General features: G+C 36.7%; 13 protein-coding genes, 2 long non-coding RNA genes and 1 pseudogene across 27 annotated transcripts; 10 read left to right on the plus strand and 6 right to left on the minus strand.

Annotated features, from left to right (window-relative positions):
* Window positions 1-11,181: 11,181 nt before the first annotated feature.
* On the minus strand, window positions 11,182-14,833 carry wdr54 (WD repeat domain 54). 3 transcript variants are annotated; one of them, XM_059541978.1, is made up of 10 exons: window positions 14,618-14,833; window positions 14,007-14,306; window positions 13,781-13,843; window positions 13,636-13,702; window positions 13,432-13,488; window positions 13,189-13,316; window positions 12,935-13,035; window positions 12,104-12,266; window positions 11,817-11,891; window positions 11,182-11,422 (listed from the first exon to the last, which is right to left on the minus strand). In XM_059541978.1, the coding sequence occupies exons 2-10, from the start codon at window positions 14,229-14,231 to the stop codon at window positions 11,291-11,293; spliced, it is 1,011 nt and encodes a 336-aa protein (XP_059397961.1). In that variant the 5' UTR covers window positions 14,232-14,306; window positions 14,618-14,833; the 3' UTR covers window positions 11,182-11,290. The 3 variants fall into 3 exon arrangements, with proteins under 3 accessions (XP_059397961.1, XP_059397964.1, XP_059397968.1); XM_059541981.1 differs by having other exon boundaries at window positions 14,796-14,828; XM_059541985.1 differs by having other exon boundaries at window positions 14,766-14,785.
* Window positions 14,834-23,538: 8,705 nt separating this feature from the next.
* LOC132130302 (uncharacterized) lies at window positions 23,539-24,385 on the plus strand. Its single transcript, XR_009428695.1, has 2 exons — window positions 23,539-23,621; window positions 23,882-24,385. It is a non-coding gene; the product is annotated as an uncharacterized LOC132130302 (long non-coding RNA).
* Window positions 24,386-29,813: 5,428 nt separating this feature from the next.
* LOC132139468 (aquaporin-3-like) lies at window positions 29,814-34,204 on the minus strand. Its single transcript, XM_059547826.1, has 6 exons — window positions 33,989-34,204; window positions 31,616-31,742; window positions 31,364-31,501; window positions 31,155-31,279; window positions 30,223-30,440; window positions 29,814-30,088 (listed from the first exon to the last, which is right to left on the minus strand). Exons 1-6 carry the CDS (start codon window positions 34,094-34,096, stop codon window positions 29,917-29,919), a joined length of 888 nt encoding a protein of 295 aa, XP_059403809.1. The 5' UTR covers window positions 34,097-34,204; the 3' UTR covers window positions 29,814-29,916.
* A 24,408-nt stretch (window positions 34,205-58,612) lies between these two features.
* Window positions 58,613-61,172, plus strand: LOC132130309 (uncharacterized). The gene is made up of 3 exons (XR_009428696.1): window positions 58,613-58,973; window positions 59,448-59,629; window positions 60,864-61,172. It is a non-coding gene; the product is annotated as an uncharacterized LOC132130309 (long non-coding RNA).
* Window positions 61,173-74,421: 13,249 nt separating this feature from the next.
* Window positions 74,422-84,312, minus strand: mob1ba (MOB kinase activator 1Ba). 3 transcript variants are annotated; one of them, XM_059547829.1, is made up of 7 exons: window positions 84,260-84,312; window positions 84,097-84,170; window positions 78,399-78,565; window positions 77,481-77,574; window positions 76,342-76,475; window positions 75,960-76,123; window positions 74,422-75,844 (listed from the first exon to the last, which is right to left on the minus strand). In XM_059547829.1, the coding sequence occupies exons 2-7, from the start codon at window positions 84,108-84,110 to the stop codon at window positions 75,767-75,769; spliced, it is 651 nt and encodes a 216-aa protein (XP_059403812.1). In that variant the 5' UTR covers window positions 84,111-84,170; window positions 84,260-84,312; the 3' UTR covers window positions 74,422-75,766. The 3 variants fall into 3 exon arrangements, with proteins under 3 accessions (XP_059403812.1, XP_059403813.1, XP_059403811.1); XM_059547830.1 differs by lacking the exons at window positions 84,097-84,170; window positions 84,260-84,312 and adding exons at window positions 79,311-79,365; window positions 79,462-79,502; XM_059547828.1 differs by lacking the exon at window positions 84,260-84,312 and having other exon boundaries at window positions 84,097-84,253.
* Window positions 84,313-84,964: 652 nt separating this feature from the next.
* Window positions 84,965-88,772, plus strand: LOC132139470 (G-rich sequence factor 1-like). The gene is made up of 9 exons (XM_059547831.1): window positions 84,965-85,320; window positions 85,400-85,541; window positions 86,840-86,995; window positions 87,069-87,203; window positions 87,292-87,430; window positions 87,886-88,004; window positions 88,102-88,187; window positions 88,351-88,486; window positions 88,601-88,772. The coding sequence occupies exons 1-9, from the start codon at window positions 85,111-85,113 to the stop codon at window positions 88,654-88,656; spliced, it is 1,179 nt and encodes a 392-aa protein (XP_059403814.1). The 5' UTR covers window positions 84,965-85,110; the 3' UTR covers window positions 88,657-88,772.
* A 1,873-nt stretch (window positions 88,773-90,645) lies between these two features.
* LOC132139471 (protein RUFY3-like) lies at window positions 90,646-103,019 on the minus strand. 6 transcript variants are annotated; one of them, XM_059547836.1, is made up of 16 exons: window positions 100,964-101,581; window positions 100,558-100,752; window positions 97,248-97,421; window positions 97,026-97,143; window positions 96,831-96,932; window positions 96,627-96,750; window positions 96,396-96,460; window positions 96,221-96,286; window positions 96,042-96,111; window positions 95,207-95,299; window positions 94,953-95,036; window positions 94,633-94,800; window positions 94,007-94,104; window positions 91,994-92,113; window positions 90,952-91,078; window positions 90,647-90,874 (listed from the first exon to the last, which is right to left on the minus strand). In XM_059547836.1, exons 2-16 carry the CDS (start codon window positions 100,733-100,735, stop codon window positions 90,794-90,796), a joined length of 1,668 nt encoding a protein of 555 aa, XP_059403819.1. In that variant the 5' UTR covers window positions 100,736-100,752; window positions 100,964-101,581; the 3' UTR covers window positions 90,647-90,793. The 6 variants fall into 6 exon arrangements, with proteins under 6 accessions (XP_059403816.1, XP_059403819.1, XP_059403818.1 ...); XM_059547835.1 differs by having other exon boundaries at window positions 100,558-100,761; window positions 100,964-101,580; XM_059547833.1 differs by lacking the exons at window positions 100,558-100,752; window positions 100,964-101,581 and adding an exon at window positions 102,593-103,019 and having other exon boundaries at window positions 90,646-90,874.
* A 3,086-nt stretch (window positions 103,020-106,105) lies between these two features.
* LOC132130334 (C-X-C motif chemokine 11-1-like) lies at window positions 106,106-107,304 on the plus strand (annotated as a pseudogene).
* Window positions 107,305-108,997: 1,693 nt separating this feature from the next.
* LOC132130315 (C-X-C motif chemokine 11-1-like) lies at window positions 108,998-109,771 on the plus strand. Its single transcript, XM_059542001.1, has 4 exons — window positions 108,998-109,105; window positions 109,215-109,341; window positions 109,426-109,518; window positions 109,632-109,771. Exons 1-4 carry the CDS (start codon window positions 109,048-109,050, stop codon window positions 109,642-109,644), a joined length of 291 nt encoding a protein of 96 aa, XP_059397984.1. The 5' UTR covers window positions 108,998-109,047; the 3' UTR covers window positions 109,645-109,771.
* A 1,641-nt stretch (window positions 109,772-111,412) lies between these two features.
* On the plus strand, window positions 111,413-112,541 carry cxcl11.5 (chemokine (C-X-C motif) ligand 11, duplicate 5). Its single transcript, XM_059542010.1, has 4 exons — window positions 111,413-111,557; window positions 111,674-111,800; window positions 111,960-112,046; window positions 112,174-112,541. The coding sequence occupies exons 1-4, from the start codon at window positions 111,500-111,502 to the stop codon at window positions 112,184-112,186; spliced, it is 285 nt and encodes a 94-aa protein (XP_059397993.1). The 5' UTR covers window positions 111,413-111,499; the 3' UTR covers window positions 112,187-112,541.
* Window positions 112,542-122,307: 9,766 nt separating this feature from the next.
* LOC132130349 (C-X-C motif chemokine 11-6-like) lies at window positions 122,308-123,154 on the plus strand. The gene is made up of 4 exons (XM_059542041.1): window positions 122,308-122,403; window positions 122,521-122,647; window positions 122,759-122,848; window positions 123,010-123,154. The coding sequence occupies exons 1-4, from the start codon at window positions 122,346-122,348 to the stop codon at window positions 123,014-123,016; spliced, it is 282 nt and encodes a 93-aa protein (XP_059398024.1). The 5' UTR covers window positions 122,308-122,345; the 3' UTR covers window positions 123,017-123,154.
* Window positions 123,155-125,627: 2,473 nt separating this feature from the next.
* cxcl11.4 (chemokine (C-X-C motif) ligand 11, duplicate 4) lies at window positions 125,628-126,681 on the plus strand. The gene is made up of 4 exons (XM_059542028.1): window positions 125,628-125,751; window positions 125,891-126,017; window positions 126,129-126,218; window positions 126,393-126,681. The coding sequence occupies exons 1-4, from the start codon at window positions 125,694-125,696 to the stop codon at window positions 126,406-126,408; spliced, it is 291 nt and encodes a 96-aa protein (XP_059398011.1). The 5' UTR covers window positions 125,628-125,693; the 3' UTR covers window positions 126,409-126,681.
* Window positions 126,682-128,877: 2,196 nt separating this feature from the next.
* LOC132139472 (flotillin-2a-like) lies at window positions 128,878-146,560 on the plus strand. 2 transcript variants are annotated; one of them, XM_059547841.1, is made up of 11 exons: window positions 128,878-129,130; window positions 131,537-131,618; window positions 135,885-135,975; window positions 141,222-141,345; window positions 141,659-141,777; window positions 141,917-142,030; window positions 143,428-143,547; window positions 143,660-143,874; window positions 143,981-144,164; window positions 144,315-144,464; window positions 144,603-146,560. In XM_059547841.1, the coding sequence occupies exons 1-11, from the start codon at window positions 129,082-129,084 to the stop codon at window positions 144,639-144,641; spliced, it is 1,287 nt and encodes a 428-aa protein (XP_059403824.1). In that variant the 5' UTR covers window positions 128,878-129,081; the 3' UTR covers window positions 144,642-146,560. The 2 variants fall into 2 exon arrangements, with proteins under 2 accessions (XP_059403824.1, XP_059403823.1); XM_059547840.1 differs by lacking the exon at window positions 135,885-135,975 and adding an exon at window positions 136,536-136,626.
* A 209-nt stretch (window positions 146,561-146,769) lies between these two features.
* tbx16l (T-box transcription factor 16, like) lies at window positions 146,770-153,979 on the minus strand. Its single transcript, XM_059547842.1, has 10 exons — window positions 153,890-153,979; window positions 153,210-153,539; window positions 152,849-153,014; window positions 152,431-152,533; window positions 151,590-151,754; window positions 151,366-151,515; window positions 150,966-151,036; window positions 150,590-150,666; window positions 150,175-150,379; window positions 146,770-147,757 (listed from the first exon to the last, which is right to left on the minus strand). Exons 2-10 carry the CDS (start codon window positions 153,298-153,300, stop codon window positions 147,163-147,165), a joined length of 1,623 nt encoding a protein of 540 aa, XP_059403825.1. The 5' UTR covers window positions 153,301-153,539; window positions 153,890-153,979; the 3' UTR covers window positions 146,770-147,162.
* On the minus strand, window positions 153,773-167,838 carry eral1 (Era-like 12S mitochondrial rRNA chaperone 1). The gene is given in 12 exon segments (XM_059547172.1): window positions 153,773-153,889; window positions 158,325-158,406; window positions 159,044-159,108; window positions 161,825-162,142; window positions 162,424-162,455; window positions 163,859-163,920; window positions 164,139-164,185; window positions 164,285-164,359; window positions 164,661-164,677; window positions 164,680-164,784; window positions 164,952-165,119; window positions 167,757-167,838. Coding segments are annotated over 12 exon segments (1,170 nt in total).
* fam222ba (family with sequence similarity 222 member Ba) lies at window positions 164,969-241,294 on the plus strand. 3 transcript variants are annotated; one of them, XM_059547845.1, is made up of 3 exons: window positions 164,969-165,100; window positions 222,352-222,542; window positions 237,482-241,294. In XM_059547845.1, exons 2-3 carry the CDS (start codon window positions 222,461-222,463, stop codon window positions 239,176-239,178), a joined length of 1,779 nt encoding a protein of 592 aa, XP_059403828.1. In that variant the 5' UTR covers window positions 164,969-165,100; window positions 222,352-222,460; the 3' UTR covers window positions 239,179-241,294. The 3 variants fall into 3 exon arrangements, with proteins under 3 accessions (XP_059403828.1, XP_059403827.1, XP_059403826.1); XM_059547844.1 differs by lacking the exon at window positions 164,969-165,100 and adding an exon at window positions 179,209-179,354; XM_059547843.1 differs by lacking the exon at window positions 164,969-165,100 and adding an exon at window positions 180,114-180,870.
* The last annotated feature ends 2,499 nt before the right edge of the window (window positions 241,295-243,793 follow it).

A 243,793-nucleotide genomic window follows, 5' to 3' on the forward strand; every position in this document is an offset into this window, starting at 1 on the left:
CTGAGCTTGAACAATCAGCCACAAAAGCTGTTATTTACATAGATTCTGTCCCCAGTCTCAACCCATCTGCCCAAATAAAATAAAAAATTGTCCAGTGGCAGACTAGTTGAGCTTTTCTCACTGCGAGTCAATATCTTTGAGTTGTAAATACATGGAAGCTTCTTTTAAGTAAGGATAAAAGAGCTAACAAATAATTAGAAATAATTTTGGACATTTCATGAGATAAATGATAAACATTTTAATACAGATAAAATAATACAATATTTTATTTAAATGTATTTCTTTATATTTTAAAACATATTTTATTAATTACTAGAAATACTAAAAATAATACAAATATACAAGTAACCTACATTATATGTTACATTATTTTCATTCCTCTTTCTATTTCTAATATTTCTGATTTATGATAATTTATAGAATTTATAGTCCGACTATAAAATGTTCAGATTTTATTTCTGTTGTATTTCTATGTTCAGAGAGTCAAAAAAGCTTTTCACTGTATAAATCATTATTTATGGTTGTGTGTGTGTGTGTGTGTGTGTGTGTGTGTGTGTGTGTGTGTGTGTGTGTGTGCGTGCGTGCGTGCGTGCGTGTGTGTGTGTGTGTGTGTGTGTGTGTGTGTGTGTGTGTGTGTTACAAATTTGAATTTGACATATTATGAAAAATCATTGTCGAGATAAAATAAATAAATTCAAAATTGCAATAAATGTTGAGGTACATATAGATTGAATTGAAAAGGTGGGCAGAAACCTTTCTTCAAAAACAAGATGAAACCAAAATGAAAATCAAAAAGTCAAAATTAAGTAAATCTGTTTGTTCACTTCTAAAATAAACATTCTTAATTTAAAATGGCCTTAATAGATTTTATCTGGGGAAAACTGTGTCACTAAAGCCCATCACAGTTGGATAGCAGGTGTTACTTAGAGTTGAACTGAGCTACTGAGAATTGAGGTTTTGCAGGAAGCCCATCCACACACCTGCGCTCTGCCAGCCCCCTTCACGCTCTACCCCGCGTTTCTATAAAATCAGCATGAGACGGTCTGATCTGGGCTGGGCTGTATAGCCCAACTGTACCTGCCACATGCCCATCCTCAGCGTGGCTTTCCACTGAGCACTATGAATAAAAACTTAGCGAACGAGAGATAAGCAGTAGGCTTTGGCACATGCCACACTCCTAGCAGCACTTTTGGGTCGCCATGGAAACATGGACAAGTAAAGCTAACGCTGCCCCAACATCTACCTATCATGCCCACTCAAGATCATTAACATTGCACGTTTATTTCCTAACCTCCATGACAGGTGAGAGCCTTCTTCTGAAATTTGAGGGTCAGTGGAGTTTATTTTTTTGCATTTTATTAATATACCTCAGGCGAAAAAAACCTTCAGCTACATTTCAGCTAGAATTTCCTCAAATTGTTTCCCACAGATTATGAATGCATCCACTCAGGTGTACAATGCTTGGTAAGATAAGTTTAAATATAAAACAGTATGTTGCCATGTAAGCAATATCATATGTTCCAGATTGTTGGTCTGCATGAACCCCATTCACATTTGCTGGTATGGAATGCGGAAGTAAACTTTAGCACTGTAAACATCTGTAGAAGAAGCCTACATGATTCCCATTTGCTTCTACAACAAATGAAACAATAAAATTTCTAAGAAGTCAAACGTTGGCTGCAGTCATTTCACCAGCGGCTGAATTAAAATTGCCAGGCTGATGTGACAAATATTGTTATAAATGTGCATTACGTAAGGGCAAGGGAAAGACATGAGAGGAACTATAACAAAAAGTTCCTTAACTGGGGAAGTCATGGCCTAGTGGTTAGAGAGTTTGACTCCGAACCCTAAGGTTGTGGGTTTACCTTGAGCAAGGCACTGAACCCCCAACTGCTTCCTGGGTGCTGTGGCATAAATGGATGCCCACTGCTCTGGGTGTGTGTTCACAGTGAAAGTAGTAATGAATGACATGTCATTAGAGTCTTCCTGGTAAAACCTTTGTTGACACTTTCATTTCCAAACTAAGCTCAGGCAGAATCAACTATTTTGCATCTCCAAGCAAAATAGAAGGCCTGTCCAAATACCCGCACTTACGGTCTTTGCATTTGACCCCTTGTCTGCTTGCATGACACATTTCCTGTATGTGGCTGAAGTGTTCATATTCCCTTTATTTGATCAAGTGTTAGCTACCGATTTCATCATGTGAGTTCCTGATTATAGTGCATGATGGGATACACTTATCCTCAAATACTACTCAGAATCAGAATCAGAATTAGCTTTATTTGCCAGGTGTGCGCAAACCCACAAGGAATTTGGTGTCTTTTTTTAAGGTGCTCCTGATACATACAAACACACATGCATACATATACATCTGACATGAAAACAAAAAATGAAAATAAATTTAGCAAGACCTATAGCAATAAATTATGTGAAAGAATCTGGAACAGTATATTGATTTATGTACAGATTTGTGCATTTTTACTCTATATAGAACTGCACTACTTCTTGAATACTAAACAGTGAAAATGACTAAATATAAGCACCCATTTTCAGTCAAAGCTGAGGACCAGAACTAACTGTTTTATTATACTTATAATTATTAAATTTAAGCAAAAGCAAAGCATTGTATTTTCACATGAAATCTGAGCAAAATGTCTGATGACTATTCACTAACCACTGGTAGAATCTACTGCAGCATAACTCAGAAAAACAGTCTACTATTAAAGCCCACCTGCTGCACTTCTTGTCAAAGGCAAACCTGAGATGTTTGCACTTCATTTGACCATTTTCATTTACTGTCCATCCTCATTAACTGTCTGGAAAGACTAAATGAACAGACTGTAATATTTGTCTTTCTGCTCTATTTAGATTTCAGCATTGGTTCACCTTTGATCACGCTGTCCAGGCCAGAGTGCCCATCTGGAGCCCACACGGTCCATCAACCCAGTCTCCTATATAAACCTGGTCAAGAGGTGAATTGACCTATTGGTAGGCCCCACCCCCCTTAGTTACTGTTGCTAAATTGAACAAACAAAAAGAGTTGATAACAGTCTTAAAATGACAGCTGTCAGCGTGAAAACCTTGTTAAATTTTGGACAAAGAAGGACCACCTCTCATAGAAGAGAGTTCAAGTGGGACTTGGAGGGATATATAAAAGATTTTAAAATAAATATGGTGGGTAAAAAGATTAATTAGGATGCAAGGCTTTACAGATCACAATGCAAGTGGGTGAAGGCTCATGTTACTGTTGTCATGATCGCAGATGACAACATCCAGGATCAACACCGTTCATGTACTGCAAGGTAAGGTTAAACTAATTTACATTTAACCAGTTTAATATAGAGAGGCTGCTGGTACCAAAGATAAACAATAATGCACTAGTCTTCCACAGAAGTGGCACCATCTTCTCAGGATACCTGGCATCAGTGTTACAAGTACCACAGGCATGTCATTTTACCATTTTTGTAGCATAAACCCCATCAAACCGATAAGGGGTTCGGATCTTCTAATGTTTCTCTATGGCGCTGAAACCTAAAGATGTCCGAGTTTCGGTCCCTGTGCAACTGATACTCAACTACCATTGGCTCATCTGCATTCAAGGGTAGTGGCTAACCAATAGGTCAGTTCCCTATATAGGTGTTCTATTTCCAGGGCATGCCGATGTCACGGCCTCTAGGATCTTGTGACTGTGGTGTCTGGAATAGAGAACACTGACTGTTAATATGCTAAAGAAAAAATCTGACTTCATGTGTATCATGTTTTATGTTGTAATTTGGATGGGAAAACAGACTGTAGTACAAATCTTGAGTCTTTTGGGTTTTAGTTGGGCTGAGAGGATTGGGGTCAGGTTTGCGTTTGAGTTTGCATGTATTTATGACTAGGTAAAATTTCTGCTCAGCACAGCAAATTTAGATCCTTTCAGAGGGCAAAGGCCAGTGTGTTATGAGTGTAGTGGGTTTCCTTGAGTGACAGCACAGCTGGAGCATGCAAACACACACATACACACGTACACACTCAGAAGAAAATAAGAAAACAGTACTCCCATGATTACTCATGGTAATTATATATTATGTAATTGATATGTCTCTGTTATGGCCTGCAGCTAGTTCATTGGAGCTATTATTGTGTTAAATGTTTTTAATATGCTTAAACATTGGCTAATTTTAAATCTAAATCCTTTGAGGCAAATATTGCACTACATTGTTATATATTTAGCCAGCGAGTGAATGTTTGCACAAGCACACTGATAATAATAATAATAATAATAATAAAAGAAGAAACTCTTTGCACACACTACTGAGACAAGAAAATTTTGCTTACATTGCAATGTCAAAGTCCTGTTCCCGATTAAACAAATACTAACACTGCATTTCGGACAAATTCAGAGTCAACAAAAACTAATGTCTACAACATCATGGCATTGATGAATTCATGCAACTGCTCTAGATCTAAATCTTAAGTGTGTGTGTTTGAGTGCACCATGTAATCACTGGTTTCCCATGTGATACAGATCAAAACATATTGACTTCAAAACTTGACATATGATACCAGGTCCGAACACTCTGTGAAAAACTTACCAGGTACTCCCTGGAAAGACCTTGCTGCTCTGTAAACATTATCAGTTGACATAATCATGAAACAGTTATATAACTAAATATCTGACTAAAGCATTAAGTTCAAAGGGTGGAGTGTTGGATTCAAGCCTGAAAACAAACTTTGCATTTTGCTTGAACTAAAAAGTCTTGTGGGAAGATGTTTCATCAGCTTAAAAAATTGGTATGTTGTTAAACAACAGTGCAGTCCATTGAACCCATTGTACTTCTAACCCACACAGCATTAATAATGCCACTACCCTGACTAATAAGGTCTGTTCGGCATTGTATTTTGTCAACAAATATGGAAAAGAGTAAGAGAGCAATTGGATCTCCAGTAGGTTAGAGCAAATAAGATTTAAAAGTTTTTGAAAATTGCCCATGATTGTTTGAAAATACAACAATTTATGGCGATTTATAACTATTTTCTGTTTTGGTGACTGATGTCATGATTAGGTTCAGAGGAGGATGATGAAAAAGTTTCAAACAGATGTTCACAAACAAAACGTCCTTTAATAAAAACAAACTCAAGTGATCCAAATACGAGAAGACAATGTAACAGAATATCAACACACAAACAATACCAGACGCCAAATGAATGAAAAGAAGGAACTTAAATACACAGGGAGATAGAACTGAAATGATGAACAGGTGATGACTCATTAATCAGAAACCATAGTAACAAACAAGGAGTGGGAAACTAGTATTAGTATTACTAGTACTAGTACAGTATACACCCTGTATTTCTTTTTTCAAATGCAACCGGTTCTGAATAAGAACCCATTCTCATTTCCCAACCTATATTGTGAAACTATTTGAACTGTTATTGCACACACACATATACATGTCCATACATAACCTGGAAACAAAGGAAAACAGGTAACAGATAGAAACAAATTAAAACAAAAACAAAACAGGCAATTCGTGAAAACTGATTTGTATGAATTCTTACAATCTAATTCTTAGGTTTTTGTATGATCTGCTTACTGACAGTTAAGTTTAGGGGAGGACCTTTTTTTCTAATAATCGTATGTTTCCATACAAATCCATTGTACAAAAATAGTCACCTTTTCTCATGTGATTGGGTTGGAAAATACAAAGTAGCATACCGAAGATCCAGCTGGACCTGATTGTAAAATACACCACACCTGTATTTCTTTTTTCAAATGCAACCGGTTCTGAATAAGAACCCATTCTCATTTCCCAACCTTTATTGTGAAACTATTTGAACTGATATTGCACACACACATATACATGTCCATACATAACCTTTAGACCATATTTTGACTCTCTTTCACACACACACACACACACACACTGAGAGAGATCTAGTTTCTAGAGAGAGACACTTTTACAAACACTACACGCTCATTTTCTGGGGCCAGTGTGTTTATTTCATGATTAAGTCCCGCTTCATACATATGCTTTGCCCCCGCTAACGCTCTGATCACTCTGCTGCTCACTCCTCTGTGCCAAACTCACACCCTTGTGCCCTATCCTGCTGTGTCATTTGATTACACGTGGCTCAGGACATTCGTGTGTGATAATTGAGGTGCAAATTCAGACTGATGACAATAAACACACTTGATCTTTATACACAATTACATATTTAATGCAGCTTTGCAATAAACCAGTGAGTACTACTCCATGCTTGTCTGTAGCTGAGCTATTTTATGGTGTTCAGAAGAAATATAGACATTGGAATATTAGCATGCATTACAGTGCAGCTAAGGTTTTAAAAGCAAAGAGTACTTCTAATGCAAGTAATGTATTTTAGGTGATTCTATAATCTAAGTACTAGCAGAAAACAAATAGATCTAACTTCTGCCATTTTGAAATCTGTTCTGACCATCAAAGTCGACTCCAACGGCCTCTCAATGCCTGGCAACGCTACCATTTCATTACAACTTGCATGTTTATTTAACAGTATAACAATAAAACCTGGATGTTTCTTAAGCCAACCAATTAATATTAGCAACAGTGGAAAGAGGGGAATGCTGAGGATTGGAAATGTGGAATATTCACAGTCTGCCTGGATTTCGCAGGTACAGTATTAACTACAGATGTCTGTTTCATTATAATAAAAGGCCACATTAAGGGTTTTTTTTATTAGTTTGGTTATTTTTGGTTATTATTTGTCTTTCCAGGGATCTCCACTGAGTTTATAACCCTCCTCTTTAGTCAGTGGTTCTCAACCTTGTTGACTAAACAATGGCTAAATAGCAAATGCAACATAGCCTGATATTATGCATATAATGGATTTTTTTTTAAAGTGTGTCCAAAAGTGTTCAAATACTTTTTGGGGTCCCAGTGTAAAGCAAGAAGAAGTCATCACCACAGTAGCCTCAAGAAAAAAAGTTATACAAAACCTAAGGTATATCCTAAGGTATATCTTTGTATCTTTTGAAAGGGTACCACCCGACTGACAGTTTTGTAATGTTTTTTTATAAGACATTCAGTGTGACAGGCAGTTAATGACAAATTCATGAGGAGATTATATTGAAACTGATTTGAGAGTTTTTTGTCACAATATTTTAATCAATTATTTATTGCCACATGTCTTGTTTGTAACAATAGAATAAAATGTTAGAATAAGAATGAGAAATGAAATAATAGACAAAGGCAGAGTTGAGATGCTTTTTGTTTTGTTGCAGTGCCCCATGGGTAGGACACACCGATGTTTAAAACAGCTCACTCTCCATTTCCTGTTCTCACAGCACCAGCGGAGGAGATAAGCGCAGCTGTTGGAGCACTCTGGAGATGACCAGATGAATCATCAGCATGGTGTCAACCTCTTTCTCAATCCGCTTTCTTTTCCTCCATGTCTCCAGCCAATCTCTCTCATCCAGTATCTGTCTGTGTGTCTGATCTCACTTCCCCCTCCTGCTGATTCCAGTCTATTTATATGAACTATTTTCAGGAGACACTTTTCCCTAATTTCCTCTTTGCGTTTGTTTTTTTCCTCAGCTCCAGACTGGTGAGGAATTATTTGTCAATCCCTGTGTGACAAAGCTTTCCCAGCAGGATCAATGCTGAGGCCCATAGATTTTGGAAAGCCTTGAGAGGGGCAACGAGCGCCACGTGTTCCACCCAGACATCTCCAAATTAATCATTCACATTAATGGGATGCATCGGGCGGATTTTGTTTGCTGAACATCAAAGCGGGGTCGCTGGGTTTGGTGATTGCTAAAAATATGATGACAAATAGGCAGGATAGAAAGTGAATAAACTCATGTTTTATATGGACACATTATTGTGCACAATTCAATGCCAGTTCGATCTCTTCTTCATGAATAAAAATACATGTGCATCTGCAGAGTTTTATAATTGTGGTCATTTGCGTCGGTGCTGTCCTCGAAACCTTCTCCCCATCACATTTACATAAACATGTAAAATCTTGCCTCAAAACAAATTCCATTCAGCCTAATGAGCCTGTTATGGTCTCTATTGGCTTTTATAATACCAAGTATGGAAGGTAGAACAAAGCAAACAACTAATGCATGTTTATTTAATTCCCATAGCTAATTAGACCCTTTTCTTTTGTATTGTGATGTACATTTGAGTGAATGAAGACAAATGTAAGGTGGGAATTTTTTTTTCCATTGGTTGTCGATTGTAAGAAAGGAGTGGAGTTTAGCAGGACTGAATGATTGGAGAAATCCTGGTACCAGAAATAAGTCTGTTGTTTTCATGGGACAATCCAACTATGACATTGAAAAGAAAAGAAAAGAAATGAAAAGAAAAGAAAAGGAGAAACACATGCATGGATCAGGGTTATTTACTAAAACTAAAACCATTAAGAATCTTTCTGTTATTTAAATAAAGATTTACTGAAATAATATTAAAAAAACTTAATTTAAATTACATTTATCTGACGCTTTTATCCAAAGCGACTTACAATTGCTATATATGTCAGAGGTCACACGCCTCTGGAGCAACTAGGGGTTAAGTGTCTTGCTCAAGGGACACATTGGTGTCTCACAGTGGATTCGAACCCGGGTCTCTAACGCCAATGGCATATGTCTCTTATCCACTGCGCCAACACCACCCGTTACTTACATTTACTTAATTTATTTATTTACTTAAAATAACTACAAACATAACTGAAATAATACAAATTATAGACATTAAAAGAACAATAACTAATAAAAATGGCTAAAAACACAACTATAATAGTACCTCGATGCACTGACATAAGTGAATCATTCACAATAAGGTCAATGCATATAGAAAATAGGGGGAATTTTCATTTCATCCTGACTTTCACATTCTTAAAATACATTTTAACATTTTAATTTCAAACAGTGTATATACATGTATCCAAAGAGAACTCTGTGATTTTTGTCATTTCCAGCACATGTATTGATGTATTGTGTTAAATGGCATTTTGTCATTAAAATGTCATTTAAAGATTTTGATAAAATAGCAGACTCTTTCGCCTACTATAATGTCATAGTTACTGCATGTATCCTACAAAATATAACATAATTTCTGCATAATTTGACATTACCTCTTGACTGGAAAGGATGCACAGCAACATTCTCTTACTGAATTTTCTTGGTCTGAGTCAAGGGAACAATAATAATAATAATAATAATAAAAATAATAAATCAATGAATGAATTAGATTTTGAAAATGCAAAAAAAAAAAAAAAAACTTTCCAAGACTGTTATAATGTAACCTTCTTACAACAAAAAAGAGAGAAGCTGAAATATTATAATAAAAATTAATTCCTTGGAAATAAAAGTGGCCATAATAGAAGAAACATCACATGACATGCATAGAAAGATTGTTTTAAACTTCTGCTTAAGTGAATTCAGCATCTTGTGTCCTCTGAAACTGCATTGTGCCATGCTGACTGCAAACACTGAGACTCCCCAGAGGCCACAGATCTGATGTGTCTGGAGAGGACTATTGAATTTTACATGGCCTGTAGACCAGCCATAGTTTTTATTTTCCACAGATCCCACTAAACACACTGACCTTAAACACATATTGCTCACTGTGCTCCTGTACTGCATGGCAGCGTTGCATAATTCCATTAAACGCACAGCCAGTGGAGGTCTTATTGACGCTCTCTGGACTCCCTCCGTCTCTGTCCACCATCAAATCTGATGGTCATCAGTCTGCTCTCTACCCATTAGATCTGTCCCTGTGTCATTGATATTCACCCTCTCTTCATAACAGATATGGGGCACACTCAGTGTCATCCATAGCACAAAGTTAAAAGTCTTACATAAGAGACATTATCAACAACAAGCTGAAATGGGAGGTCATGTGTGGATAATATGAGGGAACAACAGAATTATGGATATAAATATTATGAAGGAGATACAGTCAAATGAGCATTGCAGATATTTTAGTGGGTTACTGAGAGAACAGCTTGACGTGATAATCTGCATTCCTGTGGTGCTCTGCTTTGACCTATAAAAACAGGAACCTGCATAGATGAAAGATGCAATGACAACAAAACATTAGGGTGACCATATGTCCTCTTTTTCCTAAATGTGTCCTGGCAGGAAATTCTAAATGACCTAAAATGTCTGGGTTTTGATTTTGTTTTCATACATGCTGAAGGTAATTACTAAAAAGTAGCGTGCGTGCAGGCATTGTACATGATCGACCAATCGTGGTGTGTGAGAAGTTGAGCTCTATGAAGAATGGTCAAAACAATGTAAATTCATGAACATGTATTGTATGAGGAGTGTAGAGAACACATCGGAAGGAAAACAAAGCCTGGTCATTTTGGGCATATCCAATTTATGTTTGATATTTTTTACATATTGAATAGAACTGAATGTTGGATATGTTCTGATAATGTTCTATGAAATGTTTCATAGATGTTTTATATGAACCAACGTGCTTGAATACAGTTGTGCTTGAATTAAATATGCTAATTCTGATCTCAAAAGTTACAGATGTAAGATCTATTGCCATCTACTGGTACACATTTCTAATTGCGATAAAAGTCCCAGTAAACAAGTTATTTTATTTATTTATTTAGCTCTTCTTTAGTTGCTGAATTGTCACAGACAATTGTTTACAAAGAAACAGAAAATATGACAACAACCCAAAATATAAAATATGTGGTTAAACATCAAGTTGAAATAACAATCTACATACAATGCATTTATTTCTAGACAAATACAAAGAACATTATAATTCCACTTGGAAAAATAGCCTCTGCACTATTTAATATTCATAATGAATAAATACTTTTTTGATATGTTTTGTTTTCTGAACCACAAATATGATATGTGATCTGATTCAATTGTGCATCCAAAATTGTTCAATGAGGTAACAAAATTGTTCAATAACACTTTAGTAAATACAGTTACTAAACAAATTATGTCAGAAGCAAAACACTAACAGAACAATCCCTTCTAACATTTTATCATATTAATGCTTGGGTCTACTGAACATGTTCTGTTTAACCAATGTTATTTTTTGTTATGTTAATTTTACCTTAATTTCAGAGCACAAAAAGAGTATTTTTTACTTAGCACACCTACCAATCATGTATTCAGATGTGGCTTTTTAGGCATGTAGTGCCTAAGAATTTAGAAGAACATTCACGCCAGCCTGACGCTGCCTATCATGACTGCACACCAATATATTGTCAAGACATGACCTTCCTTCAACAGGCGATCCTCGTATGACCAATGGGACTGTCTTAGAAGTGTATGCTGTATTCCTGACTAGGCTTGCGTGTAGCGGATGATCTCACTCAAGTCATAGCCAGTTACTGCAAATGCATAGCCATCCCCGTCACAGAACTTGGCTCCGCAGATCTGTGTATCAGTCACACACTCATTGTACATGTGCTCCACCTAGAAAGGACAGAGAAACATGTGGGAGAACATTTGAAATCAGCTGAACATACAAAATGCTTTGCAATGAATGTCCATTTAATGAAACTACTAATGCAGTTCTAGAGCAAGTTCTCCACAGATCAAACCTTGGGGTCGGTAAGATTTTTAATGTTTCTGAAAGTCGCTTATGCTCACCAAGATTTGATCAAAGTAAAAACAGTAGTATTGTAAATATTATTACAATTAATATTTTATTTGAATAGTTTTTTAGAGATGTATTAATGTATTTGCTGTCACTTTTGTTCAGTTTAATGCATCTTGCTGAGTAATATAATAAAATTATTTTAAAAAATCTTACTGACCCCAAACTTTTGAACGGTAGTGTACTGTTTGTGTCTGTGAGTGGTTTTACCTCTACACTATTAGTCTCTGGAGTCAAGCTCAGATGCCAAACTCTAACCCAGGAGTCTTCTGCTGCAGAGATCAGCTTTTCCATTGAACAAAGGGAAAAAAAGATCAGTATATGAGAGTTTACCATTTTAAAAATACAATTAATTAAGCCTATTTGTGTTCATCAAAACAGATGAAAAAAAATATATTTCAATCTGTTTTGACTTAATTACTACTTAACATGCACATATTATAGTTGCATACATTAACTGTGCAACACACAGACTGTTTACATAATTCTTCTCTCACCAGTCCGGTGAACGGGGCAATGTCGAGTGAGTAGATCCAACGTGCATGGGCATTGACCTCTGCATGCAGTATACCTGTGACCCCCTCATACAGACGAATCTGTCCCGTCCCATAGCCTGCAATGACTGTGCCCTTCCAGAGCTTTACTGAAGAACAACACGTGCTGAGAGAAGAAGATATATAATAATATACATGTTATATTAATGATGCATTGGTATAAGTATAGTGGGCCTCTTTCAAAAAACTCAAGCAGATGAATACATGCACATGAGTTTTTGTGAATTTTTTTGTAAAGTCACTCTGACGTGAATTTTTTGATTAATGAAAAGGTGCATTTTATGTTCTTTGATAACACTTACCATAATAATATATAATAACACAATTAATTAGTTATCCAATTAGATGTACTGTATGGGAAAATACAATTCACTGCTAAATAAAAATGAGACCGTCTGTTTTTGATTTTATCATAGAACACTACTATTTTGAGCACCAGCATTAGTCTTCAAGCTTACCACTTTAATTATACTATATCATTTTTGTAAGGAATATGGCCAATTGCTATTTTGCATTCATTTAATTTAATGGAGCCAAACCTGAGAAGGAATTCCGAAAGATCCTACAGGATTCTTTACACAATTCACATTGCTGTAATTTAGGGGAGGGGATTTTTACTGACAATCAATGAGTGTGTAAAATAAACCTCAATTCTGAGGTTTATGAATTGTTCATGAATCCAGGGAAAACTTTTCAGGAAGGTCCACTTTATTTGCAAATTTGGCAAAATATACTAATAGTCTCTTGTATAGTGAGTTTTAATTCCTAACATACTCAAAACCAGGGATCTTGTTGAGCAGTTGAAAATCTTCTCCTGATTTCCACACACAGAGGAGGCCAGAGTCATCAGCACTAACTAAATCAGCAATACACTCCTAAAAAAAGAAATCAGTTTAATAAAACACTTGAGCCACCAGTAACTTAAACCAACTTAACTAAACATGACAAAAAAAAGCAACAACCTACAAATAGCATTTGCCCTATGGAATAACAATAGCACTGAAATGAAAGTCACTGCAAGTTAATACCAGATTGCCTGAGCACTCAGAGGCCATGTCTGTGATTGCCTCCTTGTGTTCCTCCAAAACCTCAGACAGGGTGATGTTACTGCCTTTACTGGGAACGTCAAACACAAGCACTGAGCCAGATGAGACCCCTGAAGGAAGTGTGAGGAGTTAAAAAGTGCACTTTCAGTACACATACTAAGCAAATATGTAAATGAATTAGAACAGGTCCCTATGTAGCTACTGCTGACAGATGAAGACACTCACCTACACAAATATATTTTTCCCGCACTGCTGCAATTCCTCGAGCAAACACTGCCTTCGCTGGAAGATTACAACAGACAATGTCAGACAGGTACACAGAGGTCACAACCTGTTTCCCACAGTTTTTTCTTCAAAGGATGTGAAAATAAAGAAAGAAAAAGAATGAATACATTTACTGTATTTACAGACACAGAAATGTGCACTGACCAGTCGGGGCCTCTGGTGTGTCCAGTGCATGCCAATAGACCATAATGGATCCATCTGATTCATACATCTGATGAATAAAAAAGTTCAAGTCATGTTTCCTGGGCAAATAAACCATTTTAATAGCATGGCATAACACTCAACCCACCTGGATTCCCTTCTGAGAGGTGAGAACAAGAAGATCTCTTGAGGGCAGGACACACCAGGCTGCCTGTCCGACAAAAAGAAAGAATAAAAAGAAGTTAATTGGGATAAAGGTGAAGCAATAAATGGTGTAAACAATGGCATCAAGACACTGTAGGCAAAACCGCACTAAACCAGTATAATCATCAGTCTTTATTAGCACTCAAATGGTAGGGTACCAGTGGTCTCACCTGCATGATAAGCGAGGAGCTGGTGGCCACGTTGCCTTCTTTAGATTGCAGCTGTCGGTGGGAATAGTTCAGTCCGTCCCAAGAGGCGCTGACCATGTTCACCACGTTGGCGTGGACCACCGTGAAATAGGTGAGACAACGCGGCGCGATGCGCAGGACGCTCAGGTTGTTGTAGAGCGCCGACGCGCTGCTCTTTATCTGAATGCTTTTCTCTTTGTGGTACATCTTCGCAATTTTTTTTTTTTTTTTTTTTTTTGGAAGAGCGCCGCTTGTTTACTTTATAAGCTAGGGATGTTTTTTCTGAAAGACAAGGCAGGACGTGTAAATCAGTTCAAACTAAAGGAACAGTTAAAGAAAGAGTTTCTTGAGACAGTGAAGACGAGGCTGTTCAGTGACTGGTTGCACTTTACGGCATTAAATCGGATTTTAGCAGCATGTCTAGACTCCAGATGACCTCTCGACAGCAAGGCGAGAGTATGAAAATATGAAATACTGCTTCTTTTCCAGTAACAACACTGACATTTAGTTAACCTAAAAAAAATGATTATTTACCGTGTAATTGGGCGTGATACATTTTACTTATATAAATCGAAGCAACTAACGTTACCAACCCTGAATGAAGGCAGCTGATGCGTTCTCCTGTTAATCTTCCTCGTTTCAGAGCAAATACTGAAACAAATTGCTCCAAATATGAAAATAACATACGCCGTTTCTGTTAATAGACTAATGAACGTCAAATAAGAGGTATTATGCATATACTTGTTTCATTTTATTCAAGCAAGCTCTCACCATCTCGCGTCTCTTGCAGCCATAGTGACGGAGCAGACGTGTGTACGTGTGTAGAACGTCACAGTTATCTGCGGTGCACGAAGTGACGGAAAATTCTAAACGTCTGAAACTTTACAAAAATAATTACGCATCTGCAACACTAAATCTGTATCTAATAATAATTATATATATATATATATATATATATATATGGACAGAAAATCTACAAAAGTTACGGACTGCAGCTTTAAACTATTCATGCAAAGTAACCCTGTCAAACACTGTATGACGAGCTAAGACATTAAAGTCTGGGCAGCCTGTGATGCCAGTACAAGCTATGCCTGGAATATGTCGGTCTTCACAGGCAAAATTGCTGGGGCACAGCCTGAAAGAAATCAGGGCAGACACATTGTACCCCAAATGACAGCTAGTCCCCAGAAATAGACAATAACCTGCAACACTTTCTTCACATTGAACGCCCTTGGCAAAATGCTTCTTCAGAGAAAATGGTTGGAAGTGCGTGTAGGAATAAGCCAAAGCACCCATCTTTAAACAGAAGACTTTAAAAACATTGATTTACAACAACATCTTTCTGGCCCATGGCACTATTTTTCAATATTTTGGATGATTACATGTACAATTCTTTTGTGCTGTGGAAGGAAATAAATCTTTGTTTGATTCAAGGAAAGAACTACCATTCTTGTCATTCTGACAAGAAGGGCACAGGACGGGCTTCAGATGACCAGGAAATAGGTCATCATCTTCTCATCAACCAGGGATTAAGAAGAAAATCTACAGCCTTCTAGTGGTTAAACCATGTCATTACATTTGACTTGGATCCACCCACCACCAGATGGCACCAGATCTATGCAGTTCTATGCTCTTGAGTGATTTTAAATACGAAATTATTTTCTATACCCACTGTATGTTTTTATACAGTCTATTATATACACAGACACGCATGTATATATTTAAAAATATATAAATGTATACACAAGACAAACACATTTGGATGTGATTAATCACGATTAATCATTTGACAGCCCTAATAAATGTATAATTTTATGTCAAAATATTTTTTTATTGTGTATAATTTAGAGGTAAATATCATAATATCATAAATACCCCACTCCAAAACAAAAGTTCTAAGTTCAAAAGTTATATGGTTATTATTTCTGGTCATCTTTTTCCCTTAATCTACAATACCAGAGGGTTTAACTTCTGAGTGCTTGTCATATGTGATTGCTGCTCTTCCGTACTGAAGGCTGACCACCTGAACATTAAAAAAAAAAGTTTTTTTATTGCAACTGAATGGGTTCAGTCAATGCAATGGCTGTTTTGGAAATACACTGGTCCCCTGTAAACATGGACAATTGGTTGTAAAATGAAAACTAAAGAGTTTTCATTTAGATAATAATTTTGATTATGGTTTAAAGGAGATAATGTGATAATATATGGTGATGATTTAGGATAAGTGCATAGAATTTGCATCTGAAATGGCAAAATTATGTTTATGATAATCAGAAGACCTGAAGCCAAGTAGGATTTAATACAGATGCAGGTTTTCAAATAAACAAAATCATATTATTTGTTTACCAGTTAATCAAGAAATAAAAATCCTCATTTTACTTTTTGCAGCACATTTGCAAAGAAGCTGCCTGTGACCCTCCTACATCACACAGATACCAAAATCTCTTTTGATATCTAGTTGTTCACATTCTGTGGGAGGTACAGAGTTTCCTCATTCTAAAAGACCTGAGCAAAATGTATTCATTCCTCTCATTGAAAAGCAAAATAAAAATACTAATTCTGGAATTTCCTTGAATTATATATATCTATATATATATATATATATCTATATATATATATATCTATATATATATATATATATATATATATATATATATATATATATATATATATATATATATATATATATATATATATATACACATACATACATAAAGGCAAGAAAAGAAAAGCAGTAAAACAATCACGCAACACAAATGAATTAATGAAAAAAAACTGGAAAGGTTAACATGTAACAATATGCAGTATTGTCAACCTCAAACAATAACATCACTGTTAACTGCTTACAACAAAGTATATGTGTGCATTTGTAGACAGCAAGGGACTAAGAACAAATGAATGACTGTACACAAGATGTCTGTCAGAGTGGTCAAAGATGTGTGTAGGCTTACATATGTAAATAGATGGGCATCAGAAGGAGGGAGGCAGAGGGGAGGATGAAGTCCAGGCTATCTCTTATTAACCATGTAATGCACAAAGACCTGAAATTGTATAAACTAATTCAGACTCTGTGAAAAAGTTCATCAAGAAAACTTATAGTTTGCAGGATATGGTGTACAGCATACTGTAAACAGCATTACTGATTATTAGTAGAAGGTCTACCTGTCACATAATTCTTGTAGTATAATGTAAAGTTCTGTTCTACTCTAGAGAAATATCCTCACATGATATTCTCATGTGTCATATCATTTGACTGATATTGTATGGCAGTTGTCTTGGACTTGTGCGGAAGAAACTTTTCAATAATCAGTGCCAGTGTAGAAATGCTGTACTAACTGTCAGTCATAATAAATATATTAAGTTAGCAAAATAAATCCCAAGACAAATCATCTTCAGGTTGAGCATAGGCCTACTTTTATTTTCATTTCAATACAGTGACTATCCAAACGTTTAATGCACAGTTGGTAGTATAGAAAAGTAGCATTTTGTAGCATTATTTGACACTTTCAGCACCATAGAAACACAAATAGGTGGAAACATTATGTAAGTTTTTTCCTTTGCGCTCCCATCCTCTTTAAATATGGCCTGCCTCCATCACTCCATCTTAGAAACAACATAGCAACGAGAACAGAAGCTCTGTCATCTCAGCTTGAAAGGAATGCCACATAAAATGATCTTCCTCTTTGTACATCTGTAAATTACAGTTCAGATTGCTTTCCCCTTTATGTTTGGTTATATTGGGGGGATAAACGTCTTTTACATTAATAATCTCATGTAATGTGCACAGTAGTTGGTTGGTTGTTTTGTTTTCCTTAGTTTTACTCCCTTTCCCCCAACATAGCGGAACACTTAATTGCTTTTTATCTTCTCTTGTTAATTAGTATTCTACACTCAATCTTTGAACACTTTTGCGCTTCATGCGCCATAAATGTTCAGTCTTTTCTCTCAAGTGAAAATCTGTTGTGCTCCACTGACCGTGCTGGGAAATAATACTTTATTCGCTATCTTTATTAGAACACATCGTAATCTGGAAGTCAAACATTTTATGATTAGTGTTGTTATTGCGCCACACACAAGCAGTAATGGATGCCGTTTGGAGAGGCTTCTGCACTTTTGTTCTCACAGCACTTGTTTTTCAAGGTAAAGACTGAGCATGTAGTATCAGTAGCTATATATTAAATAACAACAATATATCTATAATTTAATGTTTAAACTTGTAGAACAAATAGCATCTGTCGATATAATGTTGTCACCAAACATGAAAAAAATACTTTAGTAATTTATAATAAATACTGTAGTGTTTTGAACCATACTATAGTAAAGTGTATTATACTGTATATATTAGTATTTATAACACTTTTTAATTAATGCTACGCATGATGTAGTATTAACTATAGTGAACTGATAAACTGTAATAAATACTGTAGTATACTTTAGTTTTTACTACAGTAAACTGTAGTGTATTTTAGTATATTATACCCTATAGTTGTAGAAAACTTAGTAACTTGTTTATATTTCTATAGTTATATTACCACAGCAACTATAGAATTACCACAACAAATTAATTCAAGAACTTTAATACAGTATTGTTCAAAAACAACATTTACTATAAATTACTATTTTTTTCATGTGGGATAAATTATCTTAAAATTTGTCAGTACACTGTAATCGCTAAATTGAGTGTATTACAGAAACTTCCGGTCTTATCTTAAACGTGCAGTATGGAATTTTTGGCCACCAGGGGTCACTCAATCAAAACAATAACATGAGACGTACTTTGATGACGGGAAAGAGCGTAGGCTCATGGGAGATGTTGTTCATTGGAACACGCGCTCTGTCGCTCCCCACATTCCTCACTCATTTTAAAGGGACACTTCACCCATTTGCATTTAGCTTTGTATTGTTAGAAACCCAGTCATATATTATAATGATCATGGATTTTCCCTTTATTTTTCCCTGAGATGGGAGAAATAAGGATTTAAGTGTTTTACTTCCTGCTTATTATGACGTAAAAATCGTCATTTTGCGTCATAATAAGCAGGAAGTCAAAATTCATTGAAAAGTGTAGAGACTACAGAGACTAGCTTATTATTATTCCAGGGGGTGGGACCCACTCACCCTACAGGCCTATTACAGATCAGTGGGTGGGACTAAACTTACAGAAACGAAAATGAAAATCCGCCATCTTGTTTGGAAGCTATGTAGCTAAGCTAACAAGCGCTTATGGAGTCAGATTTACGAGAATGGCTGGAGGAACAACTCATGATACGGAAGAAGAGGATTTTCTCTTGCTCGAAATAGATGTTCGTGGCTATCTATATGAGCCACAATATAGCGCAGAGCAGCTGAGGCTGATGGAGGAACAGGAGGCGGCGGCTGCAGCCGAGGCCGGAGACCTGCCTGTCGCGTCCGAGGAGCCCGGGCGTGCTCGAGCTGGTGCGGACTGGTGGTGGCTGTGCTCTCGTTGTGCGCCTACGGACACAGAGCTCGAGTCCGTCTGCTGCAAGAATTTGAAAGATGCCAATTTCTCCTCAAAGAAATGTCTGAGGCAGACAAGGACACGGATGTTTGCGTTGTGAACCATCCTAGTTTCGCCCCGCATATGGACAGAGGCGTCCTGGAGACATATTTCAGAATTCCGAAGGTAAACTGGAAACGCCAGCCGAAGCCTGCACAAATGGACGTCTAACTGTAAAATAAGTGTTTCAATTTTATTTATTATTCATTTCGTGAAATGTACACAATTTCTTCAAGCATTATTATCACGAAATGATTCCCGGTTAATAAGTTACGTAACGTCAACTGTAAACTGTTTGTGCAGTACCTTTTTTAATGCACAAAAAGCTTACTGTGGCATTGTTTACTACTGTGGCACGTAAATACCATACATCGCTAACTGTGTCCTCAATGTCTTGTAGACAATATCGCCTAACAGCGGTGTTCTGGATTAGTGGGAGTGGCTTGTGGAGCTGTGCAAATGTGTTGCATTGTGGGAGTTGTGGTTTTACATACAAATGAGCCCTAAAGTTACTTTCTGTAATAACTCGGTCAAAAAGGCACCAAATTCGAAAGTTTTAATAGATTTCGACTACATATATGACCCACTTTCAATGAAGATCAATGTTCCCACGGGTGAAATGCTCCTTTAACTGAGGCCGGCGACACACTGGGTGCGTGGCGCAAGCGTCTCAGCTGCGTGGCATGTCAGTTTTTAATTCGGCTCCCATGTTAATAGGTTAGAGCTTGCAGACTGCCTGCGTGAGACGCGTGTCTCAGGCGTGGCTCGAGCCGCGCGGAAAACGTGTGCATGCTAGAAATAGAACCGACGCCTATTTTTCACGCGACACACACGCGTGTTGGAAGCGTTTCCAGGCAAAATATAATAGGAAAATATGTTTATATGTAATTTTGTACACAAATACATATTAATTCATGACATTTTGATGTTTGAAAGTCTATAGGTTGACATAAATTCAGATACAAATGTAATTTAAAAAATAAATAAATAATTATCGATTTTCAAATATTGCACCTGTCAAACATAAGTCTATTTTGCCGTCAATACTGTTGACGGTGTCCTTTATCAGTAGGCGTTATATTTATGTTCAACATGAAGTATAGATATTGTTGTCATGAAGACAAGAGCCTGGTCTGTCGGCGGTCTCCCTCTATGTCACCTACAGCAGCGCTTCTGGCACGCAGCAGAGACGCCACGCAGCCAGTGTGTCACCAGCCTTAGTATTTTGACAATCACGTATTTTCGAACGGAGAGATATATGAATTATCAGACCCCTATCAAATCAATATTCCATCTAGCTAGTAGTAATATATGTTAAAAAAAACACGGTTGCCTTTCGTTAATAATTATAATTAGGCTACGTTTATACTATGATATCGAACAAGATAGTGAACTGCATTTGAAGCTACTTTATCCAGCTAGATATAGAACACATGTAGATTTACATTATACTCTACATGAGAGCTTGTCCGTCTGCGTTTTACACAAGACATCATCGTTTCACAAAATATACGGATAGATAGTTAGCTGAATGGATGCATACCTGTTTATTAGAATGCAAGCATCTCTCTGTAGTTTCAGCTTGTCACGAAGCTCTCTCTATCTTGGAAATGCAACTCCAATATTAACCCGAGTCTCGTTTCTTCATTGTCCCAAAACCTTCTCAGGTTATTTATTTCACCCGTACGTTTGCGCTTCACAGAACGTGCAGGCAAAGCATAATCATGATCCATAACTAAGTTATTGATTGAGGTATAAATACGAATATAAACAATATAAATATAAAATATAATAGTCTCGACCAAGGCTAGCTACTACTTTTTCTTCTTCGTCTCGTCTTTGCTTCGGTTCACCTTTGTATTTGGCGTTCCGCAGGAAGTTAGATAAACTAGAGGGGTCAAAGTTTATATGACGCCATAGACGGGCGACAAAACGGAAATAAAGAAACGTGCCGTGTCTTCTAATTAAACTATAATTTTCTCCGGATTTTAAAGTTCGTGGAAACTGTCTGGATAATGTAAGTACACAACAAAAAATATATATAACATAGATATAGTGATATCTGCTATTTTTAAAGCAGAAAAATTACATATTGTGCCTTTAATTTTAGATTTGAAGAAGTTCTATTTCGTAAGTTAAATTACGATGGTTACTAAACAGATGGGATAGGATTGTGAGTAATGATGTTTCTACAATACAGGAGGCAGTTTAAGACAGTCCAGCTCCACTAATGCATACTAATTCGTAAATATGTAACGTCTTTGCTACAATGTTCAGATTTAAGGATGGTCTTCTAACTTGACCAAGACTGTTGCCTTTTATGCAATTTTCTATAAAGTTGTTTGTGTAGTGCTTTTAGCAGCAGATGTGCTATATGTGAGGATTTTGATTTAGGCCTATGATTAAAGATGTTTTTCAGCACACACTGTTTATATTTGCAATGTGATTTTTACCTAGCCTATAATGTAGTTTATAATAAGCTGCAGTTACTCTCCTTTCCATTGTAGAAGTTAAAGGACTCATGATCAGGAATGAGGAGCTGAGAAAGTGTTTACAAGTAAATGATGGTCAGATCAGCAGCAGGCTAACCCTGCAAGAGTGCAGAGCAGTTTCGGCCTCTCAAGAGTGGCTCTGGATCCCTGAGACACACTCCCTCAGCAACCCACAGACGGGAGGGTGTTTAACTGCACCTCAGATCCAGGAGCCTGAGAGCATTTGGCTGCAAGCTTGTAGGTCTGAGGAGGAGGATCGTGAAGGCCAGACCTGGATCGTGAAGGCCAGACCTGGAGCTGCTCTAAAAAGGGTCTCCTGACGCTACACGGCAAGGGTCTGCACCTGAGTGTACGTCATGATTCCTCAAAGGTCTTCCTTTCCAAAGATCGTGGGAAAGGTAGCAAGTGGAGGATGCTTGCTAATCGAACGGTATGCGAGGAGACAGATAGCACACATCACGGCCAGAATGTGTTACAAGATTCTCAGCAGACACTTTCGACTGGACCGTGAATCAGCACTCAGATTCGCTATTGGCATTGTAAGAGAGTTAGATAAGGAGTTCTTTATTAATGATGGGTCTGTGTTTCATGTAGTATTCTTCCCATTATTCTAATTAATGACATCCCATCTCCATCTTCAGTTAAAACTCGGTCTGCTGAGTATCTGTTATCATTTCTGTTATACCGGATCATATCATCTTCTGTAATGGATTTTTTTTTTGTTTTTTTTTTACTTTCTCATCTGGTCATATTTATTTGTACCAGGGTTCCCACAGTACTGGAAAACTGGGGAATATCAAAACATTCTGAAAAGTCATGGAAACATAACAGAATTTTAAAAGTCATTGACTTTTTTTTTAATTAATTATTTAAATATCTCAATTACAAGGACTGAAAAAATGGAAATACTTCCCAGCTATTTTTGCAAATTTGAAAATTAAATGCTCAAAAAGCTTGGGAACCCTGTGTACAATGTATATTCGGCTTCTGATCATTTCTATGATATATTGCATGATTGCAACTTTATAATCTCTTTATTTTGTTTACTTAAGCTGGGAATAATGGCCAGACCTCCAAAATAAAGTCCACTGAAGCAACATAGACTTCAGAGGCATCGGCTGGACCTCAAAGTAGCGTAGAGCCGGATGGACCTTCTGTTAATGTGTTTACAACAGACTACGGTGAGTGTGGAAAGAGCTCATCAGTTTTCAGGAAAAAACAGCTTTATATGTTAAATCAGTCCAGAAAAATATGGTATAAACAAATATATATTTAAAACACACTACATTCCCCTGATTCTGGAATAGTTAGTCTGCCTTATGTCCACATGAGGGCAGCATAGGAGAGGAAACCTAAACACGGCGCCGTCTCTGTGGTGATGAGCCAAAGAAACATTCACAAATTGTAATGACAGAAAATAAGTATAAAAAAAATTGAGTGACTGATACACAAAATAAGATTATTAGTTTGTGATATTCTAATGTGTTTAATACCAGGAACAGGCTGGAAAATGACAATGTTGCTTCTAAGCATCTTGGCCCTGTTACTTGGGCTTGTGATCCTCACTCTTAACATCTACCAGAACAGGTAAGATATTTCTCATTTTTGGTAAATAACACTTAAAGGCCTTTTTATTCTCGATTACAGCATTTTATTGAATGCATCTAAATACAGATGAAATTGATAAGATTTTCCTTGAAATAAAATTGATCTGTGAGCAGGCATTGAGATTGGTTTCATAACAAGGAATGAGTCAGCAATATGGTCAACAAACCCCCCCCCCATACCCCCCCACGTTATGAGTTGCTGATCTTTTCTTTTCTTTTCTTTTTATTGTCTTCATGCAGAGGAGAAAGAAGACTGGTGGTGCTGAAATCCTACACTCCGACAGGAGAGAGCAGTTTTCCTGGGTCCCCGGTGCCTAGTGAGAGAGCTCCTCTAACCCGACACCTTATAAAAACTTCTCAGCCTCCCTCCATCCAGCGAGGTGAGATCCTTGTTGAATGGAAAGATGGAACAGTCAACCCACTCTTTGAAACGTATCTAACTGACTAAGAGGTGTCTTGTAGATGAAAAGGTTTTGAGTAACTTGTTCATTGGTAACTTGCACAATGCATTGGTGGCTTTATTCTGATTAATTGTTTGTTTAAAACAATTGCTTTATTCAGATTAATCAAATTGTTTAAAAACAAATTAATTGTAATTCAGCAATACTTTTTCTAAATAATGACCCATGTCCAGGTAATCATTGCCAATTTCATGATCAATTTCTGTGTAATTATTTATTTGATATGTAGCTGTGGAATGAGTGGGATAAAATTATTGCAAGAAAATAAAGATACAATCACATAGACATTCTCACAACTTTAACACAACCATATGGATAAGGATTAATTAGCAATCTCTGTCTTATCCCATAAAATTATTTCTAATCAAATCAAAATTTCATGTGACTGTCATTACCCCTTATATATCCAATATCTTTAAAAATCACAAACATCTGTTGGGTTTACTGTGCTCTTGCAAACAGAATGCCATCCCTTTGCTGAATTTGGAAAAACTGAGGTTGGGTTCTGATAAAAGACATTATTCGTTACCTTGCCAAAAAATCATAAGGTAACTTCAGGTCAAACACCAATCAAACTGAATGTTTTTAAAACCAAGCGTTGTGTTTAACAGTAGATTATTCTTGAATTACATATCTTGCATAGTTTTTTATATCCTGGAGGCAGTTGTCTTGATAGTGTCATTTAGAATTAGTGTAAAATATATTAAAACCATTTGTATTAAAACAAATCATTTTAGTAAGCATTACATGTAACATAGTAACATTTTATCTTTCCAGTAAAGATCTGTTGACACACAAACTTTGTTGCAGCTTGCAAAGTGGTGGAGGGGCACCTCCTTAACTTTTCTGCCAGATTTATAATAATCAAGCTAACTTTACCTGTTTCTTTTGACATACTGTTGTAATGCTCAGATGATAGCCAAGAGATAAAAAAACATGTCTGTGCAAGTGTGTTGTTAGGGTGTAAAGCAGACATATTTTAAGTGGGAGAGAGGGGTTGAAATGCAAGCATGGAAATCAAAGCCAGAATCACAATCATATGGTATTGCAAATTCTCACTTCTTCACACATGCATACAGCAAGTTTACAACAAAAGTTTATAATGACGAACTAAACTAAATATTTGATTATAAATTATATACAAACAACTAATAAATGCCTTTTAAAGGATTTGAGGCTGTTGTAGCACGCACATCCTGATTTTGCTGAGTTAGATGTGTTCCAGGGTCAACATATTTTGTTGACCCTGGAACAACATTTTACTCCAAAAATGTATTCTTGAACATATCCCTACACCTTAACCTAACCTTAACCATGAGTAATCCCTAAAATCAGAGGAAATGATAGATTAATGACACTGGTGTACAAGCACCAAACAGTGATTTTAAGCATAAACTTCACAAAATCTATAAACTGGTTCTTCAAATCTGATTGGTTAATCACAATGTTGTTCCAGGGACAACAAAAATGTTATCCCAGGAACATGTCTCACTTGGTAAAATCAGGTTCTATGTTGTAGCACAATAGCAGACACCTGTCAGAGATATAAGGTGTAGTTCACATAAAAGAATCACATTTGCATACAACACTCCAGAAGAATCTCACGTTTGCTTTCCACTGTTATGCAGTGGTACTCTCCTATGATGAGTGGTTTTAGTAGCAAGGTTTTGCTATGTAGATATGCAGTTGACAATATTTAAAATCACAGAACAAATATTTATGTCATTTATTGTATTATTTTTTGTTTACATTTATAGTCAAAACTCTACTGCTACTATAATATAACCAACAAGAAATGGAAGACATGTCTGTGCAAGTGACAGGGTGTGACAGCTTTTTAAAAGCAGATATGTTGAGCAGGTGTGTACTGGAGAGCCAAATGTGTTACGTCAATTGTGTTTGCTTTTGTTTTATTATAATTAACGTTATTAGTTACGACAAATACTTTATACGTATATATCTTTGCATGCCCTTGAGGTCACTGTGGCATAATGACATACGCAGAGACATTCCAGAGATAAAGTGACATAAAATTGACTGCATTTCATACCAGTTAATGTATATATTACATCTGCATTGCTCTGTTATCATCACTTTAGATGTATTCGGTGTTCTTTGCAGATAAGCCAACAGGCAACCGCTGAGTATTTAGTCTGTCCCTAACATAACAGTCTCCATAAAAAAAAGTACAATCAAACATGGAGTACAAGCTCTCTCTGCTCTCACACATGTATTATATGTATCATTTACATTACATGAGACAGGACCAAAGAAATTGCTTGTAATTGCCTTTGTATATAAGTAGAAGCTCTCCCATAGGACATCTATCTAGATAATAGAGGATGTCCCCACCCGAAAGAACATGATTGAGTTCATATCAGTTACTGTCACCCTCTTTCCATTGGCTGTGTGTTTTTATCTCTGATCATCACCTTTTCTGTTCTCCCACAAAAATACAATTATGGAAATTAGTCATAATGGTCATATGCCGCAACTGCACGTATCATAAAAATGCATCACTCAAATTGGCAAGACACTCTGTGCAGAACATCTAAATGATGCTCTGTTCATTTGTACAGATTGCAGAAGTACATCTTAAAACATGTCCCTGAAGAAAAATTGTGATTTGTGGTTTCCTTATTAAAGATCACCAATCTTTTCTCACATATTTTTTACAGGAACTCTGAAATAAGAATAGGTGATTGTTCGTGGAAGGGCACAAGGGTACATACAAAGGTCAGAAATAAATAAAAAGATGCATTGTCCAATACACTGACACGATACATCCGACTTGGTTTGTTAAGATAACTGTAATGCTATCAGAAGTTAAAAAATTAATTAAGGGCACGTTGACCAGTTTTTTAAGACTTCAATAATTTCCTGGAGAATAATGAGAATTAATTCAGCTTTTTTTGTATAATACTCAGGGTTTGTGCACTCTCAAATGCATGTACAGTACATTAAAACTATTGTTATCCTTCATAGGTATCCTGCATGGAATGTGGTACAATTCACAACACTTCAATAATGATTTTCTACAGTATGCCGTATTGTCTTTTCCAAACAAAAGATGTTTTAATCAGCTACTGAAAAATTCCAGAGCAACCCTGCTAAAAAAACAAAACCCCCGAGATTTAAAATCAGGTATAGGCTTTACGGTCTGATCTCAATTTCTTTGGAAAACATCTGAAAAAGTTTCATCAGTATGGATTCCTCTCAGCTTGTTTTTTCACATATGGACAACATACGGTTTGGCAGCATCTTAAAGGTACAGTATCTGGGTGCTGTGATGTCTTAGCTCCCAACAAAAGACCCAGCGACCTTTGGGCACTTTTGGTGCATCAAAACAGGAAACAACATTGTAAACTTGGGAATGTGCTTAACAAGTATGTGGATCTCAAAGAGTGCAACTAAATCATGACCTCTACATTTTGCCCATAGAGATTGTGTTAATTTGACAATATTGTAGAGATACACTCAACAAAACCATTTGGCTGACATAAATAAATAAACTCAGTTGTAAATCTACAAACTACAGACATATTGCTTAGCAGAAAGATGAAAAGACTTAATGTTCTTTTGGACATCACATGTGATGCTGAGGCCAATATTTGTAGCTACATCAGTCAAGTTTTTCGAGAGGATTTTCAGGTATGTAAAGGTTTCTGCTCAGAAAGAAAAAAAAAGGCCTTATCCCGTAGGGCGTTTTATTAAACCCACTCACATTCTGAATGCTATGCATTCTGACCTCTTACGTTCCTAAACAGTGTTTTGGTGCTACGGAGATAATTTACTGTTCAGAATTTATATGTTTTCCAATCTAAAAACCAACACTGAAAATCCTTCTCTTAGAGTTTTCCATACAAGTCATTGAGGAAACTTTGTGTCACTGCTGCTATAATTGTGGGAAACATGGGAAAATGAATTAGAGCAGGACACTTTCATGCAGGTGTGTGGGCTCTAAGCCAGAGCTGGATACCACTGCACTAAGATGAGTTTCACAGTCTTAACAAGGGCAAGGGTTTTTGTCATGGTACTCGTTTCCCACGCTGAGTGAAAATTAGAACAAGAGCTGTGGAAGTGGTCCTCTTTGCTGAAAAATGAGAACTGGTGCTGAAAAAGCTTCAGGAACAGAGAAGCAGTCTATGGTAATGTACCGCAAGGGTTAGAAACTGGATGCGATGGCCAAGGAAATCATATTTACTGAGAAGAGAGGGCTTTGTGAAGGTGAGCAATTTGAGCCAGCTGAGATGATTTCCTGATCTATCTGACTTGTAGTTGCAGGAAGAGGCAAGCTGCTCTTTAAGAAAAGCATTTAACATATTGATCGAGTATGTAGTCCAGAAACCATGCATGTGGATGATTAAAAGTGTCAATAAAGACTTTTTCTTTGCTACAAAAATTATCTAAAATAAGTGCTGTCCATTCTAAACTTTGTTCATTACAGCATCCTGAAAAAACATCTCAAAGTTTCCATAAAAATGTGAAGCAGCACAATGGTTTTCAACACTGATAATAAATGTTTCTTGAGCACCAATTCTGCATGTTAGAATGGTTTCTGAAGTATCATGTGAAAACGAAGACTTGAATTATTTTCTTTTCAAATCATCGATGTGCAAGCTTGAATTAAATGCATTGATTTAGAGGAGGCTGGTCTTTCTGTTATGTTTTGTAATGTGTTTTACAAATGTAACAACAGTGAGTCATTGCTCTGTCAACAACACTGTGTTGTCAGCAACAATTTGTTTATATGAGGTTATGGGAAATAAATCAGTGATAACAAATATTCTAATTGAGTTCAGAGAATTTTAACCTGGCGTGTTGTGGCTTGGCTGAAGTTTAGTTTCCCTCTCTTAATGGTGGAATTTACTTTATTTTAACTTGCACACATCCAGGTTTTCTCCCAAAAGCCTTAATATGATTGAATGTAAACCAAAGAAAGACTGTAAATTTTCTTACTCTTGCATACTTAAATTTAAGTACACACCTTTTGTTACATTAGCCCTTAATTAAACTTGCTTCATTCATCTTGTGCTGTTTTTGATAATTAATGGCTTTGGCATATACTGAATGTCCACATCCTTAACATGACAAAGAAGCTGCAAGGGTGGTTTCGGGTAAACAACATAAAAATGACCAAATGTTTTTAAAAATAATAATAAAACCTTTATTAGGATTACAATCAATTGCTTCAAAACATTCAATTAAAAAATTCAAATGGTTATGACATTAACAGATACATGAGAGGATGAAATGAAACTAGTCTAAAGACTGTAATGCTATACAATTGCAGGATAATTATTAAAAAAAAAAGAACATTTTAATGCGTACTTGTTAAGTTGTAATTCCTGCTAATAGAAAAAAACTTTTTGATAGAACTGCTCAACTTTCTCAACAGGAATGACTACATATTTGGATAATAGTAGTATAAAAGTGTGAAATACTGTAAATGTGTGTTGATAGGTGCTACACTGCATTGTTAGTAAGTTTAAAAGACAGTGAATTAATATAATTCGTGTTGCTGAAGAAACACCTTTTTTCCCTTAATTGAGGAACTTGAAGGATATGTGAAGAAAAATCTGAATCATGCTAAAGAAAAAAAACTAAAATATCTCATGGAACATTTAAGAAAACTTGAAATTTGCAGCATTTTGCTTTAAGTTCATTTGATGGTTTGCAAGACTTCCAGAATCCCCTCTGAAAGAGAAGTTGCGAGTCTTGTGTGGAACAAAACATATTTATTGAACTCGGAGACTAATAAGAAGAAAGTTTATGTGGATCCACTGTCCGGAGGGCTTATGGAGATCACGCAGATCACTCCTTGCTGGTGATGTCATTAAGTTTCAAAGACTCTTCCCCAGCTTTCTTTTTGTCATTTACTTCTCCCTCCACATGCCACCCCACCATCAGCTGATACACAATCACACCAATAATGGATCCCAGGAAGGGGGCGAAGAATGGCACCAAAAACCAACAGTCCCTGGTACTGTTGCAAACCAGAGGAGAAACACTTGTAAGTTTTTACTCACTGACAAATGCAGATCAGCTTGAAAGCATTGCAAGTTGGTTCATGATGTACCTAATTAGTTAATGTTATGGGAATTAAATGGAAAGACTCACGTGAAGACTTCACCACCCCAACCAGCCATGGCAGTGAAAAGACGAGGCCCGAAATCCCTAGCTGGGTTGACTGCATAACCAGAATTGAAGCCCATGGAGAGTCCAATAATAAGGACACTGAATCCCACTGTGAAGGCTTCAAGACCTTTGGGGATTGGGTTGTTGTAGGGGTCCACAATGGCCAGGATGCAGACAATCAGAGATGATGTGCCTATCACCTGTGAAGATGATTATATTTTATAGACGTAAATATAAACGATAAGAAATATAATACATTTATTATAAATACAGAGCCTCTAAGAGGAAATGGTGATGGCAAAAAATTGCATTTGAAGGTAAAATTATATTTCTATGCATTGCATTCAATCAAAATTTGTTTCAGTTCTTTCTACAAAAAAAAAACTGCTTTTGTATGCAAAAGCACTGAAACATAGTTTTGGGAACCAAATGCAAAGTTTGTAAAGGGAACACAAAAGCATACATATATACATACATATATATATATATATTAATTATTTCTTTTAAAATATTTGCTATTTCATAACCGTGCACTGTAAATAAATAAAAACTATAAAAATAAATATTATGTAAAACTATTTAATTTATATTTAATATTTACTAATAAAAATGTCATATTTAAAGGCTCAGCAAAAATACAATTAAATATCAGACCAACAAATGCCATTTCTCAGTTGCAGAGTATGGGTTTGTTGGTTTAATGAGCAGGGCCAGATTATCCATAGACGGGATATGGCGAGTGCCCTGGGACACCAGCCAATAGGGGGGCACCAAGTGATTAAGGTAATGGCTAGACCTTATTAAATATTTTGCTGGAAGAGATGCAGTTACATACAAAATGACTACACTGTCACTACACTGTGTTAATCCGGGCCTGTTAATGAGAGGTTAGTTACAAGTTTGCAGTTACTGACCTGGTCAAAAAAGCCATTCAAGATGGTGAGATGTGGGTTTGGATAAGTAGCAAAAATGCCAGCAGTGGCATTTTCCCCAGTTACGAGCAATATATTATTTTCTCCAGCATAATCATACATTGCATCTAAAATAGAAAAAAAAAGTCAAAAAGAAGAAACATAATTTACACTTGCAACAAGAAAGAGAATTAATATTACATAACATGTACCATGGTATTCAGCAAAGATGATCGCGGCACCCAAGAAAGCTCCAATTGTTTGAAACATAAAGTACACAGGGAACTTTCTCCATTTTTCTCTTCCCAAGAGGCATAGAGCAAATGTAACTGCTGGATTTAAATGTCCGCCTAAAAAAAAAAAAGAAATAACAATAACATATTCCATCAAATCATCCACAAAGAATGTTTTTATAAAAACTCAGTCCAACAGCTTAGGATGCAATATTAGAGGAGTTTACCAACCTGACACCTGGCCACAAACCAAGATTCCAAGGGTAGCAGCGAAACCAAAAGCAAGGTTTACAGAGAGAAAGCGACCATGACTTTCTCTACTTAGTACCATTTGGGCCACCGCACCACAGCCAAACATCTGTGAATGTTGTGAAACAAGAACATGCGTTAATCACTGTTTGAAAAACCACACATTTTTTACGTGTGCCATCAACTGAGAATAGGACTTTCACATCACTGTGAGTCACAAATTATACTTTAAACTAGTGATGAAAATAGCAGGTTACCATTGCAAACTCCCTTCTGACAAAGAGCAATTGCAAGTTTCTGTTCAGACTTGTGTCTGAAGTATCCATTGTAAAGGTCACCTCAGAGTGAAATACCTGTGGCATTGTACCGAATTATCACCCAGGCTCACGCAACAGCTTTTACCAAAGTCATGTAATTGCCAGGGTGCACTGATGAGCTTTCACTAGACTATAAATCTCAGCAACAATGCCAATGCAATTCTAAAAAAGGCATCTCACAAAACCAATTTATCACCAAAGCGAGGCCCTAAAAGTATCCTTTCGATTTAAGTAATGACAGCTAAATGCAAATACAAAATTTCCTTGGGTTATTTTATTTATTTCCCCTTTCTGTGTGAACAAAGGCCCACTCTTCCTTTTTCTGCTGTAGGAAGAACATCCGCTGATAAAGTCAATATCACAACACTGACCTTCAGAGACAAAGGGCAAGTTCAAAGTAGCTTGTACACTGAATACCTTTTTGCTTGCTCAGCAAACATCACACCTGTTGAGTGATCCAGTTTTTGCATGACCTCTCTATCTAAAACTTATCTCTGGTATAACCCGTGCCACACACCTTAAAAACAAACTGATTGTACTTCTCGAAATGAGTTGTTTTTTTCTAAAGTGCTTGTAAAATTGCATAATTCCCCTGCAAAGATTTTGTAGCAGCAGTTTGATGTCAAATCCCTCTTTAATCCTTCATATTTCATACCACTCCTGTAACTGTCATGACACACCACTGACTTCTTACGGCAGTGCTTTCTTTACTGTAATCTGCCACGTGTGATACATTTATCAAACATCCAGTTAAGTGCAATGTTCAAGAACATTTTCTTATAGTGTTATCACTGTGTAAAATAGTGGCAAATCATGGGTCTGTCAGGCATGTTTTAAGTCAATTTCTCAGCTCCATGAAATATCTAAATATGACTGCATTCAGTTCAAACCTAATATACATATTTTACATGTTTAGAATAAGATAAAGTGGATTTCAAAATGATGTGTTGGTTTTGGTGAGAAAAATGTGCTCTGTTAATATTGACTCAAAGGTGACTCATTATACTAAGTTATTATGTGCGGACTGTGGCATCAAAATAGATGTGATGAAACAAGTTTTATCCATCGAAAGCATTGGCACGTGCCACTTTTGTGCTGCAAATTGCATTATTACATGTTTATCTGTCGCATAGAAAATCACCACTACATTAGGAAGATGTTTCAGTAAGGTTTTTCTGTTTATCGTGTTTCAAGAGCATTTCTCACAAACAGAGCAGACACTATCATTCTTCTTTCTTATCTTTTTCCAAACTACTTCCTAAGCAGTTCCTCAGGGCATAACATTTATCAGTAAAAGACCACACAGGAAACTTCCTTCATAGGTTGTAAAGGTAAGTTTAAATTGTTTTTGAATGTTTTGTGCATACAATGAAAGCCAGAGATATGCAAAACTGCACCACTGACTTTCATTGTATTTAAAAATGTTTCTTTTGGGTTCCGCAGAAGAAAGTCATGGAGGGTTTGAGGGACTTTTAAATTAAATGAATGCATTTAGCAGACGCTTTTATCCAAAGCGACTTACATTGCATTCAAGATAACAATTTTCTCCTAACATGTGTTCCCTGGGATCACATAGTGATCACACAATGATTTGAACAGTTTTTTTTATACATTATCTGAAGTATTCCCTGCACTGACAACCAACAGCAGGAAAATAAAACACTATGGTGTTAGATCTGCATTCCAGAATCCACACCAATGTATGCACAATAAAACAGATATAATTGCTAATTTGCACTAATCCTCCATTCACTTAATTGCTTGTGGAATAGACTAAAGTAAACAATACAGTCTGTCTTTGTCATTAATCTGAGTGAGAAGAAAAGCAAGAGTTCAATTATTTCTCAACAGATGCTCTACTGTAACTCTCATGTAAGCTTACACTACAATAAAAATGTATTTCTGGCTTTTATTACTGATTATGTGAACATAAACATGCTTTTTCAGACTATTTGACAAACTGCATTTGTATTAAGTTACACTGACCTCAGCTTTGATGCTGACAATAAATGATTCTTGACTGAGGAGAAATACTCACCACCAGGATGAGAGTTCCCAAGCATTCAGCCAGTCCCTGGCGCAGTAGCTTGTTGCGGATCTGGAAAGTGTGTGCAAGCTTTTCCAGCAAGGACTTCTGCCAACCCATCTTTCAGTCAGGTCCCAATGCCTTCCTTTGCCTGTGTGAAACAACCTGTATGTCCCTCAGAGATGAATGCTCTTGTGAAGGCCAGTGCTCTGCTCTTATAGACCTGATAGACCAAGCCCTTAATGCTTCTGCCTGCCCCCTTACACACTTCTTCCTTACACACATGAGCACTCACCTATACACCACATTATCTCCCTCGATCCCTCCCTGTATTATTCATGTATGAACTAACACCCCTTCACACTGCAATCCTGTCCTCTCTAGAACAGGTTCTTCCCTTTTGTCTCTTCCCTTTTTCTCACATCTTTGTATTTTTGAAAACTGTTGGAACATCAATACCGGCTATTAAGCCTTTTAGTTCAAAAATGGGCCCGGGTGTGAAACTTTAGAAGTAGATTAAGCTAATCTCTACAGGGCCAGTGGTAAAAGAACAGTTTCGTTTTGAGTTGACATGAAACATGACTAAGGCTCTAGCAACAGGAATGGGCAGGGTCATTTGCCTAGTTGTATATGATTCATAAAATCTGTTACTAATGATGCTGATTAGGCACTAAATGAATCTAAACACATAATTATATATGTATATATCTCTGAAATTATTTTAAACCCCAAAACAAGAGAACTGTTTTTACATCATTCATCTTTTCTTTTTTTAGTTGCGTGACTTGAATATGTACATCAACCCGTCAATCGAGACTGACTGGTAGATCTTTATCACTGTACCAAGAATAACAGAAAAATAAGTATACCACAAATACATAAAGCCTGATTAACGCTAAGGACTTCCTGAACAGTGAAAAGTGATGCGTGTAATGATAATTGTTTATTACGTTTATTTATAAAACGCTAACCCTACCTTCAAAAGTTTCAGCGGATAACGTGAAGCATTTTACTTTTAACAAATGGCACTTTAAAAAAATAAAAATAATCTCAGTTAGTCAAAATGTTGTTACATTGTCACATAGTTTTCTTGGTGGCATCCGTTTTAAAGTTTAAAACTAAAGCATATCATGTAATTCAAATAACGTTAAAATTAAAATTAGGGATGCAACTGTCTGTTATGGAGAATATACTGTATATAGATCAGTGGTCCAAACGCACGATCGGCGCTTTTTCCTTTTATTTTGACCGGTCTCTGTCCGGAATCGCACACATTTGCATTGCAGTCATTTCCCAAAATGTAATTTGTGTGGACCTATTACGAAAAACGACTGTTAAGAGGTCAGAGACGCTGGAGACGGACACAAAACTGAATCCGTTCAGGCAGAGCAAGTTCACTGTTCACAATGGGCGAAATATAGGAAGAAAAATATAAATATTGCATTGGGAGGTCTATATGAATGTATCTCTATGGGGAACTGACTGTCTTCAGATAAGTTTCAATGGCCTTGTCGGTCTTTTCCTCTTACCTCGGTATATTGAAGCAGCGCTGCTCTGTTTACTGCGGTAACCAAGGAAACGCCGCAGCTGTTCCATAAGCGTCTCCTGCCGTCAGAGAGCGAACGTGTGCCTCTTCAGCCCTTCTGCTGTTTTCGTTGGATTTCAGTGGCTACATATATTTTTAAGAGCCAGTTTGTCTGTTATACAGCAAATAAACTATAAAGAAATGTGCTAAATAAAAATACATACATACCAGCATGCACTGTAAAAAATAATCCATATACAGTAAAAAACTGGCAGCTGTGGTTGACAGAATTATACCCTAAAAAATAAGGTAACACCATTTTAGGTTTAACGGTTTTACCCTAAATATAAAGTTTAATACCGTAATTTAACTGATATAATATTATTATACCAACTTATTGAAGTACTGAAATCTGTTTTGTACCTTTGTAAAAGATGAGAAAAAAATAAGAAGAAACAGTTATTTAAAAGAAAAACATCAAATTCAAACAAAATTTTAAATGCAACGCAGAGAATTCTGGTAACGTCAGTTTACAGTTTTTCCATGTAAATTTGACAGGAAATTAATGTTAACCATTTAACAGGTTTGTACTGTAGCATTTCACAGTTTTTTACCGTTAAAATCCAAGTAATTTTTTGCAGTGTGGTCTCATTGTTTATAGGTAAGCATTAGTACGTTTGTTTACAAGCAAGTTTGTTTACAATTAAATATTTGTACATTTTGACTGATGCTGAAATGTACAATTTGGACGTATTAAAACGTTGAAAACTTAATTTTACTATGTATTTACAGCTACAAACTTAACATACCTCCAAACCTAAAGATTAATTATTTATTTATTTTTTGTGATCAACTTTTTATTTTTTATATTAACAAAACAACATCCAACAAACCAAAAAACAGGGAAGGGGGAGCAACAGACACATTATCAATAATTTACAATTTGAAAGAAATAAAACAAATTTTTATAGCGAATGTAAAACGATATAAATCATAATAGACTGAAATATGCAGGGATGACAATTTTAAAAAGACAATGTTTTTTCGAATCGCTAATCCCACTCCTACTACTAATCCTAACATAACAATTTCTCAAAAAATACAGTATAAAAGAAAAACATGACTAATAATAATTTATTTATTGCAAAAATGCCAAAAGCAGTACCAAAAGTAGAAGTTCAAGTACACCGATTTTAATCTACTCTCCTGTCTGGTTTGTTTGTCAGACAAAAAGGAAGATTCAGTGTTATGATTGGTCAGATCACCTCTCATTCAAACTTCATGGCAAAGGGTCAACTAACATTGGAAGGTGACATAGCTTACACTGTAAGCTGATGAGTTTAACTGTGTTTCACTATGTCTCTGGTCACAGAGGTTTTGAATACTGGGCGTATTTAAATTGGGTAGAATCTGCAAGCTCTGATGGCTTCCATGGCTGAAATATGCTGAGTGGCTGAAATACTGGCAACTCAGGGTGTTGAAAAACTATTGGGAAAATGGGCAGTGAAACTGGGAGGATCACACAGACCAAAACAAAATCAGGTATTCTGACATGGAACACAGATCTTTAAGTGAATGCATTGTTTTCAGAGAAACAAGTATGTGAACTTGTTGGAGTGGCTCCATCAAGCCACTCACATAATAGCTGCACCACTCAAATTAAAGCACGACTCTACATTATCTGTGTGTAAGACTCCAATACAATTATGAAGTAATTATTTTATGATGAATAAATCTTTCAGTGAGTAAAACTGCCTGTGTCTATAGTATGAAACACTACACAAAATTATAATATTATCTTCAAATTCATTTTTAAATGATTATTATTTTAAATTACTAGATCAGTAGAATACTCTATTAATAAAGTAGTGGTGGTAGCGGACAGATTTTAAATAGCAATTCTGCTTAGAAAGATGTGATCTTATCCTGTTTACATGAAATAAGCCTGCACCTGAGCAGGTTTGAGTTTACGGACCTGTTGCTATGACAGCAACTCCGGAATGAGTTTCAAAGAAACAAAAAAATCCAAGATCATCCCAAATTGTCAACAATCAAATCCAGCTAACTGAGTTAGCGAGGAACGAAGAACGGGCCCATGGAAATAAGCTTCCATAAAAAAATGCCTGTGCTTAACATGTGTTTAAACATATTTGTCAAGAGTGCCATACATTTCATAATGTAAATATAACCTGCCTACTGAATTTTTGTTCAGTTACGATTAGTTAGAATATATCAGTGTTCAGCTGGAGTAAACATGTTTATGCAGTGCTAATGGAAAAGGACTAATGTTAACTGAGACCATGACAATGGTTGTATGAGCAAGGTGACGCATGTATATTATGAAAAGGATTGAGACAAAAACATAGATCTTTTCAACATTTTGTGTGAGTAGGATTTAGATTTCTTGATATACAACTGGTTAAATATTGCCAACATTGCCTGTCAAACAAGTAAACCTTTAAATAGTGCCAGTAAAACTATTGTTTTTTGAAAATTATCATCTTGTGTTCACAAAATTATTCATTATTATACAAAATTATTGTAACAGTAGAAACAGAAAATTAGAGATAGGTCTGTTTTAAATCAGATTTCATTGGAAGTGAGGTTACTACATCAGTTTTAAGATTCAGTGGAACAGTCAGAATACTGATGTCAAATGTTGACAAAGATTTCAGGTACATTAGTTCTAGGAACACAGGTTTGAGCTGGATCTAACCGACAAGATGATTTAGAATTCATAATTAATACCTTGGCAGAGGATGAGCACAGGTGGAAAAATGACTTATTGAATTTTCTAGAAACAAACACATAAAAAAACCTGAATTTCAGGTTTTATTGTTGGTGTCTCAAGATCCAGTTTTAGTGTGTAAACATAACTGTAAAAGATTTGTAACATAAAGCCCCTTTAAAGAATGTTTGGTTCACTGCCATATTATGTTACATTTTTTTTATAAATATATATAATTGCTTACACACAAAGCCCTTGAATTGTGCCCTCTCTAAAGGGTAATAACACCTGTTTTGGTAAGAAAGTCTTCTTAAATCTTGATGTTAAATAACCATGGCAATCATTAAAAGATTAACTCAGTTTAGAAAGAAGGTAAATAGTGAAGAGAACAAACAAAGTTTGTAGTAAGGAAAACATGGTGAAGGTTTCATGTGAAGACAGGAACGTGTGTTTAGCTTAATTTAGTATCACTGAGCATAAAGCATACTATGTGTGCTTACTGAAATTAACTGCACTTCTGTATAACAGACGGCAGTGCAAAGCTTGTTGCAGCAGGAATCCGGATGAGGTCATTTAATGAAATCTATGAGAAACTCACACCTCAATATGTCCACAAGCAGTTGTCTTATGTCAGGTTTCATTGATGTAATCAATGGTTTCAGTATCGTAAGCTAGAAAGAAATAACTGATCAATTCTGAGTCATAATTCAAGTGTTTGTCGAATTATGTCTCAGAAGTTAACAGTTATTTGTTTAACATTAATTTTAATGTGTCTCCTTTTTTTAAATAACTTTACAGACCCAGGGACGACCCATCCTAACTCTTAGTCAAAGTGTTTATGTATTTAAAACAAAAAATTATGAGATTATATAAACATATTAAATAATTAAGAGAAAAATTAAATGCATTTATAGTGTAGTGCATATTTAATACTTTTTGGCAATATGTTTTTTTTTGCAGAGTTCCTTTAAAGAACAGGCCGCTGACACTGAATGACTTTACCGAGGTACATGTAAAGTCAAATTGTTCACAAGCTGTTTTATTAACTTTCTACTGATGATAAAACAGCGATGGGGTGATTACATGAACAAAATTATACATTTCAATAAGTTGTACTCAACCTACAATCTGATGTTTAGAAATAGTGCTACTGATATAGAGAAAAACTCCCTTTAGAGTGGACTTTGTGCTTTGCAGATCTTTGTCATGCACAAAGAGCTACAATACACTTTAAAGGAAGTTGAAAATGTAAAAAAAGCATAACTGGGCCCCTTTTAATTAAATATTCATAGATTATATAAGGATATGTAAATATTTGACACAGTCAGTAAATTATTCACATTTTTTTGTATCTAGAAATGCAATTCATGTATGTGTGGTTGAACCATGTTTAGCATAAATGCATACAAATATTCATGAGATCACGCTGGGATCACAATCATGTTTCTTCATAAATAGTTAATTGAGATGTCTGCCTCAAAATGCATAAACACGTAAGTAAGAAACTTTTACATTTACAAAACATATGTCCTGCATATATTCTCCCAAACTGCCTCCACAGACCACTGGTAAAAAGAGTTCCTTTTTTGGGGGGGAACTGTGAGAAATTATTTTTATACTCCATTTTCAGCCATACATAGCTTATCCAGACATCATCAATCATAAGATTTTAAATGTATATTTTAGGTGTGTATGTTGATGTGTTTATTGCTTCTTTTTAAGTCTGATGAATTATTCTATTTAAAAAAAAAAGTATGTTTTTGGTACATAGAAACTTTTTGACAGTTGTGTTTTCACAGTATTTCACAATGTCTTGACAGAAACCCATCAAGATCTGAGAGTCTGATCTGACTACCAGAGGGCATTTATCAGTTTCAATAAAATACTGTTGCAGTTCAAATCAAAAACAGATTTGCGAGAGAACTGTTGGCAGGTATTGGCTGGTATTTACTAAACTAAATTACTAAATTTCTCAGTTTAGAAAACATTCACAGTAACCTGTAATTTTTGCATAAAGCTAAATCAGTAACTTCTGTTCTGTAAAGTTTGGGGTTTTATTTTTAAGAAGGTAAAATCTGTTGCCCGTTTCAGAAAGCAGATTAATTGAAAACTCTGAGTATGTTAACCCTGAAATGAGGGAAACTCTCAGTTTTCCAAATGGGAGGTGTTCCAAATCTGAGAAATCAGGGTAAGAGTACAATGAATTACGTTACAAGTGTAGGGGGAGAACGGGTTTGGAACGTTTTTTAATGTTTTAGTCAAGCCCATTTTTTAAACTTTCTCTGTTAACCTAACCTGGTCAGGAGCAGTTTTCCTTTGTTAAACCCACAGTTTCTTCATTAAACCCAGAGTCTCCTCCACCTTTTTAAAGTATTAGCGATGTTTAAATACCTCATTCATTCATTCAGGCTGCAAAAAAAGCATTTCGTAGTGAGTATTTTGGAATCTAAATTAAATGAATTTTACTTAACACACACAAAAAATAATAATAATAATAATAATAATGCAAATGGAAACAAGATTATTTTACTTACCCCACTGGCAGATAATTAGCAAAATAAGAAAAATACACTTAAATGATTAAATGCATTGTCATTTTTCTTATGTAAAAAATGCATCTTGATTTTAGAATCTTTAGATTCTTTTACTTGAAACAACAAGACAAAAATACTAATAGAAGCATGTTTTGCAGTGCAGGTAAAATCATTCATTCATTACACATATTTCCATCTCAGGGTAAGTCCACCTACCCTGAGTTAAAGTTTCAACTCTAATTGAAATGGGACCCAGAAAATCAGAAAGAGCTTTATTGCCATGTGTGTTTACACACGCAAGATATTTTTCTTCCAGTACAGAAAGTACAGACATAGTGAAGACATACATAGAATTTAAGGTAATAAAACACTAATAATAAACAATAATAACAATAACAATGATAATATGTGCTATGTACAGAAAATAGATAAGGTTTAGGCTGTGAGTGTGTGCAGTTTACATTGTAGAGTAAATGTAGTCTTGTCCAATTATGTTTACCACAGGCTTTATTTTATAGGCTTATATTATATAGGCTTTTAAAAACAAAAACAAAAAAAAAAAACAGGAAAATCTCAAAGGAACCCGCAGTGAATTACACTTCCTAGTTCTGACCTCATAGTTCCCCCACTCCATTTCAGATCTATTAGTGCACTTAATACTAACATTTCATGTCCTGAAGAACAGTTCTCCTCACATATACACTGGGAGAGCATGAAGGGCTCCTTTCATGTTGACATCATGTAAACGAAAACAAATAAATAAATAAGATCATGCAACATCTGTGAAATCTTGCTGGTGTGTGCCACTTTCTCTGATATGGTGAAACTCAGCACAAACCTAGAAAACCACAAACACAAAGTGTATAACCAACAATGGATGTAGAAAAGAGAAAGCCAAGTCTGTGTCCTGTTATGTGAGGACACATCACACAACTTGCTCTTCAACTCAGTAGAAGTTACCTTGTAACTCACTGTCGAGGCTCACTCTTTTGTTCAGTACCCAGCTCAGCCTGCAATTAAAGAAGGTTTTTACTACAAGTCTGTAGACTGCTTTTGTGAATTTTATATATTCCAAAATTCATGACTGTGTATTAGCTTTAACCCAATTTAGGATTAATACTCTTAGCTGCTAGTTGTTTAAAAACAGACCAAATAACACATTTACCAGGACATTTCCCCCACAAAAAACATTGTTGGCTAAGATGATCGTAGAAACGTTTGCCAGCAAATGGTCTCAACAATCGACTTAAGTTACCTCACGATGCTTTTGACAATCATATGCCATTTGGCATTTTAAAAAGTTAAAAAACTGCAAAATTATTTAGATAAAATTTGTTATTAACAGTTATTAATAATAATGCAAAGACAAAAAAAAAAGAATCCTGACAGCTGCAGAACTGTAAAAAGAAAAGAGAAAAGACAAATAATAATGAATAATTATAAATAATAAAATGTAAAATGGGTCGTGAATGGGTGTCCCTTATTTTGCCTTGCTGAATGCATTAAATGATCAAATATTTGCTTATAAAACCCCAAATCTACTATACTTAATGCATTCTGACCTTTGATTGATGGCTTTATCAAATCTTTTTGCTGTGAAATCTTTAATGATGGGGTAAGAATAAGGTAAGAATAACTCTTATATTGTTCAATAATAATTCAATATGAACATTTACTGGACTGAGGCAGATTGTGTTTTCCTGATTATAAACATAATTTTTAGCGTTACAAATGATTGTTATTATTATTTACATTCTTTTCATGTTAAAATGTAAATGTCATACATGACATTTGAGGATATATAGATATAGAGAATTATATATTTGCATATAAGATCCATAAAAGCCTGCCATGTTAAATATGATACTTAACTAAACACACACACACACACACACACGTTTGTTTTTGTGAAAAGTGGGGACATCCCATAGGCGTAATGGTTTTTATACTGTACAAACTGTATATTCTATGGCCCTACACCAACCCTACACATAACCCTAACAGGAACTTTGTGCATTTTTACTTTCTCAGAAAAACTCATTCTGTATGATTTATTTCATTCATTCATTCAAAGCTTTATTTAACCAGGATAAAAAACTCCTTGAGATTAAAAATCTCTTTTACAAGAGTGTCCTGGCAAGTGGCAGCAACGTAGTTTCAAATAAATACATAGACAATAACAAGTAAGTACATAAACACACTTTCACTCATCATATTCAAACAACAATGTCATCAAAAAAATTAAAAAATAAATCTATTTAAAAACAATGACAGACAGACTGGCTTTCTGCAAGGTCCTTTAAAAGGCCTTTAAAATAATTAAATGAGACCAACTCCTTCAACTGTAGTTCCTTCTGAAGCTGATTCCATGCAGATGGTGCTGCAACATTAAAAGCTAATTTGCCAAAGTCAGTGCGGGCTTTAGGGACTGTCAATAAAAACAGATCCTGTGAACGCAAGTGATATGCCCCTGCAGACCTTGGGAGGATGTAAGCGTTCAGATAAGGAGGAAGTATTCCCAATACTGCTTTATAAATAAAAAGATGCCAGTGCATCCAACGCCTAATGGAGAGGGAGAACCACCCGACCCGAGAGTACAGCAGACAGTGATGAGTGTGAGATTTTAAGTTTGTGATGAATCTTAAGGCTCCATGAAACACCGAGTCCAAAGCATGAAGACACTGGGAGGTTGAATGCATATATAAAATGTCACCATAGTCCAAAACAGACAAGAATGTTGCATTTACAAGTTGTTTTTTTGCTTCAGAAGATAAACAAGACTTGATTCTAAACAAGAAACCCAACCTCAACTTCAGTTTTTTAACCAAATCTTGGGCATGCAATGTAAAAGATAGTGACTGATCAATGGTAATGCCCAAGTATTTGTAATTTGTCCCTTCTTCGATTTCTGTACCTGAAAGTGTACAAATAGTTGGGACATTGTTTTTTTGACTTTAGTTTTTTTAGAATTTAGAACCAACTTTAAAGTAGCCAGATTATGTTGCAAGATATTAAAAGCAGATTGTAAATTTGTGATTGCTTGACCTAATGTGGACCCAGAACAGTAGAGAACAGTATCATCAGCATAGTAATGGTAGTTTGTATTATTTATATTATTGCAGAGGTTGTTTATATAAATGCTAAAAAGAAGTGGCCCAAGGATTGAGCCTTGAGGCACCCCTTTTAAAATATTTAGGGAGGCAGAAGTGAGGCCATCTACTTGCACACATTGTGTTCTCCCAGATAGGTAACTGCTGAACCATCCCACTGCTTGTTCTGATATTCCAATAGAGGTGAGTCTTTGAAGAAGTATTTTATGATCCACTGTGTCAAAAGCTTTTCACAAATCAATAAACAGTGCTGCACAGTGCTGCTTATTGTCTAAGATTTTGATCAGATCATTTACAACCTTTGAAACAGCTGTTATTGTACTGTGTTGTTTCCTAAAACCAGATTGAAATTCATTCAAAATATTGTTATTAATTAGATAGTCTTTTAATTGCATGCTGATGACTGATTCCATCAATTTAGCCAATACTGACAATTTGGAAATAGGCCTATAGTTATTTATGTCTGCAGGATCACCACCTTTGTGAAGGGGGAGAACATTAGCAGATTTCCAGATGGCTGGTACTTGATTTGTGTCTAAAGAAAGGTTTATTAAATATGTAACTGGATTTGCTATCAAATCGGCAGCTATTTTTAGAAAATATGGTTCCAATTTGTCTGGACCTGATGATTTTTTTTTATCTAGATCTCTCCTTGTAATACCTGTGTCATACCCATGTCATTATACAGAGTTGTGTCCTGATATGTCACAAAAACAAGAGCAAATATGTCAGTGATTAATATGGTTCATTTCCCCTAACCTTGTTTATGAGGGAAACTATCTTCTCTAAAATTAACTAACTAATTAAGATATTCCATTTCAATTCAATTCAATTCAAGTTTATTTGTATAGCGCTTTTTACAATACAAGTTATTGCAAAACTTTATTACAAAGCAACTTTACAGAAAATTATGTTTCTACAATATTTAGTAGTAGCTTATAAGTGGTGACTGTCAGTTTGTGCACGTATGACAGGATGTTTAGAAAAATTTATACAAGACGTAGTCAGCCAGATGATGAACATTATTAATATTATTAATAATTAATAATTATTATATGATGCAGTCACACTTGTGGCAATATTTGTTTGTTTTGTTGTTGATTCAAGGTTAGGATCATCTGGGGTCCTCTGAGGGTCAGCATCATCTCTTCTCAGCTGTTCTGGATCCAGACTGGAGCTTGTGTAAATCCTAGTTACCACGGGATGGAAATCCCGTGGCAAAACATAGAAACAAAATAGAGACATCATTAGCATAGCTGCTGATCCAACAAAGTAAAATTAATTAGTTTAACCCAAGCTAAAGAATAAGAATGCACATTTGATCAGATGCAACTACACTCACAAATTATGAGATGCATTATTCGAATGCTTGGCGAAAGAGATGCGTTTTTAATCTAGATTTAAACAGAGAGAGTGTGTCTGAACCCCGAACATTATCAGGAAGGCTATTCCAGAGTTTGGGAGCCAAATGTGAAAAAGCTCTACCTCCTTTAGTGGACTTTGCTATCCTAGGAACTACCAAAAATCCAGCGTTTTGTGACCTTAGGGTGCGTGATGGGTTGTAGCGTGGTAAAAGGCTAGTTAGGTACGCAGGAGCTAAACCATTTAGGGCCTTATAGGTAAGTAATGATAATTTGTAACTGATACAGAACTTAATAGGTAGCCAGTGCAGAGACTGTAAAATTGGGGTAATATGATCATATTTTCTTGACCTTGTAAGGACTCTAGCTGCTGCATTTTGGACTACCTGTAACTTGTTTATTGAACAAGCAGGACAACCACCTAGAAGTGCATTTCAAAGACTTTCTGAAACTTAAATGGCCTGTGTGGAAAAGCTCAGGCCTTGTCAGTCTGGTTAAGCATGCGCTACACACTTGATTGATAAATATCTATTTATTTAAATATCTATATGCAATTAGGGATTTTTAGTGCATCAATTTCAATTTACTTAATTTCAAAAGTATTTTAGATTTTGTTTGTAGCTTCTGTGACCAGGGTTCATTTAATTACAAAATATATTCACAGAAACTGATAAAAGATCTGCACCCCTGTGTAGGTATATACAGCAATGCAGAACGCTGTCCAACTGGGGGAAACTTTTGACCAAAAAGAGTACACGAGAACACTATGACTTAAGTTTTCCCCTCACACAATGACTGACTCCACCAGTGAAGCCAGTTCACCTTGTGTAAAAGCCATTGCATAACCTGATGCTATTAGAACTGCCTTTGTGTCACTGCTTAAAGTGTGAGAAACAATAGTGGAACATGTATTGCTGCTCAACAAGGTTCCAATAAATTGTTGCTCAATGTAATAAATTGTGATGTTTATGATCTCACATGCGGATGTTGTCAGCCTTCGCACCTTCGCACCTTTTGCATTACTGACAAGGTTCCTATTATGGAACTTTTTTTATACCATGCCGGTCATGTAATCAAGATGTGCAAGAATAACACTTGATAACATCTTGGTTTTGCATGAGATTCTTTAAGGAAACATAATGAGCCAGCATCAACCTGAGAAATGAATCTTGCTCATGGGCATAGTGCTTCTAAGAATCGGTTGTGCATTTCGAGAGATAGACCTGTTTATTGTCTATTTGGATGGTTGAGACAGCAACAGGCTAGAACAAGCTTTCGAACCATAATGCATCCAGACATGACAGGTGTGGCTGTTCTGAAAAGCAACATTCTTCTCTATAAAGGAGTAGAGGAATTAGCTGGTGACAGGATCAAAGTTAAAATATGAAAGTACAGTTAAGACCCGATTAACAGGTCTGCTACTGTATGTTATATCCCATTAATAATATTGTGACATGCTGTATATTGCTGATTTGGTGCTCAAAAAACATTTGTTATTATTACTATCATTGTTAAAAATATTCGTGCTGCTTACTATTTTTGTGGAAACAGTGATAAACAGAAAAAATTGTTGGTGAATAAAAGCATTACATTCTTTTTAGGCAGAAACAATTTTTTTTAAAGGTTTTTATGATATTAAAATCTTTGATACTATAGAATTTTTTATAATTCTTGTCACCAATGTCAGTATTAAAATAATGCAAGCTTAAAAAAAAAAAAAAAAAAAACTCAAGCTCACTGAAGATAAATAAACAGTGATGATGTCAGACTTTTGGACCTGTTTTGCCTGATTGCCCTGTGTTTAGAAGTCCCAGTCGGTTCAGTTCGGTTTTGTTGTTGTTTCCTACATTTTCAATTGCTTCTGTCATGTTGATTAAGATGTATTGAATTGGTACCGATAATAAAACCAGTTTTGGCCCAGTTCAGGGCCAGTTAAGGATGATTAACTGGCTGAGATTCGGGCCAGTTAACCAAAATTCTGGTATCAGACTTTTCGTTTACAGAACAGGTATGTAATCTAACAATGGGCACTGTACTGTAATACTGTATACTATCTGTAATGCTTCATACAATATTACAGTATTCCACTTGCATTTTACAATATACAGTAAAGCCGTGTTTCCGCCGCTGGAACTTTACCCAGAAACAAAGGGACTTTAGGCTAGTACTCGGTGTGTTTCTACCACAGGAGCCAGGATCTAAACAAAGTTCCAGGTAAAAAAATTGCCCCTCAGGAAGTCCCTGCTCACGAGGTAGTACATTTTCATCAAGAGACTACAGCAGACAGTCAGGACTGCTGAAAGGATTATTTTTGCCCCTGTGCCCAGCCTCCAAGATCTTTACATCTCCAGAGTGAGGAAAAGGGCAAGAAAATCACCTTGGACCCCTCACACCAAGCCCATTTTCTCCTCAAACTGTTGCCTTCTGATCAGCGCTACAGAGCACTGACCACCAGAACAGCCAGGCACAAGAACATTTTTCCCGCAGGCTTTATTCAACCTGAACAATTAATTTCAGAATTATACAACATCCATCACAACTAACATAGTTATCCAACATATTTATACTAAACTGCATACTTGCAACACACCCAACTGAGAGAAAAAACTACAGGTCCACACCCTATGCATAACCCTCCACCTCCACTTCCTTTCCTCAGTCTCCCCCTCTCTCCCCTCATTAACATCCAAACACAGGACACTACAGAAATCACTGAAACCACCTTTCTTAATCAGAGTTTATTACAATGCATCAATTCATATGTCGTTTAAAAGGTCTCTTTGTGTTGCTAAAGGGGTCTCATTCTCTTAACAGTAGAACAGGTAGTGATAAATATTGTAAACAGTCTACTCCCAGGTCTTTCACACAAATTATATCCTGTATGTAAATGAAATACAGCCTCCCATAGAAACCAAAGTAATTCACTAGAAACCACCAAAGGTGATATGCTAAAACCCTGCAATAAATAAACAATACCATTTGGTAAAGTTGGGGTTCTTCTGGATATTTAATTGTACATTTGTTGTACAGTTGTACTCAGTTGAATTAACTATGGGAGGCTAGTCATAGTACTTGTCATAACTGCTGGTTATTGTCTCCACTTTAATTAAGTTGTACGTATAACAGTCGGGGGGCTAGACAGACAGTGCTAGCATAACCGCTGATTATTGTTTGAGCTTTATTTAAGTTGTACATAGTTATTTTTAACTATCGGGGCTAGACAAATAGTACTAGCAAAACCACTGATTATTGTTTTGAGATTTATCTAAGTTGTACATGGGTAACTGAGGGGGACTATACAGAAACACTCTTTAAAAGAATGGTAAGCATGGGCAACCTATTAAATAGTATTAGTCATAACCTCTGGCTAATGTTTATACTGGCGAGTTTGTGATCTTCAGGCACACTTAGAATGGCTGTTGTGAGGCACCCTGAGCGACATAGATTCCTAATGAACAAGTAAATATAAAGAGTAAAACATTATGATTTAACATCCACTTAAATTTAATGAGTAACAAATATCTCTACTAACCCTTTTCAATTTTTGGAGTCAAATGAATAAAAGAGGTAAAACATATAAGAAAATGTGTTTATTTGAATATTATTGCATTGTATAAAAGGAAAGACAGCAACACGCAAGAATCCTTCTACTGGATCATTGGCTACTGCCATTGGACCAGTGGGCAGACCTTACAGTGTGTAAGTCATAGACTGTATAAAAACAGGTGTAAACATAATTGGTAATAAAGCTCTTCTGATTCCAAGGTCTGGAACTTTCGTGGGCGGGACTTGGGTGCTAAACATGCTGATTGGTTGAGTTCATACAGCATTGTGATTTCAACCACCATTTATTCAGATAATTTTCTAAATATTACTGTTATTGTGTCGTGAAATGTAGTTTTAAAAGTATTTCAGGCGAGAATGTGGTTGTTAAAACTCAAATATGCGGTTTATTTATAAAAACAGCACCTATTTAAAAAGGTCTTTTGACCAATTTTAGAGACGGACAGCTCCACGTGATCAGTGGCAGCTCAGTGCTCATGTTTACCGATGAGAGCAATCTTGACTTGGCTAGTCCTTCTGACATTGGCCACTTGCTCTAATGTCTCTTTAGTGGTTAAACATAAAATATTATTTGTTTTGGGTAAATCTAACAGGTAATATTTGGTCTTTATACAGTTTATCTATATGTTAAAATGAAAATAAAAAGAGGCAATTGATATAATATTTAGTTTTATTGTAATGCAGGCTTTATATTTACACATTTCCCTGAACTACATTTCTGCTGCTATTAATATGTTTAAATGAAAACGAAAGTAGGCAAAGTCAAAGTCACCTTTATTTATATAGCGCTTTAAACAAAATACATTGCGTCAAAGCAACTGAACAACATTCATTAGGAAAACAGTGTCAATAATGCAAAATGATAGTTAAAGGCAGTTCATCATTGGATTTAGTTATGTCATCTCTGTTCAGTTAAATAGTGTCTGTGCATTTATTTGCAATCAAGTCAACGATATCGCTGTAGATGAAGTGTCCCCAACTAAGCAAGCCAGAGGCGACAGCGGCAAGGAACCGAAACTCCATCTGTGACAGAATGGAGAAAAAAACCTTGGGAGAAACCAGGCTCAGTTGGGGGGCCAGTTCTCCTCTGACCAGACGAAACCAGTAGTTCAATTCCAGGCTGCAGCAAAGTCAGATTGTGCAGAAGAATCATCTGTTTCCTGTGGTCTTGTCCTGGTGCTCCTCTGAGACAAGGTCTTTACAGGGGATCTGCATCTGGGGCTCTAGTTGTCCTGGTCTCCGCTGTCTTTCAGGGATGTAGAGGTCCTTCCCTGAAAGACAGCGGAGACCAGGACAACTAGAGCCCCAGATAGTAGTATTTGATATCATATTCCTTCTTATTATAAATACACAGTGAGGAAAATTGCAGTAGCCAAGGCGAGCTCACTGATGTTATCAACTGCTGCTGTTTGCAGAATTACCAGATTTGCGTCGTCCCGTCTGCGGGAGATCACACTCTCAAGTCAAACTCGAGTCCAAACTACCGAGGATGCAAGTCCGAAATTTGCATAATTTGTATTGAGAAACGCACGCATATCTACGTCAACAGACTATTTGCCTAATCTTCATATTATTTTTGACCATGGTGGAAACGCAGACAGCAACAGGTCTGGGGGGAAAATAATTTATTGGAGAAAAGGTTTCTGGTACAGTTGTTTCGGGTAATTTCAGTGGAAATGCGGCCTATACTTTAAAAAGTGACATTTTATCTTACTAAATTTTGTGTTTTGCATTACTATATTTTTTCCACATAGGACTGCAAGACTTCACAGGGGTGGCAGAGGGCCCCTTTTCACACCTGAACAGGAGGAGGCTATTTGCACCATGATTGTAGAAAACAATGCCATAAGACTAAGGGAAATAAAGAGTATACCATTATAGAGGACAACAACATCTTTGAAAACATCCAAACAGTCTGCATCTCAACCAGTGACAGGGTGCTGAAAAGACACCAAATGAATATGAAGCAGCTGTACACTGTTCCGTTTGAAAGAAATGGTGAAAGAGTAAAGAAGCTGCGCTACCAGTATGTACAGGTAAAACATGTATGAGCATGCAGCAACTGTACCTCACAGTAAACAGTACAACATCGTATAGTGATAAACAGTACAGTAAGTGTGAACTTTACACATTTTCAATGGCTGTAGAAAAGAAGATTCAATATGTGCTGTATACATTTGATGTAACTGTATCTTGGCCAAAATGAAAATGCATGTAATTCATAAAACTCATTTTGTGTCTTCTGGATATAGCATATAAATGGAACTGGAAGCAAGTGAGCCATCTACATGGATGAGGCTGGCTTCAACCTAACGAAACACAGAAGGTGTGGTCAAAATATCATTGGCCACAGAGCTACAGTTGATGTGCCAGGCCAATGGGGTGGGAACATAACCATGGGTGCTGCTATCTCTGAGAATGGTGTGCTTACACATATTCCCTCATTGGGCCATACAATAGAGTGTCTTGTCACCTTTTTAGACACTGTTTACAGGGATCTCATCCCTCATCCCTGAACAAGAGAGGGGTTGGGATGACCTGGAGATGACCTGCCAAAGTACATGATAGTTTGGGTTTGCAGCCCACAACAGGATGCTGAGTTCCTCTTACCCTACTCTCCATTCCTTAACCCCATTGAAGAATTTTTCTCACCATGGTTATGGAAAGTATATGATCGCCAGCCACATACACAGATGACCCTTTTGGCTGCCACTGATGCAGCATGTGATGACATCACAGCAGATGCCTGCAGAGGCTGGATAAGACACCCTAAAAGATTCTTTCCACCCTGCATCGGAAGAGAAGATATTCATTGTGATGTGTATTAGAATTTGTGGCCCAACAGACCGGAATGTCAGGATGTGTAGGAACACTGCACTGTAATTCTTACAGCACTGCATGTACAGTTTTCCCTAAGGAGATTGTCCTACGTTCACATTTCTACTTTAGTTTCTTTTTTTTTCTTTGAGCTATGCAGTGATATTTTTACTTTCTATAGCACAATAACATGGTCTGTCAACAAATTACAGTACAAACAGTAAAAGCGTAAATGTTAATCTTGTCTAGTCCAGCACAGGTCCTGCGTACTTCACTCTCCCCGTAGCACTTGATCCACCAGTATGCTTACACGTGAGGATCAGCGCCCCTCTTTTAATGAGAGGTTTAATCTTTTTCAGGCAGATTGAAGATAATGCTGTCACTGATTATCACTGGCAGCGACAGACTTTAATGTGTCTTGGCCATGCCCACAGTAAAGCTGTGCTCATGGGGGCAGGCTGTTCCCACTGTAAAATACTTTGAGAGGAACAGGACAGAGTCAGGTTTTTAGCTGGGCACATCCTGCAAGCTCAGCGTGTGCCCCAGCTAACTACTGCTGAGACAGCGGACCCACATTTCTCCTCTCCCTGCAATCACGAATGTCAGTTCCATGTCCCTGCATGGCGAAAAGCCATTATCAGTAAAAATGGAACCTCTTGCCACTAGGCTTTTGGCTTGGAAAGCAATCCCTTGCATGTCAAGATGGATTCTAAAAGTCATAGAATCAGGTTACCTGCTGCAGTTCACTCATAGGCCGCCTTGTTTCAGAGAAGTGGTTCAGACTTCAGTGCGGGACAGAGAAGCTCATGTTCTTTGGTCCGAAGTAGAAAACAATGCTTGCAAAAGGTGCAATAGAAATGGTCCCATTAGTTAACAGTGAGTCAGGTTTTTAAAGCCACTACTAACTCATTCCCAAGAAAGATGGCAGGGCTCAGACCAATTCTCGATCTCAGATATCTGAATTGTGCTCTCATGCAATGGCTGTTCTGAATGTTAACTTTAAAACAGATCAATGCGCAAATATGCCCAGAGCTGATTCAGCAGCTGTCTGCAGCCCCCCTGGCAAATATCTCGCAAGCGGAGGGCAAGATTTGGCATCCCCAGCCACAGCTGTGCAGCCTTAATGTTTAGCCCCTCGATGGGAGTCTAGCCAGCAACAGCAATAGTCACTAATACCATTCTAGAGGCCAGCGCTCCATCTACAAGACAACTTTACGCCCTTAAATGGTCAGTGTTCTGTGACTGGTGTTCAGCACAAAGTTTGGATCCCGATTCTTGTGACTTGTCCCACATAATCTTCCTCCAGGAGTTGTTGGACAAGTTTACACTGCAAAAAATTATGGTGGAATCTGCTGTGCCAGCCGGCCAAGAGTATGATGTCATAAATAAGTGAAAGCAATGTGTGTTACTATGGTAATACAGGTTGCATGTATTTTAGTAGTACTGTGTATTTTAACGTGCATAAATGTGTTTTAACAGCATATATTAGTTCTGTGAAACAAAGCAAAACCAATTTTTCCAGAAGAAACAAAGCAACCTCAGCGTCCGATCGCAGGCCTTCCCGCTCCTTGAGGTCTCTCCAGCGCTGGAAAGCTGATCCGATATTTACACAGGTCCTACTTGCCTTATCGTAAGCCTTCACCACTGCTCGCTCACTAAAACATTTGCACGATTTTACACCATTTAAAAACAAGAACAAATTAAAGAGACAAATTCAGTTCTTGCAAGCTGTTTTGTGTGACACACAGAAATGTGTTACATTGTTACCCTAACAATGATTGCACCTGCAGGACACTCACTACCTGTTCATCCCCTAGAATGGACACATACAGGTCCTTCTCAAAAAAATTAGCATATTGTGATAAAGTTCATTATTTTCCATAATGTAATGATAAAAATTAAACTTTCATATATTTTAGATTCATTGCACACCAACTGAAATATTTCAGGTCTTTTATTGTTTTAATACTGATGATTTTGGCATACAGCTCATGAAAACCCAAAATTCCTATCTCAAAAAATTAGCATATCATTAAAAGGTTCTCTAAACGAGCTATTAACCTAATCATCTGAATCAACTAATTAACTCTAAACACCTGCAAAAGATTCCTGAGGCTTTTAAAAACTCTCAGCCTGGTTCATTACTCAAAACCGCAATTATGGGTAAGACTGCTGACCAGAAGGCCATCATTGACACCCTCAAGCGAGAGGGTAAGACACAGAAAGAAATTTCTGAACGAATAGGCTGTTCCCAGAGTGCTGTATCAAGGCACCTCAGTGGGAAGTCTGTGAGAAGGAAAAAGTGTGGCAAAAAATGCTGCACAACGAGAAGAGGTGACCGGACCCTGAGGAAGATTATGGAGAAGGACCGATTCCAGACCTTGGGGGACCTGCGGAAGCAGTGGACTGAGTCTGGAGTAGAAACATCCAGAGCCACCGTGCACAGGCGTGTGCAGGAAATGGGCTACAGAGAAGCAGCACTGGACTGTTGCTCAGTGGTCCAAAGTACTTTTTTCGGATGAAAACAAATTTTGCATGTCAAGTACCCACAGTCAGTGATGGTCTGGGGTGCCATGTCAGCTGCTGAAAAGCTTTATGGAGATGAAGATTTCATTTTTCAGCACGACCTGGCACCTGCTCACAGTGCCAAAACCACTGGTAAATGGTTTACTGACCATGGTATTACTGTGCTCAATTGGCCTGCCAACTCTCCTGACCTGAACCCCATAGAGAATCTGTGGGATATTGTGAAGAGAAAGTTGAGAGACGCAAGACCCAACACTCTGGATGAGCTTAAGGCCGCTATCGAAGCATCCTGGGCCTCCATAACACCTCAGCAGTGCCACAGGCTGATTGCCTCCATGCCACGCCGCATTGAAGCAGTCATTTCTGCAAAAGGATTCCTGACCAAGTATTGAGTGCATAACTGAACATAATTTTTTGAAGGTTGACTTTCTTTGTATTAAAAACACTTTTCTTTTATTGGTCGGATGAAATATACAAATTTTTGGAGATAGGAATTTTGGGTTTTCATGAGCTGTATGCCAAAATCATCAGTATTAAAACAATAAAAGACCTGAAATATTTCAGTTGGTGTGCAATGAATCTAAAATATATGAAAGTTTAATTTTTATCATTACATTATGGAAAATAATAAACTTTATCACAATATGCTAATTTTTTTAGAAGGACCTGTACATACAAGATCACTTAAAAATACATGATACTGTATCTTGGTGAATATCATTGAAAACAGTCATTTATGTCTCAAATTAACATAAACTGTTGAGAAATGAATTGGATGTTGATCATTATATTGGATTTGTGCATTAAATTGATTCCATTTACTAGTGGCTGTCTGTCTGAGCAATGAGCGATTTTCTCTTTTTGATGGATTAATATATTTATTACATTTAGATTTACATTTATTAGTTTGGCAGATTCTTTTATCCAAAGCGACTCACATTAGGACAATGGAAGCAATCAAAATCAACAAAAGAGAAATGATATACAAGTGTTATTACAAGTCTCAGTTAGCATAATGCAGAAATATAATAATAATTATTATTTTTTTTTCATATTAATAATATATAATATAGAATTAATCCACCAAATATTTTTTTTTTAATGAAGACTATACAATTTTATTTTACAGTCATTGCATTGCATCTACATTTTTGCACAAAGACCTACAAACCTGCTTTTTTGTTCAATCATTTGTAATTTGCTTATTGTGAAATGTATCTGGTATTGAAAACGTTACTGTCATGATAAGGTTTTTTTTCTTTTTTTTAGAATACAAAAAAGCATGGGTCTATAGACACTATATTACAAATTTTAGCCTCTAGTCAAAGATTACTCTTGCTGCCGCATTCTGATAAGCTGCAGAGGTTTGATAGAACTGCCTGGAAGAAATTAACAACATTAACCAATGACATGTACGTGTGTGTGTGTGTGTGTGTGTGTGTGTCTGTGTGTGTGTGTTTGTGTTTGTGTGTGTGTGTGTGTGTGTTTAGTTAAGAATTTAATTTAATACATCAGGTCTTTATGGCTCATATATGCAATGTAAACCATCCTAAAAATGCCTGCTGTGTTATGTTTGACATTGACATTTTAACACAAAAATGTAAAATAATAATAATAACAGTATTAGTAGTAGTAATAGTAATAGTAATAGTAATAATAATAATAATAATAATTATAATATTTAATGCTAAAATTTATGAGGTAGAGAGAGTTATTATTTGTGCCCTAGTAAGATAGAAAATATCAATAAATACATTTTCTGAAGTCTCTTAATGGTCTTGCCCTTTTTAGGGTTAAATCTATTAAAAAAGTTGCTTTTTAAAAATGAAACAATGACGGTGACATAACCCATTCAAATCTAAAATGTTCTGTTTTCTGAGAAGAGAAAAACTTTGCAAGGATTTGTAAAAGGTTTTTGCACATTCTGCTTTGCATTTCATGCCCTTTGGTTTTTGCATTTAGCTGATATTTTTATTTAAACTGACATAGAAATGAGGAACATCACAAGTGATTTACATTTAATCTTTTAGCAGAGGCTTATATCCAAAGTGACTTACAAATGAGGGCAATAGAAGTAATAAATTTATCAAAGGAGCAACTATATATAATATTTATGTGTGTGTGTGTTTGTGTGTTTGTGTGTGTTGTCTAACACAGTACACATAGCAAGTTTTTTCATGATAAATAATTAAAGTAGATAGAAATAAGATGCAGTGTTATTCTAGTGATAGAGCTAGTGTTAGAGGACTTAGTTGAGGCAGTGTTAGAGGGCAAGCATATTGAGGGCACATAAGTCTGAAGTAGTTATTTTTAGGTTAAGGGGTACAGAGCCAGTGGTTGTTTTGTAAGCAACAGTGATGCCAGGTTGATCCAAAATGAGCGGGTGCCTGCGGTCGCCCGCGGTTACGGGTCATCAAAAAATATTTTTAATGATATTCGGGTCGCGGTCGGTCGGGTCCTTTGAAATAAAAATGCCAATTAAACCTTTGTCATTTATATAGTACTAGACACATTTTTGAAATACATAGGCCTACACTTTATTGGCTGAATAACTGGCATGAAGATGACGCACAAGCTCAGTCTGCACGTAGAGATGGAGGCGGCGAAGAAGACTGCATGGGGAGCAACATCGCTGGTTTTGGTAAAACATGATTTTGAGACTTCAAGTTTTGTTTTATAGAAAACTCTTTTTAAAAGATTTTCGTTTTGTATAAATTGTATCTTGATTTTGATCAATGTTTTATCAATCAGTTGCCCGTATTTAGTTGCCCAGATCACTTGCATTGCAAGTCTTGGTCACTTGCACTGCGGTCTTGGGTGACGGGATGGGGGGCTTATGATATTAGACTTCGTAGCCTATAATAAAGATAATGAATTTCAAACCTTAACTAAACACATTTTTATTCAAAGATCAGCAGTGTGTCATTAGTCTGCCACAAAAAACAACAACATTAAAATCATGAACTCAAATGTCATTGTAAAAAAACAACAACAAAAAAACAATGACTGTTGTAACAGTGCGTAAATCAGACCTTTCTGTAACGCTAACGCTAATAAGCTTAAACGAAAATAACGAAATAATTGTGTAGCGGAGTATTTTTTTGTACACAGAGCCGCGAACTGTCAATCAGTCCTGTACGCGTGCATCATTAAGCCTGGAACACACCAGAAGCCGACGGTCGGCCGTCGGGCAGTTTTTGTGCGTCGGCCGACTAAGTTTCCTCAGTGTGTTCCGCACCGTCGGCTGAAATTGGTCCTCATCGGCTTTTCTTCTGCCGATTCGACATGTTGAATCGGCGTCGGGCTGTCGGTGAAAGAGGGAACTCTGATTGGCTGTTCAGCTTACTGAACGAGTCAATGGACGAGAATAATAGCAAGAGCAAAGTCAAAACGGTACAGATAGAGGCTGTTCTAATGATATGTCATCTTACCTGATTGTTCCTTGGCGAATATTTACTACTCTACTACTTTACTAGGCCTACTATTTTAGGATATTATCACGAGAGGAGTGGAATAAAGAAAGTGTTTAGCAGGATTAATATTCAAAACAGTAAGCACGCACTGCTTTGTTTACGGTTTGTATAACTTCAGCCGGCAGCGTCAGTTTCCCTTTTTGAATGACGAATATAGATGAATATATCTGCAGAAATAGACAGTTGTCTCATTTACACGCAGGCGCAGAACGCGCATTCTACCTAACACTCGACAGTAGTTCTCTCGTGTGTTCAAGTGCAGCTTTTTACCCCGACGCGAGGCGACAACACAGTTGGCTTTCATCAGCGCTAGTTCGTCGGCGTCGGCTTGGTGTGTTCCAGGCTGTATCCTCCTCGCAGCTGCAGCTACTTGCGCTCTCTTTAATCAAGCTTTAAAACAAATAGGGGACACAAACGTCGTATTGTCTTTGTGCATATAGATTAATTCGATAAATGAATATCTAAATTCGTGCCTACACTGTAACAAATTTCTGTTCATCATAGGTTCATCATTTTTCTGAACTTCATCGAAAGTCAAACCGCAGAAACGAGATTGTTGATAGTCTAATTTGAAGTGCCATTCCCGACATGTGGGAGCATATACTGTATAAAGATTTGTCTTCTCTGGCAACATTAACGTACATTTATAACATCTTCAGTTTGATTAAAGACTAACGTTTAGCATTGTTGAATAACATTAATTAGAAATTGTGTATTTGATCTATGTGGTGACCATAGACTGTATAAAAACAGGTGGTGACGTGTAGCCGTTTGAATAATCTCACTCCTTTTTTTTCTTTCTTTTTTTTTTTGCTTGCCAACGTTGGCGCCTGAAGAATCAGACATTTAAGCGGGCCGATTCGAAAGTTTTATTCATTCGAGAGTTTTATTCATGACACGTGGAAGCATAATAATATACTCGCACTGTATTAAGATTTTTCGAGGTCTTAACTTACTCGTATTTTTATTTACCATTTGGTTCATTTCTTGCAGCAAAGAGGCCTTAACAATCAATCCAGGTACATAAATTACATGAACTAGCATGTATACAATGTTTTTCAAATGCAAACAATGTTGTTTCTCTTCAGACACAATCCCTAGAAAGTGCACATAAAACGTGCAAACATTAAGACATTTTGTGCGTTGTAAACACATATGTACCGATATTACTCAAAACCTAAACCAGCTAACGTTAGATCTCAAAAGTGTGTATTGCCACACACTTTCTCTTATGAATATTGTACTTGTGATTTCTAAAAGTGTTTTTTCTGTATATTTTGTGTTACAGGAAACTTCCACCCAAGCAGACGTTGAGGCCCAGATTTCCCTGCCAAGCACTCTTAAGACTCATCATGCTCGGTAAGATCCCAGCACTACACATACACAATAGATCCCAATTTTAAGTATATATGTATATTAAGTGTTAAGTATATTTGTATCGATTCACTGTGTGTAAACAAGGTTTTACGTCATTTTGCACTTAGATTCCAAAAATCTCTAGTTGTCACTGATCCAATAGAAAAAATGAGGTCAATGCATGTATAAAGGCAAAAGGCTTTCAAAATGTCATTTTAAACGGTCACACTCACTCGTCCTGTGTAATCCATGTCTCCAGTATTCTGTTATATGATCAGGACTTTACAGACACCCAGATTTTTACTAAATGAAGTGCACAAATTCTGCACTGTGCATACATGTGCATACATGTGCAGGCTCACTACCTGGCTGTGCATTAGAGGATGTTATGGAAGTGAACTGTGTAGCAAAGTTTTTTTGCCAAACAGTAAACCATATCAGATTGAATGCTGTGCAATCTCAACTTAATTTTTTTAGGAGAGTCCATTCTGGGGGCAAATAGGTGGATGCTTTCCATCGAGGGCAGAGTTCTCCAACCAAATCCAACTGAGTGACCGTTCCAAATTCACTTCTGCTCTGGCTGTGCTTTTTGCATCATACTATATATTTAACATGGAATATCCTGCGGAGGCAACCACTACATTAGAATTTATCCAGAGGTAAGCACTTATTTGTTGTTGATATATTTTTGACTAGGAATGGGAACAAATATTTGAGTACTCACTCTTTAACCACCTACCTGATTAGTAAAATACTTCTCAAAGTGTTTATTTGGGTTTATATGGACTGTTGTGTAATTTTTAAACATCAAACTTTTATTTTAACTCACCATGCACATAAACTACTTGGTTTTTAGAGTACTTCTAAATTACTCAGAATTCCCATCTCTACTCTTCACACTTCCATTATTGTGCTCACTGTAATGAGCATATAAAATATCAAAACTTAAAATATTTATTTAAAAGACCATTTGTGAAGCTGTTTCATGACTAACGTCTATGAATGTTGCGATATGATTTTGTCAAAGTTTAGTAGACAGACAAATTGAAAGGTCGCGATGACCGAGATCACAGTCTTTGAAGATGAATCGTGCAGCTCTCTTGTATAATCTCTCTCTCAGCATCTAAGCAGGGCAAAGGCTTTTCGAAAGTGAAAGTGAAGTGACATTCGGCCAAGTATGGTGACCCATACTCAGAATTTGTGCTCTGCATTTAACCCATCCGAAGTGCACACACACAGAGCAGTGAACACACACACACACACACTGTGAGCACACACCCAGAGCAGTGGGCAGCCATTTTTTATGCTGCGGCGCCCGGGGAGCAGTTGGGGGTTCGGTGCCTTGCTCAAGGGCACCTCAGTCGTGGTATTGAGGGTGGAGAGAGAACTGAACATGCACTCCCCCCACCCACAATTCCTGCCGGCCCGGGACTCGAACCCACAACCCTTCGATTGGGAGTCCGATTCTCTAACCACCAGGCCACGACTTCCAGTGTGTTCAGTCTCATGTCTCTTCTACATGTCCACTCTGGATGTTACGACACTTTAATACTCATAGATAACGACACATTTCATCCTCTCTTGGAACTAAAGTGGCTAACTTCTGTCAACCTCATCTACAAGCAAGGACATAGATTTTAGATTCTGTAATAAAAAAAATTAAAAAACGATTTTAGAATCTATGCAATAGCTAGGTGAATCGATTTTTCTCTCCAGGCCCTAATATGTGTGTTTTAAGTAAGAGTTTTGGTTTATAGAGAAGTGGACATTGTATTACGTTGTATTACACGTTGATTGGCTAAATCAATTGATCCAATCAAACTTTTATATATTGTCAACCCATCTGTCTTGCTTATAAACCTTTCCATTAATAATTAATTTCTTCCACTGCAGGGTAGAAGACTCCAGCCCAGGAAATTGACTAATTCAGGCCCGTTTCTGAAGAAAAATACAGTTCTGGGAGAAAAACAACATTCAGGGACCAAATTTATACTGTTTGAAATCCTGCTGTTTTTAAATAATTTCATTTGCCTTTTATACATTCTAATTTTAACCGAACATTTTAATACATTTAAACAGGATTGATTTGTATGTTCAGAAAAGTGTTGTTGTATACAAAACGAAATGAAATGTTAACAAAAAAATGTTTACCTATTGAAGATTTTTTTTTTTGCTATGCTATTTTTATTTTATGAATTTAGAAATTAAAAGTGTGAAAAGTTATAAATAAATGGCATTTTTGTGGCAAAAACAGTATCTTCATTTTAAAGTACACAAAATTAATGCTGTAATCCTTATTACAGTAGTAAAATATATGAGGCGATGAAACACAGTACTGTGATTATTACTGTAAAAAAGTTTAAAGTTACTGCAATTAAGTTTACAGTAAGCATACTGTGAAATGAGCAGCCGGCGGGGGCTGATTGCAGGACGACTCAACCTCCAAGTTTTTAATGTTTATCAGACAATAACTACTCAAGATTTTGCTCAAGTATAATTTTCGGGACAATTAGGGCCAGATTCGGGACTGTCCCGAATTTTTCGTGACGTCTGGTCACCCTACTCTCCGCTCACAAGCTCTGATCGGAACAAACCCGAGCCTCAATGTCTGTTGACCTTGCAGAAACATACAAATAGATATAAGCAGACTAGACTATTTTAGTACAAATTATGAGCTTACTGATGATTTTTTTATAATTCTTTACAAAATTATAATATATTAAGTTTTTTTTTTTTTTTTTTTTGTTTCTTTTTGCCTAGTTAGTTTTGCCTACGTTCCTATGGCCCAATGACGATAAGATGAGCATTTACTGCTTTTTAAAAATGCGGATCAGGAAGCGGGTCGGGTAGGCCTACAATTTTTTATTTTTTTGTGGTCTGAGTTGTGGTGCGGATTATTAATACATTGACCCGCGCATCACTGGTAAGCAAACACCAATGCCTTGAAATTTTAGCAGCTATTGGTAGCCATTGCAAATTAATGAAAAGAGGTGTGACGTGCTATTATCGGCTTGTTAAAGACTACTCTTGTTGTCGCATTCTGGATTAGTTACCGAGGTTTGATCGAACTGGCTGGAAGACCATATTTATCATGACATATCTGTTGTAACTTAATAAATACTGATTTTATATAGACTGCAATGTTAAATATAAGACACAACCAAGGCTATGCTTCTCATGCAAATCCTTGCCTTTTATCATTCTCTTTAAGTTACCTAGTCTTTAAATTACATGCTCTAAATTAAATGCCCTACTCTTATCTTGTTAATGGAATTAAAACATTCAAGCCTTGTAAATGGCAAACAAAGACAAAAAGGGAACCAACAGAGAAATGTACTTTACTAAAGAGGTAAATTGACAGCTTGGTCCATAATTCAAGAGTCTTTTTTTAAAAACCCACGGATTATGTTTTGTGCTTGTTCTATGTGCTCCTGCATGGGTCCTGTTAAATTTATATGCACCTACATGATTTAACAGAACATCTTAGCCGTTATCTGACAGCAGCACTGATTAAATCTGTACCCGACCTCCCCTGCTAGACTGCAAATATAAACCTTACCTGAATACAATTAAATCTACATCAAGAACACACCAATTGATCAGGAAGTTTTAGAGTACTCCTGGCTTTTAAATTGATCATAACCACAGACAGATTCAATTTAATACATATGAAAGGTATAAACAAAATGAATATATATATATATAATATAAATAACATTGTTTTTTATTTAATTTAATATTTATATACTAACATTATTATCTGTAACCATTTGACCCACAGTCTACACCATAAATGAGAGTGTAAATATTTTCCCACCTGTTATATCTTCAACACGGTTAATCTGTGAAAGCCTTCTGTTTGGCCATGTCATTTTCTATTTGCAAATGCATCAGGGAGGCCATGCAGTTCAAAGAGGCTGTGTTAGGATGTGTTAAGCAAGGGCTTAGTACTTGTATATATAATGTGTGTCTGCAGTGATGGGGGAGAGGCAGCATATAGGTGTAGTGCACAAGCCTGATGGCCTGCGGGTAAAAAAGGTTCAGCACGTTCTGTACTTCTGTAGCATCTGTCTCATAATAGAAGTGTGAAAATGCTGACCTGGGGGTGACCATTGTAGTCCTTTTGAGGTATGCTTTTTTTATGGGGGGGGGGGGGGGGGGTTGTTTAAGAAAATCCCATTCATTCAGAAGACATTACATAACTCTTTCCCCGGTGAAATTAGGTGGTCACTATCTACATTATTTAATCAATGCAAAAGGAATTGTAGTCCTTGATTCTGTCCATGATTTCCCATAATGCACTATACTGTACCATTCATGTAAATCAGTGCTCATCTGCCTTTTTAAAGGATTGGCTCACTTCAAGACTAAAAGAAAATTACCCCTGTAATGCTCTTTTGTCCAGGTACTTTAATGTAACATTTTTGGAATCTACTGTTTCTTATCTTTGTGTGAAAAATTAATTTTTCACTTTCGGTTGAATTCCTGATGTCACATGGACTATTTTAATGATGCACTTTCTGGACCTTGACTGTGGTAGTTACCTTGCTGTCTATGGAGTTTCAGAAAACTCTCAGATCTCATCAAAGATATCTTCATTAGTGTTCCGAAGCTGAAAGAACGTCTTAGAGGTTTGGAACGACATGAGGGTGAGTAATTAATGTTAGGATTTTTATTTTTGGGTGAATTATTCCTTTAAGGTGATGCAGAAGTGTGTTTCAAACAAATAGTTTTTATGGGCATGCCACACTGAAGCAAACACCCACTGCTATTATTGGATATCAGTTTTGCACAGTATACTAACTCTGTCTTTTTGACAAGCTACGTCTTTCATAGTTGTAGCCTTCTGTGACTTCGGTTAGACACACACAATCAGGACATATCAAGCGATCTGGAACAAAGCAACAGTGACACAGTATAAATATTTTCTTCTCGCATAAGTGTGCTGTGCCATTCCTGTCGGATCCAGTATAGACAGCACTGCATTTTAGTCTCTCTACAAATCCAGCATCAACCTGTGTCTTGTTTACAAAGGAATCTGCGGCTCAATGTTTTACTCACGTGTGCTGAGTTAGAGCCGTGTTAGATGCTGCAACCTAATTAAGAAACTTAGATTGCTTAGATTAAATTATGTATTATAAAATGTATAGTATAAAATGTATACTCTTTAACTCCACTGTGTTCATTACAATGACATTTTATTATCTGAAACATACAGTGCTAGCTAGAGTTCTCATACATATCACGTAGAGGTATCAGCTTTTATCCCTGCCTCATATATTTTACACTGTTTTCTATCTCATCCAGTATCAAATCATCATTCAAATACCACTTTCAGCCACCAATGTCTTGGATTGCCCTTTATTAAGAGCTGCTGCATACACACTTCACTTCAGTAAGCCTTTCTTTGATTTGCAACTCAAATCTGTGAAACTCTTATAACTATACAAGATGTCCATGTTTAAATCATGTATTAATTATTATACAACAGTTAGTTCTGATCCTCTATTTTGATTGGTCTCTGCCAATCACACTACCCTACTTTCCTGAGGTGCTTTTTCTTTGGCATGCCAATGGAAAAAGTTTGCCTGCTAACAGCATGTTCAGTCTCTTCTCCAAAAGACGCCATAGGAGGCATGTGCTGATGAGAATGTGTGAACTGTCCATGAATCTGCACCTTTAGTGGGATTATCATTCCTTCTTCTTAATCTAAATTCAACAATATTAAATAAAACCATACCTGTAAATACAGCTTTGAGAGATTTTAAAATAAGAAGAGTAGCTGAGATCAGCTCACTGTAGGATAGAGATTACATAAAATACAGTACATATTACCACCTGAAACTCATCAAAGTTCTAAAGAGTCTGACATAAATCTTTCCTGGGAGACATAGAATGGAATGAAGTGTTCCTGGAAAAGTAACAACAGGCCAGCACACTGCTTTCCAACTCAAAGCAAAAACAACAGCACAGGAAAGGATTCAAATAAATCTTGAATCAGTGTGCATTAGGAGGTGAAAATAAACAACAATTAAATGTCTCATTACTGTTCTCCTAATATCATTACTACTGGTCCGAAAATAGAAACAAAGAAATAAATAGCTAATGCATATATGTCAGATAAATACTTAAAGGAAGACTGAAAACCTGTATCTATTTAATGAAACTGTACATCCAAAAAATGCAGGGACCATTAAACAAATCAATTTTTATTTTTTAGTTGAGATACACTTTAATCTTTATGAATGTTGCATTTATTGTATGTACACAGGAAGTGGCTGAATCCAATCAAAACCAAAAGTATCAGATTTTCAAGAATTCCCTCCCTCTTTAGAGAAGAGATCAAAATCAAGCGGAGAGATAAAATACAGACATACTAACATATTGTTACAGAGGCATGTCTGAACATAGACTGGCATGAACTTACTTATAGCAGCAAATCACTCCAAATTTCCATCCAGGCTTTCCTAAAAAAGGGTCTTGTTTTAAAGGAAACTTCATGAGATGAAATTCAAAAGACAAGTGTTTGATATTAAGCATATTTTTCATCCTTCAGCTGGCACATTTTTAGATTCAAATGTTAATTATCATAATGATATGCAGATTTGATTGGGAGATTATAAATGGGAAGAAGGTTCTTCATTTTAAGTTGCAATCACAAAGGCTGTTACTCTTGGGGCTCAGGAGTATTTCCTCAGCTTGGGTTGCAATATGCATCAAAATATTACTCATATTATTCTGAAATGATTACACATCGTTTGTTTCCTAAAGGCCATGGAGGAATCCAAACCTCCAGATGTTCATTGTTAAGCTAAAAATCATCAGAGAGTATGTTTATTAAACATACTGTGATAAAGCCAGGAATGTTCTCTTGTGAGTTCTTACTCGTTTCACTGTTGTTTTATATTAAATGGGTGTTTCAGTTTCACTTTTAAGTATGGCTAAAGCTATTATTTTAGGTTCTCATTGCCCTCACAGGAATCCATGAGCCTGTACTTGTAAAGCTTGTGCATTTGATACATTCATATCATACTCCTCATATTTTTTGGAAAGTTGGCTTAGTTCTGAAAACTTCTTCTAAAAACATAATGAGGGGACAGTGTTGTAGAAAGTTGGTGGTTAAAACTAGAAACAGGAAAATACGAAAATAAAGCACTTTAATACACTGTAAGAATATTTAAAATAAAGTTTTAAATAAAATATATATTTAAAAAAATATATTATCAGATTATGTCTCACAATAAAATATAATTTCAGTTTATCTACTTCAAAATTTCATGTTTAATCCAATGTTTTACTTGCCATTTAAATGTATAATGCTTAGTTTTTGGGGGTTTATTTGTCAATAACGCTCATGAAGCATGCATGTTAAAACTTAAAGAGCACTTGCACACCACCTCAGGTCACTGACATTCACTGAACCTTGCATCCGTTCAGTGCTTTTCCTGCTTATTACAGTACTGCAATGAAGAACATGTATGTCAGTAACAGGCATGATGGTAATGTTTCCACATAAAGAGCTGATATTGATTTTATATTGTTTTGCCAGCCATTTTGTAAAGAATGTGAAAAAATGCCAGTTCTCTTAAAAGTGAGCCTCTGCATAAAATACGCTACAAGGATGATATAATAAATAAAAAGTCAATAACAAAAATGAAAGCCCTGGACAGTATACACACGAAGATCGAGCCTTGCTATAAGTTTTTTTTAAAATCTTTTTTATACTTTTATCCTCTGGCAGGCTCAGAGAAATCTGTTCACTGCTGTTTTGTAGAACTGAAATGATTTGTGGAGGATTTCAAACACAAAGAAGACATAAAAGTCTTCACCTATTGACTTTCCTATTGGGGGGGGGGGGGGCAAAAACATCTTGGTTGAATTACCATGGAGATTCAGCATTCAAACAATAACAGAGAAGGAATGATATGAGGTATTTGCCTGTTTCATCTCCTGTTGACATTTGGAAAACCTATATGTGCAGATTTAACCAATTTCTAATAAACCAATCAGCAACTGCATGCACTTTGATATAGCCCAATAGAAATCAGTGTAAATACTTTATTAAAAACTTTAACGCTTCCCCTGCCACAACAGAGGCAGAATGAGGAGTAAGCATGGAGAATCAGACTAAGCAGGGAGGAAAATCAGTAATTAAAGACATTTTAAGGTGATTTTACTTTAAAGGTTATTTTTTTATATAATTTATTTGATCATTAGTATTATGGATTAGTATACTGGATTATCAGTTTTGACAAATAGGTGGCGCTGATACCAAATTGATATGGTGTTGGTCAGTGTGACAATAACGCAGATAAAGTTCGGTGTCAATATGTCAAAGCTTTGTAGAATTACAACCTCAGATGCAGTTTGTCATCATTCCATAAAACTTTGTTTCAGATGATGTGAGGCAAATTTGGTGAAAATCGGACAAACAGTCTAGGAGGAGTTTGAAAATTTAGGTTTTCAACAAAAATCAAATCAAAGTAGGAGGTTTGGGTGATTATGAATCCGTGAATCATTCGTGCTTTCGTTTTTCTAATTGAAACCAAAAATGGAAAAATAAAAAAACGACTTGTTTTTTAAAAATCTGTTTCCAAAACGAAAATGAAAAAACGGATAAAGATTCGTTTTCCGATTTTCAAATTTGTGCTAATATCAAAAATAAAAAAAAACGGATAACAAGCGTGTGTGTTTCACGTTGGTGTTTTCGTCTGATGCTAGTTAGTGACGGTCGTTCTTGAACGATTCGGTCATTTTAAACGAATCTTTAATGTGACTCGCGAATAACGAGTCGTCTCTGGGAGTGATTCGTTCAGTCGCATATTCTAGTTCACCTTTTTCAGTCAATGCAGTGGGAGCCGGAAAGAGAATTGATTAGTTCTTTTTTTATTTGATTAATGCCAATGTACCAAAGATAAAAGTACAGATAGGTAATGTCAATATTGCATACAAAGAAGTGGCATTATATGCAAAGCACCATTTACAGACGTATGTAAACATAAAAATAAATAATACTAATCGAAAACTTTAACAAAATAAATTAAAAAGATTAAATAGCATTGAAAAGATTAAACATTTTTGACAGCCTTAAGATTTTTGGAAGATTAAATAGTTTGGATATACTGTTGAACCTCTTTAAAAAAAAAAAAAAAAAAACAATATATAATGGATTTTGATGAGTGAATTTACTGCGGTGAATATGACATTTTGCAAGAAGTCATAATTGGTTAATAATGAAATATACATTAATTTTTTCTTTTTGAATATTAAAGAAGCCAAACAGTACATCCTTAAAAAGCAGAGAGAAACCCTGTAGCACACTGCGATAGATAACATTAGAGAATTCATTCCAAAATAGCTGTGTGTGAGGACAATCCCAAACGATATGTATATCAGTTTCATTAGGGTCACCACAAAAACAACAGCTTGTATCTATGTCTGATTTAAACCTTTTCAAAAACACTTTAGCTGGGTAAAATCTGTGTAACAATTTGAATGAGATTTCTCTAACCTTGTTAGTTATTATATATTCCAAAGACAGAGTCCATACTTTTTTCTCATCAATATGATCAACCACATTCCTCCAATAAGACACCACATATGGAGTCGTTACACGCTCCTTTTGAAAAAGCGATCTAATCTTATAGTTACGTGATGAAGGATACTGGACAAAGTCGTGGCCTAGTTGTTAGAGATTTTGACTCCTTACCCTAGGGTTGTAGGTTCGAGTCTTGGTCTGGCTATACCACGACTGAGGTGCCCTTGAGCAAGGCACTGAACCCCAACTGCTCGCCGGGTGCCGCAGCATAAATGATGAACACTGCTCCGGGTGTGTGTTCACAGTGTGTGTGTGTTCACAGTGTGTGTGTGCTCACTGCTGTGTGTGTGCACTTTGGATGGGTTAAATGCAGAGCACAAATTCTGAGTATTGGTCACCATATTGGCTGAATGTCACATCACTTTTTCACTTTCATGTAACAAAAAGCATAGTTTTCCTACTGGGATTTCAAATGGGTGTAAAGATAAAGATAAAGTGCTGGATGATCTAATGAGTCCCTTGAAAGCGTAACAACTCCTTTAGGAATAGTGTTCATGATGATGGAGAATTCTTTGGGAGTTACTGGAAAATTATATTTACATAAGAATTTTTTTGTGACTTAAAATAAGACCTTCCAAGTTAAAGAACTAGGAAACAACCAAAACAAATTTCCAAATGAAGTACGGCTGAAAGGTGCTTAAAAATCAATGACCATGCAAGTAATGCCTGTTTATGAAATTTGGTTAAATTGTAAGGGATTCTAGCAATATTATAAATACAGATCAATAGGAAAGGGAGACCACCTAATTTGGAAAAGTAGTCATTGGGGATAAAAATCCATATTGAGTTTGGATTACACAAACACTGTCTAATCCAATTAATTTTGAAAGTGTTGTTCAAAGAAAAGAAATCAAGGAAATTAAACGCACCATAATCATATGTGTTCATTAATAAGTACTCTTTATTACCTTTGTTACAACATTCAGTGTATAGAAAGTAACCATTATGACAGAAATTTGTACATTTATAAACTGTAAGAAGTAAAAAGCTCAGAAATGCAGTAACTGTAAGAGTAAATAATAATTATAATAATGATGATGATAATAATAATGATTAGGCACCTGTTTGTAAGGAAGCATGTAAATTCATCCATCCAATGCTGTCACGTCACGTGACAAAAGAACGAATGAGAGGATAAAGCCTTTTATACAGTCTTTATTATTATTATTATTATTATAATTATTAAACAATACAAACATTAAAACATTAAGGCAATACACTTAAAATCATAAAGACAAATAATAATAATAAAATACACAGAGATTTGTTGCCAGGGTAACTCCAGTCTATGGTCAAAGCTTATGGGTCTGTCACGTGAGGAGCGACTCGAAAACCCGAAAGACTCAAGAGATGAACTAATCAATTCTCTAACACCGGCACCCACTGCATTGACTGAAACAGGTGAACTAGACTATTCCTGTACAGAAACTATAGAATTTTGCGCATGCGCGACTGAACGAATCACTCCCAGAGACGACTCGTTCTTCCCGAGTCACATTAAAGATTCGTTTAAAATGATCGAATCATTCAAGAATGACCGTCACTAACTAGCATCAGACGAAAACACCAACGTGAAACACACACGCTTGATATCCGTTTTTTAATTCTTGATATTAGCATAAATTTGAAAATCGGAAAACGAAGCTTTATCTGTTTTTTCATTTTGGTTTTGGAAACAGATAAAAAAAAACAAGTCGTTTTTTTATTTTTCCAATTTTGGTTTCAATTAGAAAAAGGAAAGAACGAATGATACACGGATTATGACACACACCAAGTTTTGACTTCCATTTTGGCAAGCTCTTTGTCAAGTTTGTTTGCATAGTATTCTGAAAAAGTTGGACTGATAAACTTGATTTCCATGTCTTTTAGTCTACATTTTCTGAAGATGATAAGGTATGATTTTTGCTAAAATCAGACAAATGGTCCAGAAGGAGTATGAAAAAGTAGGTTTTTAAAAAATTCAAAATGGCATAAAAATTTTATGATGGAAAATTACATCCTAGGGTGCATTTGAATCATCTAGAGCTAAGGAAAAAAATTAATTGGAGGTATTAAAAGGATTATTTAGCTTCTAGCCCTTATGGTTGAAAGGGTATTGGCACAAACATGCGTGCAAATTTAGATAAGTGGTGGGACAAGAGGGTTCGAGTTAGCATGCCAAATTTCACAACTTTTAACCATATGGTTCTATAGGTTGCACTCGACTTCCAGAGTGGAAGAAGAAGAACTTGGCCTCTAATAATGAAATCATCAAACATTAATATAAAAGCATCCTACCGAATGAAATGTTGACAGGTAGTGGGGCTGTGCAAGCTTTGGAGATGTTGATGGAAGCAATCTACTCTAACATTGTTCTGAATCCTGTCTGGATTCTAGTCTGACAAAGACATGATTTTCTTGTGTTTTTGTTCAAAATGTTGCTTTTTTCATGAAACTTAGCCACATTCAAGTGTTGATGAAAAAAAATCAAGCTAGAATTTTTTTAAAAAGCAGAACCACTGTTCTTTCTTTTGACATGTTCAGAATATTCATCACATGTTCAAAATATTAATACAATAAAATATTAATACATGAAAATTTTGGGGAAAATTATGAAACATGCTGGTGGTTGCTGGCAAGTGTTTGTTTGTTTAAATGCTGACGGCTAAAGTGTTAAGAGTCCTTATTACTGAGTTTTAATCTAGTGCTGAGGGCACAGCACTCTCATCGTGCAATAATGTTGAGTCAGAATGTTCAAGTCATCATACATACAAAATGTGAAATATATTCCTGTCAGAGTGACAACACTCTGGTTTTACATGTTTAATGTCACTCACAAAGGCTGACAAAGGCTTTTACCCTTCTAGTTCTCAGGAAAAAATGTATTCATGGACATGTACTTCATGTTCATGAAGTCAACTCCCAAATCTCAGCAGACAATGACTACATACGTTCAGAATGATTGCCACATATGAACAATAACTCAATAAATCAATTCTATCACAGAATTCTATTGTTAAACTGATTTATGTGTTCACCGTAGTTTACAGAAGCATTTAAAAGCTTTATGTTATATACACTTAATAAAGTTAGTCATTATAACATTATTGACTGTTGTCACGCTAATGCATATCACCTCATGGTGTTTCGTGATTGTGATGTGCTCTAACCTATCCTCCATTCATATAATTGCATAGTACATGCCAGAATGTAGTATTCGTCCTGGTTGATGAATGTTTATTTTAAATATGGATTAATTATATCCATTTCAAATGTCTTGTGCATGCAAAACTAAAACAAAACAACTCCATATACTTTGACTAGACTTAGAATAATGCAGAAAAACACTCAAAAGTTTATGGTCTATATATATATATATCAATATATATATATATATATATATATATATATATATATATATATATATATATATATATATATATATACTTTTTAAACTGATAAAAAGTGACAAAATAGATCTATAATGTTACAAAATATTTAAAATAAAGAGGTGTGTGTGTGTGTGTGTGTGTGTGTGTGTGTGTGTGTGTGTGTGTGTGTGTGTGTGTGTGTGTGTGTGTGTGTGTGTGTGTGTGTGTGTGTCCACAAAAACCATGAATGATTTCAACATTGACAATAACAAATGTATGAGCAGCAAACCAGCATATTGTAATGATTTCTGAAGGATCATGTGACACTGAATACTGGATTAATGGCTGCTGAAAATTCAGCTTTGCCATCACAGAAATAAATTACATTTTTAAATATATCAAAATGAAAATGGTAAATTTTACTTTTAATAATATTTCACAAAATTACTGTTTTTAATGTATTTTTTATCAAATAAAGTCCACTTTGGTTAACATTAGAAGTTAAATCAAAAACATAAAAAAAAAATTATAATTCAAACATTTTTAATTGTATGTATATGTAGTAATCAGTCGCAAATTATAATACTGTTCCTGACATCAGAGATGGTCATGTTATATTCTCCAAAGAGATTTAGAACAACCAAACTATTTTTAGTTGTCATTATGGTAAACTGAATACATTAAACTTCTGTGAACGCTGGGAGTCCTACAGAATAAGTAATGATGTCCCAAAGCTACACATCAAGTGGGAATAAAAAGGATTGTAAAAAACAATTTTATGGTGCAGTGCAATATCCCTTTAAGTAAACTCTCAAATATGCTCAAGATTAAATCCTAATACAAGAAAATGTGAGCTAGCTTAGTGCAGACATCGATATGGCATGGAACCAAACCTTCAAGGAATAAACAAAAGAAACAGACAGAGTATTAGAATAATGTCAAGATGAAGTCACTCAGAGTTTAAAAAGAAACCAGAAGCCCAGGGGTCAAGTCTAGTGTGCAGATTTTAATCAACACAAAGCATATGCAAAAAGGGAGGAAAAACACTTACTCACACTTCCAGTAAAACTGCAGACATAAGACATTTGAGAAAGCACAGTGTCTAGCACTGGGGACATTTGCGCAATATTACCCAATTATGTAAGCAGGACAAAACTGTTTTGCATGGATTATGGGATTTTACCTCTGATTAGAGAAATATATAAAATAAATTAAGATAAATATTTCTGTCTTGATTTTCTCGATGTTTCTTGTTTTCTTGAACTGCAAAGAATCCAAGCTCTGGGCCATAACTGGTTCCACCTAATACAACTCACATGTCAGGACAACATATGATCGTATTAATTCTTGATGACATTACTGAGCTCATATTAACTGCTACTGAGACTAACTCATTCTTGAGGAAACTTTAAGAATGTGAAAGATTATTATAATTACTGAATCTCTAGCCTTTAACAATAAGGTCCATTGAAACTTCTGCCCTTTATGAACAAAAGTGATTTTAGATGGTCTTTTTGTTCTTGTCGCTGCTACTTACTTTTTATTGAAAATTGTTTTAATAAATTCAGCATCAGCCTGAGGTCAGTCATGTGATGTTTAATGAATCAGTTTTCAATCACAGATGTTTTGTCTCCCTCTACAGTGAGCTCATGTCTATTGCTGTAGACTCGGAAAGAGTACACAGATTTACTTTCATAATGTTCATAATGTTATGTTTGAAAAGATTAGTGACGACAAATGCACACAGATTATCATACAGGAACCAACATCCTAAATGGCTCTGATATTTTTGTTATTTATTATGATTATCAGAAGTAGATGCCTATTTGTCCATACTGCTCAACTCTGCAGTTGCAAAATACAAGGTTGGTTAAGATGAAGTGCTAAGGTCTAAGTGGAGGAAAAACATGACCAAAAGATCATAAACTGAAGTTTTCTGATCCCCAAACCTACTTCTGTGAGAAGACCTTTAAAGCTGATGTTTGCCATTTAAAACAATCAATCCTGAGAAACACACCTGAAGAAACTTTCTCATTGTTATGGGTTGATGCTAGCTCATAGATTATGACTGATTGTTGTGCTTTACATCTAATTTCAACCAACATTAGTCAGGACAAGAAAATGATTAGCAACACCACAGGCCTGAGGGATGGACCAAATGACTAAACTGACATGAAGACAGCAGATTATGTCCCACCCAAATGAGACTACCATGATGTGTGCTCCTACCTTTTTTTTTATTATTATTAAAGGAGGGGTTATGGGAAAGGCCAGACTAGTATTACAATAATAAGTACACTTTATAAAAAGTATTTTTTCTTGAAAAAACTGGATCTCACCCAGCCCCCGCTTATTTATATAAGATACAATATTTGCAAAAATATTATACCTCATATAATTGTAAAGATGTTTTTATAATTCTACATGTATTGATGCTCCTTTCAAGAAAAAGCAAATACATACTGTTGCGTGTAATTATTAAAACAAATAACACAACACCAAATTTTGTTCAAACAGGTTTATTATCCTATAAACAGTATTCAGCATTGTACCATAAAAGTTCAGCAAGTTACACATCTCGTGTTATTCCAATTGCACACCTTCTCGGTTTACAGTATTTACAACTTGCCATCAAAAATGTTTAGTACATTTGTTTATAATCAGTCTCATAAAGTGATGTGAAAATCTCTGAGAAACATTTTCAGCATGTGTTATTCAGAATAAAATTCTTCTGTAACATTCAGAAAAATAAACATTCATGGGGTTTCTTCATAAAGACCAAACATATGTGCTGCTTAAATTATACCGAGGACCACCAACTATTTTGACAGCAATATAAGTGTTATTAAACAAGCATCAAGTTTGAATCATAGATTTTACACAACTTGCATTCACCTCCTCATAAAATAGCCTGTGTTTCAAATCAAAGTTCTGGATCTTTGAAATACTAATACAGACTGGGGCAGATTAATTAAGATCTAGAGGAAAATGTATCTTTCCCATTAGATTTATTGTTGTTATTCGCTTAAAAAGGTGCCCGTGGTTTCCACATCTGTGAATAGATGAATGCAAAACCCTTGTGTTTTATAGTGTATGAAAAAATTAGATCAGATAGGACATACCGATCTTGCATAGTCAGCTCATTTCATCCCAGCTTCTAACAGACAAAGCCCTGACGTCTGGGGAAGAATCTGCCTCATCAACATTAGTACTTATTCAAATGTAATGTAGTGGTTTAATAGCATTGGCAGGCGAACTGTGGGCCCAGTGCTCTTCGGTGATGACTGAAATGTGTTACAATTAGGAAAGATTCATTAAGGACTGGATAAAATCTGAAGTGAACAAAGCAGTTCTTCTTTTGAAATGGATAACGGATAAATCCCAAACATGTCATGAGACACGGGGCAGTTAAAATGAGTACTTAAGAGAAGCCAAGACATCTTCATCTCTGAATGCTTCATTCAGTATTTTTTTAATGCACTATGCACTTCTAAATAAATACATTACGAGGAAAAAAGCTAACATACCACTAATAATAATCAATGTACTCCTAAAAAGTAAAAAAAAAAAAAAAAAGTAAAAGCATAATCATACGTTTTATAGCAGTGGTAGCACTTTTATACAAAGTAGCAATTTTGAAAGTGGACATATCAGGCACTTACTGAAGATCATGTTTGAGATGACATCAAAAGAAGCTTAATTCCACTATGAACTTGACCTGTGGTTGAGGTTTTTCAGCCTTTTCCTAACAATTGAAGGAAACATTCCCACACACTTGTCAAACATAGAGGGAACAGAGCTGGACTGCCTGTACAGAAAAATGAGAGAAGATGATGTTAAGAGCAGATTTATCTGTCCTTGGACGTGAGCTTCTCGATCAGCTCCTGAAGGGGTGCTAGTTCCTTCCGGTCAATCAAATTAAACTCCTGAAAAAAAGAGAGAGAAATGTTAATATTAGAGGTAGCCAAATATTAATCTCCTTGTGCTAAGCAAAATTCAGCCAAACACCAACTCACACATCTCAAGGCCACAAGTACACACCTGAACGAAGAAGATAAAGTGCTTGAAGGAGGTGTTGAGGTGCGCCTCCTCCTGCAGCTGGATAACAGAGTCAAAGTGCTGATGGTAGATGTGAGCGTAAACACGGAACAGTCTCTTCAAAATGGTCTTGGCCACTGACATAAAGTTCTTTGGGAAAGGGACCCCTATAAATTTAATAGAAAAACAACAAAAAATCTGTTTCAGAATCCAAGCAGCACAGAATGCTGGATGACCAAATGACCAGTAGAATATATGCTGTGGAAAGCATGCTTTAATATCGCCACCATGTGGACAAATCCCTCCATGTCTATATATAACGAGCTATACAAAGAAAAAGCATGCCAAATTTCTAGATCATGCACAAGAAACTGAAGAAGCACACCTATTTTTGAAGGGAAAAGAGTCTCATCATCAAGCTGATCCTGGACCCAAGTCATCAGGTAATCAATGTACTTTGGAGCCGAACATTTAATTGGCTTTTTAATGTTGGTTCCATCAGCCCAGTGATATTCATACCTGCAAAAAACATGCAACATACACATTAGAAAGATTTTCTTTTTTTTTTCTTTTAAGAAATTCAAACTTGTATTCACCAAGAATGCATCCATGATGAATAAAGCATGCATGAGCGATATTTTTCGGCGTGCATGTTAACAAATGAGTGCATTGACACCGGGAGCAGGAGCAGCGTGTGAGCAGCACTGAAGCAATGGTTTCGCCGCAGAGTGGCTGCACTGCTTCACTCCATTAAAGTGACAACTCACTTTTGATGGACAAAATAAATATGATTGCACACAAAAAGTGCTAAAAATGCACAGAATTCGCATGTCTAGTGTGTTTTAACAAGAAATGAAGAATGCCAAAAACGAAAATGAAGAATCACAAAGATTTATAAAAGATTTACCCATTTAAACTTGTTTTAAACTTTTCAGTTTGGGTGAAAGTAAGGTGTATTATAAAAAGCATTGTAAAAAGCATGTCTGAAACGACATGATCAGAGCAGTTTTCTTGGTTGTGTTTGCGGTTAAGAATTTACATCCGAAGTCCCTTGTTAACAAACTTTCAAGACGTTAAAACCTTCAAGTTTATAATCTAAAAACATTTATAGTTGTCTTTGTAAAGAAATAAGCAGCTTTGGAGCCGCTGCAGTGACGCTGTACAAGTGTTTTTTTGCGAGTCTGAGTGATGATGTAGTTGTGCTGATGTGAAGCTGACGGGAAGCTCAGGCTTGGGGTGTGAAACAGGCGTAAAGACACCAAGTCAGCATATCAGAATCATTTCTGAAGGATCATGTGACACTGAAGACTGCTAAAAATCCAGCTTTGCAATCACAGAAAAAAAAACATTTTAAAATATAATATAGATTATATTATAATATATTTTGAAATTACAGAAAACAGTTATTTTAAATTGCAATAATATTCCACATTATTACAGTACTGTATTAAGAGACTAATCCCAAAAGATTGAACAGAAGTATACTCAAAATATTTCACATGATAAACCCCTGTTATTACTTACTTGGGTCCAGCAGACATTAGCGGGCAGCTTTCCTCAGTGCAGAAGTCAGTGATAGTCCCATACAGCATGTTGATCTGGTTAAAGAAGTCCACAGCTAAAAGCACATGAAACAGCATTATAATACAAACCTACGCCAGCATCTTAAACCATATAAAAATGAAAAAATAAATATATTTTATTACAACAAAAAAAACAGCCTATATATCTATGCCTGCAGTTCCATCACAAACCTCAAATGGTTTGGAAAATCCTGCTCTAATTATATATCAGAAGTTGGGTACACCCAATATTTCATGAGCTGCAGTAATTACATGAAAACCCTAAACCCTAGCAACATCAGCGCTGCCAGAGTCAGTATTCAGGCCTCGGTCCCTGCGGCTTATAATCTAAGAAAGCTCCACTGTCTTTATTGTTAAAAATAGAAGAAGGCCAAGGGGTATGAATGAATCCAAGCAAATGTTGCAAAACTGACCTACAAGCAGGTCTTATAAAATGGATGTTTAGTGGAAAGACCCCTTCAAACACACGAGAGTCCTGATTTCGACTGCACCTATTTTAAAGGGTGTTAGCTCATTTTTAGGTGTTAGGCTGTTAGCATTCGTACACAAATAATATTTGTGAAAACACTGATATTAAGCAAAATGTTAAGAGGAAATAGATTATGTTTTATTTTTCAGGAGCTATTTCTTTGAAGCTATGAAACTGAAAGTGACATATGTTTAGACTGAGGTTGTATCTACAATTATTAATAAGGAAAAACATGCAACATGCTATTTTTAATTCTGCAGCAGCAGACCTATATTCAATTAAGAACAAAAAATAATAGCCTTTAAAACTACAGCAAATTTTCAGCCTTTTAGCACATGCTGAGGATGCACACACAGGTTATTTTTTCCTAAATGAAAGTCAGATGCTTACTGTTGACTGCCACCCATTCATTGAGGTCCTCTCCATCGGGCAGCATGACAGCCATGCGCAGGTTCCCGCTGCCCAGCGTGGCCTCTGCATGCTTCAGTAGCTCATACTGGTGTGAGCCCTCGGGAATGTTCTTCTTCGGCTTGAATGTCTTTGAAGAGCGGCTTCCACTGTAGAGGAGTAAAAATGCAGGATATTAAGACTTTAATAACGGCTGCAAACTTACATTGAACCAAAAGATACTAAACTTGGTCAAGCAAAATTACAAGTCGCTGGACTTTTACATTTATAAACCCACTTTACAACAGTGAAAATATAAAAGATAGATCTAAACCTCTGATAAATGTGCCTTCCTTACTGCAAATTACAGAAGCTACAATTATTGTGGCATTCATATATATATATATATATATATATATATATATATATATATATATATCTATTAAAATTAAACTCATGAAGAAGAGGAATTACATTTGACTAGAAAACTTAATGAAGTCAACAGTGTGTTTATTTCCAAAAACAAAACAAATTTTAAATCACTAGTACCTAAAATACTTTTATTTTTGCTTTTATTAAAGTATGTCACTCCAAAATGTTGTACCAATGCTACTAAGAGCTGCTTTTGCCTTTATAAAACTCTTAGCTCTTTGGACAAGCCACAAGGATAGTGAACAATTCTACATGAAGGTGTTCAACTCCTCTTGAAGACTATACATATAAAACTCCCCAAGCTTGACACCGAAGCAGCTCCATTTAACACCCAGTAAATAATAAATAACACATGATAGGTAAAAATTGATAGCCTGAATGCACTGTAAGTCGCTTTGGATAAAAGCGTCTGCTAAATGCATAAATTTAATTTAATTTGACCCTAAAAGCCTGTGTGCATTTAGTGGTATATATCATCAACACCTCAAAGTGAGCCTGTCTTCACCAATTCAACAGCTGCTCTGTTCAGTATGCCCACCTGTTTAGATACAAACAGGACAGAATTTGCACAACAAACAATGAAAGGACACTGGAAGTGATTAACAAATACAGGCAAACTTTCTGAAGTACTCACTTGACTGACCAACATGTTCAAGCCAACAATAAAGAGGATCAGAACAGACCCGGTTCTATATATATATATAAGGGAGATGAACAATTCTAAATGGAGGTGTAGAATTGAGAGAGAGGCATAATTTAAAAAATACCAATGTGAACATCAACACACTGCAGATGACAACAAATCAAGATTTAAAAGCAAAATGTATTGTTTTTTGACTTTCTACACTTGGATATGTATAGTACAGTATTCTGATATTATAGTGGAAATATCCAGACTGTTCATATCTGAATTTCATATGATGTCAAATCATTTTGGTAGGTTTTGTGATGGCGACAGAACACTTATTAGGTAGCAGTCACTGAAGATAATAGGATTTTGTAATAAAAACGATATATTACAACAACAACATCTTTAGGTTACACTTGAGAAAAAGCTACTGGAATCTATCCACAAAACACGACATTTCCCATTTACATTAATTCATTTATTTTAGTTTATTTCAGACAGACAACTTAGGTTCAACACAACTGAGCTAATGTACAACAACATATTTACATCAGTCTGAACAGGTGTAGGCTGAAGCTCTTGCTTATAATGCCTACCCTTTTTAAAACATCTCAACTTTTAATAAATAAACAAATAAAAATAAAAATAAAAAAACTGTTGTCTTGCATCAATATGCTGTTGACAAACTAGTATAACTAGACTACAATAACATTATTTTTGCCAAGCAATACAGTTCCACAATCCAAAATATAACAAAAAGCAGCTTTCATTTATCACTCTTTAAATGGTTTCATATAGTTTCAGTGTATTATTCTTAAATAGCTTCTTTAACTTGCTAAGTGTCCCACATATTTTTAATTCCTCTTGACAACAGTTCAATAGAATTACAACTTTAACTGAAATACAATGGTATTTTGCATTGGTCCTCACTTGGTTCTTTTTAAACATACAAGTTCCCCTTGTCATGTCATGTCATGTTGACATTCTCTTTCTGTAAACAACCCTTGGATACTTTCTGGCAATTGATGATTATTTATTTGCATTCTACATAATTTGTAATGTTTTTAGTTCTACTAATTCTTTAAACTTTAGGGCCTTTAGTTCAATAAATAGGGAGTTTGTTGGCTCCCTATAGTTGGTTTTCTTTACTATTCGTATGGCTCTCTTTTGAAGCATAAATATTGAATTGGTATTTGTTTTATATGTATTTCCCCATACTTCCACACAATAAGTAATGTATGGAAGCACTAGGGAACAATACAAGGTATATAATGATTTTTCATTTAATAAGTCTTTAACTTTATATAATATTGCAATTGACTTTGAAATCTTGTTCTTAGTATAGGATATATGGGGCTTCCAATTTAATTCATTGTCAATTATCACCCCAAGAAATGTAATTGCAGACACCCTTTCTATTTCAATTTCATTAATCATTAATTTACTTATTATGTTCGGTAAATGATTACCAAACACAATAAATTTTGTTTTACTTATATTTAATATTAGTTTATTCAAATCAAACCAATTTTTTTGCAGTACCATTTCTTTTTCCATTGCATTCAGAAGTTGTTTCAGATTGTCACCAGAACAAAGTAAGTTTGTATCATCCCCAAATAATATCAGTTTTAATACTTTGGAAACCTCACATATGTCGTTGATGTATAACAGAAAAAGCAATGGGCCCAGCACAGAGCCTTGGGGAACCCCACATGTCACTTGCAACAATTGTGACTTGCAATTATCTATTTGGACATATTGATACCTTTTTTCTAAGTAACTACTTATCCAAGAATGAGCTACTCCTCTTACACCATATTTTTTTCAGTTTCTCTAATAAGATATCATGGTTAACAGTGTCGAATGCTTTTTTAAGATCTAAAAATACCCCAACTGTATATTGTTTATTTTCTACTGCGTTAGATATTTTCTCCACAAATTCTATTAAAATGATGATAATATCCATATCATTCCAGTCAGTTGACTTCTTATTTTTAAATGATTTAACAATATCAATTATTTCTTTTCCATTTGTTCCTCTTATAAACATTGATTTCTGATTTATATTACCCTTCTCTCTTTCCGTTCTACTTTTACTTCCAATTTCTTCAATCTCCCCAGCCAGACTGGCACCAACATTGACAAAAAAAATCATTAAATTCATTAGCAATTAGTTCCTTATTACTTATAATTATATTATTCTTTGTCATAAAGTTGGTTGGTAAAGTTCTTTTTTTAATAAAAAGCTTATATAATGTATTTTTCCGTCTGCATGATTTTTGGATTCCCTTTGTTAACCACGGTTTTTCAGCAAATTTCTGTTTCACCATTTTCTTTATTAAGGGACAGTTTTTGTCATAAGATGTTATTAATATAGATATAAATTTATCATAGGCTTCATCTACATCTTCAACATAAACTTCCTTCCAGTCTTGTTTTTTAAGATCTTCTTTAAAATTGTTAATTGCACTCTTGGTTTTGTGTCTTATTAATTGGACTTGTATGTCTCTATTGGTCACCTTACAGCATGGTATGGTTGTAAAAACCGGCAGATGGTCGCTTAAGTCATTAATAAAAAGTCCACTTGTTATTTTTTATCAATAATGTTGGTAAATATATTGTCTATTAAAGTTGCACTATGTGTTGTAATTCTACTTGGACGTATAATGGAGGGATATAAGCTCATGCTATAAATTGCATTAATAAATTCTGTTGTTGTATTAAGGTGGAATGGGTTCAATAGATCTATATTAAAATCTCCTCAATCAAAGCACATTTTCTTATTGTTTATACCAGGGATCAGCAACCTTTTCGGCATGACGTGCCATTTTTTATTTTTATGGTTAACCACTGTGCCAACACAGCCCCCCCCCCCCCCCCCCCACACACACACCCCGATATAATTCTGTATTTAAACGGTACATACACAATTTTTTATTATACGATAAAAAAAACGTTTTTTTAACGTTTAATCAACGTTAATGCACTGCTTTAATTGATGAACGTGCACACACTGACACACACACACACACACACACACACACAACACACACCACTCGCACACATAGATCTGAGATCGTGCTGTGCAAAAAGTAGCATTCAGAGTGTTGTCACGCTACTTTTATTAATCGATACTGAATCGCTACATTATATTTCTCAACAACAAAGGGGCAAAATCGCTTCATTGTCTGCAGAGAGAGAGACAATTAACCCCCCCCCCCCCCCCCCACTTTCTTTCTCTCAAAATGGCCATATCTTACCTCACTCTCTTTAACGTTAAACTGACGCTTCGCGCTCTGCTTCTGTGAACAGTAAACCCCGCCTACTTTGATCTGATTGGCCATCTCAGTCATTTTGACATTGACGAGTGCTGTTAGACCGAGGCTTTGATCTGAAGCACCTAGTATGTGCAGTGTTTGCACGTGCATCCATGCAAGTTAATTCTCACACTTTAATAGTATTTGTAGCTCCTAACAGGCTGTGTGACTATGAGAAGTTATTACATCAAACTGTACGTCATTATACAGTTTTCCTTATTGCTTGCGTGCCAGCGATTATCCCTCTGCGTGCCACTGTTGGCACGCGTGCCGTAGGTTGCCAACCCCTGGTTTATACTGTCATACAACCCCACTAATGCTTCTGTAAACGTTTCAACACAAGAAACCGAAGTTCTATACACACAACTTAAAATTATATTATTTACTCTTTCTATCTCGATTTCTACAGTAACACACTCCATAACTTTGTCTTTAACAAGCGACATACTTTCCACAACTCTGCTCCTGTAGTTAAGAGTCAATGTACAGAGCAACCCCCCCCCCTCCCTTTTTTTCCTTCGGTTCACAAAGAACATCTCATATCCTTATATTTCATACATCACAGCTTGTTCATCAATAAGCCAAGTCTCAGAGATTGCTACAACTATAATTTTTTGTTCAATTTGTTGTAAACAATGTTTAATTTTTGAGAAGTTTGAATTTAAACTCCTGCTGTTAAAGTGTATTATGGATACTTCTCCATTCATTTTTAACTTAAATTTAAATTGTTCATCAGTGTAGTATTCACAATTTATTTGTATGTTATTAAAAAAAAGTATTCTCAGGATCAATTTCGCTCTCCATATCTTGTAATATATGCTCAGTATAATTGAATGTTCTCAGTTCTAGGCTTTCATGGTCCATACAAAGGTTTTATTTATTTAGTTCCGATGTACATGTCCTTTGATTGTATGTCTCATTCATCAGCATATCCAGCAGTAATTAATGACATAATGTTTGGAAATACAGCTGTGTTCAGAGTCAGATTACTGTACAATGACTCCAAGCACAGTCATAATGAGGAGTAACCAAACCCAAGTCCATGCAGCTGTTGATGGCCTCATGTAACGTTACTGGCTGAGTGTTCTTCATTAGCCCGACTACAGTTCTGTGTTATGATGGTCACATACTAATCTGCTGCGACAGGATCAGACTGTGCTTCAATCAGATTTTGTTATATATATATCATCACAGTTAGCTGCTAATAAATGACGGCTGTGAGTCAGGATTGTTTATGTACATGCATCTTCGGGACAAAAGCAGTATTTCTACGCTCGCTAACTAGCCATCAGTGCTCCTATTTACAGAAACCCCTCATACTTACAATAAAAAGCTCATCTCTCCTTGAAGAAAATGCGCTGTAGGTGAGAAATCGACACTAGTCCGTTATCTTGACTTCTGGAAGGTGAAAAAGCAAAGAATTTGCGCCTTATAATCCACTCACACTACAACAACACTGATCCTGCCCGTGCAAAAGTTCTCCTTACCATCCAAAGTCTCTCCAGAGAGCCCCAAATCTCGCGAGATCATGACCTCTCTCTTCTCAAATAAGAGTCACGTTAGCATTAGGTTATAAGAGCGTTTTGGGAATTCAACTGAAAATTGTTTTCTTAACCAACTCTATATCTATTACTGTAATTGACGTTAACTGGGAAAATTTAGAATTAAAATTATGTTGTTGTTTTTTTCTCAGTCCTAATACAAATAAACAAATCTAAATTGGCCTTAAAAGTGTTTATTATGACAATTTTCAAGCGACAAGTGAAAAGTCATATCTTTTGTCTACATTTGACTCCATCAATAATAATGAATAAATAATAATAAAAAATGAATAAATGCTTTCTCTTTCTTTAACCCACCTTAGCTTCTTCAAATCGAAACAATTTAGTAACAACTTTGTGTTATGAGCACTTCCTGTGTTTATTTACCTCATGATGCATTGGGTGTTCCTCAAAAGTCGCTTTGATGAAAACTATCTAAATTAATGTAATGTAATGTAAATGGGCTACAGAACTAATTTTAAATATTACAATATCTTATACTGCCTTAATAGTGTTTAGACAATATTCTTCATCTTAATAAAAAGTAAACACATTTCAGAAAATACTGTTATAATTAGCTTCCAAATCAAGCAACGTGTTCCGCTGTTTTGAACGACAAGGAACTATTATTTTGAAAGATGTGTCAAGGACAAAGGCGCGTGTTGTTTGCGCCATGTTGTCCTCTGATACCGCATGTCAACGTGATTTTGGGGCAACTGAGCCGAAACATGCCGTGTTAACATAAAGCTGTCTCAATACTTTAGGTTTTCGTGCAGGTTTTGTTTGTACAGTGCAATATGTCTGTATTGAGCAGGAGCGCGCTCTTGTTGTCTCTTGTTCGTTGTGTCAGGAGGAAGCAGCAGTTTCCATGCGTGCATGCACGGAGTCAGATGAAAACTGCGCAGTTTACAGCAGTACGAGGTCGAGATGTTCATTCATCGAGATGTTTAGCAGACCGTGAAGTCCAGCATCCATGGACAATATATCAACGAAGACTAATTACTGAGGTACCTTTTTCCAGAAAAGTCCTTTCCAGACACAATACGTTGTATAATTGTTTTCGTCTGACGCGATTTAATGTTTTAGGCACCATCCAAGGAAGATGAGTACCCACCAGTACCAAAATACACCCCCGGTGAAGAGCCCCATTCAAAGGAAGTGTTCATCATCCAGGCCAGGGGTTTTCCTTATTCATGTACTGCAGAGGACTTAATGAACTTCTTTTCTGGTAATGTTACTCAAGTCTTTTTGCAGACATGCTTCACCTAAAACGTTACTTGATCAAGTCAAGTCAAGATATTTAAAATGTAAAGCCTGATATATGAAATAATAGTCATAAATAAAAGGTAAAATATAAAAGAATCCCTTTAAATAGTTTGAATGTGTATTTTATGTTTTGTATCATATTTGAAACATCAGGATTGTATGACCCATGATTTAGGAATATAGGAGTATATAGAGCTCACACTTAAGTAGTATTTATTTTTGCTAAGAGTCTCAAACTAAGCGAAAATATGCAATTTGGAGCATTTTTTTTATGGCACTAGCTAGTGATTTAAAAAATCAAACGTTAATTGATTATTAGATCAAATGCATGTAAATATAAGTTGTCACACTGTATCTCCTAATAATATGGCATTCTAAGATGAATAATATGGCATTCTAAGATGATATGTCTATGCTTAGTTTTATTATCAAAGCCCTGTAGCGTTCATTTGGAGGGCAAAACTTAGTCCAATGCTAAATGTTTAAAAGCCTGATGTATCAAACTTGATACTCAGATCTGAATTTGATTTTTTAAAATAATGTTTATATGGATAATCAGTTACTTCCGTTGAGTAAAATGTTAACCTTGAAATTATAATAATATAAAAGTTATTACATATACATTTACTTTATAAAAATCATTAAGGGGGAACGTTCTAAAATAACTGTCGCCTTGAAAAATCTTACTCTCGGGAGTCAGTTAGAATATTTTAAACTTAAGTGTGAAAGGGTTAATTATTCATAATAAATGACGCTGGCTTATCTTTTGTCCACTGTGTGATTTCCTGATGTGGGTATTAAGTCACATGGAAAATACAGTTGTTTAAATGTAAACAAGGGGCGTGTTTTTATCCAACCCCGTGCCATTCGGTGTCCGTCGAGCAAATATCTGAACGTGTGATATTCATAGACAGTAAAAGGGTGATATTATCAGCAATTAAGTTTCAGCTAAAATGTGAATTATCATTAATATTCAACAATGGACATAAAGTATATGCAGCGTATTTCAGACCACAAAAAGGACACTGAAAGTGTGATTGAGAGTACAGCTGATGAAGATGCTGCATTTTGATGGTGTAATAAAGTTAAGCCCCCTTAACAATTTCACATGCCCCCTCAGTCATTTCATCCTGCAGCCGGGCCTGAGTAGGCTTTATAGGGTTCCATCAATAATAACCACATGTATGGATTTACAGCTCCTAAAGATGATCTGATAATGATGTGAAGTACAAATTTTACTTATATATTTGATTCTTGTAGATTGTAGGATCCGAGGTGGAGTTGAGGGAATCCATATAATTCACAACAGGAACGGCAGGTCAACGGGACGGGCGTTTATTGAGCTGGAGCATGAGGAGGACGTTTGCAAAGCATTGGATCTGCACAAGCATTACCTGGGACAGCGCTTTGTTGAAGGTAAGTACTATTTTTGAGTTTTACACCTGCCAAAGTTTTTTACAGACCTCATTTTTAGTGTCATGTGTTTCAGTGTATGAGGTAACAAAGAAAGATGCCGAAGCAATATTAAACACTACACAGCAGTTTACAGAGTCAGACGAAGTGGTGCGACTCAGAGGACTTCCCTTCAGCTGCACCGAGAAAGACATCATTCAGTTTTTCTCCGGTGAGATCCTTTAAAATTGTGACATTTGAATGGCATTGCACTGATAAAACCCATATGCTTCATTTGTGTTTTAAAATTCTCAAAACAGGACTGGAGATTGTGGAAGATGGAGTTACAATAGTCCTGAACAGGAGAGGAAGAAACTCAGGCGATGCCTTCGTGCATTTTGCCACCAAGGAAATGGCTGAAAAGGCCCTAAAGAAAGACAGAGAAGTCATGGGAAACAGGTTGGTATTTCATCAAGGAATACTAGACATACACAAAAAAAAAAAAATGTATATATATTATTTTTTATTTCTCTCTCTGGAACATGTATGTATTTTTTACAACAGTAATAATAAGCCATAATATTTTGAGAATTAAAGTCTTAGTATGAGAATAAAGTCAGAACCCAAGGTCCTAGCAATACACGATTTAAGTCATTATATTTTGAGAATAAAGCCATAACAAGGCCAGTATGTTGTGTGAATAACGTTAATGTGAAAATTCCTCCACCTACTCATAATTTTAACTTTATTCCAAGTGTTTTGACTTTATAATCAAAATATTTCAACCTTTTGTATTGCTGACTTTATTCTTGTAATTTAGGCTTTTTTATTCTTATAGCTGTCTTGAAATACCAAAAGATTTCAAATGAAATATTTACTAATTCCAGATATGTTAATTTTTTCCTCATATGCAGGTATATTGAGATTTTCCCCAGCAGGAAAAATGAATTCCAAGTCCTGTATGGAAGAGGGCGAAATGAGACGCCAGCTTTCACACCAGGAGCTGAAGATGCGCCACGGACAATGAAAACAGGTGTTTATTACAGCGTTCGTGTACAACCAGGCTTGAAATATTAATTCATATGTTGTATACTGTGTGCAGTCTTGAACATCTGTATTTTTCTGGACAGCAAACAGCAGCTCTATATCAGCAACAGAGAACCTGATTCACATGAGAGGTCTGCCATATGAAGCCACAGGAGAGGACATTGTAAAGGTTGAATTTATCCTATTTAAGATACAGCATGATTTTTTTATTAATTGTGTGCTTCGTTGTCACTGAGGTGGTCAAGAGGAGTGGAACAACTCCTTAAGGCCTCAACTGATCTTGCTTGGTATATAATCTACACTGAATGACTGAGGTGTCATTTCTGTTCCAGTTTTTCGCTCCCATCAGACTGGTGAAGGTTCTTGTAGAGTACGGTGCAGACGGACGACCCACCGGTGGGGCAGATGCCTACTTCAGAACACATCAAGATGCCGTTTTAGCCATGTCCAAAGACAGAGAGTATATAAGTAAGCAATATGTGTTCATCTGAAATAACCCAGATGTGGTCCACAATGTTAAATACAAACATGACGATTAATCTTGTTTTTTGTTTGTTTGTTTGTTTTTTCCCCGTTGTCCAGTGAAGCGATATATTAAGTTGTTCCTGAACTCATCGCCATCAGGGGAGGAACAATGAGTTGAAAGTAAACTATTTAAACTGTCTTAATGCATTGCAGCCCAGTCTATTTAATGAAAGTAATTCAGTCTATATTACAAGAATACACAGAACCAACATTAAAAGACTTTTAAAAATGTATAGCCTGTTGTGTTTTCTTTTTGGATATTCATTTCTGATTTCAGATCAACGAAATGTTAACAAAACAGTCATATGTAGAAGTGTGCAAAGTTAATAAAAAAAAAGAAATTATTGCTTTGTTTTACATCTAACTTTGGGAAAGCCTTGATACAGAGCATTAGATATAAGTGCTTTCTATCCCTGCAGCACCCAGACATGCCAAGCAATTCCTATCTTCCACCAAGCTTTAATTTTGCCATGAATGATTGCTCATGGAAGTATAAAATGACTTAAACTGAGAAATCCAAATTATAATACAATTTTATTGTTCAGCTATTATGAATAAAATACATTACACAGGCATAAAACTACCTTTTTATCTCTTTACATACTTTTAATGTAGGGTTATTAAGGTCTTCTCTGTGACAAGCTCCATAATATGCAGTTTTGTCTGAACTGAATCTTTTTTTGCATAATTTATGAATTTTGACTCAATTATGTCTCAAATGTTTAAAATGTTAATGTATGTGCCTTGTTTAGTGCCATAGTTTTCAAAAAGCTGACACAATCCTGTCTACAGTCTTTTTATATATATATTATTTTAAAGGTGACATATCATTAATGCTATCTTAATGGACTTATGGTATCTTTCTGCTTGCAATATTGAATGGCACTGATACAATTCAAGTACTAGAACCTCATACATCCACTTGGTGGACAGCTTCACTCATCCTCAAGAATTATATGAAATCGTGAAAATCTTTTGAAAAGCATTTCCAACAAAGAACTTGTAAAAATCATCCCTTTTTGGCAAATGTTGTACGCTGGCAAAATAACAGATATGTTACTAAACTGAGATGCCCAATACTGACTGCTGATCTAAAGTATGATGTGTAATTTTTTCAAGGATAACCCGTTGAATCGACTGCCAGAATAGCAGAGATGAGCGCCCCCTCAGGATGGGGAGGACGCGTACTGCTGCATTAACTGAGCGTAGCAGGCGTCACACACGTGTTCAGGGTTGATGGAGGAGGGCAGAGGGAGTTCATTTGCCATGCAGTTCTCACAGAACACGCCACTGCAGTTCTTGCATTGCCTCTGAAATGGTTAAAAAGACTCTAATGCACTTGTAAAAGCGTTCTACTCCACATTTCTAAAGATCATGTTCCATACTGTATGCAGCACTTTAGTCACTGAGGAAAAATGTGTGATCATAAGCAATAATATATATACAGTACCATTCAAAGGTTTTTGTATTTTTGGCTAGAGTTGTCGTATTCCTCTTGTTAAGCTACTGCTGAACCATATACATACATATCATTTAGTTGACGCTTTTATCCAAATATATTTGTCAGAGGTCACACACCTCTGGAGCAACTAGATGTTAAGTGTCTTGCTCAGTGACACATTAGTGTCTCACAGTGGATTCGAACCCGTGTCTCTCACACCAAAGGCATGTGTCTTATCCACTGCGCCAACACCACCCCTATGTATTTGTAATTTGCATTTATTTGATTAAAAATAAAGTTAAAAAACTAATATTGTGAAATGTTACAATTTTAATTTTAATAAAGTTCATAAGAAAAGCATTTATTTGAATAATCATCTGTAACAAATGTTACAAATCTCAAACAGCTTTTGAACGGTAGTGTAGTTTAATAATTTAAAAAGCAATGATTTGTTTACTGAGGGTTTAGTTTTATTGTTGCTTAAATGTTGGATGGCTTTGCTTTGGTACCTTGGGTGCAGTTAGAGAGTCTTGGTTTTCACACATTGAGCAGATGGATGGGACAACGTCTTTACAAAGAGACTGGTCCTATCAAGTAAGAGAGAAATTTATGAATATAAAAAGAAATTATTGCAGTGAACCTCTCTGATAAAAATAAATAAATAAAAAAAGAATTACTGATTAAATGTAGAGTACCTGTTCATCTTCATGTGACAGCGTCCTGAGAAAAATACAGTTTTAGTTTAATTTAAAAACACTGCAGTAAATAAATAGAGTTGTATGTAACTGGTCCAGCATTTAAGATAAGACTTACAAACTGGAACTTAGACTTGACTTTTCCTCAAGTGCAGTACGCAATGTATCGTTTTCTTTTTTGACAGACTCTAACTCCTATAATTTCAGGGAACAGCACACTCTACATATAAAGAAAGCAACTGAATGACACTAAAGTGGAAAGCAGGTCTCACCCTTCTTATGTCCTCCACATGCTGTCTCATGTCTCTCTGAGGCAGCGTGTTTCCTAGAAGAGCTTCAGACATGTGTCCTCCAGGATGCTGCTCTCTCCATTTCCTGAGCTCCTGTTCCAAAAGCAATCTATCAAATTAAGAAAGACAAGGGCTTTACAACATACCACTTTCATTAAACTGTGTTTGTCATTTTCACAATGTGACTGTGTGATCTGATCTGATTCATTCACCATGACAACTTACTTTTGTGCTTTAGTCAGGGTTCAAAAAAAGTATAAAGGAAAACTCCACTTTTTTTTTTTTTTTTTAATAGGCTCATTTTCCATCTCCCCTAGAGTTGAGCTTTACCGTTTTCTAATTGATTCAGCCGATCTCCAGGTCTGGCGGTAGCACTTTTAGCTTAGCTTAGCATAGATCATTAAATCTGATTAGACCATTAGCATCTCACTAAAAATGACCAAAGAGTTTCGATATTTTTCCTATTTAGAACTTAACTCTTCTGTAGTTACGTCGTGTACTAAGACCGACGGAAAATGAAAAGTTGCGATTTTCTAGGCTGATATGGCTCATTCAGGCACTGCGTGATATCACTGTGCCTGCTGCATCCGGAATGAGAGTATAGCTCCTATAAAATCGCAATTTTCCAAACCCGGAGATCGGCTGAATGTTTAACTATTTTTATTTTTTTTTTTAAAGTGGAGTGTTCCTTTAAAACAATTTTTTGTGAACAATTGAGACAGAATATAATCAAACATCTAATGCATCCCTGCTGAATTAAAGTATTTATTTCTTAAAAAAAAGAAGAAGAAGAAGAAATTCCTCACTGAACCCACACTTTTAAAGAGTAGTGTATATGCACACTAACATTAACCTGGATGATTCATTGTTAGTTCATGATGCTTAATGCCTGAAAAACTGTATCTTTCTATAAAATCTATAAAACAACGAAATAATAATATAATGTATAACATCTGCTTCACTGAAACAAAATATATTGGTTGACTAGTAGTTGTTCACAACAACAGTAAGTCAATCTCAGTACCTCTGTTTCCGTAACTGCTCCATCTCTTCCTGCAGACTCCCAATCTTGTCTCCAAACTCCTGCTTGAAGAGTCGGTTGGCCTCATCGGCCAGGTCCCGCTCTCGCTCCGCGTTCTTACATCTGAATTTGAGCCACATTAACTTAATGAGGTAAAATGAAAACTAAAAGCCATGGGAAATGAATATGAATTGAATAATAAAAGCATACAGAAGAACAAAGGGAGGACAGGAGAAAGCATGTAGCTAGAGCAGAAACGGAAAGCTCAAGAAGGCAAAGTAGTCTGACAAGTGTCTGATTTATTTTTATTTTTTTATTAAGCCATGTTTGTACTACATTTCACATCTAAATTAATGTCTACATACACTTAAGTCCGTTCACAATTTCATCATCCAGACTTTTGGAAGAATCCATAAAGCTTGGTGTCACAAATTTCTTTCCAAAGCTTTGACATTTGGCGTCGACTACCACTGCATCAAATTCAGATTTCAATTTAGATTATAATAAGCTGTAAAATAATTCACTCACCAGCATTTCTTGCAAAAAAGCTAACATAACCTCCTGAATATGCCTGCAATAAACACACTGAGTTTGTTAGCTCGGGCATCCTGAAGCTTAAGCAGGTTGGTCAAATATTCATGTCCAAGAATTTTAAGAGACTAACCAAAATTAACCGATCAATATGGTGTTGCATTGCATACTTATATAGGGAGTATAAAATGATTGTACATTTTTGTTAGGAATGTTTCCCCGTGCAGTACTGAACTTGGTTTTGTTTTTATAATGCACCAACTTTGAGAAGTATCCTGCTAGCCTCTTTATTCAGTGTTGAGAAGATATAAGAGAAATGCATTTCCATTACTTAAAATGTAAATGACTGCCATCTTTGTTCTAAGACTGGCCAAAACAGCTGCATTTTACTTTGACTAAAACATAGAGAGGGAGACTAGAGACAGGAGCACTGGATCAGGCATACAATATTGAAAGATGAGGATCAGTCCGGTTTAAGACAAAATAATGGCAATGGATCTGAAACTCAGTAATAAAATAAATACCCTACTGTTATGCAAAATCAAACTGAAGATTTTTTTTTTTTTTAGGTTGATTTTTTTGGAAACTATCCAGTGTTTGCCATTATTTTATTGGTGCCTCTGAAGGAGTTTTTCTGCAGCTGTATTCAAGTTTCGTGCCTCTTTAGCCATGTCTTTCTCACTGCTCAGGAAAAAGGAGTAAAAACACAAAATAATGAGCATGTGAAAAATGTCAAATAAACAGGTAAAAGCAAAGAAGTTTTTGAGAGAACACAGAGACAGAGAGCGTAAGTTATTAGAAACAGAAGATCTGCTGCCTTCTACAGGTTTGTTAACAGAACTGAAACAGAAAAGAGTGGACTTGTCTTGTTTGTGCACTATATATGTGATCTGCACATTCACTGATCAAGGAAAACGGTCCATCCTAAACAATAACCTTCCTTGGAAAATGACAGCTTTATTCGGTAGGATTCAAAAGTTCACAAAATCAACATTTTCCTTTAGTATTTTATTTACAGCAAAAATTTCTGATTCAAAGTCAAATTTTTCATTTAAAAGTTTTTTTACAGTAAAAATGTTTTGATAAAAACCGTATAAAACTTTACAGTTGTATAATGCTTTAAGTTGTATAATGCTTTTTAAAGCATTTATTAATATGTCAATATTAACTGATAAAATTGTGTTTGTGTGTATGTACATCTAATATATATATATATATATATATATATATATATATATATATATATATATATATATAGTTCTTTAATGTTCAGTCATAAAAAACTGACCTTCACTGTTTTATACAGAAAGTAAGATGTTCTCTGCAACATATCAAATTATTACGCTGATAAAATGATATTTATTGTTTACTGAAATTAGAAGAGGCATTTCCACTCGTGCTTTCAGACTTTTGGATCCCACTCTTTGTTTTGCAGTGTACATGTCATGTTTAAATGCTGTGCTCATGCAGTTAAACCTCCTTTACCTGCTCTCCAGCTGTTTAATAATGCTCCCCATCTGGTTTGTTTTCTCCTCCAAGCGGCTGATGATGTCACTCTTCTGTTTCCCGCTGGCCTCTGAGCCCTACAAGCCAGACAAACACAAGCACACTGCGTCAAAAATAAATGCAGTTTTGCTAAATTAGATAAGTGGTACTAATCTAGTTGTAATGTTCTTAATCTTTTTAGCAATTCAACACATACAAGCCATGTGAAGCAGCAGCAGGGTTCAGACAGATGAATAGAAAGTCCTGAAAGTTTAACACACTGTGAGACTCGGCACCTCAAGTCTACTCTACTAGCTTCTTTATGTTGGCAGTGTCATATCAGATCAGTTTCATTGTGTCCTCCTCCATAGTGTTACCTATTAATATGGGGAAGGAAAATAAATATGTCCTGCTTACACGTAGCTTCCATGTGTCAAACAAGTCGACGCTCCAGTGTAAAACCTGTCAATAGTGATAAGTGATTTTTAACGGAAATGCATCTCTCTTATACCCTGTGACTTTTTTTCTTCCTGTTTTAACGCCATGCCAGCTTCTGTGGCTATGTTCTTGATGAGAGCTAGGTTTAGTTATTCAAAAATGTCACTAAGTAAGATGTTTAAACATACCTGTGACTTAATGGAGAGCTCATGGTTGAGTATACGCATTTCATCTAACTGCTGTCTGAGCTCCACCAAAGCATCATGTTTTTCACAGATGTCCTTCTCTAGCATCTTCATGGACAGCTCCATCTCTTGCTTCATCCCTATCTGCACCTCCAGCTCCTTCTCGACATCCTACACAAACATACAAACACGCTCGGTTTATTAAGGATTCAGGTTCTTCAGACTTCTCCTCGAAAGAACTCTGACTTGATACTTGGAAAACCCCACATCAGAGATGAATCTGAAGAAAAAGACAGTGATATACACATTAATGTCTTACTCACCAGTCTGAGCTGAGTTTCCTCTTTAAGCTGTTTGCGAGTTTCCCCAAGCACTTGACCGTTTGCAGTTCCATCCGCCCTAGGTGCCTTCAAGACAAGCACAGGTCAAATACCAACAAAAGTATGTTATAACAGCAACCCTACTGTAAACTACTATAAGCTTGTGTCTAACTTTTGAGTAATGAGTAACAAACACTGTTGTTCTATTGAATGCTTGATAACAATCTATACTGTGGGATCAAAACAATGTTGTTCACCTTGCGACCAGACTCCACTAAGTAAGAGCCTTCCTCCTTCACCCTTTCCAGCTCCTCCTGCAGAGTGATGATCCTGTTGTTTGCAACAGCAAGCTAGTCACAAAAACAACACAGGCACAGAGAGTTGGAACAAGAAATCTATTCACAGCACATCTGATCATCTATTCACAGCTAGTTATCTCTTTACTTTATAGAGGGTATGCATTGACGTCACTTTCCCACCGGAACGCAGCCGCTCAACCGAACTGATACTGTATATATACGGGCACGTCACATGCATCATACTCTCTCTATTAAGTCCAACAAACTACAGTAAGTGTGTCAATAAACCACATACACTACCATTAAAAAATCTGGAATCAGCACTTCTTTTTTTTCTTTCCTTTTTTGGAAATAATTCAATACTTCTAATCACAAGGATGCATTAAACTGATCAAAAGTAATAGCAAAGACAGACAGTAGAGTTATATTGCTACCAAACATTTTTATTTGATGCTGAAAATTCAGCTTTGCATCAGAGGAATAAATTACATTGTAAAAAAATATTAAAATATAAAATAGCCATTTTCAATTGTAATATTTCACTATATTATATTTTTGATCAAATAAATACAGCCTTAGTTAGTATAAGAGAAATCTAAAAAAAAAATAAAATAATTATTCAATCTTACTGACGCCAAACTTTTGAACAGTTGTGTACACACAGCTGTGTGCATGAATATATAATGTGAATTCAGTTCTGCTAACATGTAAATTATCTATCAGTTATGTAAATCATTGAATTAACCTAACTTAACTTCAGTAATCCATTAAATTATAGTTTTTTTCTACTCACCTCCTCTGTGAGTTTTGTGTTGGATTTTTCCAGCGCATCCACTTTGGCTTGCAAGTTATTCACCGACGCACTGGGAAAGGGGAATTTAGAGTCACATAGTGAGATTGCTCATGCTTTCCAAATAAGCAGCTGGTCACAAACACACCGAACAAAGCTGATGTTGCATAAAGGGACTGCACCTTAAATGTCTGTTCAGTTCCTCAACATAATTCTTCTGGTCAAGAATAGCTGTGATTTGCCCATCACTGCAAACAAAAAGCAGCTTTAGAGGAAGCACAGAGATTTTCACCAGGAGTCCAAAACCTGTCAGACTAACACAATTAGCTCCACCGAGGAAGTTGAATATGGACTCACCCCTCTGTGCTTTTGCTGCCGTGCGCGCCGTCTTTCAGATACATGGAAAAATCTATGACTCCAACCTATTGAGAGAGTAGAGGAGATCTTATTACCCGGTATCAGCTGTTGGCCAACACACTTGGGAGAAAAACACTGAAAGAATAAAAAAAAAAGTAACAAAGATAATGCATTGTACCATCATATTTCGTCCTTCATTACTTGTGTACAATTAAAGTAATTAACAAATACCTGTGAGTCTAAATCTTCTCCCTTCATGCACAAATTAGCATCAATGACATTCAGGCCCACTAACAGCCCAGCGATCACAGCTCCTTCCTCCTCCATCATAAGAGCATTGGGCTCATAGAATTCACTGAGGTACACAACAACAGCAAGTATAAGACATTACACAGTAATGGCTTTTATATTAAAGACCAAAAGCTGGTACTGTACCTGAGAAGGTCCTTTCTGTTGATGATGGTCTTCATGTAGTCTGAGAGCTTCTTTTGCATCAAAGCCAGACGAAGCCATGCTCTGCCTCTTCCTAAAGGGGTTCTGGTATAAAAGAACAACTTTAGAATCAGAAACACAGTATGAATTAAAAACGAAAAAAACAAAAACATGCTCAAGTTGAAAATGTTTTCTTACTTGAGTCCAGGAAGGTCTTTGACGCTGGCTGTGATCTCACCAGCCTCTGGAGTCAACTTTTCCACAAGCTCCAAAGGACCCCAAAAAGACTTATTTTGGCCAAGGAAAGTCTTCTTACCTTAAAAAAAAAAACTGATATCTTTAGAGAAAGTATACACCGCATTATTGTATAAAGAACACAAATGAATGATTACTGAGGACAGTGGGATTTGTTGTACTTACTTTTAAGCCCATGTTTCAGGCAGTGCTCCATGACGACAAAAAACTGCTGCAGTGGGGCATAGTCGGAGTCCAGTGTGCGGCCCAGGTTCAATGCAGACTCGATCAAGCCCTTGATGCTCAGCTTGGCCATATTCATCAGGTTAAGCCTCTCGATGGCAATGGGGTCCTTGGGATCTGGAAATCCAAAAATTCAAGCATAAATTAAACAATTATGGCTAAATATGAGTCTATCTCACCGAGACTTCTCCTACACACAGTATTTAACAGGTTTCAGCATGAGATATAAGAAATATATGATGTTTTGGACTGGAGCTTTTATCAGAGAAAGAATTCATGGGAACTTTCTATTGACTGCGGCTACATGATTTCCTCCGTGTCTGGAAAGATTTATGAAATTCTGGTTGAAGAGATGTGTAATGCACCAAATGCAGAGAGATTTCAACCCACCATCTCAATCATGAATAAATAACAAAAGTGTGTTTTTTAACTGAACAGATGATTGTTTTGAAAGCTGTTGTTTTCAGGACAATCTCTGTTTAACCTTGCAATGCATCACAAAGTAGATAAACTACAGAAAATCAATTTTTACTGAACAGAATTTTGAGTCTGAGTTCTCAAGGCTGACCCTGTATAAACCAAAACACACCCAACAGTAATGCAATCATTTCATCATCAAGACTCTCAATCCATGTCTGTCACCAATAGCAGTGACCCTTTTCATGAGGACATGCAAGGACTGGCAAGATAAAAAGCTGCTATAGAGTATAACATTTTATATAAATATTATAAATATATTTTTCTTTAAAATCACTTGGGTTGATTCAACAAATGGGCCAAGATGGGCTCATTTGGCATTTAGTCAAACGTCTCATCCCAGTGCACTTACATTGCACAGAAATGTCTCGCTGCTTATCAGGTGTTGTGACAGGAGAAATGATCCAGGTGGCAGTGGGTCATTTTCACACCAATTTAACTTATTAAAATTAAAATTAATTATAACACAGAACAGTCTTATCATTTTAGCCCAAGTTTATTGGAGAGATTTCATGGCCATTACTCATTCAATAATATTGAATTGCTAATGCAACAACAAAAATGAATAGTAAAACCAACAGATTTTTACTGGTTTCAGTTTGTACCATTTATTAAAGTCCTCCTTGTAGCTTCACACAGTCACACAGCAAAGAATGAGTTAGCTTCATAGCATCATGTCTATGCAAAGGTTAAACAAATCACAGAAACCATATTCTTTCACTGTAAGAACAGAGGTTATTTTAGTGTATAAGAAGTCTCTGAATCATAAATATTTAATGTCTCTCACAAGGTCTACAGGGAATTCATCTGAAGAACCAGAAACTGATCACTGATAATGCTGATAAGACCATGTGATCAACATGCCAAATCAGCCAGAGAACAGGGTGGGGTGGGGAGCCAGCCAAAGAAAACAGGCCAGACAAGAGCAATCCAACCAAATGAGTGGCCAGATATTTTGCTAGCCACAAAGAGAGCTCAACAAAAAAGTCACATAGACAATGCTATTGGTAGAATCAGAAAAGGATCGGGTCATGCACGTCATGGAAGTAAACCAAAGGAACAAGAAGAGGGATTACACATTATGTTGTAGGAAATTTTGGTGTAGACTCTAATCTAAAGAGCCAAGCAAACTCTCTCCCACTTTCATACAGTGCAAATCTTAATGACTTCAGAAGCACTACAACTGTGACTATTAATAGCAAACTGAGTGCTGATGAGGACAGTTACTATGAAGTAATTTTATCACACTAGACAAAGAAGCTCAAACAATGCTCTACTTGTTCTGCAAGACTCCAGTGGCAAATTATCTAAACCGATTTGCTTGACAGAAAGCCTTGGGAAAGAATGTAATATTGCCTTTTTATCCACAGCACTCGAATAACATATTTTTTATTAGAATAATTTCAAGACAGCTTTAAAGGGATAGCACGCCAAAAAAATTAATAAAACTGTCATATTTTACTCACCTCATATTGTTCCAGACATCCCTGTATAATCTTCTCTTTTATGTGGAATATAAAAAAGTTTTTTGTCCATAAAATATCTTCTTTCATGTTCCGCAGAAGAAAGTCAAACAGGTTTGGATGGAATGACATGAGGACGAGTAAATCATGACAGAATTGTAATTTTTAGATGAACTGTCTCTTAAGATTTGTAACGTCGCTTGGCTGAGGGGGTAAAACCAAAAAATAAAAATCAAACCATAAATGACACTTAATGAAGCAGAGCACACCAAATACATTTCAAAGAACATCTGCATGCAGTGAAACAAATCAAGGGCAACTAACCAATTACTGACGGATATGCAGTGGTTTCATTGAAGAAATTATCAGTTGAAAATCTTCTATGAAAAAAATATATATACTAAACAGATCTCTGAACCCTGGGTGCAAAGGTGACACTAAAAAAAGTCATTTGTTTATCACACTGTGATAGTGAGGAGACAAACAAGTCACAGAGTTCAAAGGTGATGCCATTGGTGAAAATACACTACCAACAAATAACTACTTCTGTAGTAAACAAACATCTCAGAGGATGACTCTGTAAGCAGACCTTATCAGATAATGTTTTCTAATCCTGGTCTTGCCACATGCCTGTTTCTTGCTCACCCAATGCAGATAAAACACATTAGACTGAACTGTTGCTGTTAGTGGCTCCTGGTCACATCTTCTCTGGCCGTTGATCACATGCCTTCAAGATGTTTGATTGAGTGGGAATCTCCAGGGCAGCAGTACTGTGTCCATATGATGTCCTCTTTTAACCTTTGGCAGGGTAAGCCGTGACTCTCCAGTAATGCACCGGATGAGCACAATCGTGTGCTCTGACACCATCACTACTCTAGAAATCTATTTATAGCCGTATTTTTTCCTTTAGAAAAGTTAATAAATGAAAAACAAAAGATAAGCAAATTTGCTAAATGCCTTTTATTTTTATTTTTAAAAAAAATAACATATCAAACAATATAACATTTGTTAAAGGCTCGTTTTTATTTTTGTTTACTGGAGGTACTTTCATTCTGAGGGATTTTCCGAACAGTGCAGTGCACATACATAATTTGTTCAATGTGACAATACTTTACTTAGAATAAAACCGCACATGAACAGCTTCTCTCAAATCATTCAGTGGGAAACAAACCTTCATGCACACTTGTGCTTCATAAAAACTACATTTCCAGGCAAGCCTGTGGGGATGCTGAGAGCATGATGGTGGAAGGTTGGGCCAGCACCGCCCGTTGCAATAACAGCCACAGAGGCCTAGAGATGCTGTGCGCACCTACCTTCATGAGCTGGCTCGGGATCTGGCGTTAGCGAGATGTCGTTGAGCTCGCGCAGGCACAGCCATTCGCCATCCACCGACACGCGGAAGTTACATAGGTAGATGGTCTCTCTGGCAGCCTGTGTGATCTTGTCAGTAGTGGGGGTGGGGGCCTCGCTCTGGGGCGTCAGATCAGACATGGTGACTCAGCTGATAGCTGCTGCTGCTGCGACGACAACAACAATGCTTACGATGGTGGCTTTCAGTGAAGAGACAGGGGCACCGAATAGCAATAATGACGATTTTTGTTTTTAAACCAGTCGAAGCAAGAATCTTCGCCAGCACAAAGAAAGAAGGAAAGAGAGAGCCAAGGGAAACAAAGAATGGAGGAAGGAACGGGGAAAACAAACAAGCAGTCCAGGGCAAACCTGACTGAAGGGATGCTATTCTCCTGGGGCTCAATGGCCGTGCCTTGTGAATAAGCAGTGACAGCTAAAATCCTCCGTGTGAATAAAGGCTTCAGTGCTCTCTGGCTCAGCACAGCCAGGGGTTTGGGATGCCGTGTGAGGCTCAGCGCAGCTATAATCAGAGATGTCTCTTTCTCTCTCTCAGTCCCTCCCTTACAGCCCAGCTGCTTGCATTCACCGGATTGGCTGCATGCGCTGCAAATGGGAGGGTGTTGACCAAGATGGCTGCCGTGATGCTGAGGAGGATTGTGGGAATCACGTGAGCAGATGGTGGAGGGGGGGCACAGTTCCCGAGAGGACTGTCAGATGCGGGGGGAGGTGGGGGGTGGGGGTGCTGTTGTCAGTGATCCACATGCCGCACAAGAAAAGGGCGGAAATCCTACTGATTGAGAACTAGAACACTGCTGATGAAGCTGCTTTTTACTGGACAACAAGTTTAAGAGGAGCAAGCATGCACTTTGTGTCAAATTAATAAACATAATGCTTATTTAAGTTATTTGGTAAAAACAGTCACACATATCAACAACTAGACATCATGTGGTGGTAGTGGTACTGTAACAATCTGAATTAAAACAAGGTAGTCTTTCTTTTATTAAACCAGTAGAGAATAATCTCATGTGCAGAGTCATGTAAAATGGGGTTTGAATATTAGCAGTAAACTATTAGTCAAATTTTATTCATTATTTACAAAAGAAAAGCACTTATGCATGAAAACAATAATTAACCTGAATTGGGTATGGACTAAGGTTTGAGGTCAGTAAGAAGGAATTCAGCATAGATACACTGAATTGAAAGTGATTCAAACGAATGCTGTTATTATTATTTTTTTTATCCTGAAAAAAGTGCAATGTTTTCAACATTACTAATAATAAAAAAGGTTTCTTCAGCATCAAATACCCATATTAAAATTATTTCTAAAAGATGAAGTGATACTGAAGACTAGAGTAATGGCTGCTAAAAAATTAAGTTTTTCCATCACAGGAAGAAATTACATAGTTTTAAAAAATAGATAAAAATAGAAAACAGTTAATCAAAAATCAGTACAAATTATTAATATTTCACAAAATTACTGTTTAATTGTATTTTTGATCATTTCATTGAAAACTGCAAGTATATAAGACTTCAAAAACAAAAAATCTTACCGACCCCAAACTCTTGTACAGTAGTGTATCTCTAAAACTATGCAGATAAATGAAAATACCAATTTTTGAACCATATACTGCTAAATAACTACGAATATCACAAACATTTTCTGGTTTGTGGACATAAAGGATGTGGATATCTACACTACATCCATACAGTAGGTGTAACACTGTACACATGCGAGCTGATGACAGTATGTGCTAGCTGTGGCCTATTTATTCACTGATGAATCAGAAGTAATAATTTCAAGAAAAAACACCAATCTAAGAAAGACAGAGTCTGAAACGGCAAACTTGCACAAACGCCGCAGTGCTTGACTGTCATTGTGCAATGCTGTTGACATTGAAACGAGGCTCGTGTCAAATAATGCAGCATGTTCAAGTGAAGCAAACACTATCCGATCCTATCAAACAGACCTATATGCAGACGATCATAATACATACTCACTTCTTGTTTTCTTGTTAGTCTTCTCAATCTGGAATTCATATCGCACTGGGGCAGGAAGAGAAGGGCTCGTCTGTGTAAACTGTATACTTGAGTTATAAGTTAGCGCCTCCTTAAAGTAAATCACCGAGGCAGGAGAAAGCGACTCCTCTGGACTGTTGGCCGTATGTCCATCGCTGTCCTGCATGTGGGGTTTGAGGAATTCATTAGATGACACTAGAGTTTCTGAAACTTCGGTGCTTAGTTGCTCCGATGCTCCTGAGCTCTGGTCCGCCATCTTCCGTTCAAATTCATGTGACCCCTCTGCGTCAACACACACCCGTGCAACAGCATTTCATCCAGCTCTCAGTGGAAGCTAACGCATGTTTATCTAGACTGTTTAGTCGTACTCTATAACTTCTGTTGTTCCTAAATCCGTGGCCAAAACTATAAAGAAATGCAATATTATTGTAATACGGATCATATGGTGTGACGCATATCATCAGCTGGGTGAGAGCATTTAAAGGAACAGCGGCACAGCATCATTGCTCTTTAAGCTAATCAAAGTGAGGACCACAACTGTACAGTTCCATGACAGGCAAAATGTTACATTTATATAACTTTTATATCATATTGTTATAATTACAATTATAAAACAGCCATTTTTGAGAGATATATGCATTCTTCTATTCATAGTAACTGAAAAAAGCCTCCACCAATCAAGGAAAGAAATATACACGGTAGCCAGCATTTGAAGTGGATCAAAAAAGTTCATCAAAGTTGCCCTAAGACGAGAACGGGTATTGTTTGATTAAGGGTTTTGATCCACTTCAAATGTTCAAATGTTAAGTACTGTATCTCTCTCTCTCTCTCTCTCTCTCTCTCTATATATATATACGTGTATATTTTTGTGAGCCTTATTCTTTTATTTCTCATAAAGAATCTCTTAAATGCACTTTTCATTTTCTCACTTTGTTTCACTGTCTACTAAATATGCGCACCACAAGAGAATTTTGTCTTTTTTTACATTTACATTTAATTCATTTTATCCAAAGCGACTTACAGATGAGGACAGTGGAAGCAATCAAAAACAACAAAAAGCGCAATGATATATATAAGTGCTATAACAAGTCTCAGTTAGGTTAACACAGTACACGTAGCATGGGATTTTAAATAATATAATAAATAAAAAGAAAACAGATAGAATAAAAAAGAATAGAGCAAGCTAGTGTTAGAGATCTTTACACATACATACACACATACAATTGCATAATAAATGTTTTAAAGAATAGAATTAGAATAGTGAGTGTTAAAGTTAGAGGGTCAAATAAAGATGGAAGAGATGGGTTTTAAGACGATTCTTGAAGATGGCTAAGGACTCAGCTGCTCGAATTGAGTTGGGAAGGTCATTCCACCAGGAGGGAACATTTCATTAAAAAAAAATACACAAACCTTACCAACACAGTATAATTACTATCTTAAATTATGTAATAATTTCTCATAAACGTAAAAATAAATTGACTTTAGTTCAGAGGTTCTTAATCCTGGTCCTGGGGATCCCCCACTCTGACATAAACTGTGCAGAATAGGTGGTCCCCAGACCCCAGGACCAGGATTAAACCACTGCCTTAGTTCATTTTTACAAATATGTAGATGCACCACTAGAGAGCGCCATCAGCAGCATTTCTGTTAAATGTCCAATTATAGTTAAACCTTAGTAACTTATCAATTATCACTTCTAAGCCAGGTCATTGTGCCCATTTTTATCACTCACAAAGGAGAGTTCATTTCAGTTTTTTTTTCAGTTCAGCAATCCACTCCCCCTAATAACCTTGGCACAGGGGATGAGCGGAATTGTAAAAATATTTGGGGCTTGTTTTTCTCTGTAATCTTTGATTTCCATTCTTATGCTGAATTAAAATTTTCCTTTGTTACTAGTTCCTAGATTTTCTGTTCCTTTTCACATATGCTTTGTTCCATTTTCTTTGATTACTACGGGTTAGGTTTGCTGGCTTGTTTGCTTAGTTTACTCAATGACACAATGGTTTTATTAAACAGAATTTTGTTACATATGCCTGAATCTTAATTACACTAACTTATTATTTGCAGCACCCTAAATGTATAATGTAGTATAAATACAATTACATTTCACACTTCTAAACCAGGACATCTGTGCCCATTTTTATAGCTCACAAGGCAGAGTTCAGTTCAGTTCAGTTCTTTTAGTTCAGCCATCCACTCCCTTGGCACAGGGGATGGGCTAAATTTGCCCATATCTTCATGATGAAATAAGGAATGGAAATGAAAACAAAGAAACCACCAAGAAATCAGCATGACATCTTATGACAATGACCTTCTTTTGAGATGCTGGAAATCTTCAACCTTCTCAAATCTCATATTTTTATATTGACCAATTTCCTTTCAGAAATTCAATGAATATAGAAAATTAAGAAAAAAAATGTGTAATATCTCAGTGTGTATACATGCATCTTGCTGAAGTGGTGTCACATATACAGTGTATTAAACAGATACATATAACCAGAGAAAACAATGCTTTCAGTTATAAGTCATATAAGTATTTTTCAAGAAAAATTCTTCAGGCTGACTTTTTTTATCTTGAACAAAATTTTGATAATGATAAATGAAGGATAGCCATACCCATAAAATGATCAAATGAAAAGAAAAGGTATCTTTTATCTTTTATATTTATTTTCTAGTATTTTTTAGCTGCATTTAAAAAAATGCATAAAAGGTTTAGACAGGTTTTACAAGTTAGTCATCAATGTTTTATTTTTTATTTGCATTTAATTCTGTTACATAAAAGCATAGATTAGTCTGAATAAAAATAAAAAAAAATACCTGACTGATTACCACTTGGCTAATTGCTAGTTGGTCAGACTAGTTCTTTTATGCAACTGACCCCTGATCACTTCCTTTCCATAACATGACACGTGATTTGATCAGTCATATCTGTAACACAGACACCACTAATATTATCAGGTTTTAATAAAAACATTTTTTTTTTTACATATGACTAATAAAGCATAAGTCCTCTGGTCAAGTAAAATTAAACGAAATTAAATACATTCCTGTATGGAAAGTATGTGAAAAGTACTTTCTAAGGAAATACAGTCTCTTCCCAAAAGGCAAACAATCTAAGTAACCAATCATATGCTCAGACCTTTTTTATCATTTATTTGAGTTTGATAAACGTCAATACTTTTACTAGGTCTAAAACTTTACTTGTTAACACAGCTCTCACTTCTAAATTATTTACAAAAAACTTTATTCTGACTGGCCAAAAAAAAAAATCTATATATTATATATATTTATATGTATAAATTTATATATATTTATATATATATATATAATATATATATATATATTTTTTTTTTTTTTTTATTTTTTTTTGCTTCTTGCTTAATGCAAAATCATAGACTTTATGTCAGAATGTGGTAATTTCTGTTCCGTCAAAGCAACTTTATCCTCAGGGATTATGGATGTGTTATTGAAATAATTTCATTGGAAGATTGGAAAATGAAAGTAAGTCTGTGCTTTATAAGGAATGGGCTGTATAAGAAGGCAACATTTCTCAGGAGCTGCCTGTGAAGTGAATCATGAATCAGGCTGTTCTCACACTGCTGTGCGCTCTGGTGTTTGGAGTGACTCTTACACACTCTGCAGGTGAGCTGAAACCTATTTTCTTTCATTACATTTGCATCATATATACACAGAACAATTAGTAAAGCCTTTTAGTTAACCTTTAACACAGTCAACACTTGTGTAAAAAATTAATATTTAAAAAAAAAAGTTTTTAAAAAAAAGGTAATTGTCATCCAGGAAGGTGTCCGAATAAAATTTCTGTTTGAGGTCAATCTGACACACCGTTAAACATTTAAGAAAATGTTAAAACTTAAAAGATCATGTTTCAAAAAGTTGGTTTGTCATTAATGAAAGTATATGAAAATATATGAATCAAAATATGAAATTTCTAAACTTTAAATGGACCGTAATGGATAATCTACAGCCGTCCTTATTGAAAAATAGTGTATCAATCATTTACACAAAAATTTTGACCACAGAATGCAGTGATTGTCCAATCAGAATTAAGTATTCTAAAGATACCAGATACCAAGTTTGTTGAGGTTCTGTTAAGTGTCTCTGTTAAATATTCAATATGCATCATAACAAATATCTCTTAATTTATGTGTTTGCTTGTTTTAGAATGAGGTTTATTTTCTGTCAATCCTATCAGTGATGACCGGCTTGGAACAATAGTTTTCCTGCTCTGGATCTGCTGTGTGCATAAGTCCTTAAACTTAAGATAACTGTGTTCAGGGCAAGCAGGGGGGCTATCACAACGCTGTTTATGCAGAGGCAGACCGCTGATAGCAGTGAAGTCCAGATGGATTCATGCAGTTGAATTGTTCCCACCAAGTCCCTCTTGCTCAAAGATGGAGATTATGTAAGTCTGCATACAAGTCCTGTTACATGATAATATTTGTTCATCTTTATTTCTTCTAGAGATTCATGTTTGCAATATAGTTAATAAATACTGCAATTAACAATTGCAAGTCCTCAATTGCAACTGCAGTGAAACGATTGCATTTGCTGACCTTAGATTGACTGTGACTGGAAAAGGAAAGGGTAAAGGAAAGGAGGTGAACAGAAAGTTAAAGGTGTGTTTGGATCCAAATAATAGGCAAGGACAGAGATTTCTGAAGGGCAAATGGTGAGATATACACTACTGTTATACCACTACTTACTGAATGTATAACAACCAATCATAATGTATGTGTTTATGTATTATGTTGTGAGACTTAAATTCTGTGCCGTTGTGCTATCATTCCTAGGAAGCAAACCAAAAAACAAAAGACCAGAGGAAGAAAAGAGAATATTATAAATGTCTAACAACAATGATGATTATTAAAGTTACTCTGTTATAATTCACAAGATTTCAAAGCCATTTAGCCATAAATGTACCCTTTGTGATTTTAAACATTTCTCTGATGAAACTATAACTAATATGGGTTTGTTTTAATTAATTCCAGTGAATGTTTTCTTCCTGAAATCTGTGTGTGATGTAGCCATGAAATAAAAAAAATAATGCATGCTAATTTGGTTTTTTGTTTACTGAAGAATATTAGTACGAAACAATAAATATGTTTTTGATTATTAAGGATGAATCACAACATTTTTATAATTTAAAGTCCTCTCATTTTGCAGTCTAATCTATTGCTATCTACTGATAAAGATTTCAATTAACTGAAAATGCATTAGAAGAATCCAGTTTTTGTCATGAAGAAATCGAATGTGAATTCAACCCTTTGCTGAGTAGTACATTCAGCAGCTGAACTTTTCCAGCAGAATATTCAGCTTACGTAGAAAATACTTTCTTAACTTTATTCTTCTTAGAAATTCTTATCAGCCCATAGTGGCCTGCATGGGCTTAGGTTCCAGGTTTGTTATGAAGTCCCTTTCACCCATACTGCAGCAACACCTAGTCCACATAGTCACAAAAATTCCCTCGAGGACCATCCCCAGTTAGCTTAGCAGAGGCAGTTAACCAGAGAGGGTTTGTGGACAACATGTTCTCACTACCAACTGACACTTGGTCAAGATCCCACGGCATCATTTTTCATTTCTCAGCATGCAGGGTGCTCCATTGCTTTCAATAAGGAACCTCTGGCGTCAAACAAACGTTATGTGCATGGGAATATCACCATGATGACATTGCATATTGGAGTATTAATAAATACCTGTAAATAAATGCTTATACAATATAACTTTTTTTGTGGGTAGGTTTATGGTATGAGTGGAGTTGTGTGTCCAATATCTATTGAAGTATGTATATTTACACACTTGACATTTTTTATACTTATTTATTTATTAAATAAAATGACAAGAAGGCAAACACTCATAACATTAGCGCTGAACATAAACAATAGACCTTTAACTTTATTATTATTAAATTATCTTTTTTAACAATTTTATTAACTTTATTGAGATATATATATGTATGTATATGTATGTATGTATGTATATAGTAGCCTATTTATAAAGACAATAATACACAATCTGAGCTTATCAAAATCCACTTTGTTTCTTTTTACAGTTATTAATGTATATCATTCATATTATTTTACTTAATATATATGATTCACTTATAGTATTTTACACTTTCTAACTGATATGACATAAGTGTAATATTGTATAACTGTATGTGTGACACAGAGCTCATGACACAGCACTTAAAACCCAAATAAAATATTGAAAGCTTCATTGTATTTCCCAGAAACTGGGTATGGTATAGAAAGAGTAACTGGAACTTGATAGTAGTATCTTATCTGCCATCAGAGCATCAGACAGGGAAATCCCCGAATATCTCTGCCATGTGTATAAAAAGATGCCAGCCAGCTCATTTACACACATTTGGTCAGTCAAGTGGCTTAAAGTGAAGAACATCAAGAGACTGAAAAATGAAGACTGTGGCCACTCTACTTGCTTTGGTCAGTTTGGCCATTTTTGTTATTGAAGGTAAGATTTTTTTTTTTTTTTTGCTTTTTTATATATATTTCACTAACTGTTCTGTTGCTTTGCTGTTTCAGAGTAATCATTTCCATCATTTATTTCTATCATCCTCCAGGGAGGCCCGGGATTGGAATCCAAAGATGTTTATGTCATGATGCTGGTCTCAAAGCGGTGATGCCAAAGCTGATAGAGAAAGTCGAAATTCACCCTGCTAGTCCAACCTGTGGACATCTGGAAGTTGTGTAAGTACATGATTATTTAGAACTGAATTTAAGACATTAGCAATCTATATTCTCTTTAAATAACCTGATGACGTGTCTGGACAGTGTGACGCTGAAGAATGGTGCAGGACGAAGATGCTTGAACCCAGAGTCATTGTTTACCAAGTATATCATTGAGAGTATTGCAAAAAAGACCCGGTGAGTCTTATCAATGACATTACAATATGATATTAAAGACCTGAGCTTCAGTCCTATGTTAAAAATGAATAAAGGATAATGGAGTAATTTGTATTTATGTTTAATCTTTTTAGGAGTGCTCAGTAAAATGTGTGAAGTGGTTCAACAGTGAATTCAAGCAGGGAGGTTGTGGCCACTGTGGACTCATTCAAAAGACCTTCAAAAGCTTTATTGTTTCTTTCATGTATTACAATAAAGTATTTTACATATTAAATTTACATGAGTAGTTTAATTAATTTATTTTTTAAAAAGTGTTGTGTAAAGTCAGTGGAAAGCACCAAATAAAATCTTTGTAATCTAAGTAAATGTTTCATAATTTTATGTTTCATGCCTCAGTGTGTGTGAAAAGTAAACAGAAGATCGGGAAACAACACATAGAGACACAAAGCCACTATCTGGTCAGTAGCAAAACTATTTTTTACATATTATGTAAAACCTGGAAATACTTGGATACTTCAATAGGTAAAAAAAAACATATGTGATTTACACATAACTGAAATAATCTTGAATTTAGCTTTATAAAAAAAAAATAGTAAGAATATGAGTACGATAAAAAGTCATATTTATATAACATCTCCCTAAAGTTAATACAACAAAACACAATCCAGATTTAGGACCTACAGGGGTTTAGTTCACACAGATCGCACTTTTAAACCATATGATGTATCACAGTGAAATGAAAAAACAAAACAAAAGCAAAACTGTTTTTAAAAGTTCAACTTCTTTTAACATCACACAATGTCTTATAAATACACGGAGCTCATGAGCTAGTTATAAAAATGTCTAATTTAAGACTGGTCATAACTTTTTTAAATCAGTCACATAAAAATATATATTGGTCTAATTTGAATATGAAAAGTATCCCTTGGCTAATTCCTAGTGAAAAGCCATTACAGATAACAATAGGAAAGAAAAATGATCACAATCTCCATTTCACTCAGACTTAATGGAACATAATGGAAAATCGATGGCAAATTTGGCAAAATTATGTATTTGTACAATTTGCCAAACGAGACTGGAAATGTTTAGAAAACCCATAAAAAAGCAGCACAGTAGAAGGTAAAAAAAAGGTTATTTATGTCATAAGTGTCTAGTAACCAACAAAGCTGATGGAGTATAAAGTATAAATGATGTAAGCCAAGTTTTATATATATGTTAATCATACTAAACAGCATGTAGATGATGTAATATAAAGCTAAAGTTTATCAGTCAGCACTTGTGTATATGCTAGACGTACACATACACTTAAACTCACAAAATTAGAAATGCATTAGAAAGGCAACAAAAAAACAAAAAAAAAAGGAAACCTTTCGTTCAGGACATCAGTATCAATATGAGTTCACGAAATGTTTTTCCCCCATCATAAGCGTGAGCTTCTTCTTAAGACTCTATTTCAGATACAGAGGAAGTGAAAACTGAAAAAAAAAAGAAAAAAAAAGAAGTAGGGTTAATGTTTGATGTGATATCACTGATTTTCATCATCACAATATTGTTCATTTCATAATCCAACATTTTTTGTTTATTATCAGAGTGTTAACATTTTAATAATGTAAGTTGAACATCTTTAATTGTTTGCAGTTAACTTGTTTGATTTATAATTAAACTTGATTCATTATAATTTAGAATTAAGCATGATTATCCGTATATTGGATGCTTTAGCACTTATGCAGGAAAGGGATGTTACATTTGGTCCTTAAATTTCCAAAATTGTAGTAAAGCAAATAATAATTTTTCTTCAGTGGCGAGCATAATCATTAAACTAAACAACATGAGACAAAGTCAAAGCATTTCAAAGAAATGGGAAATCAAAACTGTTGTGCTTGTGAAACTGAAACTGGGAACTGTGACCGTGCTGTAAATCCCTGATCTTCTGACGGCTATATAAGTAGCTGAACATCTCGGGCAATAACAGTCTTAGACAATCATCAACACTTTAAAAATAATGAAGACTGTCGCAGTTTTAGTTTTTCTTGTCTGTCTGCTTGCAACAGAAGTACAAGGTGAGTGTCGCCTATTAATAAGACCTATAATTTTATATTTATTGTATAACTCTCTTAAACATTTTAGTTTATTACCATGCTGTTCTGCAGCTAATAAAGAATAATTTTTCTTCCAGGGCAGAACAAGTTTCACAAAGGCAGGTGCTTCTGTGCTGACAAAGGAGTGGATGTGGTTTTACTGAAGAACATTGAGAAGTTTGAAATCATCCCTCCAAGTCCGTCTTGTGGAAAACAGGAGATTATGTAAGGACAAAAACAATGATTTTAAACTGACATAATAATGATTTATTCTAATATACATTATACTGATATCCATTAATTTTTTCTGATACACATTAATGATCATGCTGCTATCTTAACACTCTTGAACACCTTCAGCTCATCTTTGCTTTTTATTTCCAGTGTCACTCTTAAGAGCGCAGAACGGAAATGCATGAATCCAGAGTCTAAACTCACTCAGAATTTAATCAAGAGGACTCTTGGAAAGATGTGAGTGTAACCATTTTTGTTGTCTGTTTGACCTGTTTGCAATCTCTTAAATGAATAATTATATTTAAAAAATAACATAAAAATATTTAAAATATCTAATTAACTGATCTTTTTCTGATCTTTACAGGGCCCGCCAGTAGATGCACAGTATGATTCCGGATTAGCTGCTGTGCTATAATACCACTGAAGAACATGCTGATATCCATGAATTCATACGCTATATGACTTCTAGGTTGACAGTTGGCATGCACTGAATGAGTCTGACTTGAAAGTGTACGTAAAAACTGTTGAGTAGTGTAAATATTTTCTGGATTTTAAAGTATGCAACTGACTGTGAAGTAATTAATAATAATAATAAAAAATGTATTTTGTGTATATTCTTGGTTTATGTTCATATAACTAATGAATACTGTTGTTGCTGTTCTACAATCCACTTATGATGTTTGTTGTTTATTTAATGTCCATCTGTGTCCACTATCAAAAATAAATAAATAATAATAATTCTTTCCATAAATGAATGGTCTTTGTCATTGTCAATTTATGGCAGTTGCCATACCCTAGCATTCAGAGTTCAGACAAAACATCATGATGATGCCCGTTAAAGATAATCCAAATATTTTTAGAAGAACAGACCTGAACATTGTTAGGTCGAGGTTCCTAACAGTGACAATTTATGCACTGTTGCCAACTCTCGCAAGACAAATAAGCAACCGCAGCTTTAAAAACAAGCCAAATAGTATTTGATTATTTATTATCGTCATTATAATTTGTTATAAATTATTTATTACCAAAAATTTGCCTGCAACATTTTAAACTGAAACCATTTTTCTTGAAAAGCAAAACAGCAGTGATTTTCCAAAAATCGGAAAATAAAGTGCGAGGTACTATCCATTCATCTCCAATCACATGTGAGCAGAAAAGGATTAGATAGATGGAAAGGGAGAAAAAGAAAAGAGCTTTAAGGGGAAGATTTAACATGCACAGCCACATATTTTTAGTCTTACTTGTTTAAATTATCGCATGCTTTATTGATGAACTCCCACCTCACTACTACCCTCTATCACACAGACAAGATAAGACATTTGTTTTTATATTCAATGCTGTTCACTCTGGATTTTATTTAGTAATGCATCATGCACTTTGTTTAGGTAATGTGGGTTTATCATTCAGGAATGTTGTCATTGCATGTATGGTCACAGGGAATTATGCCATACCCTAGGTTTTTGTGAAACGCTGCTTAATTCTTAGGGCAAAACCTGAATTACCCAGTTTTGTACATGCCAATACAAGATAATTTCGAATATTATAGCATAAAGGAAAAGAGTGCATCTTCAAGGGATGGAAATATTCTCTAATTTAGATTTTAAAGCACCTGATAATCAAAGGATGGTAATGATGACCTTGTACTTGGGACAAGTTGCCTCTTGAGGTACTGTAAATTTATCCCAACTGTCAGATTTTTAGAGAAAATGCACAAAATATGCACAAAATATATAAATGAATGAATTATTTATTTAATTATTTAATGTATTCATTAATTCATTCTTTCATTCATTTATTTATGACTTGTAAATATTTTTCAAAGTGATACGTCTGGATTACATATGATTCCATGAATCATAAACAGGCCTATTTTTTTCAAATATACTGAAGGGATTTCAGAATAGCTGTAAACTGAATTCAGAATGATTGATTCTAATGTATACAGTAATAGATTTATTAAAATTAATAATAACTTAATGAATTCTAAAATTTAAGAATCAGAAAGAGCTTTATTGCCAAGTGAACTGGGTTGACTGGGTACGCTGGCGCATTTTGGCTGCCGCTCCGCTCTCCGATTGTTTATTTTATTTCTAGTGTTTTATACCACATCGCTATCTTTTATTGTTTTGTTTTATGTTCTTTATGCGTGATGAGGTGGAAGTTATTCACATACGCTGCACTTTTGGCTCAGTTGGTGTTGACTCGGAGTTCTTCCCTGTGTTCTTTGGATCTCAGCCTGTTTGGGGTTGCTGCTACGGACGGGCCTTTATTGGACATGACTTTACGCTACACCTTCCGACACCTTCTCTCTCTAAAGCAGAACTATTATCTGGCTAAAGATGTGTATGATTGTTGTGGCAATGCTGGCATACTGAGGCCTAAGCGCTATGTACATCGCAGCTCAGGACGCAGCAATGTTTCTTCTTCATCTTCCATCACTTCGGTTCTAAACATCCGACGGAGGATCACAACATTTTATCATACTGGTGTCAACCTTGGTAACTTAATAACTGTGCCCCTGCATTAAACCCAAATCCTCTGAATGCGGTATTATTTAATGCATGTTCTACGAACAACAAGTCTTCGCTTTTGTCGGATATAATCGTGGTCAAAGGGCTGGATTTACTGTTTCTCACTGAAACTTGAGACAAACAAGATGATGGCCTGCTTTTTAACCAACTGACTCCAGCAGATTTTGGACACTTTGACTTCCCGCGGCCTTCTCGCAGAGGTGGGGGTATTATTGTGGTTTATAACCTGCAATGCAAATTATGCCCTGTGTCTATACCTCAGTTTACATCTTTTGAATGCCTCATACTCAGTGTAACTGCTACTCATTCTACTGCTATTGCTACAATCTATAGACCTCCAAAATCAAGTACAGAATTTCTGTCAGAATATGCTGATCTGATGACAATGCTGTCACTTAAGTTTGAGAGAATTCTGATTCTTGGTGATCTTAAAATACATGTTGATCAGAAAGACTGTGCTTTGGCCAAGGACTTTTTATCTCTGCTGCTGTTTTAACTTTACACAATTTGTGAATGTTCCTACACATTGCAAAGGCCATACACTTGACTTAGTTATGGCAAATTATGGGTCGAATATCTCTACTGTAGATGTTGGTCTCTCTGATCATCTAGCCATCCTTTTTAATTTGGAGGTATCAAACACTTTTAAGGTCAGTTACACGTACTGTCTCTTTTCGTAAATGGCAATCAATTGACCCTATGGCTCTTGCTAATTCAATTAATGCATGCCTGGGTGATTTGTCTTCTGTCCCTTCTGAGCATAAAATCATTTTACTTAATAATGCTCTTGCTGCCGATTTGGACAGGTTTGCATCTATTAAAACACACATTGTCTCTTTTGTACATACAGCTCCCTGGTATAATGACAATTTACGTTCAAAGAAGGTGGAATGTTGCAAACTTGAATGTAAATGGCTTGGTTCAGGCTTGTCAGTTTTTTATCAAGCTTGGAAAACCGGTTTTGGCCAATATAAAGCAGAAATTGACAATGCAAGGTCTTCATACTTTTCTCAGATTATTGACAATAATCATAATAACCCTAGGCAGCCTTTTCATATTATTAACAGTCTATTGAAAGTAGATGATACGAATACCCAAACTGCATCAGTTCAGATGTGCAATTATTTTCTTAAATCCTTCCATTTAAAAATTGATAACGTTCGCAAAGATATTCTTAGTTCTTTTAGTCATCATGCTTCTACAGTTAATCTGCTATATTTTTCCTGTACACCCTTCTCTAATTTTTCCTTAGTTTCCTTAGAGTCTCTTTGTGCACAGATATCTGGTATGAAAGCTCCCACTTGCATACTTGATCCCCTGCCTTCTACTTTATTTAAATCCTTTTTTGGTTATTTGTGCCTGTAATGAAGAGGCTGAAGCAGAATGTGAATCCATTTGCAGGAGTTTATTAAAGGAAGATCTTATAATCAGAGTCGTGTAACCAGGCAAAGTCTCAGTACTGTAAGGACAGTTAGATCTTTCAACATACACAGGGGTTATCCAATAGGCAGAGACGAGTAGGCAGGCGAACAGGTCAAACACAAACATCAGTCCAATCAAGTAGTAAATCCAAAGGGGCAATCCAGAGACGTGAAGGGCTCCCTCTGCTGGTGTGGCGTTACAGTGCCCTGCTGTTCTTACCATTTTTAATGACTCCTTGGCTACTGGTGTTGTGCCAACAGCATTTAAAACTGCTGCTGTCACTCCCATGCTAAAAAAGCCAAATAGTGATTCGAACAATCTTAGTAACTTTCGTCCAATTTCTCATCTTCCATTTATTGCTAAAATTTTAGAGGGTGTTGTTTCGTCTCAATTACACAACCATCTAACCATCAACAATATGTTTGAGCCCCTTCAATCTGGGTTTAGGAAACTGCACAGTACTGAAACAGCCCTGGTTAAAGTTGTTAATGATTTACTCTTAGTTTCTGATTCTGGCGCTCTCTCGATTTTCATTTTACTCGATCTTAGTTCAGCCTTTGACACTGTTGACCATATGCTTTTACTGAATAAACTGGAAACTGTCTTCGGTGTATCTGGAACTGCCCTTGAGTGATTCAGGTCATATTTTACAGGTCGCACTCAATTTGTTTTTATGGATGGTTTCAGATCTGATGTGGACCCTGTCTGTACTGGTGTCCCACAGGGCTCAGTTCTTGGTCCCTTGCTTTTCAGTATTTATATTTATCCTCTTGGTCAGCTATTAAGATCCCTTAACCTCAGCTATCACTTCTATGCTGACGATACTCAGATTTATATACATTCGCAACCTAGTCAATTTGTGGATGTCCCTCATCTTTCCAGCTGTATTTCTGAGATTAAGATGTGGATGGCTAAAAATGTTCTCTGTCTAAACAGCTCTAAAACAAGTTATGCTCCTTGGCTCTCCCCACCAACTGCGAAATGCTGCTTCAATAGATCTTTCAGTTGATGGTTCTGCCCTAGAGCTACACAGTAAACAAAAAAATCTTGGTGTTATCTTTGACGCCACTTTGTCATTCGAGCCTTTTGTCCAGAACACGGTAAAGACTGCATTGTTCCATCTTAGAAATATTGCACGTAATCGGCCAATGTTATCCTTGTCTGTAGTTGAAAAATTTATGAATTATTTTGTTTTCTCAAGAATTGACTATTGCAATGCTCTCCTTGTTGGAGTGTCCAAATCCTCTCTTAACAAATTGCAATACTTGCAGAATTCCGCAGCTAGAATTTTAACTGGGGCTAGGGCTGGCTACCATATAACTCCTGTTTTGAAGACATTGCACTGGCTGCCTGTTAAATACCGTATAGATTTAAAAATGTTAATGCTTACATATAAGCAGGGCCGGATTAACCATACGGGCAACTGGGCAATTGCCCAGGGGCCCAAGACCTCTAAAGGGCCCAGGGCAGCAAGGGCACGAGCAAAATACTGTATCTGGTAATCTCCCGCTTTACATTAAACAAACTGTCAACACGGGCTTTTGCGCTGCACAGAGAGACGCTGCGCTGCCTATGACTTTGAACGTGAGTTGAGAGCGGTTGAGAGTCAGTCTCATGCGGACTGACCAATGAGGAGAGGGTCTTAACTTGAGGCCCTCTCTTCATTGGTCATTCCGCATGAGGTTGGTCAAATGTTACACCGAGCGGGTTACGTCAGGCGTTGCTACAACAGAAAAAAATCTGACATGGAGAAGCTAAGTGGGAGCGCGAAGCGGAAACGCAGAAAATGTAAAGTATATACCTAAAATAGGTAATTTCTTCACTCCTGTTAATGTTGCCGACAGTTCTGTTAAGTCAGCTTCCGTCAACGACGAGGACAACTCAGCTAGCCAGGACTTTTCTACAAGATGCCAAATGAAAGCAAACATGCACTTCCTCATTATTTAGGATTAAAATTGTGTGTTTTGCCAGGTTTTGTAGTATTTATTTTTATCTTGTCTTCTAGAGAGAAATTGTGTCACAGACACGGCTCTGCACTTTCTATTTTAGCTATTGGACATGAACTTGTTAGTGGCCTTGATTTTGAAGATGTTATACTGTACACCAGTTTGCACAGTCAAAGTCCAGAAAAAAGCCATTGTAAGATGTGTTTGCCAAATGAAGGCATTTCAAATTCAAACATGCACTTCCTCATTATTTAGGACTAAAATTGTGTTTTGCCAGATTATGTAGCATTTATTTCTGTCTTGTCTTCTTCAGAGAAATTGACAGATTTCTAAATGTTTATGTAGCACTACAATGTTTAACTGGTTAATTGTGCTGTGATATGTTGTTGTTCTATTTTAAAACAAGTTAAAATGAGCTTAGGATAAAAATGTTTATGAGCAGATAACAGTGATACTGCATTTTATTTATTTATTTTTTCCTTGAGGTGCCAGCTTTATTAAAATGCTGTATATTGTTGTGGAGGGAAAACTGGCAGATTTCAAATTGTTTGTGTTGGACTAATAACTTGATTGCCTTGTTGAATTCTGAGGAAACAGGGTCACCCTGTCAGGGTGATTTCTGCTTAAAATGAGCTGAGGACCAAAATGTTTCTTGATGTGTTGTCTGTGGTCTTCTGTTATAGCTATATCAATTCAATACATTTCTATTGGGAATAAATGTTGTTAAATAAACAATGGTTTGAAAGTGGTTGCTTATTTATTCATTTTTGTGAAAATGGAGGATATTTCCCTCCCTCTCAATGTAGTGGGTCAATTTTACCAGATTATACAGATGCGGATGTGTTTTGTTTTCATAGCATCATATGTGAGTGAATGTCTTTGATAGGGGACATAGTAGTGCATTTGTAGTTCTATGAGCATTTAAATATTTGTAAATCAAAATACACCTGATGACAGTTAGAATTTGAAGTATTGAGTATATTTACTGTATATTACAGTAATATATTCTGTATATGACCATATTATGGTGATCCTGGGGTCGTGATGATGGGGCCCTTGAATATTGTTGCCCAGGGTACAACAAAGTGTTAATCTGGCCCTGCATATAAGGCATATAAAACATACATGGACTTGCTCCACAGTATTTGGCAGATCTTTTAACATCTTACACGCCAACTCGCAATTTACGCTATTCTCAGCATGGTCTCTTAGCTGTCCCCAAAACAAGGTTACGATCCAGGGATCCAGGGGTGACAGGGCATTTTCTTCATATGCCCCAAAACTGTTGAACTCTCTCCCAACTGACATTAGGGCTACTAATTCTTTAGCTGTCTTTAAAACCTTGCTTAAAACATTCTTTTTTTAGGGAAGCTTTTATTTGATGGATTTGTAATTTTTGTTGCTTTGTATTTTATCTTGTATTTTATTGTTGTGTTTTTCTTTTATGTAGTTTTCTTAGAAACTCCTTGAGAAAGCAATTTTTAAAGGCGCTATACAAAATAAATGTATTATTATTATTATAATTATTATTCAGTGTGTTTACACACACAAAGAATTTGCTAAGGAAAGCATTCCTGTTAAATTAAGCTAATAAAATGAAACATAACATTAATTATAAGAGAGTAGATTATTCTAGAGCAGATTAGAAAAGATATAGAATAGACAATACATTTAAAATATAATACTACTGTAATAAAATGTTCAGTTTTGAGATGTTCTGTACAGCTGTTCTTATGCCAGATGTTCAGAGAAAGATGTGAGCTGGATGTGAGGGGTCCAAAGTTATTTTTTTATTTATTATATGAAATAATAAAAAGAGCAGACACAACTGGGGGCTTCTGTCCAAAACCTTACTCTGTCTACCTTATTACTAAAGACTGTCCCAGACAATGTAGATAAGCTTTAAAGCTTAAAATGTCACTGTTATTTGGAGTTTTCTAAAGAGTCCACACTTACAATTCCAAAGTAAGAAGACAACAAATACAAGTGTTAATGTATTGAGATATGCGGAAAACTAACTCCACAACAAGACAAAATATGGATCGACCTCATTTTATTTTTGAAAAAATGGTTTAATAGACAGTGCATAAAGTTTATTTTTTTCTTAACTCAGATAATGACAAAAAGTCTATAATAAAAAAGTAACTTTGTATATTATATTATGCATGCATAATCATTCATAAAAAAAATTAAAAAACATTTTGTAATAATAGGTTGCAGTTGAAGTGCCATTTCTCCTAAGGGTTTTTTTTTTTTTTATAATTGTCATTAGCTGACCCCAACATAACGTCTTGTTAAGGTCCTATATAAAGAAAAGGGTAGTGAAAACATTTGATGATATTCCAGTGAAAAGGAAAGTTTTCTACATTGACCTGATTTGTGGTTTGTTTATATATTAACTCTTTGGTTTCTCAACATTGTAACTCTGATTAGTCACTGAATTTCATCATTAGAAATCTTTCGTCATTGAAATTTTTTATAATCTGCAAACATATGAAAAAAAATGGCATAACCCAGACATTTTTGTCTGGAAACTTTTACTAAAGGTTTGGTTTATGCCAGCTTATCCTCAAATTATCTGGTTTACTAAGCATGTCTCATTTTAAAAAATGACCCAGGAATGCTTAGAGAATAACTATACAATAATTTATACTGGACAAATAACTTTCACACATTTATGGCCAGTATTTATGTCAGCATCTTTTTACATCAGATGCAACAATGTTGTTTAGACTGCCTTGAAAATAAAGAGGTAGTGAAAACAACCGACAATCTTCCACAGAAAATACACATTTTGTCCCACATCCTTTTTTGTGGTTTCTCACTGCCTTCACAAATAAATTCAACATCCACAAGCACACCAGAAAAACCAGCAGATCCCAGCCACAGTTTGGCATGATGGAGACTGAATTTTTATTTCACAGTCCAAAAGTTGCTGTATAGAACTTGCGTTGAATAGGTAAACATAAGTATTTGTAAATTTTATCAACTTGCTAAAAAAAAACTTTTGTCTAGTATTTCACATGCTGAATGTAACTGTCAGGCGGTACGTGGTTTTAGAAAAGCACACAACGAAGGAGTATTTTTTTATTTTTTTATTAACAGAAACCACTTTCACAATTACAAAAACAACATGAACCCAAGACAAAAACGATTAGAAACCGAGGGCTTATAAAGGGCAGGCAACTTAGGAGCAAACAAGATGATTAACAAACACAGATGGAAACTAATGAATGATAATTCGATAATGAAGAGAACAGGAAATTAGCCAAGCAGTGCAAAATGGAACTAAACAGAAACCAACACATGACAGTAACTTAATTATCAAGTAATGAATAAAATTCTTCACTGGCAGTCATCATGGAGTCAAAACAGTGTTCACATTACAACCTAACCACGAGCACTAATCTTCAGAAGTGTTAAGCACAAAAACTTTAACATTGCAGACACCTTTTTTAAATGTAGAAAATAAAAGTATTAAATACTAACATGCCAAAAAAAAAAAAACATAAAATAAAATAACATAAATTGACAGAAATATGAGTTTAATTTATAAAATATTTATGTCAACAGAACTTTACATAAAGGTTCAAGTAAATCAATATATTAAAAAAAATGTTTTATTTGCAATCATGCGTTTATTTAAATTGTGGCAATTTCTTTTAGGGTAAGCTTAAACATTTTCATTTTTTCATTGGTTGTTAGTGGCTTGGCCGAACTATCTTTCAGTTACTAAACTGAAAATTGACTTTGATGATGACCCACAGCTAATACTCTGTCACTAAGCAAGGTTGGGTCTTGTTAGGACTTGGATGAGAGACCTCTTTGGGAAAACTACAGTGCAAAAAAAAAAAAAAAATATATATATATATATATATATATATAATGTATAAGTATAATGTCCTAGCAGATAGGGCTGTTGGTGGTTAAAGGGAGTGAGTGATTAAGAATGATTATAAAACTTGATTTTCGTGTAAGCTTATAAAGTACATACAGTTGGTAATCAGTCATAAATGAAATAAACTACAGCTTCAAAGTGTAGTTATTAACTATTAAATCAGCAGGATTCAGCCAGATTGAATGCATAGAAATTGTTGGGTGCTACTCGTCTTTCACACAATGGTTCATTAGCTTTAAAATTCTTGCAAAAGACTGTGTTAATAAGTAGGTTTAATGTAAATTTTCTACATTTCTTTGTATTGTTACCTTAATTTATGCACCAAATGTTAACAACAGATTGTCATGTATTTAAAAACGGACAATAAAAGCCATCAAATTCAATCAAATTCCCCAAGAGTTTTTCCACTTTCAATGTTTTAGCCTAACGTCTGTCTCACCAAATCATAATTCTCACTAATATAATTAAGCATGAATTCCTTCCTCATTCTTGGAAAGTTACACTCAAGGTGCTCTAAGTCAAGGCTTCTCTCCATAAAGGTTAAGGACCGTGCTTCCGAGAAATTGCAATAAAAAGAGAAAAAAGAGAGGAAGGTGGAGTATTGAAACCTAAAAATGGGAACTAACACTTAGGGGAAACCCTGTCCCTACAGTATTTAAATGGATTCATGAAGTCCTTCAGTCATAATCTCACTGAGCCAGACATAACACAAGCACAGCTCATCGAGAACAAGAAGACAATGAAGACTATAGCAGCTTTTGTTCTTCTCGTCTGCCTGATCGCTGTAGGAGTGAAAGGTGAGTTTGAGCTCTGAGAGTCGCAGATCAAGAGCATTCAGCATATCTTTAAGATTTATATGTGTTTAGGTGATGATCTGATTGATTCTAATGAAATATATGGCATTTCTCTTCCAGGACAGGACAGGTTTTCAAAGGGCAGGTGCCTGTGTGCAGACAAAGGTGCGAACATGGTTTTAGTGAGGAACATTGAGAAAGTTGAAATCATCCCTCCAAGCCCATCTTGTCGCAAACATGAGATTATGTAAGCATAGCCCACATTTGTATACATTGATTTATTTACATTTTTTATTAATTCATCAACTGTAAAACAATCAAGAGTAAGACCCGGCTTATTACTTTTGTTCTTTCATAGTGTGACTCTGAAGAATGGTGCAGGACGGAAATGCATGAACCCAGAGTCAAAATTCACTAAAAATGTCATCATAAAGGCTATTGAAAAGAGGTGAGAATGTCTGCTTTAAGTATATTAATCTTGCTTCACAAACATATTCAATGCAAAGACGTAGATTTGTGTGGCAGAGAGAGACATGTGGCAATTAAAAATAAAAAAGAATGAATTAATGGGAAAATAAACTAAATTGAAATGATTTCTGATCTTCACAGGAGCTAGCAGACTGTGCCACACAGTACATCTGTCTCTGTGCCTCTGAAGAACACCAAGACATCATCATAAGCACCAGCTTCCTTCAAATGACTTCACTGACTTAAGATGTATTAATATTTTGCCTAATAATTAATATTTCATTAAATTTAAATTTAAATTTTATAATGTCTAAGCTGATTCAATTAATTTTATGTGACCACTAGGTTGTTTGCACAAACATATTTTAATAAGACCACTGAACAATGTGTCATATGTACAGTCTTGTTATAATTTGCTGTATGATTGTATTTTCATTGTCCACAAAGATGTCAAATAAAGCTTTTTTAATATATTAATTACGTCTTCTGACCTTTCAGAGTAGTTCTTGCATTCTGACATTCTGAGTGAAAATGCATCTCCATTTACAAACACAATAGTCCCATTGGTATGTAAAACATGAGGTAAAACATAAAGCTTTAAAGACTGCAACTACTGTAAACGGTGTCTCCGTTATAAGCAGTTATTTTTGACCAACCTGGCTAGCAGAAAGACTTTTGCCAGTGCAAACTAAAGTAGGTTTGCCACTGCACTGGATAAATCAATCAACTGAAAGAGATGCAAGCTACATTTCCATTCCCCACCTCAAAAATGAATTGAAACCAATTCTAGACAACTACTTCTAACTGTGATCAGAAGAAGCTGTTCAAAAATAATAATAACAATAAAAAATAAACCTTAAAACGTGGGAACTTCTGCTCTATCTATTGTTAGTTGCCTCATCGTTAAATGAACAAAGAGTTTAAACAAATGATTCTCTCTTGAAAAAGGAAAAGAGGAGGTGGTCACTCATTCTCTGCTCTATTCTTCAAACAGATTATCATTAGTCATTTGATATTTTATATCTGACAACAGTTCATGATGTTGTGTGATGAAATAGTGTTTTGTGAATATCACAAATCAACACTAGTGAAGCAATTTGTGTTTACTGTTATTTTTTAATCTATCTATCATCTATCTATCTATCTCTATATCCATCCATCCATCTATATTCTTTACTGTATTGATATGCCTGAAACAGCTGTTTATAGCAGTTATACTACTCGTATAGAAGTTTTTCCTGTATTAAAGTAAATCGTGCATGTCAGCATTTCCTAATTTCAATAAATCATGTTTTTATCCAATACTTTAAAATAGAACATGCAATGTACAGTAAAAGGGTAGTGAGAGCCGCTAACCACTGTCTTCTATTAAGCTCTATTTTTAAAAGAACTCTTGGTCTGTTCACTAGTGTGTGGTTTACATCACCACGCTGTGATTCAGTCTTGTGCCTGCAAAAACCGCAGTCTGATATTCAGAACAACAACAGCACAGGTCATAAAATAAGGAATTCTTATTGAGTGACGTATATTTTAGATACGATATTGTCAGTTACTTTGATTATTATTCATCAGCTAAGAAAAACGATTTGAAACTAAGCCACAGCAGATTCAAATGTCACAGGACTATTTCTAGAATTTCTTTCTGAATTGGGCATAGCACCCTCATCAAAAATATGTCACCATATTTTAATACTTTTATTGAATATAAATTGTCTTTCCTGTAGAGCAAAGTCATTCATACGCTGCATGTGCAATAAAGAGCTGCTTCATAGCTGACAGTTTTGTTCCCTACAAAGGATTCTAGGTAAAAAATAAAAAAACATCTGCATCACTTTTTGTTTTCTGCCATATAAAACATCCTGTTACTAACAATCTCAGACCTTTTTGCAAACCTATTTGACCGACTGATTCAATCACCATCTGGCATCCCTAGTTCGGATTTCAAAACAGCTGACAGAAAACACACATTACCTACTTTCTCATGTGCATGACTGTAAATGATTCTTAGGTTGGTATACAGACATCTCCATTGTCAGACAGAGGTTTCGGTAATATTTTACTAGAGCACAGTGGCATTTCAATGGGCCTTGTGCAACAGTAAAAAAAGATCCACCTATGCCCCGATTGTTGAATGATTCAGAACATTAAATAATTTACTGACTCACTCATAATCACACTTGTTTTGTACCTGAATGTAGTGTTTTTTAACAAATGTATTGAGAAATGGTTCAGTGACCTACTTACTTCTTGCCACATCACCTACTGATGCACCTGCATAAAGAGTCACCGGAAGTCCCCTGCTAATACACAGACTGTCTGGAAATTCAAAATACAAATGTGTATTAAATTACACAATGATTAAGTTTTTTATTGTTTTAATGGCATAATTCTTTCTGCATTGCAATAAGTGTAATATTGCAATTATAGTCTGTTAGACTATAATTGCAATATTACACTATTATTGCCACGAAAAGCATTAAAACATTTTTTTTTTAAAACATAATCATTGTCATTTAATACAAATTATTATTATGCTTATTATGTAATTGCAATTTTATTGTAATTACAGTCTAATATTGACAAAAGAAAATTATTATTCAAATAGTTCCTTCCTCATTCTTGGAAAGGTCAAGTCTGCATGAAAAGAAAGTGTTTCTGAGAAATGAGACAAGTACAGATGCTGGACTATAGAAACAAAAACTAACTAAATAAAAAATTCTCAGGGAGGGAAAATCCCTTATAAAAGCATAAAAATAAAGCAGCTGACCTTAATCACCCACAACTTCATTAATCAGCCATAAGTGAGATTAGTGAGGATCAACATTATGAAAATCATTACAGCTGTGGTTATTCTAGGCTGCCTGCTTGTTGTAGAGGTGAAAGGTGAGTTTGATCTCTGAACTTTGCAGATCGAAGAAATGCAAATATTCAGGTTTTTGATGTTGTGCATTTATATCATGAAACCTTCTTGCATGGCAGGCTGTTGTAGATAATGGTACAATGCTCTGTTTTTCTCTTCCAGGCCAGGCTAGAGCTCCAAAGGGCAGGTGTTTTTGTGCTGGCAAAGGTGTGAAAATGGTTCCCCCAAAACTGATTGAGAAGGTTGAAATCATACCACCAAGTCCCTCTTGTAAAAACCAGGAGATTGTGTAAGCACATACCGTTATTTACATATATTCTCTAAATACTGTACATCTCTGTTTAAATATGTTGAATGACAAATAATCATGCAGTTTATTTTGTCTCATGGTTTTCTGTAGTGTTACTCTGAAAAATAGTACAGAGCAGAAATGCTTGAATCCAGAATCTAAATTCACACAGAAATACATAATGAAGGCTGTTGAAAAGAGGTTAGTATAACCCTTTACTGTTTTTAATATTATATTTTGTTTATACTTGATGTCCACAACTTCTAAAAGAAGTAAACACCACAGATCTACAGAGTGAGAAAGACAATATGAATACTTCTCTTTTACTTATCCATCAGAGAAGACTCACTATCAACTGTTTCTGATTATTTTTAGGAGCCTGCAGAAGTGATAGCCTGAAATATGAATCCATATGAGCTATTGTTAAGTGAAGAACATATTATGTTAACACCCTACAATCAGTAGGCAACACCTTTAAGACCAATCTTGAACTGAAATTGATATTGCAATGTAAATCTTTTCCTAATGTTTCCTTAATGATTTTTTTCCTGATAAATATAATCACTAATCACTGATATACATCTTAAAATAGTAATGGAAAACATGCCTGATTACAGAGTGTAATATTTACAGTCATGCACAATAAAGCTTTTGTGACATTGCAGTATTGGTTTTTTGTCTGTTTGTTTGTTTTTGTTCTTATTTTCATTCTATGGAGTATAAATTAAAAATAAACTAAATAAAACATTTGCATACATTTATATTTAGCCTATTAGCCATCATTTTATCCAAACCTATTTACAAATTAGGACATTGGAAGCAATCAAAATCAACAAGAGAGCAACGATATGCAAGTGCTATAACAAGTCAGCTTAACGCAGTACACGTAGCAAGGTTTTTTATTATTATTTGTATTATATAATAAATAAAAAGAAAACAGATAGAATACAAAAAGATTAGAGAAGTTCTTTTTTATTATTAATATTAAGCTGTTAGTAAATGAACAGTCTAAGGGACAAGTTTTTTTAAAGAATAGAATTAGAATAGTGAGTTCTAAAGTTAGAGGGTCAAATAAAGATGGAAGAGATGTGTTTTTAGCTGATTCTTGAAGATGGCTAAGGACTCAGCTGCTCGAATTGAGTTGGGAAGGTCATTCCACCAGGAGGGAACATTTCATTTAAAAGTTTGTAAAAGGGATTTTCTGCCTTTTTGGGATGCTTAATCAAGCGATTGTCACGTGCAGAACGCAAGCTTCGAGAGGGCACATAAGTCTGAAGTAATGATTTTTTGTTAAGGGGTGCAGACAGAGGCAGTGGTGAGACTACCTGCATTGTTTTGGCGCTTTGCCCCCTAGTGGTCAGGAGACCTCATAACTTGCTTTGGCCAAAATCACAATCAAAACTGGTCTCTTTAGATTCGGTGCATCATGCCAAATCGAATGATACCCAGTTTTCCCACGTCAGACATTTTAGGCTTCGGTCATTTTGAATTATGTTCTAAAATGCTGTATTTTACAAACACCTTAGCCTTCAGCTCCATACCCTCATGATAATCAAAGTGATGTGACATACAGCCAAGTATGGTGACCCATACTCATAATTCGTGCTATGCATTTAACCCATCCTCAGTCGTGGTATTGCCGGCCCGAGACTCAAACCCACAACCTTAGGTTAAAGAGACTAACTCTCTAACCACTTAGCCACAACTTCCCCTACTCAAAAGGTTTTGCTTATATTAACCTGTTGTAATCTATTGTTGATAGATTCATTGGATCATGATGAAAACACCTATACCAATTTTACCAATATTGGCTGAACTTCCTGTCCACCATTTTGATTCATGTTGACAACCTACTTTTTTGAACTCCTCCTAGATCGTTGGTCCTATTTTCACCAAATTTGGCTCGGATCATCTTCTAACCAAGCTGGCAAAAGCTCTGGATTTCCTGTCAATACACAAAACAGTTTTCGTTTAGCGCATGAAAGAATTTGCTGAATAGATGCCAAACTGCATCTGAGGCTGTATCTCTCAAAGGTTTGACATATTTACACCAAACTTTACCAATATTGACCATGTCACATCAATTTGGTAACAGCGCCACCTATTGGCCAAAAGTAATAAACCTTTCATTAAACTTTAGTTATGAAATTTTTAAAAAAAAAAATTATGAAAATATTCCTTGGGTCATACCGACAACAGACATATCAGGTGCTTCTCAATTAATTAGAATGTTGTGAAAAAGTTCATTTATTTCAGTAATTCAACTCAAATTGTGAAACTCGTGTGTTAAATCAATTCATCGCACACAGACTGAAGTAGTTAGTCTTCAGGTCTTTTAATTGTGATGATTTTGGCTCACATTTACCAAAAACCCACAAAATCACAATTTCAACAAATTAGAACACTTCAGAAGACCAAATTAAAAACATTTTTAGTGAATTGTTGTCCTTCTGGAAAGTATGTTCATTTACAGTACATGTTCTCAATACTTGGTTGGGGCTCCTTTTGCTTTAGTTACTGCCTCAATTCAGCGTGGCATGGATGTGATCAGTTTGTGGCACTGTTGAGGTGCTGTGGAAGCCCAGGTTTCTTTGACAGTGACCTTCATCTCATCTGCATTTTTTGGTCTCTTGTTTCTCATTTTCCTCTTGACAATAACCCATAGATTCTCTCTGGGGTTCAGGTCTGGTGAGTTTGCTCACCATTGCATTGTATTTAATGTTTTTGCAAAAGAGCAGCTGGAATGGCAAACTAAAGTAACTCTGGTATCTGGAGTTTAGGCTCATTTAAGATCTTTTGGCGCTCTCTACTGGAAGCTCGAATAATAACACAAATGTAACGTGTTATGTCGTAACAGTCGTCATATATCTGAAAGGGCGGTGAGTGACTTAGCGTTACTGCGCGCAGAAATCCTAAGGAATATCGTGTTTAGAAGACTTCATTCAGAGTCTTGACGTTGTATCTGATAGTTTTCAATATAGTCTTCCGTCGTCGTTGGAAAAAAGGAAGTAACATTAATTCTCACGTTCTGAATAGCTTTTTAAAGGCGTCGTGAAGGAGAAATATGGGGAATTGCCACACAGTAGGACCAAACGAAGCCCTGGTGGTATCAGGTAACATCCTATCAACTGCCTTCAGTTCCTCTCAAAGCAGCCCGCTTTTCTCGTGTATTATATTCTTCTGAAATGTAACTTAACTAACTTAGAATGTTTATGTAAATCATCATAAATGTGTTTTATTCTACAGTGTAACGTTAACTGCAATTATAGCTTACTTTCTCAAGCGTTTCAGCCGAGCAGTGGATGTGGTTTGTGTCGCATGCAGAAACACTCCATCACTCGGCCTGTGTTGTTGTTGTGTCTCGTGCTATGTCGTTCGACGTGCTTGCGCAATGAAATCGACTTTCTTATCTTGAAATCCTCTTGGTCTTGAATATTGATCGTTTATATAGTTGTTTAGTTTAAATACACGATTTATGTATTTGTGCTTTTTGAGTGCTTACAAATGTCGCTGCCACGGCCGTATCTGAATATATACATCATCTTAAACCAAATCAATATATCACGTGATCAGATGATCACAACATGATTGTGGGCCTTTGTATGAAGACAATAATTGTCTTCATACAGAGGCGTTTTCTCGATGCAGAGTAAAGATAGTAGTGTTTAATAGAAACGGTGTCAATCAAGACCAGGGGTGTCCAGTCCAGTTCCTGCAACCCTGATCAAACACAACTGAATCATTTAATCAACAGCTTCAGGAGCACTTGATAATTACAGGCAGGTGTGATTGATCAGGTTTGGAACAGGTAGTAGATCTCCAGGAACAGACAGATTTACTGCTCATCGTACAATTTCCCTTTTAGCATGATCCTGTTTGTAATAATCGGGATTTGTCTACGTAGTCCAAAGGCTGATTTCTATAATTTTGTCATTACTTGTCTTCCTGGTATGTTGAAGAAAGGTTCCTGGGTTTCATAATATTGTTACATTATTTATCAATTTATTTATTTTTTTTATTTGAGAAAATCAAGCAGGTATGGGATTGTGTGCACGTTTGGGACAAAATAATAGCAAAATATAACATTTCAATACATGAATAGAGTTTAAATAAATAGACTACATCAAAATTACCATATTGTTGTATGATTTTAATTGTTGGATACAGTCAATACACTTTTAAGCTAGATCTACTTTTATATAGTATATCAAATATACCTAACAGAGTTGTACACTAAACTGTACACTGGCACAAAATTGGCTAGTTCTTTTATTTTAAATTGTCAACTACCTTTTTTTCTAACTGAACAGGTTCCTGTAGGGTTATTTCCTCTTTGCTTCACCTGCTTTAACATTGTGTCCGCATTGGTCATGTTTCATGAAATAAAGTCACATGCCAGAAGCTTCAGTGGGCCAACTCGCTGTATTTCTCGGGATTGATCTGGCTGCAGTTGTGCAAGTGTTTCAAACAACAGCTGAGGATTGCAAACTAATAGCTGATGGCATGGTTACTATTCAGGAACCATATGAGCAATTTATCACATATCTCAAATACCTAATGGTTAAAGGCCTCAGCTGTTTATATATCATGTTAAACATAGATCAGGAGTCCAGACTGATGCGTAAACTTCAGGCAACATGACCTGAATGTTATAACATTGGCAGCTGAATGTAATCAATCTTACATTATCTCCCTGAAGTCCAGGTCACATGTCATGGTTGACCCAACAATATCTATATTTGCATTGTGGTGGCACAAATAAATCAATCTATGGGAAACTCTATATTAGGCAGCTTTAGAGTAATAGTTCACCCAAAAATGGAAATTATGTTGATGTTTTAAACCTGTATGAGATTCCTTCTGCTGTTGAACACAAAATAATATATTTGGAACAATTGGTAACCAAACAGTTGCTGGGGCAATTTATATGAAAAAAAAATATTGTCAAAAAGTCAGTGGGGACCATTCTTCAAAATATATGTTTATATTTTATATTTTTATGTATTTTATGTTGAGGAGAAAAAAAATTAACAGAGGTTTAGAACAAATTGAGGGTTATTATAAGTTGACAGTATCTTCATTTTTGGGTGATTAATGGACATCTCGTCAGTAAAGACTGTTCTCTAATTAGCGTAATAACTTCTCTGTGTGAAATCGAGCACCTGATGGAATTTACCGCTGATTAGATAACCGGCTTTATTGAAAAGAGGCGGATTTATTATCGGATGATATTTATCTTGCACCCCTAATTAAAAGTGTACACCCGGGTGTCAATTACTTGTGAAATAGGCTGAAAGTTTTAAATTTGAAAAAATATGGTTTGATTTAAAAAAAAAAAAAAAGACTTTTATTATTTTTATTATGTATTATTTATTAAGAATATTTATTATCCAAGTATCCGCTTTAATGTTAGATTGCCATTCTAGAATACCACAATGATTGAAAGCATGTTTGAGTTTAGAAGTGAGATTAATGTGGAATGTGTCTTTGTGCTAAATATGCCGTGTTTATTTTCTCAGGTGGCTGCTGTGGCTCTGATGAGAAGAGGTATACAGTGGGCGGCTGGGCCTGGGCATGGTGGCTCATCACCGACATACAGAAGTAAGAATGTTTATTCATCACATTCACTCCTGCTATTGTGTTTACTAGCTCACAAGGTAAACAAACCCTTCTCCCACTGACTGAATGACTCTATTCTCCATATATGTACATTTCAGTTCCTCCTGAGTGGGCATTAGGGCCATTTTAGAGTTGTGTCACGGCATGCTCATATTTGTCTGGCTAGACTACTTAAACTTGTGAATATAATATAAGAAACTCCAGAGTGCACACACCTGTGCCTGTTGTTTTCTTCCCAACATCTAAAAGACATTGATTGTAACTAAAATAACTCCATTTACTATCCAGAAAGGAAATAGTGTATCTGCTGAAGACTCTTCTTTTCAGCTTAACGTGAAGCACAAACATTGTCTTATATATCAGTATTAGTACCCCCACCACCTCCATAAACTCACTTCATTAAGGGCCTGAGTATCCAAGGTTAGTGTTTGGAAATGTAAACAGAATTAACAATACTTGAGTGTTGACTGAAGTTCAGCTTCAGTCGTTACAAACAGAAGACCATTAATAGTGCAGCATGTGCTGATGAATACATAGTAAATCCGAAAATCTGTGGAACTGCATTTATGCATAAATTATATAAAGCTTTAGACATTTAACATTTGTTAACGCCGGGTTATAGGAAACCTTGGTTATGCTATTTTGTTTCACACATTTTTATTCTTTGCGCTAGGTTAGGAAATAACCCTGGTTATACAGGTTTTGTACTGTAAAATGGTAAAACCTTATTCTTACCCTGTGGTACCCTCCTTCTTATTTGCACATTTACGGTGTCAATATCACTGATTGCTGTTTAAACAATGGCTTGTCTCACTCCTGCACATCAGGCTTATTTATTACTGACTATTCAATTTGTCCTGAATAGAAATTTTTTGGATCATAACTGTAAGAATAAAATGTTTTCTGTCAATGCTTGACATTTTCACTTTTCCTCAAATTAAGTTTCTCTAAAAGTAAATGTTATAAAGATGTTAAGCACAGTATAAAAAGCATACACTGTGTATCGTTCAGTATGAGCACTGTTTATTGTGTAGGGTACACAGTGCTTGTAGCTGTTGGAACAGGGGTTCTCAACTCTGGCTCTTAAGGTCCATTTTCCTCCTCCAGTTTACCTCCACTATTGGGAGATGAGAGGGTCTGTATTACTTACTATTGGAGAAAGTGTAATGGTCAACTTGGATCATGTGTGCCTTAATAACCAATCACATTACAGCCTTGATGTCATTGAATTTCAGTCAGAGTTGTGCAACACTCAATCGCCATTTACAGATACTATAGGAATGAATGAGAAATGCCATAAACTGAATCACAGCTGTCCCACAAAGTCAGTGACTTCTTGAGGATCAGAGTTGAGAACCCCTGTGTTTGAACATTAGTATGACAGCAAGTCATATGTATGAAATAAGAGAACTGTTTATCATTCTGAAGTGTATGATTTATTTCCATTTCTTGTTTCCTTCTTTAATCATTATTGAGATAGTTATGCATGTGCAATCTGTAATAACCAGTCTGACATTTCTCTGATGTTCCTCTCCTGTTCATTTCTTTAAGTGTTTGCTGAGCTAACCTGCCTTGGACTCACCTGTGTGTGTCTGACCATCTGATCTGTTTCTGGTGTTTCACTGCTGGGGATCATAAGATTATTATGCTAATTCATATCTTTGGAAATACAGATCAGAAGATTTTTATTACACTTCTATTTCTGCACAGCGGAAGTATTTAGTTCTTGAGCAAGAGATATCTCTAAGAATAACGCCCCACTATCCCTGGTCACCACTGAAGATGCTTTCATACCCTACATTAAAAAATACTTAGTCAATTGGGAAGTTCACTAACATAGTTTATTTGATTTACCAAAACTGACCGCCTTCCATTGACAAGAACACAAGCAGTTAATTGGTCATTTTTCAGAGTCATTTTACAACAAATGGATTTGTGAGAAAAGTTGTACTATTGCAGAAATGCAGCAACAACTTTAAATGTTACAGCTAAAATGAAAGTTTTAGTTTATTTCATACTTTTTATTGTTCGAGTCAATAGCAAGATAAAAATGACTGTCAATTTCAGCAATTTCTATTGAGGGATTAAAAGCAAAAAAGAACTGTAAATATGCATTGTGTGGTTAACAGTGGTAGGCTAACAACAGTTGTTTAGCTGAGCGCATAGCTTAGAAATAAAGCAAGGCTGGGTGGGATATCTTTTACCATCCCCATTTCCTTGATAAAGAACAAACCTGTAGTAATCTAGTTTGCAGGCAGCTCTAAAAGCTACATCGATCTAATTTGAAAAGATTGAGAGAGCTGGTAGTTCCTGCTCCAGCACAAGGGCTAAAATGAAACATTCAGTTGAGGATCCTACAGCATATCCATTCAGACAGGCTCAGTTTAATTTCAGTCCAATTAAAAAGGCAGTTGCAAGTTTTGAGGGAGCGTGCAATTGGCATGCTGACTGCAGGGATGTCCATCAGAGCTGTTGTCTGTGAATTAAATGTTAATTTCTCTGCCATAAGCCGTCTCCAAAGACGTTTCAGAGAATTTGCCAGTATATCCAACTGGCCTCAAAACCCCAGACCACATGTAACCACACCAGCACAGGACCTCCACGTCCAGCATCTTCACCTTCAAGATCGTCTGAGACCAGCCAACTGGACGGCTGCTGCAACAATCGGTTTGCATAGCCAAATATTTTGTGCACAAACTCTCAGAAATTGCTCCGGGAAGCTCATCTGCATGCTTGTAGTCTTCATCAGAGTCTCGACCTGACTGCATTTCATTGTTCGTAACCGACTTGAGTGGGCAAATGCTCACATTTGATGGCGTCTGGCACTTTGGAGAAGTGTTCTCTTCATGGATGAATCCCAGTTTTCACTGCACAGGGCAGATGACAGACAGCATGTATGGCGTCGCGTGGGTGAGCGGTTTGCTGATGTTAACTTTGTGGATGGAGTGGCCCATGGTGGCGGTGGGGTTATGGTATGGGCAGGCATATGTTATGGACAACAAACACACGTGCATTTTATTGATGGCATTTTGATGATACCGAGACGAGATCCTGAGGCCCATTATTGTGCCATTCATCCATGACCATCACCTCTTGTTGCAGCATCATTTGCAGCAAGTGCACGGCCCCATGTTGCAAGGATCTGTACACAATTCCTGGAAGCTGAAAACATCCCAGTTCTTGCATGGCCAGCATACTCACCAGACATGTTACCCATTGAGCATGTTTGGGATGCTCTGGATTGGCGTATACGACAGCTTGTTTCAGTTCCTTCCAATATCCAGCAAATTTGCACAGCCATTGAAGAGGAGTGGACCAACATTCCACAGGCCACAATCAACAACCTGATCAACTCTATGTGATGGATTGGATTATCTCAGCAAAGGATAAGTGCTCACTAACACAGATTTGTAAAGAATATTTGAGAGAAATAGGCCTTTGGTGTACATAGAAAAAGTTTTAGATCTTTGAGTTTGGCTCATGAAAAATGGGGGCAAAAAAAAAAAGTGTTGCTTTTATCATTTTGTTCAGTTTATAGGGATCATTTGAATATAGTGTTGGACAATGAGGCAACTTTGAATTAAAAAGGTTGAGAACCACTGGTTTAGTGTATGATACCCAGTGTAAAGTCGTCCTAGTGTTTTAAAATCTGTTCAGGTTTTGAAGTGTATTCCAGCTCTTAATTTAATAACAGTTATCATCTTGATTAGAACTTTTAGTCTACATAAAGAATATGACACGTAATTGACCTACACTTTTATATTGTAATGCATTGTAATCTGTTAAAATTATACTAAGATCTATTTAAAAATATAAGAATAATATTTTTTGTGCAGCCTTTTTTTTCCAAATCCATCTGTAGCATAAACACCTTATCAGAAATGGAAATTGCTTTGTCATAAAGGTTTAGGGGAGTAATCTAGGGTTGTGAATGCCGACAGGTAGTGCGAGGGCAAAGCATAATGGATATAATTAGACATCCATTCAGAGTCTGTCATGAGATTTCAAAGATAAATGACATGACATGAAAGCTCTCTCCATATGCAGCAGACCGCGGCTCCCTGATGGTCTGGATTCAACTGCAATCAACACCAGCACCCATCCTCCCTAACCTTGAACCCTGACCTCTGTCCTCCCCTTTCATATATGTTAACACAACTGATAATATTGTGCTGTCCTGCCTTCCCTCCTTCCCACCATCCTCATCCTCTCTCCCCCTCCCCTCCACCCCTCATCTCCCCCACATAGACTCTCTCTGGAGATAATGACCATCCTCTGTCGCTGTGAGAATATCGAAACTTCGGAGGGTGTCCCCTTGGATGTGACAGGGGTCGCTCAGGTAATCACACTGAATGAAAAAGCCAACCAAATGAGACCGAGATCAATTTGAAGTGCTCAGGATGTGAAGGGCGGTGGCCTGGTTCCATTTCCCACATTACATACATACACATGCTCTCGCGCTCCCTTCCATACTTTTGTGTTGGTCTTCCTCTGCAGTGAAGGAGAGCCAGTCATCTCTCACTATCCTTGTCTGAAGTTTGGCTACGCAGCGCTCATGTAACTGATGGCTCACGTCAGCTTGTTTTGACTGTTGGGTCTGTAATGGATGACGAACGTATCAGATGGGCTTTCGGGAATCTTGTGGGTTGGGAAATAATCTTTAAGGTTCTGGGAATCTGAATCCAGAGGATGCCATTACAGCCCATGTTCAAAACACCTGATTTGTGCCGACCAAATGGTGTGTCTTCGTATTTTCACCCTACAGATTAATTTTGTGTGGTTTACCTTCACGTCTTTCTTTAATCCCACCTTCTTTCTTGTTTTCACACCGCTTGACATTCTTCCCGTAGATCATAGCCAACTTTTTTGGTTTGTTTCCCTTTTTTGCATTTTCCACAGGATAACCCTTGAGATTATGACCCTGCAACCCAAGTGTGAGGATGTAGAGACAGCGGAGGGGGTAGCTATTATTGTCACAGGTGTGGCACAGGTAAATCACCTTACCTCACCTAACCTTAAGCTCCAAATGCCACTTTCAGGTTTGCCAGACTGGGTTCAGACCCGACACCCCTTTATCATGCTTTTTTTCTCTCATTTGCTTCCCTCCTTTTCTGGTCCTTGAATTTGACCCCCCCTCATGATGCACAGTGCCAACCTTAGCATGTTAATCAGACTGAAGGTCACTGATTTGTGCGTGACATGATTATCTGTTGTTTAGTCAATCAAAGACTGAAAAAGATCTGTTAAGTAAAACAACAAAACAGTTTACGAGAATGGCTCTCTTCCAAAACCCAATGAGATATCTTTGATGTATACTGGCTTATAGGCAGCACCCTATTGAAATGTAACCCTTATACTGTAAGTGACTATAATTATTAAATGCAACCCAGGATTTTCTCTTTGTGACTCGGAATTATGCAAATATATATTTAGAGATGCACCAATACTGAATTTCTCTGTCGATATGCTGATACCAATAGTTTGGTTTTCTGAAGGAAAAAAACATCACTCCTAAACGATGCTGTTAACTACACAGGGAACCCTATCATTTGGCACTTTACTTTAATATTAAAGGTTCAAATTAACAACAGAGCTATCATATTCAACTGATATTTATTTTCAGATATCACAATTACACTTAAATAAAAATTTAAATATCTGTTTACAACTCAATTGCACAGTCTTCATAAATACCTATCTTCATGCCAGATTTATTCAAACATACATAAATAAGTAAAAATAAAAACTTTTTTTTTTTTGTATTGTTTTATAGCTAGCTAACTAATGAACTATGAACCGTGGATGCTGAGGTAAATGCCACAGTGGTGAAATAGTGTTCACAATCTGTTTTATTGGCATCTTTCCGCAGTTGAAACACAGTGATTACATTAGACATGATATATTTTGGTAGGCTATACTGTTCTTTCAACATACTTTCTGATGTTCATTCATGTTTATTTTGCGCTATAACTTATAACTTTATAAGACAAAAATGAAATAATTTGCTTTTATCGGCAAATAAAGATTATTGGCCAATATATCGGTGCATCTCTATATTACCACAAGCTAGGTTTAAGAACAGAGCCAGTATGTTTACACTATGCCATTGTATTGTAGATGTTATACATTTTGATAATTGTTTTCTTTTTTAACCATCTCAAAGCTTTTATCAAGCAGATAAAAGGAATCTGGATGAAATTATATGCCAATTTCTTTTTTTCTTTGATTTCTTTACCTTGACCGTTTTGTCAGCATGTCAAAACTTGCTGTTTATCAGAACTCGCATGTTTACTCTCATGAACATTTCTCTGCACTTTTGAAAACCCAGCTTTAGTGTAGTGCTAATTACAACTGAGCATATTGCATTACCTGTATTTTAAGATTATTTCAGTTCCCGAAGCCTGATTCTCTTTTTTTTTTTATCTGTTATTTTTTTCCCCCTGTGAATACTTAGTCTGGTGTGAACAATGAGAGCATTATAACATTACACAGCATTTATCTCTGGTAGTAACGTGATTGGATGAGAAACTTAAACAAGACATTCCACAATTTGGTGTCCATAGAGACTTGAGCTCAAGGTCTCTTCATAGAGAGACTGTGTAATTACACTTGTCCGTTGTATCCAAACAGCAACGAATATTCAATAAGATTGAGTCTGTAATACACTGCTTTGCCCTGCATGTAATACCTAGGAGTGTAATTTGGGTGTTTCATTAATATATTTCATTCTTAGTCAGCAATGCAATATTTGCTGAAACCTTAAAACATACCACAATAACATTGTGATTTGACAATTCTGTAGTTCCATTGGGAAATACACATAAAAAAAAATACTGAATACTAAAAAAATAAAAAATGCAATAAAGGTTGCACAGGAGTCCATCTGTCATCTAATGACAGGTCATCATTGGTTTTTGCAATGAGATACGCACTGACAACAGTCAAGAAAGTATTTTTTCTTCTGAAATGTGCACGTATATTATCCCCATTTTGATTTTTTTATGTATTTTATCATATTGTTAGTTTGTCATATGTTTGTTGCATCAATCCATATCAATGTATCATTACATCCCTAGTTAACCTACCAGATTTTATAGCAACTATGAGATGTTTGTCTTGTGTGGTTTGTAATTGGAGCCTTGCAACTTTTTTTAACTAACCGAGTCGGACCCACTTATCTGTTTGTCTGCAATATCCCCCTCCTTGAGTCTGTTTTCTATTATAAATCAATCCTCATACATGTTTACCCGCAGACTAAAGATACATACCCAGATAATACTTACACTTTGGGTTGTTGTTTTTTTTTTCTTTCAAAGTTCAAAATTGCATTTTCTTAACAATGTGGAAAACTTGAAGAGAAAGTTTTTTTTTTTAATCCTAGAACATATTTTTAGTCTTGCCCTACTTTCGTTTTAACTCTCTTGCACGATTCCTCCCTTTGAGTCTATGCTGTGGTTTCCCACAAGCGCAACATGTGAAAGATTCTTTTTGTTTTAGTTAGGGGCAAAATGTTGCCGTCAGTGCATGAAGCCTCCATTTGAATGCTTGTTAAAGCATGGCTCCCCCTGCTGACTGTGAATGCTACAACACTTCATTGTTATTGATATTTGTTATTTACATATCTGTCCTAAATGACTGCAGATTCTGAAATAACTCTTTTAGACTCATATTCGTCATATTCATGTTCGGCCTATCAAGTTCTGTTCACACCAACACAAGTGTTCAGCTGAGAAATATGCTCTGATTTTCGCATGCCATTTATCTTTTCAGACCAATTTTTTAAAAGTTGAAAAACCCTGGTTACTCAGTGGTTACTGATGACACAAAAACAAGATGCACCAGAAAAAGGGCACAATGATGAGAGTCATTTTCTAGATTCTTCATCTGCTATTTAATGTCATTTAGCAAAATACTCTGTTCGTGAGCACCACCAGTCATGGTTTTGTTTAACAGAGCAGCTCTGGGCATGTGACCAAAAGTACAAATTTTATTGGATGGCCAGTTTTCTTCGCAGTGCAACTGAAAATGTTAAAATGTTATGTGAAGATTTTCAGATACATCAAATGTTTTGCTCTGAATGTTAATCTTGGTGTGAACAGGCCTTCATACTGATTACTGATTAAAAATGTAATATCTGTATTTCTATTTGGAAATGTGGTTCCAGACCTGGAACATTTATCTACAGCGTCAGCGATAACTGACCAGCAATTACCAGATGCCATTCACAGGGCATTGCTCCTGTAATATGGAGTCATTTGAGAATCATTCTGCATCTAATGTTTTTTCCCCCTTCCACATTTGTGGCATCATACTGCTGTGTATTGCATTGCTTGTAATATATCACATCTTTAACTGTTTGATGACTGCTCGCTATGGGGAGGATGCACCCTCCTGCTAGACTTGGTCGAAGTTCATCTTTGACACTGCACTGAAATCAGCTTTCATCATAATCATGTACTGCTGCATTAACCAGGCCACATGCAGTTTTTTTATTTCATATTTTAAATGGGAAGCTGCTTGTAGTTCACTAGAGAGAACCTTAAACCCACAAAAACTCACGCTTCTCTTTGTGACGCATGACTTCATTCTCCTCCTTTTCACAGCCATGGAGAGAGGTTGTTTTTATTTGCACATTGATTGCATTGGAAATGTCTTGCAGATAATCCTGGTATTATATTATTTTTATTTATTTTACTTTATTTTGCAAGCAGACATGAACATTTAGACCCAATTTTGAGTTTGTTAAAGCTGTTTTCTCCCATCAGGCTTGGTTTTACCACCCTTTACTAATTGTACGTTCCATAATTCATACTAATGCTGAGTGGTATAGATAAAAATGTCTCTATATTCGTAGCTTTTTATTAATATATATATATATATATATATATATATATATATATATATATATATATATATATAGGTTTTGCAAGACGAGGATAGCAAAACATGTAATCAAAAACTTAAATAGCAAATAAAAAGTCATAGCAATATTCACAATATTGCTTTTATTAATTTAACATTTATGTAAATCAATGAATCACAATTTTATATATATATATATATATATAATTATATCACCCAGCCATTTAGTCTGCTTGAATGTAATGAGACATTTGGACTTCTTAAATATTTTATTTCATATTCTGTTTATCAACACCATAAACAGATTTTTTTATTAACATACTGATTTGCAAGCTTTTGAATGTGAATTCAGAGGTGCATGAATACTGACTGAAGCATGTCCCTCAATCAACCACAAGCTTGGTTATACTCAACATTACAACATCCAGCAGATTTGGTTGTGCCTAATGTCTGTCTCTCACACCTGGAAAATATTCTTTAACATATGTCAAACTGTAAATCTTGATCAAATATTATGTACAAGCAAACTCTTAAGATGCTATAAGATTCTGAGTGTGTTTTTGCTATATTATAGCTATTAATAATGTTAATAACTGTGTACAGTAACACATCAGCTAACTGTTCTACTGTCTGTGTTGAGTGCAATGAATCAAGTTGTAGGTGTCAATGGCATACTGTGTTCCAGTTCATGTCATGGTCCATGACTATGTGTTCTGCTACTAGGTGAAGGTCATGACTGACAAAGAGCTGCTGGGTTATGCCTGTGAACAGTTCCTGGGCAAGACAGTGGCAGAGATTAAAAGTGTCATTCTGCAGACGCTGGAAGGTCATCTGCGCTCTATTCTAGGTGAGTGATGCTGGACACTTGTGTATGTCTTCAGTAGTGTGCTCTTAACTTCACTGTGAGTTCAGACAGTGTGCACAGGTAGTGTTACGTCTAAGTTCTTGCCAGATCAGCAGCCACTCTTATTAACAGATCAGTCAAGGTTTGGAACATTATTTGGTTAAAAGCTTCGGCTGCTCTTGCAGTGCATTTAGAAAATGCATACATCCTTTTATAATGGCACACTTTGATCTATTTCCTGGAGGACGAATGAGGGGCATGAAAACAAAGGAAACATCATGTCGTTCACATCCCACTAACCTGATTGTGTTTACAGGGACTCTGACGGTGGAGCAGATCTACCAGGATAGGGATCAGTTTGCCAAGCTGGTGAGGGAGGTGGCAGCACCCGATGTGGGCAGGATGGGCATCGAGATCCTAAGCTTTACTATTAAGGTGTGCTTACATTGGTACATGGATAAACATGGAAAGAGTTTCTGTTTTACTTTGCTTAAAAAATTTCAACAATCAATTGTTTTCTTTCAAAATCATTGCAGTTGTCAGGGTGAAAATGTTATCTGTTTTCTCCCATCAGGATGTCTATGATAAGGTGGAATATTTGAGTTCTTTGGGGAAATCCCAGACTGCTGCTGTTCAGAGAGATGCTGACATTGGGGTGGCTGAAGCAGAGAGAGATGCTGGGATCAGGGTGAGCTGAAGAAATAAAGGAGTCACTTTCCACAACAGTAGTACAAAATAGCTTTTGAAGATTTGAAATATGTGGTTAAAAAAAAAGAAAAAACTTTAGAGATAAATGATCTGGGGAAAATATTGATCATCAGGATGTCAAAATATTTCAGATAATAATTCCGATCAGAATCATTTTGGACATAACAGATAAAATAAAAACCTATCTTGAAAAAGTAAAGGCTTGCATTGTTAAAAACGATTTCTATACAAAATAAATGGTGTTCTTTTGAAGTTTGTATTCATCCTGTAAAAATGCATCATGGTTTCCACTAAAATATTAAGCATTTTTAATAATAATAAATGTTGCTTGAGCACCAAATCATCATGTTAGAATGATAAAGTGACAATGAAGACTGCAGTAACGCTGCTGAAAATTCAGCTTTGCTATCAGCAATAAATAACATTTTAAAATATATTACAATAGAAAACACTCATTTTAAATTGTAATAATATTTTACAGTTTTACTGATATCTTTAATAAATACAGATAAATAAGAGACTTCTTTCAAAAACATTAATCTTACAACCCCAAACTTTTAAACAATAGTGTACAGTATATATGTAACAACAGCTGGCTAGTTTAAAGGAAAACACTACTTTTTTAAAAAAAAAAATAGGCTCATTTTACATCTCCCCTAGAGTTAAACCGTTGAGTTTTACCATTTTCCAATCAATTCAGCCGATCTCCGGGTTTGGCGGTAGCACTTTTAGCTTAGCTTAGCATAGATCATTGAATCTGATTAGACCATTAGCATCTTACTCAAAAATGACCAAAGAGTTTTGATATTTTAAAATCGCGACTTTTCATTTTCCGTCGGTCTTAGTAGACGATGTAACTACAGAAGAGTCAAGTTTAAATGGGAAATACATAGATTTTTATCATTTTTTAGCAAGATGCTAACGGTCTAATAAGATTCAATGAACTGTGCTAAGCTAAGCTAAAAGTGCAACCGCCAGACCCGGAGATCGGCTGAATTGATTGGAAAATGTTAAAACTCAACTGTTTAATTCTAGAGGAGATTGAAAATGAGCCTTTTTTTAGTAGTGTTCCTTTAAGACCAAATGTTTTTTTTTTTGTAATTTAAAATAAACTTATCATTTAAACATTGATCTTTTGTTAGTTTTGTCTGCTTTTTATCGTCCTCATTTGTAAGTCACTTTGGATGAAAGCGTCTGCTAAATTACTAAATGTAAATGAGTTTTTACTACAGTTGCTAAAGTATGAATTCAACAGACATTCTGACACCAAACATTTTAATTGTATTCTAATCTAATTTAAAAAAAAAAAAAAAAAAAAAGCAGGAGAGAATATGTGGAAAATGTGAAAAAACAACATTCCTTATTCCCTTGTTTTAGGAAGCAGAATGTAAGAAGGAGATGATGGATGTGAAATTCCAAGCCGATACAAGAATGGCAGACTCAAAGAGAGAGCTGGAGATGCAGAAGGCTGCCTTCAATCAAGAAGTGAACACAAAGGTAGAGCTGATCATTCCTCTGGTTCTTTTAATACTGCAGTTGCACTGCTTAATCAAATATGTGACACTTAAACACAACAAATATAATCGTTTTTTCCTTTCACCTCTCTCAGAAAGCTGAGGCTCAATTGGCCTATGAGCTTCAGGCAGCCAAGGAGCAGCAGAAGATCAGACTGGAGGAGATTGAAATCGAGGTGGTTCAAAGGAAAAAGCAGATCACCATTGAAGAAAAGGAGATCCTGAGGACAGAAAAAGAGCTGATCGCCACCGTGAGGAGACCAGCTGAGGCTGAAGCCTACAAGATGCAACAGCTTGCAGAGGCACAGAAGTGAGTGACACGAGTTAGAGAGTTGTATATGTACAATTGGTAGTTTAAGGGAGCCAGATAACAAAGGCCTCATGAACTCATGCTGCATTCTGCACCTCTCTGTCAGGATGAAGAAGGTGTTGATGGCACAGGCTGAAGCGGAGAAGATCAAGCGTATTGGAGAAGCAGAGGCCGGCTCCATTGAGGCTGTGGGTAAAGCTGAAGCAGAGAAGATGAGGCTCAAAGCTGAGGCCTATCAGCAGTACGGAGAGTCTGCAAAGATTGCCCTCGTCCTTGAGGCTCTGCCAAAGGTATGTACACATTTTTTTACTCTCTTCAAATCTTTAAGAGTGATCAGACCTCTCCAATAGTTAAAATGTTAACTATAAGTTGTGTTTTTGTATTTTTTTTTAAGATGTACTCTGAAGAATAAAGCCGAATGTGTTTTTGTTGCGTCACAGATCGCTAGACAGGTGGCAGCACCCTTGAGCCGTACCAATGAGATTGTGATCCTGAGCGGCGACGGTGGCCGTGTCACTGGGGAAGTGAATCGTCTTTTGGCTGAACTCCCTGTTTCTGTAAACGCCCTCACAGGGGTGGATCTGTCCAAGGTGAATACATTGCATATAAACTGCTGTTCGGACATTTAGGGACTTTAAGATTTTTTTTTTTATATAAATGAAGGCTCCATTCATTTGACAAAAAAAAGTAAAAATAATCATGTAAATAAATGTGTTGTTTCTCTACAGATCCCTTTGCTTCAGATGATGACCAATCGTCAAGCTTGAACACGCTCGTTCCACTCTGCTGCCTTTCTGATACTCCCACATTGATTGCCTTAAAAAGACACAAGTGAAAGCTATTTTATTTTTACAGAAATGAGGCTTTGATTTTTTTTAGACCCCTGGTGCCTTACCTCTTCAGGACCAGATTCTCTGCATGTGTTCTTGTATTGTCACTTATATCCTTTTTTTGTCTGTTTGTTCAAACGACGTACCACAATTCTAGTTATTTTGTTAATCACAGAACGGTTTCAGAAATTTCACCAGTGGGCAGCTGCAGATCTATGTGTATGTAGTGATTTAGAAGATAAGGATGTTTTCCCATTTTAATGAGTAGCTAAGGTTGTATTCACAGTTATTTTTATGCATTGGATGAAGGTATAAAGAAGCATAGTGTAGAAGAGCCATTAGGTTTGTTACAGCATGTTTAGTGGATTGATCAACTGGGCTTTTAAAATCATGAAGACATTGCTGTTCAGGTCAAATAGTGACACAGGAAAAGAGGAGGGCTGACTTTTAGTTTATCTACATTTAGACATAGGTTCATTTGTAACATCTTTTTGTACAGTTCAAATGTGAATCACTAGTAATTTAATATTTTTTTATAGTGGGATGAAAACAATAATCAAATTTGTTACTTTTTAAAAGTTTGCTTTTAGGGTTGTAGGTCAAATCACACTTGCGGTCACTGTGCAGTCAATCATGAGAAACTACGCCATGTAATTCATAATCATATCTCTATGTTTATTCTTTGAGAATGTTTTGCTTATTTTTGGATGATTATTAATGAGAACCAAGATTCCAAGAAAAGGCCAAAATATACTGAATTATCAGGATTTAGAAGAGTATATCTATTTTTAATTGCAGAAAGCCTCAGATAATTTACCTCACGCAATGTTTATGCAGATGATAAAGCTTTGGTCCTCTTCCATTAACTGCAAGTAATATATTATGACTGCAGTGAAACTAGACTACTGTTAAATCCAGAGGTTTGGAGATTATTTATATACGCTGCGCATTTGAAGTTGAACATCTACCATGTCCATAGTTTCCTTGAAGACACTATGCCTTAGGGAGTTTTCCCCATATTGAATAATTTCATTTTTTATTCAGTGATGCATTTTGATCATGTCAGGACTTCTTCTTCTCTTTTATGTTTTAACTGCAATACTTAAAATAATGACACACATTCTTTATTCCTAAAGTACTAGTTATCAAAATCCAGATAATGTGAGAGCTCTGTCAGGTATATGTGAATTTTTACTCCGCTTTAGCTATTTGTATTTCATTTTTTTCCATTGATAGTGACTATATTTTAGTGTTTTGTTTTCTTCTGATTTCCATTTTGCCATTATGTCATGAATAATGCAAATCAGTTTGCCAAACATTAGGTCAAACAGAATATCCACATTTATTTTACACTGCTGCTGAATCATAAATGATCCGGTCTTTTGTTCATAATCAGATGCCAAATATAAAGGTTTTTACAGGACACTTTGGCAAAAATATTTGTGACAAAAAAAATGTTCTGTTTGTTAGAAACAAGTTCATTAAAATTGATGTTCAATTTTCGTTCTTCAAAATGAAGTGTGTTTGTTATGACATGAATATCTCTTTCAACTGGGAACTGTGGAACAATGTAGCTATTGTTAATAAGATGTTGCACACATCTAAAATCAACTTAAGGCTTTTAAAACTTTTCTATGCTTAATCTAAACTAACGAGAGCTGGTGTTTCAGAGCTGGGTGTGTTTGGTCCAGATTTGTGATGTTTCCTCCAATAACAATAACATACTGAGAATGTGTTATATAGCAGTGCATGCCTAATGCCTATAACGTCTTGTAGAATGAATATATAGATTACAAGTTATGTATCCAATAAGAAAGCTGTTTCTGATCACAGTCAATAAATTCCTTCTTGATTAATTTGTCTTTGTCCCGTGTGAAATATTTGCTGTTTTACACTAGACGGATACACAGTCTAGAGTTATTTTGCTTCTGTAATTTAAATTCTCTAGTGAAAGAGAATAATAAAGAGAAGAGCAGCAGGGTGGGAAATGGGTAATGAAGCGTGGGTGTCCTGTGTGAGATGCAGTGGTTAACCAACAACTTGTTTGGATTAAGCAAAATTCAAATTATTTCATTCTGATTAAAAATCATTTATTTTGTTTAAAAAACGATTTAGAAAAAACTAAAAATTCAACTTGTATAGCACTTTTACAATGCATTTAGTTTCAAAGCAGCTTTAAAGGAAATGGTTGTTTCAGTGTAACAAATAGAAAGTTGCATTGCTTTAGATGTGTGCAGTTTAGACCATACAGTTTAAAGTTCAGAAAGATAGTAACAGACTAAACATAAATATGGACAATATTAGTGACCGCTAACAACAGCCTCATATCCCACTGAAAATAATATTTACATTCTTTGATTGGGAAGCCCTCTGTCTTTTTGTTTTTTGGTAATCTAGTAATGCAGAGCAGTGCAGTCTCTGCTGCAAATGAGCCGTAATTAGATGATGCCTGGAAACCTCATTTCCCAGTCTGCTGGTCACAGTAGTATTCAGTTAGTGGTCTGCCACTGCCATAGTCCATCTGTGATCTGTGTTCAGTCTGGCTGTTCAGCATGCTGTTTAATGGGAACTGCTGATCAATATATTTCTGAACCGCTGGATAAATCTGCGGATGCAGCTCTCGGTCTGAGCCTCGGAGGTACTGCTCAGGTTGGGGGGGATTTTGCAGGACCTTCCCTGATGTTCCTGAGGCTAAGGCTCGAGAATGGATCCAGTTAAGGATGTTGGTGAGGGGCCTCGGACTCACATAGTCGGAGACTGGGACCATTTCCAGGTTCCTCAGAGCACTTCCAGGGAGTTGCATCCGGCTCAGTTTAGGAGGCATTGGGAGGGGCAGCTCCATGTCAGGACATTGTCGTGAGGGATGGGGCGGGGTCCGAAAATAAGGCTGAAGCTGGATTATGGATGTCCCTGGGGTCTGAGAGGCTGGGCTGCTGATCTGAGATGGCAGCGTGCTGAGGTGGCCGTCTCCTGTGGAGGACTGGACGCAGGAGCTCTGGGCCACGGGCAGAGCTGCACACAAACTGTGGAGGCTGGGTCTGGCTTCTCTGGGACTTGGAAAAACAATTGACACCATTACTTTGGAGGATAAAATGGTCAAGTCTGTATGTAGCGGTTGTCTAGAATCGTTTTAATCTTGAGGGATACAAATTTGTCTCTTTTCAGTGCAGATACAAATCTAAAGAAGAATAAAAACGTGATGGTTTAACATTTGAAAACAAATTAGCTTTTTGTACTTGTAATTTTACTTGTTCTGTAAAAGGAAATTATTATTAAATGATTACATGTTTTTATTGTTATTATTACTTAACAGAACAAAAGTATTATATAGTAATATATAATCTATAGTGATATATTTCTTTCATATATATATATATATATATATATATATATATATAGTGGGTAAAGAAAAAGTATTCAGACCCCCTTAAATTTTTCACTCTTTGTTATATTGCAGCCATTTGCTAAAATCATTCAAGTTCATTTTTTTTCCTCACACACAGCACACCATATTGACAGAAAAACACAGAACTGCTGACATTTTTGCACATTTATTAAAACTGAAATATCAAATGGTCCTAAGTATTCAGAACCTTTGCTGTGACACTCATATTTAACTCAGGTGCTGTGCATTTCTTCTGTTCATCCTTGAGATGGTTCTACACCTTCATTGAAGTCCAGCTGTGTTTGATTATACTGGTTGGACTTGATTAGGAAAGCCACACACCTGTCTATATTAGACCTTACAGTTCACAGTGCATGTCAGAGCAAATGAGAATCATGAGGTCGAAGGAACTGCCTGAAGAGCTCAGAGACAGAATTGTGGCTAAGCACAGATCTGGCCAAGGTTACAAAAATAAAAATTCTGCTGCACTTCCTAAGAGCACAGTGGCCATAATCCTTAAATGGAAGAAGTTTGGGATGACCAGAACCCTTCCTAGAGCAGGCCGTCCAACCAACCTGAGCTATTGGGGGAGAAGAGCCTTGGTGAGAGAGGTAAAGAAGAACCCGAAGATCACTGTGGCTAAGCTCCAGAGATGCAGTCGGGAAGTGGGAGAAAGTAAACCATCACTGCAGCCCTCCACCAGTCGGGCTTTATGGCAGAGTGGCCCAAAGGAAGCCTCTCCTCAGTGCAAGACACATGAAAGCCCCCATGGAGCTTGCTAAAAAACACCTAAAGGACTCTGGTCTGATGAGACCAAGACAGAACTTTCTGGCCTTAATTGTAAGCGGTATGTGTGTAGAAAACCAGGCACTGCTCATCACCTGTCCAATACAGTCCCAACAGTGAAGCATGGTGGTGGCAGCATCATGCTGTGGGGGTTTTTTTCAGCTGCAGGGGCAGGACGACTGGTTGCAATCGAGGGAAAGATGAATGCGGCCAAGTACAGGGATATCCTGGAAGAAAACCTTCTCCAAGAGTGCTCAGGACCTCAGACTGGGCCGGAAGTCCACCTTCCAACAAGACCATGACCCTAAGCACACATTTTAAATAATGAAGGAGTGGCTTCACAACAACTCCGTGAATGTTCTTGAATGGCCCAGCCAGAGCCCTGACTTAAACACAATTGAGCAACTCTGGAGAGACCTGAAAATGGCTGTCCACCAACGTTTACCATCCAACCTGACAGAACTGAAGATGATCTGCAAGGAGGAATGGCAGAGGATCCCCAAATCCAGGTGTGAAAAACTTGTTGCATCTTTCCCAAAAAGATATAAGTATTTCAGTTTTTGTTTTTTAATGTGCAAAAATGTCAATTCTGTGTTTTTCTGTCAATATGGGGTGCTGTGTGTACATTAATGAGGGAAAAAAATAACAAATGATTTTAGCAAATGGCTGCAATATAACAAAGAGTGAAAATTTAAGGGGGTCTGAATACTTTGCGTTCCCACTGTATATATATTTGTTCTAGTAATAATAGTATTTTGGAGGACTATGCTATGTTTTGATGTAGCTGTCTAAAAAGTATTAAACTAAGAATAAATGTAATCTCCAGGGATCCAAAGGTCTCGCTTTTCAGCAAAATGATTGCAGTTTTGAATAAAAGCTCTACGGCTTAACATCTGAAAGCAAAGAAGTTAAGAATAACTTGTAGTTTTATTCTTGTTCTGTAAAATTAAATGAATTTTGTTCATTTATTTAAAATTTTACAGTACAACAGTATTCCTATAGTAATATTTATAAACCTCTTTATAGGGTCTAAAGAGTTTTTCCCACTATCCTGCCATAATAAAATTTACAGTAAATCACAATTTTAAAGCTTAGACGATACAAATGTATTTACTATATGATTATCTGTCACCTTTTTTACCCCTTGGTAAGTTTGCATCCCTGAATCTTTAAGATTAAATATAATAAGTCTAGAGCAAGAATGAGTATTTTCCCGCAGAACTGCAACATAATATCATGGTTTGATTATTATAATTGTGATATTCAGTGCATCACAGGCATTCCCAGAGCCAGACTCACCTGTTCAGGTGTCTGTTATTGAGGCTGAGAATGGTGTGTGTCTGATGGGGTGAAGGTCCTCCAGCAGTGCTAGTGTTCGTGAAGGCTGATATGAAAGGGTTGGGGGGGACCGAGGAAGCCACTTCTGAAGAATTCAGCGTTCTTCTGCTGTCAACGGAGCTGGACACGGTCACATCCACATCCTCCTCTTTCTGTGACTGTCCCACTGTTTGTGGACAAAAGCAGAAATACACTATTTTTCTTAAGACTATCCAAAAGAAAAAGTGACATTACGGTGACCCTCATGATTGAGGTTAAAATATCAACATTACTGGGCACCAGGCCATATAAACAGAAACAAGAAGCAACACTGATGCATATAATGTAAAGTTGCATTAATATAACATTGTAGTATTATTCTCTAAGGAAATCATACCATGCTCACTTGGTGTCAAACCCTGTTTGGCCTGTCCATCTGAATCCTTGGTCTCTTGGCTCTCTTTGTCTCTAAACCTAAAGACGAGAAATTATAAACTGATCATTAGGGTTGGAGGTTCAACAGTCAGGATACGAAACACTGTAAATTCTATTAAATACTTTTTTGATTTGCCATTATGAGTGATGCGAATCTTGCTCCTTTACCTGCTGTAAATGGTTGAAAAAATTATAATTATTCATAAAAAAATATATATATATCAGCCCTGAATGTCATATTCTGTAAAGGAGACATTTGTAAGTGAATTTTCCTGAAAAGAAAGAAATTAAAACAGATCTCAGTCCTTTATTTTTGTGTCTCTTTAAGGGTCTCTCACCTTTTCCTGTTCAGCCCATTGTCACGAAAGCCTTTGGCAAAGGGGTTGTTGTCAATCTTGAGTTTTGTGATCTGTGTTGATAGTCCACAGACATGCCAGTTAACGCGAATAAATTATACAAAAATTGACTAATAAAATATAATAAACACATTGAAGTCTTCAGATTTCAACTTGAATGATTTGCTGATATTTTGTGACAAATAATGGGTTTTGCATATTTTCCACACTATACTGGGTATTCTGTTACATACACATTTTAATTGGCATTTTATCCTCATGAATTTGACCCACTAGATGGCAGTGGAGCTCTAATGAAAATGATCTTTGAAGGCCAGATCTGAAAGTAATTCACAGTTTTAAGGGCCTCAGTATTCATCCCTTGTGAAATGTCTGTTCTCACCTCCTGGTTCTGGTAGGCTGTGACCGCTATAAAAGCAGCTTCAGGGAAGGTGAAGCGCAGGTAACTGCCAGGGTTCTGAGGGTAACAGGGCTCTGGAGATTGGACTATGTGTAGACGGGGCTGGTATTTGTGCATGGAGTGGAGAACCACCTACAGAACATGGAAAAAAAAACAACTTTAGAAATCTTTCAACCGTTACACTTTACCCGTTTCTAAAATCTCACCAGGCCATTAGAGTTGAGGATGTTGTTGGTCAGCTTGAGCTTGTGAAAGGAGATTGGATACTGCATCCATTTCTCTCCAGGCGCAGGAGAGTCTGGATGGATGAAGAACCGATTGGGTAAATGTGGATCAGCTGAACCATTCACTTCCCAAAGATCCTTATTCCACTGTAACAATATAAGAGCATGAATAGTCACGAAGACTACAATTAACTACAAAAATCATCACTCATTCAAGCATTGATTTATTTTTAGGTGTTTGGTTTTGATGTTCACACATCTATCAGGTTTGCAGCATTATAACATCCCTATCTGAAGCTGATATTAAGATATTAAGGAATAAAACAGATGGATGTATAATAGAAAGAAATAGTTTAAAAGTAAAGTTGTAGTATAGTTATGTGCCAAACCTTTTTTTTTTTTAAAAAAGTATTTTATGTTCCCCAAGGTTGCATTTATTTGTAAAATAAAATAAAAAATAAATGTATTTTAAAAATGTTAAAAACTTATTCCTGTGATGTCATTTCTCCAGTCTTCAGTGTCGTGATCCTTCAGAAATCATTCTAATAAGATAATTTGGTGCTCAGGAAACACTTCTTATTACAATCATCATTGCTGGAAAGATGTTTGGTAAAATTCATGATACTTTTTCAGGATTCATGGATTTTTGTAACCTTAAAAATGCGTTACTGTTATTTTTGATCAATTTAATGCTGAATAAAAGTATTATTACTATTACTATCTTTTTTTTAATCTACTGACCCAAAACCTTTGAATGATAGTGTATGTGTGTGTTTGTGAGGGAGGTTGGAGGAGGTGTGTATGTGTTGGGGGGGGGGGGTACCTTGTACTTGTGGTTATCAAACGGCACCATGTCCATTATCACCACATACTTGACTACTGGATTCAGTCCTGTCACTGTTACTTTGCAACTGGGAAACATCCGCCTGGAATAAAAGCACACCGGACACACATCATAACAATTAGTAATCACATATTAGAAGATGCCCTCAATGATGTACATTCTGATTTGTAACTCTTTCAAGATGATGAATTATTCAGCTAAATGAATGCACTTACCAACACTGCCTTTTTTTCCTTTGATACATTAACAAATATAGCCTATATGATTTCTTGCACTATAATGGGGTAAATCCCAACACAATACACATTCGTTATATCACTACATATATACTCATTATAGACATTAAAATACTTAAAAGGACTTAATTTAGTCATTATAAACCCTTGTAGGTTCATACCTGCCAGATTTAGTAATCAGCATCTCTGTGCCAATACTGCTGAATTTATCCCAAAGCTCTCGATCTTGCAGCGATACATGAACTGGCAGTGAGGTCAGTTCAGCTTCAGGACTGTTCATCCTGCCATTGAGGCCATGTTGAGTCCAGCAAGTGAGCTCCTTACAGTCTAATCGATAATATGATCATTTCAGATTTTCATTCATTTCATATGCACAACATTAGCTTTCCAGAATGGTATTTGTTTGCTATTAGAAAAAGACTCCATTTAGTTGTCTTGAAAAATCACAATAATCAATTAAAAAAAAAAAAATTAACCTGAAATTGAATTTAAAACAAAAAAAAGAGAGATCTAAAGTCCTACCTTGTGGATAATATCCATAGTTATTAGCCAAATGATTCATTTTGTAAGGTAAATCCAGCAGAGGCCGTTCCTCTGGGAGATACATGACCATGAGACTGGAGCAACAAACTAAAGTGACTTGTCCCGAGGTTTGTAGCTTCCAAAGCCAATGACCTACTAGGACTATCCTTGGTTTGCTACCTTTCCATAACTTCAAAGAGGACAGAGGTGTGTATGTGCACTTCTGTCAAAACATCAGTCTCGTCTTTGATCTGTCTCTTTGTCTCTCCCAGTTCCCAGTTTGTGCTCCATCCTGCCCACAAAGGTGTGTAGAAACAACAATCTTCGGATCTGGGGGAAAGGGGGGTGCAATCTTACTTTAGAGGCCAAGGGTTCCCTAACACTTCCTCCAAACCCATACAGACACCCATATAGGTGTTAATCGCACCAGCAGTTTGCCCCCTCATTACTGCAGGAAGTCTTTGCCACTGTTTATTGGCCCTTGGTCAAGCTGTCAAAGTTCAGCAAATAATTTAGAATCTTGAATATTAAAACTGTCCGTAAATCTGGTTTCAGGTTATTTTCTAAGGGCTTTCTCTGAGTGAGGCCTGTACAAAATAACCTTTGATGAAAGTACAGCCAACATCAAATTCATCAGACAAGTTCATATTCTTGTCCTCCCTGAAATAACAGTTAGTTACCTATGAGAAAGAATCAGCATATCTAGCACAAGCACATTGGAGCTCCGCCAATGTTTGAGCTCTAATTCTGAAAAGGAAAAAAAATAAGACGTTATATTAAATTAATGTTTCACTGTCCCTCTTGTAACATTTTTCATATATGATTAAATACAAGCATTGCATTAGCAGCACGAAAGGTTGTGGGTTCAATCCCCATGGAAACATACTGTTAAAAAATAACTCACTTTGGATAAAAGCATCTGCCAAATGCATAGATGTTAAATGTAAATTAGTGAACACATATTTTTATCTTTAAATAACTAATTAAATAATTGTGTTTATATTTTACAGTGGTATGCAAAAGTACGGGGTACCCCTTGCAGAATCTGTTACAACCCGAATTCCGGAAAAGTTGGGACGTTTTTTAAATTTTAATAAAATGAAAACTAAAGGAATTTCAAATCACATGAGCCAATATTTTATTCACAATAGAACATAGATAACGTAGCAGATGTTTAAACTGAGAAATTTTACACTTTTATCCACTTAATTAGCTCATTTAAAATTTAATGCCTGCTACAGGTCTCAAAAAAGTTGGCACAGGGGCAACAAATGGCTAAAAAAGCAAGCAGTTTTGAAAAGATTCAGCTGGGAGAACATCTAGTGATTAATTAAGTTAATTGATATCAGGTCTGTAACATGATTAGCTATAAAAGCTTTGTCTTAGAGAAGCAGAGTCTCTCAGAAGTAAAGATGGGCAGAGGCTCTCCAATCTGTGAAAGACTGCGTAAAAAAATTGTGGAAAACTTTAAAAACAATGTTCCTTAACGTCAAATTGCAAAGGCTTTGCAAATCTCATCATCTACAGTGCATAACATCATCAAAAGATTCAGAGAAACTGGAGAAATCTCTGTGCATAAGGGACAAGGCCGGAGACCTTTATTGGATGCCCGTGGTCTTCGGGCTCTCAGACGACACAGCATCACTCATCGGCATGATTGTGTCAATGACATTACTAAATGGGCCCAGGAATACTTTCAGAAACCACTGTCGGTAAACACAATCCGCCGTGCCATCAGCAGATGCCAACTAAAGCTCTATCATGCAAAAAGGAAGCCATATGTGAACATGGTCCAGAAGCGCCGTCGTGTCCTGTGGGCCAAGGCTCATTTAAAATGGACTATTTCAAAGTGGAATAGTGTTTAATGTTCAGACGAGTCCAAATTTGACATTCTTGTTGGAAATCACGGACGCCGTGTCCTCCGGGCTAAAGAGGAGGGAGACCTTCCAGCATGTTATCAGCGTTAAGTTCAAAAGCCAGCATCTCTGATGGTATGGGGGTGCATAAGTGCATACGGTATGGGCAGCTTGCATGTTTTGGAAGGCTCTGTGAATGCTGAAAGGTATATAAAGGTTTTAGAGCAACATATGCTTCCCTCCAAACAACGTCTATTTCAGGGAAGGCCTTGTTTATTTCAGCAGGACAATGCAAAACCACATACTGCAGCTATAACAACAGCATGGCTTCGTCGTAGAAGAGTCCGGTTGCTAAACTGGCCTGCCTGCAGTCCAGATCTTTCACCTATAGAGAACATTTGGCGCATCATTAAACGAAAAATGTCAAAGATGACCACGAACTCTTCAGCAGCTGGAAATCTATATAAGGCAAGAATGGGACCAAATTCCAACAGCAAAACTCCAGCAACTCATAGCCTCAATGCCCAGACGTCTTCAAACTGTTTTGAAAAGAAAAGGAGATGCTACACCATGGTAAACATGCCCCGTCTCAACTATTTTGAGACCTGTAGCAGAAATCAAAATTGAAATGAGCTCATTTTGTGCATAAAATGGTAAACTTTCTCAGTTTAAACATTTGCTATGTTATCTATGTTCTATTGTGAATAAAATATTGGCTCATGTGATTTGAAAGTCTTTTAGTTTTCATTTTATTAAAATTTAAAAAACGTCCCAACTTTTCCGGAATTCGGGTTGTAAAATGTGAATAATTTTAACAAAATAAGAGAGATCATACCAAATGTGTGTTATTTTTTATTTAGTTCTGTCCTGAGTAAGATATTGTACATAAAAGATGTTTGCATTTAGTCCACAACATGAAAAAATACTGAAATTATTAAAATAACTCCATTCAAAGTTTAGAAACCCTTGGTTCCTAATACTGTGTGCTGTTACCTGATGATCCACGACTGTCTTTCTGTTTTGTGATGGTTTTGCATGAGTCCCTTGTTTGTTCTGAACAGTTAAACCGAGAACTTCAGAAAAATCTTTAAGGTCCTGCAGATACTTCAGTTTTCCAGCATCTTTGCATGTTTGAACCCTCTCCAGCAGTGACTGTATGATTTTGAGATACATTTTCTTTTCACACTGAGGACAATTGAGGGACTCAAACACAACTATTAAAAAAGGTTCAAACATTCACTGATGCTCCAGAAGGAAACAAGATGCATTAAGAGCTGGGGGTTAAAACTTTTGGAATCTGAAGATCAAGGTAAATTGTAGTGATGCACCGAAATGAAAATTCTGCGCCGAAACCGAAAATTTAGGATGCACTTGGCCGAAAACCGAAACTGAAGCCGAAAATGGCTTCTTTTAAAAACGTATATATATATATTGCTTGGATTTAATGGATCTGAATTGAAAAATCACAATATAATAATCCAACTTTTATTAACAGTTACATAACAAAACATAAAATATTTTTAACAATAAATATAAATAATAATTATTCTTCAAGTTTTATGTTCCATCAAATAAAATTGTTTTTTTTTTTAATTGTGCAGAAAAATCCACAATTTTGGAGATTTTTGCAGAACAAATGTTACATATTGCAACTTTGGTGTCCTCTCGTATAGGGCTGTCACTTTTGTGAAAAAAAAAATCCTGTTCGATTTTTGAGACATAGGCAAAGTGTTCATTGAATCGTTAGTAAATTGCCTATATTTGGCGTTGATCCGTTTTTCAACGCCAAATATAGGCAAATCCACCGACAACTAAACAGGCATTAGGGCGAACGTAAAGAGGGCGCTTGAGACGCGCACAAGTCAGCAATGTGGACTGCCATAACATCAATGAAAAACATTACTGAAGGCTACATTGATATTATGCACTAATAGGCTGTCTGTGTGTGTGTGTGTGTGTGTGTGTGTGTGTGTGTCAGAACCTGCCGTTGCTGTGTGACGCGCGTTCGCTGCGAGCGTATAGTGACGAGCTGGACGCGCTCCGAGAGAAGGCCGTTAAAATCGATTCCCTGTTTTCGTTTTCGAAACTTGTGTTGGTTGGTCCGATCGATTGTGCAGCTTTTGTGACAAGCTTTTTTTGATTGTGACAGCCCTTTGACATGCTTAATCTTTGATAGGCAGACGCGTGATAACAGCTCGACCGTGCGTGAAACCTAAGCGCTTGCGCACGAATGGGAGGGGCGGGTGACATTCATTTTCGCTTTACGTTTTCGGCTGTTTTTTTTATTTCGGCCCGAAACCGATAATGCCATTTCGGCCGAAAATTTTCGGCGGCCGAAATTTCGGTGCACTCCTAGTAAATTGTACTTAATTTGTGTTCCAGGAAACATACAAGTATCCTCTGTTGCTTACGAAGGGCAGAACTAAATGGAAAATTATGAAATGGAAATTATGGAAATTATATCTCAACAAAATAAGAAAAATTTGGACATCTTCATCGTGTTCAAAAGTTTTCACCCCCCAACTCGTAATGCATCTTGTTTCCATCTGGAGCATCAAAAGGAATTTTGTTAAAATATTCACATTTTCACAGATTCTGCAAGGGATGCCCAAACTTTCGCATGCCACTGTATTTTTATTCATATTACTGTATATAATTATATTTTTTAAACAAATTAAAATTGTATACTTGCATTTTATATACTTGACTTAAAATGTAGCAGTTTTATACAACAGGGGTCTCTGCTCAGTCTCTCTATAAACCAAGGAGCCCTTGGCCTGAAAGGTCCTGATCTAGTATCTTCCCTGAACTGTCTTCATCATTAAGTGATTTAAATTAATTCACAGTAAACTACTTGAAGAGTAAGTCACAATTGAGCTACTTGTTAAGTGCTTTGCTAAAGGAAAAGATGCTGATATAGCAGGATAACTCTCGAAGAAGTGACTCTGCACACTTTATGCCAGCACTAAAGAACCATTACGTTTAAATGATCCCAACTCAGTTAGATCAGGTGAATACTTGTGTTTCATAACAGCTCTAAAGGGCAGTTTCCAGTTCCCTTCATGTCTAGCTGGCCACGATATAGCGATCTCTTTTCTGTGAAATCATCACAAATGAACAAAAATGTCCATTTATTTGTGTGGCAGATAAGGTGTCAGAGGCTTGCTACATGCTGGTGCAACTCAGATAGGCCACAGTCTTGTTCTTATCTGTTAACATGGCCTAAGCAGTCACAAACACCCCCCAACCCCACCCTAACTGGGAGTCTGTCTACAAAGTAACCGCGGGGGGCCACTCCCATGTTAGCCAATAGACCTTTAACATCCAGATGCTGAGGACGACTACAGATGTAGAATCAGGTTAATTTGTCACAGCTCACACATGGGTATGAGAACAAACACCCAGAGGTGATTTCATCTGTAGTCAATCAACAACTGGCCACCATAATCCGTTAATTTGGCATCTGTGTGTGTGCTTCAACTATTGCAATGTCATTTAAGTGATTCAAATCCTGGGTAGAAATTGAATAAAATATTGTGTTTTATTATGTTTTTGTAAACCCCTCATACAGCCAAGATGCACTTTCAAAAAATTTAAGTAGAGTCTCGTGTCGTATTATTAACTACTGTTGCTGCAGTACTATAAAGTTTCAAGGTTTTCTAATCTGTATTTTGGAATTTGCCACTTTTGAATACACTTAGAAAAAAATTTACAAAAGGGTGGTACCTTTTCGAGTGCTACACATTTGTACCTAAAAGGTCCATACTGGTACTTTAAATGCACATATTACATATAGTGTATCTTTTGAAAAGGTACCACCCCAGTGACAGCGTTTGTATCGTTTTTCTAAGAGTGTAGATAAAAGCTGAAGAAACTAACATGATATGCATGAAACAAGTTTTTGGATCTTTTCAACTTTTTTGTTGCAATTTCAAGTTTATTCCTAGGGTGGGAGAGTTTGGGTGTGGGCTCACATACTTGCGTGAGAGCGAGTCCTGCTGTTCAGGGTCTGATACAGGGAATGATTCTGATTGGTCAGCAGACTGAAGGGCAGAGACAAGATAAGGATGGAACAGCCTTTGTGTCATCATATGCAAATGAGCATCAAGCATTAAAACTCACGACCAAGGGAGCAGCGTTTACGATCGCTTAATGGCATGGAGACAACAGACTTGTGAAAACAAAAAGACGGGTGAAGGTGACAGATGAAAGCAATTAAACTGTTTTTAAACACTTCCTGCAGGAGTACTGAGGACACAGATCTAAAGGTGAGTGTGTCGCCCGGTGACTATGAACTACAGGATGGCAGCTGCTCTTCCTTTTAGATGAATAGTCCCATGCGAGGGATCTTCCACAGGTGTGATCGTCTGAAGATTTAAAAATCTTTTGCAGGAAAAAACACTAAAATGATGCAGATGAACAGATCTGAAAACTAGACCGTTTCTGGAAATTGCTTTGATATATGGAATAATTCTAAACCACTGACAAGTCAAATATGATTTTAGTAGCCTAAAAATATGCTGACAATTTATAGAAAGAATGTTAAACCTTTAGAAACTTTTAAAAACAGTGGACTACCAAAGTAAAAGTGTTTGATCAATCTTGCCCTCTAGACAGGATATCATCGTATACTGTAAGTTCATTATTGAGACACTACAGTATAGATGATGTACTATCCTGGGGGTCAATACACCTCCGACTGTTTCCTGTGGACCCAACAACTTTGTGACAGAGAGGGGCGGTGAAACCGTTACCATTACTGAGTTTAGTAATGGTAAGGGTTCTATTGCCTTCTCTCAAAAATCATCTGGATATGAGAGGACCAAGCACGAGTCGAGTGAACTTCAGAGCAATGGATGAAGCAGTCAAAATCAGATGAGTGAACGGATGGACAAAATGTTAAGCAGATTAAATCAAATAACAATGAGATTCTGATCATCTTTATTTATACAACTTTATAACCTATAATGTGTTAAATGAGACTGTCATTGTGTGTAATTGTAATAAATATCACTGAATTTGAAATTAAAACTTTTGCTTGTTTTGTTTCATTATCTACAATTATTTTTTCAAAACTCTTCATTTTGCACAGAGACGCAGTATATGTGGTTGGTAAAATGCTTACTTGTTCAAAGAAATGATGGATGAAATCTCTGCTTTAACTTTAATGAACTTACAATTAACTGATCCAGCCAATGTAATAAAATTAAAGTCAAGTGTAAGGATATAATGAATGAGGGACATTCCATTGCTTTAGGCCAGCTAGATACATTCTGCATGGAGTTCTAGTGCAAAAAGGGAAATAAATGCATCTTATCACCATTTGAAACTCAGCTGGTTAGCTGCCCTTTTCATTAGAAAGGTTATCTTTTTTTTTTTCTTTCTTTTTTACGAAATTAAAAAAGTAACAGTAAAGTATAGTTAGATTCATTTCAAATAAAAGTAAATCCTGCTCTTTTGGACTTTATTCATCAAAGTATCCTGAAAAACATGTCACTGTTTCCACAAACAAAATAAGGCAGCTGAACAGTTTTCAGCATTTATAGTAATAAGAAATGTTTATTGAGCAGCAAATCAGCAAATTAGAATGATTTCTGAAGGAACATGTGACACTGAGAATGGAGTAATGACTGCTGAAAACTCAGCTTTGTCAACACAGGAATAAATTATATTTTCGGGGGAAAAAAACAAAAAAATAAGATTTCACAAGAATAATGTTTTACTGTATTTTTCAATCTAGTTAATTCAGCCTTGATTAGTATAAATTACTTCTTCCAAAAACATTACAATCGTATTAATCCCTAATTTTTTTATTATTTTTTATTTTTATTATTTTATTACAATTAAACAAACAACTGGGATTTACACAATGAAATATTTCAAGTGAATAAGTGCACTTATATTTGTGAGTATATTTGTTTCTAGTTCTCGTAAAAGCACTGACTTCTGCTGTCTGCAGATAAAGTGACCAGAACTTTTCCACCACAGACAATCCAGCACCATGAGAACCTTATCTGAATTTTCTTCATTACTCAAATTATTTACCACTGACTAAAACAGTTGAAAATTAATATTTCAAATTGAATAACTGTAATATTACAGTTTCACATTTATCAATATCAATACAATATCACATTTTAATCAGGCCCTGCTCCACCCTGACAACCAGCCACCACCCAAACTGTCCAGCCTTTCTTTACATATAGTTGAATGGATATGTTAAGTGCCCCATCCTCAGACTCCTCCTGAATTTCGATTTGCTGCAAAAAGACCAAAGTAATAAGGAAAAAAACATTTCAGAAAACATTACATTTTTTTAGTTATGATAATTTTGAGTTCCAAATTCACAATTTAGAGCTAACAGAATGAGAATAATACCAGAGTAAAATAGATGCAGATTCAATGATGAAAAACTGACCATAACAAGCTGGGAAACTGCTGTTTAATGTTTTTGTGGAAACCATCTATTTTCTGGATTCTAAGAATGATGAATAAATGGTCCATTTGTAACCATGTGAAAGTCTTGACTGTCACTCTTGATCAGTTTAATGCATCCTTGCTGAATAAAGTGATGCTTTCTTTTTTAAAATTCTACTGACCCCAAATGGTAGTGTATTTCAACGCCTTTTAGGTACCCTACAAATCATAGCCCACCTCTCTCTGTCAGGAGATACTGTTGCACATGTTCAAACAGAGAAAAATTAAGGATGAATAGCCACAAAAATGTAATTTCTTAGAATCTTAATTGCAGCCTCTAACCTTTAATGTTTCCTCATCTTCTCTGTCAACAGAACTTAACATGAATACATCCTTACAAAGCAGCCACCCCCTGTGGCTCTTCAGGGCCTTCAGCTCCTCTGGGCTCAGCCTGTCTTTGTCCTGATCCTCTTGAGATGCCCCGTCCTTCATGCTCTCAGAATGAGGTCCTTCAGTGTATCTGCTGTGGGGTTTGGCTGCTGATCTCTGACGTGGTTTCTCTGCTCCACGGAGTCTCATCTTCTTACCATTCACCACCACCCCTTCTGTCACCTGTGCTGTGATGTCTAGCAGAAGCGTTTTGTTCTTCAGTAGGTCTACCTGTGTGTTAAGAGCAACTCTTTGCTTTATGATCTCTTTTATAGATCCTCTAAGTGTACCAGCTGTAAATAATCCACTTAGTTTCATAGTGACATTCCTTTATGTGATAACAATAGCAGCAAAACAGGCCCCTCTCTTTATCAGATGAGAGATGGAATATGCAAAGAAAAAGAGATGGTCGCAAACTAATCCTATGTTCAGCCTGGAACAGATCAATACACAATGACACAGCTAATTCCTCACTGAGGACAAGGATAGCAGCACTTCATAGTCCGGCTTACCCATTTATCGGACACATAGACTAGCACCACCACTGCAAATATATAGTAAAAATGGAGAAAATGGAAGATTCAGCAATACAGTGGTTCTCATCCTTTTTGACTCCAAGCATCCCCTTTGTTCAAAACTATATTCAAAGGCTCTCCTATCTAAGCTGATATATACATCTGACATATAAATCATATATCGTATATACATACTTGAAAACTTAATGGGGCCCCCCTTAAAGTGTACTGAGGCCACTGCCCCCCGGTTAAGAACCAAAGAACGGTCCCGTTTTCGTGCTTTTTTTGAAGCTTTGATTGTGTTTACAGTGTGCAATATAACATGTGTTCATGTTTCGCGTGTAAAAAAAACACAGTATTTTTCTGTATCTGTATACCGCTGCCATAAAAACGGGCTGATGACTTCCTTGTTCTATAAAGTCCCTCCTTCAGAAATACGTAACGAGTTCTGATTGTGCCAGCGGTTCCTGTGTTGTGATTCGACAGCAGCTGAGCGCAGGCTGCCCTCCTGGTAATGCGATTGGACTAGTTTTGAGAAGCAAGTGGGCAGGAGCATGTGCTAGAGATGTACTAATAATCACATGAGCGTTTTTACTGACGAGATGCGCATGAAAATCGCATTCGTTTTTTTTTGCACAGCCCTAACATCTATTTAACCAAGCTAAACAGAGTTGCCCTTTGTGTAATAAGTTACAGAAACTGTTAAACGCACCAACTTAAATAATAAAATACACTTACTGACTGTGGTCCATAAACAACGCCTTCTCCAGACAAAGAGGGAACTGCTCAATCTTTCAAGAATAATCTATTTGTGCGAATCAGGCATTAAACTGATTGAGATTGAGGAAGCTGTCCTCAGCAAAATGTGCTGCACATAGTTTTACATGTGGATTATAATTTTCGGGAACCGAGTTAAACATAAATTGTAACCATTAAGTACAGCATCCCTGGGAAGCCCAAACAAAGGTGATTGGACTCCGAGATGAAAATAACAGCGTTTCGACGACATGGCGACAAACACAAACGCAGCTCTTCCTCTTCTCCGTCGGAGCGCAACAAGACCACGCCCCCTTTTTGTGAATTCATGTGGGCGGAGATAAGTCAAAAAACTGTTTTAGTGACGTCATTACTGCAGGAACTAGAGGGATGTAGTCCAAACGGGTCATTCGTTGTAGGCGAATTCTGTTAAATAGAATATCTCGCTTGGCATTGAACTTTGAGCCTTAGAATTTTACAGATATTATTTATACTCTAACAACAACATTACACACTAACTAAAGTTTAAAACATGGGATCACGAAGAACGGGACCTTTAATAACATGGCACAATTATCTCACAAACAAATGGATGCTGGCTGCGGGTCCTCTTTTTTTTTAACAGATAAGAAATAAAGAAGAAAAGCACAAAAAAAACATAGATTTTTTTTTTTACCTAGATGAGCTTCCTTTATTGACTCAAAAGGATCCACCACCAGTGATTCTTCCAGGTGATGTCTGTTAAACAAATATAACAAAACAAAGTTTAATTTATCTGTATTTTTACCACTCTTGTGGCATTAGTTAAACCATGTTGCCGTTTCAGGTTGGTTGAGATGTTCAAACAATCAGAGCAATGTTGCCACAGAGCCACAGTATTTACACTTTCAAGGAAATCAACGTACAAATGGTTTACTTACAGCTGAATGTAAGAAACTGCTGTATTACCTAATCACCTTTTAGCTTCCATTGTTATGGTGAGATCAAGGGTATCCAACAATATCTGATAAAAATATATATATATATTATATTTTATATATTGCCTAAACAGACTAGACTTTTATTTGGATATTTCAAATGGTGTAGAAGAGTTACTTATGACTTATGTGTCATCCTGTGTCAGGACACCAACTGCACGTGATCTTCTAGTGTGCACTTTCTCCGAAACAGCACACAACTGTAAATTAACATTTATTGTTGCAGACACAAGTTCTTTTAGGGATAGTTCACAAAACAATTTGAATTCTGTCATTACGTACTCATCCTAATTCTGTATCTCTATGCAGATCTGTCAAATTTTACTTGTGTACATTCAAACATGACATGTCAAAATGAAAGTCCCATGGAAAAAAAGAGTCATATGAGTTTGAAACAACATTATAACTATTTACAAAGACTCTATTTTATAAAATTTCTGTGTGATAAAAATAAAAAATGTTTCACCTTAAATTGTATTCCATATGTTCATATGATATCACCTTTCGACCCAGCAGTTGTTGGTCAGTGTGGATTTCCCTGCATTAGGCACCCACAATTGCCATAGTTGAGATTTGGCATTTTCAGGTTGATCAGGCTCCTTTAGCAATAAAGAAAACTGATGACCTGACAGTCAGCAGAATACATAAACATACGGACAAAACTGGTTAAATATATAGGCTATAACATCATAAATATCCACGGAGATAAGATACAAATAGCTGTTTTCGACATTATCTCTAAAACAGCAGTGCTGAAGGGCTGGTGATATTCTTACCGCTGTCTGATGGAACAGAGACCCTCATCGGACAAAACCGCTCCCCCCTTCTGCAATCTGTCCAAAAAAGCACCCGAAGACACCAAACTGGCAGGAGTACAGTGAAAGAGACATCTCCTTACTGTCTGTGGACCAAAAACTGAGCAAATAAAGGACAAACGACAGGTAAAATAAGATTTTATGACTGATTGTTATTTGATGTTGTACGAGTTTGGTTTTATTATTTTTGGTGGCGAAGACAAATACAATCAGTTTGTCATCTAGCATGCCGACACGACATACAAGGACTGTAAAGAGACCGAGTATGATCTATAAATCACCTGATCCACGCAGATCCAGAGGCGCTTGCTCTGAGGCTGCTGTCAGCTTGAATCGTCTCGCAAAAGCCGCGAGGTCATTGTTAAAACCCGTTTTCTATAGATTGTTAATTTAAACACGTTTCGCTTAGGCTTAACCCTTGTACGAGGTTATTCTCCTCTCCGTGTTTGTTTACACATGTTCACAGTGCGCTGACATGTTGATAGAGTCGAGTGAAGAACTGGAGTGATCAATTACACACTACTGCCATCTGCTGCTCAGGCCATTAATAAACTGCTAGTCTAGTCTAAATTAATACTTTTAATATATTGACAGCCTAATAATAAAAAACAACAACAACTAAGAACCTTTGTTATCATTTCAGCCAGTACATAAGGAAATACTATAGCGTGTATATGATTCTGTCTTTGAGGACCAGAGAGCTGAGAATATGATCCCTAATCAGAGCCGCTGAGACTGTGTGTATGTTGTTTTCATTCGTTCAGGTAAAATCAGAGAGAACAGATGTGTTTTTCCATCTCCCATCAAAAGCTAGTCCACAAGGAGTAGCACAGAGCAGAAAAAAACACTTCCACTGGGAGAAGAAAGGATATCAGGTGGCTCTCAATCTGTCAGCATATCAGCTTAGTGAAAACTCACAAAACACGCTCAGGAAGCAAGGAAAATTAGGATTTTGACTGAAGCAGAGATTCGTTTGCATAAGAAAAAAACATGAATAGTTAAGTTCCTGAATTAGACACAAATATACAATCACATGTGCCGAAAAAAAAAACGTTCACCATTCACTTAAACAATACCTCTCTTAGGTGGGGTTTGTCTATCTTTATTTTACCATTCAGACCAAGAGGAATGGCACATTCTTTCGATATGTAAATCATTTGGAGCATTTATGATCAGAATTTATATAGATAATTCCTTATCTCATGTTGAAATTTATTCTGTATTTTAAAGCACTAATTAAATATTCAGTAAAAGACATGAAAAATGTATGTCTCAGAGACACGTTTTGCAGAACTTCTAAAGATATTTGGTGCTAATAATGTACTATTATTATGTGACGTGAAGTGACATACAGCAAAGTATGGTGACCCATACTCGGAATTCATGCTCTGCTTTTAACCCATCCAAAGAGCACACACTCAGCAGTGAACACACACACACCGTGAACACACACCCAGAGCAGTGAGCAGCCATTTATGCTGCGGCGCCCGGGGAGCAGTTGGGGGTTTGGAGACTTGCTCAAGGGAACCTCAGTCGTGGTATTGAGGGTGGAGAAAGCACTGTACATGCACTCCCCACACCTACAATTCCTGCCGACCCGAGACTCGAACTCACAACCCTTGGATTGCGAGTCCGACTCTCTAACCATTAGGCCACGACTTCCCACTTATCACTGATATAATTTAATTACATTTTTTTCTTGAGACACTCTCCATGAATTCTTCCGTCTGTTTTAACAAGATGTCCAGTCGTTGCTCAAGAAATGCAGACATCACAATGCTACCCCATCATACTTCACTTTAGGATTTTTTGAGATGTGGGCAGCGTTACATTCACAACACACCAATCATCTGTAATTTTGTGGTCTCATGCAACCACAAAAACTTTTACCACTTTAGAATTAGGCCACTCTATAGAACTTAGTCACCTCTGTAGACCTACAGATGTGCTTTCACATCTTTTTGTGTAATAACTTCTTCTTTTTCAGCAATTAAAGCCTAGTGCAAATATGCACACTGTTAGTTTGGGGTAGTCATGGCCTAATGGTTAGAGAGTTGCTCTTGTTTTGGGGGGAATTTTTCTGGGGGGAGTGAATAACATTCACAAAGTTTGTCTCTTTTTTTCTGTTCTCTCATAATTCTTGTTTGCATGAGCTTTGTGAGATGATCTTCTGTGTCTGTGGAATTTTATGTCTTCCACTTCATGGAAATTTAGCCCTAAATTCAAAGAAAGCTCCTTAGTCTTCATTTTCACTGTGGTCATATGATCATCTAAATATTCATCCCACTGTGTGGTTTTTATCTAGAAAAAAACATCTGCAGGGCCAAATATGTTATGAAAAAATAATGTCACATTAAAATAATTCATTTTTGTTTCATAAATAAATAGCTGAAGGTAAAAAAAAAAAACCTCATTGTTAGATTTATACATATGCAGGTTTTCATCTTGATATGATATAAACATTCTTGCATGATTTTAAACATCTTGGACCATTTTAAATAGTTTCTCCAAAAAGAATTTGACTATTAAAAACTATTTCAGTTCTTGTGCCGATCTATATTCATGTGTAGGTTCTAATTTAAAAAGCTCAGATTAAGAAGAAATCCCATATCAGCATAAAATGACAACCTTTTCCCAGGGTTGAGCTGTGGATGTTGAATAACTGCTGTCATGTCAAATATTTCAGCAGGTCTCACTTCGTCTTTTGCAGTGAAGACAGACAGATACACACACACACACACACACACAGAAATGCCCCGCAGTAACAGCACAGCACATTGACCTTTCTGCAGGCAAGGAGCTGTGGAGATGTTGAGTATACGAGGAGCTGGCTGAGCCATGATGGGTAGCTGCTGCTCAGCCATTACACATGATTGCAGCACAGCACACAAAGCCATGCAGCTGAGGCATCCTCTGTCACATCCTCATCAAAACATTTCTGGGACGATCATTTTAAAAAGCACCCAGAGGTCACATTCTGCAGCCCTGATTCTACCGGGGGAGAGAAATTAAGAGGAGGAGGAAAAGTCATACTCTATCAGAATATTGCAATAAATACAACTTGTCTGTGAAGTGGATCAATAATGCATCTCTTTTGAAACCATCAATCACTTTAGAGTTGGGCATAAAAAGCATAATTAGGACCACCGTTCCTTAAACATCCTGCTTTGAAGTCTTTCAAGGCCAAAGACACCATTCTGAATCATTAACGTTGTATTATTGTGTGATGAAGCACACTGCTGAGCACTTCCCCTCAGCTGCCTGAGGCTCTTCGGGTGCAAAATCACTTTGTGTACTGGTCCAGGATCAGTCATCATAACCTTAATAACTCCAGGTCTGAAGCTGAACATTGAAAGCTTCAAGCTTCTATTTCATTATTCCCGTGCACATAATGGCTTTATATTTTGAGAAAGCCTTGTGACCCTGATATGAATTCCCAGCATGTTGAATGGCTCGGTCTGAACCAGTGTTTTCTTATTTCTCAATGGCAAAGATGAGAATAATTAGTCTTGATCACATTGTTCTGCCTGCTGTGAATCACACAATGCCTGAGTAATGATGATCGTGATGAAAACAGTTTCTGAGAGGATGTGCATCAGGTAGAGACGGGTGGCAATCCAGCACTTTAAATACATGTCATTATTCATTCTATAAAATTAAATTTTATAACTGTAGCAGCCCTATAGTGTTGTTTGATGCTGTCGCTGCTTGAAGGACCTCACAATAGAGTGTTCAAAAATGTATACGGACCAGAGAATTATGGACGGAGGGAAATTCAGTTGGTGGAGAGGAAGTGCTTAAAAACAACATAAAACACTAATACCAAGATGATCTTGTTTATAATGTTATTTATAATGTTATATAAATATATATATATATATATATATATATATATATATATATATATATATATATATATATATATATATGTATATATAAAATTCATTTTTTAATATATATATTTTAGGTTGTGTGTTTGATTGGCTTGTCTGCTTTTATTTTTTTATTTCTGTCTGTAACTTAGTATTACCTGTTTTTTTTATCTTACGCATCAATATATTTGTTCAGTAGTGAAGGACAGGTCCAATATATAGTACAAGTAGATTACAGAAGTATTCAAGAATAAATGACAGAAGCATCAATATTAAACTGTCATGAAACCCTTCTGCTTTAGCACTGCTTTTCACACCTCATATTTGAAGAAGACTTGTGTAAAGCTGTGGAAAAGTGAGAGTAAAGAGATTACGAACAGCTATGAACAAGTCAAATATACTTAGAAATATCAACAAATAAGAGTTTTAATTCTTCAGAGCTATTGGCCTATGAAAAATATGGAAAAAAAATTAAAATAGCTAATATAGATGAGGCGTTAATCTTTTGTTTTTATTTTTATTTTTTATGGCTGATGTCAAAATGTTGCACTAATTTACCTGAATAAATAAGTGCTAAACAAAGATCTAAAACTAAAGTCAATAGTTTTATACGTGAATTTAGATATCCTTACATTATAATGTACAATAAGAAAATTGATATTCATTTGATATTCAAATGCAACAGTAGGAACAACTGCATATTGGCTAATACAGTGGTTTTCAACCAGGTATTGCAGGTGGGCTGCCAATTACTATTAAAATAAATAATAATATTGTTAATATATGTAAAAATGTCTAAGTCATAACATAATAACATAATTTCATATATATATATATATATATAACAAAAAATAAATATTAAACTGTAACTATGCTTCCACTATTCGAGCTCGCTGAATGGTTTAAGAATAAACCGCCAATTCATCTTAGATATTTTTGCTGCATATGCTACAGAACAACAGCAGTTGTGCCAAGCGGTGCCCGCCCGAGTTATTTTCTGTTCATTGCCAGCTCATTCAATAAAGACAGTTAACAATCTAGCTTCTGAGTACTAACAATAGCGGGTTCAGTTAATTTTTTTGCAGTGGGCCGCGCAAACATATGTGTTTGGTTGTGTGGGCCGCGAGTTGAAAAAGGTTGGGAACCACTGGGCTAGTATATATTCATTATTGATGATAACATTATATTACATGTTGTCTAATACTGGATGCTAACTAAATATTATCTGAAAAAAAGAACTTGAATAAACAAGAAATATATTACAGTTTAATATGCTGGTGGGAACCTTAAATGAAGTAAAGTGGGAAGCAATGAGTCTGTTCAGCTTCAAAAGGAATTACAAGATAGTCTGAGTGTTTTAATCCAGTCTGAGGGATGACTTCCCCACTAGGTATAACTTTTATTTCTCCAGTGCTAAGCTGTTTTAGGTGTCAGCGTACAGGACATGAAGCAGGAGTGTGCATACGGAAAATGAGATGTGAAAAATATGATGGTTAGAGCATTACAAATGTCAAGTGACTGATGGGCTCCACTGTTGTAATTGAGCTGCTTTCCATAGTGCAGTGTGTATGGAGGATGTTAAGTACAAGTGAAAGCATAGGATGGACAAAAATATACAGCGAGCAGAAAGTTTGATGTGTGGAGGCATGTTGGAACAGAAATGACAGGAGAAAAATTTTGACAGGGCTTGTGTGGGATGGAGGCAGAGGCTCTAAAGCCATCCATCTTCTGTAACAGGGAAATTGTTAGTGTTGAATACAGAAAATGTCTTGGCCTTCTATTATCATTATGATAAATATAGCAGCAATGCTTCTGCGTAGATCCACTGAGATCAAAACTATTTTAGAAGCAGCTGTTCAAATTATTCATGATATGCACACATATGATATGCACAAATCTTATGAAGATTTGCCGTATTTTCTAATACTATTATCATAATGGAAATTATGGAGATACAGATCCCTCAGATCCTTCACTGGCATATAACATGGCTTTGTGGACTGAAGAGTGCTCTATAGAAAGGAAATGGGTATTCAGGGAGCATAAATATACAATGAAAATCACCATGTCATCTTGTTTGCTTTTGAGAAATGCAGGTTTGTGCAGGTAGAAGGGTTTAATATATTTAATTTTTTATAATATATTTTTAATGGCATATTAAAAGCATATATTTAAAGTGTATGTCTGTATGTTATATATTTACACACATGGTAAATATGAAAAATAGGAAAAATATTTACATATGACTTTTTAACTTTATTAATATATAAGATAAGAACCCAGCTAAATTCTGAGACATAAAGGGTTAATTCTTCACGTGGAGTATATGAAACTGAAGAAGTCATGAGGTAATGAAGAAAGAGTAGAATTTATTGCATTTTAAAGGGGCAAGGTCAGGAATGTGTGTGCTTAGGGCAATAGTTGGGAACAGACTGGGTTTAATGGGTAACAGGATGCTAGTGAATTTTAGGCTTGTCTGTCGAAATATGAATTTAACTGTTTTCCTTGTCCTTTGGGCATTCTCTGTCATATCATGTTTTACACCTAATAAGTTGGATGTTTATATGCAGATTAGTGATGGGTCGTTCTTGAACGATTGATCTTTAATGTGACTCGGGAAGAGCAAGTCGTCTCATGAAGTGATTTGCTCAGTCGCGCATGCGCAATATTCTATAATAGGTTCTGTACTGGATTTAGTTTAGTTCCCTTATCGAGTCGGTCTCTCAACATTACGTATGGGGAAATCCATTTTCCTCGAAATTATGAAGTCTGATTTGAATAACTCTTTTGCTTGCAAATAGCCAATGGTGCCCCCGCCCTCACCTGATTGGCTAACAGCCCTCAATATAGGTGCGGCAGGCGCCAAAAAACCTCCAAATCTTTTTTCTTCACTTGAGTCTGGCTTCGCCATGGATTCATACATTCAAAGCAGAATATCGTGGAAAGTTATCCCCTCTCACGTTCCGAATTTTGCTCTTTTTAGATGTCATTTTGCTGCATGTGTGGTGGGCAACAGTGATTTCCCGGATGCACACGAGCAGTGTGTGCTGTGCCTGGGTCGGGCTCACGCAGAGGCAGCATTCGGAGGTTCGGCATTTCGTGCTGGTGAGGAGCTTCCCATCAAGATCCTTCGTGCAAAGCTGGCCGTTACCCATAACGGTGGCCTTGTATCTCCTGCCTCTCCCCCGTACGCTGCTGTCGAGACTGCAGAAAGCTCTGTCAGCGGATTCTGTCGAGGTTCTGGCGTCGACCTAATGCCCATGCCATCCTTGCATGGAAAATCCCATCTCATACACTGAGGCAAGTTACCGCCCTCCACTAGAAGCACGGGAAATGGTCTCTTTGGATATTACGATGACGATGCCATGTCTACGAGTGCCTCCGACCCGGGAGCGTGGTCCAAGGCCCCGTCTGAAGCCGCCCCCACCTATACTGCTCACATCGCCGAGAAGGCATACATTTCAGGCTGGACATGCAGCATCTGCTCTCCACACGATGGCAATCCTGCAGGTCTTCCAAACTCAACTCCTGGGGTCCCTGGTCGAAAGAAGCCCGGACCCAGAGTCACTCAGGAAACTGCGCACGATGTTGGATCTCGCTCTGGTGGCATCAAAGAAGGTTGCACAGGGAATTGGCCGCAATATGAGCAGCCTTGTGGTCCTGCATTGCCATCTGTGGCTGACGAGAAATACGCTGAAACCGTCAAGCAGTCTAAGATGATGCCTCATCTCCTGCACTCCCTGCAGTGAGGTCCAGGTCCTCTTCAGCGCAGCGCCCGGCAGGATATAACAGGCGCGCGTTCCCGAGGGCGTTAGAGTGTCATGACCCAGAGCCACCGTTCTGCCAGATGCAGATCAGGAAGCCCTATTTGGTGCAAAACTCGTGCCGGGGGAAGAGAGCGTGGGACGTGTTTGTCAGACCCGCTGCGAAGAGGGCGTTTTCCCACCCAGAGTTTGTTGACAATGCAAGAAGCTGCGGACGAGTCACCTGCCATTCATGTAGCGGTCAATGCTTCCCCAATGGCTGGCTTGATTCACTGTCGATTCACAATACACTAGCCCTCTTTGTTCAAGGCAGAGCTATCCCCTTAAGAACATTTCAGAGGTTGCTCGGTCTGATGGCGGCTACAGCCTCCGTCTGCAGACTGGGCTTGTTGCACATGAGACCGCTTCAACACTGTTTACAGAGCCGAGAGCAGCCGTGGGCATGGAGAGCGGGAACGGAATGCCTTATCATAATGCGTTCATGTCTCGAGACTCTGGTGCCTTGGCATGACCATGTTTGAGCAGGGTGCTGCTATGGGCAGAGTGGTCAGACGTGTAGTGGTCACTACGGATGCATCACTATCAGGCTGGGGAGCCCTGATCGATGGCAGACTAGCATTCGGTACGTGGGCAGGGGACCAGACGCGCTGGCATATAAACTGCTTGGAGATGGAAACAGTTCATCTAGCGCTCCAGAGTTTCCTTCCGTTCGTGAAAGACCATCATGTTCTCATCAGAATGGACAACACGGCGGTGGTAGTGTACATCAATCGCCAGGGAGGTTTGCGTTCGCGATCCCTGCAGGGATTAGCAAGACAGCTGCTGTTATGGACAGACAGGGTACTTCTGTCGATTCGAGCAGTGCACGTACCGGACAGTTTGAATTGTGGCACGGACATGATATCCAGGGATGGCATTGTACACGGAGAAAGAAGGCTCCATCCGCAAACAATAAATATGATCTGGAATCTGTTTGGCAAAGCGGAGAACGACCTCTTTACGTGCCAGGAGAATGCCCACTGCCCTCTGTACTTCTCGCTGACAGCAACCCCTCTGGGGGGAGACACGTTGTCGAGCTGCTGGCCCAAGGGACGGAAGTATTGTTTTACCCAGGTCGAGTTAATGCCGCTGGTGCTGCAAAAGAGAGGAGAGATGTGCGTTGATTCTGGTAGTGCCCAAATGGCCCAACCAGCTCTGGTTCCCGGAACTGGTGAACATGTCGCAGCTTCCCCCGTGGCAGATCCCGCCGAGAAGGGACCTCTTATCCCAGGCGAGGGGTACCATATGGCACCCCAACCCGGAGCTTTGGGACCTGCATGTGTGCCAGAACAGCATGGGGTATCTCAGCGAGTGCTGCAGACAATAGAGGAGGCTTGAGCCCCTTTGTTAAGGTGCTTATACGCTCTGAGGTGGAAAGTATTTGCTAACTGGTGTGTTGACAAAAAGGAGGACAAAAAGGAGGACACAAGGAGTTGCGATATCTCCATTATTCTGACCTTCCTACAGGAACGTCTGGATAATGGCAGTTCTCCATCTACAGTGAAAGTCTATTTGGCCACTATCACCATTTTTCGTGACTTGTTAGATGGCCATTCAGTGGGGAAGAACTCCCTGATAACGAGCTTTCTCTGGGGAGCTAGGCAGCTTAATCCACCCTGCCTTCGTCAGATGCCAGTCTGCGACCTGTCGTTAGTGCTTAGTACGCTGTCCGACCCACCTTTCGAACAGGCCGAGTCTAGTGAGCTTAAGGTGCTCTCATTTAAGACGGTGCTACTGCTCACGCTAGCTTGCGGGAAAAGAGTAGGAGACTTGCATGTCGTCAGTGAACAGCGCGTGTATGCAGTTTGGACCGTACGATAATATGGTCAGACTTTTACCCAAATGCGGCTACTCGCCTAAAGTGCTCTCAACGTCGTTCAGAGCTCAGGTATGCTGCGTTTCCAACAAAATTACCCGGAACATTTGTACCAGGAACTTTTTTTCCCAGGAATTTTCCCCCCAGACCTGTTGCTTTCTGTGTTTCCACCACGGTGTAAAGTACCAGGAAGATTAGGCCAATAGACTGGTGACGTAGATCTCCGCGCGTTTCTCAATACAAAGTACACTGATTTTGGACGTGCATCCTCGGTAGTTCAGGCTTTGTGCATTCGACTCGGGAGTGTGATGTCCGCGACGACGCAAATCCGGTAAATCTGCAAACAGCAGCGTACTTGATAACTTCAGTCAGATGACCATGGCTACTATTTTCCTCTCTGTATATTTACAATAAAACAAAATGGGATATCAAATACCACTGCCTCCTTTCGTTTTCATTTAAACATAATAACGGCTGCAGAAATGTACTTAGTTCAGGGAAATGTGTATATATACAGAAATGACAATGAAACTAAATATTATATCAATTTGCCTTTTTTATTTTCATTTTAATATATAGATAAATTTAATACAGACCAAAGACAACCTGTTAGATTTACCCAAAACGAATTAAATGTTATGTTTAACCACTAAAGAGACATCAGAGCCAGCGGCACACACCAGAAGGTCTAGCTGAGGGGAGGCTGCTCTCGGCGGATACATGAGGATTGAGCTCCTGCTCATCGCGTGGAGCTCACGTCTCCGAGATCGGCGAAACACATTTTTAAATAGCCGCTGTCTTTATATATAAACCACAGATTTGAGTTTGAAACAACTACATTCTCTCCTGAAATACTTTTACAATTACATTTAATGACACAATAACAGTAATATTTTGAAAATGTTGATCCGAATAAATGGTGGTTGAACCAATTCTGCGTAAACTCAGCCAATCAGGATGTTTAGCGCCCAAGTCCCACCCTCGAAAGTTCCGGAACTTTGAAAAGGTACTACCTCGCCAGCAGGGACTTTCTGAGGGGCATTTTTTTACCCAGAACTTTATTTAGTTCCTGGTTCCTGCAGTGGAAACACACTGAGTACCAGGCCAAAGTCCCTAGTTCCTGGGTAAAGTTCCTGCGGTGGAAACGCGGCAGTAGTTACAATTCAAGCATTTTGCCCCGATGAGGACAGTAATTCAGTGTTTTAGAAGTGCACTTTGTGCCCCATACATTAGGGTTGGGCAAAAAATCGAATCTTTTCGAATCTTGCCATCTTTTCAAAACAAATCCTGCCCAGTTGCTTCTCAAAACTAGTCCAAAACTAGCCAAAGCGCGTTTCCAGAAGTTCCCCGATAAAAATTGCTTCCCGGGGTTAAAATATCAATTTTTTGGAAGGGTTGCCTTGGTAAAATTCGCATTTTAGGCGCTAAATATCACGTTATTGGTATTGGGGTTGCTTCAAACCAAGGACATGAAAAACAACCTTGGACTTGGCAACACTAGTTCAGGTGGAGCGGCATTTACTGCACAGAGCCATAGTCTACCGACAACTAACACAAAATCGATTTCAAAATCAACAAAGAATCACCTGTGATTTTGAAATCGATTTTGTGTAGATTGTCAGTGAACTACGGCTCTGTGTAGTAAATGCCAACCAGTGTTTCCAAGTCTGTGGTTGTTTTTCATGTCCGCTGGTCGAAGCGACAATACCAATAACGTGATATTTAGCCTCTGAAATGCTAATTTTACCAAGGCAACCCTGCCAAAAAAACATATATTTTAATCCCGGGAAGCAGTTTTTATCAGGGAATCTCCTGGAAACGTGATTCGACTAGTTTTGAGTAGCAACTTTGTTTGGCGTCGTCATGGGCTTGGGCCAAAGGCATGTCTATTCAGGAAGTTTGTTTCGCAGCGGGCTGGTCGTCTCGCAACACATTTGCAACATTCTATAACTTGGACATTCCCTCATTCGCATCACACTTGCTGTCAGTGCAGGAGGAGGGAGTTTGAGCAGTCATTGGACTAGGCTATGGGCACGCCCCACCTAGCGCGTGCCCTAGCCATGGTTTCGATCAGGTCATATAGGCAGCACGATATATTCAACCGCAGCTATCTAATGTGGCCCCCTTATTATGCCCGCATTATAAGCCGGCAGTGTATTCCCAAGCACCAACATATCACTGCATTTCCCCCATATCACACCGGTTCAGTATTGCTTAACTGGGTGTGCGGGGTTACGATGGTGTAGGAGCCGATTTGGCTCAGTGCCAAGAGGTGTTTCAACCAGGTCCGGTACCCGACCTATAGCTAGCGTGCTGTAAGAATTAGTGCTTGAGCCCTACTGGGGCTCGATGCGAGCTGGGCCGGACGGTTTTTCCCACACGGCGGGGGTTTTATTGTTCCCCATACGTAATGTTGACAGATCGACTCCATAAGGGAACGTCTCCAGTTACTCACGTAACCTTGGTTCCCTGAGAGGAGGAAACAAGACATTACGTAACCTGCCGTGTGGAAAGCCTTCCAGCCTCATAGCTCTCGTTCAGTTGAAGATTCTGAATTTTTTTGGCGCCATTGGCTATTTGCAAGCAAAATAATTATTCAAATCAGACTTCATAATTTCGAGGAAAATGGATTTCCCCATACGTAATGTCTCGTTCCCTCCTCTCATTGAACCAAGGCTACGTGAGTAATCTAACCTGTTTCAGTCAATGCAGTCTGAGTTGGAAAGAGAATTGATTCATTCATCTCATGAGTCTTCGGGTTTTTCGAGTCTTCGTTCATCATGTGACAGACCCATAAGCTTTAACCAATGCAGTCTGAGCTGCAAAGAGACTTAATAATGATAATAACCAACTATTTATTACATTTGTTACAACATTCAGTGTATGGAAAATAACCATCAAGACAGAAATAGACACATTTATAAACTATAAGAAGTAAAAAGCTACAATTTGAGACCAGAAACGTAGTAACTAATTATAATAATGATGATGATGATGATAATAATAATAATGACTATGCACCCGTTTGTAAGGAAGCTTGTAAATTAATTTCTCTATCCAATGCTGTCATTGTCACGTGACAAAAGAACTAACATAGGTTAGAGCCTTTATAAAGTCTTTTTTTATTAAAATATATACAAACATTAAAACAATAAGGCAGTACACTTAAAATCGCAAAGACAAAAATATACACACAGATTTGCTGCCAGGGTAACTCCTTTTATAAGGTCTATGGTCAAAGCTTATGGTCTGTCACGTGATGAAGGAACGACTCAAACTTGACTTGTCAGACAAGAGGTGAAGTGAACTAATCGAAAACCCAGGTAAACAATGAATTAATATTTTCTGTTTCTTATAACATTATAGTTTTGTATTGCTTGTTGTGTGAAGCACTAGTAGACATGTTAGGGAAGTAACATATAATATTTTAATAATATTTTGATCAAAATGAACGAAATGAACGAAATTACTCGAAAAAAAGATTCGTTCATTTTGATGAACGAGACTCAATGGTCTGATGCGCATTTGACCGGTAGGTGGCGACATATACACTCCACTTGCGTTTCACCAGAAATCAATAAAAGAAGAAGAAGGCTTCCGGCAAAATGGCGAAGGAGGTGTGATTGTTTTGTTACATCCTAGGAAATGTCAAGATTTGTTTAAATTCCATGGCTCTTTTCTCGTCGATAGGAAGTTTAAAGATTTGAACAGCAGTTTCCTTTCCGTTCGAAGCCTCGACTTTTTGCCAGACATACGTGTTTTGTCAGATTACCGTGGGCTATTATTGTCATATCAGCAGAGGATCTCAAAACGAAACTGTAACTTAGTCCTCTTCGTGTCCTTTCAGTAGAGTGTATGATGAGGTTTCCAGTGTCTCTCAAAACTACTTAACGATGACTCGAGATAAAATAACCTCATGCTTTATAATTACGATGAGATCATGACATCTTAAATGCACAGTTTGTGCTAACAGCGTCCGTGTAAAGGTTTGCAGTTTATTGTTCAACGGGTTAACCGTCTTTTGTTTTTCAAAATGTGAAAATCTACCAGGAAATATCAACCACAGCTTCCCTTACAGACAAACACGAAAAATCAAGATAGATCTTTATCTAATATGATGTGTTTCCTCCTTAATATGATTATCATGATGTTAAAGTTATTATTTATGATAGTCCTAAAGATGGTTCAACCGAATGGATAAACTAATACAAAATACAAGACGACATCTCTGTCTCCTGGAGTAAATTGAATCAAATTGAATTGAAACGATCCACCAGAGGAGAATAATCTCACAGATGATATTCACTAAATTGCACCAAGATATCGTGGTTAGAGAATGATAAAGTATGATTATCTCTGCAGTCACAGCAACATCAAATGCGAAGCAAGAGACGTTAAATCAGGCTCTCGTGATACATTTACAAGGAGTGTTTTTGCAAGAAATCCAGAAAGACACATGCTGCTCAAAGATTATTTAGATCCGAAGTTAAAATATGGCATAATCAGATTCAGGGAAAATGTGTGTGATTGGTTGGAGAAGAAAAACGACTCCAAAACTGCCTTTTGCAAAAATCATTATATTTGGACTGATGCTGACTGTCGAAGATTTTTGTTAATGTAATATTAAAATTTTGTGTGCGAATGTATATGTGGGAATACGGAATTTAATTTTGTAGACTACATATAAATTAAGAAAATGTTTGGACCGCAGCCATTGTCTGTGACGCGAGCGCTGGAGCGCATGCGCCGGAAGTTGCTGCCGCAGACAGCGACACTGATTCGGCAACGCAGAGCAACAACACTAGAAAAAAAAATCAAAACACAGTTTCCAAATAATACTAATCCAGTACGATGTTCTGAACAATGTATAATACCATGATCCACGGAGAGTAAGTATTGCATTTGAATGATACTACCGTACTGATTTTGCGCACGATTGCTTGCTGTCCATCTATTCCATCAAGCTTTAGGAAGCAACAAAGGAGTCAGCTCTCTATTTCATTTAGTGTGGAAGAGATGGCTACTTATGCACTTGGCCTTCTGCTTTAGGCCAAAACACAAGATTGACGTCAGTGCTTATAACAACAGTTAAATACACCGAGAATCCGCTTATGAGTTGATCTAGAACAAGCAATGCATTTATTTGAGTTATTTTTTTTTGCTACTGCATGCTGAATTCCCATGAATGAATGAATGAATGGACATTTAGCTGCTATTTTAATTGTGATGTGTTGTATTACATTAGGAGATGTGTTTTTATTTCCCTACAAATTACTGGCAATTATCTTGTTTTCTCAGCTATGTTAAGTATTTCTATTGCATAGGTTGTTTTGGGGGGATAATTGGCGTTGTTAAAAGGGATTTTGGATGGCAGACTGCAGACTTCGCATTTGATCCACTCGAAAACAAAAGAAGAATATGTATATATATATATATATTTTTTTTTTTTTTACACTTTTTTTATGGCTTTGACCTTTGCTGAATATCAAAGGCGTTGTCTCGAAATGTCACGGGGATCTCTCCGCCGAGAAGCAGTGCGGTATTTGAAGCTGGGGCTTTTGACAGCCGAAGGCAGATTGGCTGGTGGGTGGAAAGTTATAAAGTCGCATATCATCAGAGGGATTATTGTGGTTTGTGAAGAACTGACTGCGGTCCACATACATGCACGACTTTTGTGAACGACGCATGGCCATTTGGATAGTAATATACAGTTGCTCTGTCATAAAGCCCAGCTGTAGTCTAGCCAGATGGAGTCGTTAGAAATCTTTTGAGTGTAAAGAAATAACAGAAAATCACATGGTTTCATATAACAAAACTGGCCACCCATGCAGCAATAGTCTGTGCCTCATTAAGTTGAAATTTAGATCTAATGCGTTTTAAAGATTGCACCTGCTTCATTAGAATACTCATCTTGTTTGCCTTGAATAGTGCTATCTGTTAAGAAGACCCCTGGAACATGATTTTTAAAGTGCACAGTCTGCACCAAGATGTTTATGAATTAAGACGTTATGTTTTAGACTGGTGTTTCAGATGAAAGGGGTCGGCAAGGTAACAAAAGGGTTGACGTCATGCATCGCATCCACCCGCACTCTGAGTCCCGCCCCTTTTTAATTTCAGAAACCGGCGTGATTGGTCGAGCACGCTGCTAGACGCGTCCTAGTCTAACCGAGAGCCAATGGGGGTGATGGTTCCGTGTTGATGTAAAAGAGTAGGCGGGGCTAGCTGGCGGAGAAACCAGTGCGATAGACGCTCCTACTCACTCTGCTCTAGGTGTCTCCGCAGCTGCGGTGTTGAATCGGCCACATTTTGTCGCGGTCCAGGGGATCTTTAACCATGCATTTCGGTCTTGTGGATTGGTGCAAAATGATTTCGTCGAATGTCATCCGTAAATAACTGGATCCCGGGGTAAGATGAAAGCTTATCTGTGTTAGTAGACTTGCCGTATTTTATTCTTGACCATATGTTGTGATCTTCGACCGTGTTGCGTGTTTTCATCAGAGGATTTCATCCAGTCAGCAGACTTGGCAACACTGAGCACTTCCCATCTGTGTAACTGGCAAACACCATGAATCACTGGCATAAACATTCCTGCATGCTCAGTAGTTTGTTATTGAATGCAAAAGTTTAGCTAAAATATTTTGAGGATGCCCACTGTAAAAAAATAAATGCAATGTGAAGAATATCTAGAGCATCAGTGGTTCTGAAACCTTTGCACTTAGTTTGTATCTTCGTGTGTGTGTGTGTGTGTGTGTGTGTATTTGGACTCTTTCTAACCATTCTTTTAAGTGCAATTACCTGAGGCTAGAGAGTGTTTATTTGATTTACGGCTCCGGTATCTTGTGCTCACTCAGTTAAACCTGGAGCTTGACATTAGTTACCCACTGAGTGCAGTTTTATATCATTGCGCTGTCTTCTGTCTGCCCTACATTTTCCAAAGTCTGGATAATTAAATTTCAGACTCCAATTTCCAGTGAAATACGGTCTCCTATTCTCAGTACAATTATCGAGCGTGGTGAAGGATCATTTTGACATCTGGGTGTAACGTTTCTCTTCTTCTATGAGGAGCCATTATGTGATTTGGCTTTTTGAATGGATCACGGGGGAAGTTGTTTCAAATATGCATGTCTTCTCATAAATAAATACATTTTCACTCTTGCATTTGTCCTTTCTGCAGTCGCAAAATCCACAGCTTTTTGTAAGATTAAAGTCTCTTTTTGGCTGATCCATTTTTCATTAATTAAACTATATGCATATCATAGTGAATGCATTAATATTTAGTGGCCTGCTTGGCTTGATGATTTGGCCTTTTTTATTTACATGTGGTAACCAACCTTTTTTTGTTTGAAACAAATTTCTCCTTATTAGTTGTTTATAGAGCTGTTGTATAAAAGCAATGACTCAATCAGCACTGCTGTGATCATATTGAGTTACTAATGCAATAAAATGTATCTGTCATTTTGATAGCCATAAATTATCAGTTTCATTGGATGCTTAATATGTGACAGAAACTACGCTAATTTTGACTCTGAAAGCACCTTACAAATGAAAGATTTTTGGGATCTAATTTTAGAAGATTGTACTGTACATAGACACTTGACTCAAACCTTAAGAATGATGACAATCAACTAATGTAAAAAGATGAGCATCACAACAACAACAACCAAAAACTAGCAATAAAAAATAACTGGCAATCGAAACAATAATCCTATAACAGTAACCATTAATATATTTATGCTGCAATGCATGCTGGGAATTCACTAACCCTTTTCATTTTAGCAGGATTGTTCAATTTTAAGTTCTTTGTTCAGACAACTTTGTTTGACTGGTCACAATGTTCGAATATCTTCAGGTGCTTAGTTTTGCAACTCATGGCAACCTGCTAATGCATTTTATAATTAACACATTCTTCTATGAGTGTGCATGGAGAGCTTATGGCTGCATTCTCCTCTTTAAGTGGTTTGTGTTTAATTGACCTGCCATATGCTTAGCATGAGGTAGAGAGTGAAATCAGTCATTATAGAGGAAATGCCAAATGTGGTATCCTGTTTTTTTATGAATACCATAAATTTATCTCATTCCGAAAAGAGACATGCCTTTGTTTTTGGAGAGAGATAATGAACATTTCTGACCATGTGATTATCACTGACTGTATGTTTTTATTAAATAGCTTTGTTGTATACATGGTCTCTAAGTTGCATGTATTTTTTTTCTGGCTCTTGGTTCATGTCCTTTGCTTGTGAGGCTCAGTGTCATGTTGTGAATGCTGATAGTAATTGCTGTGAGAGACAAACACTCATGTGATTTTGAAGAACAGTTGAATGAGGTCCAAGTGGACATATTTCTCAGCTGAAGGATGAGCAATCACAGCTTGTGAGTCAGCAGATGACAAATTACAGCGTAAGTGATAGAGAGGAACCCAAGTGGCAGAAGTGAAGAAGATGAAAATGGTGAGAACTTATGGGCTGTGTGCTCATCTGAACCTGAATGCGGTGAATTTTAAGTTCATTTTAAAGGAATCGTTCACTCAAAAATGAAAATTTGTAAAAAGAGTTCGTAAAAAATCAAATTCATCATTCATTATTATTTATATATATATATATATATATATATATATATATATATATACTTAAAACTGTTGCTTCCAGTTAAAAGTCCTTAATCCATAATATTACTTTCTCCAGTGAATTTTGTAAAAATTTCTAGTGTATTTCTCCATGTGAAGAGTAAATTTATGCTTCTGTTATTACAGGGAAGTTTCAAACATGCAGAAAGTTTGTTTCCTCGGAACTAATCTAATCTTTTCATGTTTATCAAAAATCCTTTTAGATAGATGAACCTTTTAAAAAAACATCTAAATGACTGCAAAAATTTATCCATGTGAAAACCTAATGACAATGACTCTCTTAACTTTGTTCTAAAAGTTTCTCTACCTGTTTGGGTTATATAAAATATTTCATTTGGCTTGCAAGACAGCCAGATTGAGTTGGCCTCTCAAAGCGTGTACATCCAGCCTGCGTGTGTTTGTGGTCTGCATACACAGCTGTTTTCCACTGCACGTCAGTTGAAGAAAAATGCATGTACGCAGGTCTCTTTCCCCACCTATTGAGAGTGAGAATTTAACACCCAGCTGTTAAACCAGGCCACACACACACACACACACACACACACACACACACTCTTTTTCAGTTCTCAAGATCTGTAGTTACACTAGAGCCATAAAGCCTCACTGTCGTCTCTCTCCTGTGCCTGCCCTTTATATTGCTTCAAACAGACTAGATCTCTCTTTTCCTGCCCCCTAAAGCAAGTAGTGGTGACCTGACTCATAAACCCCCCTTGTGTGAGGGTAAACTGCAGGTCTGAAGGGATCCGCTAAAGAGACTCAGATAAGCCTGTTAGACGAGATCGAGGAGCCTGATGTCATTGAGGCCAATTGGGCCATATGCTTTTACTGGACAGGGTTAGGTTGTCTTACAGGGCCTCAGTGATTGATATGTCTACCAGTTATCTGTTTTGTTTACGAATGGACTGTGCTTGTTGTCTAGTTGAAAGTAGATAAAGCATTTCAAGAGATTTATACAGGGGTTTATGCAACTGTTAACTAATTGCATGTGTGGTTATGTTTGTGCTAGGGGTGCGCAATAAATATCGTCCGATAATTAATGCACATCTCGTCAGTAAAGCTGGTTCTCTAATCAAGAGGTAAATTCCATCAGGTGTGTGATTTCACATAGTAAGAGCTGCTCTGTGAAAAATCATGCACCTGATGGAATTTACCGCTGATTAGATAACCGGCTTTACTGACGAGATGCGCATTAATTATCGGACGATATTTATCGTGCACCCCTAGTTTGTGCATTTTGCCAAGCTAGCAGTAAGGGTTTTTTTTGTATTATTCTTTTAGTAAGTTTAAGTCTAAAGCATTTTTATTAATCAGCCAAGAGGACAAGAGGTCATCAATCTCAAAAAGGGAACCACTTTTATATTCTACTTTCTAAAAGACTAATCAATATGTGGAAAAGTGGCATAACTGCACTCAGTTCGGTACTAAAATTACTGCAGTCAATGCCAGAAACAGGACTTGCAGGAAATGAGGTGATTGATGAAGTTATGCTGGAACTGATAGCTTTGAACCATCCATATGCAAACCTCATGAAATTTTTAAATGGTTCGGTGTCATGCATTTAAAAAGCGGTAAACCATCTTTAAAAATGTATTTGCATTGCCCATCGGCTCTTTTGTAATGTATTCTTTAGTTTAAGCACAATTAACTTTTCTCACTTGCATGAAAAGAATTCCTCATTTTCAGTTGTAATAAATACAAATGTTCATTAGCAGCACATATACAGTCATAGGTTTGCTGAAGATAAACACATTTCATCAGAGAAGTGGGTAACAAGTTCTAAAGTTTATAATAACCAATTATTTAGGCACCATTGAAGCAGTATTTGCTCAACCAGGAAGATCAGATAGCATCTGTTATCTGTTAAGGGCATCAGAAAGTCATGGGGTGTGACACTACTCAAACTGTTTTTGTCATTTTTTGGATTGTAAACATCGTCATGTGGCTGTAAGAATGCTGCAGGGATGAACAATGTTTTTAAGCATTGAAACCTGACCTGCGAAACAGAATATTGCAATGTAATGCAAAGCATATTTCATGTCACAATGCATGGTAGGCTACTTTTTTTTTAATATTATCATCACTCAAAATGGTTTTGTTTGAATTAATGCAATTAAAGTTTAAAGGTTTTTCTCTCTCAGTGGTGTTTTATTCTGTATCATAAAAATAAATACTAGAATAATTAAGGTACATAATCAAAAGCTTAATTTCAGTAGATAAGTATTCACATTGTCAGACAGTGACAGTCCCAGTATAATGTGTTTAAAACATCAAACTGAAATTTAACCAATTAAATATCTTTACATGTAGACTACAAACTTGTTCTCTAGAATAAAACAGGAAATTCTTAAATGTCAGCTGCCAAAATATTCAGGCCTGTTGTGTACATTGAGACAAGAGACTGACTCCCTTAAAGCAGAATTACTATGGTACCTGTAAAAGGGAAGTGTGTGCATGCGTGTGCTCAAGTGATATGGCCAGTATAATGACACCTATTCTACAGCAGGGATTAGATCTGTATTTTGGTGTGTGTGTCTCATGTTGTAGAACAGGAACGTGTTTATCCCCCGTGTCTGTGCATCTGTCCATGGTAAGTTGAGCGGTAGGGCAGCAGTCATCTGCTCTTATCTGTTTACAGCTCTAGATAAGACCTCTGGAACGGGATATCTGACCCTCCCTTCTGTCTCTGCTCTGCTGCATAATGAGGGCTTGCTTGGCAAATTGCATATCTGTCCAGTGTAATCTGAAAAGATGCCGTTAGCATGGCAGTGCTCTCATCTCCTGCCCGGGTGCCAGGGAGGCCTTCTGTGTGTTGGCACCTCTGAGGTCATGCAACACTGAGCTGTAGTCGTGAAGAGAAAAAAGTGTGATCTGCCTCCAACTGGAGAAGGCAGAATCATGTGATGGAGAAGTCAATTATTTTGAATTCAGAAGTGCCTCAAATGTGAGTTTTGAAGTTCTAGTGTTTGTTCTACGCAAAGAAACTGATTTGTAGTCCTCTGGGTTTTCATAGATTTGAGGCATTTGAATGTTTTGACTGTCATTTTGAAATGCTTGTTCATCTTCATCCTTCCTTTGCCAATCATGCTGATTTGCATGCACACGGATAGCCAGACTTCTTTAATGAGAGACAGACAGATCGACACATCTGGCATATTTTTGCAATTGTTTTGGACAGGTGCTGTAATTTATGTTTGTTTTGTGTTGGTCAGCTTCCCATTTTAATGTATTTCACTCTCTGCAGAAACCACATGGACCTTTGTTTGTGTGTGTGTTTCATCTGTGTTCTTTTGTAAGTGTTATTGAGACAGGAATGATCAATGGTAAAGTCGTAATACACGACTGAGATGACAGGATGATGGGATAGTTGATTCCTCCTGGAACAGAGAACAATACGTTGAAACATCAAAAGGTTAATGTCAGGTTACGTGGAGCAGGTTGTGTCAGCTGACAGTTAGAGAGATACAGAGGTGGGGAGGGTGTGTTGTGGATATTTGGCACGTCTGTTAAATTTGATCATGCCAGGCTCTGCTCTGCCGCTCTTAAAAGTGCTTTGATTAATGTTCTTTGCCACAGGCGAGTACTTACTCTCAGCTCTTGCCATTGGTTGCCTTTTTATCTGCGGTGGTCCCCATTGGCTGTTAAAGTTCTACAGACCCTCAAGTCAAACTCAAGACTGTCACACCAGTCAGGCCAACATCTTTTCACAGAAATTATTTAAAGAGATTCAGAAAAGTGAACTGAAATCTAAGGGTTGGTATTTTTTTGGATCTCTTTTTCAATTTATCTCTTTGTTTTGTGTCCTTTTATTCTTCGTGATAAAATTGGAAAATGTTGACTTGTTTCTCTGTTATCTTGTGTTGGCTACTAGAGTTGCGTGGTATAATGGTATTAACGATCATCATTTTGCAAGTTTCGGTGTAAATCATAAAAGTTAATGTGTGAGATGCATTAATATCTTTATCAATGCATTTACCAGATTTTTAATTAGTACTCAGATCCAGATGGAATGTTTATCAGGTCATTTTTTACTTTTTTTGTGGTGAAGGGGAGCATAAAATGAGCAAAATATCATAGTATGGTGGTAGCTGTTTTATATCACTGTAATGTATGCTATATTACAACATAGTTATGGTCTTTTGTTTTGCATTTATTCATTTTACAGAGGCTTTAATCCAAAGTCATTCATCATTTTACATTCAAATTTTTATTTAATTTGATGTATGTAAACCAGAAGATAAGATTATTTATAAAAGAGTGATACATTTGGCATCAGTACCAAAACATCTTCAGATTATGCTACATATTATGTAAAAACAAAAAGTAAAGTGTGGGGAAAGATGCAAATCATCTTGCAGAGATGTGCATTTCTCATGTTTTGATATCTACACATTAGTTTATTTTCATTACTTTAAAGAGTAACTGAATGTATTTTTGATGTCGAAACCAAGGTACGAGATACCAATATTTTGGTATTGATCCAGCCATATTTGCCACTCATATGTTTAGGGTTGGGAATCATTAAAACATTTCTGGTTATGCCTAACGGTTCTGGTTCCATTAAAATCATTAAACAACTATTTAAAAAATAGTGTTAAGGAAAAATGCACAATACTCAACTACTCAATGCTCAGTACTTTGTTGTCAAAAGACCCGGTACTTTGGTACCAAGTCGGTACAAAAAAAATGAAAATGTCACAGTACCATGTTTCTTTAAGTACCGGTGGTACCGAGAACCCGGTCAACCTGGTTCTTGACTCATACAGCGCTATGATTTCCGTGAAGCAGAAAACGCGAAAGGAATCTCAAAATCCAGTCATGAAAATGAAACTTACATTTTACAGTTTTTCACAGTCAATTTGGTGCATTTCTCAAATCAGAAATGAAATTCTCAAAACTACTTGTACAACCTCCACATCATCTAGTTATTTATACACATCATAAAACCAGTTTCTCATTCTTTTGAACAAGTTGCGATTGCTTTTGTACATTCATGCAATTGATTATGCACTTTAATTGTGGTTTCCTACTTTATCAGTTGCTAATGTCATGTCGCTCAAAATATATTATATAGTTTTCTGTTCAATAGTCTTACCCCTCAAAACATCTAGTCTTTAGTTCATCGTATAAGTCATTAAATGCTGCCAAATTTGTTTTTTACACATTATTATTATTATTAGACTTATTGTAAATTGGGCATGCATTGTGCAATTTAATCTTGAGTAATGAAGAGAATGTAGATCAAACAATGATAAACCATTTCTCTGAAGTAGCTCAAAGGTTCATCTCATGAATCTTCATTTGGAAAGCTTATACTGTATAGACAGAGGACAACACAAGAGTTACAAATTCTGAAAATGGACTTTATAATTTTTTATTATGGGAATTCTATTCAGTCTCTTTCAATCAATATCCCACATACAGTAATGTGTACTTTTTAAATGGATATATGGCACACTTAAGCATATGGCATACTGTTCAATACAGTAACTGTCATCCAAAATGTTGCCATAGTTTACATCAGAACATCCCTCTAGAGTACACTGTTATATTGACAACATGACTAAGCAATTTGACTGTCTTATACGTAAACTATGACACAAGGACTTGTCATTCGATGGCACTGACATGTTCATTGCCACAGATATTTATTTTTGAGAGATGAACTAAGGGTTTTGAGCAAGAGACTAGCTTTTGCAGGTAATCCACTGTGTTTTGCTATTTGTACGAGTTGTTTTGAGAAATGCACTTACTGTTTTGCAAATGTCAAGGATGATTCATGAAATGTACCAAAGCGATTTAGAAAAACTGTAATATGGACAGTCACGGAATTTGTCAAAGTTAGCATAAATTAATCAAATCAAATCTCCATATGGACCAGTATCTGTAAATGTTAAGCCGCAAAAATATGAATCCTGCACGTTCTGCGTGTCTCTGTGTGAATGAATGAATGGCAGAGACGTGCGGCTTTGTTTACTACATACACTAGACTGAAGCGCGTGATGCTTGCAGTAATTTCAGCATCTGCCATCTCAATGAGGACATAAATACATCAACAACATCACCAGAACTGTTCTGAGTCACAAATTAAAGTTGGGTGAAACTTGTTTACTGTTTTTCATAATTATATTACTTGTAGAAAAACTTTAAACACAATTGTAAATAAGTTTTTAATTAGTATATTTTAGTGTTTTGCTTTGGTACTGAAATTGGTACCGAGAACCGTGGATTTTCACTGGTATCGGTACCGAATACTGAAATTTTGGTACCGTGACAACACTACACAGTACTGTTTATTACTTACTGCAAACTTAATTTAAAGGTTGGCAATGTCAAAATTTAACGTATTACAGTATACAGATCTTCATAAGTAGGGTTGGGTATAGTTGATGTTTTTTACACTATCAATAACATTTTGCTTTTCATGCAGGAATAAGCTGGTTGGCCAAATAGTCTCTTGAGGGCAGAGACACTTGTTCATTTCCCTAAATTAATGATATATAAACTATTATACTTATAACCAAGTATACACCCACTTCATAAAGCCCCTATTTTACAAATAATAATTCAGTCAGGAGATGGTGTGATGAGTGGTTTCCACATTTTTCCACCTGTACACTAAATAATAATTACTAAATAATTATTGAAAAATAATTTATTTAGTGGTCCAAGTTAAAGTCAGTATGTACAGTACAGACCAAAAGTTTGGAAACATTACTATTTTTAATGTTTTTGAAAGAAGTTTCTTCTGCTCATCAAGCCAGCATTTATTTGATCAAAAATACAGAAAAAACAGTAATATTGTGAAATATTATTACAACTTAAAATAATAGTTTTCTATTTGAATATACTTTAAAAAAATAATTTATTCCTGTGATGCAAAGCTGAATTTTCAGCATCATTACTCCAGCCTTCAGTGTCACATGTAACATCCAGTCACATGATCATTTAGAAATCATTCTAATATTCTGATTTATTATGAGTGTTGGAAACAGTTCTGCTGTCTTATATATTTGATGAATAAAAGGTTAAAAAGAACTGCATTTATTAAAAAAAAAAAAAAAATTCTAATAATATATATTCTAATAATATATTTTCTTTACTATCACTTTTTATCAATTTAACACATCCTTGCTGAATAAAAGTATTAATTTTATTTAAAAAGAAGAAAAGAGAAATTACTGACCAGTAGTGTATATTGTTATTACAAAATATTTATATTTTAAAAACATAGCTTCTTTTTTTTTTTTTTTTTACTTTTTATTCATCAAAGTATCCTAAAAAAGTATCACATGTTCTGAAAAAATATTAAGCAGCAGAACTGTTTCCAACTTTGATAATGAATCATCGTATTAGAATGATTTCTAAAGGATCATGTTATAATGATGCTGAAAATTCAGCTTTGCATCACAGAAATAAATGATAATTTAAAGTATAATACATTTAAAAACAATTATTTTAAATTGTAATAATATATCACAATATTAATTTTGTTTTCTGTATTTTTGATCAAATAAATGCTGGCTTGATGAGCAGAAGAAACTTCTTTCAAAAACATTAAAAATAGTAATGTTTCCAAACTTTTGGTACTGTGCTGTATATTAATGACAATATGGGACAAATATAATGTAATTTAGTGGCGGCAGGTGCTGCTGGTACATGTACAGTCAGACTAAACAATGTGCAAAGTTATCAGAGACTCGAGTGTGTTTAGTTGTGGAAAACTGTGTTAGGCAGTTAAAGACGTGACGCGTCTGTGGAGTGCGTGTCATTGGAATCAATGTGCTCAGTAATTTAAGAGGCAGGGTTGCATTTCTGTTATTTGGTGTGTGACATCCTTTACGGGAAACGCTAAATGCAAGGCTGCTCACAGTGCTTGATCATGTGTTGCACCTGAACTGTTTTCGGAGCGGAAACTTAGAAATTGCTCACGTTTCCGGTTCTTTAAAAAAAACAGAACCGGTTCTGAATAAGAACCGGTTTTCGTTTCCCGACCCTGCATATGTTAGCTCTGAGCCTATTAAAAAGCATGTCTGAGGATTAGATCTGCGTTTCTGTCACAATCTCTCCATTTCACTTTCAGCCTAGCTTTTTTGCGAGCCCTTTTCTGACTCAATACTTTCTCTGTAGCCTTGTTTTGTGTGCACATGTTTTTATTGAAAGGTGAAGGTAAAAGTCAAAGGAGTATTGACCTGGATATCCTGTAAAAACCCTTTCATTTTACAGCAGCACAAGAGTCCCACCATTATGCGAGTGTGTAAGTGTTTGTTTAGCATGTATGTGTGTGCAAATTTCAAAGTGTGTGTTATTTCAGCTCAAGGGAGAATGGAGCCCATTATGTGGCCAGTGAATCAGTGCTCCTGTTAAGATCCATTGTTGAGAATGCTGTGTACTATCTCTGTACAGGCCGCTATGGAGAGATGACATTATTCCTGTTGTAGAAAGAGTGAAGGGGAAGGGATTCCTTTAACCACAATGTTTATTTTTTTATTTAGGTAAAGTAGGAGAGAGGGTAGGGATGAATAACGGCTTGTATGTCATGGGGAGAGAGGAGGTAAAGGGGAAGCATTGACCTTCACTGGGTCTGAGTGAAAGAGAATAGATGTTTGTGTTCAGAGCTGAAGCCAGCATGTGCTGCATGTTCATTTTGAAAGGGACTTCTGCCACTCTAGATTAACCTCAGCACCTTTGGCCATTTGAGGCAGGTCCATATCCCTTTCACATGTTTGTGAGATTGGATTCAATGTGAGAGAGGTGGGGATTCAGCCTGACCTGTGTTTCTTGATCTGTTTGTTCTGAGAAGTTTCGGGCAGGATGTTGTTTAGTGTGTGACTACCAAGCATGATAGTTTATGTGTTTTAGTCCAAGTTAAAATTGAGAGTTATTAGTTTGACCACAGTTCATTTTAAAAACTATTTGACTAACCTGACCCATTCCATCCTGTTCCAAGTCTGTTCGCCTTGACTTCAGCTCGCCTGCATTTCTTTAATATGATACTCATCCTTCATGCACCTTTCTGGGCTCTCAGACCCTCATAAAATTTCCTAAAAAAGATCAACCTTTGTGACAACTGTCAGGCCCCATCTAGATCCGTTATCTAGAACGAGGGTTTATTAAATGCAAGCCACATGCTAACTAACATCTCTGTTTACAAGCCTGTCCACAGCACATGGTCTCACTTTCTCAGCTACCTAATCCAGGAATGTGTGTCTATGCTGGATGAACTCAGCTGAAGAGATCACATTGCCCTGTAATGACAGGTCAGAGTTGAGGAGTGTATGAGTGGACCATCGAGTGAAGAATCAGGGTGCTGTTATGCAGGGCTTAATGCCTTTGGCTGAGTCAAATGCCAGTGACGGTTTGTTCAGGATCAGTGGCGATGTTTTGCTGAGTTTATCAGGGATGTTCTCTCAAACTAACATGTAGCCCAAGGGAAGGGCAGAATAAGTAGGAATGACTGCTTGTCTTAATGTTGTTTCAGATGTGAACAGAGCATTTTTTTTTTGTTTCCTCCACAAATAATGTAAGTGAAACAGTTGAGTCCTCCTGAAGATTAATGGATAACAGAAATCAAAATTAGCAGAAATATACCACAGATTTGTGTTCCAGTAGACAGTAGGTCTGTCACAATTATGAAATTTGGCTGATGATTAATTGTCTAAGAAATCATTGCAATTATGACGATTAATTGTCAGTTTTAGGGCATTGATGATTATTAATTGTCTGTTTTATGGCCTTAGCATATTTTTTGTACCTTAGCATATTTTATACCTTTTAATACCTTTATATGCATATGTGTGTGTGTGTGTGTGTGTGTGTGTGTGTGTGTATATATATATGAGTAGAGGCAATCAGAAAAGACAATAAAAAATTAGGTGTTTTAATCACAATACTAATTGGTGTTTATTATTTAAATTTGATTGTATAATTCCATAAAACACCTGCATGAAAAAAACTGCAGAGACTGCAAATTCACTCTCTGACAGCAGGTGGCGCTTATGGAACAGCAGCAATGTAGTATTTCTAGGGTTACCACTGTAAACAAATAAGCTCTGCTTTCAAACACTTAAAGAGGTCATGACGTTTTTTTTTTAATTATTATCATTTTATTATGTTTTCTGATGTGTAATTATAATATTACTAACTTTTTTGGCAAGAAAAACATTTCAAATTGAGTGATTTATTAAGGTTTTGCGGTGTTTTACCTTTAAGAGGTCCACCCACTTTTATGATTGGCTAACATACATTCAATAACACAAAAATGGTGTGCACATCCCAGACATCCAAATAGGATGCAGGTGCAAGACAACTGAATAATATAATCAAATAAAGAAGTGAAGTCTGCACACTGAAAACTACTGCTCTAGAGGAATTTAATTAAGATCAAGCAATGTTTCGACCTTCAGGTCTTCATCAGGCACAGTATCAATGTAAAGTGAAGTCAACTTTAAATAGACACAGGTGATCACCTTAATTAGGCACATCCAAGCAATCATGTGACAAATACAAGTCATGTGACACATACAAGTCATGTCTATTATGTGACAAAAACAAATCATGCAACAGATACAAGCTACACAGACATTTTGAATCTTTATAAAAATGGCTTAATATCAAAATCCCAGAGGTGGAAAGTAACGAATTACATTTACTCGCGTTACTGTAATTGAGTAGCTTTTTTGTGTACTAATACTTTTTAAAGTAATTTTTTTAATCTGTAATTTTACTTTTACTTAAGTATATTTTGTTTAAAGTATTGTACTTCGCTACATTTTAAAACACAATAATTACTGAGTAAAAAAAATAAAAATAAAATAAATTTCTCCCTGGAAACTACGTCAGTAAATAATGGGCAGGAGGGCAAACTGGCGCTAAAACCACAAGAAAGATGCAGACGGTCAAAACAGGCGTTAGTGGTGCAGACACCGCTGAAAACGAAACCCCGTCATATTCTGAAGTTGAACTCGAAGGGAATGAAGTGAACCCCTGGCCATATGTATGCTCTATTATGCAGTGTAAGCTGTACTTGCCTAGGAAGACCAAACTAGCAGCTTATAAAATCTCGACAAGACATCAACCCTTCGCAAGAATGTAGAGGTAAGCTAAATAATTGCATCGTTGCATTGGTGGTTAAAATGAAGCTTTGACATTTTAGCAAGAGGTTTTGCACAAATTAGCCAAAAAGACAGTGGTAAGGAGTGTGCTATATATATCATCTGCGATAATATCATGTTTTTTGTTTTAATGATATGCGCGCGCATTTATAGTGCGTTTGTTCTTTCACTGTGTGATTCAGTCTCCTAAAATGCATTTAGAATGATCACAAAATTGAAGATATAGGGGCAGAAAATTCACATATTTTCATATATTACATAATTTCATATATTAAATCAAAATCACACAAAGAAGGCCGTCCAAAAATCATCATGAATATATACATACATACATATAACAGTTCAGTAAACAAGTTAATTAAGAGACTTGCGTTTTAGACACCATATTGCCTTTTTTAGCTCTATTTCTACAACAGAAAATAATTCCAAACACAGCCACCAAAGCACAGTTTTGCGTCTCTGAGCAACGTGACAGTGTTTCGTTCCTGAATGAATCAGCCGTTTAAATGATTCGGTTCAATCGCAATGACTCACTTATTAACAGTGACTTGCTGACACATACTGGCCATTTTTATTTCACATTTAAAGTATCTTTTGATTTTTTTAAAATAATTAATTTCTTATCATTTCAAATGAGTATTCAACATTTTATGTCTTGTATATCAAAACATTATTCATGCATTTGTAACTGCAGGTTAAATGCATTCTTGTCCTGCACTAAACAGTGTAATACATCTAAATGCCACTTCCAATGAATCTTCTGTATTTCCTCTGCATTAAAAGATGAGTTTGTTGATACTGATTTGTCTGGTAACAGCCCAAATGTTTTATTATTCTAAATAACTGATTCCTTTAATTAAAAACAACTAGTTTGAGATAATAGACCTATCCCAGGGGTGTCAAACTCAGTTCCTGGAGGGCCGTAGCCCTGCAGAGTTTAGTTCTAACCCTGCTCCAGCACACATATCATGTAGTTTTCAAATAAACCTAAATGATTAGATTAGCTGGATCAGGTGTGTTTAATTAGGGTTAAATCTAAACTGTGCAGGACTGTGGCCCTCCAGGAACTGAGTTTGACACCCTTGGCCTGTCTCATTTTTGACTCCCTCCCACTGTTAAAATGTAACTAAGTAATTTTTACTCTGAGTAAATTTTAAATGAGCTACTTTTTACTTTTACTTGAGTAGATTTTTAGACTGGTACTTTTACTTGTACTTGAGTAAAATTTCATTAATGTAATGGTACTTTTACTTGAGTAGAATATTTTTGTACTCTTTCCACCTCTGCAAAATCCTCATTCAACCCTAAAGGTTACAATGTATTTAAAGTATAAATCCAGAAACTTTGAAACATTGTTAACCGAGAAGCTGCGCAAATCCACGTTCATTTTCAGCGTTTATTTGCACATCTTCTCAGTTAACAACGGCTCTGTGTAGTAACAGCTGCTCTATGTGAAATCACGCACCTGATGGAATTTACCGCTGATTAGAGAACCGGCTTTACTGACGAGATGCGCATTAACGATCGGCCGATCGTGATCGGAGCACCCCTAAAAAATAAATTCATACATTCACCCCAATATTTATATTTTTCTTTAAATATTTAGAGAATTATGAACCGTGAGCTTGCTGTGCCTGTACAGTATTGTCTGCTGTCACGTTTATTCTCTCCTCTCTGTGTCCATTTTTAGTGTGTCCCATCTGAAGCCAATTTAATCACCGTCCTAAATAAATGCACCACCTTCACTGAAGCACACGCACACACATAGCTACAGTACAGACAGTCAATCAAACACTGAGATCGAGCTGCACACACAGAAACTTCTTGTTAACACTCCTCCATGACTATTAGAAATAGTTGTTGTGAAAAGCAACATTATATTTCTCAGCAATGAGATGGAAACATCAAAGTCTCTCTATCCCCCCCCCCCTCTCTCTTTCTCTCTATTCATTAAATAAATGCAATGCTTCATATCTGTGTCTGATCTAAAGTGGGCAGAATGCTAGACCCATAGACAAAATAACTAATGAAAATGAACTGTTTGTTGTTTTTACTCATTCAGTCATGTGAGGTTTAAATTGTCAGTGCTGATAAATGACCGAAAACAATACAAGTGAATTTAGACGTAACAACATTAGAATGTACAGTAAAAACATGGATATTCATTATTAGTATGGCTAAAGATTACATTTAACTGTTAATTATTAGCATTTTTAAGGATTAACCCAAATTACTATAAACGAATGTCCACTGCAGAACCTGTACTGTTGGAGATTCAAAAATACCTCGACTATCGTTGGTGCCTGAGGATCTCATAGCATGTCAAAAATCTTTTCTTAGGTCACATCCTTCATAATCAAGTTTCCAGAAAAGTTCACTTTGTGGACATCAGCACGACAAGCCAATAAATCAAGTGTGTTTTCTGAAGGTAGTGAGATGTGAGACTTCTTCTGTAACCTTTTGTGCCACCCACTGATTTATCCAGGCAGCTCAATGGTTATCAATCTAGCACAGGATCAGACTCAGGCCTGCCTCTGAGGACGCTTAGCTCCTGTGTGCAGGAAAGAGAAACAGAGAGTTGTTTACAGAAACAGGTGCAGAAAGGTGCGCTGACAGACATGAGGGCAGCTTAATAACACTGTCAAAAGACAAAGGTGCCTTCTAGGCTTCTGCTGTCCTCCTTGAAATCTTGCAAAAACAAGTTGATCCAGTGAGCTCTATGAAACTCTAGTGTGTTATAAATGCATGTACAAGGGGTACAAAAGCTGCACAAGCACGCATGCACACGCACAAAGGCCTTGTCTGAGAAGTGTACTGTAGTATGGGTGAATGAGTGACTAGCTGCGGGGGCAAGTAGAGACCTTTTGTCAGGCGTCTCTCAGCAATCAATGACGAGTACACCTTCTGCCATTTCCCTCTTTTGTGCCAGAGACCGGAAAGTGGGGTTACTTGAAGAAGCCGTCCATTAAGCTCTTTTGTGTGCTTGTTAATGCTAGCTCTGTTTGTTTTATGCTTGCATCATGCATACGAAAGCGTGTTTGAAGCAGCCTATAGTGTTTATGAGTCCGCTTGTGGAGTTGTGTGATAAAAAGCCATCCATGTGACCCAGTTTCTGAAATGTGGCATAGCCTTGCTGGCAGTGAGTAAGACCTACATGGGCAGAATTACAGAACTTGATTGAAGAGAATGAGTAGGAGCTGAGTGTGTATGTGTGTGTGCTTGAAAATGTGTGTCGGCATTTAGTCATGGCAGGGCCATTTGTCTTCCTGTAGTTGATGTCGCATGGTCTCATTGCATGCTGACTGTCCCTCTGTGCCGGCTTCTTGTAATTAATAGGGGCTCCTGCTCGAAGTCATCTGAGAGCAGGTGTTTCTGTGAAGTAGGGTAGCGTTATCTACATGACCCGACAAATATTCATACTCCCATATCAATGAACACTCCTAGCCTCCATCCACAAATCAACCTCAGTTTAGTGACAACAGTGAAGGAGAATGTTTATTAGTGGTGCTCGCTAAGTGGTGTCATATCTAAGGATCAGAATGTCATAGAGACATGTAGGTGGGCTCTTTTAAGTCGGGACACTCATAACACCTGACGTCTGCATAGTTACACACTAGCATACTACTTGTCAAATAACTACTGGTCTATCGATATGTGTTTTTTGACAGCTGATGCCGATGCCGATATCTTGGAAAGCAGGGGGGTGATAGCTGATATAAAGCTGCTATAATTTTTTACAAATTATTATTAATATTTAAGAAATTTGAAATCATTTGACAATGAATTAAAAAATAAATGTGCAAAATAAACATAATTACTTTAGATGGCAAAGTATTTTACACATATTTTTAATAAAAATATAATTAAAAAGGAAGTATTTCCTATAGAGCCAGGGTAACACTCATTTTACATACAGCACACACACATTTTTTACACAGCCGCTCTCAGCGCTGTCACTTCGAACACATCGGCCAAGCAGAAAAACTTATTGCGATGCCGATATTTGAAAAATGTCAAATATCGGTTGATATATCGGCTTTGGCGATATATTGGTCTACCACTACAAATAACACATTGGATTTTTTTTTTTAAGTAGAAACATTATTTTCCTGTAAAATTGAACTCCATTACTAAGCTTTTATTTACTTCAAAATTATTTATTTTAAAGACATATTCAGATGCATAGACTCATTGTTAATTTTGCTTAAAGGTCACATATTTCCATATTTCAGTCGTGTCCTGTGGATTTTTTAGCCATTCAACTGTTAGCCATCCTTTGGCCCAACATTTGGTCAAGAGGACTTTATCGGCCATCTATTTACTTCACTTCAGCCTTCATTGGTTTGGTTTCACTGAAATGTTCCTTCTATGAGGCTGTTATAATGAGCAGCTTTTAAATTTTAGCAGGGCCCTCAGCCTTTCCTGCCAGGACTGATCAGCCGTAGCCTGCCAGAGCCAGCCACTGTAATATTCATGATCTAATTATTCAGAGAGAGGTTACTGTGCGGAACTGTAACGTTTGATTTAACCTCTTGTCAGTGGCTATAAAAGGATGGCGGGTTAATCTTTCTGGCAACCGTCTCTCCACCCTTGGGAGCGCGCCTCAATTTCCCTCCCTATGCCCTGGAGGCTGTGGAGAAAGAGAGAGAGATACAGTATATTACACACACACACACGAACACATAAATGTGCTGGGGCATATGCATGCAATTCAAACTCAAGGTGTTGCTGACACTCTACATCTACTGCTTTTCTCTGGAGAAATAAAAATGAAGTGACCTTTGATTACTAGAGACAGCAGCTGCCAATCTGTCAGATAAAATTGAACCAGTTCTCTCATCTGACTTTCAGTTCTGAGCAGCATTGACACTCAAATTTAATGTAACATTGTGTTTATTAGGAAATATTCTTGTGTAAACAGCATCCTAGAATATACGAGCTCACCTAGATGAAAAAAAAGCACTCTATCAAGGACACATTTGTCCAAGTTTGTCTTAATTGGCTTCTACTTGTGAATTATTACAGTAAAAGCATTAAGCACACAGTTAAAAATGTTTTCAGTCTTTGAATCTGAAGGACAGTTGTGAGAATAAGGACTAAAGAGCCTTTCAGAGAAGTTATAAATAACATAAACATGTATAAATTAACACAAAGAAAAATATCAAGTGTTAGGATGTCTAGGATGTGGCCGCTGTTGTTTCAATTACTGAGGAAGTGGAAGATCCGTCAAACCACCATAGAAAAGGTTGTTCTGTATTAAATGGTGGCAAAAAAATCATGTGACTGTAACACTTTACAAAAAGATTCAACTCATTACCATTTTTTTACAGTCTCTGTCAAAGTTGTCAGTCTTCATTTATAAATATATCATTGTTCATTGTGAAGTCATTCATAATGCATTAACATGTTTAAAATATATTTTTTATATTTAATTTTAATTTTTAATTAAAAAATATATCAATGTATGTAGCAATTGACAATAAGCTAGATGAATAGCCTAAGTGTTGTAGAATTAATGCATTTGTTCATAGTTCCTGATACCTAATGTGTTACCTACCGTTAATGTTTAGTTTTAGTGTTAGCATTTGCTGATAAATAAAATATTTTGGTAACACGTTACAGTAAGGTCTCATCAGTGAAAAGTTAACATGAGCTAAGAATGAGCAATACATTTGTTATAGTATTTATTAATCTAACCTTAGTTAATTAAATTCAACTGTTCATTTTAGTTCAGCATATATTTACAGTTACAGCTTTTGATTTTTAATCATGAATTAGTAAATTTTGAAATGTTAACTAAGAATAATAAATAGGGATGCACCGAATTTTCGGCCACCGAAAATTTTCGGCCGAAAATGGCCCAAAAGTGCATTTTCGGTTTTCGGTCGATAGACTTTTATCACCAAAACAACACGGCCGAAATGTTGTGATGACGCAAACAGAAACTGCGACCTGCACGTGCACCTGCATAGCGCAGACCACGAGCTCCCCGTGACATTCACTTCACACCAGTGAGAACATTCTCTCTCTTCTTATTCTTTTATTCGCAGCACTAAAGCGTCTCCTAACAAAGAGATTAAGACGGACCACGAAGTGAAAACAAAGCAAAGTACAGTCTTATAGAGTCTGTTAGCACACGTCTCACTGAGATCTTTTCGGTTCTTCTGCACTTCATCGCGAATGTGCTTGATCCGCGTTATAAAGACCATTACTTGGATGCGGAAATTAGGCAGCGCGCACGAGAAATGATCCAGGCCGCGCTGGATGCGGAGAACCCGCGTGGAGACGGAGAAGCGCCAAGCGCAGGAGACTGAGATCAGAGCGCAGAAAATAAGACTCGTCTCTGCACCAGATGAGGGGCATGCACCCTCGGTGTCTGATATATTCAGTGGAATTCTGCAAGAAAGTGCCTCAAATAATAATACGTTGGCTATATTGTTCTTAGGCTACTATATATGTGACATATATATATATATACATACACACATATACATACATAATATCAGATTGTAGCCATATTTCTGCTAGATTTCTGCTTTAATTTGATAAAAATGTTTATTTATGCCCAGGCCCTATTTAAATACACTCTCTCAAATATTTCTCAAATGTCAGGCAGATGACAAGCTCAACTGCTCAACAGCTAGATGGTTATCTGTCTGAAGTCCCCATCCCCAGAAGTGATAACAGTCTTGCCTATACTGGAGGATTAATGCACTTTCTAGTCCTACAGAGAAAAATTTCAAATGCACTTCTAAATGCACTTTGTTTTTATGAGAGAACAGTTCATTTTAAAACCTTTCTGCAGGCCAGTAGGCCTGTACATTATTATTTAATATACACATGAGTGGGATAAATTTTTAGTTTGAATTTTATTTTATACTGTGCATTGTTGCAATGTGCTTAATAAATATTTGCATAATTTCTAATTATGTATTTTTATGTTTTTTTTTAAATAATTTATGTAATTGTAATTATCTTTGAAACTAATATTAATTTATGCAATTGCAATGTCTTAATTTTAGTAAAGTTAGTACACGGTCATAGCAATAAATGCAATGGTACTAATAATTGGCATAATTTCTTTCGGTGTTTCGGTTTCGGTTTTCGGCCTTGGTTTTCTCTTTTTCGGTTTTCGGTTTCGGCCAAGAATTTTCATTTCGGTGCATCCCTAATAATAAATGCTTTAAAAGTACTTTTCATTATTAGTTCATGTTAACTATAATGCGTTTAACTGATGTTAACAAAGGGAACCTCATTGTAAGCCTTTTAACCAAGAAGTTTAACAAGAAAGAGCTTTTTGCCAAAGCTATTTGCCTGGTGTAAATAGTACATTACCCAAACCTAAAACACTTGCGCTGATCTGTTGTACTTTATCATGCTGTGGGGTTCAAAATACAGGGAAGCACTGTGAAGAGACTTCAGTTTGCTAAAAAACTGAAGCTTGGGAGAAAGTTCTTCTTTCAGCAGGACAATGATCCCGAACATAAGGCCAAAATGAACAATACAGTGGTTCAAGAAAAACAAGATTAATGTTGTGTAATGGCTCAATCAAAGTGCTGAGCTCAGCCCAGTTAAGAATTTGTCTGAAAATAGTGCACAATAACTGAGTTAACTTGAACAAGAAAATCAGTCTGATAGACTGGCCTAGACTGGTGCAAAGCTTGTATAGTCTACACTACTGTTTAAAAATGTGGGGTCAGTAAGATTGATTATTTTATTTATTGATTTATTGAAAAATATTTATACTTGTATTTAGGAAGGGTACATTTAACTAGCTAAATCATCATCGATTGAAATCAGTTGAATTTAGCAAAATGGAAGACATTAACAAAACATCTGAAATGGCACCTCAGGAGTTTAGTATGTATAGTAACATGAGAGATGGTTTTCACACTGGCAGTTTAGTTTGAAACGGAATGCCGTTCACAAGAAAAAATGGTAATATGAATTAGGGTGACACAATAAATTGCATGCGATATTTAATGCGCATCTAGTCGATAAAGCCAGTTCTGTAATCAGCATTGTTCAGCCATTGTTCACTGACAAGCTGCACAAAACCACGATCTTGTCAGTGAACAACGGCTCTGTGTAGTAAATGCTGCTCCATGTGAAAGTGCGCAGGTGATGGAGATGTTTTGCTGATTACAGAATTTATCATGCAGCCCTAAGGTGAATGCTGTCATGCGGACCCGAGAGCACAGCGAGGTAATGAAGCAAAAGTGAGCGTTAGGGTTGTGACGGTGAGGAAATTGTGTAATCCAAAAAATTTTTGAATGAATTGTTTTTGAAGGTTTTGGTTAATCAGGCAAGAGCCAGCACTTAAAAACATGGTGGATATGCAGAAACAATGCTTGGCTGTGAGAACCACCAACGCTATCTCATGACCAATTCGTACATATTTTACAAGGTGGATAATTCGTACAATTTCGTACGACCTCACTCATACGATTTTGTATGATTTGTCTAGACCCCAGTGACGGGTGGGTTTAGAGGCAAGGTAAGGTGTAGGTCATACGTACAAATTCAAACAAATTGTGCAACTCATAAAATATGTCCAATTTAGTACAAATCTTATGATTTTATATGAATGAGCTTGTACAAATTCATATGAATTAGCCACCTCTTAATTTACGAATTGCCGTGAGATCAGGCTGGAACCACAGCCTTGAACCCATTGAGCCCAACTGCCATGACCATCTATAGCCAGTCTAATCCACGCTAAAACCTGTGCCGCTGGATCTGTTTCTTCAATGTGACGCTCTGCACAGCTCGTTCTATAAAGAGACATCAATCTGATTCATCACGGATGCACCATTTGTATTCGCTTCACTCCGTGGTCTTTGTTTATGCATGGCTTTTCGTCGACAAACATCAGTTTGGATTTTAGAAGATTACTATTTAATTATACCTAGCCTTCATAAGAAATTATGCAGCCAAAATTACCAAGTGTGCTCGCACATGCATGAGCATCTCAAAATCACTGCTTTTGTTGGATGATTCACCAACCCACATGCCTTTGTAACTACCACTCTTCACAATATTAGACCCACACAAGCCAGTGGCCTCTGCGTCCGCAGTAAGCCCCTCTTGATCTGATTTTGGACTTCTGGACTGTTCTTCTGAGAATCCTAGTCCTCTAGCATCAGCACTCCTGCTGAGCACGTCCAACCTTGTTACTATGTGATCAGAGTGAAACTGATCCATCTTATGAAATGCAATCTTACTGGGGGGAGGAACTTTGCCCACCGCTGGTGGTGTTTCTATCAGATAAGCTGCTGTTTTCAGCATTCCTGGCTTGCCACTATATCACCCCCCATCACATACCGAGAGTTATGGTGTCTGGAAGCAGCCGCATTAGTTGCTGGGTGGGCTTATGGTGTAGGAGCACCAGGAATGTTACACTTCCAGGTCAGAGTATCGCCTTGACATGGGTCATAACCCACAGAGACATTTGCTGGCTTGAGAGTTAAGTTAAAGGAGGTCTATAATACCTCGAGAAAGCTATTCTTTTATCTCCATGGCAGTTGATCGGGTAGTGCAGGACCTCCTGGAAGTATGCCACTTGAATTTTCCTATCTTTGCTTATGGGAGCTCAGTTATGGATGTTGTTTTTTTAGCCAATCACCAGAAATATGACATATTGAGTTTAGTAATTATTATTATTATTTTATTGTATTTTGAAAAAAATAATACCTTTATTCTGGAAGGATGCATTTTTTGTTACAATTCAATAAAGAATTTTGCAAAAATGTTTAACAGTTTCCACAAAAATATTAAGCAGCAAAACTCTTTTCTATATGGATATAAATCTTTCAGAAGTATTAAATCAGCACATTATAATGATTTCTGAAGTATTATGTGACAGTGAATTAATGACTGCTGAAAATTAAGCTCTGCCTTCACAATAATAAATTAAATTTCAAAATATATTTAAGTTTTTTTTTTACTGTTTTGACCAAAGAGTTTTTTTTTATTTTTATTTTTTTTTTATGGTAAATGTGATCTGAAAGGCAGCAGAGAGTGAAAAGTGCCTTTTACATTTCCAATTATAATCTGTCACTGGTAAAATGTTTACTGCAATATAATAAACATTAGCAATTTATGTATTTCTTGGGGAAAAATTCCATCTGAATATATGGTTACTTTTAAAAAAACAGTTAGTGGATATGTTTTTAGCAGGCAGATGATGTGTCCACCAGCAGGGAATGACTGGGCCATATTAATCAGCCACACTTTGACCTCTTGGTTAAGTGTAATTTATGGCTAATGGGTCTCTGGATATGCACCAAGATCTGTGTTTGTGTTCGTAGCAGAGCAAATGTGTTTCTGTATGCTTTACATTGTACTACGGCTTTCTTATTAATGGGTAGCTTTGCTCTTATCAGTGCGGACTGAAGCATTGTATTGAACCATATTGTAGCATCACACAGTATTTTATATGACACACAAGGATGTACAACACAGCGTAGTAATTTAACAAGTGGAACAAACACAGTCAGATACATAAAAGTCAGATCAGTGCATTTGAGGGCCGAAAGCGGTCATGGAGCTGAGTGGAGATGAGGATGAATCACTGGCTCTGTCTGATTGCTGTGAACCACTACAGAGCACTTCACAATCACTGAGGCCCTATTCATCAAAGACGTCTCTGTATGAGGCACAAGATTCACGGCTCACATGATTCATGAGCCCTGAGTGCAGAATTCCTTCTGGATAATTAGATCTGTGGGGGGTGCTAAGATCAGTTACTTCATAAATTCAGATATATCAGCTATATTAAATTAAGCCCATAAAGTGAACCAGGGTCATGGCGCCAAAATTCAGAAGTTGTGTCAAAAAATGTGCTCTCTTGCTAAATATTAATATAAATTACACTGTAATGTAGATATTAATATACAAATGAGTTCAGTATCAGTTTATATATAATAATAATAATAAAGTGCAAGTAAAAACATTACAATTACAAATGTAACATTTGTAACATTACAAATGATTTTCTGCCTGAAATTATATTCTATTCTTTTGAACCATCAAAGAATACTGAAAAAATCATCATGGTTTCCACAAATAAAAAAAAATAAGGAGCACAGCAGTTTTTAGTATTGATAATAATAAGAAATGTTTTCTGAGAACCAAATCATCATATTTGAAAGGTTTCTGAAGTATCGTGTGACACTGAAGACTCGAGTTATTACACAATATTACTATTACTGTATTTTTTACAAATAAATGCAGGCTTGGTGAGCAATACAGCCTTTTTAAAAAACATAAAATCTTACCCACCCCAAATAGTAATGTATGCTGTTCACTAAAGATTGATTGGTTTGTTATTGGTATGGAAATCATTCATTAGTGATTCAGTCTGAATTTGAATGATTTTTGTAAATCCTTGTCTGTTAATCAATCACAAATGACTAGAAAGGTAATGGAAAACTGATAGGAATTCATCACTGATAAATTTGATTTCAGACATCAGGCACAATTGCTCTTGTAGGCAGACAGTATTCAGGTACTGATTTAACATACTGTTTTACTGAAACTGTAAAGACTGGAGTCATTTTTTTATTTATTTATTTGCATTTGATGCTGAAGTAGCTGTACTGTTCCCTAAAGGGACAAGCGGGGCAGATTTTGAGCTTTGTGGTGAGCTGCCATTGAGTGCCAGGCTGCTGATGAAATTGATTAGAGGTGGCCAAAAGGCTTCGTTCACTCCTGCTCACACATTGTTAGCGACATTACTGCTTATGCATCAGTGCCCAGTTTCACACAAGTCAGTATTAAAGCTTGCACAAGCTGTTCTCTCATAAAGATTCGAAAACGCTCACCTCTCTGACACCTCTCAAATGCCTGGGTCACTCCTGCAGTTTCACAGCAACTTACCGGCCTGTAAAAAGCTTATTGACCCCGTCAGACGCGCTTCATAAGCTTTGTTACTTCAGGAATTTGCAGTGCCCTCTTTCTTTCTACGGCCTTTGTGTCAACAGTACTGTATCTGCAGTGATTGATGTTTGAGGGCTTATTGAGAGAGAGGGAGAGAGAGAAAAGGGTTAGGCCGAACTTGAAAGTCTGATGTGGGATGATCAGCTTTCTGCTCACACACACACTTCTGAACACACAATTGTAGGACGTTGAAATGGGAACAAAATGAGTGTTTGTGATGAGGAAGTGATGTACTGATGAAGGGCGTATCTGAGTGTGTCTCCAATAAATGTCAGTCAGGCACAAAGACGAAATGCCTGATTATATTATATTATAGCATTATAGCATTAGACCAGCAAGTCAACACACTTTTTTTTTCACTTTTAAGTTTGCAATTCATGTAATTCATTTTATTCAACTGGCAATGTTCTCACTTTTATGGAAATTGTTTATAAAGGTGAATATAATTTATGTTATTACTTGTTTTTTTTTTGTTTTTTTACTCTAAGTTGTTCTTTTTGGGTGCAAGCTGTATAAAATAATTTCTAAAATCCTTCTGGACTGAAAACATGGAAAGTCGTGGAAATGTATTGTTCAAGTGATGTGGGAACCCTAAACCGAAAACCTCACCTTTTCCAAGTGTCTGTGTACATAAATAGGTTATAAGACAACATCTGACAGTTTTATGGTAATCTAGAGCTAAAGCAGATTCTTAGTGAGTTTTCTTCCATGACAAGGCTTTATCTGTTTCCTGGAATCTGGAAAGTTCAGCTCAGTTGTGGCGGTTTGCTTGTGTTTGATGTGTCTGTTCCCATAGTCACATGCCCTTGTGAAATGTTTGCGGTCACAAAGCCAAGCAGTCTGTCTGTTTGACCATCTCCCCTGTACAGCCCACAGGACAACAGTAGAGGATTGTGGACTGGTGGCTGTCAGGGGCGTGTGTATATGATAAGTACAGCAAAGATCAACAGTAAAAAAGAGAAAGTTGGAATTTATTCTGTTCTTTTTATATCTGTTCTCTCCATGAGTCTGTGATTGGGTATTGATGTGTCGCTTTGAAGTCACTCTGTGATAGCGAGCTGACCTTGTGTAAATGTAAAAACTGGAGCAGAGCTGGAGCTGAGTGATGACAGAATGCTTTGAGCAGCCATAGGAAATAGCTGTCACTATTCTTTCAAATAATACAAACTTGTGTTGCAGAAAAGTGGAATAGAGTACCCCCTATTTAATTTTTTTATAAATTCTTATAACTCCATTGATATGAAAAATATAATATATAATAATTTTAATTCTTATTCTAATGCGAATAACTAAATAAATAGAAGATTTTGTGTTTGCATTTCATATAGAATCTACTACCTTTGTGTACTTTAGTACCTTTGCTTTGGCTGTGGGATCTTTAAACAAAGATCAACCTGCTTCTAGAAAGAGCCCCTGGCTCAAACTAGTTCTTGTAAAGTGTTTGTGTGGATGCTGTGGTTTAGATGTGCTGGAGCAATTGGGCCGTCCTCATTATGATGGATGAGGGAAGGGTACAGCTGGAAGAGGCTGGCCATAGATCGTTGTAAGGAGGCATAAACATGACAAATCATGATGAAGAGTCAGGATGCATGCTAGGCTGATTCAGTTCCCCTTAATGTTGAACATAGGGTTGCATCTTTGGTGTCCAGTAACAGTTGAAGGGCACAAGGACAGCTGTTGGGATGGGCATGCTCATCTAATGCACTCTGGGATGAGATGGCAGCTGTCTGAATCCTGGAGAGAGAGGCCCTCCCACTCAGCAGACAGACAAAAATCATTCCTCTTTCTTCCTTCCTTTTTTCCTTTTCCGGCAATTTATCACCAGGGTGTCCAATTTCGGATGAGCTGCAGGCGTCTTGGGCAAACGGATGAGCAGTAAATGGATGAATCTTTTCATAAATGAAATTCTCTCACTCTGTCATTTCTTCATCCTGTTTTGTTGGCATTTTTATCCTCGTTTCTGTTATTGTGAACTAGCACAGATGTCTGGTATATAAAGAATGTGTGCGAGGGACACTCTCACTCCCTAGTGGTCTTACATCAGTGTGGGTTTATCATTGTGTGGTTGTTAGAAGTTCAATTTTGACTTTATATGGTCTTGCAGAGGTTTTTTGTTAGCGGTACACTGTTAAAAAATTACTGTAAATTTTACAGTAGTCTTACTGCAATTCAATTTACAGATTTTTACTGTATTTTTAATTACAGTACAATTCTGTAAATTAAATTACAGTAAGACTACTGTAAAATTTACAGTAACTGGCTGGCAACCCTGCTGCCAGTATTTTACTGTAAAATTTACAGTATTTTTTTTATAATTTGTATACTGCATTTTTACCAAAAATAAATTATATACTGCATTTTTAATATATTGTATATGGCAATTAACAATTATTATTATCAAATACACATATGCTTTTTTCAAAGTATGTAAAATGATGGCATTCAATATATTTTCCCTATTGCTGACTTAATGACTGGTAGCTGAATTTTAAATGTAAACTATTAACTGCATACGCTTTAAACAATTTTTAACTGCATAAAGTGTTGTATAATGCATAATTCACCAAAAAAATTAATAAAATAAAAATGTTAAAATCTTTAAAAAAAAAACAGGTCAAAATGTTATATATCACTTTCAAATTTACATGAAAAAATGCCATAAAAAGTATATTATTTTGAACTCATTTTTATTTATTTTAAAATTATTTTTTATTATTTATTTTAAATAATTATTTATTATTATTCGTCGCTTTATAATATTTAGGTTGAACCACTGTAGTCACATGAACGGTTTTAAATGTTTTAGTGGCTTTCTGGGCATTGAAAAAATAAATGATCTTGCTAGAAATGCAGGCTTCACTGAGCCATTTGATTTCATCAAAAATATCTTAATGTGTGTTGTGAAGATGAACAAAGATCTTACGGGTGTGGAACGACATAAGTAATTATTGACTGAATTTTCATTTGTGGGTGAACTAATCCTTTAAAAACCACAAAGACGATTTCAGATAGCTTTCATCACTTAAAGAATAGACCGATATGGCCAAAGAAGTCATACAAACTTTCCATCAAAAACAGATATAAATCGACCAAATAACAATTATGCTCCAGGTGAAGTTCCATCCCAGGATTCAAAGTGTGACTAGAAATATTGAAAAGAGCAAAGAGGACAATACATTAGATATATTACAAAACATAATAATACTTTCAGAAACAGATAGGGGAGGACAGATACAGTGAGAGACAGATACAGGGATGAGAGGTACAGTCAGAGACAGATAGAGGATGAGAGGTACAGTCAGAGACAGATAGAGGATGAGAGGTACAGTCAGAGACAGATAGAGGATGAGAGGTACAGTCAGAGACAGATAGAGGATGAGAGGTACAGTCAAGAAACAGATAGAGGGGTGAGAGGTACAGTCAGAGTCAGATAGAGGATGAGAGGTACAGTCAGAGACAGATAGAGGGACGAGAGGTACAGTCAGAGACAGATAGAGGGACGAGAGGTACAGTCAGAGACAGATAGAGGATGAGAGGTACAGTCAGAGACAGATAGAGGATGAGAGGTACAGTCAGAGACAGATAGAGGATGAGAGGTACAGTCAGAGACAGATAGAGGGACGAGAGGTACAGTCAGAGACAGATAGAGGGGTGAGAGGTACAGTCAGAGACAGATAGAGGGGTGAGAGGTACAGTCAGTGACAGATAGAGGGGTGAGAGGTACAGTCAGAGACAGATAGAGGGGTGAGAGGTACAGTCAGAGACAGATAGAGGATGAGAGGTACAGTCAGAGACAGATAGAGGATGAGAGGTACAGTCAGAGACAGATAGAGGGGTGAGAGGTACAGTCAGAGTCAGATAGAGGATGAGAGGTACAGTCAGAGTCAGATAGAGGATGAGAGGTACAGTCAGAGACCGATAGAGGGACGAGAGGTACAGTCAGAGACAGATAAAGGGACGAGAGGTACAGTCAGAGACAGATAAAGGGACGAGAGGTACAGTCAGAGACAGATAGAGGATGAGAGGTACAGTCAGAGACAGATAGAGGGACGAGAGGTACAGTCAGAGACAGATAGAGGATGAGAGGTACAGTCAGAGACCGATAGAGGATGAGAGGTACAGTCAGAGACAGATAGAGGGGTGAGAGGTACAGTCAGAGACAGATAGAGGGGTGAGAGGTACAGTCAGAGACAGATAGAGGGGTGAGAGGTACAGTCAGAGACGGATAGAGGGATGAGAGGTACAGTCAGAGACGGATAGAGGGATGAGAGGTACAGTCAGAGACGGATAGAGGGATGAGAGGTACAGTCAGAGACGGATAGAGGGATGAGAGGTACAGTCAGAGACGGATAGAGGGATGAGAGGTACAGTCAGAGACAGATAGAGGGATGAGAGGTACAGTCAGAGACAGATAGAGGGATGAGAGGTACAGTCAGAGACAGATAGAGGGATGAGAGGTACAGTCAGAGACGGATAGAGAACAATAAAAGGAAGATGCAATCTTGGTGTGTGTGTGTATCCTTATATTTCAGAAATTCCATTGGAAATCCATTACGTTGCACAGAAGAGTGGCAACATGTGGGTTGACTGCCACACGTTTTCCTCTGTATCACTTGTCCTGTTTTTCTTTTCTATGGCACTTTTCCCTTGGCTTTGGTTCCTCTCTCACAAAGCACCTAAAGGGTCATGAAACATACAATATGTAATTAAGATTACGGTTTTAGGACCTCCCAGAAAGTTTGAGATGTCCACTAATAAAAAATGAAAAAAACATTTAACTCAATAGCTTGATGGTGTTAAACTGGGAGACAAATATATTCTCTTCTCGATTTAAGAAACATTGTTTTAAAGGCCTCAACAGAAATATATATAACTTATAACATAACATTATTAAAAGGAATGTTCTGATATAACTTATCTATAAAATGCTGGTTCTGACGTTGTTAGAATTCAACCATTACCTTTGAATGAACTCCAAGGTACACACTGCTTCCTCTTGGTACTCAAAATTAAACAAGTAACAAGCAGCTAACAGAGTGGCAAGGCCGGACAGGAAACTGGGCCCTCACACACAACCTCGCCTTCAATACTCAGCATCCAGTGCCCACTTGTCAAAGTGTCTCCTAAAACAATCAATATCACAATAATAATTTTTACCTATACCATTTTTTTTTTTTGTATTTCAGATTTTTACATTTACATTATATACTATATTTAGTAGGGGTGGGATAAAAATGTGATTCTTAAATGTATCGCAATGCATAAGCAGACGATTCTGAATTGATTCACAAATGTCAAAAATCTATTTTCTAAATGTTAATTGATAATGTAATGTTGACAGAAAGTAAAAGGCGGATCTCTGAAACGTGGAAGGGCATGCCCGGACAGTCAGTGACGTGCACATAACTGTGTGTATCCACTGGCGCAGAGCGAGCTTTTTCAGTTCATTTATGGAAGTTGAGCTTCCATAGTTGCATATGGTCAGTGGTGGATTGATTATGCAGCAAAATGCCTCCTAATGTGAAACATTAAACCTTCTGGTTGTTCGTTCTTTTGTCCCGTGACAACATTGGCTAGAGTGATTAGTTAATTTACAACCTTCCTTACAAATGGGTGCGTAGTAGTTTTTTATTTATTTTTTTATTATAATTATTATTTACTCTTACAGTTATGTGATGCATTTCTGGTTTCAAATTGTTGCTTTTAATTTCTGTCATGATTATACTTTTCCATAACACTGAATGTGGAAATAAAGAGTTGGTCATGCTTTATACGATAGAAAAATCACTTTGATAAAGAAGAGATTTTTTTCTGTCCGTTTTTTTTGTTTGTTTTTTACAGTGGATTCAAATCTTCAAAAATGACCTTGTTGTATGATTTAGCTCTTTTGAGTTCACCCTTCAGATTAGACTATAGAACTGTAGTGTTACTTGTTTAGGATTCAAAATGTTATTTGCTTTTAATTTATGTAATAATGTCCTTTTTGAGCAATCTTCTTATACATATATTAGACCAATATGTCAAGTCTGCCTAGGAAAAGCAATTATTATACCAGCAAACTCGAAATTGGAGTAAAAATGAACAAACTAGGCTATAAATACTTTGTATTGTAGGCTAGGATTATTATATTATTATATAGCCTAGTGTTTATTTACTAGACAGTCAAAAATACAAATTAATCAATACTTTATTTATAACAGGGTTTTATTTATTAAAAAAATGATAACGCACCACAGATCCTCAAGAAACGGAAACAAAAACAGTGACAAATGTCAGAAATAGTGTATTAGTCTGTCACGTGATTAAGGAACGACTTAAACAGAAAAGATGAATTAATTCTTTACCTGGGTCTTCGGGTTTATTATAGCATTTTAGTTTTGTATCGTTTGTAGTCTCTAACATTTAACATTTAATTACATTTTGCTAAATGAACGAAATGACTCGGAAAAAAGATTCGTTCATTTTGCTGAACGAGACTCAAAAGTCAGAGTCGGTAAAATGATCCGAACTTCCCATCACTACAACTGATGATAAGATTCAAGTCAAAGGCGCAATAAAACTTCAGAAAAAAAAGAAAAATATTCTACAACTACAATAAGTCAAGTCAAGTCGTTTGTTTATTGGTCAGTGTCGCGCATGATCAGTTCATTTGTTCAAGTGTCACCGCACTGATAAGGTGCCTTTGTCCACCCTGTGCAAAAATACACACAAGATTTGCCTGCCGACATAAATATAGACACATATCTATAAATAGCATATTTAATAATTTCAAGGAAAAAGTATTTGGTTGCCCTATGGTAATAAATTAGGCTAACTATACAAAGCAGACTTTATATCAAACAGATATGTTAAAGTTTTCACATTACCTGAAGTTAGCAAAGGCTCAAAAAATCTACATCTCACTGGTTACGCACCACTGAGAATTTATATGACACACACATCCTCCGTGAGCGGCCTGACTGACCGCGAGGCTTTAGAAACGCGTTTTATTTCGGCGCCCGTGTTAACAGATGACTGCCTGTGCAAAGTTGTTTTAACGTTACATCATAAAATATTCACGACGAAGTGTGCTGATAAACAGTTACCGTGAATATAAACTATTAGCACTGAAACATGTCATTCATAAGGAACCCAGAGATTTTCTGCCCATAGCCGCTATAGCGCCGGGGGATGTGTGAAATCCTACTGCGACCGCGCTACTGAAACCCCGCGCAAGTCTGCCTCGCGCCCTGTGGACGGATGATGCTTGAATCTGGGGTTACCAGTATAAACCGCGAATGTACGTAGATACCTTCATATACTACAAGTTACCAAACAAGAAAAAAAAACTGAAGTCAAGTCACTTACCACAGTTTTGAATCACTCCTCTTGCCTTTAACGTTAATCTCCTCGACCGTTGAAGACGTAACGATGCGGCTCTGAAGATTTGAAATTTACAGCAAAATTCTGTAAATTTGAGTCAGACCTACACGTGACCCCAGAATGCATTGCAGTTTACAGCAATATGCTGTATTATTAAAAAACAGGCCGCGGCTGTAAAATAATGCTGTAATTTTTACAGCAATTCATTACAGTGTAGGGTGGATCTGAGGTGTTTTGATAACTGTATCCAGTTGCATAAGGAAGTGAAGTGACATGTGGCATAAATTTAATTTGTTTATGCTTTTTTTTCTCTGTATTGTATGCAGGTAGAGACTACAGCAGACTTCACAATGCACTATTAAGGCATTAGCTGGGTTTCCTTAAACGTATGTTCAGGCCAATTTTGGAATAATACATAAAAATATGTTTGTTGGAAACACCAAGGTGTGTGTCTGTGTGTATGTGTGTGTGTGTGTATATATATATATATATATATATATATATATATATATATATATATATATATATATATATATATATATATATATATACATATACATATACATATACATATATATATACATACATATATATATATATATATATATATATATATATATATATATGTATATATATGTATATGTATATATATATATATGTATCAAAAAATGTGCACAGAAGATAGGCCTGTAAATTAAGAATTTGTTCCCAAGACATATCAATTAGTATGAAAATTTTGTTATTAATCACTTACACCCATGTTGTTCCAAACCCGTAAAAGCTTAGTTTGTTTTCTGAACACAAATTAAGATATTTTGGATGAAAACTGGGAGGCTTATGACTGTCCTATAGATTGCCGCTTCATAACGTTACGGTTGAACCACTGATGGCAGATGGACTATTCTGACGCTGTCTTTCATACTTTTCTGGACCTTGACACTGTAACTTATTTGGGTGTCTATGGGTCAGTCACAAGCCTCCCGGTTTTCATCCAAAATATCTTAAATTGTGTTCAGAAGATTAACAAAGCTAATTAAGTGATTAATGACAAAATTTTAATTTTGGGGTGGAGTATCCCTTTAATTAAGGAACACCTTCTTTTAGTTCATTCGTGGCCACATCATACAAATTCGTTCCCTAGTTTTGGTTCAGTTGTGGCCACATTGTACTAATTTCCTTCTTTCGCTTTAATTTAGTTAAATAGCTATATGATAGAATAATCGAATCACATTTTCTAAACAAACCTGGGATGGAAAGGCTGCTTTATTGGAGATTGTTTCAAAATGTATGCGTAGTCTGATTTTTATGAGCTGGCCCTTTAATTGAGTCATTGAGAAAGTTTGAATTAGTGTCAGAGGTGTTCTTGAGTTACTCTCTGAATCATGGCCCAAAAGTCATGATTTTTGTCATGTCCAGTTCAAAATTAATTGAATAATATTTCCGTTTTATATGTACATAAACAGAAGTGTAATTTCTGTGCCACTAGCATAATCATACACAAAAAAATACTAAAATCTTTTTCCGTTGCTGTTGTATGAAGCAGTTAATGGCTGTGTGTCTGCAAGGTAAATCCAGTTATTTACAGTGCACAGATGAACTCCAATATCCAGTGAGTGGCTCTTCCTGTCATAAGCACTCAATATAATGTTCCCCCCTCTAGTTTTAGTACAGCTTTCAATGTGTAGTCTTTACACTGAATTTGGCAACATGCTAAAGATTTACACCCATATGTGGCAGAAAAATTAAGATGCGTTTTTTTGGAGCATGAAGATTCTTGTTTAGTTTGTGAGTATTTAAAGCATGTGTGTCTGTAGCAGTTCTGTTTCTCTTCTGCTCTGCTGCTTTTTTCTCAATGTTCCTCTTGTTTTTGTGGCGTCTGTTGGGCTTCACATTACACAGCTTTGCTCAGACAGGTCCAGAAATAAATAAAAATGCAGAGAGCTTCAACACCTTTTCATTTGGCTTGTGGTTCATTGTTCACACGTCACCTCACTGTGAGAGGTCAACACACACGTCCACCTATATATGATAAGGCTTGCATATTGATTTTCCTGGTTTCCTCTAGTTTGTTACAATAGAAATTAAATGATGATTTATATTAATGAATTGGATACATGTCATTGTATATCTTGCCCATGAAGCTGGCTCTTTCTGTCACATTTTCTCTTTCATGCATGCAGGCAATCTGATCACTAGCTGGGTTTCCATCACCCTGCTTTTATGTGCATTTTGAAGTATCGCATCAGAATCGAGTGATGGAAACACTGAATTTCGAAAAAAAAGCCTTAATGGTGCCATGTGCAAAAATTGAGGTAAAAATATCCCAAAAATGACCTACACGCATCAAAAGAATGAGAAGAAATAAGGGCGATGATGTCATTAAAAAAATGTCAAGTTATAGTGCTGCAGAGATATCAACCTTAATTAGCATTACTAGCCCCGGCCTGACAGGTGTCGTAATACCAGTTTCGGCCATGGGAGGCGGTATGCAGGCAACATAACCACCAGCCAACCTGCAATACACGAATAACTCGCACGGCTTGTGGGCGTACTTATACCTGATGTCAATCGTGTGGAAAGTACAGCCCACTACTTCATTTCAGTTCAGGGAAGAGAGCGGAAGGATGACTAAAGCCCTTGGCAAGAGACCACCACCCGCTACAGGGAAACAACCGCGCTCGGAATCACAAATCAAATCCGATAAGAAAAGGAGCCGAACCAGAGTAAACATCGGCACTGCTTTCAATCGCTGGAGACAACTGATGGACCTGAAAGAAATGAGGTTCGACACCGAACTTGCAACATTTCTTTTGGATTGGTAAGTTAGATGCTGTTAGTATTTCGCTCGAAGTTTGTTTTGTATGTTTGTGTATTTTTTTTCGGGAAGTTATAACATAGAAATGTATCGAAGGCTGTTCTATAAACATGTTAATGTTAGCGATGGCTAACCGTAGCTGCGTTTGATAATTAGCTAGCTATAACTTACCCATTTTTTTATATCATAACTAACCTGCTCTGTCTAGTCTGTTGGTCTCCGTGTCCTCTTTACTTCGTGGTTTTTCTGTACGTGAGAAAATTGATGTGTGGCGTGAAAGCGTGTGAAAAGAGTCAATTGCATGTGTCTCACGGTGTCTGATGTCTGATGTTGACCAATGATGTTGACAGAATGCTGTCTGTCAAATTAATTTAATTCAAATAATGTGTATATACAACTCAAAATGTAATATGAACAAAACGAATAGGAACGAATAGATTTTTTTTAATACTTAATTACTTGTACATGTAAATAGGGGAAGTATTAGGTGGTGTTTTATAAACACCTTATCAAATACAACAATTTTAGTTGCTGTTTGAAAAGATTTAAAGGGATAGTTCACCTAAAAATGGAAATTCTGTTATCATTTACTCACCCTTTTTTTATTCCAAACCTGTATGTATTTCTTTCAGCTGTTGAACACAAAAGAATATATTTTGAAGAATGTTGATTACCAAACGGTTACCAACAGCTAAACAATTGGACAATAAAGCCCAAGGTGGCAACACTGGCCCGGATCATTGTTTTACAGGCTCCCACTTAGACAAGCGCTGTGACAGATTAAGATATATCCGCAACTCTATTTGAAAGAGTTTGACATTTTTTATCAGTCATAATTGCATTTCAGATAGAGTATAGTTTAAAAATGTCCGGCTGTATGGATTCATTAAGCGTTCATACCAAGACTCAAGCATGGGCTTAAGGTATATATGGAAATATTCACTATATGCATGTTCATTACTGCAATCTGCTGTATTACTGAATACCAGGATATGTCACAATGCCAGTCTCCACTCAGTTATCTCTGTTTTTAGCTTTAATACTGTTCACATCTTCTATGTTTCTTTAATTTCTGTTCCCTTGTTGGTGCATCATTACTATTCTTTTTTCTTTCTTTATGTGGCTTCACATATTTTCCTTTCTTTTAGTCCACTCTCCTCTTTGCTTTTTCTTTCATTCTTTCTCTCACCATCACACACAGTCTAGCATTATTAGCATTAACTATCTAAAGTGACTTTGATATCTGATAGCTAATATCTGAAACTGCATGTCTCAGACACTTCATGTGCTTAAAATGGACACGTTTAGACCAACAAAACTTTCAGAATAACTCTGAGAGATTTAAAAAAGCATGCGAGAGCATATCGTTCAAGGGATGTGTTTAAGTCATCAGTAACACGCTGACATGGCTGCGCATCCTCAATCTATTCAGGCTGCTATAAATTGATTCTTTAAATGGGCCTGCGCTGATGTGAATGTTTATTTACAGGCGACATCTCTCTCTCTCTCTCTCTCTCTCTCTCTCTCCTTCCTATTGAGCCGCTCTCGTATTCAAGGGTAAAGCTGGTTTCTCTTTTGAAAAAATCTAAATGTAAGCCCCCCGCCCACCTGATGTCCTCCTCCATAGTCCTCAAGATAATCACAATCTCTCCTCTCCATTCTTCCCCTAAAAAGTCATTTCGCTCAATAGCTTTTTGTGTTCCTGGGAAACTGTACATGCAACCATACATTGGATTTCTCTCTCACTCTATTGTATGTGTATATTTTAGTGTAATTAGTGTGTTTTTCCTGAGAATAAAGGCCAGTGTAGGCAGATTGTCTGAGCTCCAGAGCTCAGCCCCACCAGAGCCTGATTACAGCTTACTGTAGTCATTTTCTAAATAGCTCACTTCCACTCCACTTTCCTCCCTCTATCCTTTCTTCTCCCACATACACCCTCCCTCTGTCCACCCATGCATACAAAGAAAGAGAAAAAGCAGTGGAGAAAAGAGTCTTTTATCAGATGCGGTCTGACCCAAACATCCCCAGACATTGAGAACCCAGACTCACTTTCTCTCTTCCTGTCTTTCTCTCTGTCCAGATTTTCCACCAGCTCTGATACTGTGTGTAAGTTTTGACTTTGGAGCTGATGGGCTCCATGTAGTTTAATAGTTATAATAGTTACTTACATTACTACAGTTCAGATGTTTGGGGTTAGTTGGGAAGAATTAATTTTTTAGTATTTTTTCAAGTAAAATATATTTCAAAAATGTAATTTATTCCTGTGTTAGCAAAACTGAATTTTCAGCGTCATACTCCAGTCTTCAGTGTCACATGATCCTTCAGAAATCATTCTAATATGCTGATTTGCTGCTCAATAAACATTTCTTATTTTTGTTATTATCAAAGTTGCTTAATATTTTTGTGGTACATTTTTTTTCATAATTCTTTAAATAAAAAGATCAAAGGAACAGCCTTTATTTGATCTTCTGTAACATCATAAATGTTTTACTGTCACTTTAGATCAGTTTTATGTGTCACTGCTGAAGTGTTGATTTCTTTCCAAAAAAAACAAAATTGACCCCAAACTTTTCAATGGTAGTGTAGGTGCATGGGAACCTTTAACAAAAAAAAAAAAATGAGTTGAAATTAAACTTGCAACAGTTTTTTACATAATGACCGATAACTGGTAAATCACTAGAAATAAGCACAAAAAATCAATAGCTTTAAATGTTACAAATGAATATAGAATATGATAAATTATATTAATTTTAAGATTTGCTAAATATATTTAACAGTGTTATTAAATTATAAATGTTGTTTAAAGTAGGACTATAAGGGAGTGTTAGATGACAGGGAATCTAAATGTAAAAATAAAGACAATGAGCATTAAAAATACTATATTGGCTGACAAACACTGGAACATAGGCATTTTTGTCTACAAAATATCAATCATAAGTCAACTTGTTTCAATCACTGTTGAAACATTTTAATAAAGGCACTTTGATGTATTTCGAGTTGATTACTTTGATTACCTATATGTAGGCTACTATTTTTATACTTATTAGAGTATTGTGCCATTAACTATCAAAGTAAAATTTGGGTGGAGTCTCACATGCGGAGCACTATTTGAGTTGCTAATCAGTCATTCATAAAGCTCGCTCTGAAGACAGCAGCCTATGCCAGGGGCTGACAGGCCATCTGGAGCAACGGGACTTTTCCTGGTGGGCTGCTGGCCAATATTTTTTTTTTATTATTTGTATTTGTTTTTTTAATGACGGAAATCATAATATTACATCTCCTTTCTACGCATATCGATGAGTGAGTCGATCACGCCGGTTCATTCACAAGTTACGATACGGGAAAGATTAATTCTGTGTAATCGCATTGTCTAAAATGCTGCTCTCAGCACATGCATTGAATGAGTGTGCGCAAGCTCCGAACGCACGTGAATTGTTTAAAACGCTTAAATCGATCAAGTACGATCCGTTTCACCCCTTCAAGCGAGTGAACAACGTGAATCAAGTATTGGAATTTTACATCACTATTCACGATAGCCCGTCAGGCAAGGCGGTGATATATTTTGGAGCCCGACTGGAAAACACAATCGTCGGGCTCGCGATTTTATGAGGCCTGCACCTCAGATCGATCCAGTTTGTGAACCATTGCTTTCCACACTGGTTTCGTTTAACAAAATAAATGATTATTTTAAAAGATTGAGTAAAAAAAAATCCTCTGTTCACGAATCGGATCATGAACTTGTATTACCGAGCTAAAGATTAGCTGTCTATTATTGAACATCTCAAATGAATAAATACTTCAAGTTCATCTGTAAAGCTATCGTTTGAGTTTATAAACTTCTATTTCATGCGTGATTCGTACACTCTAAAAAATGCTGGGTTGTTTCAACCCAACTTTGGGAAAAAATATGATAAATTTTGTAATTAAATTTTTAACCCAAAAGTTGGGTTAGTCCATATTTGACCCAAAGTTGGGTTGAAACAACCCAGCATTTTTAAGAGGGTATGGATCTGTTAACTGAATGCAAAGTGTGAGTTCTAGGAAAATGTTTGTGTCGTGATGAGCATGTATCGCTAACTAGAAGTCGCTAAATGAACAGCTGCTGCATGTAGGTTTTTTTTTTTTTCAAAGGAGGATCAGTTGCCTTATTGGTTAAAATCCCCAAACTGTTTACTTAAATATTAAATTAATAAATTACATCAAAACAGGGGCAGATGCTATGATGTGGTGGGCTGCTGTGGGCCAGAAAGTCCAGGGCCACTTTTTGGTCCCAGTCCCCCCCTGGCCTATGCAGTGAGGCAGTTCACTATTTCAGATAAATGTGATAGAGAGTGAGTATGTCTATATCGGGCCCTGCTGTGCTGTAAGTGCACTGGCAGGATTTTAATGAGCTGCCATCATGACCTTTCACCACATACGTACTCTTCATTTCTCTCTCTCTCGGCTTTGGCTGGCTGGCCTTATGCTGCCCTGTCAGAGTTGTTTGATGCATAATTGCTTCTTATCTGAACTGTTTATTTGCTTATACATGTTTTAATACATTGTTTTTGTCTGGTGTCAGTGTGTAGTGAGAGGATGTAGTACATGGCTGTATGCAAAGTCTCTCACCACAAATCACCAGACGATATCTAAGCTCATCAGAAGATATTTGATGTTCAGTCTGTTGTTACAGATTGCAGTCTGCATACTAATATGCTTATTTTGCAACAAATGTAAATTATTTCAATATACAGAATCAACGTCTTTAAGGGTCAAAGATGAGACATCCCATTTTCATGTCCACATCAAATTAAATTTACAGTAGTTATTTTATATACATATTAAATGCAAGTGTCTATTTTCATGTTTCAAATAACGTTTATGAAAATAAAATGTCAAAATATGGGTAATGTTTCATCGTTATTCAGTGTTAAATGTGAAAATGTAACAACATACTTCTGACCTGTACTTTAAAATACATAAATGAAAAGGCGATCAAACTAATTGTTATTATATTAAAAAGGATTAAAAACTTGTTGCTGACAAATGGGTAAACTTAGTGGTTTGAAGGATAGTGACACAGATTGCTAAAGAATTGAAATTACAATGAGTTTGTTTTTAGGTGTGGTTGTTTTTGCTAGTGGGATATAAATCTTAAAATGTGTTCTAAAAAGTGGTTAGCACTGTTGCACTCCATATAGAGAACAGTTTGAAGCAGTCATATTTCACAGATGGATGGAGCTATCCAGTAGATACCAAATAAATAAATACATAAAAAAAATGGTGTGTTTGATGTTAAATTGAACATCAGATTTGATATTAATTGTGCTTTGTCTGCTGCTGTACAATTAGCGAGAGTGGTTTGGAATGGAAAGGTATGGGAGGGGTTTTTGCTGCTCTGAATTGACCAAGAGGATGATAAAAAAAAGGATATTTTGATTTCCTAAGCTTCACTTTATTGATAGGTTGGTTGATTAATTGATGCGAATCCAAAGCTTTGAAGCTATCATAGTGGAGTTTATCGCTGGTTCTTTTTGTAATTGCAGTGGAATAAATATGTGTGAAATTGCACTCAATCACACATTTCAATTGATATTTGGATGCATTCCCTGTAACACACTTGATTATAAAACTTGCTGAGTTTTAATGAATGCAGTGAAAATGTGTGTGTCAAACTGACAGATGGTAATTGTCTCATTGCTCCTGTTATGTTGGGAAATGATCCAGAACATTTAGCTTTGCACCTTTTCTAAAAGTTAGCTTTTAATGAACACCATCCCATTTGAATCATGCCTTTCTGAGGGCAAAAGAGACATTTTTAATTAGTTTGTTTTGAATATAATTTTGTTGAATGGTCAAATTACTAACAAATGTTTGTTGACTAAAGTTTTCTAAATAAAATTTTTATCAACAATAATGAAGACTGTAGGCATCCTTCAGTTCACAGACATAGTTAATGACAAAATGTTGTTCTGGGTTCAAACACGTTGTTGGGCTTGAACTTTGTACTGAGGTGCTTGCTGTAACATCTCATTTCTCTCTCTTTTTCTCTACAGTGTGAGGAGGAGTGTGTGGCCCATGTTGCTCTAGGAGTGAGTGAGTGAGTGTGTGTGGGTGTGGGCGTGTGTGTGTGTGTGTGTGTGTGTGTGAGTGTGTGTGTATGAGATGCTGGCCTGTCTGCCAGGGCCAGGTGATCTCTCCCTTCAGCTCCACCCCCACTCGCAGATGAACACTGGACTTCAGAAATGTAAGTACAAACACACACACACACACACACACACACACAGAGTTGAAACGTTTGGTGGTCGCTTACACTTGTGTTTTTCTTAACCATTTCTTTCATCTGTCAAACGCAGTGATCTCCAGAAATCACAAAAAGTAGCATAAAGGCATCATAACAGTAGTGCATATGGATGGTGTTCTATTTCCTTCTAAAGAAATACAAGAGTTTTGTGCTGGTCTCTTCCTTGCACAGCTTTATCACAGAGCTTCAGAAAAATATAATGCACCACTCATATATAAAGATTTACAAATACAAAGGGGAGTTCATTAGGATGAACAGGGAAAAAAATGATGGAAATAAACATAAGAAAAGTCAGATGAAAAAATATTTTACAGCTCTTTTATTTTTTAACCTAAATTTGTTTTTAGGTAAAGATGAACTTCTAGAACCAGTGGTTTATTTCCCCTCATTTTTAGATTTATTTATACTAGATTTAACTAATAGATTTAGCAATTAATTGCACTATGTTGGTTGTTATAAGACATGTCATACGACAAGATAAGCAAGATATTTATGAAACGACTGAAAACTGGGCATGATGTGATCCTTAATAAATTAACAGAAGTTGATTGAGGACACCTCCAAAATAACCGAAAGAATGTTTCTGAATGTAAACCGCAAAAGTAAATCACTCATAATTACTACTTTTATGATGCTTTTTGCCACTTTTTACTTAAGTTTACTTATAGTTCACCCAAAAATGAATATTACCCCATGATTCACTCACCCTGAAGCCATCCTAGGTATACATGTGAATGGAAATGGGGGTGAATAGGGTGGAGATTTGGAAGCCCAAAAAAGTGCATCCATCCATAATAAAAATATTATGTTATACAGCTACACCTACGTCATTAACTGGAACGCCACTCTCTCGTGCTTGCGCATACGACAGTTAGTAGAAGCTAGAGATTATGGTTAATTAAGTTTTAAATATGGATATTTTTTACATTCGCTTCAGAAGGCCTTTATTAACCCCACAGAGCCGTGTGGAGTATTTTTATGATGGATGGATGCATTTTTTTGGGCTTCAAAATCTTTACTTGGAAGAGCCAGAACATTTTTAATATAACTCCTATTGTATTCTTCTGAAAATAGAAAGTTGTGAGCTATCCCTTTAATTGTATGGAAAAGTGCATCCTTTTGTGTTCAGCAGAAGAAAGTCATACAGGTTTAGAACAACATGAAGGTGAATAAATGATGATGATAACTTTTAATTTTGAGTGAAAATTAAATTATATTCCTTTCATTCTCCTGTTTACCTTCCTCTCAGCAGTCTCAGATGAAGAAGACATGAATATTTTTTCGTGCTGTGCATTTCTTGTCTTTTTAATACCACAAATTCATACAGATGTTGTCAAAGATGACTTTTAAGTGCATTTAAAAGACGAGATGAAAACATATCTATAAAAGTAGATAAATGTCTAAAGATAGACTAAACAGTACTGAGAGAGAAAGGAAATGGAATGAAGGGGAAAAAAGAGAGCTGTCATTGGTGAGCAAAAGCATAGACAGATTGTCAAATCCCAGGATTTTTATTAGGGCGGTTTACAAGGGCAGACACCTGCTGAACCACACCGCTCACAGAGAGATAGATTGAGGCAGATAAGTGGTTATACAGAGGCAGCGAGAAAATGAGATTCAGACAAACAGAGAAACTGAGTCAGTGCAGGAAATAAAGGATACGTACAGACGGAATATGTCGGCTTCTCTGTCTGTGGGCAGACATCCTGTCAGATTAGTTCTCCATCAGGTTGACAAATTATGCTATGGAGACTTGCGGCTGGGGGAGTGCTGATGCTCACATTGCCTCAGGAAGACCCTCATCAGGCAGCAATTACTGAGAGGTTGGAGACATATCTTTAACTGCAGTAGAAAGCAGAAATCACAGAAAGATGGGAGTCGTATTTCTAGCTAATGGGAATACAGAAAGAGATGGAAGTACAGGGGATGTACATGTAGGAGAAAGGAAATGGAGGCATACCCCTGATGCTGATGCCTCTTTCAGAGCGATAATAGAAATTAATTTAATTCATTGCACACAGAGTAAGACACAGTGAAGTCAGACGTGTAACTGCAGGCCCAAAGTGTTTGTCTATGAAGGGAGTAAATGTAGATAATTCATTGGTATCCCACATTCTTTGCTGGGATGTTAATGATGATGTCTTGTAGGCTAAATGCTCTGAGAGATTAAACGTCTCATGGAAATCCCAGTGAACTGGACAAAAACAAATTAAAATCAAACTTTTAACAGTAGCTTGTAAATAGTGAAGATAAGCTCACATTTTGTCCAATTTTTTTTCCCTTTTTTATATACCAGGTTACAAAAATCAGTCATCTTCATCTAACACATTTGTTTTGATTTCTCTGATAATTCCATTTATTTACCAGTGCATAGCTGTTAACCATCAGATGGACAGAAACTTTTTTCATTTATTGCTGTTTTCCAACATATTATGACTTAACACAATTGCCTGTTTGAAAAGTGTTTACTGCTTAAAATCTTCTAAAAAGACTGTTTCGATTTGATCTTCAAAACATACGGCTTTTGAAAATTTTATATATTCAAATTAAATCTCCAGTTAAAGATGGCGTGTAAATGATAGAAACCTTTACCTCGAAGTAGAGCTGTACGCATATGTAGGTCATGATAACTGTTTTAGCAATTTAAAACTGAATTTAAATTAAAGTTAAAACTTAACCCCCAATATGAGAGATTTCAGAGAAGCCTCAGTCGTTTAAATCACTTTAAATCATCGTTTAAACATCCTATGTCATGTCATTTACTGCTCCTTCAAATTCATGTGCTCCCTGCTGTGGTCCAGATGTTACTGGAGCACATCTGGCACTGGCGCAGGTTCCCTCAGGGAACTCAGGAGACACAGGAAGAGCCAAAATATACCTTGGAATGCAGGAACGCAAGCCATAGATTGGGGCAAAAAAGACTGTCTTTTGTCTAAATAAAGAATGGTTTCTGTTGAATTCTCTCACTGAACTCATTCAAAGGAAGCTGAAAAGAAGGTGAGATGAACAGGGAGGAAAAGATGACTTCAGATAAGAAGAAAGAAATGAATAAAAAGAGGAGGCTTTGCTTCTCCTTAAAGAATAACCCTATATAAGACAGTATAAGGACACCAACTCAGATCAGCAGTCTCTTGGATTAAAGAGAGTTTAAAAAAGTGTGTGTGTGTGTGTGTGTGTGTGTGTGTGTACGCGTGCATGTGCATGTGCATGTGTGTGATGTCTGTGGGGAGTGGAAAAAGGCAGTTAGGAGATGTGTATGGTGTACTTAGACAGAAAAGGCTGACAATAGCTGTGTAACAACCCTGTGTGTCTGTAATGGGGCTCCTGGGGTTTGGCTGATTACTGTGATCCTCATATCACTGCAGATGAGAGCGAGAGAGAGAGAGAGAGATAGAGAGGAAAGGTGAGTGGGGAAAAATACTCTTTAAAAAACATTCTGTAATTTTTTCTGGTCACAAAACGAATGTCCTAGCTGCTGTTTTTACAGCATGTTTACACTACCACTTTTCATCTCTTATGCACACCCAGAGTGCATTATTTGTTCAGAAATACGGTAATACGTCAAATGACAATTTAAAGTAACTTTTTTTATTTGAAGATATTTCAATATATTTCAAGTCTAATTTTGTAATTTTGTAAAGCTGAATTTTTAGCAGGCATTACTCCAGTCTGCAGTGTCATATCCTTCAGAAATTATTCAAATATACTGATTTGGTGCTTTAAAAAAAACATTCAGTTACATTCACAAGTCTGTTAGTCTGACTTAACAAAAAAGAGACCCCTACCTTTTTATTAAAAAAAAAAAAATTTACATGGCTTTATTTGTTAGACTGAAGTAGAACTTTTGCCCCCGGTTTCACAGACAAGGCCCGACTAAAATGTAACTTTGAGCTGTTTCAACTGAAAGAAACTTGCAATGATTGATATTGAAATGTGTTAGTGCCCTTATTTGGCTCAAGATGCACACCAGTAATGTTTTTTTTAAGGCATGTTTATAAAAATGACTTTAAAATCCTAAATGAGCTATGGCCTAGTCCTGGCTTAAGCTTAGCCCTGTCTGTGAAACCAGGCATTGAAGTACATTAATTGACTTATTGAAAGTGGATGGGCACCAGAGACAGCCAATGTCACTATTCACTTCCTATGGAAAACAGCAGGTTTAGAAGTTTGCTTGATATCCTCTGTTAGGGACCATCTTAGAAAATCGGGAATGTTGGGAACAGATAAATGATGAGACCATGTTAATTTCTAGGTGGACTTTCCCTTTAATTACAAATCTTGAAGAGAACGGAGTCAGATCTGGCACAGAGTTCTAGAGACGTTAAAGGGATAGTTCACTTTCAAATTAAATTTTGATATGTTTTAGCTTACCTCAAGGACATCCAAGATGTAGGTTTCTTTGTTTCCTCAGTATTTCCCATTTTGATATTTTTAGGTCCAACCGTTCTTGTCTGTGACTCACATAATGGATGTCTATGGTCACCACCTCAAAGAGCATGCAAAGAGGAGTCAAAATTAAACAATTCCCCATCATAAGTACACATTGATGACCTAATACAAGAAACGAGCGGTTTGTGTAAGAAAACAAACAGTATTTATATATTTTTTACCTTTTGTACACAACCACGTCCAACTGATCGGAGTTCGCGAGTGCTTCCCGATGTGACGTGCGCGCACGCTCTGGCTTTAGTCTGTGCAAGCGCGGAAAGCCCCGGATGTGATGTCTCGTGCATGCACATCACTCATTGTTTACCACACGCTACGCTTTCAATCTGCACTGTCTGAAATATAATGCAGTAAATGTAATAAATTAATGTTTATAATGCACCCTATAATCGTTGCGTTTATAATAAAAATACAACACATTACTCACTCTATTGACAGCGTGCCATTGGGTCCCTCTGGCATTGGACGTCGCCTCCAGTTTATACGTGGCAAACTAAACACAACGTGCAAAACGCTGCGTCTCAACAGCGGAGAAAAATCAGGATCTTCAGTCAGGCAGGCGTGTGATGTGATACTGTCAATGTCCTCTCGTCATCTTGTAGTTGTTCCATTCGTGACAACATATGCTCTCTGTTGGCATCTCACAACACTTGCTACTAAAACACCACCAATTTTGAAGAGATCTCTGTCTCTGAGGCTTGAAGACGTGCTGCTGCAGCGGATCGCTCCTGAGTACTTGGTCAGTGTATTCTGTTTCAAATAAATATCGTTGTGAAAAAAATTCAACGTTGTCTATGGATATATTGAAATCGTCTTCCATTGCAATTTCCTGTACGTCTAAATATGTTTAGATCTTCACAGTGAAAGGTAATACTTCCGAAATCTGTGTAAACCATAGGCAGTAAGTGTAAACAATGAGTGATGTACACGCGCGAGAGATCGCTTCCGGCGCTTTCCGCGCTTGCGCAGACTAAAGCCAGAGCGCGCGCGCGCACGTCACATCGGGAAGCACCACAGTCTATGGGAAGCACTCGCGAACTCAGATCAGTTGGACGTGGTTGTGTACAAGAGCAGGGTGTCCGCGGATCCTTAAAAAGTCTTAAATTCCATAATGTAAAAATAAGGCCTTAATTAGCATTAAAATGTCTTAAATCCGCGTTTCAAAGGTCTTAAAAATACAATCAAACCGACACCATAAAGAAGATTTTATTTTCATTTTAAAATCATGTAACATTTTGTCTATTTGTCACGCAGAAAAAAATAGGCGGAACCATCTAATAAATTACAAGTTCGCGGGGAAATTTGATAGGTGCGTGACTGGATATTAACGTTAGCAAATGGTGAAAATTTCTTGCTTTAACCATGGGGAAGTGCAAATATAATGAAAACTGGTTACATAACCCTAAATTTGTGTCGTGGTTAAGACCAGTTTGTGGCAATGCTTTCGAGGTCCGGTGTATATTGTGCAAGAAAGTTTTAAAACTCGGAACAATGGGGATCAAAGCTTTGGAGACCCACATGCAGTGCGAAAAACACAAAGCGGCTGCGGAAACCTGTCGGAAAACACCAGGTATTTCTCAGTTCTGTTCCGTTGCGCCCACCTCAGTACCACAGAGCGCAGCTCCGTGCCTTACTCCGGCATCTGCATCCGCTTCAAGCACCGCGGTTTCTACACCACAAGACATCCGAACAACGTTTGGCTCCACCGCAACGCTCAGAGCTGAGGTACTCTGGTGTCTGCGTACTGTAACAAAGCACCAGTCCTATAATGCTAACGATGCTGTCGGGGACATTTTTCGAACCATGTTTCCCGATTCAGAAATCGCTCGTACATTTGAGTGCGGTAAAGACAAAACTGCATACATTGCCAGATTTGGACTGGCTCCTTACATAACCAAACTCCTCGTTGCAGATGTTAACAAGGAAATGTTTGTTTTAATGTTTGACGAGAGCCTTAATGAAACGTCCAAAAATAAGCAATTGGACTTGCATGTCCGATATTGGGGACAAGATCACGTCCAGTCAAGATACTTAGGTTCACAATTCATGGGACATGGGACAGCTCAGGATTTGCTTCACCATTTCAAAGTAAGTACCAGCCCATCACTAATCATTTTTATGCATTCTAGCTAGCAGTAATTATTCTTTTTTTATATGTAGTGTGTATGTATATATTAGACACATTCATATTTGTAATGTTTTTGAAAGAAGTTTCTTATGCTCATCAAGGCTGCATTTATTTGATCAAATAAATAAATAATAATAATTTAATAAAATAAATAAATAATAATTTATTAAATATGTATAGCCCAAGTAATTTATTCCTGTAATGGTAAAACTGAATTTTCAGCATCATTACTCCAGTCTTCAGGATCACATGATCCTTCAGAAATCATTTTAATTTGCTGATTTATTATTAATGATGGAAACTTTTGTGCTGCAATATATTTTATAACCTGTGATACTTTCAGGATTCTGATTAATACAAAGTTATAAAGGAAGAATGTTTATTTAAAATAAAGCTTTTGACTGACACCATCAGAAAAGGAACACATAACTTTTCAGATTTTGATAAAAGATTACCATGGCAAACAATTTTTTCTGTGTATTAACACGGATTAATTGTTCACCACAAGATTAGTAATATGCGCTAACAAAGTAAATGGGGTCAATTTTGATTTCATGCCGACTTTGAAATAGAAAACCATTGTTTTAAAATGTAATAATATTTGGTAATATTACTGTTTTTTTTCTATTTTTGATAAAATAAATGCAGCCTTGGAATATTGGCATACCAATATGCCAAACTTTGATCTCATTATTTTATTTAACTTTTGTTTGTAGGAATGTGCACAGCAGCTAGACTTGCAAAAGCTTCTATCTGTTTCTATGGATGGTCCAAATGTAAATTGGAAGTTTTTAGAACTGCTGCAACAAGAGCATCGTGAGCAGTTTGGTGGCACACAGCTAATTGTGGTGGGGAGCTGTGGCCTCCACACCCTACATAACGCCTGCAAACATGGTTTCTCCATTTGGAAGCTAGAGAAGGTTCTGAGGGCCTTGCACATACTCTTCCACAATGCGCCAGCTAGGAGGGAGGATTTCACTGCTCTGACCAAATGCACAAAATTTCCACTTCCGTTCTGTGGACACAGGTGGCTCGAAAATCTACCAGTCGTGGAGAGAGCTTTGGAATTCTGGCCATCAGTGACCATGTACATGGATGCAGTCAGGAAAAAGAAGCTACCAAATCCGGGAACAGCATCGTATGACACTCTTGAAGTTGCTGAAAAAGACCCTCTTATTCTGGCGAAGCTACATTTCTACATGGCTATCACAAGGACCTTCAGTCCTTTTCTTACCTTCTATCAAACGGATGTACCAGTGATTCCGTTCCTTGCCAAAGACTTGGCTGAGCTGATGAAGGTAATTCTATTACTGCACTCTACTCTGATAATGCTTATAATTAATCTGATCATTTTAATTGTAATATTATGGAAGTTTGCATATCTTAAAGAACAATATTTGTTACAATAGTATACTACAATAGTCTTTTTATGTTGAATTTCAATTCATTAAATTGAAATAAATTAAATGAAATATTTGGGTAACATTCTTTGTGTGTCTTTTGGCAGAGTATGCTGAGGCGTTTTGTCAAGAAAGAGGTACTCAAGGATATCGGTTCACTGCAGCTGGTCAGGCTGGATGTCAGTGACAAACAGAGCTGGGTCAACCTAAAGGAAGTAAACATGGGATTGGGTGCAGAATCACTCCTTAAGGTATTCTTTCACCTATAAAATTGTAATTTTGATGGATTCAGCTGAAAGCTTGATTTTTATAATAGGTAATAATAGGTTATAATAGGCTGTTTACATCCTCCCACCAGGAACTACAGAAACAGAAAAAGATAGGTGAACTCACAGCCCTGGAGTTTAGGAAAGACTGTGTCAAGGTGATGTGTACCATCACCCAGAAAGTACAGGAAAAGAGCCCATTAAAGTATCCTGTAGTGAGGCAGGTGGCCTGTTTGGACCCCAGCATGATGATGTCTTACCCTGACTGGTGCAAGAGCAATATGACAAAACTGGTGCAGAGGTTTTTGCAAGCCCAACAGTTGTCAGGAGGTGTCTCTGCTGGTAGGAAAGATTAGTTTAGTTCTATCAGAGTGTATTAAATCAAGTTATGAAATATGCTTTTAAATGTAAAAAATGACTTGTGTAAATATTATGTATTAATTTATATGCATACATTTTTATAATTAAATTAATATTATTTTGTTGTTTTCTTCAGGTGATGTTATAATCCAGCAATTCAATGATTTTTTATCAGTTGAAAATGAGAGCTTATTCTCATACAAACCAACAGAAACCAGGCTAGACATATTCCTGCATGGAGTTCTTGGGCAGTGCGATGAGATATGGAGCTTTTGCAAGAAACTGCTTCTCCTGTCCCATGGGCAGGCAACAGTGGAGAGAGGATTCTCCATTAATAAAGAAGTGGAGACCTGCAATATGCAGGAGGAGACAATGGTCAGTCATCGACTAATATGTGATTATGTCAGCATTTGTGGGGGGCTCCTCAATGTCCCTATCTCAAATGAGTTACTGGCCTCTGCTGCATCTGCTAGATCAAGATACAGAATGCACCTTGATCAGCAGAAAAAAATCAAAATCACTGATGTCCAGGCACAGAAGCGCGAAGCTTTGGAAGACGACATCGAGGACCTGAAAAAAAAGAAGAGAATTCTGGTCCAGGTATCTTCGAGCCTGCAGAAGGATGCTGACCAGCTTGCAGAAGAAGCTGAGGGAAAAGCTGGCACCTTGATGGCACAGCTCATTACAAAATCCAACACACTGAGGAAGAGATATAAAGAAAAAACTAATGAATTACAGCAAATTGAGACAGAGTTGGATACAAAGGGCAAAGAACTGAGATCTATACAGTAAAAACCCAATGTTCAGATTATTGGCATGCAGTGTACATGCCTCATGTTACTGCTGTGCAGTTTGTTTGAAATCTTTGTAGGCTGTCGATGTTCTGCCTAATGTTTAGTCAGTCTTTGCACTATGTTTTGCAATTTATTGTTCTTTCACGCCTTCAATATGTCAATAAACAATGTGTGTTAAGGATCGTAATTGGTGGTATTGTTTGATGTTTGCAAATTTGTTGATATGAAATTGGTCTTAAATTTAATTCTGCATGGTATTAAAAAGTCTTAAATCTAACTTTCAGAAACCTGCAGATACCCTGAAGAGGTAAAAACGATATAAATTCTGTTCGTTTTCTTACACAATCCGCTCGTTTCGTGTCTTAGGTCATCAATGTGTACTTACGATGAGGAATTGTTTAATTTTGACTCCTCTGTGCCTGCTCTTTGAGGTGGTGACTATAGACATCCATTATGTGAGTCACAGACAAGAACGGTTGGACCTAAAAATATCAAAATGGGAAATACTGAGGAAACAGAGAAACCTACATCTTGGATGTCCTTGAGGTAAGCTAAAACATACCAAAATTTAATTTGAAAATGAACTATCCCTTTAAAGTCCCTTGAGACATTTACATAGACGCTGAGTGCAAATACCACCTGATCACTTTCCTCTGCCCTACTCTCCTGTCCTCAAAATGGATAGCATGACTGCCGACCTGTATGTTGTTGTCTAATCCTAACAAGATTGACTCCTCATTATCACCGGCCGGCCTCCCGCGGGATGTCACTCAGCAGGGGAGAATGGCATAGACCGAGAGAGAGATGCAGTGTGAATAGAGTGAAAGAGAGAAAGGGAGTTACTCCCATAATGACTCTGCTCTTCCTCACTCCTTGATCAGGTCCTGCGGTGATTCATTCTATTGAGCCCAGCGTGGTTCTTCCTCTTCCTCTGATTCTCCTCGTTCTCTCTTATCTCTCTTCAGGAGGTGAGCAAATGTGGGCAGCCGGTGAAAGCAGCTGACCTGGCCTGAGATTTGGAGGAAAGTTATTTAGCTAAGAAATGTCAGGGGCCATTTTGTTTAGTCAACAGCTCAAACAAAGGGCGAGAGAATGTGTGTGAAAAACAGAGAAAGACAGATGAGTGAACGGCATGGCAGCTGAATGCTGTGTGAGGTGTTGGCAGATGGCGCTGAGGATTGTATATCCTGCTTTGCACCAATATTTTACAAGAGGCTGTACTCCGTCATTAACATGAACAGATGTGTATATGTATCTGTTGAAAATTGTGTTTGCTAGTAAGGATATGTTTTGCTAGTTGCAGACTACCCACAGAAATCCATGAAGCTCCACAGATTTGCTTTAGAAAGACATATATTCACATTCATTCACAAAGACATATATCTTTTCCCATTCGCATATTCATGTTATTCAGTATTTGATAATGGTTTAGGCTATACATTTTGTCATTTTTGAACCACTAGTGGCACCAAAAGTAAGTGGAAAAATTAGTGTTTTTCAAAAAATAATGTCTTCCGCAACAATGTCAATGTTTCCACTGACTCACGTACCAAAATCATACCATTGGTTACATTTTTCCCAAATATCAGCACCAGACTGGATTCGCAAGCCCTTTCAACCAACAATTATGAGAGAGTTAGAACAAAAGTAAACATTTTAGCATTTTTTATTTGATCTTCAATAGCATGTTACGCTGTCCATTTGTCATTAGCCATTTTGGATTTAGCCATTAACGTCAGTGTTAAGTACATGTTTAATGGTTTGGGGTCAGTAAGATATTTTAATGAGATTTCATATGCTCACGAAGGCTGCATTTATTTGATTAAAAATACAGTAATATTTTGAAATATTACGCCAATTTAAAATTACTGTATTTGAATACGTTTAAGATGTAGTTGATTCCTTTGATGTCAAAGCTGAATTTGCAGCTGTGTCACTTGATCCTCCAGAAATCATTCAAACATGCTGATTTGGTGCCCATGAAACATTTCTTCTTATTATTAATGTTGAAAGCAAGTGTGCTGCTTAATATTTTTGGGGAACCTGCAATATATTTTTTCAGGATTATTAGATTAATAGAAAGTTCAAAAGAACAGCATTTATTTGAAATAGAAATCTTTATAATGTATCTATTATCATTTTTTAATGTAATGCATTCTTGCTAAATTTAAGTATTTATTTTGAAATAGGAGAAAATCTTACTGACCCTAAACTTTTGAACAGCAGTGTATATGTTACGGGTTATTGTTATATTGGTGCATATAAATGAAAATTCGTTAATATCAGTATTCTTGTGGAAGCTTCTGTGGAAAACAAGCCTTAATTACTTTTAGCTAGATTTTTACAGTGTTTTATTTTTCTTTATGGTTTAGTTTTGAAGTCACTATATAAATGTTAAACAGTGTTTGTTATGGAGTGTTTGGTGGGAAGTCTTGGGTGTTTGTTCTGTGTTTGGGGTGTTTGTGGAGGCAATGTGAGCTGTGACTGAATCCACTCAGGCTGGATGAAAGAGCTCAGTCACAGTACACAGCCTGTCTATCCTCTCATTAGGGATGGGGTGGCCAGGATCACATAGAAATGCATGTTAATAGTGTGTGTGTGTGTGTGTGTGTGTGTGTGTGTGTGTGTGTGTGTGTGTGTGTGTGTGTGTGTAAACTCCATATCAGTATGAGCAAGGGAAGTGCACGTGGGTGCACATCAGAAGTCTCTCTCTTCCTCTCTGTTTTCTCTTCTCCCCTGAAGTGATGAAAGCTTGTTTTATACAAAGACCCCCTTTCAGCAGCCAGACAGCAGCTTCACAGAGAGCACTTATCCTCAATTTCTTTTCCCCATCCCTTGCTTCCTTTGTTTTTCTGTCTGTCTCTCACCCGCTCTCCTCTATTCTCAACCCATCAAATCAGAGGTGTCCTGGCAGGTGAGGATCTCACACTCAGGAAGAGCAGCATTGTGCAGAAAATTAGCTTATATTGTAAGCAAAGACCCGTAGACTTCTGAATGTAAAACCAGTTAAATAATATTCCCTTTATGTTCACCTTTAAAAGCATTACTGTGATCCTGAAGAGAAGAACAGGTGTATGTGTAAAGGCAGATTGATTAAAGGGCTCACCAATTAGACAGCTTGTTTTTTAGAGCACAGAACCTGTGAAGCTAAGATGCTTACAGGTTTTAATTTATTATTCACACTCTGAAACTGTAAGAGAATCAAGCACAGACACATCACAGCGATGTTGTTAAATATAACAGATGTACTTAACAGTCATTGGTGTTGTCTGGCTGTGCGTATGTGTGAATGGTCCCTGCTATACCAGATCACACTCTGACATCTAGAAGCATGTTACATCTGGTAGTGATGGAGAGGAAGTGAGAAAGTGAATATTCACCTACAGCTGTTTGTTATGTGACTTAACACCAAACACAAATGTCAAATAAGGTTTTGTATGAATTGCCCCTAAGAATCAGATTGAATCAGATAGTGAGCAATTAATTTCTGTAATCTGTAAAGACTATGTGTTCTATACTGTAAAATATATGGCTATAAATGCAAAATATATGGCTATAAATGCAAAATATATGGCTATAATATAGCAAAATATATGGCTATGAAGCAAAATATATGGAGCAAATATATGGCTATAAATGCCACATTTATAGCAATATATTTTGCTCTACAGTATAGAACACATAGTCTTTACAGATTACAGACATTAATTGCTCACTATCTGATTAAATTATTCACTATCTGAATCTGAACCATTGTAATACTGATAACCACCAAAATCAGGTGGTGATGAGAAAGTTCTCATCACAAAGTTCTTTCACAAGCTGAGAAAGGAAATACTAATATATATACAGAAGGTGCACAGTGTCATTCGCACAAACACTGAACAACATCATGGTAACACGCATTATACTGAAATGAAAAATAAACATTAATTTAACAACATTAGATTTAAAGGTACAGGTTGTAGGACCTGCCACTAGAGGGCGCATTACCAAAACAATAACAATAGCGTGGGTTGATGGCGCTAAGAAGGATCGTGGAATGATGGGATTTGTTGTCTTGTACCCAACATCTGACGGCCATCAATCAGTTGGAAAGATAAATCATAGATTTAATGCGAGTTCAACGATTTTCACGAGTAGATTACATACTAGGTCAATGCAAAGACACAATCAGACTATGGATCAGACGCGTCCTCGCACGGGTCTAGAGACGCGATGCCCCGCGTTTGGCCTGTATGCCCCATAATACTTAAACACAAGCGAGATCGGCATCTCTTTCTAGTTGAAGTTTGTCGCGAAGCTACTTTTGCATTTGTCCATGACACTGTTGTCAAGTGGTTTCTACGTCAGTAAAGGCGGTAACAAATGGTAACTAACGTCATTGACAGGCGACTGCACTGCCCATGTCACTGTTTAGAATGGGGATTTTCTCATAATTTACAAGTAGTTGAAAACATTTGAGATATTGTTAGTAATCAGCTGGACAAAATATATAACACTAGCCTAGTGGTTTTTGGATATTTTACTGCAAATATCTTACAAATTGTACCTTTAAGATAAAACCCTAATGTACACAACTGATAAGAAAAAAAATAAATAAATAAGAAACAGTTATTTTAATAAAAACAAACATCAAATATGAAGTGTCATGCAGGGAATTCTGGGAGCGTGAATTGAAAATTTTTCACTAAATTATATAATGACTTTCTTTTTCACTTCCAAAAACCATACTTTTAACAGTATTTTACTGTAAAATTACATTAAATGTAATTACAGTTATTCACCGTATATCATGTGGAAACTTACTGAGAACAAATTAATAGGTTTTTACTGTAGCATTTTTACAGTCAGTACGATTTTCAGTCTCTCATGCTTACCAAGGCTGCATTTGTTTGATCAAAAATATTTAAAAAATTTAGTTGTATTACTGTTTGTAATTTTAAATTTAAAGTTAAAGTTTTCTATTTCATTATTTAAGATATTATTACACTTTGTTTCTGTGATGGCAAAGCTGAATTTTCAGCAGCAATTACTTGAGTCTTTAATCTTTAGAAATAATTTTAATATGCTGATTTGGTGCTCAAGTAACATTTATTGTTATCAATGTTGAAAACAGTTGTGATGCGTAATAATTTTGTGGAATCCCTGATACATTTTAAGGATTCTTTGAATATAGATATTAAAAGAGCAATTTATTTGAAATCAAAAACTTTTGTAACATTATACATTTCTTTGATGTCACTTTTGATCATTTTAATCCATTCTTGTAATATATGTGTAAAATTAAGATGTACTGATACATTTTCCAATGCCTCTTTTTCCCATTTTCCTCCAGAATATATCTGTTCCTCCAGAATATATCTACTTTGACTCAATTCTCGTACTTGCCCTGCTTTGTGTACAAAATGTGAAGGTCATAGTCCATATTTTTCAAGGCATAATTTGTTTTTTTTCTTCCTTTTTTTCCCCTTTTTGCTCCATATAGGGGACACTCCACAAAGGATGAGATCTGCTCAATATCCAACCCCTGCGGAATTGGATGCTTATGCTAAAAAGGTTGCCAACAATCCACTCACCATCAAGATCTTCCCCAACAGCGTCAAAGTCCCTCAGTGGAACCACGTTCGCCGCACAGTCAACGGACTTGACACCGCTGGCCCTCGATATAGTCCCTACCCCTCCTCTCAGGCCACTGCCAAAACTGGTCTCCTTGCCGTCGTTAAAGTACCCCTAGTCAAGGGTGTCATCAAGGACTTCAACGGCACACGGGCACGTCTGCACCCGGAGGTGATTATGAATGCTGCCGGCACCCCTTATGCAGCCAGCTCGGCCAGCACTTTAAACCTGCACCACCCATCACAGGGACCTCAGAGAGTGTCCCAGAATCCGCAGGGGCTTCATCCACACCCTCAGAATCTCCAAACTTTGCAACAGCCTGGGCCTCCACACCAAGGACTCAGACACCGACCTTCCTCCTCCATGCCACAGCAGCCCCAGGGTCTTCCAAGGCCCCAGACTCTGTCCCACACGCCTTCTTTAGTCCACCCTGGTGCCCACCAACCTTCAGCAATCCTGCTTCCTCAGCAGCACCTACAGAACCCCCCTGCAAGCCTGCAGGTGGGTCCTCGAAAGTTATCGGTTGCAGATGCCCCTCCTAACGTGACTGTTTCTACCTCAACCATTCCATTGTCCATGGCCGGAGGGCTCCACCAGGGACGTCAGGCAGACTTAAACAGCATAGTGCACCAGATAAGCCAGTTCTGCCAGGCTAGGGCTCAGGGAGCAAGTGCCACGTCAATGTGTGAAGGGCAGATTGCCAACCCCAGTCCCATTAGCCGAAATCTACTCATCAACGCCAGTTCTCGAGTCTCAGTGCATGCGGGAAACCCTAATGCACTTGCTCCCGGCCTCATGCATCCATCGTTTGCTATTGGACCTCCTGATAAAGTGACTGCTTCTGCGCCAGTGAGTGCGATGCCTCCTCATAACATGGTCACAATGAACCACGTGTATCACAGTGGTATAAAACAACAGCACCTACAGCATCAAAGCCAACAACCACAGCGAAATCCCCAACAGCCGCAGATGAGGTCCTGGACTCAGCATCAGCTCGCTCACCTACAGCACATCTCGGAAGGGGGCAGGCACCCCTGCAAACCTCCGAATCATGACCCTGGCCTCCCTTGCAAGGGCATTACCTATACCCCAGAAATGGGCATAGGGCAGCCTTATGCCATTAAACCCTCAAGCCCCTCGCCGCCACTTGCTAACAACACCATCAATGCAATGCCACCAGGTGTGGTGACACATTACACCAATGGACAGTACTACCACCAGCCGACGATGTGGGGTAGTATCCTTCCCACGCCGAACAGCGACAGTTCCGGCTCACAGGACCTCCCGGTGCCCTTCCATGGCACTGGCACAGGCAATACCAACCCCACCCCAGCGATGGACTGTGTCTCCGCGGGAGGAGCGGCCCATTACCAATTAGTAGGGGGTGCCTTAATAGGGCAGACTAATCTGATGCAAACAGCAGATTACATGGGAGGGGACTTCCAGACGCCCTGCTTCCGAGATCAGAATCTCATCCTAATGGGGAAAATGCACAGACCACCCCCTATGGGCCGGGTAGTGGTCCCCCCCTCCGAGACGCAAGGCCAGCACCCAGGGTACAGATAAGCTTCAGCCTACAAGCCTCAGACACAGTCTCTTCTCAGTGAAGTCAGCCACACACGCTTGTCCTCGACACCTCCTGTTAGTCTTAATGAAATTCCATTTCAAGAGGAACTGAAAGAGCTCATAATCTCAAGGATGATTGTTGATGAAAACAAAAAAACAACAACAATACAAACATGTCTAATGAAGAGCAGAGTTTTGTGTAAATCTTGCAAGTGATCAATTTTTTTTTTCTTTTTACAAGTGTTTTTTACAAGGCACTAGAGGGAATGCTTTTTTTTTCATTTTTTTTTTTTCATCCAATTCTGTCTTGTGTCTGTCTCTAGGTGCCCTGGATTTCAAGTGCTCCTGGGTTATTTATGAACGTCTTTCTTGTGTTAGTGCTTACTTTATTAAAGGTGTCTTGTGAAATAGATCACTTTTGAACTAAGGGGCACCAGACCTTCTGTTCATTGGAGAACCATCATGCTTTCATTTGAGAGATCTTTGTTTTGAGCCCGTCTTATAACATCAAAAAGGCTGATAGACTCAAAGCACTTCCCTCTTCAGCGTGACACATTTTTCATCCTATCTTTCTTCAGTGTCTGAGCTATGTGGGAATATGCCAGTCACTGGTCCCTTCAGACTGTTCCTAAGTGAAAGCTTTTGTCATGTGTTCCTGTGACACAGGGTACCTGTTTTTCTAAATATTTAGAAATCAGATGGATTTGTTATAGGCTTTATGGATTTATGTGTGACATTTGAACTGCTTTAGGCTTGTGAAAGGTTGAAACATCAATTTGTTTTGCTAAACGCTTTGTGAGCAGCAGGAAACTTAAATGACAGGAACCGCATACATATATAAAACCTCTTTTACAGTCTTTCAGTGATGCAACAAATCAGGTGTCATTTTGCATTCTGAGTCACTAATGTGAGGGAAGTTTTTTATAATGATTGTGAAGGATTCTGTCTTTTCTCTTTAATGCTGTTAAGGCCAAAGCAGAAGAGCTACAGATGTTTTCATGTTAAAGCTGTGCTATTTTTGTTTCACCTGATCATTATACTCCCTTTATTTCTTAACATATGAGAAACTACTACTTGAATTGTATAGATGAGTTGTGCAGGTTCAGTTGGGTCATATGTGGTATAGCTGTAAGTGGGTTTGCAGGATTAAACATACTACTGAAGGTGGTGTCTATAGGCTTGTTGCTAGTATTATGATGTAGAAACTATGTACCAAATCAAGGGTTTATGATCCTGCGTTTTCTATAATAATGTAAAGTAGGAATTGCTACTGACTCTTTTGTGAAGTGCGCTTTAATTGACCAAATTGATCACTTGCAAGATCATTTGTGGTTAAATTGAAGACTTTTTAAAAGCAAAAAAAAAAAAAGTCAAAAAGGTAAAACAGCAGGCGAATTGATTATTTTATTGTACACTGGCTTATCTACTGTACTGCTGTAACTTTAAAGAAGTGTAATAACTGTGTATGAATGTGGCTGCATATGGATATGGGTTCACAGATTTATTTGGTGTGCATGTGATGAGCGCAGGTGTGTGTGCGCTGGTGGGTTGGTTTGTCTTGACTCACGGTTGGTTTGCCTCCCCTCAACAGCCCTCATGAAGCCTTAAGTATTTGGTCCTTGGACTTTCCTTTGACAAACAAGCATGATTATAATAAAGGTATAATGAATTCTGATTTTGAAAAAATAGTCTATAAAGGAACAGCATTTTTCCTTGTTTATTTTTATTAACTTGAGCTTTTGTTGAATAGAAAAGTAGTTCTTTAGAATTACTTTATAATGTAAACAAAGAAATAAAGAATATTTTATCGTCATTGTTTTATAGCTGTGTGTAGCTGTGGGCTGTAACAAAATATTTTCATTCCATGTTTCAAAGCTTCAGTTTTGCAATTTGTGCTACTTATAAATCTGAACTAGATTTTTTTTCCTCATTTAATTATTATTTTCATTTTCATTTTGCAATTGCTGTTAAATGGAGGAAGCTTCTAGAAGCCTTTCTCGTATCTGTAACTCTGGCTGTCAACTGAATGCGTGGGAAGAATCTGAAGAGTGTGAGAGTTGTGCTACTTTTTTTTTTGTAATATTGTAATAAAATAAAGTTCTAATTTATGCTTTCACGTATGACTCAATTTCAGTTGATTGCTCAAAACCTACTAAAACTTAAACCTTGAACTGGTCCACCTGTGTATACCCTTGTATAGTCTTCAAGGACATTTTTGACAGTGATCTTGTTTTAAGAATCTGTTTCCTCAAGCAGTGTCTGCTCATCCGTTTTAAATATAATGCTTTGACTGCTGGCAGCAATATTGCAGGAAATACCAGACCATCCCAAACTAAAAACATCAAAGAGTCAGATATAGATGAGTGGGAAAAATATTTAATGGTCACAAAATCAGTTTGGTGATGAAAGAAGGTATCTTATTGGTGGTTCTAGTAGTGGTTATTGAGCAAAACCATTTACTCTTAGAGGTTCAAATTGAGGTAAAGAAAACCAACTTAACCTTTGCTGCTGACACATCTAAATCACTGAACAGATTCTGAGGGATTGTCCTCACAAATAGTTTACTGTAAGTCAGTTCTGGTAACTGCTGATTATTTTGCACGGCCAGTACTTAACTTAAAATGAAGTGGTCAGCATATCTGACTCTGGTCATGGATTTAAACATCCAGAATACACCATTCTGCTTTAAAGTTTTGCATAGTCCATTGAATTTAATTCAGAATGTATTTATATATCACTTCACAATATATATCCTTAACTTTACAAAGCTTATACATACGAGTTACTATGTTGAGTAAAACAACATTCAGTAGTTTCTGAGAATGCAGTGTTTGTGCGCAGTTGAATAATTATTAAAATGCCACGATGAGATAAAGACACTAAGGATGATTCCTAGAGAACCTCTTCTCATTCAAAAGAAGGTGAGTTCTTTTTCAGGACTAGAAAGTCAACATTTAGAGGGAAAACAGCTCCCACTCAGAGTGAGGCCCTGGCTGTCTCAGTTACGCATGATTGCAGCTGGTTTTATTCAATGGCTCTATTTATGAAAGGGATACAGCGCTGGAAGTGACGCAGGCCAGGCAGTTCGCTGCATTTAAGACGTCTGGTGCGGATGTAAATTTTAGTTTAGTCTTTCGAGATCTGGGGTCAAAGCATTTCAGCTCTGCAGTGAAGTAATAGCCGTGGAATATTACCCATCCACCACTGAACCTTAATGAATGGTGCGCTACTGGCCGGTAAAACAGGTAAAGAATGACATATTGGACCCATTCAATTGTAGTAGCAATAAGTATAGTGGTAACGTTTCTGGACCTCATTTGCATGCTCGTCAGATGTAGGTCTCTCTTGTGAGACATCAGTCACAAGTAGCACCACGCCTAACCACAAGAGGGCGATATACACAAACTTTTTTTTTTTATTGAAAATAAACATACAGAGCACAGTATAAGACAGTCAGTGTAATATAAAGTGTGACATTAATTAGTAACATGGGATCTAAAAAATAATGTCATAATATTTTAAACACGCTAATGACTTTGTTTTTTTATCAATTTCAATGAAGATACAAAACAAATTCATCAAAAAATACCTTTAATATTGGGAATGAGTTTAAGCATTTTTGTTTATGTATATAACATTTTGCCAGCTATATGAATAAATTAACAACGGAATCAAGACCTTTGTTAACATTATTTTCATAGTACACAGTAATATCCTTTAAAGAAAAACAGTATTTATCCTTTACTAGATTAAAAATTATATCTGCCAATTCCTTTCCAAAACGTTTGGGTAATTTTACAATTAAAAAAATGTGTTAACACCTCTTTCTCATTTTTATAAAAAGAACATAAATCATCAATATCAGAGTATCTTGAAATTATTGATTTAACAGGATAGATGGTATCCAAAATTTGAAAATATATTTCTTTAATTTTGTTATTGATACAATATTTAAAGGGGAGCAACCAAGCAGTCTTCCAATTAATATTATCAATAATAGAGTTCCAAAAAAAAATCCTGTATTGGAAAACAGTATAAATTTTTTTTTTTGAATTTTTTTAACAATCAGTTCAAGACCGTTTAAAAATAATTGTCAAACATATTCATAAGATGATTAATATCCCTGTTAAACCAATTGCATAAAAATAAAGGTCTATTGGCAATCGTTATATTGATATTATTCCAAATGAAGGTAGTGTGAGGAGAGAAATTATGTGAGTAGCAAATTTTCCAGGCTAAAAGCACTTGTTGATGGAATTTTGACAATGGAGTTTAGAAATATTAAAGTCACAAGTTAATAGAAATTCTAAGCCACCTATTGATTAATCAAACATTTTTTAAAGACTTTAAAAGTTCTATTAACAACTTCAAAATAAAGTATTTCCCCTTCCGCTTTCTTATTAGTAAGAACCATTTTCTTTAGTCTTTGGGATTTGTTTTTCCAAATAAAAGAATTAGATTAAAAGAACAGATTATTGATATCTTTAGAATAAGAGTCTTTAACATATAAAGATAGGGAGGGATAGACAAATCGAGATAAGCCTTCTGCTTTACATAATAGGACACGACCGTAAACAGAGAGATCCAAAACCAACAGTTTAATAACGCTTTGGTC

This window comes from Carassius carassius, chromosome 4 (assembly GCF_963082965.1).
Source record: "Carassius carassius chromosome 4, fCarCar2.1, whole genome shotgun sequence".
NCBI lineage: Eukaryota > Metazoa > Chordata > Actinopteri > Cypriniformes > Cyprinidae > Carassius > Carassius carassius.

Bases quoted from the DNA above. Each gene is read 5' to 3' on its own strand.
- cxcl11.4 (XM_059542028.1), top strand. From the start codon at position 125,694: ATGAAAATCATTACAGCTGTGGTTATTCTAGGCTGCCTGCTTGTTGTA. The intron at 125,752-125,890 runs GTGAGTTTGATC...TTTCTCTTCCAG, and splicing joins GCTTGTTGTAGAGGTGAAAG to GCCAGGCTAGAGCTCCAAAG. The intron at 126,018-126,128 runs GTAAGCACATAC...GGTTTTCTGTAG, and splicing joins TGTAAAAACCAGGAGATTGT to TGTTACTCTGAAAAATAGTA.
- cxcl11.5 (XM_059542010.1), top strand. From the start codon at position 111,500: ATGAAGACTGTCGCAGTTTTAGTTTTTCTTGTCTGTCTGCTTGCAACA. The intron at 111,558-111,673 runs GTGAGTGTCGCC...TTTTTCTTCCAG, and splicing joins GCTTGCAACAGAAGTACAAG to GGCAGAACAAGTTTCACAAA. The intron at 111,801-111,959 runs GTAAGGACAAAA...TTTTATTTCCAG, and splicing joins TGTGGAAAACAGGAGATTAT to TGTCACTCTTAAGAGCGCAG.
- fam222ba (XM_059547845.1), top strand. From the start codon at position 222,461: ATGCTGGCCTGTCTGCCAGGGCCAGGTGATCTCTCCCTTCAGCTCCAC. The intron at 222,543-237,481 runs GTAAGTACAAAC...TGCTCCATATAG, and splicing joins GAACACTGGACTTCAGAAAT to GGGACACTCCACAAAGGATG.
- LOC132130349 (XM_059542041.1), top strand. From the start codon at position 122,346: ATGAAGACTATAGCAGCTTTTGTTCTTCTCGTCTGCCTGATCGCTGTA. The intron at 122,404-122,520 runs GTGAGTTTGAGC...TTTCTCTTCCAG, and splicing joins GATCGCTGTAGGAGTGAAAG to GACAGGACAGGTTTTCAAAG. The intron at 122,648-122,758 runs GTAAGCATAGCC...GTTCTTTCATAG, and splicing joins TGTCGCAAACATGAGATTAT to TGTGACTCTGAAGAATGGTG.
- LOC132139472 (XM_059547841.1), top strand. From the start codon at position 129,082: ATGGGGAATTGCCACACAGTAGGACCAAACGAAGCCCTGGTGGTATCA. The intron at 131,619-135,884 runs GTAAGAATGTTT...TCCCCCACATAG, and splicing joins CTCATCACCGACATACAGAA to ACTCTCTCTGGAGATAATGA. The intron at 144,165-144,314 runs GTATGTACACAT...GTTGCGTCACAG, and splicing joins TCCTTGAGGCTCTGCCAAAG to ATCGCTAGACAGGTGGCAGC.
- tbx16l (XM_059547842.1), bottom strand. From the start codon at position 153,300: ATGGTCATGTATCTCCCAGAGGAACGGCCTCTGCTGGATTTACCTTAC. The intron at 151,037-151,365 runs GTGAGAACAGAC...CTATCAACACAG, and splicing joins CAGCCTACCAGAACCAGGAG to ATCACAAAACTCAAGATTGA. The intron at 150,667-150,965 runs GTGAGAGACCCT...TCTCGTCTTTAG, and splicing joins AATGGGCTGAACAGGAAAAG to GTTTAGAGACAAAGAGAGCC.
- mob1ba (XM_059547829.1), bottom strand. The intron at 76,476-77,480 runs GTAAGTAATAAC...TGTTTTTTGCAG, and splicing joins CTAATGTCTGCTGGACCCAA to GTATGAATATCACTGGGCTG. The intron at 76,124-76,341 runs GTGTGCTTCTTC...TTAAATTTATAG, and splicing joins TCTTTTCCCTTCAAAAATAG to GGGTCCCTTTCCCAAAGAAC.
- LOC132139471 (XM_059547833.1), bottom strand. From the start codon at position 102,866: ATGGCGGACCAGAGCTCAGGAGCATCGGAGCAACTAAGCACCGAAGTT. The intron at 97,422-102,592 runs GTGAGTATGTAT...TTGGATTTCCAG, and splicing joins GACTAACAAGAAAACAAGAA to ATCCCAAGGACCCCATTGCC. The intron at 90,875-90,951 runs GTGAGACCTGCT...CTGAAATTATAG, and splicing joins ATGTGGAGGACATAAGAAGG to GAGTTAGAGTCTGTCAAAAA.
- LOC132139470 (XM_059547831.1), top strand. From the start codon at position 85,111: ATGTCTGTATTGAGCAGGAGCGCGCTCTTGTTGTCTCTTGTTCGTTGT. The intron at 87,431-87,885 runs GTTGGTATTTCA...CCTCATATGCAG, and splicing joins AGAGAAGTCATGGGAAACAG to GTATATTGAGATTTTCCCCA. The intron at 88,487-88,600 runs GTAAGCAATATG...CCCGTTGTCCAG, and splicing joins CAAAGACAGAGAGTATATAA to TGAAGCGATATATTAAGTTG.
- LOC132130315 (XM_059542001.1), top strand. From the start codon at position 109,048: ATGAAGACTGTGGCCACTCTACTTGCTTTGGTCAGTTTGGCCATTTTT. The intron at 109,106-109,214 runs GTAAGATTTTTT...ATCATCCTCCAG, and splicing joins GGCCATTTTTGTTATTGAAG to GGAGGCCCGGGATTGGAATC. The intron at 109,342-109,425 runs GTAAGTACATGA...GTGTCTGGACAG, and splicing joins TGTGGACATCTGGAAGTTGT to TGTGACGCTGAAGAATGGTG.
- LOC132139468 (XM_059547826.1), bottom strand. From the start codon at position 34,096: ATGGGTTGGCAGAAGTCCTTGCTGGAAAAGCTTGCACACACTTTCCAG. The intron at 31,502-31,615 runs GTTGGTAAACTC...TTTTTTTTTTAG, and splicing joins GGTTTGTGGCCAGGTGTCAG to GCGGACATTTAAATCCAGCA. The intron at 30,441-31,154 runs GTCAGTAACTGC...TCATCTTCACAG, and splicing joins TGAATGGCTTTTTTGACCAG to GTGATAGGCACATCATCTCT.
- wdr54 (XM_059541978.1), bottom strand. From the start codon at position 14,231: ATGTACCACAAAGAGAAAAGCATTCAGATAAAGAGCAGCGCGTCGGCG. The intron at 13,703-13,780 runs GTGGGTTGAGTG...TTTATTCATCAG, and splicing joins CCTCTCAGAAGGGAATCCAG to ATGTATGAATCAGATGGATC. The intron at 11,423-11,816 runs GTAAAACCACTC...TGTCCTTTCTAG, and splicing joins CAGAGACTAATAGTGTAGAG to GTGGAGCACATGTACAATGA.